General features: G+C 32.8%; 8 protein-coding genes across 17 annotated transcripts; 5 read left to right on the top strand and 3 right to left on the bottom strand.

Moving 5' to 3' along the window:
* The first annotated feature begins 49,692 nt into the window (after positions 1–49,692).
* Positions 49,693–56,525, top strand: LOC139504107 (perlucin-like protein). Its single transcript, XM_071294168.1, has 5 exons — positions 49,693–49,837; positions 50,847–50,935; positions 52,033–52,126; positions 52,617–52,823; positions 55,916–56,525. The coding sequence occupies exons 1-5, from the start codon at positions 49,693–49,695 to the stop codon at positions 55,927–55,929; spliced, it is 549 nt and encodes a 182-aa protein (XP_071150269.1). The 3' UTR covers positions 55,930–56,525.
* Positions 56,526–76,235: 19,710 nt separating this feature from the next.
* On the top strand, positions 76,236–94,215 carry LOC139502951 (malignant fibrous histiocytoma-amplified sequence 1 homolog). The gene is made up of 7 exons (XM_071292621.1): positions 76,236–76,327; positions 83,941–83,998; positions 86,607–89,719; positions 90,505–90,591; positions 91,264–91,561; positions 92,133–92,727; positions 92,867–94,215. Exons 3-6 carry the CDS (start codon positions 86,611–86,613, stop codon positions 92,134–92,136), a joined length of 3,498 nt encoding a protein of 1,165 aa, XP_071148722.1. The 5' UTR covers positions 76,236–76,327; positions 83,941–83,998; positions 86,607–86,610; the 3' UTR covers positions 92,137–92,727; positions 92,867–94,215.
* A 10,255-nt stretch (positions 94,216–104,470) lies between these two features.
* Positions 104,471–108,242, top strand: LOC139502910 (uncharacterized). The gene is made up of 2 exons (XM_071292577.1): positions 104,471–104,576; positions 106,472–108,242. Exon 2 carries the CDS (start codon positions 107,458–107,460, stop codon positions 108,202–108,204), a length of 747 nt encoding a protein of 248 aa, XP_071148678.1. The 5' UTR covers positions 104,471–104,576; positions 106,472–107,457; the 3' UTR covers positions 108,205–108,242.
* Positions 106,487–107,026, top strand: LOC139504106 (transcription intermediary factor 1-alpha-like). The gene has a single exon (XM_071294167.1). The coding sequence runs from the start codon at positions 106,487–106,489 to the stop codon at positions 107,024–107,026; it is 540 nt and encodes a 179-aa protein (XP_071150268.1).
* Positions 108,243–112,236: 3,994 nt separating the features above from the next.
* LOC139503924 (uncharacterized) lies at positions 112,237–200,920 on the bottom strand. 2 transcript variants are annotated; one of them, XM_071293943.1, is made up of 31 exons: positions 200,723–200,920; positions 185,559–185,776; positions 183,439–183,724; positions 182,345–182,595; positions 181,042–181,086; positions 179,790–179,840; positions 178,404–178,517; positions 175,180–175,253; positions 158,231–158,320; positions 154,829–154,890; positions 152,682–152,789; positions 150,007–150,110; positions 141,434–141,544; positions 140,110–140,305; positions 139,782–139,855; positions 138,925–138,988; positions 137,946–138,049; positions 134,635–134,765; positions 132,942–133,131; positions 132,434–132,488; positions 131,833–131,975; positions 131,111–131,233; positions 129,651–129,733; positions 125,774–125,861; positions 125,382–125,495; positions 122,370–122,472; positions 114,640–114,814; positions 114,060–114,291; positions 113,569–113,657; positions 112,470–112,562; positions 112,237–112,350 (listed from the first exon to the last, which is right to left on the bottom strand). In XM_071293943.1, the coding sequence occupies exons 1-31, from the start codon at positions 200,775–200,777 to the stop codon at positions 112,347–112,349; spliced, it is 3,630 nt and encodes a 1,209-aa protein (XP_071150044.1). In that variant the 5' UTR covers positions 200,778–200,920; the 3' UTR covers positions 112,237–112,346. The 2 variants fall into 2 exon arrangements, with proteins under 2 accessions (XP_071150044.1, XP_071150045.1); XM_071293944.1 differs by lacking the exon at positions 112,237–112,350 and adding an exon at positions 157,939–157,988 and having other exon boundaries at positions 112,410–112,562; positions 158,281–158,320; positions 200,723–200,868.
* Positions 144,213–148,606, top strand: LOC139502977 (tripartite motif-containing protein 2-like). Its single transcript, XM_071292648.1, has 2 exons — positions 144,213–144,278; positions 146,836–148,606. The coding sequence occupies exon 2, from the start codon at positions 146,851–146,853 to the stop codon at positions 148,561–148,563; it is 1,713 nt and encodes a 570-aa protein (XP_071148749.1). The 5' UTR covers positions 144,213–144,278; positions 146,836–146,850; the 3' UTR covers positions 148,564–148,606.
* A 21,578-nt stretch (positions 200,921–222,498) lies between the features above and the next one.
* Positions 222,499–223,791, bottom strand: LOC139504105 (uncharacterized). Its single transcript, XM_071294165.1, has one exon. It carries the CDS (start codon positions 223,789–223,791, stop codon positions 222,499–222,501), a length of 1,293 nt encoding a protein of 430 aa, XP_071150266.1.
* Positions 223,792–230,866: 7,075 nt separating this feature from the next.
* On the bottom strand, positions 230,867–285,495 carry LOC139502446 (neurabin-1-like). 9 transcript variants are annotated; one of them, XM_071291921.1, is made up of 26 exons: positions 285,424–285,482; positions 283,990–284,038; positions 278,067–280,599; positions 275,624–275,644; positions 268,816–268,955; positions 264,476–264,603; positions 263,382–263,514; positions 262,649–262,769; positions 252,929–252,989; positions 252,787–252,830; positions 251,164–251,410; positions 250,266–250,568; positions 249,657–249,710; positions 248,996–249,124; positions 247,928–248,049; positions 247,434–247,530; positions 246,231–246,363; positions 245,546–245,635; positions 244,522–244,688; positions 243,728–243,804; positions 243,156–243,305; positions 242,017–242,198; positions 239,390–239,563; positions 237,687–237,799; positions 236,700–236,885; positions 230,867–235,942 (listed from the first exon to the last, which is right to left on the bottom strand). In XM_071291921.1, the coding sequence occupies exons 3-26, from the start codon at positions 280,319–280,321 to the stop codon at positions 235,796–235,798; spliced, it is 5,274 nt and encodes a 1,757-aa protein (XP_071148022.1). In that variant the 5' UTR covers positions 280,322–280,599; positions 283,990–284,038; positions 285,424–285,482; the 3' UTR covers positions 230,867–235,795. The 9 variants fall into 9 exon arrangements, 7 of the variants coding, with proteins under 7 accessions (XP_071148022.1, XP_071148024.1, XP_071148020.1 ...); XM_071291923.1 differs by lacking the exon at positions 275,624–275,644 and having other exon boundaries at positions 285,424–285,495; XM_071291919.1 differs by lacking the exon at positions 252,787–252,830 and having other exon boundaries at positions 252,885–252,989.
* Positions 285,496–286,551: the final 1,056 nt, after the last annotated feature.

Below are 286,551 nucleotides of genomic sequence, written 5' to 3'. Positions count from 1 at the left end.
ATAACTCTGTATGTGACAGGTTTAATTATGGTTATGTAAAATGTACTGGTTACCCAAGTAATAATTTCAAAATATATATATATATATATATATATATTGCATCTTTGTTTCAACCAAGGATTTGTATAGTAAGACAATACAAATCCTTGTTTCAACCCATCCGTGGTTTCCTTTCGTTGATATAAAATATTATCATAAAATGATTTCATAAACAATCGTATAATACTAATATATATATTAAGTCTTGTCAAAATTTACATCGTGATTAGGTCACGTTGCCATGTTTGTTTTGTTTGATCACGTTGATGACTTAATTAATATCTCCACAATCTTGCTTTATCCTTAATTATCATACGAGTTACAATAACGTGTCATATTTAATTGCAATACAAACAGTTAAATCTTATTGAATTATTTGCATGTGTAAACTAAGTGTCGAACATCCTCTACGTTTGAAATTATTTGGTCGCCATTTTGTTATATGTAACTTCGAAATTTTATCAAAACAAATAGCATGTATCCACTTTCACAGAGGGAAATAGTGATTAAATATATGCTGCATTAAGGTAAGACAATTATTAAAAGGACATGCATCTAACAATTTTACGATTTTCATCGTACAAATCTTCAAAAATATATATGTCCATGTCGCCCCACGCTATTAATGTTGTAAACTGCATGGTCGGTGCATGTAAATCTTTATTTTTAGTGTGAGAGACTGTTTCTAATAAATATATTGAAGAACATGTGAAAAAAGAAATTTCTTAAGTACAAAAAGACACACTTTGATAAATATTTGAAATATTACTTTTTGATTTATAACTAAATGAATACCGGCAAGTCGTGTCGTTATGAACCTTCAACAGTGTCCGCCATTTTGAAAATATTGCTGAAGACTGCCAAAATATGAACTTTTCAAACAAATTTCGAAGCAAAAAGTTTAATACCTGAACTGATATGGTTTGCCATTTACTTTAAATAAATATGTTGTCGATCTTTTTAGAGGTTGGAAGGATATAAGTAACAATAAATTAATTGAGAAAATTGATTTTACAAAAAGGTCACATTGCAATTTTGTCGAGTTTTAACGAAGATGTCAACGGAGGCTGTGTGGCTATGTCACCTCAATTTTCAAACTTATTTCGAAGCACGAAATCATATTTCTGAACTGAAACTTAAAACATATTTAATTGTAAAAATTTATAAACTGCAAAACGCGGGGTTGGAAGGAAAAATATACTTTATAACAAAAAAGTTATGACCGTTTTATCTATGTACCCCGTTCACTTTGATTGATAATCTATCGGCCATTATTGATATACAACAGAAGTGTAAAAGTCACGTGATGACGGAGATAGTTGGATATGCACCCATCAATGTAGACATAACACAAATACTTGCACCAAATAACCAAGTATAATCAATACTTGTACCAAATATCCAAGTATAACCAATACTTGTACCAAATATCCAAGTATACATAAATACTCTGAATATGCACCCCATAAAAGGCTATAATAAATACCAAAGACTTAGTAAAGTGGATAGTCGCACGACAACGCCGATGCTGAACCCAAAGAACGGGAATCTATTAATTACTATGTATGGAAAATTATATAGTTCAAAATGTAAATAAAACAAAAAATATATTCATTTCCCAAATTCTGAGAAACAATCCTACGTTCTGATAAATTGTCTTTCACAAAGCCATCCTTTTAAGTGTTCGACTTCCAACGTCCACGACGTTTAAAAAGTCTATCTGAAAAACCAAACCTTGCAGCGGTAATAGCACCACAAGTTCGCAAACTATAAATGCTTTTATATCGGGAACAAATGGAGAAATTGACAAAGATATTTCCCTCATCCTTGTATAGCTTAAAGGCTTATTTGTTGAACGAAAAACAAAATTTTCTTTCACTTGTGACAAATTCCTGAATAAATACAAATTAGAATCAGATTAAATGCCACTCCAGGCATATATAATTCCAAATTAGGACTAGACGCAAAGTTGTGACGTTCTTCGAATTCACTATAATAAACCAGTTTTCATCTCTGTAAACATGGTAAATATCCGGACACGCACACATGGTACGTTGTGTAAAACGATTATATGCACAAAATAACTTATTAAACGCATCCTGTAATAACTCATCGGCTCTTCCTTTCAGATTTTGTAGCCTAATTTCTTTTTAACATCCTTAAAACATATTTCACTAATTGGGAATCTGTTGGAGAATCTTCACCAATAATCGAGTGCGCCCCTTTATACTATAGTATGCATCACATACAGGACTAGACAAAGCAATATCGTTATTGGACATCTGGAAAAAACATATTTAATAACATTATTTTAAATTGATATGTGGTTCCTTCCGAGTTTTGACATAGTTCATCAATTCAATACATAATATACCAATAAAATGAATAAATACAATATAGTACATGCAATAAAAATGTCCCCAATACATGAAAACGATCACCAAGTTATTATTAGTTAATTTAATGTCACCCTAAACTCCATTCTAATAGCCAACACCTTAAATAGTAAATCAATATACCAAAAGCCGATTTATTCCCTCTACCAGGTAAAAAGTTAGCTTTGTTAGTAGGTAGGTAATGTAAACCCAACACCTGATCAATAAAATAAAACGGCCAGTAAAACGCCGATCACCACAAAAGGTACTATAATAATAGTACCATGTACTATAATAATAGTACCATATGCCTTGTACATGTATACATAAGGACTTTCAATAATAGGCAAACTGGGGGAACATACCACCCATTTATACCTTCTGATCAATTAATCTATCTCCTTTGATATATAAAAACGGCTGGTAATACGCCGATCTCCACAAATGTAAAATAATAGTAAAAACATGCCTTACATTGCTGCATGTATACATAAGGACTTTCAATAATAGGCAAACTGGGGGAACATACCACCCATTTAAACCTTGCCAATTGACAGTGAACGCATCAATACACATTGAATGTACATTCCAATACCTGGAGTAAAATACAGGTAAACGATGGTTATAATCACTAACAAACCAATCAATTTCATGAGGACCCAAACAGGGAATCCAAATATTCAAAAATATGAACTGCATAACGGCAGTCATCAGTATTTATGATACGACTTATATAGTCTGCAATTTCGTTCTTTGCCCTAGGTATCCATTCAACCTCTTAGAACAAGTGTGCTTCAAACAAGTCAAAAAAAAAAAAAAAAAAAAAAAAAAAAATAGCATATATGCAAAATCTTGCAAATAAGGCTTCATAATCCCCTTATGTATATATATATATATATGAACAATGGAAACGACGTTTTGGTTATCCATAAACCATTAATGCGTTTATCTCTCATAAAATCTGTCAAGGAAGCAATATACATTTAACAGCCGTAAGTTCTTTCCAAGTAGAACTATGGCGTACATCGTATTCATGACACATGCCATGAGCAATATTCTTAGGATTTTCTACTGAACATCTACCATATCCAGTTCCACTGGTATCACTTTAAACATAGTCGTGACACGAAAAATTGGATACAAAATGTTAAGATTAACACATTTAAGATTTTCTAGGCAGAGTATAAGCTGCTCTTTACTTTGAACTGAAAGTCCAATATTACATTAGAAGAATAGGCTGACTTAACATCAATACTAATGATTCAATCATAATATAAGCCACATTCCGATGACATACATGTATAAACGACATGGATATAATCTGACCAACAGTCACAGTTCTCCCATAAAATCAACCTAAATATTCTGAAGATAGTATTACTTGTTTTATGGTATCAAACAGTTATGACAGTCTCAACTGGTATGCTTATGATAGCTTTGCCTGTATCAATGAAATAACCAAATATATTAATGTATAACTGGGAGACCATATGGACACAACCACTTTGGTCAACAAGGTCCTGTTTAACTCAGGTGGCAATATCTGTACACACGCTAATATCAGAATCGGTGTCAAATCCATAATCTGTATACATGAAAATTTCTTTTCATCCACCTCAATATAATTAGTGGTCAAGTAACTTTCGTAAATATAAAATAAGCAGAACTTTATCCAAAAAGGGGGAACGAGAATAAAAATATATATGAACTTTCATCCAAGGATTTGTAGTCTCAACTATTATACCTTGTAATATGTCCAGTAAAAACCAAGATCATCAGAATGCAGATCGTATATGGTGATAAGCTGCATGTCAAACTTAAAACAATACAAATCTGTTTAATTAGATTGCATACATGTAGCTACCATGATATCTTCAAATTTCACAAAGGTGTTTTCCATAGATGTAAATTGTTATGACCTATTGACCTATATCTAAAATTAAACTTTCATTACCATTGTTTTGAACAGGTAGCAAGTGAATTTGCAAACCAATGGTTTAGCATCAGTACATTCAATAATAAGTACTCTAAACAAAAAATCTTCAATAGCTTCTAAAACCAAATCACGGTATGTAATGGCAGCACAATTGTTTTGTAAACAAACGGACAGCCGTGTAAAAATGTATTTTATAAGCGTGTAAAATGGTATCGGTAATGAAATCATGACATCCAATGGTATACCAAAAATCAATATGTCTCTATACTCTATCTCTGGCGATAATTTAAAAAATTTAGACTGACCTTGTTCATATTCAAAATGAAACTAGTCGGGTGTGAGTAAGTGTGCACTCGATTGACTACCAATAGAAATATTTAAATACTCATCTTATATAAATAATTCCGTATTTTGTCTGTCGACTGCTTTCGGGCTGAATAGGCATCTATTCCTCAAATATTGGTTATCCACATCCATAGCAGGCTCCTGAAACTCAGACTGACTTCCGCTCGTGCTGGACATGTTGCAATTTAACGGGAAAACGGCATACCAACCGGGATGAGGTTCTCGAAAGGGCTGCTGTTGAAATTTTAAAATGTTGTTTACATGTGCTGAAAATGTCCTGTTGTGAAACACCATGCAGGCGATTCCTCGAGTAATGATGGAGAATCTGGGTCCATTGTCAAATTCAAGATAGGCAGCGTACCAAGAAAATTCGACTGCTCAGATTGACGATGTCGTGCTGAATGATTACATAGGCAATAAAATACCGCGAAAATAATTTTGAAGCGGGAAAACATTACGCCCTCTATGCTACATGTGATGAAACACCCAGGAGAAATTAATTTCACTCTAATGCACTGCCCGTTTAAACGAATGAAATTATAAGTGTACACGGCCGATAACTTATAACTTTCCATTTTGAACTATCAGATGTATAATATACAACTCTGTCTTACTTGTCATAACTAAACTCATACGCTTGTTTATAAATAACATTTCTGGTGTAAAATAAAAATATAAATAATACCCAAAAAATAAGATTTGATGAAATTACAATCTATTTAAATATTTTTTCCAAGGTTGACTTTGGGAAAATGTAATATATACTCGATGTCAATAGTGAAGCACAGATTGGAACATACCAGAAATATTGATTTAAAAAAATGTACGCACTTGTCGATGATTCGTCTATACGACTGGGTAGAAAGTTACGGAACTATAGCGCAATTTAAAATATATACATGTATACATTAAACATAAGAAAAAAACATATATTTTGAATAAATTGGGGTAAAAGTTTTGTAAATAGACTAGTCCACGTATGCCAACAGTATGTAATCATCGAATGTCGATAGACTATTTAACATGTTTAACCCCGCCGCAATTTTGCGCCTGTCCCAAGTCAGGAGCCTCTGGCCTTTGTTAGTCTTGTATGATTTTAAATTTCAGTTTCTTGTGTATAATTCGGAGTTTAGTATGACGTCCATTATCACTGTACTATTATGCATATTTTAGGGGCCAGCTGAAGGACACCTACGGGTGCGGGAATTCTCGCTACATTGAAGACCCATTGGTTGCCTTCGGCTGTTGTTTGCTCTATGGTCGGGTGGTTGTCGCTTTGACATATTCACCATTTCCTTTCTCAATTTTATATTGTATACCAAAAGAAGAAGACGAAGAAGAAGAAGAGAACCAATTTGATTTAGATACAGGTCGATGTTTAACTTGCTTTGGTTCATCGAAGTTGTGGACATAGTAAAATCACAGATTTATATTGACGTTACGCACGGTATTGGTGCCACGATTTTGACGTTGTTCCAAAAAATGTACGCACTTGTCGACGATTCGTTTATACGACTGGGTAGAAAGTTACGGAACAAGACTGAAAAATACGGAACAAGACTGAAAGTTATGGAACAAGACGGAACAAGACTGAAAAAGTTTCAAACGTTGACCTTATATTTTACTCATGTGAAAATGCCGCTTAAAGTACAGAGAATTTCGATGTTGCTTCTTTATATGTTTTTATTTTTTTCAAGCGGGTGCAAATGTAAAATTCCATTTAATTAAAATAATTTTTAATATTTGAAAAGAATTGTAACACAAAATAACAATTTGATGTCTTGTAAAATGATTTAAATATATAAAAAAGATGTGGTATGATTGCCAATGAGACCACATTTCACAAGAGACCAAATTGTCACAAAAATAAACAACTATAGGTCACTGTACGGCCTTCAACAATGAGCAAAGTCCATACCGCATAGTCTGTTTTACAAGGCCCCGAAATGACAATGTAAAACAATTCAGTCGAGAAAACTTACTGCCTCATTCATGTTACAAAATGAACGAAAAAGTCTGTTTTGTATATTTTTTTACTTTTTTTTTTTTTTATCTTCGAAATGTTTTAAAACTTTCAAATGTGAGGCTCTTATTTTATCAACACTTTAATTCTTGGACTATTATACTAACGTTAATATAATAGTCCCAGAATTTTATTTTTTATTTTTCTTAAACAGTGACTTATATATTGTAGGCAAATAATTAAGAAAATTCAGGTTATCAAGGAATTTTCACATTTTGTACATAAATCAGGCCGTTAGTTTTCTCGTTTGAATTGTTTTTACATTTATCATTTCGGGTCTTTTATAAATGACTACAAGGTTAGGGTTTTGCTCATTGTTGATTGCATATAGAAATAAGATTGTTATGTATGCCACTGGACGAACACTAATTGTGAATATTTTGATGGGAAAATATTGAGTATCAAAGTTCCAAATTAATTTCGGGATTTATTTTCTTTCTCGATATTCAATAACAGAAAGAAAAAAAATTGCTTGTCCGCTAAATAGGGATTTTCTTGTTAAACATCGTTAAAAAGATGTGTGTCTAAGGTGAACGCCACAAGAATCCTGTAATACTAGTACGAGAGTATAGCATGTAAACATTCCTTCTTAATGATATGGTTGTTTTGGAAATCTTTTCTTACAACTCATGTCGGCGCTAACATGTCCTTTAGTAGTTATTTTTTTTTCTCCAAAAGTCCAATTTCACGTTTCCGCATTTTCGTGCATTACTTTTCCGAAATAAGTAGCGGCGTTTTTACGTTTCCGCAAATTGGTATTACTTTTCCAGAAAAAGAAATTACTATTCCGGAAAAAAATTAATTAAGGTATACCTGTTGATTGAAATAATAAAAAATAAATATTTATTAAGTTAAAGGTCATCATAACAAAGTCTACAGTAGTACATATACATTCACCGTTTACTAGTTTTGTATTTTGGTCAAGAAAGAAGTCCATCTTTTCCTTTTCATATTTCTGAACGTTTTTTTTTTTAAAGTTAGAGTTATCATCTTTATGCAAAATTGAATGATTTCGTATACTAGTAGTATTACGTTTTCTGTGTCTCTTAGATTTTTTAAGAATACATTTTCGCATGCTTAAACATGATAAAGAAGGCACGTCAACTGTTGGACTCGTGAAAATATTTTTCAACTTTTTAAAGCTTCATCTGTGTGATCGAAATTGTCGAAAGATTCTTATGACAATTTTAATAAAAAGTGATGCAAGTACAAGGGACCAGACGATATGATATAATTGGCACTAGGGAATGAATTATAGAAGTAAACTATTTCAAAATAAATAATTCAATATTTTATATTAATAACATCTTTAAGAATTACAAAATTTAATGTTTTATCGACACATGCCACGTTCAATATTGATTGCAATCTGTGTAATCGATTGAAATTCATGATCATTCAACCATGGACCGCTAATCACGCACATGTGTACAAACAGTTTGACTATGAATATGTTTTTTCGTCATGTGTTTGGTATTTCAATTGGTTTATAAAACAAATTATGGATATCAATAGGTCAATCGGGAAAAAAATATTCCATTTATCATAAAAAGCTTCACAAGTTCCAAGAAATGGTTTGACACGAAATAAAGATATGTATCTGCTTTTAAGCTATTCTATAAAAAATATACATTATAACGTTACTTAAAACTGCGAAAAAAAACTGAACCATTTGTCGATAAAAAACGGACGAAAGAAATTGTAAAAAATATATATTATCTTTAAAATTTTTTAGTATATTTATTCTAGTTTATAAATCAAAGGTTGATCACCAGCAGTATGTGTGCCTTACTAGTTTATAATGTCGTGGACTTTGATGTATGCTGCCACCTTCGAGACGTATTTGCTACCGGTTCATTAAAAAAGAGGGTCAGGATGGGGTCGATGAATAGTGAATAATGGGTTAAAAGTGCCGAATAAAGGAAAATAAATAATGACTACAGAAACATAGAGAAAAAGATAAGGAATAGAGAATGACGAAGTGCTTATATATATAAAGAACACAGAAAAAGACTGAACAATTATAGAATTAAGGACCCCCGTACAGGTCCTCATACAATTGACACATCTTATTTTCACACCTAGCAGTTTCTTGGTATATATGTTACAGTAAATAGGTGAAATTAGGAATTACACGTAATTACTAAACATTTCAGTAAATACCTGTAATCACTAGTCAATTTAATAATTACATGTATTTACTAGTTGTTTCAGTGATTACAGGTATTTACTGATTTTTTTTGTCATTTTTACAGCTATTTACTAACCTGATATTTTTGTTTAAAAATTAAAGACATAATTCAAGATATCAAATTAGAAAGTAAAGGGTAGGGATTTTTAGGGCTTACTTAAGGATCAAGGATTATAAGGCACATTAAAAGTGCATACTCTTCATGATCAGTGTTTGTGAATTGAAACTGGAAAATGGTTGTTTTATAAGTTTTGAAACTCCCTAAAAATCATTTTGAGCATGCAAGACAATGATATCAATCCAAAATTGAGAAAAACATTTTTGAGAAATTTATAGGCAATTTAGCCAGCTATTTTTTAAGATAGACATTAGATTATGCGAACTTGGTTAAATGATCTTGATAATTCTTAAAATCTCATAATTTTGTTATATTAAAATCTCCATCAGGCATACTCTGCATATCAACTTGGCCAATAACATGAGTTAAATTCCTTTTACAAAATAGGTTTAACTACGACTTCTTTTGTTAGACATTTGCGATGAAGCCGACATTCTCCACAAACAAATTTATACAAATTGATGGCGGTCACATTTTCATATTTCCGTGTTTTTATGAGTTCTTCAAGACCTCCAAACTTTAGCTTATATACCTCCAACAAAATTTTATTATCGTTTCTTCCTGTATAAAATGATCTTTTTGTGGATTGTATAAGTCAACTAAATGGTCCATCCCTTTTGTTTTACTTTCAATGTTGACATTCTTTTCCTTTTCGTCGAGCCTGCGTTTTTTGTCGCAAAAGCGAGACATAGCGAACCAACATAATAATTCCGTCGCCAGCGGCGTCCACAAATATTCGCTCTGTCGTTATATTTTTTAAATTTTGATAAGTTTCTCAAATTATCCTGGATTTCTACCAAACTTGAACAGAAGCTTCAGTTGTTTATGATCAAAAGATAAATTTCAAGAAGTAAATTTTGAAAAAATAAAATCAAGTTTTTCCATACTTTCCTTATAAAGGGACTTAGTTTTTATGCCAGTTAACATTACATACACACTGTGGTTAAATTTTTTAAATTTTAATAACTTTCTCAAAATATCCTTGATTTCTACCAAAATTGGACAGAAGCTTGTTTGTGATCATAAGAAAATTTCTAGAAATAAAGTTTGTAAAAAAAAATATCCGTATATTACTTATTTAAACGGACTATTTTTTCCAGTTAACATAACATACACTCTGCAGTTAAAGTTTAGATTTCATAAACCATCCTGAATTTTTAACAAATTTTGATAAAAGATTCTTACAGAACTAGTCAAAAGATAGTATCTAGAGGAAAATTATAAATATTTTTTTCCCAATTTTTGTTGGGCCTGCGACTCACAGCTAAAATAGACGAGACACTGGGTTCTGCAAAACCCTTTAAATTATGATAGCTGAATACTCACTGATTTTCTAATTAGTATTACCATAACTTTTGATCAGTTGACCATATTACTACATTGTTTTAACAGTTAGTAAATAGGTGTAAAAATTCATTTTAAAATCAGTAATTACTGGTAATAACTGGGCAGTTTTAGGAATTACTTGTATTTACTAAGTGCATCGGGAATTACATGTAATTCCTAAATTTTAGTAATTACACGTAATCCCTAATTTCACCTATTTACTGTAACATATACACATAGTGGTCAGCGTACATCTGCAATGTTCAATTAGGTGTGAAATTTTAATCTGGTAATTGAGATTAAATATAAAAGATGAATATAATGATTATTTCATTATAGTGTCGCACATTGGTCTTACAGTTAAAACAAAGATCGATAGCCAGCCTTCATAAAATTACGAGACACTAAATTTACAATAAAATTAATTAAAATATATACAATTATGAATTAGTTACAACAAGGATTTGTATAGTTACACACACATCTTTATCAATGAAATCCAGGATTTGTTTAGTAAATCTTTGATGAAATTAAAATAATATCCACATTTGATATAAGCAGAGACATATAATACATATGTATTATGTATTATATGTCCCTGATATAAGTAACAAAATAAACGAATAAAATCTTTATTAAAATGCTAATATTCTGATGATGGATATTATAATAAAATTGTCAATTGAAATTATCTTTGCAAAAGAAAATAAAGGTATATAAACTTGGGATTTTATTTGAAACACATCACAGTAACCTTTATGTAAGAAACAAATATGCACAAAGAAAGACAAAAATAATACTGAAGATATATTGTTTGTAAATCATAATTTCATAAAAACTTTTTTCTTCTAATAAAAAAACTATTTATTGTACGAGCTAAAAACTTTTGTTTGTATTTACAGTTCATATGAGCAATACATCTTTTCTCTGTGTTCATTCTGTGAAAGTTAATATGTTCACGTGATGTTTTAAAAAGTTCATATCGGAAGTCTGTATATGTTCCAGACCATATGAGTATTTGGACCGTACGCGTACGGTCCGGACCGTATGCGTATACTCGTACGGTCCGACCATCCGCGTACGGTCGGACCGTATGAGTATACGCGTACGGTCCAGCTGACCAGACGTGTTTTGAGATCATATGGGTTAAACTTTAAACAAACATTTATCAACTTCTATTTCAATGAGAACTGGGCTGCAATTAGTGAATTACTGACATGCTAAATACCGGAGATTAACAGAAGTTTTAATAAGCGTGATTTTATAAATAGTTACAATATTAAGTTTTTATTTCAATTACTATTGAACTTTTTATATTAATTTGAGATATAAGTTATATTGATCTGTTATATATATTTGTATCTAATAAACTTGACCAACTTCTTAATATTAGTCAGACCGTACGCGTACGGTCCGACCGTATACGTATTTTGAAAAAGTACGCATACGGTCCAGACCGTACGCGTACGGTCCAAATACTCATACGGTCTGGAACATATATAAAAGACAGACCATTAAAACATGTATTTCGTTTTCCACACAGTTCGAACTACAAAATTTACAAAGTCTATCATTAAATGGTATCTGCGGTATGGAATATCGTTCCGTCTTAACGGCTAGCAAAGTTATGATTTCGCAGAAAAAAATATGAAGATGTTAAATAAAATTATTTAAACCTTTCTCACAGACTTTTTCCCAACGTGTACACTTTGATTACATTTTTGTGACTTTCGTCCTACTTATAAAAACATGTGCGACTTTTCCCTCAGCATACATGTAAATCATGGGATTCGTAGAAATACTACAAAGGACCTCCTTAGTGCACTAAGAACAAAATTGTACACTAATGACCTGATGGAAAGATACTATCACATTTTATAATTATGTCATTTTTAATTAGAAAGTTATCTAATATTTTCTCGACACATGCTTCAATCGGTTGATTGCCACCTTTAGTGTAATCAGTAGAAATTCATGTTCGCTCAACCCTGTCCCGTTTATAATCCGCTTGTATATGGCCCAAGACCACAATTAATGACCCCGCTTTTCGTTGTTCACGAATATAGTTCCCTTTAATTATAGTGTATTTCTTCTTAAATTTTTTTCTTTCCTTTTCTCAAACATTTCTTAGCTTTTATAAGGTGGAAATGAAAGAAGAGAGGTGAAATAAATTTTTAGATGTTTAATTTTAACTGATTTTGATATGGAAAGAGTGATTAGGTCAGGTGCAAAAAGGTGATATTTACAGTTTTCGGAACATCTCTTGACTTGTCCATAGGGGTATGGATGTGTATTGGCTAAATTTGTAAGTTTTATACGTGCAATTTTTCTGAAACTTGGACATATTTTTGGACTTGTACTGTACATTACACACACAAAAAATTAGACAAAAAGAATAGGCAAATTTTTTTTAATGCGACAAAACGTTATAAAGAAATGATAGAGGAATTAATTGTGGTCTCGGGCCATATACCGATTTTAACAGATTCAGATTCAATATTTTATTATAGTCTCACCACATACAAACATAAAATGAGATTCACATACATAGATTTAAAACATTAAAACATTTGCATTGCATGTACCAATCTTAAAAAGATTTATGAGAGACTTTTAAGATATACATTGTATTATATACATATAAACATATTTTTACAATTTATAATTAAAATTCACAATATACATTCTTACTAAATGATAGTAAAACATTTGTTTCATTAAGAACTAGTGAAATAAAATACTATTTCTTCTTAATAAAATATTGTTGCAGGTTTTGGCAACTATAGCAGCAACATTGCCATTACTAAATAAAAATATAAATTTTTCATTATCTGATAAAAGGTTAAAATGTTCATTAAAATGTATCGCTTCATGTATCATGATTTGTCTTATATCCACATACAATGGGCATTTTAAAATGACATGTAGTTCATCTTCAACAATAGAGCTACTGTACAGTTAAAACATGTCCTCTCGTGGACTTTTTTCCTTTCATATCTTCCAGTTTCTATTTTTAGTGGAGCTACCCCACATCTAAATTTAGCAAATGTATATGGTATTTCAAATTGTTCTCTTGGTTTTTTTTCGTTTGTTTGTTTCTGCCGTGTTTATTCTGTCTGGTAAATTTTTTACTTCTAAGGTAATAGCGTCTTCTCAAATATTTTCAGTTTTTGGAAATGTTTATCCTTTTTTTTTTTATTTTAAAAATACAAATAATTGTAAACACTTCACGGAAAGGTGAGGTTTAATACTTGGTTGCTTAACGTCCAGTGGCCTATACTTCACTTTTTTTTCTGATGTCAGAAACCATGCCTCACCGCAAGGTTTTTAAAAGGATAGAACACAGGCAAATGCAAAAAGATTCTAATGACTATCTTTGCTGCCTAGGTCTCTATATAATGATTTATGTTTTATGGGATACTAAACTCCTGTTCTACAAAAACAAATATATTCAGTTTAAGTGAGGTTTTAGTCTGATCTAAGTTCTGATGTGATTTACTGAGAATGTTTCACTTATTTATAAGAGGCAGTACCAAACATGTTTATCTTTAACATGTGGTCAGGTTAAATACATATAGGGTTAAACACTTTCCTCGACATGTTTAGGAGAGGAACATATTTAGGGTACGAACTTGTTTACAAATGCATTACAAGTATAGATATGTGTAATTTGATGTTCAGGCCCCGGCTAAACACATTTTTAGACTGTAAATATGACTTATTTATTTCTTACAGCTACTTCAATTTCAACGTTCGTGGATAGGTGTTTCATTGACAGCCATACCACATCTCCTTTTGCTTATTTTTGTTGTATATATTTTTTTTCATTTTCCTTGTCTTTTAAAAAATATTCCATTATAAATTTTATTTGATGCCGAAAATAAGAATACGAAGAGTTATTTGTTAAATGCTATAACTAAGCGAAGTAAAACAACCATTAATAATTGTGTATAAGAGCATCATATATATTTATAAAAAAAAATCAAATACAAGCAGACATACCATTTGTGACACCAATTTCATTTATTTCCAAATCTTAAAATCTTATATTTCCACAGTTGTCCAGTTCTTTAGCGTCTCTTAATAATGACAGAACAGGCTTTAGAGTCATATGATTAAGTTAACTAAATTATTTAGTTCTCCCATGCACATTGTGAATTATATTTCTTACATCACTGCTTATTACATTATACAATAAAATGGTATTCATCTTCAATTGTTGAATAAAGATGAATTGTTAAAAAAAAAGCATTGACATCAGTTTTAAAGTTATCGTTCATAGAAGACAGTTATGATTTATATTCTCTTTTAAAAACGTAATATAGTATTTACCCCTTGGAGTTTTTCTATATTTCTTCTGTAATCGAATTTGAAGAACCCCACGGACGCCACATACTCTCATATGTCTCTCAAGGTATAATGATAGTCTGTAAACTCTAGTGTTGTAAATAAGGAAATGAAATCGCAAAAGCTTTGTTTCTCACTTTGTATCTCAAAATTGGCTTCTTTAAATAAACAAAGAAGCTTACATAGCAATTTCCTTAGAAACAAAATAAAACAAAGGCAAAGTAAACACAAAAATTTTGAATTGTGGTTCCATTTTGCAGGCTTTCCCTGAATCGTTTATTCCTTCTATAGTTCCTGAGTGGAATAAACCTGATACAAAACATTGCAGTGTCAACTCTATATCTAAATTTGAGAAAGAATTGAAAACAAAAACCAATATCTTTTGGTAGGAAATTAAATATTGATTTTTAACGCAATTGCGATGCTCCGCTTTATTCTAAAACTATGAAATTTTTCCAGCTTATATTACAAATGACCTGTTTTGCAAATGTGTGTCAGATATTGTGGATCGGTACGTCTAAATAACAACACAGGACTTCCTGTACGAATAGGGACATAAAAAGTATACCAAGGCAAGTTATAGATATAGGAAGATGTGGTGTGAGTGTGAGATATAGGAAGATGTGGTATAGATATGCATTCGGCACTTTATTTATTTCAAAAAATATTCGTGTATTGAAAAATTTGAGTAAATTAATTAGAAATATCAATATAGACGTATGTTCTCCAGGTTGATCCCCAATCTCTCATTCTTGTTGCTCGTTTTGTGCAAACTTGTCATGCGCAAAATCTGTATGTTATTATATGTAAAAATATCGTTCCTTGTACCATTAAACTTGGTTTTATAAGAAATAAAGAATCTTGATAGAAAATTTAATTTTTGATCTTATACTTTTTGTTTTGATAAAATCAATTCAATATTTGAGAAGCTATTTACAAAAAACGTTAAATACACTTTTCGTTTTGTTTCAACTTTATAATGAAACTCGTCCTCAATTTCACCTAATTTTACATAAAGTATATATAATAAATAAAATGTTCTCTTTAACTATTTTGCCATCTACCAATTTCAATAGACATTTTTTTTAATTGTGTTCAAAGTTCTAAATCTACAAAAGAATAACAATTTTTGTAACATTGAATACCAAAGAAAGCTTCGCAAGTTAAACTGTTTTTTGGCATAATTGTTTTTATTCTCCCTTTTCTGAAACTCCTGATAGAATAGAACATCACAAAACAGCTTACACATGCACATTTGTTTAAAAAAATATTTTTCGCCATTAAAACTCATTCTTGTCCCGTATGACATTTCCTGAACGAGTGAAAATCTGAAATAATTATTTTATTAAGCTTATATCTTTATTGCGGTAGCCTATTATTGAAAAAGGGTATAATTTTAAATTTCATGAAGTAAGATTCATACCACCAGAGACATTCAATATACTAGTAAACAAAAGAAACGACACAAGGCAATACATTAATCATATAAAATAAAATTAGATACAAAAGCTTTGCTCATTGTGGGAAGCCGTAAGGTGAACTACATGTATAGTTGTTAATTTCTATGTCATTCGTCTCTTTGGCAATCATATCACATCTTCTTTTTTTTATATAAATTTGCGTTCATCAGCTTCATGTGGACCTTGGTGGAAAGCAATAGTTTGAAGTTGTCTCATTCACAATCGAACTACATCTACTTTTCATTCTGTCCAAAACCGGGAATGATAACTGCAATAGGCAGCGATTAAAAAACAACAGCATAAAGCATCGTAGTGGCCATCTTAGTCTGTTAACTAATTTTCACATTGGTAGGAATAGGGGGGGGGGCTTTACTTTTTCAGCAAGGTTAAGTCGAAAGTCGAGCTGATGAAGTCAAGAGTGGACAATATTTCTGTGCTCAAGTCTACCCTTTGGGTTCGAAAAAAGGGTTTAAGAGTAAATATTGATGAGACAACAACCCAACAACACAGACAATTCAAGATATTGAAAGTTTTTTTTACAGTCTTTTGTTTTTTTTTTTAATTATAGAGAGATCCCTATACACCTTATCAAGCCAAACAAAAACGTTCCATGTATAAATAAAGTAAGGAGCTAATTTCATATTACCTGCCATTTAAAATATCACAAAAGGCACATACATATTTTGTGAAAAGTTTAACCATACCATTTTTATAAATATCAATTCGTGGAAATCAAACCAAGTACATGAAATAAAAATCAGTACAAGGAAAATACTTCTCTATTTATTAACGATTTAGTAGATATATAATGAACGTTGAATATGCCTTAGGGACGACATCAAAAGTTCAATGAAGGATAAAAAACTTAATTCAAATAGTTTTTTCACTGACCCCCCTACCCCCCTATTAACTTAATTTGGGAAAAATTGATTGACCCATATGGATATATGTAAAAATCAATGTCAGATAACCAAATTTTGCAGCAGTTCAACCCCCCACCCCCAAACTATTTGAATTAAGTTTTTTATCTTACATTGATCTTTTGATGTCGTCCCTTATATCCAGACCTGTCCAGAGACAAATTCAAGTTCCAAATGTTATACTGAATATGAACCCTGTTCTAGACTGATAGTGTCGAGAAAGATTTTTAACGTGCTAGTTCACAAGGTAACACTCCGCATTTGGACATCATTTAGCCACTCGAGCATACCAGTCTTTTTTTTACAGATATATCATGTAATGGAGGAGAGGTGTAATTAAATTATTAATTCCACTTGCTTAGCGGAGGAACAGCAATTTTAAATGTTGACGTATTTGGATTGACCAGGCCGGGATTTGAACCCACGATTTCCCGCACTAAGTTCAAAAACATAACCAAGAGAAATCTGAAATATAGTATCATACCAAAAAAACTAAAGTGCTATAAATAATCCAATCTAAAAGAACTCTCCCTTTTACTTAAGCCATCAAAATGCATTTAACCAGTTGATATTATTAAAAACTGTACTTGAAAAACGATGGTCGATTTAAGCATAGATTTCATGCACGGAAGACTTCTGCACATTTGATACTCTTGCATAATTCATTGAGGCAGCTCTGTTTTTTATTCAATATATCCTCATTTTGCATTACCATTCCAAGTTCCATGTCCATTCTCTCAGTCGACCTTTTATATTTGCTATGAAAAGCCTACCTATTGTGTTCTCGTTATGAACATACATGTAATATTTGCCACAGGACGTAAAACAAACAACATTTATTAAACAGACTCATTAATAATTAATATCATGAAAACCATATACGAAGGCAAGATTTGCACAATCCTATAAAGTAATATTTCCATGTATCCGTTTCGATAATTATTGAAACTATAACGACCCTTTTCAGGGTTGCGTTCAATATCGTAGCAGCTACGTAGTGCGACGTAAATTTATGACTATTGAACGAGAAGCTAGCTTAGCTGCTATTAATATCTATGTAGCAGCTAGGCTAGCCACACGTTCAAACGTCATAAATCTACATAGCCCTCTATAGCCGATAAGATATTGAACACAACCCAAGGTCGTGTTCAATATCGTAGCGGTTACGTAGATGGGTCGAGTTCAATATCGTAGCAGCTACGAAGTGTTACGTAGATTTTGACTATTGAATGTGTAGCTATAGACTAGTTGTTACATAAATATTGATAGCAGCTACGTAGCCGCTACGTAGCTGCTACGATAATGAACCCAACCCTGGGACGCGTTCAATATCGTAGCAGCTACGTAGTGCTACGTAGATATTGACTATTGAACGTGTAGTTATAGACTAGTTATTACTTAGATTTTGATAGCAGCTACATAGTCTCTACGTAGCTGCTACGATATTGAACTGATCCCTGGTATCAATATCTATGTAGCAGCTAGGCTAAATACAAAGGTTGAGTTCAATATCGTAGTAGCTACGTAGTGATCAATATCTATGTAGCAACAATTGTTAACGTTTGTAAGATACCATCTTAGATGACAAAACGTATCAAAATTTAATCCTATGGGAGAAAAAATAATCCTAAAGGACAAAGTTAATCCTAAGGGAAAACAAAATATCTTGCAGGACAAAATTTATCCTAAGGGAGAGAAAAAAATCCGGTAGGAGAAAAAAATATCCCATGGGAGAAAAAACATCCCACAGGACAAAATAAATCCCTTAGGAGAAAAAAATATCCTAAGGGACATTAGTTTCTGTCAAAAAGTCTTTCATGATAATCCTATAGGATAAAAAAAATCCTATCGGATTTAACACTTTTTTTGAAAATCCTACAGGATTTTAAATCCCATAGGATATTAATTTAATCCCATAGGAGATAAATTTTCCTATAGGATAAATAAATCTGATAGGATTTATATATCCCATAGGATATTTAAAATATCCTACGGGATTATGACTTTATCCTATAGGATTTCTCAAAATCCTGTAGGATTTTTAAAAATCCTATGGGAGAAAAAAATATCCTACAGGATTTTGTCACTGTTTTCGCTCCAGTTGCCGAACCGGGCGAGCCATATCAAATTTATTTTTGTATTGTGTTATTTATCCCCAGAGGTACATTATTGCCAAATTTGATGATTCTACGACAAAAAAAAGTGTGGTTCCAATTTGCACTTATGAGAAGTGCAAATTAATCCAAGAACATGTTATAGGTTACATGTACATTGATATTTATAACTATGTTTTTTTTATTATTACATTTGTAATTCTTCACTGTCTGTATTAGATATGTTTGTATTTGTGTTTGCTTGATGTGTATTTTTCAAATAAAATGTTTTGCATAATGGTTAGGGTATTGTGTTAGATGTGAAAATAAAAATCTTATTGGAATAATGTAGTTGTTGTTTTCTTTTTTATTGAAATTACCTTTATTTACTTATAATTTGTATATTTGTATTATCTTATTACAGGTTAGTATATTGTTATAGTCAGTACCTACCCCCGGGCTGAATTTAATAATAAAAAAATCTTTATTGACAATATTGTAAAATTCTGTCAACTGTTATTGATAATTAAAATAAATATACTTTATAGACACTTTAGATATTCACTGAATTTGTACTCGTCATGAACAACACGAAGGGTGTCACAAATGGATCAGGACCATTGTTCTTACCCTTCCGGAGCACCTGAGATCAGCATCGGCTTTTGGAGGGTTTCCTGTTGCTCTGAATATTTTTTTTATGCCCCATTTATGGGCATTATGTTTTCTGGTCTGTGCGTTCGTCCGTCTGTCCCGCTTCAGGTTAAAGTTTTTGGTCGAGGTAATTTTGATGAAGTTGAAGTCCAATCAACTTGAAACTTAGTACACATTTTCCCTATATGATATGATCTTTCAAATTTTAATGCCGAATTAGAGATTTTCACCCATTTTCACGGTCCACTGAACATAGAAAACGAAAGTGCGGATGGGGCATCCGTGTACTGGGGACACATGCTTGTTCTATTAGTTTTAAATTGTACATTGTTGTTATTTTAGTAGATTTTAGTCGTTTTCCGTTTTTGACATGGTATGGTTGCGTCAGTTTATTCGAATTAGGGAGCTATCATTTGATTTTTAGAAAGAAGGGGGTGGCTTTGATGAAGTTTGAAAAAAAAGACAAAACAGGAGTTGATTTAAAAAAAAAAGACAGGACGAGTAACGTTGCAAAAAAATGCAGGATGACAATTTGACCAACTGCAATAATTGTTTCTAAAACACAAAACTGGGTAGAAATTACCATTGAACCGTAAAAACTCTTGTTAGAAGTACACCGAGTTATTTTGCCTTTGTTCTGTCTATTTACTTTACTAGCTATTTACCTTGTATAGGTGTTTTTCCCAAAACGCAACAAGCAAAAAAATAGAGTACTGACTTGTCCCCATAACAGCAAAACAGTGAATTGATTTGGTGAAAAACAGATAACAAGGAATTGAAAAGGGATAATAACAGATAACAGTAATGAAATATGAAAATAAATCTGTCCAGGACCAATCCAGTAGATGACTCGTAGATCTTAGTATATAACTTGTGGTATGGACCTAGAAAATTTGTGTAAACAAGACGTTTCGGCCGTTGAAGCAGTTCTGCCTTGGTTGATTTTTTCCGTAACTTGAACAATAAGTTATAGTATGGATGTTGAAATTTTCTGAACGAAATTTCTAGTTTCTGCATGTTTTTGATGTAGGGATATTTTTAATCTAGGGCATTTGAGGGATCAATTTTTAATGATTTAGGTTTTTTTATTTAATTTTTGAAAACAGTGCAACCAGTGACACTTTATTATCAATTTGATTTTTAGATTATTTTTTTTCTGAAAAGCAATATATATACTTTACAAGTAATAAAAAAAACATTCATGCACAATATATTTTTTTTATCTAATGATCTCATGATAAAACTTACTTATAAAATACAAAAATACCCAGATCAGTGGAGACAGGACATGTAACTGAAACACGCATGCCAGTTGTGGTTATTCTGATAATAGAAATTGACTCAAGTGACAATTCTGATAGTATAATAGAAATTGGGCCTAGTGAAAATTTGGATGACACCAAGTGAAACACCAATCATGTATCTTATGTGAAATTATAGAATATGGAAAATTTGGGTACAGCATTGGAGAAGCTGAAGGATTTTAAAAAGGGTATTTGTCAAAAATTAAACTGAAGACACATCTGTATTTGCATCAATGGTTTCTGAGCTTCAATTTTCGCCATGTGAAGCAGTTAAAAAGCTTTTAAAAATATGGTGATCAGGGTTTTCTTTCATGTAAATGAAAAGAGAGGGAGTAGCACTTATAATATAAATGCTGAAAGAAAAAGATGTATAATTCCCAAAGCCATAATTCAAACGCACACCACTTAGTAATGTAAAACAATTCAAAGGAGAAAACTAACTGCCTAATTTATCCACAAAATAGTGAACGAGATACTTAGTAACACAGTAACAAACTACAACCACTGAATTCAGGCTTCTGACTTGGAAATAGGCACGTACAGAATGTGACTGCGTCAACTTTAGCATGCTAGTTGGTGTCCAATCCTCGCCTAATCAGGGACAGTGGTGTAATAGTACAACATAAAGGCAAGTTATTTTAATAACTTATTTTATGCAAACGACGAAAACCATTAATTCATTCTTTATGATTATTTTCCTAATCCTTTAGGGAACCCCTGCATTACGCTCTTTTAACTGCATGCCTATTGGTTAGTTTCTTCACTATGTATCTTATTACACTTTCTTGCTTATCTACAGATCGATAGTTTTGTAAACAAGATTTTTATTTTGGGATTTTATAAACTTTCCCACCCTCCTTCCCCTTTTCAACACCTTAAGCTTTTTATTAAGATATTGGTTAGATGTTCATATATTTTTTTTGGTCGATTACAAATGTATTTTGGTAATAACGCCAGTTTATCAAGTTTGTTGGCTGCCATCTTCATTTTTGTATGCTTATGTAGCATGTGTTACATTTATCATTATATATCTTTATATGGCTTAGTTGACCCCTTCCTAGGCCAAGCTATAATTGTATTCTGTATTATTTTATTATCGTTTTATGTTTTGCATTCATTATTATCAGAGACATATAATACATTATATGTCTCTGTTATTATCTTGTTGGAAAATGTATATGTATATATTATATATTATTTATTTTTGTATGAGAAACATTTTTACTCTGAATAAGTAAAAATATTGCAATTCAACTTTTTGTTTCTCTTTTCATTTATGCATTACCCAAATGGTCCAATAAATGTTAAATATATGAGATACCCGCCGATTCATTCAAGTGAAAGGTAAACCTCTCGTTGTTTGTTTGTGTTGAAGGAGGAAAGCATAAAGATTATTATGTGGTCATTGAATAAAAAAATCTATAGGGTGTACCAATGCCTTTTTTATAACCAAATCCATACTATAAGTTATTGTACAAGTTTGTTTATGTAATATATACGTGTTTCTCGTTTCTCGTTTTGTTTATATAGATTAGACCGTTGGTTTTCCCGTTTGAATGGTTTTACACTAGTAATTTTGGGGCCCTTTATAGCTTGTTGTTCGGTGTTAGCCAAGGCTCCGTGTTGAAGGCCGTACTTTAACCTATAATGGTTTACTTTTTAAATTGTTATTTGTATGGAGAGTTGTCTCATTGGCACTCACACCACATCTTCCTATATCTAATAAATGAATTATAATTTGTACAAACTGCTACATGTTCACAGACAATGGAATTTATTACAAAGGATAATAATAATATATACTGGAATGGTCCATTCAAATCACAATTTTCAATTATCTTCAATTTCGACGGACGATTGGCTGTCAAAATGCTAACATTCCAATTTTCAATAACAGTTAACAGCAAATAGATTCTCACAATAACAGATAACAAAATAGATAATAGTCCTATAACAGCTAACAAAGAATAAGACAATAACAGCTAACAGTAAATATATTTTCAGAATAACAGATAACAAAGAATTAAAATGCCCCATAACAGCATAACAGTTAAACCCCTTGCCCCCCCCCCCCCCCCTCTTAAGGGTTTTTATTTGCTCAAGACAATTCTGTTTGCTTTCATTTGGACGTATATTCTGCATCCGCCATTAAATCTAAAGACAGTATTCAAATCAAGATTTCATTTAAAACAATCTTTGTAATGGCTTAACAAACAATACGTTTGACAACTACAGTGACTTTTGAACAATGGAATTAATTGACTCGTTACACATATATATAAAACTATATTACAGTTTGGATCGGTTTACTAGTACAGTGTAACCTGGCTTATCCGACACATGGCTAATCCGACATCCTGCTTTAACCGACACATTTTCGTAGTCCAAAAATATACCTATCCTTGCAGAAAAAAAACTGAGTATTCCGACGCCCTGCTTAATCCGACATTTTTTTCTGGCCCCCCAGCGTGACGGATTGGGAAATTTTACACTGTGTTTGACTTCTTATTCTTGCATTGCGTAGAATTAGAGATTGGATCGTGCTGAATTAGATTTTTTGAATGAGAAGTTACATTTTATAGACTGACAGTACGACAAAAAAAGTAAAGATACACAAAAATTAACAATGTACCAATTACAAATTCAAAATTCGGTCCAAATTATCAATCATAATTCCCAAAATATTCATTCAATAACATACATGTAACAACTACCTGACATTGACAATAACACATTTGAATTGGTTCATTATTACGACTTAATAAAGAAAACAACGCTGTATGTGGTGCATTCATTCCTCTCTCTCTCCTCTCTCTCTCTCTCGCGCAAATACTTACCGTTCCGTAGACATCCTCTAGGCAGTGTTATGGCTTACATGATGACTGGCTAAAGCAATGCTTATGTTCTACTCCGCTGTAATTGATCACAGTATATCCAGGAAAACACCATTGTCTACCACTATCTGGGAAAGGTCGGCACCCTCACCTTCAGTTAAACTTCATTAGGGGAGGAGCAAGATTATTGCCGTATTATCATGAAACTTTAAATCTCAATCAAAATGTTGCATGCTTTGGTATTTTTACAATTGACTTCTTTCAGTTTAATCTTCTAGAAGGATCTTGACGATATTTTGCTATCATTTGAATGATGATTTTTCATTATTCTATGTACTTTTTAAATATAATCGACTTAACATGTTTTAATAATAAATAATTGGGAAAATTGCAAACATTCATATTAAAGGGTGGTAACTGCAAGTGATATTTTACATAGATTAATTGCTTTTCTATGTAGAAACAGTTTTCCATAGGCAGATCCAGGGGGGCCTGGGGGGCCCGGGCCCCCCCTTTCTTGGGAAAAATTTGGTTGATTATATAGGGAATCATTGAAGCATGACTGGAGCGGGCCCCCCCCCCCCCTTTTAGGTCAGTCAGACCCCCCCCCCCCTTTTAGGAAAAGTTCTGGATCCGCCACTGGATGGTGATGTGTTTGTAGCTCTTACTTTACTGTAAATTCCTTGTACTTACAATTTTCTCTATCTATAATATAAACTTGGTCCTTTAGATAGAGAGGAAAATATTTTGTAAAAATTTAGTGAAAAAATTGACTATAAAATTGGGCAATAACTCCTTAAGGGGTCAACTGACCATTTGTCACGTTAACTTATTTTTAGATCTTACTTTGCTGAACATTATAGCTGTTTACAGTTTATCTCTATCTATGATAGTATTCGAGGTAATGACCAAAAAACTGAACATTTTTGTAAAAAAATACCAATTTGGGGGCAGCAACCCAACAATCAGTTGTCCAATTCATCTAAAAATTTCAGGGCAGATAGATATTGACTTGATAAACAAATTAACTCCTTGTTAGATTTGCTCTAAATGCTTTGGTTTCAGAGTAATAAGCCAAAATCTACATTTTACCCCTATGTTCTATTTTTAGCCATGGCGGCAATTTTGGTTGGTTGGCCGGGTCACCGGACACATTTTTTTTAACTAGATACCCTAATGATGATTGTGGCCAAGTTTGCATGGTTAAATTTGGCCCAGTAGTTTCAGAGGAGAAGATTTTTGTAAAAGGTAACGACGACGGACGACGGACGCCAAGTGATGGGAAAAGCTCACTTAACCCTTTGGGACAGGTGAGCTAAAAAATGGGAAACAAAATTATAAAAATGAAATACATATATATATATATATAGTATGAATAATAATGTTCCAATGCTATCCCCAGAATGTCAACTGGAAATATCGACAAAGTTCGTTTGGAAAATCCCTTAACTTGAAATTTTGCTTAAGATGTGTAAAGTAACATAATTGTTTTATAAACTGTCAATGTGACGAGGCAGTCCTGTATATTTTTAGCTCACCTGGCCCGAAGGGCCAAGTGAGCTTTTCTCATCACTTGGCGTCCGTCGTCCGTCGTCCGTCGTCGTCCGTCGTCGTTAACTTTTACAAAAATCTTCTCCTCTGAAACTACTGGGCCAAATCAAACCAAACTTGGCCACAATCATCATTGGGGTATCTAGTTTAAAAAATGTGTGGCGTGACCCGGTCAACCAACCAAGATGGCCGCCACGGCTAAAAATAGAACATAGGGGTAAAATGCAGTTTTTGGCTTATAACTCAAAAACCAAAGCATTTAGAGCAAATCTGACGGGGTAAAAATGTTTATCAGGTCAAGATCTATCTGCCCTGAAATTTTCAGATGAATCGGTCAATCGGTTGTTGGGTTGCTGCCCCTGAATTGGTAATTTTGAGGAAATTTTGCTGTTTTTGGTTATTATCTTGAATATTATTATAGATAGAGATAAACTGTAAACAGCAATAATGTTCAGCAAAGTAAGATCTACAAATAAGTCAACATGACCAAAATGGTCAGTTGACCTGTTTAGGAGTTATTGCCCTTTATAGTCAATTTTTAACCATTTTTCGTTAATTAAAGTAATCTTTTACAAAAATCTTCTCCTCTGAAACTACTGGGCCAAATTAATCCAAACTTGGCCACAATCATCTTTGGGGTATCTAGTTTAAAAAATGTGTGGCGTGACCTGGTCAACCAACCAAGATGGCCGCCACCGCTAAAAATAGAACATAGGGGTAAAATGCAGTTTTTGGCTTATAACTCAAAAACCAAAGCATTTTGAGGAAATCTGACATGGAATAAAAATGTTTATCAGGTCAAGATCTATCTGCCCTGAAATTTTCAGATGAATCGGTCAATCGGTTGTTGGGTTGCTGCCCCTGAATTGGTAATTTTGAGGAAATTTTGCTGTTTTTGGATATTATCTTGAATATTATTATAGATAGAGATAAATTGTAAACAGCAATAATGTTCAGCAAAGTAAGATCTACAAATAAGTCAACATGACCAAAATGGTCAGTTGACCCCTTTAGGAGTTATTGCCCTTTATATTCAATCTTTAACCATTTTTCATAAATCTAAGTAATCTTTTACAAAATCTCCACTGAAACTACTAGGCCACAATCATCTTTGGGGTATCTAGTTTGAAAAATGTGTCCGATGACCTGGCCATTTAACCAAGATGGCCGCCACGGCTAAAAATAGAACATAGGGGTAAAATGCAGTTTTTGGCTTATAACTATGAAACCAAAGCATCTAGAGCAAATCTGACAAGAAGTTAAATTGTTAATCAAGTCAATATCTATCTGCCCTGAATTTTTCAGATGAATTGGACAACTGGTTGTTGGGTTGCTGCCCTCCAATTGGTAATTTTTAAAGAAATTTTGCCGTTTTTGGTTATCTTGAATACTATTATAGATAGCGATAAACTGTAAACTGCAATAATGTTCAGCAAAGTAAGATCTACAAATAAGTCAACATGACCTAAATGGTCAATTGACCCCTTAAGGAGTTATTGCCCTTTATAGTCAATTTTTAACAATTTTCATTAATTTGGTAAATTTATGTAAATTTTTACCAAATATAGTTCTCTGTTACTAATGGGCAAAGTTCATTATAGATATAATTGTAAGAAGCAAAATCGTTCAGTAAAGTAAGAACTTCAAACACATCACCATCACCAAATTCAATTTTGTCATGAATTCATTTGTGTCCTTTGTTTAATATGCACATAGACCAAGGTGAGCGACACAGGCTCTTTAGAGCCTCTAGTTTTTAGTTGCCTTTGGTCTTATTCTAGTTTAAGAAAAACAATCATTTCTCGTGTCATACTCAGTGTCGAGAAAAATCTCACCGTGTATCATCAGTACAGCGGATATACATGTAGGTACTAACCAAGCGGGCATGATCGATTTTGACCTTACACGGTAACGAAAATCTTTGTATTGCTTTATCAATATTCAATGTACATTTCTCAACATTTGAAGTTCCTGCTCCCAAATAATTTTCGCATCGATTTTTTTTTTCTATTTATAAAACAACTTTGATATTCTAATAAGAACTATTAACTTGTACATGCGCAAATAGTTGTGAATGTCAACACAAACTTTCGATTTCGATGCAGTTGTCGAGACATTTACATGTTTTATCGGAAAGAAAGCTAATACAGGGCAAGTATGTATGTATGTTCCGTATCTCCCTCCTTTAGTAGGAGCACCACCATGGGTTATGGTGTAAAAAGGAAGACATTTAACACACTGTATCGGTACAGATTTAATGTGAGCATTTGCCTATCCAGTCTCCCAGCCTGGCCGTGACGGGTCTTACAACCAGAAAGTTAACCTTCCCAAAAATAATAAGTACAATGTAATAAAGCATACGAACACACCCACTCACCTGACTCGCTCATCCTCAAAAATATAAAAAATGCATAATATAAAAAAACTTTATATACAAAATAAGGGATAAGGTCACCCCGGATGCCGCACAAATGCCTAGACAACGAACGGGAAACCGGGGAGGACATACTTGGAATCCAAACCGGTACCGCTAAATGCCCAGCTGTATTCCTGGTAGAGGAAAGCCGAAAATCCTATGTTAAAGGATCTCGGAAAGAAACTACCGATCCATTAGGGGAACAGCAAGAGTAATATTTACCAATCATAAACCTACCTGTGATTACCCATTCCTTGAACTTTTTGGGTAATAAACGAGTGTGAAAATTAAGTTTTTGTGTACGGCGTTCAACAACTTAACTATGCATCGTACAGAAGGATTTATGTGGTCAGCTAAATACCGTACACAACGCTTCTTTCGGATTAAAATATCGAAAAATAACATATGTATTAAAGATTTCAATGCAAATTATTGAAACAGCTATACTTATTACACACACACACAGTGGCCTTCTATCATAAAAAGAGTTAAAATGAATATATAATTATATGGGATGAGACGAGCGCCAACTTCTTTGACAAGTATTTGCACATGTTTTAGTAATCGTTCTTGTTTTTGGAAAAGAATGAGACATCTCTAATCATCAACCTACGACCAAATCATTTCTTAAAACAACAATCATGTTGAGATTGAAGTACACATTAATATTATGTGAACAAAGCAACGATATTCGTTACCGTGTAAGGTCAAAATCGCTCACGCCCGCTTGGTAAGTCCCTATATCCGCTGTACGATGATACACGGTGAATCTGATAACATAACTTTATTCCACAATTTGCCATTTTTTTAACATTAAAATTGATATCGGTATTAATAAGCGCTATGTATAATTACTACATTTATGTTCTTAACAAAATAAATTAAAAAAAAAAATTAAAAGTGGGAAACAAAGTTAACAAACCCTCTCAACTGGACAGTACGTGGTGTAACAGAACAACATAAGAACGAACTATCAGTTGAAAAGGATTAACTCAACAGATGGTTACAGATAGAAATGCATCTAACAAAAACATAAGAAAGGACGTGAACGGGTAAATAGACATCCCAACAACAAAAAGACACTAAGTACAATTCAACATCTGAGAGTATTCACAGTTTAATACTGACATAAAGATAACTCATAGCTTATAGAATATCGGTCCTCGGTGACATTTCTGGGCAGCAAAAAAATGGGTATGTATTATATTGCCCTCCAACCCCCCCCCCCCCCCCCTCTTTTTTTGGTTTTAGAGATTAATTCCTATGTGAACTTTCAGAGTTGAAGCCACTTTCTGATGTCATAATGATGGATAAAGAACCTTAATATGTCAGTTTTGTTTCCGTATGTTTTAACAGAGGAGTGACAAGATTTTGGGTCATGAATTTTATTTGAAGTTGGATGTTTCTCAAAAGTTAAATAATAAAGTCTGTAGTCCCCTCTTATTATGAAATATAATTCCAAGCAAAGGTCATAGTTAAGCACACTTTTTCGTTGACACCAAACCAGGAAATCCATTATCATTATACTTTAATTTTCTGTTAGATTACTGTGAAAAGCTTCATTTTAATGTTAAAAATATTTGAGTTGCCTTTCCCTTTTATAATATTGCGCATGTAAAACAAATATTGTGTGAATAAACAAATGATTAAGCAAAAAAATCATCACCCTGTAAACATACCCTATATTTGTAGAGATTATCGTTATCGTTGTTGAAAAACAAGATAACATATTTAATACAACAGACATGGGTTTAGTAAGAGCTAAAATGATGATTTCTGTTCTCTATGTGCTTATCATACACTGCCAAGGCTTTCTTCTAGTTACAGGAAAGGGACAGACATCAAGCAGTGGTCAATTCCTTTCAGAATTGGAATTTCTTGAAGCCAAAAAGTTGCTTAATCAGGAAATTAATGAACTACGAAGGGATACGGATAAAACTATCGCGTTTTTGACAACTCAGTTGCAAAATAAATTTGACAATCTTGAGCAAAAGTTGGCTAATGTTGAAAATAATGGAACAAATCAGAATAATATGCATTCGAATGAATATCTGGCACTGGAACAGAAATTAAATGAAGTGCTAATCGATAACTCTGATCTGAAACGAGAAAACATGATTATGAAAAATGAAATGGCAGTAATGAAAAATGGACTGTCAGCATTGAATAATGCTTCATCCGAACATTCTCGAAAAATTCAGGACCTCTAAAACTTAGGGAGTATAAAACCTTTACTCGAAATAAGCGTTTTAAAACAAAGTGTCAAGTCTAATTTTGATCGTATTCAGTTCCAACTTCCGAAGCAAGGTTGTCGGCTCTCCGGACATTCCCGAAGTCCTGCGTTGATTGCCGAGTTTATGAGCTTCGGTCCTTGCTTAGAAGTTGATTCAGTTCTTGTCAATGCATGAACAGGCTCGTCGCCAGGATTTTCTTGCCCTGTATAATTTGACCACTGACTCAAATAGAAGGTTAACTGAATTAGAACCTAACACCAGTGATGAAATACTTCAACACCAAACATACACGAACAACCAGCTGATGAATTTGCAGACAACTTATAATGCCTCGTTAAAAGGAATCAAGGAAGCAATGAATGGAGAAAAGGGTACTTAATTAGTAAATATGTTGTGAACAAGTTATAATGTTGTACAAATAATAATTTGTACAGATTTTTGTTCAAGTTATCAGTGTTTTATCAACTGCTCAACACAAATGGTTGATGCAAGCATACATTCTTTTGGTTCGCATATTTCTGTCATATTTTTACAACTACATGATACAGTCTAATACTGAGCATGCATTGATACAACAAGACTTTTATGGTTATGTATATGGTATAAGGAGAAAAATAAAATAAGAATTTAAAGCATTCAGGTATCCTCATTTCCAGTTTTAGGACAAAAATATTGACCAATGCAAAAATAGGATAGATATAGGAAGATGTGTGTGGAGCCTTGGTCACACCGAACTGACAAAAAGCTATAAAGGGTCCCAAAATTACTATTGTAAAACAATTCAAACGGGCAAACCAACGGTATAATCCAGATAAAAAATCTAGAAAGTACGTAAAATCGGCCAAATGTAGAACCAGAACTCATTTTTAGCAAAACTTTCCATAAATATATAGCAATGTTTTGTTATCTTGCAATTTATTAAAACAAAATAAATTGAAGAACCGATAAGAAATAATATACAGAAATCTTACTACCGTGCATGTTCGATCAAAATCGTTTAAGAATCAGATTATTAAAAGGATCAACGAGTTTACAATATAATGTACATGGTATCTAAACCAAAGAGTCATTACAAATAACATACTCTAAAAGTCAGGATGCAATAGTTCACGTTTAACAAAGAATATTTTAAAATTCTACTAGCACAACAAAACTACCAAATCAAACATTTGTATTGAATAAACTCATCATAGATACCAGGACTAAAATTTGTATATACGCAAGACGCCTGTTTCGTCTACAAAAGACTCATCAGTGACGCTCGAATCCAAAAAAGTTAAAAAGGCCAAATAAAGTACGAAGTTGAAGAGCTTTGAGGACCAAAATTCCTAAATGTGTTACCAAATACAGCTAAGGTAATCTATACCCGAGGTAGAAAAGCCTTAGTATTTCAAAAAATTATAAATTTTGTAAACAGTTAATTTATAAATATAACAATATCAATAACAATTCACCCCAAGGATGACTGGGGAATAGAAATATGGTCATTTGGTCTTCTCCCGACCGGCAGTAAAACGCTTGCCGAAGTGGGGCGTCCGTTTGGCTGTGCGGGATGTATCAAGTTCGCAGTCACGTCCGGTCAGAGAGGGGACGTTAAATCCGATGCCTCGTGTAAAGAGAGTGCCACGTTCTTTGCACGTTAAGAACCCTTGCAACAACTCTTTAATTGGGGTCCGTAGATGGCCTGTTGCAAGGCAAAATTTCTGTCCCTATCCAATATACCCTCATTTTCCAGTGGCTGTCCAAATTTCCCCGACCATCATCCCAGATGGCCTCTATTATATCAACCTACTTTGTATTTATTGTGAACTTGTTCTCGTCCTGAATATGCATGAAATATTTGCCACTGGACGTTAAGCAACCAACAATCAATCAATCAATGACAATTCATGTCAGCACAAAAAGTGCTGATTACTGGGCTTAAAGATTGCCTTGTCCATATTTGACTTTATAGTTGTTTTGATTCGTTGTAGCTTAATATGTAGACGATAACGCGCTTCAGTCGTCCCACATTATAACCCTAGTATCTTTGATGACGTCTTTTTTTAAATTTGATAACAATGATAGGGGAATACTATGGCCACAGACCACAATTAATTCCTCTATTAGTTCTTTATAACTTTTTGTCTCATTAAAAAAAATGCACCTAATCTTTTTGTCAAATTTTTTGTGTGTGTACTGTATAGTACTAGTCCAAAAACATATCCAAAATTCAGAAAGATTGCCCTGATGTAACTTACAAAGGAGTAGGTTCAGTAAGACCCCCTTTTGGCCCCACAATTAAGCAGTTTTGCAAAATTGTGAAAATGTAATCTTTTAGCTATTTTTTTGGAAAGTAGAATGCTTCTGCTACATAAATATGTGCTGTTTTTGACAATACAATGCACATATATCGTGTACTAGCATCATAAAGTCATGCTAAATTACTGAAATCTTCACAATTCTAGCATTTTAGTTAAATTTTAGACGGTTTCCATCTTAAATGAAAGTGGCCGCATTCGTGTTCATTCATAATATTGAAATGTAAGTTGTACTTGATGATAATACATAACATATATAAAGGTTGAGGATGAACACGGATGCGGCCACTTTCATTTTTGACGAAAACCATCTGAAAAGTGACGTTTTTTTGGCATATTTGATAGATTTTTCATATTTAAGCTTCAATCGGAGCGTTTTTAATGACTGAATCAGTTAAAATCTTTAGCATAAACTAATCGAATCAATTAAGATAGACACGTAAGTGTTTAAAAAGTGTCCTAAATATCTCGTTAAATGAAACTGAAATTTGGGGCCAAAATCGGCCCTTACCGGACCTACTCCTTTACCCAATACACAGCCATACCCCTATGGACAAGTCAAGAGATGTTCCGAAAACTGTAAATATTACCTTTTTGCACTTGACCTAATCACTCTTTCCATATTAAAATCAGTAAAAATACCTTCAACAAAAAGTTATTTCACCTCTCTTCTTTCATTTCCACCCCATAAAAACTAACAAATGAATGAAAAAGGCAAAGAAAAAAAAATACACTTTAATTAAAGGGAACTATATTCGTACTTCACCTGACCAACTTGACTTTGAAACTACTAATTAATGTCCTGACCGAAAAGAAACGGATAAAAAATGTTTTATTATTGACAAGATAGACATCAAATTCGATACCAAGGAAGATTAAAACATTTGATACTAAGGAATATGTATTTACATTAGAGAAAATAAAGTAGTAAGTTCTTAAACATTTTTTTTCAGTGGTTTTAATGGCACAAGCTACATCTGTATCTACTCATGTAATCCAGTTCAACAATGTGAGATTCAGCTTTGGAATAAACAATTTATCTACGTTTAAGAGCAGTGGAAAGTTTGTTTGTGAGAAGAACGGAACCTATTTAGTGTCTGTGTCATTGTCCATTAGCTCTTCAGACCTCGATACAACATTTTGCATATCACACAATGAAAATTATTATTCGTGTACGAGATGCCCACATGAAAGTGATTGGCGGAGTTATTCTACAACAATAGTTATGAATTTAAAGACAAATGACAATGTATCGGTAGCTCATACCAACATGGTGCTAACACAACCATATTCACATTTCATGATAATGAAAATATATTAGACTTTCAATTGACAATTTATTGCCTAAAATAAATGTAAATCAGCTTTATAGGGACGTAACATTACAGTATATTGAATGTGATCACCTTTGCTGTTGCCTATCTGTTCTTCTTATTAACATTTAACTCACTCTTCTGTTTTGTGTTCATGTTATTCGTAAACTGTAACTGTTGAAAAAAATAAAATTCTAAAAATAGATTATTCGGAATTAGGTATATTTCAATATTAATTTGGCTGAAAAACACTCGGAAAGGGGGGAGGGGAGGGGGGTGTTCACCTAAGACTTATATACAAGTTGATAGGATATGCCGCAGGAAAAAGAAGGGGGGGGGGGTACACTTCCTATATACAAGGTGATATGATGTACCGCTGGAATAGGCACCTTTTCAAGCTTGAAAATATCACTAGTAACCCGAATTTAGCTTGAACGGACAAAAACGTGTTAACGCTATTTAAATGAGATATTTCAACCATGATTCTTGGCTTTTCACAGAAAGCTAGCTCAGACTAAGTTGTGGCTTTTACAAAACGTTTGCTTTATTCTGTCAGACTTGGAAACATAGTAATACATAAGAAGTTTGATCCGTAATGCAGACAGTTATGTTAGAGCATGGAAGTAATATTGAAAGGAAAACACTTCAAAGGTTTCATCTGCGTTACCGCCCATCTTTCGATAACTCGTTAATTGGTTCAATATCTGGTATGGAAGTTGATTCTCCGCATGTGATCGATCAAATCACTGACATTTATCGGTCATTTTCGTGTTCACGGAGAATTACGAACAGACAAGTTTTTGTCGTATATACGTGCGAAGTAACCCGAATAGTCCATTCGTTACATTCCGTTGGTGTACCTTGCCGAATAGAGTCATTCGTTCAATTTTTATTTTAGTCCATTTTTTTCCTATTTTTGGTTAGTTTGATCTTAATAGTTTAAACCGACAGCTATCACATACGAAATTGGAGAACAAGGCTGGGTCATTTTCAATTTTAATATTTACAGACAGTCAAAAAACCATTTCCGTAAGTTAAGAAGATGATTGTTAAAAAAATACGTTTGGACCCCTTTATTAAATACGAAAAATCTAAGTCTTCGTGTATTAGTCAATTAAAATATTCACAATTCTAAACGGTTCTATCCTTCAATTTAAGTTCTTGATACATAAACTAATTTGTGTAAAAGTGAATTTCCCGTAAGACAGAGCCCATTTCGTCGGTTTGTCACAGTATAATTTTGCTGTAGCTTGTTATATAAATGTGCATTCCACAATAAACATTTGTAAAAAAAATATATATATATACGAAATTTTTATCCACTTTTTAATTGTCCAGTTTCAATAATGTAATGACATTTATGACATATACACAAATTTAATACTTGAAAGTAACTATCCTTTTTTCAATCTCGATAAACTTTGCACATTTCAACAGTAAAAAAAAATATGTCTACATTTGCCTACATTATTTTGTTAAACTTCATGTGAAACCTGATCGATTCATCGGTATTTAACTGTTCAACTCGGGATCCGCTTGTCACCGGAAAATACTTTTAAAACAGTTTAGAACAAACTGTAAAAAGCAAAAATATGCTAAATTATATATATACAATTTTCCATCCTAAACTGCTGTAGTTTCACTGTGTAGAACGCCACTTGCGGGGTGTCGGCTATGTTTGACAGGGGGTGGCAATTTTGAAGCGACGAAAAAGTAAGAAGGTAAGTTCAAGCATCAAAATTTCTTATTTCTAGAACCCTCAGTACCATATAATGTATTTCACGGAAGGAACCGCAACATAATCTATTTCCTGAAAGCAGAAGCAGTCGTTTTCAGTGCTCAGTTTTCTCAAACACCTCGCCCTAGTTTTCCGTGTTGCAGATTTTGAGGCTTTATATGCAAATTTCGGTATAAAAAACTACTTTACACAGCTACCCTCCGTATCATTTATATAGAATTGTATTCCTCTCATTGACTTATACCAAATACCAGTTTCTTAGTTAAAATTAATTGGTTTTAAAACTGTTATTCATCAAAATATAAAGTGTCGCCCGGGGTGTCAGATTTTGCGTCGCAAGGGGTAGAGGCTTGTCATAAAAAAAAGAATACATTTTCTTATAAATCGATCTCTATCTGATACTTTTTAATTCAAACACACCTACACAAATAGGAACACAAATGTAACAGAAATTCAACATAGAAAAACACAGGTTACATCAAATTCTTCAAATTTTATTCAATTCCGGTTCGTTTAGAGATATGTATATAGTCAGAGTAGACCTTCAAAGTAGATATGATATGATAGATGTGTAACAGAAACGGATAGTTCTAGCTGGGCGATTACGAACGAAATAACTATCTTGAATCATTTTTTCTTGTAAACCTGTTCCGTTGTATATTGTGTACAAGTCGTTGTTTTCTCATTGACAATTGTAGTATCATCGATATCGTCTTCAGGATTACTTGAAGTTGTGTTGTCATTCGCTGAAAAAGATGCCGGTGAGTGTTTCATTGGATGGAGTGTTCTAAATTTTTAGGAGTAATGGATTTTTGCGACGTGCACGAGTGCTTTTTAGATAAACCTGGTGATGAACTATGATGCATTTTGGCTGGTGGAGGCTTCAGGCACATCTTATATTGAGGACTATTTTGTGATGTTTTGGTTTATTGAGCCATAGCCTTGACTTTTTTTTTACCATGATAGTGACTGAAAAGGAAAAGAAATCGTTTACCAGCTTGAAAACTAAATATTTTAAGCCAGTTTTTTTTTTACTATGAATGAAATCAAAAGCACATGTTTTATAAGACCAAAAACAGGCAAAATGAAAAACCCTTATTTTGTCATGGTAAAGTAGATTGTGAATGAAATCAAAAGCATATATTTTATAAGACCAAAAACAGGCAAAATGAAAAATCCTTGTTTTGTCATGGTAAAGTAGATGTGCTTGAAATAAAATGTATCATATGAAGACTAATTTACAAGCAAATATGTATTCTTTTATGACAAGCCTCTACCCCTTGCGACGCAAAATCTGACACCCCGAGCGACACTTTATATTTTGATGAATAACAGTTTTAAAACCAATTAATTTTAACTAAGAAACTGGTATTTGGTATAAGTCAATGAGAGGAATACAATTCTATATAAATGATACGGGGGATGGCTGTGTAAAGTAGTTTTTTATACCGAAATTTGCATATAAAGCCTCAAAATCTGCAACACGGAAAACTAGGGCGAGGTGTTTGAGAAAACTGAGCACTGAAAACGACTGCTTCTGCTTTCAGGAAATAGATTATTTTGGCATGCGTGCAATACAGTATATGGTACTGAGAGTTCTAGAAATAAGAAATTTTGATGCTTGAACTTACCTTCTTACTTTTTCGTCGCTTCAAAATTGCCACCCCATGTCAAACATAGCCGACACCCCGCATGTGGCGTTCTACACGGTGAGTTTGAACAATTCTCGGCCGTTTTTCAAGTTTTTTACATCATACGACTTCTTTCTGAAGGTACAGGTTTTATATGATACAGCGCCACCTTCTTATTAATAAACCTCGGATTTCACCCTGGTACTTTATAATTACCGGACTCGATAAAATCACGTGACTGATAAGAAATTCCAGATGCCATTTTACAACCGCGGTATCACAGATAGTAACCAAAGGGGTCTTACCGCTGAGACTATAATTGGATAAAATCATATGACTTTAGTACAGGGCTCTGCAGGCCGTTAATACATGTCGATGTTATTCCTTTTAAATATTACTTCCATGGTTATATAGAGATACAACCATTTAACGGCAAGGTAGGGTTATGGTTTTTTGTCTGAGTCGGAACTTTCAGTGTTCCTAGCTATAGATCTGATGAGTAGGCCATAGGACTTTAAATGTTAGATAGCATAGCATATCTTGCATTGTTTCTGTTAAATTAATTTACAACTTTTATAGCCTGGTGACAATTTTTCAGCTTACTAAGGTATACTAGGTAACTGTTTATTGTTTAAACTGTGTACTGATATATACAAACTTTTTTTATGCTTGATGTTAGGATAATTTCACAAGACATACTCCCACAACTATGATGCAGACCTATCTTTAAATATAGCAACGGCTTTCTCTTTTTGACGGAAAAACATATATCCTATTTACATAGTGACGAATATCGATGAGATCAGAAATCGGGACACTTTTTATACAAGTATTCTGCATGCTTGAGTGATGATGTCGACTTGTCCCTTCGTCCTATGCAAACGAGAACGGATAGTTTTAACTCATAAGTCGAAGACCCTATGCCTATGACATGGCAAAAAAAACGAAAAACGACCAGGTTTGCTACATAATGCAGGTAGTTAAACATGTTAGAGAAAAAACATTTAACTTCAAGGTAGGATTATAGTTTTTGTCTGCATGAGTCGGAACTTTCAGTGTGTCTAGCTAGTTCGGATTTGTAGGCCCTAGGACTTTAATTGTTAGATACATTGTACATTGTACTAGCATATCTTGGATTGTTTCTGTTAAATTCAAATTATGCCATGGCAAAAAAAAAGAAAAAAGACCCAACACAATTAATTATAGTCTACAAAACTCAGCCTAGAAAACTAAAGACTGAGCAACATGTAGACCACCAAAAGAGGTTGATATCGTGTGGATCAGAGGGGTTAAAAATAGTTTCCATGCAATATAATTTATTACACCTGATTTATTCTTTTGGATTTATATAAATAAGGACGATCGCTACCAGCTTCTAATGGCAGAGGAAAAGATATTTCCGAGTAGGGAGAATATTTTTACTGTTCAAAATTAAGCCGATTTGTTTTAAATATTTTACTATTATTAAACCTAATAAAAATATGAAGTATCACCTAAATATTTTGCTGTTTAAAATAAGTTTTAAAAAAATAATGGGATTTTAAGCTCGTTAACACAGCATATGCCTTAATACACAATTTGGAACCCATATCTGAAAAAAAAATATACAATACGTTCCCAAGCAACAAAGCCGGTTGTACCTTGGTCGATGAATTGGGAAAATTAAGTACTTGTTAATATTCCTTTTTAATTTCTTATGAAAAAAAAATGATAAATTTTTATTTCCCAATATTCGATTCAGTCTAACGTGTATAGACGTGATGCCGTCACGTGTTAATGTGCCTGTCCCAAGTCAGGATTCTGAAAAAGAGAGGCAGTTGGGATATCAAAGCGATATTCAAGACAAATTAACAACTCCATCGCAAAATTATAAAAAAAAAGTAAAACGACGAAAAGACAAAGAAATTTTGTTGCATTATTTCGGGGTCTTTGATACCTGCATATACGGTAACGGGTTTTCTCATTGTATGGTCCGTACGGTGACATTCAGTGTCATTTGGACTCTAATGAATCTATATATAGTTTTATAATCGAAAGACAGTCATACCACATCTTATATGTTTATTTGTATCAGTTGTGACAACTGATGATCAGTATGTATAAAGCATATGCTACTTCTTAATTTAAAAAAAAAAACCAGAATTATCAAATGGACGTCAAGTTGGTTACCTATTCCCTATTCCCTATTCGTTACCTATTCCCTATTCCCTATTCGTTACCTATTCGTTACCTATTCCCTATTCCCTATTCGTTACCTATTCCCTATTCCCTATTCGTTACCTATTCCCTATTCCCTATTCGTTACCTATTCGTTACCTATTCCCTATTCCCTATTCGTTACCTATTCGTTACTTATTCCCTATTCCCTATCGTTACCTATTCGTTACTTATTCGATTTTAAATATCCTTCCCCCTTTTTAATTAATTATTATTCTTCTTCTTCCTCTTCTTCCTCTTCTTCCTCTTCTTCCTCTTCTTCTTCCGCCACTTTGAAAATGAACTTGTCCGCAGCATTTCTCCAAAACTACTTGTCAGATTTACTTAGGGTTTCATAAAATGTTAGACTAATATGTCTAGGTGAGCCATCAATCGCTCATTTGTGCATTGGGGTCTATTAAGGGGTATTTTGGGGGGCAGAAAGAAGGGAGGGGTTTACTATAGAACCCTATGGGATTTTATTTTTCTAAAATTTTCAAATGAATATAACTTGAAAACTGTAATAGTCCGATCGATTTGTGAAACAATTGCTCAGAAGGTGGTAAAAGCATCAAACTTTGCAGAGTTTTAGTTTAGGTCAAAATAAACATTTATAGCTATGGACCCAATTCTAAAAATCAAAAATGCGGCTTAGGGTGGCCATTTTAAAATGGCTTCCTGAAAATTAATAATAAAATATGAATAAAATTTGTAAAAAAAAATGACTTCACCTTTTGGTATAAAACTTGGTATATTTATCACTTATGATAGGGACTATAATCTGAGGACATCAGGTATTGAATTACTGGCGGCCATTTTGAATGGTGGCCATTTTGAAAACAAAAATTTCAAATAATAATTTTTTTTTCTGCTGTTGTATTTTATTTTATCATTTGCATTTAAACTAATGAACTGATATATGTATATTTAAATTTAGCATATCAAATCATTCTTATATTGCTATTTGCATTTGATATTCACAATGGAGTCAAATAAGCACTATTGCACTATTACCGAAATGAAGGTATCTAATGCATAATTTCTTGTTATTACAGATTTGCCTAAATAACATTTGACAACAGAATATAACATATAGATATTTGACCACACTCTGTCGAAAAAGATCAAACTTGTAGATATCGAAAACGCGGGAAACACTGTAAAACTTAGTAGTGAACATATATACTGGAATGAATGTATGATATGCCAAGAGAGAACACACGAAGACCTATAATGCCCAGCAGATAAGAAAAGAATTAACATTGACATCGGAGCTGGTTATCAATCCTTTGATGCTATCATACAAAGATGTTGTGCATTGAAGTGGTTTCTCTCATCAATCAACTTGGAACAGTTAGATGAAGGCCATGGAATTGCACGAACACTTCAGAACCATAAGGCCAAATGGCACAAATCGTGTCGGAACAAATATTCAGACGTAAAAATATCTCGTCAGGAAAAACGAAAGCAAACGTCTGAAACTGAGGATACATCGAATGATTTTGCCAGTATAGTAACAAGACACAGTTGTGGGGATTCAACAAGAGCAACAACTGAAGGGTGTTTTTTCTGTGGTAATATATCTGACAATCTGCACGATGCCTCGACATTCATGATCGACAAAAGAGTACGAGAATGTGCCCTTGAACTACAGGACACTGTTCTTCTAGCCAAATTAAGTGTTGGGGATTTGATATCACAGGAGGCCAAGTATCATGCCAAATGTTTGATTAAACTTTACAACAAGGAAAAAAGACAGACTCCAAGAACTAAAAAAGAAAACCAAGAATCTGTAATTCATGGAATTGTGCTTGCCGAATTGATTGAATATATTGACGGTTCACGGTCTGAAACAGATATTTTACCAATCTTCAAACTTGCCGATCTGGCGAAATTGTATAGTAGACGCATTGAGCAACTCGGAATTGTTATTGAAGGAAAGATCAATACCACACATCTGAAAAATCGGATACTAGCTGCCATACCAGATCTGCAGGCGCACAAGCAAGGTAGAGACGTTCTCATGATTGTCAACGATGACGTAGGTGAAGCTCTGAAACAAGCCACTTCTTATAGTTGTGACGATGAATGACTCATCATAGCTAAAGCAGCCAAAATAGTTCGAAGAGATATGTTTGATACTCGATATAGCTTTACAGGGACATTCAATGACAGCTGCCAACAGGAATCAGTTCCTGATACATAAGTTTCTGTAGTGAGAATGATACTAGGTGGGCCAAATATCGAGACACAGTCTAGTAATGTTGTTGAGTCGCAGACAACACTTACCATATCTCAGTTGTTACAGTTTAATTGTGCGGTTTGTCGACGAAAGAGTACAGCTGCAAGATATCACACCTCAGACAGAGAGCCTCCTTTACCTATATATTTGGAGATGGTTATTCATGCAGAAACGAGAAAACGAGACCTTGTAGATAAACTATACAATTTAGGACTCAGTATATCGTATGGCAGAGTAATGAATATATCAACAGCTATGGGGAATTATATTTGCGAGATGTCCAAAGACGATGATGTTGTCTGTCCTGCTTAACTACGTTGCGATGTATTCACGACAGCATCAGTTGATAACATTGATCATAATCCTAGTTCCACTTCGGCTAAGAGTTCATTGCATGGAACTGCCATTTCTCTTTTCCAACACCCGAGTCAGGACAATTATGGTACAGTTAGAGCAATGACATCTATTAGTGAAAATGTGAAACGAGACACTATAAAACCGTTACCAGAAAGATACTCAGTAGTTCCACCAGTTGTACTGCCTAAAGAGCCAACAGCTATTCCATCTGTAGATAGCCTGCTGTTCAGTGAATGTGGTTTCTTCTCTGGTGCACAGCAATTAGAGTATCGGTATTTCATATACGGAGATCATAATCATAAGTATCATAATTTAATAGTAACTACTAGTATATCAGAACACGGCGAGAGCAATGCTTGTACATATATTTATATAATGATAATTATAAACAACAAGTATATATATATATATATATATATAATATATATACAACTCGTCTAAACATCAACCCAACAATGTTAGATCTGTAATAAAATTGAGAAAGGAAATGGTGAATATGTCAAAGCGACAACCACCCGACCATAGAGCAAACAACAGCCGAAGGCAACCAATGGGTCTTCAATGTAGCGAGAATTCCCGCACCCGTAGGTGTCCTTCAGCTGGCCCCTAAAATATGCATAATAGTACAGTGATAATGGACGTCATACTAAACTCCGAATTATACACAAGAAACTAAAATTTCGCAAATTTTTGGTTCTTCCCTCGCCGGGATTCGAACCCATGCTACTGTGATATCGTGACACCAAATCGCCTGCACTGCAGCCGTCCCGCTAGACCACACGACCACCTGGGCTCTCTAATAAAAGAGCTTTCGGTGGCCATATGTTACCGTTCCACGTCAGTTTTAATCTAGCGGCGTACTACAGTACATGATATATAAGGCATGAAGATGTTATTGTTACAGATCAGCTAAATTATCTATAGTAAAGGATCCTACAAATTAATGTAAGATACAGTCACAGAAAATAATTATATTCATAAGTACGTCTGAGTCAGTGACAACCCTACAACAGATGTATCCATCGGATCGCCATCAATGATGGTGATACATGGCTGTGTACATAATGTATATACAACTCGTCTAAACATCAACCCAACAATGTTAGATCTGTAAATTTGCTTTCGCAAATTTTTGGTTCTTCCCTCGCCGGGATTCGAACCCATGCTACTGTGATATCGTGACACCAAATCGCCTGCACTGCAGCCGTCCCGCTAGACCACACGACCACCTGGGCTCTCTAATAAAAGAGCTTTCGGTGGCCATATGTTACCTTTCCACGTCAGTTTTAATCTAGCGGCGTACTACAGTACATGATATATAAGGCATGAAGATGTAATGGTTACAGATCAGCTAAATTATCTATAGTAAAGGATCCTACAAATTAATGTAAAATACAGTCACAGAAAATAATTATATTCATAAGTACGTCTGAGTCAGTGACAACCCTACAACAGATGTATCCATCGAATCACCATCAATGATGGTGATACATGGCTGTGTACATAATGTATATACAACTCGTCTAAACATCAACCCAACAATGTTAGATCTGTAAATTTGCTTTCGCAAATTTTTGGTTCTTCCCTCGCCGGGATTCGAACCCATGCTACTGTGATATCGTGACACCAAATCGCCTGCACTGCAGCCGTCCCGCTAGACCACACGACCACCTGGGCTCTCTAATAAAAGAGCTTTCGGTGGCCATATGTTACCTTTCCACGTCAGTTTTAATCTAGCGGCGTACTACAGTACATGATATATAAGGCATGAAGATGTTATTGTTACAGATCAGCTAAATTATCTATAGTAAAGGATCCTACAAATTAATGTAAGATACAGTCACAGAAAATAATTATATTCATAAGTACGTCTGAGTCAGTGACAACCCTACAACAGATGTATCCATCGAATCGCCATCAATGATGGTGATACATGGCTGTGTACATAATGTATATACAACTCGTCTAAACATCAACCCAACAATGTTAGATCTGTAAATTTGCTTTCGCAAATTTTTGGTTCTTCCCTCGCCGGGATTCGAACCCATGCTACTGTGATATCGTGACACCAAATCGCCTGCACTGCAGCCGTCCCGCTAGACCACACGACCACCTGGGCTCTCTAATAAAAGAGCTTTCGGTGGCCATATGTTACCTTTCCACGTCAGTTTTAATCTAGCGGCGTACTACAGTACATGATATATAAGGCATGAAGATGTTATTGTTACAGATCAGCTAAATTATCTATAGTAAAGGATCCTACAAATTAATGTGTTATATCTCGATTACAGCTACTACTACGCTTCAACTTCTCGCACAGCATTTACTCATTCACTAACCTTACATCATAATCATCTCATTATTGATTGCAAACATATGTAGTCAAAACCATAATATCAACTTGAAGGGAACAACCATTTTTTTTTTTGGGACTAGAAGCCAATTTAAATAATTTCGACAGGAACAACCCTCTATTTTAATTATTTAAAGTTTACAATTGTTTAGACTGAACATAATAGGATAAGATAATTGATCATTTTGCTCCCCAAAAATAGAAATGGTTGCTTTCTTCGATTTGCTTATACTTACCGTTCATGCCTATTATACAGACATGCAGAACACATTCTAAATATTTATATTATCATACATGTATGAAACATAAGGAAATCATAGAAGGATTACAAATATGCATGTATCTAGTATTTCTGATTTGCAGATGGCTTAATCATGTACGTCAGGAGATAGAAGATGATGACACAGATAACAAGAATGTGACATGGTCTGCATTTCATGCAAATCTTCCTCAGACTCATGCAGTTGAAGTACCACCTTTAGACATTAGTTAAGTTTTACCATTGTTTCAAGAAGAAGAAAAGTCCACTGCAATGATTCGCCACTCGATGACAATTATTAGACACAGTTGATGATCAAGCGGAAAACACTATCAGCTTCGAAGAGTGGAAAGAAAGGAGAGAAATTGAGAGCTCTTTGTTTCATTTCTATCACGGCAACCTATCACCGTGCAATCATGAAGAGGCGGACACTCGTATATTGTTACATGTTGCAGATGCGGTGAAAAGTGGAATGCAGAAAATTATAATTAGAACCGTTGACACAGACGTTGTTGTAATTGCAGTGTCAGCAGTGCACAAGTTGAACATAATGTCCTTATGGATGGTATTTGGAGTTGGAAAAAACTTCAGGTACATCCCTGTTCATGAAATTGCTCTATCTATGGGGCCTTCTAAGTCCAATGCACTACTGTTCTTCCACGCATTTAGTGGTTGTGACCAAGTTTCATCGTTTTCGAATCGTGGAAAGAAAACTGCATGGGACACATGGTTATCCTTTGATGCAGTGACTGAAGATTTCAAACTATTGAGTGATAAACCAAATGAAGACTGTGTTAATGAAGCTGTTTTAAATATTGAGCGTTTTGTCGTCTCAATGTATGACAGGACCAGCGAGTGCTTGGGTGTAGATGCGGCAAGAAAAGATCTATTCACGAGAAAAGGACGATCTATAGAAAACATTCCTCCAAGCTCTGCCCCATTACACCAACACATAAAGAGAGCTGCTTACCAAGCAGGATTTTGTTGGGGACAAGCTCTTGTTAAACTCCAAAAAACACCATACTTCAATCCGGGGTTGGAAGCGGAACAAATAAGGGCTATTGGAACCATTCTGGACATCGCTACAACAAGCGTCAGAGTCCTGTGCTGAACTTATAAAATGTGGATGTAAAAGTAAAAACGGTTGCAGAGGAGGATGTACATGTGTAAAAGCATCATTAAGTTGTACTGCTCTGTGTAAATGTGGAAGGATTAATAGACAGTGATTATTATATATCATTTGACAAAACTTGTACTACTCATTTATTTTGTGATTTTTATGATGTCATTGGGAACATATGAGCAGTTGAGTTCGTTATGACATTCATTGTATGAGATGATACAAATTATGCTCATTATGCCAATGGAGGTTTTTGAAAGTTTTTTTTCAGATAAACAATAATAATCAAATGTTTATTTTCATCAATTTAGATTTTGAAGATCAACCTATTTTGGCTTAAAAAATTTCAGATTTTTTTCAAATTGGACACAATTCAATAGGCGTATAACTAATTTTTATCAACAAAATTGAATGTTGTTCTACTCAAATACATATTATCACTTTATTTACCAAGTTTCAAGACAATAACAATAATGAATTTTTTAAGTATTTTTTTCAAATCTAACGTCCGCCATTTTAAAAATGGCCGCCACTCCCGCCAATGTCAATTTCTAGAGTGGGTCCATAGCTGAAAATGTTGTCCATCACCTCTACTACAACTATGCAAAATTTCATGCTTTTACCACAATCTGAGCAATTTTGCTTAAAATCTGCACAAATCGATTGGACTAATATAATATAAGGTCAAAGTAAGCTATTTCTTCTGTAAAATACGAATCCGAACACAACAACGGACATCTGCGTATATCAAGTGTGGAACGGAGAACACAGTAAAATATCAGCTTTCAAATCACCAGGGCGTAACAATACATAAGGAAAAAGTATGTCCAAATGTAAAACTGCATCTAATTTTAAGCTGTTGGTGGTTTATGTGACTAATCCATTCGTGTCGATTGTATAAGAAGACATAAGCAAATTAAGGTGGGGCTATGGAGACCTGTTCAAATGAGAAGGTCAGATGGAGTACAACTCAAAAGATCGTTTCTGTTATCCGCTAAAAGGATATCTCCTAAATGATACGATATTTCCGGGCGTATATTTCCTATCATGATTTTCTCGATAGAAGGTTGTTAATCACGAGTCGGTTGACCGTTATAGAATATCCGTTTCACAGATGATATCAGACATGCTCCTTTTGTCGTAACTACAACTCTTTTTTCCCTTTCACTTATGTGACTTACCTAATAAGACTATTTATCAGGTTTGTAATAACATGAGCAATACAACGGGTGCCACATGTAGAGCAGGACCTGCTTACCCTTCCGGAAAACCTGAAAAAACCTCAGTTTTTTTTTTATTGTGTTCGTGTTGCGTAGTCTTTAGTTTTCTATTTTGTGTCTCGTGCACTTTTGTCTGTATGTTTGTCTTTATTTGTTTTTGCCATGGCGGTGTCAGGTTTACTTTTGATCTATGAGTTGGAATGACCCTTCCGGAATCTGTCGATTCTCTTTTATGAGAATATGATTTAGTTTGGTTAAATCATTTACAAAGTGAAATAATAAAGTAGTAATTCGCTTGTAGCAGCCAATTTGGTTCAATTTTGTTAAAATAAGCGAAATAACATCGCTAATGAATTAGTCACTTGCTCATTGAATTCGTATTCATGTGACCGTTAATATAAGCCATTAGCTAGAGATTGGGTACGAACGTATTAGTCATGTTCAGCCTCGAAGAGAAAAAGAATGTCAACATTTTCGTTAGAATTGTTTCAATTACACATTCATTCCAAGATGAAAAAAAGTTCAGATATCAAATGACGTGATCAAATATTATGAAATTTAAAAAACAACCTGGACTTGGACACATTTATCTATATGTTTATCACCATTAAAAGACAGTTGGCTATTCAGAAAAACAAATCTTAAATATTTTTTGTCAATGTTAAATTTTGTTACTAAAGTACGTACGTATTTGTTTGTTAAAAGTTTACATTTTAAATGTTCTAAGATTGAAGATTTTTTGAACATCAAAGAATTGTACACATCACTTATTACATTCCAGCAGCACCTGCATACGGGGTATATATCTACCAATTGATACGATATTCCCGTGCTTGCATTTCCTATTATGATTTTTTTGATAGAGGATTGCTGCTCACAAGGAAGCTATTAAACCAAGAGTTCCAAATGGTGAAATTGAAACCATCCCCTCGTAAATTTTACGGACGCCATCACGAGTTGGTTGACCGTTATGGAATAACTGTTTCACAAATGATATCGGATATGTTCCTTACGTCGTAACTACAATCCCCTTCCCTTTCATGAATGTAACCTACCGAATTATACTATTTACCGAATTTGTTATCACATAAGCAACACGACGGGTGCCACATGTGGAGCAGGATCTGCTTACCCTTCCGGACCACCTGTGATCACCCCTAGTTTTTGGTGGGGTTCATGTTGTTTATTCTTTAGTTTTCGTTGTTGTGTCATGTGTACTATTGTTTGTCTGTTTGTCTTTTTCATTTTTAGCCATGGCGTTGTCAGTTTATTTTCGATTTATGAGTTTTACTGTCCCTTTGGTATCTTTCGTCCCTCTTTTATATCGTCACATTTTCATTGATGGAGTAAACCAGGGACACAAGTAATTTATAATCAGAAATATGTTGATTGTTTGTTTTCTACGCTTGAATCCAAATAATAAGAAAGTCAAACCAATTGCGAAGTTGAAGAACTAAAAAGACAGTGTTAAGTTTAACTCTGAACGATGTTTTGTTCAAATTTTACCAGTCATTATTTTAAAATCTCTGTTTGAGTACCAAATATATTCGTTTAAATGCATAAACATATGCCAACGCTCAGTATATTAACATTGCCGTAAAGTGCTAGCCATGACCCGCTATGATTTCACAAAATGTACTCTACCAAGTCATGAATATGGTCGATGTTATCTAATAGTTCGTTTCTATGAATGCACGGTTTGGTTTTTGTTGCACTTCAGTGTTCTGTTGTTTTCTTCTTATAGTTGATGTGTAACCCTTGGTTTTAGATTGTAACCAGGATTTATTTTCTATAAACCGATTTATGATTTTTGAAAAGAGGTATACTACTTTTGCCTTTATCGATTATTATTGCATGTCGTTTTTATTTTACCACTTAATAGTTTGAAAAGGTTTTAAAATATTATAGAAAAGAAAGAAAGGCTCACCAAAGTTCATCAGCAGTGAACAAAAGAAAAAAGAGATATACAATTTATCAAACAAATTCTTAAAGATATTTATCGCAATCCCTTTAAGCTGTCTAACCAGGTACTAACATGGATCCTTTAAAAAGTTGTAAGAAATATAATTTTAAGGTTGAAGATAAGTTTTATTGACCACTGCCACATACGCCTCTATAAGGAAATTCTTTCTATCGGTACTAACTAAGTAAATAATTACGATCTGAGAAACAAATGTAAACACAATAAAAACATTGTTCATTTATAATTATACAATGTTTTTTTTTCTAGATAAAGGAAACTTTTCTGTAAGTTGCAGATACTTTGATTGCATAAATCGAATAGCGAATATATGTTCAGTTGAAATTGAAAAAGAATACTTATATCAATAAGAGCAATAGTGATCGTATTACTAAAAGGCATCAAGCTTTTTGATTTAAACAATTTTGCAACAAATAAGAAGACTAAGACGTTCATTATCTTCATATATAACGTAATATAATTACATGTTAGTCGCCATATATAGTTCGTTCTTTAGCCTGTTATAGCCTGTGAATTGATTTTCTAATAATTAAATACATGATTGTGCCAGAATGTACCTAGGTTATTTGTCTGCCTGATATTTGAAGCAATCATTTAGGAAAGTGGTTTGTTGCACATTGCAAACGTTAAACATAAATTCAACTCAGAACAATGAAAAGCTGGAAAATAATATTGAGTATTGTTCGTTCTGTTGTTCTTTTTTTGTTCATGTTCGAGTTTTGTCTTGCAAAGCTGAATATTTGTAATTTAATCAAGACAAACGACAGAAAAATTACACCAAGCAGTTCAACATTGAAGATAGAAACAGCTCCATCATCTATGGCTTGTAGTATTATGTGTTGTAATCTGGAATCATGTTGCTATGCTAGTTATGACAATAAAACTAGACAGTGTATTTTAGACGAATCTTGCTGCCCACAAAGTGAACTTACAGGAGATGCTTTAATGATGAAGAAGTCCACAGGTACAATTATATAATTTTATTCAAACAATAGAATTTTATACATTTATTAAGAGGATTCTCTTCCATGATAAATTTGATTGATAATTGCTACTTTTCTCCAGATGTAAAATGATCAGTTTAATAAGCAGAGTTCAAACGGCATTTATATAAATATAATTTAAATATTGTTTTTTTGTCGTTTTACACACGTAAATAGAAAATTTAACAATGCGTTTACCATAAACGGATAAATCACTAGTTCCGTGAACGTTTAGAAGTTTTAGTCAAGTTAAAGACAATGTATCGGGAAGGAAATCAAACAATGACAAAAAAAAGGAAAAACAATAGTAGGAAAAAGTACAAAAGATTAATACTGAGAGTTTCCCCAAATCCATAGAAACCATTATTGTCGAAATTGTCTTTAAATGAATTGAGAATAAGGTTTTACATTTATTCATGTAACCTATCTAATTTTCATGTTCTGTTGTTAATTGATATGTGTTTGCATAGTTCGTCCACTTGTAAGTTTATTGATATTATGGGAAATTGCTGCAACCAGTTTTCTGTGAATATAATAAAAAAATAAACAAAACTATAATCAAAAGCTCATACAAAAGTATCGGCATCCCTTTTAGTTGAAAACAGAAGCATCTGAGAACGTTAGGAATATACAGATATATAAAATAATTATTATTTCGTAATAAAAGAATTTTTTAAAGGTTTGTATTTTAATAATGCGACAAAAAACATCTTAACGGCTACATTGTGTCATTGCGTTTTATGTTTTCCAAAAAATTTGTTAGTACGCAACTTAGTCATTGAGTGATGTTTTCATTTAATTTGTATTGTTCCTTAATCATTTCTCTAACGTACTTAAAATGTATGTTTATGTAATGATTTGTGTGTTTTCATATATCGGTACGTAATATGCCAGTACATATCTATATGTCTTAGAAAATTTACATTATGTTTTGCTTGTAGACCTCAAATTATATTTATTTTACTATTTGAATTGATGCAAATTATTTAGGTTCATTACAATGCCAAAATGGATGGTTAAAGAACGAAACCAACTGCTACTTCTTCAGTAATGACGCGATGAATTGGAACGATGCTAAGGTTTGTACAACTGCATTAGAAAATAAAATAGGGAATATCAAAGGTCGCGCTCATTTATTATGAAATCGAAACATAATTCGCAATCTTTATTATGCTTTGTTAGAAGAGGTGAGGTCATACGGTGTCCATAATATTTTGGAAAGCTTACGTAGAATTTATAAGCATTAGACTGGATAATTAAATATTGTGAAACTGAAAGTCATGAAAACAAATGAATGTTGAAAAAATATGTTGGACGACCATTTGCTTAAGTATAATTAAGATTACTAATTCAACTTGTTCAGAACCTGTCTAAGTATGTCATTGCGATTGCTTACTTATGTCTCTAATTTAGTCTTCTTTGTCTTATACGTCAATAGTTCTAATGTGTTTGATAGCAGGAACAGCAAATATTTGGTTTCACCTAGAGCGCTTCGATCCAAAACAGAAATGTCGTAAAATTGGGGGCTGCATATATAATGATTAAACGTTGGCTCACTGTTGCTCGTTATAAAATATTTATCATAAAGGGCAAACCCGTAGTAAATTCAGTATACATTCAAGTACCACCAAGATTTGTTTTAGTTATAAGAATTCAATGATTCTTTTCATATGAATTGAATTGGGTTGTAAAAGTATTGATTTAGCGCACGTTTTTAATATGATTATGATGAAGGGCTTCCATATCAAAGGTACATCGGTCAATGGCAGTTGATATCTTATAGTTCGTTTCTGTGTGTGTTTGCATTGTCGTGTGAGTTTCAATGTTTCAGTTGTTTTGTTGTTTTCCTCTTATAATTGGTTTTAGTTTGTTGCCCGATTTTTTTTCTCTCAATCGATCTATGACTTTAGAACAGTGGTATACTATTATTGCCTTTATTTTGCACCCCTATATAAAAAAAGAATTATAGTCTCAAATAATAGCCTTTCCCCGAGTTGATACATTTTAAAAAGCTTTCAGAAAAAATAAATATTGAAAAAACATATTTCTTTTGCAAGTTTCAATAAGATTTTTTTTATATTTAGTACACAAATCTTAACTATTGAACCTGATAAAACTAATAGACAAAAAAGGGAAATAAGCATTGTGATAATATGATATATAAAATCCATTTTAGTCTGTTTGTGAAAGTTACGGCAGTATGCTTGTAGAAGTGTTATCAAGTTGTGAACTGGACTTTTTGAAGGCAACGGCAACTGTATATGATTCATGTATGTATATATAATTTAATGTAATATAACAAATAATATATTTTACGGCATTTCCATTGGTCACTCTTCAGTCGACGAAGGTTCGTTTATTATTACATTGAAATAATATAACACTTGTTGGTATCAAGTGGTATCTCATTCCCACTCGTTATTAAACCTATAATTACATTAAATTCTTATTTTTCAACTCTTTTCAGTGAAATGAAAAATAGTTGCATCTTTTTTAAGTTTGAGGTGTCTGCATACACTAGTAAAATTTTCAAATAAGTTACAAACTCATTATAATTCATTTGTATATCAAACTATAACATACTGCAAAACTTTGTTTTTATAAATAAACTCACGTGTCACTAATGATCAATTTTTGCAATTCTGGGTTTCCTCATATAATTTGGAAAATTTGTAAAAATTAATAAAATTGTTTATCTATAAGTCACGAGCGCCATATTTATCTTTGAACTTTTTTTTTTACATAACTGTTCATTTTTAGCGTTCTGGTTAGGGGGGACAGACATAGAAAAAGAAGGCGATTGGATATGGTCCACTAGTCAGACTGATATCACATTTAATGACTGGCATGTCGGACAACCAGACAATTGGAACGATCAGGAACATTGCCTTCTCATGACACTAGAATTTAACCTGGAATGGGCTGATCGCAGTTGTACAGACATAAATCGTTTTATCTGTGAAAAAAGTAAGATTTGTTTTTCATTCGTAATCGATTTAATAACCTTGTGTACACTATATATAAATTAACAAATTGTTTAACCCAGACAAATCGATTACAAATATATGAACACCTAAACCACGTGTTATTAAATTAAGAAAGTACATTTTCGGTCTAAATGGCATTTGCCTTTTCTTTTGTGATGTCACTCATACCCTGACTTATTTTGGTTACACCATTTTATACATTAGAAAATGACTGTACCAAGTCAGGAATAATACAGTTCTTGTCAACTCGTTTGATGTGTGTGAGCTTTTGCTTTAGCCCATCTTTACTAGCCAAGGGTTTCGATCCACTTACCTCTCAACCACTCTTGGCAGATTACGCCCACTTTTGTGATAACAATGTTTCGCCATCTATCGGTTGATTTAAATTACGCCCATTCCGAATATATTATTCTTGACTAATGGTAGCACTTAGATTCTACACATTTTGGAAAGCAGGAAATGAAAACATGCGTTGTCATACATGCAGTTGTGCAAGAAACATACATAGGAACTTCCATTAGTCGATTAAAAACATTCAAATAGTCACTAAAAATAGTCGTATGTTTAGAGATGTAAATACCTGTTGCACAATAAGCACGCCGCATATGTTTACATACACTTTCTACAACTACACTTGATCATATTATAGGCGCTTTTTGATTGGATGCAGCGAGTTTCGACTAAAACCAATGAAAATCATTACCTTGTGTCTCCGAAATTATATCACAATCCGCCAAGGATGGAGAGGAGGGAAATGGATCGTAACCCTTTGCTAGCGAAGAAGGCTTTTGCCATGAGATTAAGGTCTTTCTGTTTTGAATTTGTTTGTGATGTTACGTTTTGCCAAGGAAAAACAGTCAATGACATCATGCTTCATTTGGTTACTAGTATTCCATACTTTGGTGCTTGTTCACACTATACGGACTTCATATACAGGAGTGTGCTCCTTACTTCATTTGGTTACTAGTATTCCATACTTCATTTGGTTACTAGTATTCCATACTTCATTTGGTTACTAGTATTCCATACTTCATTTGGTTACTAGTATTCCATACTTCATTTGGTTACTAGTATTCCATACTTTGGTGCTTGTTCACACTATACGGACTTCATATACAGGAGTGTGTTCCTTACTTCATTTGGTTACTATTATTCCATACTTCATTTGGTTACTAGTATTCCATACTTTGGTGCTTGTTCACACTATACGGACTTCATATACAGGAGTGTGCTCCTTACGCAGAAACTGCTCCAACAAAGTTATGAGGAGGACAGATTAAAATTGACACTTCGTAAATTTTATGGCCACCATCACGAATTGGTGGATCCATACGATGTGTCTTTGATCAAACTAGCTAAGGACATTTTTACCACATGGTAGATTGTAGTTTGTCATTATGTCGTCTAATCTTTTAATTACCAAACGTGACTTATTCCCGATTATGACTGTTTTGCTGATTGTGAATTAGCATTACTATAAGACGTGTTACGGTACTTGTCTATCCAAAATTCATGTATTTAGTTTAAATGTTTAATGTTATATTTGTAATTCTCATCGGATTTTGTAAAAATGTGTTGACGTCTTTTCTATTATATTTATGTGTTATGGAAAGAAAAATTAATCACCGCCTTCGTTTATTAGATTTAATATTGTTTAATGTAATCTGTACGATAATTTACATTTGAAGTTGGATTCATAACAAACTGGACATATATATATATTATAGTTAATTGCTATTAATATGTATTGCAATATGCATTGTGTTTAAATGTAATATCAGTATTAAGTTCTATTATAATCTTAAATCAATCCATTTCTATCTTACTTTTGAGATATAGTTTTTCATATGTGACGTCATTTTTGGGCTGTTTCATAAATTCAAATGTGACGTAATTTTTGTGCCTTTTCACCATCGTATGTGACGTCATTTTTATGATTTATTGCGTTGAGGCCTGGACTGAGTCGGGTGTTTCTATTCTGTGTTGGTCTTTGCATTATGTATTCGGGTTTTGTTTTCTGTAATTAGTTAATACTTCAGTTTCATTATGTATATCTTTTATATTCATTTGATAAAATTTACTGTTTGCAATAGCATTAGTTGTTCTAAATAATAAGGATGTACTTATCCCAAGCATAAAAACGTAGCCGTATTTGACACAACCCTTTTCAACTTTTGATCTTCAGTGCTGTACAACTTTGTACTTTTTTTTAACTTTCGATCTTTTATATCTGGGCGTCACTGGTGAGTCTTGTGTGGACGAAGCGCGTTTTTGGCGTATTGAATTTTAAACCTGATGCTTTTTGTTATCTATTAATCATGTGTTTCTTTGTCTAATACGTTCTCCTATTTATCTATATTGTAGTCCTGTAATATTATGTTGTTATTTCAATGTTATATTTAACATTGCCATTAAAGTGCGAGGTTTGGCATGTCACAAAACCAGGTTCAACCCACCATTTTTTCCTTTAAAAATGTCCTGTACCAAGTCAGGAATATGGCCATTGTTATATTATTGTTCGTTTCTGTGTGTGTTACATTTTAATGTTGCGTCATTTGTTTTCTCTTATTTTTGAGTGTTATTTCACATTGCGATAAGACGTGTCACGGTACTTGTCTATCCCAAATTCATGTATTTGGTTTTGATGTTATATTTATTATTCTCGTGGGATTTTGTCGGATGCTTGATCCGTTTCTGTGTGTTTTACATTTTAGTGTTGTGTCGTTGTTCTTCTCTTATATTTAATGCGTTTTCATTGGTTTTAGTTTGTTACCCCGATTTTGTTTTTTGTCCATGGATTTATGAGTTTTGAACAGCGGTATACTACTGTTGCCTTTATTTGTTAGGCGTTGTTCTTTTATTAGATGTTCTACAGAAAATTAAAATGACAGGCACACGTTTGAAATGGTGGTTATATGTACCTGTAGTCATAAGTAATCACATTGATTGAGATATAATGCGTTTCCAATTGCTCATTGTATTACATCGTGTACATGTTTTTTTTTAACTTAATCGTTCATTATATCAAATATATTCTTTTTAAAATATTATACATTGCCATTTTTCTTACAGACTTGTTAAATTGAGTGGAAAACATACAGACAGAAGATGGCATTCGTTAAAACGACAATTCTTTTATTGAACCAGGTTTTTTTATATAATGAAAATGTTATCCGCAGAGTGTGTACATGTTACCGGAATTACGTGATGACTTGATAAAATATTGTAGTTACTTCACTGTACTTTTTTTTAATTTTTTTTTTTTAAGATCTATATTTATTTATTGAAAGATGTTTTATACCTGTAACACCAGGTTTTACCGGTCATTTGTATTAAAATGGCTTAATTCTAGTCAGGAGTATGAACTTTTTTTTTTATCAAATAGGCTGTTTTTATGTATGTTGATGTTTGTTTTTGCTGCACACTAGTGTTTTGTTGTCCCGTTTTTCTCTAATAGTTGATGTGTTTCCCTCGGTTTTAGTTTGTAACCCGGATTTATCCTCTTATGGATGTACGTATTTTGAACAGTAATACAATACTGTTGTACTAAATTAGAGATTTTATAAGCTTGTTCACTATTACTGGAGACAATATAAATACAAAGTTCATGTGCTACCTGTCATCGTATCTGGTATTTTAAACGCTGTGTTTTGTAACTCTGAAATCCTGATAAATACAGATGAGGTCGTGAAAATCAGAATAGCAAATGTTTGATTTTGCCATTTGATGTTCTGGTTTGAATTTTCCTTAGAGTTTAAAGTTTTTGTGATTTTATTTTGAAACAACCAACCACCTCATCCAGTCACACAGAAATACCAGGTATACGACTAAGATAAGCAACACGACGGGTGATCACCACCAGTTTGTCGTGGGTTCGTATTGATTAGCCTTAGTTTTCTATGTTGTTTTGTGTACTATTGTTTTTCTGTTCTCTGACTTCATTCAGTCATGGCATTGTGATTTCTTTTTGATGAATGAGTTTGATTGTCCCTCTGTTATCTGTCATCCCTCTTTAGAAAAAAAATGAAAAATAAAAAGAGAACTTATAGATTTAATGCAACATAACTGCTTTCTTGTTATACCTTTGTCATTGACTACCAATGCCATCAACATTTAAGGCAGGGATATATAAATATTAGTCTATTTTAACCTTATTGTACTTGGTGTATATAGTGTTGATCAATAAAAGTAGTATTGGTTGCTTGAATTATTTATCCAAAAATGTCCGAGGTGCAAAGTAAAATTTGCACCATAAAGCGTTGAAAATGTGTTTAAAATTTTAGGATGCACTAATTATTGACATCACGATCAATTTGCTATTAAAATCAAGGAGAACTCCTTTCAAGGATAATAACAAACTGTTTTACATTGCTAACTAATTACCTATATACAATTACGGCCTGTAATTCTTGTCACAAAGTATTTTATATGCATTTTTTATTCCGCATTTGCACAATGAAGTCAATAATATATAAATATTGGACCACGAAGTTAAATAGTTCCAAACAGATAAATATTATAATTATGTTTTATGATATATTGGTAAAAAAAGGATACCTTTAAAAAACTACTACTCCAATGACACTATGGATGCGATGTAATAAGCTCTATGATTTTTTTCTACATTCATACTATATAATTTGTGATTGAACATTTCTTTCAGATTATTTGTTTACAAAAACTTACACTTTCTAATTAAAAAAGCAACATGTTAAAGACAAGTTTTGTCAGATACACATATTCTAGCTTTAAAACTTTAAACATTGTAAGGCCACGTTAATCAAAATAAACAACTGAAAGATGATGAATAGAAACACTAATGCATGATCAGTGAGTTTTTTACCACTATGCCTGAAAATATTTTGAAATATTATAATAAAGAAATAAAGGTTCATAAAAGTTCACCAGTAATTTACCAAAAGAAAAAATGAAAATACACAATTTATCGCTCAAAATCTTAAATATATTTATTCGCCTCCATAAGCACTGTATTTCTGTCCGTACCATATATGTTAACAATCGTAACTCAAGAAATATTTTTCTTTAAAACTTGCATAAGTTAAAACCTTGACCACATACTCTAACGTCATTTAACTTTTGCAGTTTTGGAAGACCTCTAGGCCTTATGTGGACAAATGAAACTTAAAACCAAATGACGAACAAAGAATCATTGTTTGTATGCATACATAAATCTATAGTTGATAATGAGTATGGGAGATTGATAAAAACTGCGACAAGGAAAATAATTGTAAAATGAGTGTGTTTGAATTCACAAAAAAATAAGCAAACGCAGAGCAAAAATTTAAACACGATATAAATATTTTCATTTTTAAATATACATTGTGTTTCTAAATATAAGAGTTTTCCTTAAATTGCAAAACTTTATTTAGATTGAATCAAGTAGTGAATACATGTGAACAATTAAATCAATGGAAACAATATCGATGGCGACCTTTTCCCTCATAGTGATCAAGTTCATTGATTAAAACTATTATGCAACAATTAAGAAAACGAGGTCATGTATTATGTACAGAAATTTAATTACATGTTAATGGACATGCATAGTTTGTTTTTAAGGCGGTTATAGATCTGTGAATTGATTTTCTAATCATTAATTACATCTGTTTGGATATACCCATGCTATGTATCTACCTGCTTTTTAAATCAGTCATTCGGGAAAAGTGGCAGTTTGTTAATTGCAAACGATAAGCAAAACATCAATCCAGTACAATGAAAAGTTGGGAAATAACGTTGCGTGTTGTTCGTTCTATTTGTCTTCTTCTGTTCATAAACACACCATGTCTTGCAAAGCTGAATACTAAAAAACAAGGTTTTATCAACACAAAAAAATTCTACCAAGCAGTTCAACTTTGAAGAAAGAAAAGCTCCATCATCTATTGCTTGTAGTACTCTGTGTTGCCTTATGAGATCATGTTGCTACGCTAGTTAAGACAAGAAAACTAGACAGTGTATTGTAGAAGAATCTTGCTGCCCACAAAGTGACCTTTCAGGAGATGCATTGATGATAAAGAAGTCCACAGGTATCATTAGAGAGTTTTACGTTAACATTTTGTAAAAACATTATCAAAAATTCTATAGAAAACAAAACTCTCTGTAACCAGAATAGGATTTTAATATAGGAGTAAAATAATAAGAATGTGTTAGTGATAGATACATGCAGTCTTCAGAAATGATTAAAGGACAATAAAACAAATCACATGAAATATGATTCCCATGAGTCCCTGGGGGGTCATCCCTACCCCCTTCAATTCGAGAATATGCTTTTAACTTGTAAACGGTCCAGATACCCACCCCTAAACCATATATATTCTTGTATGGGACAATAAAACTAATCAAATGAAATTAAATAAAAATTCCTGGGGGTCACCCCACTCCGTTCAATTTGAGAATGTACTATTATCTTGTAAACGGTCCAGATCCCAACCCCTAAACCATATATGTTCTTGAATAGGACGATAAAACTAATCAAATGAAATTAAATGGAATTCTCCGGGGGTCATCCCCACCCCGTTCAATTTTAGAATGTGCTATTGTCTTGTAAACGGTCCAGATCCCCACCCCTAAACCATATATATTCTTGTAGGCGACAATAAAACTAATCAAATGAAATTAAATGGTAGTTCCTGGGGGTCATCCCCACCCCGTTCAATTTGACAATGTAATATTATCTTGTAAATGGTCCTGATCCCCACCCCTAAACCATATATTTTCTTGTAGGGGACAATAAAACAAATGAAATGAAATAAAAGGAAAGTCCCTAGGGGGTCACCCCATCCCCTCTTGTTTGAAAACTTATAAACGGTCAACATCCCCACCCCTAAACTATATATATTCTTGTAAGGGACAATAAAACTAATCAAATGAAATTAAATGGAAGTTCCTGGGGGCCACCCCCACCCCAATCAATTTGAGAATGTACTATTATCTTGTAAATGGTCCAGATCCCCACCCCTAAACCATATATATTCTTGTAGGGGACAATAAAACAAATGAAATGAAATAAAAGGAAAGTCCCTAGGGGGTCACCCCACCCCCTCTTGTTTGAAAACTTGTAAACGGTCAACATCCCCACCCCTAAACTATATATATTCTTGTAAGAGACAATAAAACTAATCAAATGAAATTAAATGGAAGTTCCTTGGGGTCACCCCAACCCCGTTCAATTTGAGAATGTACTATTATCTTGTAAATGGTCCAGATCCCCACCCCTAAACCATATATGTTCTTGTAGGGGACAATAAAACAAATAAATGAGATAAAAGGGAAGTCCTGAGGGGGTCATCCCACCCCCTCTTGTTTGAAAACTTGTAAACGGTCAACATCCCCACCCCTAAACCATATATATTCTTGTAGGGGACAATAAAACAAATAAAATGAAATGTAGGTAAAGTCCCTGGGGGTCACCACCACCCCCTCCTGTTTGAATACTTGTAAATGGTGGAGATCCCCACCAGTAAGCCATATATATTCTTGTATGGGACAAAAAATCAAATCAAATGAACATGGGACCATATGAATTGCGAGTTATGGGAGCTTTGTTTGGGAGACTTCGTAACAGCATACTGTTACAATTACTTCTTGTTGTTTATACTCTTATATCTGGTACTAGTTCTAAATTTGTTGAGGTAAAATGATCTTTTTATGACCTATTTATATGTGTTTGTGCTCAACCGATCCTTTTACTTTATGTTCGATACTCATTTGTTCCTTATTTGATTTTTATACGTTCTACCTTTTAACTGCTTTATGTCCGTATGTTTGAAGATGGAACTTGGCTCGAAGGGATGAAATCACCGTGTTAGCGCTTGCATAAAAAAAAGATGTGGTATAATTGCCAATGAGACAACAACCCACAATAGACCAAAATGACACAGAAACTATCAACTATAGGTCAATGTACGGCCTTCAACAATGAGCATAGCCCAAACCGTGTAGTCACCTATAAAAGGCCCAGATATGACAATTTCAAACAATTCAAACAACAAAACTAACGGCCGTATTTCATATACAAAAAAATAACGGAAAACAAATATGTAACACAAAAACAAACGATAACTACTTAATTTCAGGCTCTTGTCTAGGGACAGGCACATATCAACATAATGTGGTGGGGTTAAACATGTTAGCAGGGTGTACATCGTTTCGGAGCATGCTATTACCTTGTTTAATTCGTTCCATCACTCGCTTATAATTCGCTTATAATACGTGTATCATACGTTGCACCTTTTAAAACATGATTTTCAATTGTTTTGTTGTCTCTGGTGGTAGATTTGGGTTCTTAGAGGTGATATAACTCTATAAGCGCATATGTACCCGTTCCAGCGCTCGGATAATACCCTGTTACTTATTCGTTCCTTATTCGCTTTTAATGCGTGGGGTAAGTATACGTTGCACCTTGAAATAAATCGTTTTTTAATTGTGTTCATGTCTCTGGTGGTAACAATGTGTAATTAGAGATGAAATGACCCTATTAGCATGCATGTACCCGTTCCAGCGCTCGGTTAATACCCTGTTACCTATTCGTTACCTATTCGTTACTTATTCGCTTTTAATACGTTTGTTGTACGTTGCACCTTTAAGAAACGGATTTTCAATTGTGTTCATATCTCTTGTGGTAATAATGTGTTCTAAGAGATGAAATGACCCTATTAGCGCGCATTTACCCGTTCCAGCGCTCGGTTAATACCCTGTTACCTATTCGTTACCTATTCGTTACTTATTCGCTTTTAATACGTTTGTTGTACGTTGCACCTTTAAGAAACGGATTTTCAATTGTGTTCATATCTCTTGTGGTAATAATGTGTTCTAAGAGATGAAATGACCCTATTAGCGCGCATTTACCCGTTCCAGCGCTCGGTTAATACCCTGTTACCTATTCGTTACCTATTCGTTACCTATTCACTTATAATACATTTGTTGTACGTTGCACCTTTTAGAAAAGGATTTTCAATTGTGTTCATGTCTCTGGTGGTAACAATGTGTTCTTAGAGATGAAATGACCCTATTAGCGCATATGTACCCGTTCCAGCGCTCGGTTAATACCCTGTTACCTATTCGTTACCTATTCGTTACTTATTCGCTTTATATACGTTTGTTGTACGTTGCACTTTTTAGAACAGGATTTTTACTTGTGTTCATGTCTCTGGTGGTAACAATGTGTTCTTAGATATGAAATGACCCTATTAGCGCGCATGTACCCGTTCCACCGCTCGGTTAATACCCTGTTACCTATTCGTTACCTATTCGTTACCTATTCACTTATAATACATTTGTTGTACGTTGCACCTTTTAGAAAAGGATTTTCAATTGTGTTCATGTCTCTGGTGGTAACAATGTGTTCTTAGAGATGAAATGACCCTATTAGCGCATATGTACCCGTTCCAGCGCTCGGTTAATACCCTGTTACCTATTCGTTACCTATTCGTTACTTATTCGCTTTATATACGTTTGTTGTACGTTGCACTTTTTAGAAAAGGATTTTTACTTGTGTTCATGTCTCTGGTGGTAACAATATGTTCTTAGAGATGAAATGACCCTATTAGCGCGCATGTACCCGTTCCACCGCTCGGTTAATACCCTGTTACTTATTCGTTACCGATTCACTTATAATACGTTTGTTGTAGGTTGCACCTTTTAGAAAAGGATTTTCAATTGTGTTCATGTCTCTGGTGGTAACAATGTGTTCTTAGAGATGAAATGACCCTCTTAGCGCGCATGTACCCGTTCCAGCGCTCGAATAATACACTGTTACCTATTCGTTACCTATTCACTTATAATACATTTGTTGTACGTTGCACCTTTTAGAAAAGGATTTTCACTTGTGTTCATGTCTCTGGAGGTAACAATGTGTAATTAGAGATGAAATGACCCTATTAGCGTGCATGTACCCGTTCCAGCGCTCGGATAATACTATGTTACCTATTCGTTCCTTATTCGCTTTTAATGCGCGGGGTTAGTATACGTTGCACCTTGAAATAAATCGTTTTTTATTTGTGTTCATGTCTCTGGTGGTAACAATGTGTTCTTAGAGACGAAATGATCATATTAGAGCGCATGTACCCGTTCCAGCGCTCGGTTAATACCCTGTTACCTATTCGTTACCTATTCGTTACCTATTCACTTATAATACGTTTGTTGTACGTTGCACCTTTAAGAAAAATATTTTCAATTGTGTCCATGTCTCTGGTATTAACAATGTGTTCTAAGAGATGAAATGACCCTATTAGCGCGCATGTACCCGTTCCAGCGCTCGGTTAATATCCTGTTACCTATTCGTTACCTATTCGTTACCTATTCACTTATAATACGTTTGTTGAACGTTGCACCTTTTAGAAAAGGATTTTCACTTGTGTTCATGTCTCTGGTTGTAACAATGTGTAATTAGAGATGAAATGACCCTATTAGCGTGCATGTCCCCGTTCCAGCGCTCGGTTAATACCTTGTTACCTATTCGTTACCTATTCGTTACCTATTCAGTTATAATACGTTTGTTGTACGTTGCACCTTTTAGAAAAGGATTTTCAATTGTGTCCATGTCTCTGGTGGAAACAATGTCTTCTCAGAGATAAAATGACTCTATTAGCGTGCATGTACCCGTTCCAGCGCTCGGATAATACCCTGTTACTTATTTGTTCCTTATTCGCTTTTAATGAGCGGGGTAAGTATACGTTGCACCTTGAAATAAATCGTGTTTTAATTGTGTTCATGTCTCTGGAGGTAACAATATGATCTTAGAGACGAAATGACCCTATTAGAGCGCATGTACCCGTTCCAGCGCTCGGTTAATACCCTGTTACCTATTCGTTACCTATTCGTTACCTATTCACTTATAATACGTTTGTTGTACGTTGCACCTTTTAGAAAAGGATTTTATTTGTGTTCATGTCTCTGGTGGTAACAATGTGTTCTTAGAGATGAAATGACCCTATTAGCGCATATGTACCCGTTCCAGCGCTCGGTTAATATCCTGTTACCTATTCGTTACCTATTCGTTACTTATTCTCTTCAAATACGTTTGTTGTACTTTGCACCTTTTAGAAAAGGATTTTCACTTGTGTTCATGTCTCTGGTGGTAACAATATGTAATTAGAGATGAAATGACCCTATAAGATTGCATGTACCCGCTCTAGCGCTCGGTTAATACCCTGTTACCTATTCGATACTTATTCGTTACGTATTCACTTATAATACGTTTGTTGTACGTTGCACCTCTTAGAAAAGGATTTTCAATTGTGTCCATGTCTCTGGTGGTAACAATGTGTTTTTAGAGATTAAATGACCCTATTGGCGCGCATGTACCCGTTCCAGCGCTCGGTTAATACACTGTTACCTATTCGTTACCTATTCGTTATTTATTCGCTTTTAATACGTTTGATGTACGTTGCATCTTTTAGAAAAGGATTTTCATTTGTGTTCATGTCTCTGGTGGTAACAATGTGTTCTTAGAGATGAAATAACCCTTTTAGCGCGTATGTACCCGTTTCAGCGCTCGGCTAATACCTTGTTACCTATTTGTTACTTCTTATTTCAAGGTGAAACGCATAGCACGCGTATTTAAAGCGAATAAGGAACGAATAAGTAACAGGGTATTAGTCGAGCGCTGAAACGGGTACATATGTTCGATTAAGGTTATTTCACCTCTAAGAACCGACAGTTACCACCAGAGACACAAAAATATTTCTTTTTTAAAGTGCAAAGCATTACACACGTTTTAAAAGCGAATAAGGAACGAATAAGTAACAGGGTATCACTGAGCGGTGAAATGGGTACATATGCGCTAATAGGGTTTTTTCAACTCAGATCAGAGAACACATAATTACCACCAGAGACGTGAAAGCAATCGATAATCGATTTATTTCAAGGTGCAACGTATACCACGCGTATTTAAAGCGAATAAAAACGAATACGTAACAGGGTATCAGTCGAGCGCTGAAACGGGTACATATGTTCTATTAGGGTTATTTCACCTCTAAAAACCAACAGTTACCACCAAAGACACAAACATATTTCTTTTTTTAAAGAGCAACGCATAACACACGTTTTATTTTTTAATTTAAATATATTTATTTATAGTGGATTGGGAAACAAGTTTTGCAACTTATATTTACCCCTTTCCAGTTTTCGGGTGCGAGTGCTGCCTCTAAGAACACATTGTTACCACCAGAGACATGAACACAATTGAAAATCTTTTTCTAAAAGGTGCAACGTACAACAAACGTATTATAAGTGAATAGGTAACGAATAGGTAACGAATAGGTCACAGGGTATTAACCGAGCGCTGGAACGGGTACATGATTGCTAATAGAGTCATTTCATCTCTAAGAACACATTGTTACCACCAGAGACATGGAAACAATTGAAAATCCTTTTCTAAAAGGTGCAACGTACATCAAACGTATTATAAGTGAATAGGTAACGAATAGGTAACAGGGTATTAACCGAGCGCTGGAACGGGTACATGCACGCTAATAGGGTCATTTCATCTCTAATCACACATTGTTACCACCAGAGACATGAACACAAGTAAAAATCCTTTTCTAAAAAGTGCAACGTACAACAAACGTATATAAAGCGAATAAATAACGAATAGGTAACGAATATGTAACAGGGTATTAACCGAGCGCTGGAACGGGTACATATGCGCTAATAGGGTTATTTCATCTCTAAGAACACATTGTTACCACCAGAGACATGAACACAATTAAAAAAAGATTTATTTCAAGGTGCAGCGTATACTTACCCCGCGCATTAAAAGCGAATAAGGAACGAATAAGTAACAGGGTATTATCCGAGCGCTGAAACGGGTACATGCACGCTAATAGGGTCATTTCATCTCTAATTACACATTGTTACCACCAGAGACATGAACACAAGTAAAAATCCTTTTCTAAAAAGTGCAACGTACAACAAACATATATAAAACGAATAAGTAACGAATAGATAACAGGGTATTAACCGAGCGCTGGAACGGGTACATATGCGCTAATACTAAGGGTCATTTCATCTCTAAGAACACATTGTTACCACCAGAGACATGAACACAATTGAAAATCCTTTTCTAAAAGGTGCAACGTACAACAAATGTATTATAAGTGAATAGGTAACGAATAGGTAACGAAAAGGTAACAGGGTATTAACCGAGCGCTGGAACGGGTACATGCGCAATAATAGGGTCATTTCATCTCTAAGAACACGTTGTTACCACCAGAGACATGGACACAATTGAAAATCCTTTTCTAAAAGGTGCAACGTACAACAAACGTATTATAAGTGAATAGGTAACGAATAGGTAACGAATAGGTAACAGGGTATTAACCGAGCGCTGGAACGGGTACATGCACGCTAATAGGGTCATTTCATCTCTAATTACACATTGTTACCACCAGAGACATGAACACAAGTGAAAATCCTTTTCTAAAAGGTGCAACGTACAACAAACGTATTATAAGTGAATAGGTAACGAATGGGTAACGAATAGGTAACAGGGTATTAACCGAGCGCTGTAACGGGTACACGCGCGCTAATAGGGTCATTTCATCTCTAAGAAGACATTGTTACCACCAGAGACACGAACACAATTAAAAAACGATTTATTTCAAGGTGCGACGTTTACCCTGCGCATTAAAAGCGAATAAGGAACGAATAAGTAACCGGGTATTATCCGAGCGCTGGAACGGGTAATATGCGCTACTAGGGGTATTTCATCTATAAGAACACATTATTACCACAAGAGATATGAACACAATTGAAAATCCGTTTCTTAAAGGTGCAACGTACAACAAACGTATTAAAAGCGAATAAGTAACGAATAGGTAACGAATAGGTAACAGGGTATTAACCGAGCGCTGGAACGGGTACATGCATGCTAATAGGGTCATTTCATCTCTAATTACACATTGTTACCACCAGAGACATGAACACAAGTGAAAATCCTTTTCTAAAAGGTGCAAAGTACAACAAACGTATTATAAGTGAATAGGTAACGAATAGGTAACGAATAGGTAACAGGGTATTAACCGAGCGCTGGAACGGGTACATGCGCTCTAATAGGGTCATTTCTTCTCTAAGAACACATTGTTACCACCAGAGACATGAACACAATTAAAAAAAGCTTATAGAGTTATATCACCTCTAAGAACCCAAATCTACCACCAGAGACAACAAAACAATTGAAAATCATGTTTTAAAAGGTGCAACGTATGATACACGTATTATAAGCGAATTATAAGCGAGTGATGGAACGAATTAAACAAGGTAATAGCATGCTCCGAAACGATGTACACCCTGCTAACATGTTTAACCCCACCACATTATGTTGATATGTGCCTGTCCCTAGACAAGAGCCTGAAATTAAGTAGTTATCGTTTGTTTTTGTGTTACATATTTGTTTTCCGTTATTGTTTTGTATATGAAATACGGCCGTTAGTTTTGTTGTTTGAATTGTTTGGAATTGTCATATCTGGGCCTTTTATAGGTGACTACACGGTTTGGGCTATGCTCATTGTTGAAGGCCGTACATTGACCTATAGTTGATAGTTTCTGTGTCATTTTGGTCTATTGTGGGTTGTTGTCTCATTGGCAATTATACCACATCTTTTTTTTTATGCAAGCGCTAACACGGTGATTTCATCCCTTCGAGCCAAGATCCATCTTCAAACATACGGACATAAAGCAGTTAAAAGGTAGAACGTATAAAAATCAAATAAGGAACAAATGAGTATCGAACATAAAGTAAAAGGATCGGTTGAGCACAAACACATATAAATAGGTCATAAAAAGATCATTTTACCTCAACAAATTTAGAACTAGTACCAGATATAAGAGTATAAACAACAAGAAGTAATTGTAACAGGATGCTGTTACGAAGTCTCCCAAACAAAGCTCCCATAACTCGCAATTCATATGGTCCCATGTTCATTTGATTTGATTTTTTGTCCCATACAAGAATATATATGGCTTACTGGTGGGGATCTCCACCATTTACAAGTATTCAAACAGGAGGGGGTGGTGGTGACCCCAGGGACTTCCCTTTTATCTCATTTATTTGTTTTATTGTCCCCTACAAGAACATATATGGTTTAGGGGTGGGGATCTGGACCATTTACAAGATAATAGTACATTCTCAAATTGAACGGGGTGGGGGTGACCCCAAGGAACTTCCATTTAATTTCATTTGATTAGTTTTATTGTCTCTTACAAGAATATATATAGTTTAGGGGTGGGGATGTTGACCGTTTACAAGTTTTCAAACAAGAGGGGGTGTGGTGACCCACTAGGGACTTTCCTTTTATTTCATTTCATTTTTTTTATTGTCCCCTACAAGAATATATATGGTTTAGGGGTGGGGATCTGGACCATTTACAAGATAATAGTACATTCTCAAATTGATTGGGGTGGGGGTGGCCCCCAGGAACTTCCATTCAATTTCATTTGATTAGTTTTATTGTCCCTTACAAGAATATATATAGTTTAGGGGTGGGGATGTTGACCGTTTATAAGTTTTCAAACAAGAGGGGATGAGGTGACCCCCTAGGGACTTTCCTTTTATTTCATTTCATTTATTTTAATGTCCCCTACAAGAATATATATGGTTTAGGGGTGGGGATCTGGACCGTTTACAAGATAATAGCACATTCTAAAATTGAACGGGGTGGGGATGACCCCCGGGGAATTCCATTTAATTTCATTTGATTAGTTTTATCGTCCTATTCAAGAACATATATGGTTTAGGGGTGGGGATCTGGACCGTTTAGAAGATAATAGTACATTCTCAAATTGAACGGGGTGGGGTGACCCCCAGGAACTTTTATTTAATTTCATTTGATTAGTTTTATTGTCCCATACAAGAATATATATGGTTTAGGGGTGGGGATCTGGACCGTTTACAAGTTAAAAGCATATTCTCGAATTGAAGGGGGTAGGGATGACTCCCCAGGGACTCATGGGAATGATATTTCATATGATTTGTTTTATTGTCCTTTAATCATTTAGAACTGAAGACTGCATGTATCTATCACTTACAGTTTTCAAGTTATATTCATTTGAAAATTTTAGAAAATAAAATCCCATAGGGTTTTATAGTAAACCCCTCCCTTCTTTCTGCCCCCCCCCCCCCCCCCAAAAAAAAAAATACCCCTTAATAGACCCCAATGCACAAATGAGCGATTGATGGCTCACCTAGACATATTAGTCTAATATTTTATGAAACCCTAAGTAAATCTGACAAGTAGTTTTGGAGAAATGCTGCGGACAAGTTCATTTTTAAAGTGGCGAAAGAAGAAGAGGAAGAAGAGGAAGAAGAGGAAGAAGAGGAAGAAGAAGAATAATAATTAATCAAAAAGGGGAAAGGATATTAAAAATCGAATAAGTAACGAATAGGTAACGATAGGGAATAGGGAATAAGTAACGAATAAGTAACGAATAGGGAATAGGGAATAGGTAACGAATATGTAACGAATAGGGAATAGGGAATAGGTAACGAATAGGTAACGAATAGGGAATAGGGAATAGGTAACGAATAGGTAACGAATAGGGAATAGGGAATAGGTAACGAATAGGGAATAGGGAATAGGTAACGAATAGGTAACGAATAGGGAATAGGGAATAGGTAACCAACTTGACGTCTATAACAATCAATGGAATCTTAAGTGATAATACATAATAAACAATGTAATATCTGCCATATTGGAATGTCGGTCAAATGAACAATATGACTGCGGTGCTCTCAGATGATAGATATGGGACAAAAACTGACAAGAACTTTTTACATCCAAATCATTTGTTCTTAGCTTTACTATGCAAATTTAATTTTAAGCTTTCATTACAAAATTTTCTTAATATTATTATACTGTTGGTACTAGTACTGAAAATGTTTATCGTTATACTGTTACAAAGTTTTAAATAACATCATCGTTTAAATGTCAGTATGTTTTATGTCTATTTCGTGCTGCGTCTAATCTGTAAACATTTCTATATGCTTTGTTGCTTGCTGAAATTGCTGATATATTGCCAGTTGTCCCTTACATGTATACATGTATGTCCATCATGTCGATATGTACATGTACGTTTGCTCTATGGGGTACTGTTTATGGTGGTCAGAATAGTCTAGTGTAGGTTAATTTAGTTGATGCATGGCTGTATTTAATTGTATGATTAATAAATTGTATGTACATAAACATAACACAATTGACAAAGAAACACACGAACAACAGCCAACAAAAGGCAACAAGTTCAAAATTTTAATACGCCAGAAGTGCATTTTGTCCACACAAGATCTAATAGTGACGCCCAGATACAAAAGTTTGAAAGCCGAAACAAGCACGAAGTCGAACAGCATCGAGGACCAAAAGATAAAAAAAATTGTGCCTAAGTCAGGAACCTGTTTTTTCAGTGGTCGTGTGTTGATTTGTTTCATACATTTCATATTCGTTTCTCGTTTTTTATATAGATTATTCCGTTGTTTTTCTTGTTTGAATTGATTTGCACTAGTCATTTTTGGACCCTTTGTAGTCTGTTGTTCAGTGTGGGACGAGGCTCTGTATTGAAGGTCGTACTGCTTTGACCTATCATGGTTAACTTTTTCCAAACTGTGACTTGGATGGAGACATTGTAGTTCTATGTATACCTCTAACTCCCTCAAAATTTGTACTTTTTATGCTAATAAATCAAAATTTTGAGGTTACCATCTCACAATTATGAGTGGAATGTGACAGTAAAAAAGTGATTGAATTTGTTCAAGCTGAAAACATGAACTATCCATATAACTAGTTTAGCGACTCAATTGAGGTTTCAATAAGGCCTTACGTAAAACTTATGTTTAAGCAGCGTTCAAGAGAGGGACATATTATTGATTTGTCTTAGCAAATAATGTGTTGTTTCTGTTTCAAAAAGTTATTTTTTAGAGTTAATTAGAATCAAGTTTTCTTTAATTTTAGAGGAGTTAGAGGTATTATACATAGACCCGAAGGGATCTTGTGATGAAAACAAAAAGGTACATTAGTGGTGTTCATAATCTCCGAATCATCTTGTATACCAATATTCAACTGCGTATGCAGATTAGATGGATATTTAATAATTTATTGGAGAATTGATTGCTCTACACTATATTCTTTCATGATGCGGCCAGGCGCGTAGCAACCCGCACGCAAAACCGCAGTTGCGTACACATCGAAAATTTCACAAAAATAAAAATATGGTAAATCTAGTAAGAATAAAACTAAAGTAATGAAGTTAATTAAAAAAAAATATATATATATAAATATGTTAATGATCACTTTGTAGCTATATTCCGTTCCGAAAACTAGTCTTCCCTTTTTATTTACGAAACCAGCATCGTGATTCTGTTCCTGATGCAAACAATTTTAAATGGCTGAGTCCTCCGGGTGTCAAAACACAATTGTCACGTCTTCTATGCCTCCTTACCCTGACATCTTTTCTGAAGATTCCAAAATAACTGATGAAATAGAATTTATACCCGGGAATCTTTCAGATATTTTATGTTCTTGCATGTATGCCTGTCTCGACGGCAACGGCAGAGTGGTCTTTTAGTACCATGAGAAGAGCGAAGACCTACTTGAGAAATACAATGAAAACGAATCGTTTATCTGGGGTTGAAGTCATAAAACTTTGCTCAGTGCTCGGAGCACAATAATCATGCTCCAAACTTGCAATCACACTTTTTGATTGGTTGATTTTGGAGTATGAGTACAAAAATCTGACTCGAAAGTTTTATGACTTCAAGGCCTGGACTCGGTCTTTTGAACATAAACTGAAAGAAAAAAATAAAGCAGACACGGTTTTGGACATCTTTTATAGTAGAAAAAAAGAAAGGAAATGGGCATTGATTTTTCAAAATTAACTTTGAGAGAAAAAAAAGCAGAAAAACACTGCTTGTTCACTCATTAAATGAAACATAAAAATATGTGATTCGAATTTTTATTTATGTATTTTCTCAATAAAAAAAATACCATTTAAGTTGCACAGTGTTGGCTTAGAAATTAGTTTGTTTTCTAATGTAAAGTGGGTTCAGCATGATTAGGTAAAAAATAAAATATACCTAATCTGCAAGCCATTTTAACCCACTACACATAAGAAAAAAAAACAAATTGTTAAGCCAACAGTACGGGCCGGTTTCTTTGATTATTTATATTTCCAAAGTTGACTTGTTTCTCCAGAAAGTGAGATTTCTGTGAGGTCATTTTAAGTCTTCGGAAATTGCGAGAATGCAGGATTTTGCACCATTTACTCCAGAGCTTCTGGGGGCCTTCTGCGGTCCCCAAACCCCCTGCCGTATGACTTCCTTCTCCGGCATTGCGTACACATCAACATTGCCTAGCTACGCCCCTGGCGGCGTTATTTGTATTTTTGGACAAAATTGTGAACAAATCGGTGTAGATTTCGTTTTAATTTATACTTTATTTCTCTCAAACTATTAAGCTGATTAAAACAAAACTTGGCAGTAATGATTAATTGTTAATTTAGTGATCAAAGTGAGTGTACATGTATAGCGACTGAACTATTCGGATTATAAAGCACCTATGCAGCTTCCTACATCACCAAAGTCTTGTTATATCTTACTTAATTTTATATGGATTCATAACAACCTTAGGAAAATGATAAATAGAAAAAATAAATTATAATTATAAAATGAAACAAAACACCAAGTATGCAGACAAGTACAAACATCTGAAAAAACAAGTACAAAAAGAACAAAGAGTAGCATATTGGGGGTATATTGAAAAAATGATATTGGATTTACCAATAAATGAACCGGTCCAACAATCAGTCAAAACCTAAAAAACTGTTTTCCTTTATAAAAATCACTGCGCACAGATAACACCGGTGTAGCTCCCTTGAAAAAAGAAGGACAGTTGATAGCAGGCACAAAGCAAGAGGCAGACATTCTCAACACACAGTTCCAATCAGTGTTTACAACGGAATCAAACAACATCATTCCAAACAAAGGTCCTAGCTCACACCCTGTGATAACACGACTTGAAATATCTTTACCTGGTGTCAAGAAACTTCTACACAACATAGACCCACATAAGGCAACTGGCCCAGACAACATCAGTGGCAGAATATTAAAAGAACTCAAAGATCAAACAGCTCCAATTCTGACACTAATCTTTAAAACATCATTTGAAACTGACATAACACCAACAGACTGGAAACACGCCAATGTAGCACCAGCATTTAAAAAAGGGGAAAAATACAAGCCAGAAAATTACCGCCCAATATCATTAACATGTATTTCCTATAAACTTATGGAGCATATCAGCACCAAACACATCATCAACCATCTTGAAAAGAACAATATACTGTATGACCTCCAGCATGGCTTCCGTCAGTCACGATCATGTGAGACCCAACTCATTTCATTCATACAAGAGCTTGCAGCAAATAACAACAATAACACACAAACAGACTTAATTATAATGGACTTTGCCAAAGCATTTGATAAAGTCCCTCATAAAAGACTTCTATACAAACTTGATTATTATGGTATTCAAAAAGAAAAAAACTGGGTCGCTTCCTTTTTAAATGACAGAACACAAACAGTTGGAGCTCACAGTTGTCCTGGATGGAGAGTCATCTGACCTGGCTCCAGTCACCTCAGGTGTCCCTCAAGGCACAGTTCTGGAACCAGTATTATTCTTGGTATACATCAACGACCTACCAGCAGTGGCGTAGCTAGGTGTTTGTTACGTGTACGCCCGAACCTCGGCGAGGGGTCTGAGGGCCTAAGTCATAGCACCTGTTAGTAGTTGTTGGTTCAACGTGACGAAGCCCCCGTAAGCTAACAGGTTATCAAGAATGAGATACCGTTCCCGTTGTTGAAAATTCTCATCAATAGCAACATACTTAAAGAATTTAAATGGTTTATTTTTAATGTTTAGTTTATTCATCGTGTTGATATGGAATCTAATGGTCATTAGATATAGAGAAAAGTCTAAAACAGTTTCTTTAAAATATGTTCAAAAGGAGCCATATGGGATAATTGTCGTTAATGAACATGAAATAATTAATGTTCGGAAGGTTTCTGTTGAATCCTGGTTCTCGGCTGGAATTGCCTTCCGCGTAAAGTGAATGCATTTATCTATCTTTTACAGGATTTAAAAAAAAATTTTTTTTTTAGATATTTTTACTTTTCTTGGAATATCCGACTCGACCCAATTTTATCGAAAATCTATTAAGGTTTATAAAATCTTTTGAAAAAGTCCCATATCGTTAAATTGAATAAAGATAAGTCCTTCTGTCAAATTAATACTGCCACAATGGAAGAAAATAAAGCTTTCAAAATTTTGATTCAGACATTAATCAGAAAAAAAGCTTCTTCCATCATAAAATCCAAAAAAGGTTTTACAAAGTAATTGATCTATAACAAACTTTTATCCCAGACTGTATCTACTTGCGCAACATGTTTTTTGTTAATTCTAAATATGGCAAAATTAAACAGATAATTTCATCATTATGCTCTTGATACTCTTTTTGTCATGCACAGTTTCTGTCCAACTTCCATACAAAGTTTTGCTTGAGGTATTTATATTTAAGATAAACACCTTTTAACCCCACACTTATCCTAAAGAGGGGGGTCAAGAGTGACACCACCGACGAAATTTAGAATCGCATATGTCTTGCTATTGGGACATATAGAAATGTCACAGGCTCGACAAAAATGGAAACCACATATCGAATCACAGAATATAATGAATTCATTTAAATAGCAGGAAAGTTGGTAGAATTCTCTGAAGATTCACAACTAGTAGATTCAGACTTTGAGAAACAAATCTATATAATATGATACCTTTTGTTTGAAAAGTAAAATTCGTCACTTTAATTCGAAATTGAAAAAAAAATTTACAGGGCTGATGTTCTATTTATAAGTTATTTGTATTTTATTGAGATTAAAATTCAAGTGTACGCCCGGGCGTTTTGACGTAAACGTAGCTACGCGCGTGACCAGAATACTTACAATCCAGTAAGCTCAGACTGTTTGCCGACGACAGTATCATCTACAAAACCATCAAATCTCAAAGTGACTGTGATGCACTCCAGTTAGATTTAGATGCAGCTGCTAGGTGGGAGCAAGACTGGTTGATGGCTTTCCATCCAGACAAATGCACAGTCCTTACAGTATCACAAAAGAAAAAACAGTTTAAACATGACTATATCCTGCTGCACAATCACAAACTTGAACTAGTCACTTCAACTAAATATCTGGGCATTACACTACAAGCAAACTTAAAATGGTCAAAACATACAGACAACATCATAGCTAATGGTAACACATCTTTGGGCTTCTTAAAAAGAAATTTAAAAACATCATGCCAGAACATAAAACCCAGGCATATCTGGCACTAGTTCGTCCTAAGCTTGAATATTCATGTTCAGTATGGGACCCTCACACAGTTGAACAAACCTCTAAAATTGAGATGGCCCAAAGACGAGCTGCCAGATATGTCTGTAACAGGTACCATAACATCAGCAGTCCTACAGACATGATAAACTCACTAAACTGGCCCACACTACAGGAAAGAAGATTACGCACAAGTCTTAGATTGATAATGTTCTACAAAATAGTACATCAAATCGTAGCAATCCCATCTGTTATCCTCATACCATCAGACAGTAGAACCCGCAAAAATCATAGTTTCACTTTCAGACACATTTCTACCAAAAAAGATACATATAAATTTTCATTTTTTCCGTACACCATTACACAGTGGAATTTACTACCAGTCCACACGGTCGCTTTTAAGCACAATTTAAAATTATTTTTTTACGCACTCAAACTCATTTTCAATTATTTTTGTGTTTTTGTAACTATATATATATAGGCCACGCAGCGCAACATAGTATATAATCTTCAGATAATGAAGGACTACTGAAAACCTAAAGAAGAAAGAAGAAAGAAGATATAGGAAGATGTGGTGTGAGTGCCAATGAGACAAATCTCCCGTCCAAATAACAATTAAAGGTAAACCATTATAGGTCAATGTACGGCCTTCCACACGGAGCATTGGCTCACACCGAACAATAAGCTATAACATGTATAAAGGGCCCCAAAATTACTAGTGTAAAACCATTCAAATGTATGGTATTAAAAAATATATTTCGATTTGACTGTTGAATGTTCTGCTTGACATTTTGTCTCTTGAAGTATGTGAAATATTTATTTCCATGTGTAAAAAATATTGCCCCCCCCCCCCCCCCACACACACACACACACAATCACTTCAAATTTATTAAAACACATACAGAAAATAACTTGATCCCGCCTGAATTTCGATCAGCCCCCCTCTCAGATTGGTAACTGAGAAGTAGAACAACAAAATTTCCGGAAGCTGAAGTTCATTTCGTCCGGCATTGATTTAGATTTATATACGCCATCACCGGAAGTGAAGGTCACAAAATAAATTTCCCAAAACCTTTATCAATTCTTTAGGAATTGTATGCCTTTATGTAAGTTGACACACACACGTTGCCTTCAGTCAGATGATAAACAACTTTATTAATCTATTTTATATGTTGAAGGCACAAATTTGTTTCTTCATGCTTCATTTTTAATACATGTGTATATACCACGGTACTACTACTATCTCAGTATCTGTGCACATAATTATTTGTAACTTGGCTTAACTGGCCACCCGCTGATTGATACTTCGACACAAACAGTACATATATTCTTTCCAATTTTACGAGGAGTCATTATTACTTGTTCGGCGCCATTTTCAATGTTTATAACTATCAACTCTCGCAATTAACGAGAGATAACGGTACAGCCTTAATCGTGGCTGTCTTATATTAGCGCTGACCTGTTGTTTGTGTAGATAAGATTGAAACAACAGCAGGGATCCAGTTAATAACTTGGCGCACTCTAATGAGTTTTGTAGACCTGGAGATATAAAGGAAATCTAAATAATTCAGTTAGGGAAGATCTTCTTTGGCTCAATCATGTCAATTGGTTAGAGCGCTGCTTTTAGATCACGAGAGATATTGAACAGAGGTGGATTTAGAGGGGGGTCCGGGCCCCCCCTTTTTCGGAAAAAATTTGGTTGCTTATATAGGGAATCATTGAAACGTGACTGGAGCGGGCCTTCTCTTAGGTCAGTCAGTGGGCCCCCACTTATGAAAATTTCTGGATCCGCCACTGTTGAATGTGCTATCAGGCTGTAGTGTAGCTTAGGGAGTGTAGTGCAAGATTACTCTGACTTCCAACAGCTGTTTTGCAAGACAAGCTGGGGCCAGAGCACGTCTCATATCAAAAGTGGATATTTTCCAAGACCAAAATGGGTGCGCTGCTTCGTTACTTCTGGGGATATCCTAGTCCAAATAAAAAATGACGTCTGGCAAGGCAATTTAAATTTTTTCTGGGACACGTCCCAGAAAAAAAATACGCCAGAAAAAAATTAAAATAGCCTTGCCAGACGTCATAATTATTTTGACTTGGGATATCCATGATATCTGACGGTCTTGGATCAATATAAACATGATAAATGGGGCCTCAATTTTTTTATTTTTCATTTATCTTATCATTTAATTTATGTACAGTGGAGTCCCCGGTGTCCCCACGGCCCATGTTATCGCGCATTAGCTGATTTCGTCATATCAAAACAGTTACATATACAAAATCGTTCTTGTTAATGTTTTAGTCTTCCGAAGGGATAAAAAGAATAAAATTGATAAGTTCAAGTGAAGAAAAAATTAATAACTGAAATCCTGTGATTTACCATATTTGGCCAATTTCCATTAAAAAAAATTACATCATCAGATAAAACTAGTTTTATTTAAGTCAAATTAAAATCAGATTGAAATATTTTTTGCTCTGCATCCTTGGAAGTGTGTTTGGTACAAACTCAGCTATATTTCATGTATTTCGTAGTATAAAATCTTTCCTTTATTCCAAATTAGCTATTTTTGGAAGGCATGCACGAAATCACCGGACATTGAAGGAACTCTGAGAACAGGGGTTTCTCTAATTTTGGACACACATTACACAAAATAAAGAGGATGAAACCATACAAACAGAAGATTTAATGAAATAAAACTATATTATGAATATGTTCACACAAAATTATCCAATTATTGGTTTTATCGGTTGAATGAATTGAAGTCATAAGTCTTAGGTGCGCTGATACACCGGACTGCACCGTAATTCTCATCTTCCTGCTTCCCTATATTTTCTCGTATTTAGACAGTTTTCACAACAGGCACAATGACTTATCGCTTTTGTCGTTGGAAAGTCGAAAGAGACAAAAACCTGACCAAAGAGCAGATAACAGCCAAGGCCACCAATGGGTCTTCAATGTACATGTAGCAAGAAAATCCTGCACCCAGAGGCAATCTTCAGCTAGACACTAAACAAAAATGTATACTACAGTGTAGTTCAGTGTCAGATAATGGACATCATGAATACTAACTCCAAAATATATAAAAGAAACTAAAATTAAGAATCATACAAGACTAACAATGGCCAGAGGCTTCTGACTTGGGACAGACACAAAAATGTGACAGGGTTAAACCTGTTTTTTTTAGATCTCAACTCTCCCCCAATACATTTGTACCTCTAGCCAATTTAAAAAAAATAAACACACAACAATACCACTGAATACGCACATTAAAATTCATTTTAAATGAAGTCAGAATCTGATGTTAGAATAGGTAACAAAATAAACTAAACAAAATGACAAATAACAAAGGACTATATAGTTACTAGCAGTTACTTACATGCCATCTCTAGACCTCAATTAAACTGATTGAAAGATTATGTCTTCATCATATGAATATCAAGCACAATCCCTCCCATTAAGGGTTTAGTATATTATACATTGTTCCATCATAAAATATATGAGAAGAACTAACCCGTAACATGCAAACAACTGGTTTAATGTGTTTATTTCAGAAGCAAAGACCTTTTAAATTAATCAGTTTTAAACATGTTAAAGCCAAAATATGCAATCATAAATGACCTGACAACAGTATCATAACTATATATTCCTTCTTAATAAGTCTGTTTAAAGGTTTTGTTAGCTTTTGAGGGAAACATTTATTGATTTTTGACCTTATAAATCATTTTAGTAAACAAAAAATATTACAATTTTATTTTTTCTATTAAATATATGGATTCATAGTTCCCATTCAATGAATTTTTACAGTGAACTAGATGTTAATAAAAAGAAGATAAGGAAAATTAAAAACATGAAAAAAAAATTCTAACTTTTTTTTACAAAACTTTTTTTCTCGATTTTAAGGGGATGAAAAGGGGGTGTCGACTATACACAAGTGCGGACTATACACGGCCGAATACAGTATACTTCATAGTTTCTATTTCTGAAACAAGTGTCTATTGAATAGATCTATTAATTTTTAAGAATAATAATGGATTTTGACAAAAGGATGTGACTACTTGTATGTACATGATGTAGCTAGGTTTCTTGTTACATTGTATTTATATTATAAAAATAGAAATTGATTATTTTTGAAATAGCATGAACATATATATATATAAGAAATTACTTACAGTTTATAACTATACACTGTAAGTAATTTCTTATATATTTATATTATAAAAATAGAAATTGATTATTTTTGAAATAGCATGAACATATATATATATAAGAAATTACTTACAGTGTATAGTTATACACTGTAAGTAATTTCTTATATATATATATATATGTTCATGCTATTTCAAAAATAATCAATTTCTATTTTTATAATATAAATACAATGTAACAAGAAACCCAGCTACATCATGTACATACAAGTAGTCACATCCTTTTGTCAAAATCCATTATTATTCTTAAAAATTAATAGATCTATTCAATAGACATGTTTTTTAATGTTTTTTTTCACTGTTGGAATTTCCTTAAAAGTGTTTTTTTGATACATTGTGTGTAGCTTGAAACAACTTGTACTTAAAGTGTTTTTTTAATACATTGTGTGTAGCTTGAAACAACTTGTAGTACTTATACTAAGTACTACAAGTTGTTTCAAGCTACACATCAAGCTACACACAATGTATTAAAAAAACACTTTTAAGGAAATTCCAACAGTGAAAAAAACATTAAAAAAATCCTTTAATACTCCATTGCTTGAAAGGAAAAAATTTGATCCCAGCCATATGTCTCTATTCTTAATCATTGATTTATTAAAAAAAAGTTTGTTTGTTCTTGAGAAGAGAGGGGGGGGGGGGGGGTGTTTATAAAACCATAACATATAAAATACATTTAGGATAGAGTTATTAATGTGTCCGAACAAGCTGCAGATGTTAAATTTGTATCACTAATTTGTTGCAGCGGTAACCATGCCCAGGTATCTTGATAAAGTGTGTCAAATAATCAAATTAGCAAAAATGATTAGCCTGCCATAATATGACTGGATCAAAGGCAGGTGTATTGTTACCTTCTAAAGAGAGAAAAAAAATTATGAAAACAAAGTTACATAACATTCAAAAGATAACATATTAATCCTGATTTAGCACGATTTTTTTTTAACCCTGCAAATATTGGGAGCAGGCCTAGACTCTTAGTTTTAGCAGCAGCACTAGGCATTAGCACATAGAAAATTAAGGAGATGTTGTTACTACATGTATTGTTTGATCATCATTGATCATGTTGATGCAGTTAACAGTAACATGTATTCACATAAATATCTCTCCTTATCAGCTGGCAGCTCAAATTTTTTATGCAGTTAAGCTGCATTATGCTAGCACCCTAGATTTGTGTTCTACCCAATACATCCTGAAATACTTGCCATTGTTATTATCTAGCTTGCTACTATGTTATGTATAACTAATTGAACACTTTTTTAATACTTTTTATTCTGGATTACATAAAAAATGACAAGAAAAACCTTAAATGATCGTCGATTTATCCAAAAGTTTTAAAGTTACACATAGGAAGTAGTGCTTATTAAGAATCCTTGTGTAGTTCATTATGACTTGTGCTTTTAGCTAAGATGTCAAAGAACAATTGTATGAAATATTTAATCGCCGAAAACCAAAAAACAAGTAAATGTAGTTTAGATTTCCCAAATGACAAAAGTCGTAGGAATATTGTTTGTCATCAATACGTAGTACAACTACGTCAGTAGTCTATTATATAATAAGTTCAACTGTTCATGCTGTTGGCGGCAATTTCAAATTAGAAAAAGAAATTTTCGTAGCTTTTCAATTTGGAGGCAGGTGTGCAAATTAGCGGTGGTCCGAGGTCCACGACCTTCCACTTTTGCAAGCGGAATTTCGACTAGGATAGTTGGTTTCTAGCTACGCCCGACGTAGTCACCTTACATTTGCAAACCTTTTCACCATGTTCACCAAAGTCTCCAATTACAGTGGCGGATCCAGAAATTTACATAAGTGGGGGCCCACTGACTGACCTAAGAGGGGGGCCCGCTCCAGTCACGCTTCAATGATTCCCTATATAAGCAACCAAATTTTTTCCCAAAAAGGGGGGGCCCGGGCCCCCTGGCCCCCCCCCCCCCCCTAAATCCGCCTCTGAATTAAACGAGCTAAAAACTTATTTTTATCATTATTATTCATGACGGCGATGTTCATTTTGTTCAACCGCTAGCTTTATACAGAAAATCGCCGACAAATATTGTATAAATTCGAGTAAAATCGTATCTGATTGACAAAAACAACATTGTAAACACATAACAATGGCGGCCGTGAAGACAAAATTTTACACAAAATCGAATCCGATTACGGAAGCGGATAAGGGTAATTCCGGGTTTGGCGATCGTTTACAAAATAAATCCAAGCAGGTGAAAAAATACATCTATGCATGGTAAATGAATATAAACACTAGTATTGTAAACCAAAAGATATATGTACAAATGATGTAAAAGAAAGAAAAAGCAGAAAAATATTTTATTCAGAAACTCAAAATTACTTTTTGACAAATTTTAATTTAAAAATCCAATACGTGACAGCTTGGAACAGTAAATCTAACAATATACATGTTCATGGTCACAGTCTAAATTTTCTTTATAAATGATAAATGATGATAATGCATGTGAGATGCTTTTAAATTGTAAACATGTTAATGCAATTTCTAGGGGTTATTTGTTTTTTCTCAATTTTGAAGGGTCAATTAAAGTAGCTGAAAGTTTCATTCCTTATTTTCACAAATAATGCAACTATATCATATATACCTTAATGTTAGTAAATCATATGATATATAGGTGGCATTCTTTGGGCCACTCTACCCCCTCCTGTTTGATAACTTGGAAACGGTCGAGCTCCCCACCCCTAAACCATATGAGGGGCAAATCCAGGATTTTAGGTTAGGAGGGGTGCAAACTTAAATTTTCGCCGAGCAGAGCGAGGCTAAAAAAAAATTGAGGTAAAATTATTGGAATATTCTTTATTAAGCTGAGAACAACCCATGCTTTGCAAATTTAAGGGGGGTGCAAGACCGCAACCCTCCCCCGTCTGAATCCGCCCCTGCATATATTCAAGTATAGGACAATATAATAAATAAAAAATGAAATATAGGGGGAGTCCCTGGAGTTTGAGAACTTGGAAACGGTCAAGATCCACACCCATTAACCATAGTCATGTTTGTGACAATATGAAAAATCAAATGAAATATAGGAAGAGTCGCTATGGGTCACCCCACCCCTCCTGTTTTAGAATTTAAAAATGGCCAGTCGAGATCCCCATCCCTAAACCATATATATTCATGTATGGGACAATATAACAAATCAGATGAAAGATAGGGGGAGTCCCTGAGGTCACTGTTCACCCTCCTGTTTGAGAACTTGGAAATGGTCAAGATCCTTACCCCTAAACCATATATACTCATGTACATGTATGGGACAATATAACAAATCAAATGAAATATAGGGGAAGTCCCTGTGGTCATCCCAACCCTCCTGTTTGAGAACTTGGAAACGGTCGAGATCCCCACACCAAAACAATATATATTCATGTATGGATCAATATAACTAATTAAATGAAATATAGGGGGAGTCCCTTGGGTCACCCTACCCCTCCTGTTTGAGAACTTGGAAACCAATGAGATCCCCACCCCTAAACCATATATATTCATGTATGGGACAATATAACAAATAAAATGAAATGTAGGGGAAGTCCCTAGGGTCACCCTACCCCCAGTGGCGGATCCAGAAATTTTCATAAGTGGGGCCCACTGACTGACCTAAGAGGGGCCTGCTCCAGTCACGCTTCAGTGATTCCCTATATAAGCAACCAAATTTTTTCCCAAAAAGGGGGGGGGGGGGGCCAGGCCACCTGCCCCCCTAAATCCTCTGCCTACCCCTACCTGTTTGAGAACTTGAAAACCGTTGAGATCCCCACCCCTAAATTATATATATTCATATGTATGGGACAAAAAAACAAATCATTTACATTTACTATGGGCAAGTCAGTCAGACCTCACCTTTGATCCCTGTTGTAGTGAACATTTGTCTGATTCGTGTCTCATAACTTTTGTACTATAGAACACAAACTCAGTTTTCTTTCCAGGGAAACCAGTCCATTCATACTATTACATGTTCATACTAAGTCAAATTGAACTTCTAGCAGTCAAATAAAACCAAGATTAACTACCAAGTAGAACAACTGAAATCATTGGGAACTTGTACCACTGCAGACTCACCATAAAAAATATACATTGATATATGCATTGCTTTTGAAACCTTGATAACATATAAATTATTTGCCTTGATAAATAAATCATTAGATAAACATGAATGTACTATATATGAATGTTTAATGTTGAGGCAACATTGCAACAGTTTTCATAATTAAGGTTGCCTTGGTTTTTGGTTAACTGCCTTCAGCGCTTACAGTGCTTTGATTCAAGGTTGTTCAAGTGTGATTTATGTATGAGGTCCATTATCACTGAACTAGTATACATATTTGTTAAGGGGACAGCTGAAGGGCACCTATCGATACGGGAGTCTCTCTCTACATTGAAGACCCTTTGGTGACCTTCGGCTGTTGTCTGTTCTATATATGGTCGGGTTGTTGTCTCTTTGACACATTCCCAATTTCCATTCTCAATTTTATTTATGTATGTACATTAATGGGTAATATTATTTTTTTACAGACTTTTGAGGCTGAAAACAACAAGGAGAATGATGTGACATTAATGATATCCATCTAAGGTAAGAAATACTCCAGACTGGATGACTGGCAAGATTTAAATAAAGTTTACACTACTGACTAGTCTAACAGTCTGCGCCCTTAGCCACTAGTCCGATGCCCCAGATTAGTAAATATGGATTCGGACTAGTGAAAATTTACAAAATTTTATATAGTCATATAGGGACAAGTTTTGATATTTAGTTTCCGGACTAGTAGATGAAAAAGTTTTTGGCACAGACTGGTCTAATAGTAACTAAGTAAATTTTTAGCTGCTAGGATTTTAAGAATGGTAAAATTGGTAGGAAGACAAGTATGGGAACCACCATTTAACTTTAAGTATGGGGAGAAAGGGGGTGGGGGTCTAAAAAATATTCTGATTGCCAATTTGAGGAAAAAAGTATTGTGGCAATCTGCACCAAAAACTTCTTCAAATACTAGTCTGAAGACCAATATTCTGTCATTTTTCTTATTGCATTGAGCCAAACAAAGTTTTGCAAAAACTTCCTAGTCCGATTGAAACTTGACTAGTCTGGGGCATCAGACTAGTTGCTAACCTGTGCAAGGAAATCATATATATATCTTTTTTTTTTTCTCATCATAATCTGCATATTTTATATATCTTTTTCGTCATCATGATCAGCTGACTACAATATCTTTTACATTATAAATATATTCTGATTCAAGATTTTCCCCATATCTTTAGATATGGTGTTAAATTTTGAAAAATGTAATTTGATTGATAGGCAGATAGCATTGAAAAACTAAATGAAACTCCTGACTCAGACAAAATACCATAAACCCTCCATTGAAGTTAAATGGTTACTCTCTTAATAACACTAAAAAGACCACAAGTGGACTATCATAAACAGCAATTCAAGTAAAGACTGAGAAAAAATTATGGCCAAAATAAAAAAATGTCATTGAATGTCAAACAGAAGTCATTTAAGCAATACACTTCCCAATCTCCTTTTAGATCACATTTTCAAAGTTAGCTAAATCAAACTCCTCACAAGATTAAATTAGCCAAAAGAAAATACAGCATGGAATTATCAGACTTTCTTCATCTTGGTCTTTATACAACATTTTAAACCCCTAATGTCTGGCTGGCATGTTACAATTCCAAGCCTCTGAACTCTGGTTAGTGTACATAATTTTTAACATGTATAACCAGATTAACCGTTTAAACCCTGATATTTTATACACTTTTTGTCGAGCCTTCAACTTTTGTTGAAAAAGCGAGACATAGCAATCCTTCATTCTGTCGGTGTCGTCCACAAATATTCACTCTGTGGTTAAACATGTTAAAGTTTTAAAATTTTAATAACTTTTTTTTAAAGTATCCTGGATTTGTACCAAACTTTGACAGAAGCTTGCATTGTTTATGATCATAAGATAGTATCTAGAAGTAAATTTTGTAAAAAAAAAAAAATCCGATTATTTCTTACTTGTGTCTTATATCATCATGATCATGTATATTACTTATAAATGGACTTAGTTTTTCTGCCAGGAAACATTACATTCACTCTATGGTTAAAGTTTTTAAGATTTTAATAACTTTCTTAAACTATCCTGGATTTGTACCAAACTTGGACAGAAGCTAGTTTATGATCATAAGATAGTATCCAAAGTAAATTTTGTAAAAAAAAATCCATTTATTTCTTATATTACTTATAAATGGACTTATTTTTTCTGCCAGGAAAGGTTCTTAATTGTGTCTTATATCATCATGATCATGTATATTACTTATGATTCACTCTGTGGTTAAAGTTTTTAAAACATTTATTAGATTCATAAACTATCCTGTATTTTTACCAAACTTGGACAAGCTTCTTACAATCAAAAGATAGTATCGAGAGGAATATTTTTATTTATTTGTTTTTCTAAATTTTTTTAACCCTGTGATTAACAGTAAAAGTAGGCAAGACACAGGGTTCCATGGAACCCTTAGAGATTTTTTAAGTTCCTGATTTGTTGATTTTAAAATACCTGATGTCTGGTAGGTCACAACAATTCTTCAATCCTTTGTGTTTGGTTAAAATTCAACATTTTGTTATCCCTACCACATGTACCAGGGGCGGATCCAGCCATTTTAAAAAGGGGGGTTCCAACTATATGTCCCCATTCAAATGCATTGATTGTCCTAAAAAAGGGGGGGGGGTTCCGACCCCCAGAACCCTCCCCTTGGATCTGCCACTGACTACTGAACATGTACATGATCAGGGTTCTCACAAGGAATTTTATATGCAAGTTCAGGGACTTGTCATTTTTGGCCATGGTGAGTCCAACAGTAAAGAGAAGATATTTATTGCAATATAATTTATTATTTTACTTGGACAGAAGCTAGTTTATGATCATAAGATAGTATCCAAAGTAAATTTTGTAAAAAAAAATCCATTTATTTCTTATATTACTTATAAATGGACTTATTTTTTCTGCCAGGAAAGGTTCTTAATTGTATTATTCTCCATGACCTAATAGATCAATGAAATGATATTAAATAAAGATTACTTTTAAACTTTTACAATAAAATGATGATATTTGTGTTCAGTTTTTAAAATGGTGATTCCAGGACTAATGGACTCACGTTAGTGATAACCCTGTTAATGATATCTTATTTTATTTTTGCAGGTATATGATGATGGCTACTTCAGGCCTCAAGGGACCAAGTGAGGCCTCCGAGGCATTGAAGAAATATGTCCAGAGAAATCAGAAGGGGCAAGAGATGCTTGTTGTCCCGGAAGGAAAGTGGAAAGGCTGGGTTCCTCGAAGCATTTACTCAATGAGGCTGGAGGAAGTATGCTTACCTTTCCTTAAATTACAATCCTTTCCAGTAGGTGGCACTGCAATAGGAAGCTTAGTTTCAATGAAACATTTCAACGCAACTGGGAATTATATTCAGAGGCTTCCAAATTCTTTTGGGACATGCAATGACCTTGAAAGATTGAATCTCAGTTTCAATTTGTTAGATCAGATACCAAGCTCTGTTTTCTCTTTAGAAAATTTAACAAGTTTAGACATTAGTGATAATGATATTTCATTTCTATCACCAGAAATTGGAAGATTGAAAAAATTGAGAGAATTGAATGCATGCGGAAATATTTTATCTGAAGTACCTGAAGAACTGGCTGAATGTCAAAATTTGCAAAAATTAAATTTGTCAAGAAAGTGGCACCCAAAAAATGGCGCTATAAAAGTCTTACCACCAGCCGTTTGTCATATAAAAGAATTAACAGAACTCAATATAAGTTGGCATCAAATTAATACCATACCAGACGACATACAAAACTTGACAAAATTGCAACGGCTAATTATGAAAGGCAATTTTCTCAAATATGTTCCAAGTAGTATTGGCAAATGTTTGAAATTACAAGAGCTGGATTTGTCAGGAGCTATGAAATTAAATTCTTACATTCCACCAGAACTATTTCTATTAAAAGAATTGAAAGTTTTAAATATAAGTGGGAACTATTTTACAGAGATATCTAAGGATATAAAGGGACTGAAAAATCTACGTAAATTGATTATTCAAAGAAATGCTTTGTTGAGGTTACCAAATGAACTTTTTAAATGTAAGCGATTAGAAAGTCTACAATTTAGCGATAATTATTTAGAAGAAATACCTCCATTGGTGAAAAGATTGAAAAATCTTAAATATATAGATCTCCAAGGCAACAAGCTAAAGTCGCTTCCAGATGAAATTTGTCAATGTGAAAACCTTGTTCAAATAAACGTTGCAATGAATGTGATGGAGAGTCTACCAGATTTGATTTATTTATTAGAAAATCTGCAGGAATTAAATATTGAACAAAACCGACTTAAATCGCTGCCCCCAATGATGGATAAATTAGAAAAGTTAGAGAGATTGAGTCTCCATAGTAACATGTTGTCAGTACCACCCCAAGAAGTTTGTCAGTTTGGCATAGAGACAGTATTTAAATTTCTGAGAGAGTTAAGGATAAGTCGGGCTAAGCATAGAAGAAAAATGATATTGATAGGGGCAGCAAAAGCTGGCAAGACTAGCTTACGAAATGCCCTTATGCTTGGAAAATCAAAACTAACTGCTGAGCATGAGAGGACGTGGGTGCTGGAGAGACATCTGTGGGAACCAGAGTCAGATCTTCGTGTCCAGTTGTTAGATTTTGGTGGTCATCATATATACTCAGCAGCACATCATCTTTTTCTCACACCAGAGGCTCTTCATGTGCTAGTTTGTGACCTGTCCAAATACAGTTCAGATTTGTATGATTATATGGTGGGCAGCTGGATTGATGCTATCATTGACCGTGCTCCTGGTGCAACTATCCTACTTGTTGGAACACATGCGGATATGTGTGAAGACCATCAGATCGAGGAACATACTATTAATATCATTGAAAAAATGCAGGCTGACGAGAAGGAGAAGGTTCAGGATCTTCAGATTGAAGTTGAAAAACTGAGTACGGATTTGAAAGCAACTTCAGGAAAAGACAGCGGTACAAAATTTGAGGATATCAAACCTCAGCGACTACGCGAGAAATTGAATCATCTTCACAAATTGTTAAACGAGAGAGTACCACTTCCTGACAAAATGTATGTTGTCAGCTGTGCAGAAGATTTCCTCAATATCCCTGAATTTAAAGCAGATCTTACTAAAAAACTGAAGGAGACTGATGAACGACCCCTGCCTAAAGCATGGTACTTGTTCCTGACAAAACTGCATGAAGTGACAGATAAAGTCCTTCACTGGGAACAAGCTATTACATTATTTGAAGAAACCATGAGTACCTTGAAGCAGTCCATGATTTCATTAGAAGGATCAGCAGAAAAGAGCCTTGACGTCATTCTGCGATATTTACATTCAACCGGTGAAATAATTTGGTATCATGATAACCCAAAGCTGCGAGGCCTAGTTTTTCATCGTCCAGAAACCCTGGTGGAAATGTTGCGTACGATTTTCCATCACGATTTCAAGAAACATGTCATATTCGATGACAGCCACTCTAGAATGGCGGGGTTGAATAGGAATAAATTTGACCTGATGAAAGAAGATTTCCTGACGAAAGGTTTGATGACAGTTGAACTGATGCATTATTGTTTACTTCATTTCAAATTGTCAGCTGATGCAAGAGATATGTTCATTGACCTTATGCTGAAATTTGACCTTTGCTATGAAGTTCCTAGAATTCCAGGCTTACCAAGCACTTATGGAGCTAGTCGGGTATTGAGATTCCCATGGTTTTTAGAAGCAAATAAACCAGTTTCTGTAACATCAACATGGCCAGAAAAAACACCATTTGACACCATTGAAATCAGATACCAGTTAGAATTTGTGAAGAAATTACCGCCAAATTTCTTTGAGAAACTAAATGCAAGATTGCAATCACATGTCTTAAACAGAGAGGATTGGAAAAATGGAACGTTAGCTTTCAGAAATAGATCAAAATTACTTGTAGAGAAAACCACGGAAAATGGTAACGTCAACGTAAATGTGTCAGTGAGAGGAAGCGATATTCAGGAGTTATGGTTCCTGATTTTAAAAGTCAGTGATGACACATTATCATTGTTGTTGGAATGGCCGTTTGTTCGGTTCGAGAGATACTTATATTGTTCCCATTGTGTACTAAGGGGAGATAATGATCCTACAAAGTACCCTGGAGAAGTTCTAGAAATGAGATGCCAGAAGGGGATGTATGAGGTCTACCCTTGTAATAAACAGAAGGATGCCATGGTGCCTGCATGTCTTGTAGTACCACTTGATCCAGGTAAGTAATGTAAAGTTTTAAATGGCTATTGTAGAAGATGGAAAATTAATTTCATGTTTATTTATAGTGAAACATAGTAACCATTAACAAGATGAACAAACAGCTGATAATAAAACCAGATTAAAAACAAAATATCTGATATATTCATGACAGTCATATAACTCAAGGTTTGAGTAATGTCCTTAGAAATGTAAATAATCGGTGAAAATAGTAAACATTAACATGTTAACATGCTAGTAAAACAAAAATAAAAAACATTTGCAAAAAAAATCTGATATATATTCATGACAGTCATAGTATGACTTTTGCTAGCGCTCATCACTTTGTAATTTAAGAAAGGATTTTTCGCATTGACGAAAGTATTTCAAATCAATTTCATCACCTCAATTTAAATACAATGTCTGGCTTGAGTAAAATTAATGTTATTATAAAATGTATATATCCAATGTAAATAGTAACCATTAACATGATTAACATGATAAATAAAAGGCTGCTACATGTAATAAAAATAAAACCAACCAAAAAAACATTTGTGAAAAAAAATCTGATATACAATCATGACAGTCATACAAAAATAAAGGCTTGAGTAAAATTAATTTTATAGGAAAATGAAAATAAGCAGTGAAACTTATCTGCCTTGCATTGTTCAAAATGTGAAAACTATGAAATTAAGAGGTAGAAAAACTATCAAAATATAGTCATTATAATTTCAGTATGTACAGCATTGAAAAAAGGGGAGATTATTCTTACAATTCATAAACATTGTTATTATTTATATTTTACAGAGTATGTGGATGATGCTGATCTTTCTGGACATATAAGAACTGTGACAGAATTCCTTAGGAATCTTTGTGATACAGTGGATGGCCCAGGTAAGCTGAAGATAAAAGAGGAACCCATTCATGCACATGATGCATTAAGTGACTTGGTGCTTCTAAAAGTAATGATTAAAGTATGCTCACTGGCTAAGTCATTCAAATTATGCAATTTTTTTTCAATTTCAAACATAAAAAATATGAATGGTCATTTTTAATTTTGTAGCTAATTTCAATATCAGATGATTGCATTATTTATAATTTTACTATTTACTACATAATGTTAGTTATTATGTTATATTCACATCATAAAAATTACATAGTACGTAACACAATTTAATACAAGTTACAACCACCCATATTTCATATTTCTTACAAAATTCTAAACAGATAAATCATGTTATAGAGGGGAATATGCAAAAAATACCAGTCAAGGGAAATTTCGTCCGAAGACTGGTATTTTTCGCAAACCCCCCTCCACAAATATTGCTTACGTTTTTAAGCAAACATTAGCAGTATAAGAAATAACGATAATAAAATAAAAAAACAGTGGCAGAGTAACAAGTATGACTGGTATGCTTTGGGACAAAAATAAAATAAAATTGTACAACATGAAGCATTCAATTTACCACCAAGTTTAATCAAAACCCATACAACTAGTTGTCAGAACCTTGTCAATTTGTTTTATGAATGCTAGCTCAATAAAAAAGTATTATAATTTTTTTGTAGGTCATTTACAGCTGTTCTCTGAAATAGGATTGATGTATGTAGCATCCAAACTAGGCTTTGAATGGACACAGGTGGCTCTAGCTTTAGGTACTACACAACCAGAAATAGAACAGATCCAACTAGATAACCCTTACCAGACAACTAGACAGATTATAGTAGTGTTGATTCGATGGAGGGATCGACAGATGAATAGGTCACAAGAAGAATCAATAAGGCAGCTGGTTAGAGCGTTAGAGATTCCCGAGAGACAAGATCTTATTGATGATCTAAGAAAGAAATATAATCTACCTGTTGATATGTATGTATGATATTATGATCAAGTTGGTGTTTGAATACTTTGTATAGCTGTTACAAAAAATTAAACACTGAATCATCTAAAGTATTAAAATTTTTATTAAAAGTTTCAGCAACATAATAGAAATGATTTCTAAAATGGTCATTGTGACGTCATGAAAAAAGGCAACCATGCCTGATGACATCACTTATAAGGAACAAATCTTTTGCAGATCATTTGAAAAGAAAGATTATGATTGTTTGCATATTGTTTAAATATAATTAGAGAAACAGATTCCACAATTAAATCTCATTAATACAATATGTATCCTCTCTCTTCAGTAAAATTTAAAACATTTAAATGGCTCAGTGAGCCTCAAATTTGGATTTGAAAATTTATGGAATATTCTGCACAATTTTGTTAAGAATTTGAAATTCTTTAATTGATTTTTAAATTTAATTTTACTCATGGAACATATAATAATAATTCCAAAGTAGCACACATTGTAGTACGACTTATTCTAAACCATAAACATACATAAAGAATTGTTAAGAAAACCATTTATTTACTTGTATCTTTTATATGTCTATTTTAGATGAAGGGACTTAGTTACACAAAGAATTGCATCAACAGTCAAGCTCAAATTGATGATAGTGCTACTTCCATGGGAAAAGAATCATAGTGCTAATGACTACTTTTTTCTCTTTACATTTTGTATGATAGTTTTTTGGGATTCATAATTTGTATGAAGGTAACATTAATTGAATTCATGTTTTTGAATGTACATCTATTTGTTAATTTTGATTATTTGAAATTATGTAAAGAGTATTTTTGAGATGGACTATGCAGGGTTAAACATAGTCGCAGTCTAGCTATATTTCATTGAAATCAAATAATGAACAACTGAGGATAAATTGTATTTAAAAGAAGAAACTCTATCTAAATGTATTAACAAAATTGAACATGGGTTTTCAATCTCTTCAATCTCTTTCTATATGATGTTTAGGGGTCATGAATAAAGCTGGTGCTTCTAATTCAAAATGAAAATGTAGCTACTACAGTAATTTAATCCTGGATTCTTTTTTTTTTTTAAGAATTACCTCCCTTCTTTGGCATATTTAAATGAGAAAAAAAAATTTAAGATTGATTTTTTTTTTTTCAAATTTTATATTCAAAATTAATAAGATAAGGCCTTGAAGGCATAAAACTTTGCTCAGTACTCGGAGCACAAAAATCATGCTCGAAACACAAAATCCAGTATTTTGATTGGTTGATTCTTGAGTCTGAGCACAAAAATCGTGCTCGAAAGTTTTATGACTGCAGGTCAAGGACTCTAAAAAAAAAAATAAAAAAATTTAAAATTCTAGAATGAATCTGTAATTTCGGACTGATTTTATTGTATCAAAAAGGGGAGATAATTAAAAAAGTGATTTTAATTTGTAGGTTAAAAATCATTCTTAAAATACTAAAATATGGTGCATCGTTTGATTATATAAAACACTATTTAGCAATGCCAAACTATGGGACTTTAATTAGATTAATATATATATATGTGTTTTAAAGCATTTTTCTTGATTAAATTACATTGTAAAATCATGGTAAAAAATTATTTCATAACAAACTATTTGTGACACTTTCATTGTATCATCTCCCTTTTATATGGAATTATAATATGGGTATACTGTTTTTTTCTTCTGTACAATGTTATATTTGTGAATGAATTAATTCAGATCTTACTATGTATACAATAGTTTGCTATAAATTCGATGTGAATGATATGAATTCAGGAGCAAGAACTGAGTTACAGAAAAATCTGTAGTTATGTTATCAATATTTTTAAACCGGTGTTATGAAATAATTGACCAATATTGTCACAGGTAATAATTGCTTAGATTAGACTCCTAATTTTTATAGTAAAAGGAAGCATGCAATTAGGAATAAGAAAAAACATACAATAATTAAATATCCTAACTTTGTGTATCCTGTGTAAACCAGAGTGTGCATTACATTTTTATACATTCAAGTGTATGTTGTGCAGTTAATCATAAATCCATGTTCTATATCAATTTTTCTCCCTGCTTTAGAAACTCAGGTAAATCTCATATTTAATACATCCTTCATATAACCAAACTTTTATCAAAAGTAGAGTAGAAAAGTAATGTGGATATTAATTGTGGTTTCTATGTAAAACTGTGATCTTTTCTGATATAAAATACATCACATCAAGAAAGTTAAAAAAAATCCTTAAAACAAAAAGCTGCTGAAAAAGTCAACTAAAAAGGGCTTAGACGCAAAAATAAAGAATTCACAAAATTAAGTTGGCTTACAGTAACCATGTTCAAAATTTAAACTTTCTTAATAGACTAGTCCTAAATCTACATAAAAGATAACAATGATGGACAGTATGTCTAGGTATTGACTTTTCATACTTCCAGTTCTGTCTGAGGAGATCTCCATTATTATATAATTAGCATTCATGACTAAACCATCTGAAATTAAACTGACAACCATAATTGCAATTATATTTTGAGATTTATAATTACCTCCCTTACAAATACTCTTTTAAAGTAGAAGTTAGTAATCTTACTTTATCACACCAAATAAATATGTTTTGTGTCTTTCATGTTTCTAAAAAACATTTTTACATTAATGAGTATAATTTTACTGACGTCAGGTAGTAGAGAAAAACAGACAACTTTCTATATGAGCTACATCAGATAAAAATATATTATGCAAAAGAATATCAATACATCTGTTAACCTTTTATTATTTGAAAAATATTTCAATGCAAAGACTGTAACTGTTTGAAAATTTATTTAATTTTAAGTACAGTACGCACAGAGAGTTTGTTGTCACAAACTCTAATCACTGATTTCGGAGTGTAACGGTGTCACACTGCGAATCACGGATTATACTCCCAATTTCCTCCAAAGATTATCTCCCAACACCACGTGGCTGTTAATTGGTTTAATGACCATCGGGTGTACTGAAAATTAATGAGTGTGACAATATAATTGGATAAGACAGGTTTATTATCTCTGTATATTTAATCGATCTTGATTGCACCTGTGTGCTTTAAAACATGGTATTAAAATGTCCTTTCTTTGACAGATAAAAATGTAACATTTTCATTCAAAATAAGATAATTATTCTTGTTTGTTTTTGTCCCATGTCATTGTCATTTGAAATAAAACGTACAAATGTATAAAATACGAATTAAACACTAATTTTATATTTTTATTTTAGTCCGGTCAGGTCAGAATTTTTGTTTTTCAACAAAGACAATTAAACCACAATTAGAATTTTTTATGCCCTACTCAGTGAGCAATATCCGGTTCATTAATTGTTCAATATATAAAAATCAACTGTCTTTAAACAAAATTATGTTTTTACCTTAAATTTGTCCAATCTAAACCCAAGAGTTAGTTTTATCGGATCAACAAGTGAACTCTGTTACTTTCAATTTATTTTGCAATGTAAAATATTATGTTTCACTACCTCGGTACATTACTGACTTTAATTATTTGAATTCAGAAAAGAAACTGTAAAGTGACAACTCTGTTGAAAGACGGGAAAACAATTTGTATGCAATGTGCCCTATATTCATAAAAACATACCTTTCAAAACAGACCAACATTACTCTTTATTATTGTATTTGAATGTTCCGAAATCAATCAAATAGATATGAGAAGATGTGGTATGAGTGCCACTCGTCTTTCTAGTGTACATGCATATGTGCCCTGACATATGGTCAACGTCTATCCAGCGCAGCTCATATATTATTAGTTCTGTCAAATTGTTAAGTCGTAGATGTAGACAATAGAAATCAATCTAAAAGCATGCATTTTTGTACTCGTTTTGCTTTAATGGTGATAGCATAATTAGCATTTAAATATTATAATTTAAGGTGAAAATCCTTTTACAATTATTGTTGTTATTATCACCTATGGTTAAGTTTTTGTTTGATTTTATCATTACAGTTGTATTACATTGATTAACCATTTTTATGATTAATCATGAGGATGATTACTGTTGATTCAATATATTTTTTGGGGTAACAAATTTTGTAGATTTCATTGTTACACATGTATGTAAACTGCAAATGTAAACGTTCAGCAATACATATTTTTTTAGGCTTTGTATGCTGACTTTAACAAAATCATGAAATGAAGTATCTCAAAACGTTTTATTTTTCTTCAATCTTTGAAAATTGATTCCCAAGAAAAGAAATGAATCTACAATAATTCATATATCGATTAGAAAATCTCTTCATTTGAAATACATAGCTAAGGATCATTTCATACTATTGCGTATTTTGCCCAGGATTGAAAACTTTAGTAATAGAAATACAATTAAAAAAGATATAGAATCATATTCAAAACAGTGTAGCTGTGGGCATTGATTGACAACCTTAAATTATCCCATTGACTGGGGCAGATTATGTGAACGTTTGTCTGTATCAACCGCTGCTCACTATGTACTTGTTAAAGGCAGTTAAACTGTGGGGCCACAAAAGGTTCTCAACACCTAAATAAAGAAATTAGAAAAACTAATCAGGAATAACACGATGTTTTGATTTATATCAATAATATAAATCAAAACATAAAGTTATTCCTGATTAATTTTTCGAACCTTTGGTGACCCCACAGTTTAAATTCTATAATAAGTAAGAAGTGAGCAGTTGTCGTTACAGACACACGTTCACCTAATCTGCCCCAGTCAATGGGATAATTTAAGGTTGTCAATCAATGGCCACAGCTACACTGTTTTGAATATGATTCTATAAACTCTTGAATATTGTATTATATATCAATTCATAAATGTCTACCTATACATTTAGATATTCATTCAAAATATGCTTATATACTGTAAATTCAGAAATTATTGCGAGCGTTTGTTATTGCGATTTTAACATTTAAAACTAGAATGCAATTGTAATTTTTGTGATATTGAGAAAAATCCTGTTGAATTCAAATAAATGCGAGTGTAAATAATTGTGATTATAACCCTGTCGCATTTTTCGCAATAATTTTTGAATTTACAGGACTGATTCTTAAGTTCATGTTCTAAATTCAGATTTATATATTTGTTTGATAAACAAAAGAAGCAGAATCCAGATATAAAGATCTCCTACATTTCATCCTTTGCAGTGTTGTGGTTATAATGTTCTTGCAATCAAGAAATACCATCTGAATTTATGGATGTATGTTTTTATAAATGGACTTCATTAGCTCACCTGGCCCGAAGGGCCAAGTGAGCTTTTCCCATCACTTGGCGTCCGGCGTCCGTCGTCCGTCGTCGTCGTCGTCCGTCGTTAACTTTTACAAAAATCTTCTCCTCTGAAACTACTGGGCTAATTTCAACCAAACTTGGTTACAATCATCATTGGGGTATCTAGTTTAAAAATTGTGTTCGGTGACCCCGCCAACCAACCAAGATGGCCGCCATGGCTAAAAATAGAACATGGGGGTAAAATGCAGTTTTTGGCTTATAACTCAAAAACCAAAGCATTTAGAGCAAATCTGACATGAGGTAAAATTGTTTATCAGGTCAAGATCTAACTGCCCTGAAATTTTCAGATGAATCGGACAACCCGTTGTTAGGTTGCTGCCCCTGAATTGGTAATTTTAAGAAAATTTTTGCTGTTTTTGGTTATTATCTTGAATATTATTATAGATAGAGATAAACTGTAAATAGAAAAAATGTTAAACAAAGTAAGAATTACAAATAAGTCAACAGGTCCAAAATGGTCAGTTGACCCCTTTAGGAGTTATTGCCCTTTATAGTCAATTTTTAACCATTTTTCGTAAATCTTAGTTATCTTTTACAAAAATCTTCTCCTCTGAAACTACTGGGCCAAATTTAACCAAATATGGCCAAAATCATAATTAGGGTATTTAGTTTAAAAATTGTGTCTGGTGACCCGCACAACAAACCAAGATGGCCGCCATGGCTAAAAATAGAACATAGGGGTAAAATGCAGTTTTTGGCTTATAACTCAAAAACCAAAGCAATTAGAGCAAATCTGACAGGATGAAAGTTGTTTATTAGGTCAAGATCTAACTGTCCTGAAATTTTTAGATGAATCGGACAACCCTTTGTTAGGTTGCTGCCCCTGAATTGGTATTTTTAAGGAAATTTTTGCTATTTTTGGTTATTTTCTTGAATATTATTATAGATAGAGATAAACTGTAAATAGAAAAAATGTTTAGCAAAGTAAGATTTACAAATAAGTCAACAGGTCCAAAATGGTCAGTTGACCCCTTTAGGAGTTATTGTCCTTTATAGTCAATTTTTAACCATTTTTTTCGTAAATCTTAGTTATATTTTACAAAAATCTTCTCCTCTGAAACTACTGGGCCAAATAAAAGCAAACTTGGCCACAATCATCATTGGGGTATCTAGTTTAAAAATGTGTCCAGTGACCCAGCCAACGAACCAAGATGGCCGCCATGGCTAAAAATAGAACATAGGGGTAAAATGCAGTTTTGGGCTTATAACTTAAAAACCAAAGCATTTAGAGCAAATCTGACAGTGGAAAAAATTGTTTATCAAGTCCAGATCTATCTGCTCTAAAATTTTCAGATGAATTGGACAACTGGTTGTTAGGTTGCTGCCCCTGAATTGGTAATTTTAAGGAAATTTTGCTGTTTTTTGTTATTATCTTGAATACTATTATAGATAGAGATAATCTGTAAACAGCAATAATGTTCAGAAAAGTAAGATTTACAAATAAGTCAACGTGACTGAAATGGTCAATTGACCCCCTAAGGAGTTATTGTCCTTTATAGTCAATTTTTTTTTTAAATTTTCATAAAATTTGTAAATTTTTACTAACATTTTCCACTGAAACTACTTGGCCAAGTTCATTATAGATAAAGATAATTGTAAGCAGCAAGAATGTTCAGTAAAGTAAGATGTACAAACACTTCACCATCACTAAAACACAATTTTTCATGAATTTATCTGCGTCCTTTGTTTAATATTCACATATACCAAGGTGAGCGACACAGGCTCTTTAGAGCCTCTAGTTTTTGGAAGTCAACATTACACTTTTCTTCGACTATAGCAATTAATGGGAAACACATAGTTCCATGGATATCTTGACAAAGTTTTAACAATCATGTGATCATATACAATTGCTAATTTGATGAGATAAATATATGGTTTTATTGACTTTTGGAAAAGTCAATTAAACCCCATATTTACCAAAACAAAAGACAGTAATTGTTTTATTCCATATTCCGAGAGAAGAAAATTTATTTAATGACAAACATATACCAAAACAAATTTTACATGAAATATTTTACCATAACGTTGCATATAAAAGCGAGTGACGTTTAGCACTGTGAATAACACTTTCTCAGGTGAATATTCTTTTTTTATTCAAAATCCAATTCATATAGAGAAACCTACTAAAATAATACCAATATGGAATAATCTGTTATATCAGATTTCTAAAAAGTTACGATCACATGACTGTCACATGAGCATTATGATTGAAATACAGATTTTGGGTCCATGCTCACCTTCTACTTTCTGTTTTGATGATCATTGCAGAATCAATTTCCTGCCTCGAAATTTTAAAAATATTTTTCCTAAGGGTAAATCAAGACAACATTGAAAAGATCTTCAGAACAGAGAGAAGCGTCAACACTAAATGTGCACTTCAATCAGATTGTCTCACAATGTTAATCATTACATATTCATTCCGTGTGGTCCTTTAGAGTATTATCAAGGTAATTTACAATTAGACTGGTACCTACCTAATTTACAATGTGTTGTAACATAATTATGTAGTCAATGAATTGATTTAAATCAATAAAATATGTCTAAAAAGAGTCCAGATTTTTATTCTCTGTTGAAATCTACACATAATTTACTACTGTTTAAGAAGATGTGGTATAATGTTCATTATAAAAACTTGTTTAAAACCAAAAGATAAGATTATACAACAATTTCAGGTTACTCAACATATGGCTTTTAACAATGAGCAAAACCAATTCCAGTAAATGTTTTCAGGTGAAGATGGATTGATGAATGGGTGGCTGTTTAACATCCAATGCTATTAGGTATAAAACCATTAATTCATAGCCCCAATGCTTTCTATGTTTAATTCTGCAATTTCAAGCATTTATGGCTACTTTTTCTGTAGTTCAAATAAAGTGCCAGTTATTTCATGTCAAAACTGTACCTTATCCTGACTTGTGCTGAAAGTATCAACATACCTTTAATTGCATATTAAAGCGTACTGGTTCCTGGAAGTTTGATAGTACAAAAACAGGACCTTCAGATCTGAACAACAGGCCAAATGTTCCCTCCTATTAAAATTTCCTATACTTCTTTTTTATTCAAGTAAAACTTAACAAGGGTTCTACAGTGATCCCAAGTCCCCAAGCTTTCATTTGATACAAAAACTACCCAAATATTCCCACTATTGACAAAGATATAGCTATGCGTAGGAACTTTTTTGTTTCAAATATGTACTACTTTCTTGCATGTTCTTTCCGACCAGGCCTGAATTAGTGGTTCTATACCTAAGTTAAATGCATATTCAGGAAGATTGCTTTAGAGTAGGTTTAATTTGTACATGTATCGAACATTGGTGTTACCTTGTACTTTTCATTAACTTGAAAATGTAACTTAATAATTATCTTTTGTCAATATGTTTGTGTCTGTATCCCATATATTCTCATTTTTCAATGGCAGTCCAAATGTCCCGGACTTCTTCCTGTATAGCCTCTATAACAGGACTTGCCCACGGTTTGTATCTCATCCATGTGTATGTTTGATAATTCACTGTCTGCAGTAATAAACTAGACTAAGAAGTCCATCACTCCATCTACAGTTATCACTAAAATGTGAACACAAAGGTTAGTTTAAACCGTCTTGAACAATGTAGGTTTGACTAAACTGCCAGTTTTGTCTGGCCTTGACAGAGTCAAAAAGCGAGACATAGGTATGCTGTTTCCGGCAGCGGCTGCGTCAACAATGTATTAGTTTGTGATTAGGTCTAGTTTATAGTGAACCACAAGTGGTAGGTCCATCATATTTGCTATGCAGTTGCATAAGCATTGGCACATTTCATTTCCATGGAGATTATTGGGCCCTGCCCCCTCAGTCATTGTCTATTGACTCCGAAACTTTTGCTTATTTTACATGTATTAGTTTGTGATTAGGTCAGTTTATGGGAAACCACAAGTGGTAGGTCAATGACATTTGGTATGCAGCTGCATTGGCATATCTCATTTCCATGGAGATAATTTGGCTCCAACCCCTTAGTCATGGTCTATTGACTTTGAAAATTTTTCTAAGTTATCAAGTATTAGTTTGTGATTAAGTGAGTTCAAGGGGTACCATTAGTGGTAGGCCAATGTTACTTCATATTCAGTTGTATGAGCATTGGCACATCTCATTTCCATGAAGAATATTTTGCATCACCCCTCAGTCACCGTCTAATGACTTGAAACTTATTTTAGTTTAAATGTATTAGTTTGTGATTAGATCAGTTTAAGATGAACTGCTTATGTTAAGTCAATGATATTAGGGTATGCAAATTTATTGGCATTTGTAAGTATTGTTTCCATGGAAATTATATAGGACCACCCCTCTTCATGGTTTATTGACTTTGAAACTTTTACATAGTTTACAAGTTAATGTTTGTATTTAGGTTTGGGAACGACTTATAATAAGTCAATGGTATTCGGTATGCAGTTGTAGATTTTGTTAAAAGGGTTGACTGGGATTAATTTCAGGGAATGAATTGCCATTGGTTCATTGACTTTGAATATTTGCATAACTTGTGTAAGATGTTAAAGTATTGCTATTTTGATTTCAACATTTGCATAATTCAAATTACAAAGAGGTGAGACATATCTCTGTGATAACAGTTTATTCTACCCAAGTTCATGGTTAAGGCTTCCTCTATTAAAAAAAAATTAGCTACCATGACATAGCCGTGTGTGCTAATTTATAAGATTGGCATTTATCACTAACAATCAATATCTTCCCCTATGTATGAGTACAGATACATATTAGATAAATGAAGAGTGTGTCCCTATGGACACAGATGATAGTTTACACCCGCTTGTATTTAACATCATAATGGGACATAACATATCAGAATGATAAGAACCCATAATTGTACTTGATGTGTGCTCTGTGGTAATAAGTATTGTGTATAGGTTTCATAATGTTTGGTTTGAGCAAACTGTGTTATGTGGTAAGAAGCATTGTGTAAAGTTTCATAAAAATTAGTTCAGGCAAACTCAAATTAGAGAACAGAAATCAATTATGGGACATACATCGGAGGCATACAAATTTGCATTCTCTTCTACTTCTATGGTTTACATTGCCAATCATGATATAGAGTGTCTACAACTTTTCTTATGTTTATTACTGTACAGCCATTGGCCTGTGAATATTGGTCAACATTCTTGTATACAACCATGTCAATCTCATAATTGTTCATGATTACCAATGCCTATGACTTGCAAGACAATTATATACAGTGAAACTTTACTATCTGGAATGCTTGAAGGACTGATGAAACATATACTGATGATGGTATAAAAAGATTTTTGAATTTGATGAAACTGCCATACAAGCGAAAAGTTTAGCTAGCTATAAGATCAGGTTTAATCCACCATTTTCTACATAAGAAAGTTCCTGTACTAATTCCAGAATATGACAGTTGGTATCTATTTGTTTGGTGGGCTTTTGGTTTTGTTATTTGATTGGGGACTCACCGTTTTGAGTTTTCCCTGGAGTTCGGTATTGTTTGAGATTTTACTTTTTGATACATAGATTAATAAACTTGGAATAAAAACTGGTATCCAAGTGAAGTCGGGGGTCTAGTATAGTCTGTGTTGTGCTTTGCCATATATCAATGTACCTATACATGCATTGTATAATATATAAAAGAAATACTTTTTGTGTCATCAAAACTATTTTAATTATGCATATTTAGTCAATGTAAAAGTTAAATGTTGTGTCGTGTGTACTATTGTTTTTCTGTTTGTCTTTTTCATTTATAGCCATGGCGTTGTCAGTTTGTTTTAGATTTATGAGTTTGACTGTCCCTTTGGTATCTTTCGTCCCTCTTTTAAAAAGTGTAAAACAAGTGAAACTGCGAGCTACTGCTCACTGATGATACCCCCGCCGCAAGTGGATAATATTAATAGTGTAAAAATATGCAAGTGTTCGGTAAACAGGAAGTTGTCGAGTGAAAACGCATCACACGGTATAGCTGACTTATATAAATCCTGAAACCAAATTTCAGAAATCCTTGTATTGTAGTTCCTGAGAAAAATGTGACGAAAATTTTTCAACTTGGCTATCATGTGTTAAATCTGTTTTGTGATGTCCTTCTCACATTTTCAACCCTTGTTCAACAGTCACAATAATAAATGACGAATTTATAGAAATTTTTAGCAAGTTTCCTTTTACTTTTGGTTGTTTCAGAATACTTAAAGATGAACATAAAGGCAGGCATCCTTATCCTTTAGCAAAGATACAGAAATACATCATATACCCTAGTCATACCATTTTTTTTTCTCCAATTTTAGCGTTTGTATAAAATTGTTTAAAATTTACTATAAAGAGCAATAACTCCCTAACAGGTCAATTGATCGTTTTGGTAAAGTTGACTTATTTATAGATCTTACTTTGTTATACATTATTGCTGTTTACAGTTTATCTATCTAAAATAATATTGAAGATATTAACAAAAAACTGCAAATATTTTAGCCATGGCGCCCATCTTGGTTGGTTGGCTGGATCATTGGACACATTTTTTAAACTAGATACCCCAATGATGATTGTGGATAAGTTTTGTTAAAGTTAGCCCAGTAGTTTCAAAGGAGAAGATTTTTGTAAAAGAATACTAAAATTTTAGAAAAATGGTTAAAAATTGACTATAAAGGGCAATAACTCCTTAAAAGATCAAGTGACAATTTCTGTGGTGTTGATTTATTTGTAGCTCTTACTTTGCTGAACATAATTGCTGTTTTCAGTTTATCTCTATCTATAATATTATTCAAAATAATAACCAAAACCTGCAAAATTGCCTTAAAATTACTTTTTCAGGGGCAGCAACCCAACAGCGGGCTGTCTGATTTGTATAAAAATTTCAGGTCAGATAGATCTTATAAACAATTTTAACCCATGTCAAATTTGCTTTAGTTTCTAAATGCTTTGGTTTCAGAGATATAAGCCCAAATCCACATTTTACCCCCTATGTTCTATTTTTAGCCATGGCGGCCATCTTGGTTGGTTGGCCGGGTCATCGGACACATTTTTAAACTAGATACTCCAATGTTGATTGTGGCCAAGTTTGGTTAAATTTGGCCCAGTAGTTTCACCTTTGTGCCAGGTGAGCTAAAAAAAAAAAAAAAAAAATAAAGAGCGTAAAAAGCTCCATTAAAGGGAAATAAATCTCAATAGGGAATCAACTGACAATTTTGGTAATGTTTAATAAAATTGAGAAAGGAAATGGGGAATGTTTCAAAGCGTCAACAACCCGACCATAGAGTTATGATATGTAGATCTTGTCCTGCTATTTTTTTGTTAAAATTGAGAAATTAAATCACCATTAAAGGGCAGTAACTGTAGAAAGAATAGACTGTCAAATTCAATCAGGTTTGACTAATTCATAGATCTTGTCACAATAAATTGAATGAAAACTTCAAACTGCATATTACTGACCTAAATATAAGTCCATATCAATATAGCTAGGCCAATAATTTTCAAACAAAATTCAAAGTAAATATCAACTTAGTATTGTTTCGATATGCACTGTAGTTATGAATGACTCTTTGTCACTAGATGTTATCATAATATAACAATAAGTTAACCTTAAAAAATCTTTAAATTAAATGCAGTCTAAAAATATTCTGAATTGGAATGTATCCAACGATTCATTCAAAAGTTAACCTTTCATTTGAATCTATATACTAGCTAGGTAACAATAAGTGTACTAGTTTTTGGACATTTTACTTCCCTGTCGAAATTCCTTTTCTAGAGCACCAGAAATCAAGGGGTAAGAATATTTTAAGATTATGGGTATAAAAAAATGAGACAGCAATCCAACATCACAAACAAGTGCTTCTGCAGGATAAAATTTGATCTTAAATCACAGAAAAGCAAATGTCTGTAACCTGAATATATCAATCTCTAAATCAAGTCCAGACGAGTCCTTAAAAAATTAAATGGTGAAATTCAAAAACAAAAGTTGATTTGTGTTAATCCTTTTTTAAAGAGAATAATTACCCAGTGGTGGTATAGTAATATGCATTCAACTGTAAAATTAATGTACTTTCATTAAAATTATGGGGAAACTAATCCTATGTCAATATATCACTCTCATTTCTTCCTTTGAAAGAAGAGGTGTCACACATAGGAGCCATTATCTGGTTCCTGATATTGCAAAAATAGTAAAAACTATTCTGGAGTAAGATAATATTATTCACTTTCACTTTTGCTGTCATTAAGTAATGAACCTTTATTAATTGCTATATATTAAAATTACAGTAATTAGTTAAATTTGCTGTCAATTTTTTTTTAAATACATTTATAAGGTTAAAGCAGTTGAGTGCCATACCCTGAATCAAGAGCATCATATGGCCATCAATGATTACCAAAACCTATACAGTTTAAGTATTTACGCTATAAACCCTGTCAAAACAAAATGTAAAACAAGTCAAATGAGAACATTGCTGATGTATGCTTCAAACAATAACTGTTACTTCAAATAAAAGACTGCATTCAATGACAATTATAAACACTTAATATCAGGCTCCTACTTTGCATCATGTGTGTGTGGTGATGTTTCAGAATGCTCAACCACCTCTTGGGACAGAAGTTTTATGGAACGGCTTAAGAACTGTAAAATCAGTTTGAAACTTGTAGGGCCCCACTTAGCAGATTGGTGCTACACACAAAAATATAAATATCGAAGAGAAATAAAAAAGTTAACTTTAACTTATAATTATATCATGTTCCTTAGACTTATAATACTAGAAACTAGACAAAGTGATGCCCCCTGCACTCTAAAGTAACTGTATTATAACAAAGTCAATGCATAACTTTCTTTGAGATATTATTGTCAGGGATTGAGACACAACTGATGTCCCGGCAGATGCAAAGTATTATTTTAAAATAACTATTAACATTAACCGCTTATATATACCCTAAAATGACAAAGTTCAACGTTTTCCCAGATGAGCAAATATTATTAAAATTCAAAACCCTGACCACATGCACACCATCAATATATGTACAAACAGCCAGCGCAGTGAAAACTCTTTAGGATGAATAACTATATGCCTATCCAACTGATTCTGTGTAACTGTGAGAAAAAAATCCCCTTATGAAATATAAACATTGAACTATTGACCAAGAATAGTCTTGGACTATAAGCGTTTATTATTGTATAGCACTATACATATTTTATAATTATGTTGTAATTCATCCAAAACAAAAAAGAGATGTAAAAAGTTACCCCTAATAAAGACAAGATTCAAAAATCTTATTAATCTTAATAATATACAAAAATCTCATTGTTTAAGGCCATATATATGGTGACTGACCTATAGCCTGGTTAACTGCTATATTATTTGGTCTCTGGAGGAGAGTTGTCTCATTAGTGATTATACCAAATCTTCTTATCTTTATATTTATAAGGATACATTAATCAAAGGATACATACGTTTACATGGTTTGTATCAAAATATAGCATGTCAAATTTTATAATCATGAGTCTGAATATAGCCATTATAAGTCTTAAATTCTAAAAGTCAAGCTTTATTTGTTGTATACACATGTATTATGTTACCACATTTCATCATGTTTTCCCTCTTGGTCAAATGATTATTGTTACATGTACAAGTTTCATTGCATGGTTATCTTAATTTTTCAAAATCATTAAAATTTCAGAAATAAAGAGAGAATATGGCCTCATCAGATAGGGACTGCTGCACACTCTGTAAAGATGATGGAACATCTACAGAAGCTGTCACTTGGTGCATAGAATGTGAGGTGTTCCTTTGTACAGATTGTGAAAAACATCACAAGAAGTTGAGAATGTCTAAAGTCCACAATACAATGTCTACAAAAGACTACCATGATCTACCCAAATTTATGCAAGAAATAAGTAGCCAGTGCAGCTATCACAAGAAGAAGTATGAACTGTACTGTTCTTTCCATGACTGTCCCTGTTGTGTTATATGCATCACAGATAAACACAAAAAATGTAAAGAAATGAAACCGCTGATAGATGTCCTAAAGCAAGTAAAATCTTCTGCCTCTCTCCAACTTTTTAAAAAAGATTTAAAAAATATAAAAGAAAACTTAGAGGAGATTATAAAACATTTAAACAGTAGGATTAATACAAATAATATTCAGAAAACAAAAGCTGCTGAACAAGTTCGATCTATGAGGAAGTCGATAGATAATTTCTTAAACAAATTAGAAAAAAAAAATTCTTGGTGACCTTGAATCAAAGCAATCAAAGCTGAAATCTCAGATGAACACTCTACTACAACAATTGGAAACACGAGACAATCAGATAAGCCAATTACAAAGCGAATTTTCAAAGATAACACAATATGCAACTGAGCTACAAATGTACGTTGGTCTGAGAGAAATTGAAAAAAACAACATCTGAAGCAGCAAAACACTTAGAAGATTTAAAAATTGGAGGCCAATTGGATGAAGTTAACCTAGAACTTACCATCTCTTCTGAACTTCAATCAATTTTAAAAGATGTTAAATTATTCGGAGATGTCAATATCAATACCCGCCCATTTACTTTTAAACTAAAGGCAGGAAGAAAAGATCAAGCACAGTACCTGGTTCAAACTATTCCTACAATTGAACAAACCAAGCCGTCCTTTTTAAGACAGCTGATACTTCCACAAGATATGAGGTCTTGTACTATAAAAGCCTGTAGAATATTACCTGATGGTAAATATCTAATTCTGGGAACCGACTATGATAAAAGTCGCCTGCTGCTGTACAGTAATGATGGCATGTTTATGAGAAAATCAGTGCAATTTACAGGAGAATCATACGATAGTTGCTTCGTTAGAAATAATACAGTTGCTGTTGCATTAGAACTACAAAATCAGACAGCATTAGTGGATGTAGAAAAAAATAAAGTATTTAAATCAATCATCCTTCCTCACCTTTGTTTTTCAGTAGCAAGTGATGGTCAAATCTTGGTCATTAGCAGTATGGAGAAAAGTACAATAGTAAATCTGAATGATATGTCACATAAAATCTTAGAAGGAGTTAAGGCAAACAGTGTTGCATTATTCAAAGGAAATATCTATGGAACCCTCTTTTGGGAAAATAAAGTCTGCTGCTATAAAAGTACTGGAGAAACTCTCTGGACATTTAAGCACGATGATATTGTCTATCCACAAGGAATAACATTAGACAAACAAGGATTTGTTTATATAGTTTCTGAGTACAAGAAGAAGAGAGTCGTAGTAGTATCATCAGATGATAAAACCTGTAAATCAATACTATCAGAGGCTGACGGAATCAGAGATCCTTGGGCAATAGACATCAACAGGGAAACAGGAATTATGATAGTATCTGGTGGAACAAGCATTGAAAGTGATGATAGTAAATCATTAGAAACAGCTTTTGTTTATAAGATCTAAAATAAGATATTTTCCATTTTGCAATAAATTTTTATATAAACAAACTCTAGGCTTTACTGCTGGTAACAGTAAACATATAAAAATAAGGAGATGTGGTATGATTGCCAATGCGACAACTATCCACCGAAGTGATAATGAAGTGGATGTAAGCAATTTCAGGCAACCGTACAGATTTCAACAATGAGAATACCGATACTGTATAGGTGGCAGTCTTACAATTTATACACATCTGACCTAGCTGTACTATTACTCACTTCCTTACAAATATATATCTATTTAGCATTTAAACAAACTAAAACATTTTCTTAGTATTAAACATTACCAATGCAAAAAAGTCTGACACAGAAATTAGAACTAAAACTGTTTCGAACTTGTATAAAAATCTGGTCAATATATGGGTTAAACATCATAAGGAACCATGTGAAGATGGAAGTTTTCATATCTAAGTCGAACTTTCTTCATAGCTTTGTTTCTGGTAACAAGGTTGAATAATTGATTTTAATTCTCCTATATTCATCTTTCCATTTCTGTGTAGCAACATCCCAGCCGCACCACCATATGGAGTATATGTGTCTCAATTGATATGTTACACTAGAACTAGCTGAAAGTACGCTGATTTTGTTGAACGAGGAATACAGCTTTCTCAAAAGTTGCTAAGACAGGGTAATGAATCAATCAAATTAAGGTCATCACTCAAGAAATTTTACGGTCACCATGATGAGCTGATTGGAAATTATAACACAAGTGTCATATCTGATATTCTTCCTCAGTCATTATAACTGATAAATATAAGAAGATGTGGCATGATGCCAATAAGACTACTTTCCACAGGTGACTTAATGACACAGAAATTAGCAGCTATAGGTTGTGGCACGGTTTCCAACAAAGAGATAACACCATACCTCAAAGTCAGCTATAAATAGTATTCAACATTACAAATGCAAAAGAAGTCCGACACAAAAAAAAATAACAAATCTGGAAATTGTACCAAAAGCAATCAAATAGTTGAGTTATACATTAGGGATATTCTATTAAAGTGTATGTGGGAGGAAAGTAAGGGATTTTCAAAATACCCCTACAACCAAGAACCATATTTTTAAAGATATTTTGCAAAATGGTAATAGACACATATTACTTAAAAAAGACCAATGACCCACAATGACCCACATTCAATAATCAAACTTTCCTTTCTTCCTAACCCCCCCCCCCCCCCCCCCCCCCCCCCACATACATTTAAATGGAAAAGCCATTTTAAAGAACAATATGAACAGCACCCTCATTCTCAGACTGATGGAAGTTTGCATCTAAGTTGAACTTTATTCAAACAAGTGTTCCTCATAACTAGGTTGAATTGATCAAACCTTTTCACAAAAAACAACAAAGATAATGTCCTTGCTACATAGTGACATTGTGACATACAGAAATACAGTACCACAAATAGTTATCAAGGGTACCTGGAACCTGGACTATAATATAATAAGCCAGATAATTTCCATTGAATTGAAAGTTAATTCACTATGTCTATGACTGTGAAAGTAAATTCACTATTTTTTCACTACTTGTATTGCATATGAGGGCCACAGGGAGGATAAATATAGATTCCACGACTGCAACAAGTGTATTACGATATTTCTCCACTCGAGACAGTTAAATTTTAATATTTAAAGCGTGAGCTTGCTGAGCTTTTTAAATAAATTTAATTTAACTGTTGAGAGTTGAGAAATATTGTAATACACGAGTTACAGGGGTGGAATCTGTATCTCTTATGATTTTCATCCTTCCTTTTCAAAGATTTGAGGAAAGTTGTGTACTTTTGATGTGACGTCATCAGGCATGACAGGTCGCCTTTTTTCATGACGTCACAATAAGATAATTCAGATGAAAACAAGAAAGTTTAACGTCACAATTAAATTTCAACCAATCATTTGCAGAGAACAGATTTTTCACTAGTGAGAAGAAATATTTTTCTCACACCGGTCAGGAAATGTGAAAATAGCACAAAAATTAGAGAAGTAATTGTAACTAACTGTGTTTACCCTCTTTAAATAAAGAATTTAGTATTATTATTATTATTATTATTATTATAGAAACCTAACTGCCAGACACTCTTTACATTCAAAAATACTGATTACATACATCTAAAGGGATCCCTTATTTTGAGGACAGCTACTACAATTTACGTAAACTCCTTGTCTATGCCATCACTCATCTTCAGCAATTTAAACCTTATTATCTATTTTATGACTAAGACTTAATCCAAATGAATGCTATATATTTTTTTATGTATAATTCAAATAAGAGTTCTTTACATGTACATGTATGTTCTTTAAGACATTGCCATATGGGATTAAAATTAAGATTTCAAATGATTTTCTATTCAAAATAGATCCAAAATATTTTTTTCAATTGATAGAATTTCTTTAAATATGTTTTTTGAAGTAAGTTGTTACATGCATGTATAAATGGACTTTCAAAAAAAAAAGTGTCTGGTTAGGCAGGGTTCTTCTATGTCAGGTTTCAATGAACCATAAATTAACAAAACACTTGTGTTAAAAAAAATATTTTAATAATGCAGTTTAAGGCAATGTAAAGTTAAAAAGTGTACAAAATATATATTTAACAAACAACATGTATAATAAATAAATATAATTTTTTAAATCATTGCACAAGTATAGACATTATTCAGCACCTTTTGTCGCATATAATTTCAGTTCCATAATAAAAAAAAAGCTATCATTTAAATAAAAAAGTAACAATATTGTATAACAATTAAATATGTATGCATCAATAAATGCATGGTATAGGTAGCAATATATGCAATAAAATGTATTACATTAAAAAAGAAAACAGATTACATAATAACAATACAGTATATATTTCTAAATTTTGCTTCCATTTATAATTGCAAATTTGGAACAATGGATATACATGTCAGAGATCAATCATTACAATTTCAGGAAACGCTGCATTTAAATAAAACTTTATGTTTTGCAAAACTTAATTGTATCCTTTGGCAATTTTTTGAACACAATAAAATATCAAAAAAATATCTTAATTTTTAATGTCCTCTAGAACATTCTCAAAATAGCTGTCATTTATCAAAGAATCTAAATCAAAAAGATAATTTATTCAATGTTACTTTTTATAGGTAAAGAAACTAATGCAAAGGATTCTGTGTTATGGTTGAAGCACTGAATTATTAATCTGCCTTAGTATGAAAAAGATTTTTATCTTTAATAGATTCATATGTGTACACATTTAAAATCACTTATAAATGCAATCAGAGCAGCAAAAATGGTTTTAATTTCTTTATTCGTCACCATTTTATAAACATCCACGAACAATTATGTGCAGAGTGTCCTTTAACTAGTGTTAAGGAAGTATTTCTGTATCTTCCTATTAACCCTTTCCTCCATGGATTTTTTTTTTAATATACTTGATTCGCATAGGATTTTTTCAGTTAAAAAAAATCATCAGTTTTAAAGTGTTAATGCATTGTGAAAACCAATATTTCATCAATGAAATTCAAGTCAGATAATTCTCATGAATCTCCTTTATTTTTTTTTAAGTCTGATGCAAACATTTTGTAGTCAAAGCATTTCAACTGAGGTACTATACAGGCGTCAAAAGGCGTCATTATGGAGTAAAGGGGGTGGCGTCAAAAGGTGTCATTATGGAGGAAACGGTTTAAGGAATAAGGATGCCTGCCTTTATTGTCACCATTTCATAAGTGTCCATGAATAACTATGTGCGAACTGATGTTTTACTAGGGTTAAGGAAGTATTTCTGTATCTTCCTATTAAAGAAATAAGGATGCCTGCCTTTATTGTCACCATTTCATATTAAAGGAATAAGGATGCCTGCCTTTATTGTCACCATTTCATATTAAAGGAATAAGGATGCCTGCCTTTATTGTCACCATTTCATAAGTGTCCATGAATAACTATGTGCGAACTGATGTTTTACTAGGGTTAAGGAAGTATTTCTGTATCTTCCTATTAAAGAAATAAGGATGCCTGCCTTTATTGTCACCATTTCATATTAAAGGAATAAGGATGCCTGCCTTTATTGTCACCATTTCATATTAAAGGAATAAGGATGCCTGCCTTTATTGTCACCATTTCATAAGTGTCAATGAATAACTATACAGGCATCAAAAGGCGTCATTATGGAGTAAAGGGGGTTGCATCAAAAGGTGCCCTATTAAAGGAATAAGGATGCCTGCCTTTATTATCACCATTTTATAAGCATCCATTAACAACTATGTGCGAACTGACGTTTTACTAGGATTAATGAAGTATTTCTGTATCTTTGCTAAAGGATAAGGATGTCTGCCTTTATCTTCATCTTTAAGTACTCTGGAAGAAAAACAAAAGAAGTTAATTTATTTCAAATGTAGCTTTCCCCTTCCCACATTATACTCAAAGAGAATCATTTCTACTGGAATCACTTGTGCTGTATGTGCTGATATTTGTCAAAGTGATTCAATTTTTGAAAGAAAACTACCCACCTTTTTTCGCAGATACATTATTCATTTATTACTTTTCAGCTAATTTATCAGCGATTTATATTCACAGTTTTATATTCAAGTCATTTTTCATATCTGCCTGTTAAAGTTGTGACTTACCCCAAAAAGAGAGACAAACAATACGAAACTTGATAAAATTACTATAAATGCACCATTTATTATTGTGACTGTTGAACAATGGTTGAAAATGTGAGACATCACAAAATTATCTCTGAATTTACAGTAGCAAGGGTAGTCCAGACATTTTAAAAAGGAGAAAGGGGGTTCTTACCCAGAGTAAAGGGGGAATTCCAACTATATACTCAAATGCATTGATCGTCCCAAAAAAATGGGGGGTTCCAACCCCTCCCCCATCCCCCTGGATCTGCCACTGCATAGTTGTATTTAGTAGCTTCAGTTCTTAAAAGATAACTTTTTATTATTTGATCCAGGCATTTTGATTGGCACCTTTGTCATAACAGGCAGGTTCAGACATAACTTTGGTCTAGATAAACTGGTAAGAAGATGATACCATGTCTAGACCCTCTTTTGAAGAGCACCCTACAGTCATTATACACTAGCAACCACAATAGCAGATACAATAGGATCTATATTACTGATTGCCATTCAAATCATTTGCCACAAATTATTGGCCAGCAATCAATTGCCACAAATTAATTACCAAAAATCATTCCTCAAAAATCAACTGCCACGAATTATTTGCCACAAATCAATTGCCCCAAATTTGCATTCAGCAGATTTTTATGTGTGTTAATCATTGCAAATTCTGCAGTATTGAAAGCTGGAAGTAGTGAGTGATAAACCACATCCCAGCTTCTACATACATTGACACGTACCTTTCAGCATCTATTCTTGACTTGTTGACATCATAGTGTTGAGTATAGGGCGTGTTCACCTTAGCAGGAGGATTATCACCCTGTCCAACCTATAATATAAGAAAGATCATATAATTTTCCCTTTTTTGAAAAAAATAAATATTTATAACATTTATAAAGTATAAAATTTTGGTTAATTTGATGGAAAATTGATGGACAAATTTAGATGTTCAAATATAAATTTTGAAAATATATTAAATGTGATAAACACTTTGTAACTAAATAGATAAATCAACTAAATTCATTAAATTTTAAACCACATTTTTTTCAAATTCTTACCCAAAAAAATTTGTTTTTTCAACATTAATCCATCATTTTTCCCTCACAACTTGTTGAACCTATAATTTCTAAATATTGAGCTAATATCTTTGACCTGATATAAACTAAATCTGACAAAATTTTTCAATTGTTTAAATTGTTTTTTAAATATATATGAAGCAAATCTTGTTTACCCCTTTCCAAGGTGGCGGCTGAGGTTGAAGCTTGGACACCATACTGCTACCAACACACACTGGAGGTAATTTAAGTAAGTTTGTCATTCTCTGACGTTTTCTTAAAAGTTTCTTTAAAGCATCACGTTTAATGGTTTGAGCCATCTGACTGTAGACCTGTCCAGTTACTTTGTTCCTTTGGAAGAGAGGATGCACCAGTAGGACACCAGTTTCTGCTAACACTTCATTAAATCTGAAAAATTATTTCCATGTAATAAATATTACTCTCTGTCAAAAAGTTTAAACTTTGGATATTCTTAATTTAATATTATGTATTTTCTTATACTAAAACAAGCATAAGTTTATGGTTAAAAATTATAAATAAATTTAAAAAAAACTCCTCAGCTGACCAAATAATAGTAATAGTGAAGTCATGCACTATCTGCATTAGTGAATTAATGTGTTGTTCGCTATTTTTAAATATTCAATTTCTAGGATAAGCTTTTCTTTAATATCAAATAAAACTTTTCAAAAGTGGTTTTGGACTTTAAGCAACCAACCAACAAACAATCAATCAAAAGGGTTGAATCAATTTACTTACAATTTCCATATATTCTGATGTATTTGTTTGCGTTCCTCCTCTAAGTTCCTCATTCTCTCATTCCAAACTTCCATGTTGACATTCATCTTTGATTCCATACGTTTCATGTAGTCTTCTATATCTCGTCTTACATCAGAAGCTAACTCAGGGTCCTCTAGAATCCCCTGTAATCTTTCTGAAAGAATAAACACACAATGTTCACAAATTAATGAACTGTGGAAATCCAATGTGATTGCAATACAGACTATTTGTCCACAGTCCTCTCACAAAGATTGGACAACATATCAATTCTATTTACTGATAGAAACCTAAAATCTCAATGTTAATTACTGACAGAAAAGTACCATCTCAATCTTTATAGCAGACATAAAATTGCAATCTCAATGATATATAATAACTGACAGAAAAGTACCATCTCAATCTTTATTACGGACATAAAATTGCAATCTCAATGATAACAAGAAGTAATTGTAACAGGATGCTGTTACGAAGTCTCCCAAACAAAGCTCCCATAACTCGCCATTTATATGGTCCCATGTTCATTTGATTTGATTTTTTTGTCCAATACAAGAATATATATGGCTTACGGGTGGGGATCTCCACCATTTACAAGTATTCAAACAGGTGGGGGTGGTGGTAACCCTCAGAGACTTTACCTACATTTCATTTGATTTGTTTTATTGTCCCATACAAGAATATATGTGGTTTAGGGGTGGGGATGTTGACTGTTTACAAGTTTTCAAACAAGAGGGGGTGGGGTGACCCCCTCGGGACTTCCCTTTTATTTCATTTCATTTGTTTTATTGTCCCCTACAAGAATAAATATGGTTTAGGGGTAGGGATCTGGACCATTTACAAGATAATAGCACATTCTCAAATTGAACGGGGTGGGGGCAACCCCCAGGAACTTCCCTTTAATTTCATTTGATTAGCTTTATTGTCCCATACAAGTATATATATGGTTTAGGGGTGGGGATGTTGACCGTTTACAAAGTTTTCAAACAAGAGGGGGTGGGGTGACTCCCTCGGGACTTCCCTTTTATTTCATTTCATTTGTTTTATTGTCTCCTACAAGAATATATATGGTTTAGGGGTGGGGATCTGGACCGTTTACAAGATAATAGTACATTCTCAAATTGAACGGGGTGGGGGTGACCCCCAGGAACTTCCATTTAATTTCATTTGATTAGTTTTATTGTCCCATACAAGAATATATATGGTTTAGGGGTGGGGATGTTGACCGTTTACAAGTTTTCAAACAAGAGGGGGTGGGGTGAGCCCCTAGGGACATCACTTTTATTTCATTTCATTTGTTTTATTGTCCCCTACAAGAATATATATGGTTTAGGGGTGGGGATCTGGACTGTTTACAAGATAATAGCACATTCTCAAATTGAACAGGGTGGGGATGACCCCCGGGGACTTCCCTTTAATTTCATTTGATTTGTTTTAACGTCCCATTCAAGAATATATATGGTTTAGGGGTGGGGATCTGGACCGTTTACAAGATAAAAGCATATTCTCAAATTGAAGGGGGTGGGGATGACCCCCCAGGGACTCCCCCTATATTTCATGTGATTTGTTTTATTGTCCTATAATCATTTCTGAAGACTGCATATATCTATCACTTACAGTTTTTAAGTTATATTCATTTGAAAATTTTAGAAAATAAAATCCCATAGGGTTCTATAGTAAACCCCTCCCTCCTTTCTACCCCCAAAAATACCCCTTAATAGACCCCAATGCACAAATGAAACATTGATGGCTCACCTAGACATATTAGTCTAACATATTGTAAAATCCTAAGTAAATCTGACAAGCCGTTTAGGAGAACCGCTGCGGACAAGTTCATTTTTAAAGTGGCGGAAGAAGAAGAAGAGGAAGAATAATAAAAATAACAAGAAGTAATTGTAACAGGATGCTGTTACGAAGTCTCCCAAACAAAGCTCCGATAACTCCCCATTCATATGGTCCCATGTTCATTTGATTTGATTTTTTGTCCCATACAAGAATATATATGGCTTACGAGTAGGGATCTCCACCATTTACAAGTTTTCAAACAGGAGGGGGTGGTGGTGACCCCCAGGGACTTTACCTACATTTCATTTGATTTGTTTTATTGTCCCCTACAAGAAAATATATGGTTTAGGGGTGGGGATCTGGACCGTTTACAAGATAATAGTACATTCTCAAATTGAACGGGGTGGGGGTGACCCCCAGGAACTTCCATCTAATTTTATGTGATTCGTTTTATTGTCCCATACAAGAATATATATGGTTTAGGGGTGGGGATCTGGACAGTTTTCAAGTTTTCAAACAAGAGGGGTTGGGGTGACGCCCTAGGGACTTCCCTTTTATTTCATTTGATTTGTTTTATTGTCCCCTACAAGAATATATATGGTTTAGGGGTGGGGATCTGGACCGTTTACAAGTTTTCAAACAAGAGGGGGTGGGGTGACCCCCTAGGGACTTCCCATTTATTTCATTTGATTTGTTTTATTGTCCCCTACAAGAATATATATGGTTAAGGGGTGGGGATCTGGACTGTTTACAAGATAATAGTACATTCTCAAATTGAACGGGGTGGGGGTGACCCCCAGGAACTTCCATCTAATTACATGTGATTTGTTTCATTGTCCCATACAAGAATATATATGGTTTAGGGGTGGGGATCTGGACCGTTTACAAAGTTTTCAAACAAGAGGGGGTGGGGTGACCCCCTAGGGACTTCCCTTTTATTTCATTTGATTTGTTTTATTGTCCCCTACAAGAATATATATGGTTTAGGGGTGGGGATCTGGACCATTTACAAGTTTTCCAACAAGAGGGGGTGGGGTGACCCCCTAGGGACTTCCCTTTTATTTCATTTGATTTGTTTTATTGTCCCCTACAAGAATATATATGGTTTAGGGGTGGGGATCTGGACCGTTTACAAGATAATAGCACATTCTCAAATTGAAGGGGGTGGGGATGACCCCCCAGGGCATCCCCCTATATTTCATGTGATTTATTTTATTGTCCTATAATCATTTCTGAAGACTGCATGTATCTATCACTTATAGTTTTCAAGTTATATTCATTTAAAAAATTTTGAAAATAAAATCCCATAGGGTTCTATAGTAAAACCCTCCCTGCTTTCTACCCCCCAAAACACCTCTTAATAGACCCCAATGCACAAACGAAAGATTGATGGCTCACCTAGACATATTAGTCTACCATTTTATGAAATCCTAAGTCAATCTGACAAGCGGTTTTGGAGAAACGCTGCGGACAAGTTCATTTTTTAAAGCGGCGGAAGAAGAAGAAGAAGAAGAAGAAGAATTAAACTGTCAATTGTTCTTGAACAATTGAGAGGTCTTTCCTTTTGTAATGTAAAATACATGTTCAAACAGACGTAGAATGTATTGAAAAGCTTTAAAACACACTGAAAAACCTTTAAATAAGGTTAAAAACACCAAATTCGCTATATGGGACATGACCTTGACCTTTGACCTTTTGACCTTTGTCAAGGTCATTAGTCCCCAATGTCATTGCCGAAGACCCCATGGGTCTAGGACCTTTGGTTATATAGTAAAAGATGATTTTGTCTTTCCAGAAACCTAAAACAGGTGTTATGCCCCTTAAAAAAAGGTCAAATCTCTTCGGTCAAAATGTAACAAAGTTGTGCCGTAATGACCCAAACATTTTCCACTATTTAAAACTTCTGTAAGTATAATGGTTTCTGAGATTATCCCATAACAAGGTGTTAGGTCAAAGGTCAAGGTCAACATACAAATTTGACCTTGAGGTATTTTTCAAAGATACATAAATTGATGATGATTGGTGAAGATCCTAGGTGTCTACGACTTACAGTTTCTGAGTTTTGGTGGTCAACCGACACCGGTTAATTTTCATAGGGGCATAACCCTACCAATGAGTCGTTGAATCTTTTCGATCCAAATGTAATGAAGAACCAGGGTCTGGTCCTGAACAAATTTCACCCTTTGTTTTTTTTCTACCTATTACGGTTACGGTGTTGGAACGATAACAAGGTTTTTGGGTTTCGGAGGGATTACTCCGAACCGACAAAATATTTCGACTCACAGGGTGAGTTCCGGATAGGTATTCATGACACCGATACAAAGTGTGAACATGAAAGCAACACGTCTTACGGTTACGGAGGCTAACTTCGTCAAAGTTTGGCGGAACAAAAAGAATAATAATAATAATAATAATTAAACTGTCAATTGTTCTTGAACAATTGAGAGGTCTTTCCTTTTTTAATGTAAAATACATGTTCCAACAGACGTAGAATGTATTGAAAAGGTCAAGGTCAACCTTAAAAAGCTCGAAAACACACTAAAAATCCTTTAAATAAGGTTAAAAACACTAAATTCGCTATCTGAGACATGACCTTGACCTTTGACCTTTTGACCTTTGTCAAGGTCATTGGTCCCCAATGCCATTACTGAAGACCCCAAGGGTCTAGGTCCTTTGGTTATATAGTAAAAGCTGATTTTGTCTTTTCAAAAACCTAAAACAGGGGTTATGCCCCTTATAGAAAGGTCAAATCTCTTTGGTCAAAATGTAACAAAGTTGCGCCATAATGACCCAAACATTTTCCACCATTTAAAACTTCTGTAAGTATAATGGTTTCTGAGATTATCCCATAACAAGGTGTTAGGTCAAAGGTCAAGGTCAACATACAAATTTGACCTTGAGGTATTTTTTAAAGATACATGAAATGATGATGATTGGTGAAGATCCTATGTGTCTACGACTTACGGTTTCTGAGTTTTGGTGGCCAACCGACACCGGTTAATTTTCATAGGGGCATAACCCTACCAATGAGTCGTTGAATCTTTTCGATCCAAATGTAACGAAGAACCGGGGTCTGGTCCTGAACAAATTTCACCCATAATTTTTTTTCTACCTATTACGGTTACGGTGTTGGAACGATAACAAGGTTTTTGGGTTTCGGAGGGATTACTCCGAACCGACAAAATATTTCGACTCACAGGGTGAGTTCCGGATAGGTATTCATGACACCGATACAAAGTGTGAACATGAAAGCGACACGTCTTACGGTTACGGAGGGAAATTTTGTCAAAGTTTGGCGGAACAAGAAGAATAATAATAATAATAATCAGAAGAAATACAGTAAGGTCTTTCCCTTTAGTAAAAGGAAAGACCTTAATAATAATAATCAGAAGAAATACAGTAAGGTCTTTCCCTTTAGTAAAAGGAAAGACCTTAATTAAACTGTCAATTGTTCTTGAACAATTGAGAGGTCTTTCCTTTTGTAATGTAAAATACATGTTCCAACAGACGTAGAATGATTTTAAAACGTCAAGGTCAACCTTAAAAAGCTCGAAAACACACTAAAAATCCTTTAAATAAGGTTAAAAACACTAAATTCGCTATCTGGGACATTACCTTGACCTTTGACCTTTTGACCTTTGTCAAGGTCATTAGTCCCCAATGCCATTACTGAAGACCCCAGGGGTCTAGGACCTTTGGTTATATAGTAAAAGCTGATTTTGTCTTTTCAGAAACCTAAAACAGGGGTTATGCCCCTTATAGAAAGGTCAAATCTCTTTGGTCAAAATGTAACAAAGTTGCGCCATAATTACCCAAACATTTTACACTATTTAAAACTTCTGTAAGTATAATGGTTTCTGAGATTTTTCCATAACAAGGTGTTAGGTCAAAGGTCAAGGTCAACATACAAATTTGACCTTGAGATATTTTTCAAAGATACATGAATTGATGATGAATGGTGAAGATCCTAGGTCTCTACGACTTACGGTTTCTGAGTTTTGGTGGTCCACCGACACCGGTTAATTTTCATAGGGGCATAACCCTACCAATGAGTCGTTGAATCTTTTCGATCCAAATGTAACGAAGAACCAAGGTCTGGTCCTGAACAAATTTCACCCTTTGTTTTTTTTCTACCTATTATGGTTACGGTGTTGGAACGATAACAAGGTTTTTTGGTTTCGGAGGGATTACTCCGAACCGACAAAATATTTCGACTAACAGGGTGAGTTCCAGATAGGTATTCATGACACCGATACAAAGTGTGAACATGAAAGCGACACGTCTTACGGTTTAGGCTGCTAACTTCGTCAAAGTTTGGCGGAAGAATAATAATAATAATAATAATAATAATAATAATAATAATAATAAACAGAAGAAATACAGTAAGGTCTTTCCCTTTTGTAAAAGGAAAGACCTTAATAATAAAAATAATAAGAACTGAGCAAAAACAATAACTCTCCAAACTTTGTTTGGGAGACTTAATAAGAACTGACCAAAAACAATAAGTCTCCAAACTTTGTTTGGGAGACTTAATAACTGACAGACAAGAGCAATTGCAATGTTAATAATGGACAGAAAATTACTCAAAGAAAAATGCAATCATAATGTTAATTACTGACAGGCAAGTGCAATCTAAATGTTTTTTTTTTGTGACAGAAAAAATACCAACTAATTATTAGTAACTGACAGAAAATTGCAATCACAATGTTAGTTATACCGACAGAAATAAGCAATCTCAATGAAAACAAGTGAAACTGCGAGCTACTGCTCACTGATGATACCCCCGCCGCAAGTGGATAATATTAATAGTGTAAAAATATGCAAGTGTTCGGTAAACAGGAAGTTGTTGAGTGATAAATCTGAAAACGCATCACACGGTATAGCTGACTTATAAAAATCCTGAAACCTAATTTCAGAAATCCTTGTATTGTAGTTCCTGAGAAAAATGTGACGAAAATTTTTAACTTGGTTATCATGTGTAAAATCATACAAGTGTTCGGTAAACAGGAAGTTGTCGAGTGATGAATCTGAAAACGCATCACACGCTATAGCTGACTTATATAAATCCTGAAACCAAATTTCAGAAATCCTTGTATTGTAGTTCCTGAGAAAAATGTGACGAAAATTTTCAACTTGGCTATCATGTGTAAAATCATACAAGTGTTCGGTAAACAGGAAGTTGTCGAGTGATGAATCTGAAAACGCATCACACGGTATAGCTGACTTATAAAAATCCTGAAACCAAATTTCAGAAATCCTTGTATTGTAGTTCCTGAGAAAAATGTGACGAAAATTTTCAACTTGGCTATCATGTGTAAAATCAGACAAGTGTTCGGTAAACAGGAAGTTGTCAAGTGATGAATCTGAAAACGCATCACACGGTATGGTTGACATATATAAATGTTGATACCAAATTACAGAAAGGGTGGATGTGTAGTTCCTGAGAAAAATGTGACGAAAGTTTCATGGGACAGACTGACTGACGGACGGACTGATGGACGGACGGACTGACGGACGGACTGACAGACAGAGGTAAAACAGTATACCCCCCCCCCCTTTTTTAAAGCGGGGGTATAATTACAATGTTAATTACTGACAGAGAAATGTTTATTACTGACAGAAAAGTGCAATCTGAAAGGTTATAACTGACAGAAAAGTGAAATATCAATGTAACTAAACATTTTAGTGAAATCTTGATAATTATTCAACACTTATGTAAAAAAAAATCCTAAGATGACTGATAAACAGGAATAAAATTTGTAAGAAATATCTAGTGGCAAAGTAAATTTTATTGTTTATTATAGAAAAATTCTTTTGGCATTTTGATCAAATTAAGAAATACAATTCTCATAAACCTATATTTCTAAAACCTTGATTGTATAACAATTAGTAATTATGAAACATGAAAAAAAAAATTCCTTTTACAGTACCTCTAGAATCCTGTACACTTCTAAAGGCTATGTACTGTTCAAATAAATACTTTATTCTCTTCCCTGGAATTCTAAGAGCTTTCTTTAGCAAAGCTGATGCCATCTGAAATAATAAGTAAGTATAACTGTAATTTTCTTTAATGATTATATATTGCAAAAATCACGATGTAAAAGTTTTCACCAAAGTATAAATTATAAGAAATGAATAACTACTCTGTGATGCTTGGTGTTAGACAGAACCAACCTTAAAATAAAAACAATGACTATAGTTCATATATTGAGCTGGAAGTATAGTGCATAAAAAAAATATCCTAATATTCTTTTTAACCTGACCAACAAAAAAAGGTCCAGAAATGTATGACCCATTGATACATTACTTTTGTGAAATAGCATCCAACCCTGATATATTTGACGTATTAAAAAGAGGTTACCTATTCAAATGACAATTTCAGTCATTCTGAGATGTCTTAAAAGTTGGTGCCCTTATTTAAATTATTGATATCACACTGTCACTAAATTCATACAGGGGCTTTGAGTCTTTACTGTTAATATAGAAAGTCCCTTATTCATACCATCAACACACTCTTATTGACTGTAGTCTGTTTTCTTTATATTCACTTCTTATATTTTTTTACCATTTTACTAAAAACATTAACAGTTTAAAATTGAAAGGATTTCAATGACTGGAAATGATAAATATCTCAGACAACTGACTAACATTTCTTTACATTTTGGACTTGGTCTCCAATGAAATAAGCAAAATGCAAAAATGTAAGAAAAAAAATATAAAAAGAGAAACTTGGTCAAATTTTGAGCTGGAAGTTTGTATAGAAGTATTTCATATTGGGTAACCCAGCTCTTCCGGACCTAGCTTACTTAATATTGTAAAAGTCTGAGTGTATTATATTACCTACTAACACAACATATATTCTCAATAAAGCTTGAAGATATTTGCATAATTTATTAAAAAGGGAAGTAATTTGACTTATTACTACTTTATCATATGGGTATAACCAACTGAATATTAATTGGTTTTGTCTTTTTTAAATCATTGAAATGGTATTGCAAAATATACAGTTTAATGAGAACTTGAACAAAGGATCAAAATATTTTTGAAAGAAATCATTTCTAAATCATTGGTCTTTAAATAGAAACAGGTATTTCCCAATTTGATTTCAATGTATACAAATTATCTATAAATAGATTGTCAATATTATTAAAACAGCAGGTTGTTCTTGACTAAACATTTCCTCCTTTAATAGAAGTTTGATTAAAAATAATCAATTTAGGAAACATTAAATTAATTCATATCAGTTTTCTACAAAAAATAAGAAATTATACGCTTAGTGATTATTTTTTTCAAGGAGCAGTTTTAAAAAACTGAACTTTGATGAGATTTTGAATGCCAATTTTGAATTTCATGATTTATGTTTACAGATATTTAGGTTTACTCTCATATGTTAAACATGATACATGTACTTCATATTCAATATTGAAGAAATAATCAGATTTATAATTTTCATGGATTTTTTGGGTATAGGTAAAAAAGTAATTTAAATAATCAAATTAATATAAATTTTCTATAGGTTTTGGGCAAACTTCCCCACAAAACCAATATTTAATCAATTTATGAAAAAAGTACCAACGAAGAAGAAAAATGAATCCATTCAGAACTGCACTTAAGCTTTAAAATGAAAAGAAATATAATTTCTGTAATTTTCTATGAAATTTTTAATGTAAAATTCTTAAACATTAAAGTAACTAGATATCATTGAGATGGGAGCCATCTCTATGGGCCCCGCTGTGAATAATGTGCATTAAAAAATTGTATCTTTACCATAGGACATGGGTTTGTCAACTGAAATCAAAGTTTTTGACCTTGACCTTTGACCTAGGAAGTTGTAAATAAATTATGACACACCCTTTGGTGCTGGTTTATAAACATGTCAAGTATAAACTTTGAAATGATAACGGTTTTCAAGATATAGAGCGGACACGATCTTTCCCATAGGACATAGGGTTGTCAACTAAAACCAAAATTTTTGACCTTGACCTTTGACCTAGGAAGTTGTACATAAATTATGACACACCCTTTGGTGTTGGTTTATATACATGTCAAGTATAAACTTTGAAATGACAACGGTTCTCAAGATATAGAGCGTACACGATCTTTACCATAGGACATGGGGTTGTCAACTGAAACCAAAGTTTTTGACCTTGACCTTTGACCTAGGAAGTTGTACATAAATTATGACATACCCTCTGATATTGGTTTATATACATTTCAGGTATAAACTTCAAAATGATAACGGTTCTCAACATATAGAGCGGACACAATCTTTACCATAGGACATGGGGTTGTCAACTGAAACCAAAGTTTTTGACCTTGAACTTTGCCCTAGGCAGTTGTTCATAAATTATGACACACCCTCTGGTGTTGGTTCATATACATGTCAAGTATAAACTTTGAAATCATAAAGGTTCTCAAGATATAGAGCGGACACGATCTTCACCACAGGACACAGGGTTGACAACTGAAACCAAAGTTTTTTTACCTTGACCTTTGACCTAGGAAGTTGCACATACATCATGACACGCCCTCTGGTGGTGGTTAATTAACATGTAAAGTATAAAGTATGAAATCATAATGGTTCTCTAGATATGGAGCGGACACAAAAGTGTTACGGACGGACGGACGGACGGATGGACAGACTGATCACTATAGGGTACCCGCCTAAAGGCGGGACCCTAACTAAGAAGTTAAATGTTGACTGTATAAATATTTTATTTAACCTGAAACACTTTTATGTTCCCCTATAGTATAAAGAAATAAAGATATGAGTCCGTCCCTCTTGTTTTGACCATTATTGTCAATTGTAAGAGTCTTACAAAATACAATGTGTTTATGCAGCATTTGTCAAAACAAGAAAATTTTCTATGTTTGAAATGTAAATTTTTCCTCAAACAATTAAAATTGTACAAAGGCAAATAAATGAAGCGACAATAACTTACCATATACAAATCTTTAGATATTTTATTTTCCTCATAAGCCTTCTCTAAAAGCTGTAAATTATGTTTTTGGTCTGCCAGAGTCAGCTTAAATTCAATTTCAGGATCAGCTTTTCTCTGAAAAACATGTCAGTCAATAGCGATCTTCGAATTCAGATCAACATAACATGACAAATAATTAATTTATGAGAATCATCTGTTCATCACCCCATGCATCTAACATTTTAAGACTTATTAACTATTTTCCTTTATTTTTTATTGAAATGGTGTTAGTAAATTCAAAATATATAAAATCTCCATCTTTGTACTCCTTTAAATGGAAGTTATTATTAAAATATATAAAATTCCCCTTCTTTGTGCCCCTTTACATGTAATCTATTATTTGATAGACAAACCTGTTTAAGTTCCAGTTTAATATTAGGAATAATTAAATCTTCTTGTTCCTTAATCTTCTCTTCAATGCTGGTCTGGAAATCACCTTGTCTAAATAAAAAATATAATAACTACTATTAATGTGTACATTTTCTATGATTGTTATTTTGTGCGACAACAATGCAAAACCTTTTCCCATTTGGGGTTGAACTCACACATCAAATATAATGGAGTTTTCGTATCAATATTGGTCATTCATACAGTACAAGTAACATGAGTAATGTTGATTGAATTAGTTTATATGAAAGATTTAAATTGATTTGGTCATTACAGACACTCAAATTCCAACTTAAAAATGAACAAGAAGTGTTAGTGCGAAAGCAAACATGATTTATTAACATTTATTACATTGGTTGCAATGAATTACATTGATTTCCCAGTTAAATAAAAACCGATAATTTCACATGAGAAATAAACATGGTTATTTCACTCTCTGACGTCATACAACAATTATTAATAGGCGTTGTCAAGACATAGATAATGGCGGATCAAAACAAATTGTGAATGTGTAGAAACAAGATATAGTTCCTTACATGTTTTACATTAATTTCTATAAATACAAGAGGCTCTCAAGAGCCTGAATCGTTCACCTTAATTTTTTTGGTTAAATCTCTCATCAATGATTATTTTGGCTTTTCAATTTATTTAAATGTTCTTTAAATCGTCCTATTTTCTTCAAAAGCAAAAAAAAAAATCATTTTCTCCTATGTTCTATTTTAGCCATAGGAGCTATGTTTCTGACATACAAGGAAATGAAATATAAAATTTATACTAGATACTCTGAAACTCATTTAGCCTAAGTTTGGCTGAAATTGATACAGCAGTTTCAAAGGAGAAGATTTTTTAAAGTAAGTCAACATGATGAACAAATTGTGTAAAAAAGTCTTTAAAGGGCAATAACTCCTTAAGGGGTCATTTGACAATTTTGGTCAAGTTGACTTATTTGTAGATCTTACTTTGCTTAACATTTTTGCTATTAACAGTTTATCTGTATCTATAATAATATTCAAGATAATAACCAAAAACTGCAAAATTTCTTTAAAAAAAAAAAATCATCCATTCAGGGGCATTATACCTGAAAAACCAGTTACCAAATTCGGCTGAAAATTTCAGGACAGGTAGACCTTGACCTAATAAATACTTTAACTTCCTGTCTTATTTGCTCTAAATGCTGGAGTTTTTGAGATATAAGCCAAAAACTGCATTTTACCCTGTGTTCTATTTTTAGCCATGACGGCCATGTTTTTTGACGAAATAAAAAATAAAGCACAAACTTTATTTTATACACCCTACTGATCATTCAGTTGAAGTTTGGTTGAATTTGGTTAAGTAGTTTTAGAGGAGAAGATTTTTTAAAGTTAGCAAATATGATGAACAAATTGTGAAAAATTGTCATTAAAGGACAATAACCCCTTAAGGGGTCAATTGACAATTTTGGTCATATTAACTTATTTGTAGATCTTACTTTGCTGATCATTTTTGCTGTTTACAGTTTATCTTTATCTATAATAATATTCAAGACAATGACCAAAAACTGCAAAATTTCCTTAAAATTACCAATTAAGTGGCAGCAACCCAACAATGGTTTGTTTGATTCATCTGAAAATTTCAGGGCTGATAGATCTTGACCTAATGAACATTTTTACCCCCATGTCAGATTTGCTCTAAATGCTTTCGTTTTTGAGATATAAGCCAAAAACTGCATTTGACCCCTATGTTCTATTTTAAGTAACAGCGGCCATGTTTTTTGACGGATCAAAAATCGAAGCACACACTTTGTGCAGGATAATCTAAGGAACGATCATGCTAAGTTTCATCCAAATCCATTTAGTAGTTTCAGAGGAGAAGATTTTTTAAAGTTAGCAAATGTGATGAACAAATTGTGAAAAATTGTCATTAAAGGACAATAACCCCTTAAGGGGTCAATTGACGATTTTGGTCATATTAACTTATTTGTAGATCTTACTTTGCTGATCATTTTTGCTGTTTACAGTTTATCTTTATCTATAATAATATTCAAGATAATGACCAAAAACTGCAAAATTTCCTTAAAATTACCAATTAAGTGGCAGCAACCCAACAATGGTTTGTTTGATTCATCTGAAAATTTCAGGGCTGATAGATCTTGACCTAATGAACATTTTTACACCCATCAGATTTGCTCTAAATGCTTTCGTTTTTGAGATATAAGCCAAAAACTGCATTTGACCCCTATGTTCTATTTTAAGTAACGGCGGCCATGTTTTTTGACGGATCAAAAATCGAAGCACACACTTTGTGCAGGATAATCTAAGGAACAATCATGCTAAGTTTCATCCAAATCCATTCAGTAGTTTCAGAGGAGAAGATGTTTGAAAAATTGTTAACGATGACAGACGACGACGTCGACGACGACGGACGCCAAGTGATGAGAAAAGCTCACATGGCCTTTTAGGCCAGGTGAGCTAAAAAGCCATTTGCCTATGTAATAAAAACAGTAACTAATTAAAGAACTCAATTATCGAAAAATATTCAACTCGTGACAGTACAACACTGATAATTAACTCATGCGCTCTGCGCATTCGTGAATAAAAGTGTTGTTTGGTCACTCGTTGAATATTTCTCTCTATTTCTCTATTTGAATTCTTCCATTAGTTAATCTATAATTATTTTTGTCCTGGCATTTTCAATATCACAAAAACCATAACTCCTGAATGGTGAAAGTGAAAATCGTTAATATCAAATTAAACCTCCATTTTGTCATCAGTAATAACATATTAAAATTTGAAAAGCTTTGGTTGAACAGTTCAGGGTGCTATAAACAGTTTTGTATGAAAAACTAGGGGTTATTCCCCAACTAAAAATAACCATGAAACCCTGTTTATTTACTCAATTGGTGAAAAAGTATCATGTTTTTTGTATTTGATTGTAAAAATTAGTTAATTAGCTTTCAATTAAAACAGGTTGAATGATTGAAATAATTTAAAAAATTATATTAACTTTACATGTTTTGAGGGGAGACAACACTGTAAACATCCTGTTTTTATGGCACTGAAAATTGAAAACTAATTTACAGCCACTGTAGCTCTTTTCGGAGCAGGAAACCGTACCCTGAAACAAGATTTTTTTGAAAGGCCAGGTAAAAACCTACAAATTTCATACAGTTTTGATTATGTAAAATGTGCATGGATCATGTCTTCATGGGTGTGCACATGACCTGGTTTCAAGTTTTTTATGTTCAAATAAGACCTTTTTTTCCCCATGTTCATTGGATGGATTTTTTTTAATACAGTGAAACCTGGCTAAAACCGATTCCTCCATAAACCGAAAACCTGTATAAACCAAACACGTTATTAAGCACCATCATATCAAATTGTATGCGTTGTAAACCTGATAAAACCGAACATCGACCAAAACCTAACAAAATCTCAAGTCCCGAAGAGGTTCGGTTTAAACAGGTTTCACTGTATATTAAAAGTACACATTATTTTTATTTTATTATAAACTAGAGACCATTCTGATTCCAGTGATATCTAGTTTTATACAAGTTTCTTTATTAATCAGTCCACCACTAAGGGTCACTTATGCATGGTCCCTCAAAATGTGACGTCATAGAAAAAAACTGCAGATTGCACCCTCATGAGTAAATACACAGACAACATTTGGCTGCTGCCCGCCGACTGCCTGAAAGACTCGTGCCTGACTGCTGACTGCTGTTAATTCACAAATCACTATAACTGCCATTTTCTTTAGAAATACGTTTAAAAAAATCTATTAAATATGCTATAAAACTTTTCAAAAGGCTATTGTTTAAAACGGAAGAGGACATGATCAATAAAAGATATAAAAGTGTATACATACAATATATCCATATCTTTCTGAAGTTTGTTGTACATCTGCCAAACCATGTGATACCTATTTAACAGACCATGGTATTTCTTATCCTACAAAAAAATTGAAAAAACAATATCATTTCATGCTAATAAAACATAACTCTTTCTAAAGGAAATTTCAGAAATCAATGAGTCAAACCTCAATAGTGGTAGCCACGGCCTTTAACGGTCAATTACTGCATGGGGTAGTCTTTTTAACCACGATGTTTCTCAATGGAAAATAATGTGCATCACATGACAATTCAAAGCCAACATGGTGGATAACTCCTTTAAGTTACGACATGTCCACTAACGATTTGTAAACAAATAGTTGCCAACCGAAAAAATTGTAAATAAAAGTTGCCAATGTTTAGATTTAGAGCAATTTCATTTAAAAAAAATAATTCATGCAAGCGGCCATCGATAAGTAGGAACTTATTTGCTATATCTTACAAGAAATAATATAGAACAGTCACACACAAGACACATTTTTTTTCCATTCAGTTTTTTTAAAACCAAGTGCTCCGCATGGCGCACCTTTATACAATCGCAGAAGTCGAACCCTGAACAGTTGGGGCAAGTATAAACACAACATTCAAGCTTGATACAGCTCTGAATTTGGATTGCGATGAAATTTTTGACATAATATGAGTTTCTGACACAAAACAAATGTCAAGATCTTACATATCTATTGCGCAATATTGTGCAATTAAAGATTTCTTCTTTTACTTTTCAAAAACTTGGAATTTAAGAAATTTGACAAAGAAAAAAGAAAACAACTACCAATCCCCTTTTTTTGGTAATTAGTCCAAAGCCTGCCATTTCTTTATATATAATATATAAGTAGTGTAAGGGAGGTAAATCCGAACAAACCCAACATTGTATGTTAAATGTTTTAGAATTTTCTCCCTTACACTGTTTTTAAATTGTCTTAATTGTCTCTCGACCAGAAATACCTAGACTGGTTGCCCAATAACCCTTAAAATAAATCCCAACATTCTACTTATGATATTAAACATTATGGTACAATTTCAGAACAATTGAAACACTAATACACAACTTTTTGTCCTGAAACTTGATAAATGCTGTTTTTGGCCCCTTTGAGCCCCTAATTCCTTAACCTTTTGGACCATAACCCCCAAAATAAATCCCAAGCTTCCTTTTGTGGTTATAAACATTGTGTTAAAATTTTATTGATTTCTTTAAGCCTATTCAAAAGTTATTATCTGGAAACACGACGACGTGATACCCATATATATGACCAAAATGTTTTTTATTTTTGCGGTCTTACAGTGAGTTGACTGTTAGTGTTGCTCTCCACCAATTGCAACTCATTCAAAATTTTGACCAAATTGCAATTTGTTTTTTTAAACCAAATTGTTCAACTGGTCTATGGGTTAAATTTCTAAAATACGTATGGCTTGTATGAAATATTTCTTCGATAACAACCTTGGCTTGGTCTTCAGTTAGTGACATCTGTTCAAATTTCTCCATTCTTTCTTTTGCCGCTTGCAGTCTCCGGGCTATGTATATAGTCTCAGTTTTAGCAGTGTCCATCGTTTTCATTCTGGTCTGTAAAACAGAAAAGTGTCATTAGTACCAATATAAAGTGATAAAGAAAGATAAAAACCCTTTTGTTGATGTAATATCAATTTACTTTGTGTTATTACTATACTCATAGACATTGTGAGAGATTATCCAATCCCACCCATTATTTTCTAAGCAGAAAGTGTTTTCTTAAATGTTAGTTTACATACAAAGTAAAAGGACAAAATAGTCTGAAATCTTTTATTTACTTAGATCTATATCAATTATAACTAAAAAAACTAGGTTTGCTGCCTCTTGTCATTGGCCTATCCCCAGTCAAATTTGAGCCTTTCATAGCTGACCATGCTGTATATGGTCTTTGCGCATTCTTAAATGCTGTACTATGAGTGAGTGATATATTGCTTTTAATTTCTGTGCCATTTGGTCTTCTGTGAATAGTTGTCTCATTGGCAATCATATCACATCTTCTTTTTTATATAATTATGCTGAGCTGCAGATATTGTGAAGTTTAAATTATTAATTTCAAGGCTTTCACCTTGGACCTTATTAGTTTACACTCTAAACTTGCATTAGCTTAGTATGCTACAAACTTGCATATAACAAACTATAATGACATGACCTACTTCTGCGTCTTTGACCTTGACCCTGATTTCAGTTTGTTTGTCAGACATTCTGGACTGGTCATACTGGTTGTGCATTGTTCCTTTGATCATCATCCTCATTGCCAGGAAGGCATTAGATATAATTAGTTCCATGTTATGCATATCTAAAAATATTTTTTTTATATTAGACAATACACCATACAGAAAACTCATAGCCATTTTTAATATGACATTGTTCCTAAAATAAATGGTCTGCATGGAGGTTTATCATTTCTTAATTCTTAATTGATTTTGAATTTTATCCTAAATTCTTTGTCCATCATTTTCTATTCACTTATAACCCTATCCAGACACTTGAAGATGACCTCTGTGTTTCTTCAGCAGATTTTGGATTAGGAAACCTGATGCAGATATGTTTACAAACAAAATTGCCCTTTAATTGTTTGAATTCAGACAAGACAAAATTGTTTAAATTCAGACAATACAAAATTGTTAGCTGTATGACCCTCCATCTTCTCTGTAAAAGCAGGTAATACCTTTTCAGATCTAGAGCTTGACATGTATGCACATGAAACACTGATTTAAATGCATAGAAAGAAATGTCTACAATATGTGTACTTACATTCAACTACATTAGCCACAAGCATTGCCAGTAGTTCTTTAGGATCTGGTGCAAGCTGGAAAAAAGTGAAAAATCAGTAAAATAAAATTATTAATTTTTCTTGGGAGTAATCCAAACTTTCAAATCATAAGACAAAAAAAAAATATTTTACCTAATCTAAATTTTTCTCTTTGCATCCTAATATTATCCAGAAAGAATTTATTTTCTTACCTAGTGACAATTGAATTTTAAATGAGACTAGGACCAAATAGAAATACTAGTACTTTACTAATACAATGAGATCCTATGTCATTAACTGCATAGAAAAGATAAAATAAAAGTTAAGCTCAAATCCATCAATAGATAATAAGACTGAGTGGTATGAGTGCCATTGGGAAAACTGTCCATCCAAGTCATAATCTATAAAAGTAAACACAGCCTTCAATACAGAGTACTGTTATTTATAAAAAAAATTGAATTATTGAAGACATAAAATCTTTCCAAAATCTTGGCCATATTTTAAAAATACCTGGTCTGGTATCAGGTTTTTGAGCTTATGTAAAGAATACACAAGATCTTTTAGGTTCTCTTTCTCCATCAATGTACACATGTGATCCCGGAAGTGCATGATGGCCCTCAATACACGTATAACATCTTTCTGTATCGCACTTAGATGGTCTTTATGTGCATTATCACATCTTTTGACAGCAGCTGTGCTCCTAAATTATAAAAAATTCATTGTAGTTCAAATGTCACAAGCTTGTCACTGATCTGCAAATTTGCTTTAAATAGTGAAAGGTTCAGGACTATTTGAAATTTTATGCCAAAAGTCCCTTCATAAGAAATCAATGGTAGGTCCCCAACTTTTGTGATTTAAAAATGAATAGTCGTCTCCTACATGTAGAAAAGATATGTACTGGATCTCAGACTCTTAACTAATTTGAAACCCTGTATATAAAACAACATACGCTAAACTTCATCAAAACTTAAATAAATTGTAGACATAGACATATGTCTGGACTGGGTCCCTAATGGCCTTGAAATGAGAAACTCAAAAGTTGTGTGTAAACAAAAAATCTCTGTATAGTCATATTAGATATGTTTCTATTTTTTACAAATGACTGAGCTTAACCATTTGCTGAGATTAGGAAAGTAGAGGAACATAGAATAAATGTGTAAAAACGATGGAGCTATTACATATGTTCAAGTATTAAATTTTTAAATAACTTTTTGTGTAAAAAAAGATTTTTTTTACCACATGGTGCCGCATCATGAAAGGATGTTCAGGGTATGCTTATTTACGGAAAAAGTAATCTCACTTCGTACCCTGAAAATTTAACCACATATGTGAAAATTTCTCTGCTTCTAAACGAGCCATTATGCATCTCCGAGTTTACAGTTTGGACTGAGCTACAGGAGAGAAACGTTACCATAACCGCCTATGTAAAAACATTTAAAGATATTGACCCGACTTTGTAACTTATAGCAAACTTAACAATTGTTAATACTTGTGATTACACTTGAAACAGCAGGACAAGTCTTGTTTCAATGTCCATCATTACAGACAAGACACAAATTTATATGCATTTTCACATGATAAACATTCCAGTAATAGTAACAAATAGATTCAATCTTGCAATATGTCAGAAATTTCTTATGCACACATTGATTTAATATAATTCTCTTCATGTATATCAACAATATACATTGATGCATAAGATATATAAAATGAAAAAAATAATGTTCACAGTAACCAGCAAACAATTATTGTGACTTTAAACCAAAACCGAAAATCATGTTCATCGATCAATACAGGATATTACAAGAAATGAGTTGTCAAATTGAAAGCAGACTGGGTTTTCTGTATTTTTAATGTACTTACAGGCTTCTTTCACCTACTTTTTTGTGTGCCTGTTTCCATATCTATCATTGATCATAATGGCCAAAATGACAATTCAAACCTCCATTTTTGTTATCAGTAATTACATAAGAAAATTTTAGAATTGGTTGATCATTTTAAAAGTAATTGCAACAAACCAACATAAAGTGTAATTTTCCAATCAAGGGCCATAACTCCTAAATGGTAAGAGTGAAAATTGTCAATATCAAACTTGACCTCCTCTGGTTGAAAGTATTAGTTGTGAACCACACTAGAACCAAGGCATTATAAAAATCCTCTGTTAAAGCAATCTAATAAAATAAGCTGATGTCTAGGTTCTTACCTTTGTTTTTCTTTCCGTAAGTGAGCTTTAAGTTTATCCAGTTCCTGTGAGAATTCCCTCTTCATTCCTGTCAACAATTTCTTAAAGTAAGCTGAATCTTTATCTGCTGGAGCTGAATCTGTTGTCTGCATCTACAAAGTGTATCAATCATTATCTAAATTACTTAATTTGTAAAATGTTTGTCTCACTTTCAACCTTTTAAAATTGACAGAGCTCAAGTCTTTTTGGTGTTATAAACGGTTGGAAAAAAACATTGCAAAAGTAAGTTTTAAAATAAAATAGTACTGTAAATTCTACATTTAAAGTAGAATATAGTCAAACCTGTAATAAGAGACAAGACAAAAGTGGGTCCCAGAGTTATTATTGGTCCTGTAGGCTGTAGGTCCTGTAGATTAAAATGAGGCTCTGACCAGTATTTTGAAGGCTTAGGTGCCTGTCCCATTGACCGATGTTAAAAGGGCCATTACAGTGCATATTTTGGCACTTTTTTTACAATATTAGGGTATTAGCAACTATTTCCAATACATGTTCACATTGGTCATCAGATGTACACGCTGTCAATTTCCGGTAGTGGTTTAAGAATTTATTATAAAACAAACCTCAGTGCGATCTACACATGGCCTACTAAGTTTCATTGAGCCATCTCTGGCAAACAATCAGCGATTGACCCCTTTAATGGAGCCAACAAATACAGTTGCAACCGAGAAAGTGATTCAGATTATGAAATTGATACTGTAAATTCAGAAATTATTGTGTGCATTTATTATTGCGATTTTGTCATTTTAGACTTAAATGCGATTTTAATTTTTACGATATTGAGAATAATCCTGTTAAATTCATATAAAATATTTCAAATTGTGAGTTTAAATTATTGCATTTACAACTCCTGTAACATTTTTCACAATAATAAAAACCTTGCATTAATTTCTGATTTACATTAGTGAAGACGACTTTAAAGAAGAATAATCAGTCCTTCATTGTTGACTTGCCAGTACATTTGGCTGCGAAGAATTAAACTAATACCAATAAAGTTATTTTTCTATAAAATATGTTATTTATTTTATTTCAGGATGAAATTGACAGATATTGTAGGACTGGCTAAAATTTTGTAAGACAGACAAATAATCTTGCTTTGTTGGTCCCATGACTCATGTGTCAAAAACAGTTTTTGAGAACTCTTAGGTCCTTGAATCATTCAGGTTATACTTCAATACAGGCTAATACATTTGAATATGACTAGAAGGAATAAATAATGTACCCAATTTTAGCATTTACTTATGAATTAAATGAATTATACTGTATTGGTCTCCTGTGTACCCCCACAATTGTATGCATTATTTAAAAAAAAAGACCTGTATACTTTAAATTGCATAGCTGTCAACTGACCCGTATTCTGCGGGTGTGACCCGAGTTTTTCACAATTCTGAGGGATCACCCGGATCACCCTCCGGGTCATTGAAATAACCCGGGAATTCCGAAAATGACCCGATTTCACCCGTATTTCTTAGCCTTGAGATTGATTTCATAAGTATTTATTCAATTGAAATACCGGCAAATTCGTAATTCTTCCATGATCAGAAAGTTCATCTAGCTATGTAAACTGTCAAATTAAGTGACCCATTAAGTGCATGGCTTCACTTGACAGCTTTGGTGTCAAACACACTGTTAATTAACACCAATCACCTTAGCTCTAGGTGTAAATAAATTGCACTATTTGTTTACAAAAATATTTCAAGCAAGATTTACTTCCCCTTATTTGTCACCATTCAAAATTATTCCTTATATTTACGTTTTATGGGTGAAAAAGATTTAATAATTCAAATATAAAATTCAAATACATATTGAAAAATAACTTATCATTATTTTTATACCTTTATACAATTTTTAAAAAATAGTTGAAAATTATATTTTACATTTTTACTTCCTTTAACTGTATTACTATATTTTATCATAGTCTAATTTCTTTTTGAATATAGAGATGGAATGTTTAGAAGCTACATAGCCAGTAGTGTCAAACCTTTTAAATTACATTTGAATATTAAATTGAAATGTTTTATAAACTCAAAAAGCCATAAAAACAACTTAAGACTGTGTCACTCAAATTTATAAAAAAATCTTTAAAAGTGCAATAAAATAATAATTAATAGAATTTAAAATGACTTAACCAAGTGAACATGCATTGATGTTTTGGTATCTTTGATTTACATTTTAAGAAAATGTACCATTAATACTGAAATTCTGCTCAAAAAAGTTTGTACGCGTTATGACCTGAGATTTGATTCTTCAATGCAGGTCATGACCTGCATTTTCATCATCACAGGTTGACAGGTATGAAATTGAAGGTGTTTGTTCAAAGACAGGTCTGGTATTTAAAGTCGTAAAAGGGGAGATAATTCCTAACCCAGGTATTACAATGATAGGTTCAGGTATATTAATTATCGTAATAGGGGACATAAATCCTATCCCAGGTATTTCAATAATAGATCTGGTATATTTATTGTCATAAAAGGGGAGATAATTCCTATACCTCAGGTATTTCAATGACAGGTCTGGTATATTTATTGTCATAAAAGGGGAGATAATTCCTCCTACAGGTATTTCACCGACAGGTTCTGCTATATTTATTGTCATCAGAATCTTAAGAAAAGGAGATATTTCTTACCTCAGGTATTTCAATGACAGGTTTGGCTATATTTATTGTCATCAGAATCTTAAGAAAGGGAGATAGCTCTTACCTCAGGTATTTCAATGACAGTTCTGCTATAGTTATTGTCATCAGAATCTTAAGAAAGGGAGACAACTCTTACCTCAGGTATTTCAATGACAGTTCTGCTATACTTATTGTCATCAGAATCTTAAGAAAGGGAGATAGCTCTTACCTCAGGTATTTCAATGACAGTTCTGCTATAGTTATTGTCATCAGAATTTTAAGTAAGGGAGACAACTCTTACCTCAGGTATTTCAATGACAGTTCTGCTATAGTTATTGTCATCAGAATCTTAAGAAAGGGAGATAGCTCTTACCTCAGGTATTTCAATGACAGTTCTGCTATAGTTATTGTCATCAGAATCTTAAGAAAGGGAGATAGCTCTTACCTCAGGTATTTCAATGACAGTTCTGCTATAGTTATTGTCATCAGAATCTTAAGAAAGGGAGATAGCTCTTACCTCAGGTATTTCAATGACAGTTCTGCTATAGTTATTGTCATCAGAATCTTAAGAAAGGGAGATAACTCTTACCTCAGGTATTTCACTGACAGGTTCTGCTATAGTTATTGTCATAAGAAGCTAAGAAAGGGATACAATTCTTACCTCAGGTATTTCAATGACAGGTTCTGCTATATTTATTGTCATAGCAGCTTCTTCAGCTTCTTTTTCTGCTTTCTCAAGGTCCTCTTTCAGTTGCTTTATTTTTTCTGCAATTTTCATTTGCGTTTTACATAACAAGAAACAAGCAATATATTTCAAACTGAATGTTGGTGTGTTATACAAGGATTTGAAAAACATGAAAAAGTGAAAGCTGATATAATTAGTTATCAAAAAGTTACAGTATTTCCGGCTGTTATCTGCTAATGGCTTGGGTTGTTGTCTCTTTCACATATTCCCCATTTCCATTCTTAATCTTATTGTAGAATAAAACAAGTGAAACTGCGAGCTACTGCTCACTGATGATACCCCTGCCGCAAGTGGATAATATTAATAAGGTAAAAATATGCAAGTGTTCGGTAAACAGGAAGTTGTCGAGTGATGAATCTGAAAACGCATCACACAGTATAGCTGACATATATTAATCCTGAAACCAAATTTCAGAAATCCTTGTATTGTAGTTCCTAAGAAAAATGTGACGAAAATTTTCAACTTGGCTATGTGTAAAATCATACAAGTGTTCGGTAAACAGGAAGTTGTCAAGTGATCAATCTGAAAACGCATCACACAGTATAGCTGACTTAGATAAACCCTGAAACCAAATTTCAGAAATCCTTGTATTGTAGTTCCTGAGAAAAATGCGACAAAAAATATTCATGGGATGGACTGACTGACGGACAGACAGAAGTAAAACAGTATACCACCCCTTTTTTAAAGGGGGAGTGGGGGTATAATAAATAAAATTAAAAAGCTCAAGGCAGATAGTCGAACCATAAAATTGGTCTGCAGATATTTTTCAAGAAAGATACTGTTATTTACATGGAGCAAACCATTATTTACCAATTCCAATTAAATGCTGTACATGTTTATTATCAGAAGATAGAGTTTGGAGCAGAAGTTTAATACACTCTTTCTATCATAGTACCTTTTTCTTTAATCATCTGTCTTTCCAAATCTTTGATTCTTTCAACATTGTTGGAAATTTGAACCTGAGAGAGAATTTGTTGCAAAATAAATTAAAGCATAATGTAGTGACATGTTCAAATGATACAAAAATGAAATGAGTTGGCCTTTTACTCAGGTTATTTCTACAATCAAAATAGAAATACATTTAACGTCAATGATATAAAATACTTATCCCATAAATAATATTTTTCAATCAAAATAAATATCTTTCTTAACAATTGATATCTTAGTTTTTCTTTTTATGTTGTGATGTTACACTATTGTTTCAAGAAAGGGTGAAGGTTGGTACCTTTGTTTTTTTTTAACCCACTGCATTTCTTTGCAACTGTCCTAATCTTATAAGTCATGCAGGAACCTGTGATTTATAAGTGTTTCTGGATTCTAGTTTTTCTATATAGAGTAGTCAGTTGGTTTTCCCTTTAGAATGGTTTAAAACTAGTCATTTTTTGGGACCTTTAGAGCTTGCTGTTTGGTACATGGTCGGTTTACTTTTACAAATTGTAATTTGAATGGAGAGTTGTCTCATTGGCACTCATACAACATCTTCTTATATCTAATGTAGGCGAACTTTATTGTTCAATAATAATACGGGATCTGATCCATATTGACAAAAAAGGTCTTTTATGATGTTTGCTCAAAAAATAGTTTAAGTTTTGGGTAGAACATCACAATTGAGTTAAAATGATACTCAATTTCCTAGACCTGTTCAAACAAAACTGTTCAAATTTACTTATAATAATATGAGAAGACTATCATTTTTCAATACTTTCTTTACTTTGAATGAAGAGTTTACACTTTGATGGATAAAAAATCTACCTTGGATCTCTCTAACTGTTCCTCTGTATCTTTGACCTTCTGCACTAGTTCAGGATCAACAACTTTTATAATAACTGTTAAAGAAAAAGAAAATTGTAAATATTTACAACAATTTTAACACAAGACCTGCAATTCCAGACATAAAATTGATATAAATTGATTTCAATACAATTATGTAATAATAAGTGTACGATGAAAATCAGGTGCAAGAATTCAAGCTATTTAGCAAATAAGGAAAGACAAATACTATCATGGGCATTGAAATATTAGATTTGGAGGTTACCTTTATTTTGAGGAAAATCAGAAGGTTACCAGGGGTGGTGGTTACCTTTCTTAGGAGGAACATCAGGAGGAGGAGGGGGCGGTTCAGCTGCCTTAGCCAAGGCCAGTTCTGCTTCCTTCTTCAATAATTCTTGTTTAGCAGACATTTCTTTGTCCAGAATTTCTTTCTCCATGCCCTTTGTTTTCTGTTCAGCACCCATCAGTTTCTTTGTCAATTCTTGATTTCTTTTCTCTTGCGATTCCTAAAATAAAATTGTTTATAAAACAAAGGGTACTTTAGCTCTGCAAGTGCATTCTTTAAATAAAAAGTAGTTCAGAATTATAATCCCAAATTATAAAGAAATATGGATTGAGAACTCAGCAACTACAGTATTTTTTTTCATTTTCATGAAAAAGGTGCAAAAAAATTCAGATTTCATAATATAAAAGAATTGTGTTAAATTATTTCTTTTTTAACCTTATCATAAGATACAAGTTTTGAATAGGCCAAAATTGTGCCTAAATGCACAACTCCTTTTACCATTTTTTAACTATAGCAATTTCAGAAAATGGTGCTAACAACTTACTAATTTGTTTAAACTGCAAATTTTAATTTCAGCGTGAAAACTTAACATAAAGTTATGAGTTTTTGGGTACATCTAGTTATAACTTACCATGTTGTTATATTGTAATTTTGCATTTCTATGCTAATTCTATGCTAATTCTACTTACATTCAATACTAGGTATTCCTTCTAGTCTATGCTTATCTTTCTTAAATTCATATAGTCTCCCAATTATATGCTTAACTCACAATTAACTTAGCCTTTTCTTCCATTTCTTCTACTCAACTAACAATGTACATTTGTACCAAGTTCTTTCTATCATTTCTTTGTTTAACTTACAATTAACTTAGCTTTTCCTTCCATTTCTTCTACTCACCTTTAAACGATGAACTAATTATAAAAAAGAAGATGTGGTATGATTGCCAAGGAGACAACTGTCCAAAAGAGACCAAAATGATACAGACATTAAAACAACTATAGGTCCCTGCACGGCCTTCAACAAAGAGCAAAGCCCATACTGCATAGTCAGCTATAAAAAGCCTGATATGACAATGTAAAACAAATCAAACGAGAAAACTAACATTCTTATTTTTATGAAAGTTTTTTCTTTCATTTTTTCTTTTAACTTAGTTAACCTAGCTTTTTCATCCATTTCTGTGTTACAATTGACCTAGCTTTTTCATCCATTTCTGTGTTTAACTTACAATTAACCTAGCTTTTTCTTTCATTTCTGTGTTTAACTTAAAATTAACCTAGCTTTTTATTCCACTTTAATGTTTAACTTACAATTGACCTAGATTTTTCTTCCATTTCTTTGTTTAACTTACAATTAACCTAGATTTTTCTTCCACTTCTCTCGACATTCTACGGATATTTTTCTTCAGTTCTTCAACTTCCTGGTGTTTCTTCTCTACAGCTGCTTTGGCATCCAATAATTTCTAAAATAATAATACAGTTATACAAATTTCACTTATGACAGAAGTTTTTTCTCATCAGGCCAACACATAAGAGCAAGGGGTGAGGGTCCCCATTTTTTATAAAGATATCTTCATGTACAGCTGTTTTTGCATCTAACAATTAATGTAAATAATACAGGTAAATATAGGTTCTACCACTACATCAAGTGTATATGTTCGGACCATACAAGAATTTGGACCATACATGTATGGTCATGACCATATGGGTATATACTCATATGGTCCGACCGTATGCATATGGTCAGGGTAATTAGCACATGAACTTTAAATACTTTTAAACTCTTAAGGTGTAATTTTGTTTAATTTAGTAACCAGTAACAAACATTAAAGAGTTATAAAGAACCATATAAAGGGATCACTGTTCATCCTGTTTTTCAACACACAACTTCTTTCAACTTAATATCTTTGATATTTGGTATATTTAAAGCTTTATCATGGTGAAGTACAAATAATTTTTTTCAAACTAAACTGTCATTTAAAGAGTAAGAGAGTACAGTTGGTTGATAAATGTTGCCTCAGGCCTTAGCACATGAACTATATGCGTTGCCTCGGGCCTTTACAGACTTCCTCGACCATTATTACAGACCTTGGACATATAACAGGGCCATTATAAAAACACCCATTCATTAATACTATAATCATGGTACGTCACATCCGGTTGCATACGGAAGTAGGTCTAAAAAATATTCCCTTGAATTTGACGGTTGTAGGTAATTAATCCGTAACATTTTATTGCAGTAAAACTATTTCTGTGTCATGAACATATGTCTTGGGTATTTCAAAACACCATTATTTTTTATTTGTGATTTCTATAGAAAATTTTGTAATCTTGAGGTTACATGGTGACTAAACCTTGTACACAGATAGAATAAGGGGAAAATTTTATTGGTTAACTACCAATGATGGTTATGTTCTTATATGCAATGAAATGTTATGCGAAATTTTTCTATAGAACTGGAAAGAATAAAACTTTACTCATGCCAAGTATTTCTTTATTTGCAACAAAGATAAATTCTGCACAATTTTTTGAAAAGTGCAAATTTAACATAGACTTATAGGGGAAAATCAATGGTGGTATTACACCTTAATAAGGTATACTCTTCCAGTTGCCACGTCATTTAAAACCCGATTAGAAGTCATTTTATTATATTTTGATAATAAAAAAGATAAACTTAATAAAAAATAAGCAGTTTCACACAGTTATTTTACTGACTTATTCAAAGTATATTTTTTTTACAATTAGCAGATTATCAAAATCAAATGCACATATTGTAAAAGGAAGAATATCTTTACCTTTGGAACTAACTTATATTATGAAGGAACTTCTATTCTGTGAATCTAGTATAAATTTGTTTTTTTTTTCACCACACGTTAGCTAATTCAGAGCTTTAGATATCTGATAAACTACCAAAATTATGAAAAATTTATCATTTACTAATGAACCAACAAAATGAGGTCAGTCAAATGAACCCTGTGCCAAACCAAAATGTACAACAATCATTCCATACACAAAATATAACTGACCTATTGTTTATAATATCACAGAAAGAGACAAAAACTTAACATTGTCCAAAGAACGTTGAAATTGAGTTCAAGGTCAAATAAAAAAAGACAGATATGTTCATCTTAGAACATTTCCATACATCAAATATATTGCTTATTATTATACTATATGAGTAATAGACCACAGTTGAAACCACAAAACTACACATTTTTCAATGAAACATAAAATTGAGGTCAAACTATTTGAACAAATTAGTTGAACAAATTATTAAAATTGTCTTTTGAGGGCAATATCTCCTTAAGGGTCAATAAAAATTATTGGTCATTAAACTTATTTGTAAACTTTACTTTATTGAACACTTTTGCTGTTTTCACAGTTACAGTTATCTTCATCTATAATAATATTCAAAATAATAACCATTAAGACTGAAAAAAATCCTTTTGGTGGCTGAAAACCAACAACATTTCCTGTAAATGCTTTAGTTTTTGAGATATAAGCCAAAAAATGCATTTGACCCCTATATATGTTTTCTATATTTAGCCATGGTTGCAATGTGTGTTGATGGATCAAAACTTCAGATACAATGTATAAACTAGATATCATAATGAAATTAAGTTAAGTTTGAAGGTATAAAACTAGTGTAGAAGTTTCAAAGAAGATTTGGTGAGTTAAAAAAAATGTACAAATCTCCATTAAAGGGAAACAAACCTCAAAAGGGAGTCAACTGACAATTTTGGTCATGTTGAAGTATTTGTAGATCTTACCAGCTGCTTTTTTTTTTAAGTAATTAAATATTTCTTTCAAAAATTGGGAAAATCATTATAGAGGGTCTTATTAAATTGAATGAAAATTTCAAACAGAAAAACTGACCTACATCTAAGTTAGTATCAAGAATTTTTAAATCAAATTTTATCTAAAGTAAAAATCAAATTAATAGTACATGTATTGCTGTATGCATCTGTAGTTTTGAATGATTCTCTGTCACTATAATGTTATCATAATATCACAATAATTTGACCTTTAAAACCTTCAAATTAAAAGACATTTGAACTGTTTCAAGTTTTAATATACCCAACCATTTAACTGTTAACTTTTTTAAAATCCCTACCTATATTATGTGTACCAGTTATTGGACATTGACTTCCCTGTAGAAATTCCTTTTCTAAAGCACCAGCAATCACAATATATAGGGTAAGAATACTTTAAGATTATAGGGGTAAAATAATGAGACAGCAGTCCAACATCACAAACAAGTGCTTCTGCATGATAACATTTGATCTTAAATCACAGAGGAGCAAAAGTCTATAATTTTATATATCAATCTCTGAATCAAGTTCAGACGAGTAATAAACAAAACTAATGGTGGAATTTATAACAAAAGTTGATTTGTGTTAAACCCTCTTTATCATGTTTATAGAAAAGATTTACCTGGTATAGTATTTTTTTCAACAATTTTTCTCCAAAGACTTTGTAAATGTCCTTTAATAATAGTTTAATATATGACAATAAATCATATACCTTACTTACAGAAGAGGTGTGATAAGAACAATTTTTTGCCATCTGATATTGCAAAAATAGTAAAAATTAAAATAATTTTGAATCATCACTAAAAAGTATACTGATCTTTAGGTTGCATTTCTGTAAATATTGACAATGCTATTTCCCATAGGAACTCCTTTTACGGCTAAAACTGTACCACTATGAAGTTTTGAAAAAAATCTTATCCTAGAATTGAAAGTTCATATGCACCACAATTTTTTTCAAAGGTCAAAATATAGGGCTGTGTGGTATATTTTCAACATTTATATGCCCTGAACTTCTCAGAGTTTAAACTTACACTAATTTTCTTAACTACCCCTACCTCGAATGAAAGGTTACCACAGATTTCAATGTAAACAATATGCACATGTTTATTTACTGGTAACATTCCCAAGTTCTGTCTCTACGATATGGAACACAGAGAGCATGACTGGGAACCAGTATGTAAACAAAAATGATTTTCTATGAATATTCAATTTCTCCCACAAAGAGGCGTGTTTTGAGCAACAGCTGTATTTACAAAGTGCAACCTTTAGATCAATATAACTAAGAAGGGGATAAAGTTTTAAGCAATAATCATAAATTGTTTTTGAGATATGGCGCCACATCTGACCCCCCCCCCCTTTTTTTATACAAAAAACTTGATAACTCTAAAATAAAATTTTGAATCATCACCTATCTATCTTAAGATTAATATAACTAAGAAGTGTTATAAGTTTAAAGTAACAATCATAAATTGTTTTTGAAATATGGCCCATCATGTGAAAAAAACACCCCCTGTTTTTGTTACAGTCCTGTAACTCAAAAAGTTTTAATCTTATTTTCATCAAAAACTTTACAGATCATTTGACCATATCATAAGAAACAACTATATTAAGTTTCATGAAATTTGGAAAATTTGTTCTCAGAGTATAATGGTGTGTCATGTGGACGATGGACAGACAGACAGACACAGGACATTTGTATACCATAATACCTCCCGTCAAAATTTTGACGGGCATATAAAACTAGAGGCTCTCAAGAGCCTGTATCGCTCACCTGACTCTATTGGGTTTTTGAATTCATATAAAAAAAGATAAAATTTGGCTACAAAATAACAACACTTGATCAGCACCAGATAAGAAACATTCATGCTATGTTTGCTTTCATTCCACTCAGTGGTTCTCTAGAAGAAATCATTTGTATGCATTTCCCGTAGGGTCCTATGGTAAACTAAGTCCCCCGCTGGCGGCCATCTTGGATGATGGATTGGCTACAAAGTAACAACACTTGGTCAGCATCTCATAAGGAACATTCATGCCATGTTTGGTTTCATTCCATTCAGTGGTTCTCTAAAAGAAGTCATTTGTATGCATTTCCAATAGGTTCCTATGTTAAACAAAGTCCCCCACTGGCGGCCATCTTGGATGATTGATCGGCTACAAAGTAACAACACTTGGTCAGCATCTCATAAGGAACATTCATGCCATGTTTGGTTTCATTCCATTCAGTGGTTCTCTAAAAGAAGTCATTTGTATGCATTTCCCATAGGGTCCTATGTTAAACTAAGTCCCCCGCTGGCGGCCATCTTGGATGATGGATCGGCAACAAAGTAACAACACTTGGTCAGCACCTCATAAGGAACATTCATGCCATGTTTGGTTTCATTCCATTCAGTGGTTCTCTAGAAGAAGTTCAAAATGTAAAATGTTAACGACGACGACGACGACGATAATCATGAGAAAAGCTCACTTGGCCCTTTGGGCCAGGTGAGCGTAGTAAAATAAATGTAACCATAATTATTGCTATTTTGTGCATTATTCCTTTGATTTTTTTTTGTGATAATTTTTATATCACGCTACTTGCTTGAGATGGAAGTTTATCGCTAGAAACTTAGCATGCACGTGGCGTTGCTAATGAAATTGACATGAAATTGACAATGTCGTCATAGGTAAAATAGCGATAAAAAGATTATCATTGTTCATCTCAACTCGATTGCATTTCTCGCTTTCTCCGTCCCGGCTGGTTGAGTTGTCACCCATAATCTATAAATAATGACAATATTCAAAAATTCAATATTAAATATTTGGCGCTGTAAACGTGGGTCCTCATCAATACTTTATTGACAGGGGGATGTCGTTCAAATAATTTAGATTTTAAAAAAAGTATCCACTTTCATATGTTGCGGTCAAGGAGAGCAAACACTACTTTTTTCTACACTAAATTTCAGAAATAAAGAGAGAATATGGCCTCATCAGATAAGGACTGCTGTACCCTATGCAATGATGATGGAACATCTACAAAAGCTGTCACTTGGTGCATAGAATGTGAGGTGTTCCTTTGTACAGATTGTGAAAAACATCACAAGAAGTCAAGAATATCTAAAGCCCACAATACAATGTCTACAAAAGACTACCACAATCTACCCAAATTCATGCAAGAAATTAGTAGCCAGTGTAGAGATCACAAGAAGAAGTATGAACTATACTGTTCTTTCCATGCCTGTCCCTGCTGTGTCACATGCATCACTGATAAACACAAAAAATGTCAAGAAATGAAACCACTGTCAGATATCCTAAAGCAAGTAAAATCGTCTGCCTCTGTTCAACTTTTTGAAAAAGATTTGAAGGATGTGAAGGAAAACTTAGACGAGATTATAAAACATTTAAACAGTAGGATTAATACAAGTGAAAGTCAAAAAACAAAAGCTGTTGAACAAATCCGATCTATGAGGAAGTCTGTAGATGATTTCTTAAACAAATTAGAACGAGAAATTCTTGATGACCTGGAAACAAAGCAATCAAAGCTGAAATCTCAGATGAACACTTTACTACAACAACTGAAAACACAGGCCAATCAGATAAGCAAATTGCAAAGCGAATTTTCAAAAATGACAAAATATGCAACTGAGCTACAAATGTATGTTGGTCTGAGAGAAATTGAGAAAACTACTTCTGAAGCATCAAAAAAATTAGAAGATTTAAAAAGTGGAGGCCAATTGGATGAAGTTAACCTAGAACTTACCATTTCATCTGAACTTAACTCAATATTAAAAGATGTCAAATCATTTGGAGATATTAAATTCAATAACAGCCCATTTACCCTTCAAGTTAAGACGGGAAGAAAAGATCAAGCACAGCACCTAGTTCCAACTATTACTACCCTTGAACAAATTAAACCATCAATGGTAAGACACCTGACAATTCCAGAAGATAGAAAGCGATTATGTATAGAAGGTTGTGGAATATTACCTGATGGTAAATATTTAATTCTTGATAACCGTTTTTCTTATAGTTGCCTGCTGCTTTTCAGTAATGATGGCATGTTTATGAGAGAAGTAGTGGAATTTACAGAACCCACATCGGATACTTGCTTTGTTAGAAATAATACAGTTGCTGTCGCATTAGGATTACAAAACCAGACAGTATTAGTGGATGTAGAAAAAAATAAAATATTTAAATCAATCAACCTTTCTCACAAGTGTTTATCAGTAACAAGTGATGGTCAAATCTTGGTCATTAGCAGTCCGGAGAAAAGTACAATAGTAAATCTGAATGATATGTCACATAAAATCTTAGAAGGAGTTAAGGCAAATAGTGTTGCATTATTCAAAGGAAATATCTATGGAACAATCTTTCGGGAAAATAAAGTCTGCTGCTATAAAAGTACTGGAGAAGCTCTCTGGACATTTATGCACGATGGTATTGTCTATCCACAAGGAATAACATTAGACAAAAATGGATTAGTTTATATAGTTCCTGGCTTGAACAATTGTCTCCTAGTGGTATCACCAGATGGTAAAAACTACAAGAAAATTCTATCAGAGGCTGACGGAATCAAATTTCTAGGTGCAATAGACATCAGCAGAGAAACAGGAATCATGATAGTATCCAGTGAAACAAGCACTGATAGTGATGATAGTAAATCATATCGAACAGCTACTGTTTATAAAATCTGAAATTTATGTGAAATTTTTCATTCCGCAATTAAAAGTCTGTATATATGTTTACTTAAATTCTGATAACAGTATAAACATATAGAATTTTAAGGAGATGTGGTATCATTGCCAATGAGACAATTATCCACCAAAACTTAAATGAAGTGGATGTAAGCAATTAAAGGCAACTGTATGGCCTTTAACAATGAGAAAAACTCATACTGTATAGTCTGTATTCAATTCATACACATCTGACCTGTACCCTAATCATCTTTTCATTACAACTATACAAAGTCATCTGTTTAGCATGTACACAAAATAAAATATTTTCTTAGTATTAAAACATTACAAATACAAAACAAGTTTGACACAAAATTTATAACGAAATTAGATATTGAAGAAAAGTAGTCAAAAAGTTGAGTTAGACATCTTAAAGAACAATGTAAAGAAAACCCTCATTCTGATAGAAGTTTCTATATCTAAGTTTAACTTTATTCAAACTAATGTTTAGTATCACTAGGTTGAATTATTCAAACCTTTTCATGAAAGACTACAAATTAAAGATGATGCAACATACTGCTACCATACATGAAAATGCAATCATACCACATCTTCTTTTTATATGAATACAGTACCACAAACATTGTATTATTGTTAATTCAGAAATAATTGCGTGCATTTATTATTGTGATCATTGAGGATAGACGAAGCAGTGAGAATTATTATTGCAATTACAGGACAATCTGCATCCAGATACTAGTATATGTATAAGATATCAGAATGTGTGTTCTGATAATCCTAATGATAAATAAGAAGATGTGGTATGATTGCAAATAAGACAACTCCTCACAAGACACCAAATGACACAGATAAAAACAACTATTATGTCCCCGTACAGCCTTGAACAATGAGTAAAACCTATACCGCATAGTCAGCTATAAAAGGACCTGAAATGACACATGTTAAACCAGAAAACTGAAACAGCCTGATCTCTGTACAAAATAATGAAAGAAAAAACAAATATAATATACAGCAACAAATGACAACCTCTTAATTAAAGTCTCATGACTAGGGATAGGCACAAACAGAATGGTGTAGGGTTGACATAGTTTGAAGGCAGGCCAATCCCTCTAACCTGTGACAGTGGTGTAACAATACAACATAAGAACATGCCTTATGTACTGATAATTGATTTTATGTTGAAAGTCTAAAAGATAAATGTTTAACAATAATTGTCTGACTTAAATTATTTGTAGTTCTTGTCCTGCTATAAATCATTTTTACTTTTTAAAGTTTTTATCTTCATTCATATCTATTAAAACTTTTCAGGAGTAACAACTCCATATTTTATGGAATGCGCTTTAGCAAGAGCTTTCCATTATTTAGTGATGAATGACACATGAATATGATTTTTTATGCATAATTAAACATTTTTCTAATTCCCTGACAAAGAGTAAAACCAACCTTTTTTAGATCGTTTATTTCCCTCTGTTTTGCATTCAAATCCTGGATCTTTTTAGACATAGCTGAAGCTAAGTTTCTGAACTGTTTCTGTGCTTTTGTGTATGCTGAAACATTAACATTTTCATTAAAAAAAATATTTTAAAATACACAGTTCAAATTAGACAAAGTGAGAACCAAATGTAGGTCAGAAAACCAAATTTAGGTCAGAAAACTAAAATTAGGTCAGTAAAAAAATTAGATCTGTTAAATTGCTGGTTCCCAAAATAAATTTGCAAAAGTTTTAACCCTTTAAACGCTACACAAAAAAATAGAAAAATGGCTGCTGCTGCTGTATTTTTTTTGTGTTCATTCATTAGAACAGTATATTCCTTTTCAGACTGCTGTATCTTTTTTATTGTACGAGATATAGAAAAAGTCATTGCATGAAAAATGCTCAGGAGAGTATGAACTGTAATGTTAGGCAGTTATTTCTGTAAATTTTTTATCCGGTTACCTGCATTTTCAGGTAATTAACAGGTAAAAGGTGTAATTTGTTACATTTGTGTTAAATTTTGAATAAAAACTACATTTTGTCTTCATCTATTTTGTTTTTTTATCTGCCATATAATAAAGAAGACACCAATTGCTCGATTCCGTAGCGTATTGCACCATACACAACGTATTATGTAATCATGGCACAAATCAGTGGCTCCGTCCTCAAAATTTTCAGTCAACCTCCGTTTTCCCCCTTTTTTCTACGTCTCGTAATGATCGATCAAATCATATTTCCCACACGAATAGAATGTAATAAACACATTGAGATAACAAGAAACCTTTTAACTAATCCTCGTCATCAGTTTCGCCATAGAAATGCTGAAATATTTCCATATTTACAGCTTCGTTTCCGATTTCCGCCATTTGGATTTGTCAAAATATTTTTTTTAAATTTCCTTCAATTTTCCTTATACTGCATGATTTTACAATAAAAATTGCCGGGATTTCAAGCGCAAATGAGACCTTGCATATCTGCGATTCATACAAGGAAAAATTAGAGAGGACCCGAATGAAAACCGAATGGTTTAAGAGTCCTTATGAAAAATCCCTTGTCATCGCGGCATATGCCGCGAATAGCAGTGGCGGACGGCGTATGTCATCGCGGCATATGCCGTGTATAGCGTTGAAAGGGTTAAAGTTTTAACATGCAGAGGTCAATCAAATAAAGTTGCCAAACCTTTGAAAATTAATAGCATGCTAATAATTGAATTTTAAAGTGTGAACATTTTTGTGTTTTATTATAAGTGTTTGTATGTTGAATGATGGAAAGTGTCTGCATACCTGCCAATATTTCAAAATGCCCATCAGGGTTTTACATTGCTGGTTCCCAAAATAAATTTGCAAAAGTTTTAACCCTTTAAACGCTACACAAAAAAATAGAAAAATGGCTGCTGCTGCTGCATTTTTTTTGTGTTCATTCATTAGAACAGTATATTCCTTTTCAGACTGCTGTATCTTTTTTATTGTACGAGATACAGAAAAAGTTATTGAATGAAAAATGCTCAGGAGAGTATGAACTGTAATGTTAGGCAGTTATTTCTGTAAAATTTTTATCCACTTACCTGCATTTTCAGGTAATTAACAGGTAAAAGGTGTAATTTGTTACATTTGTGTTGAATTTTGAATAAAAACTACATTTAGTCTTCATCTATTTTGTTTTTTTATCTGCCATATAATAAAGAAGACACCAATTGCTCGATTCCGTAGCGTATTGCACCATACACAACGTATTATGTAATCATGGCACAAATCAGTGGCTCCGTCCTCAAAATTTTCAGTCAACCTCCGTTTTCCCCCTTTTTTCTACGTCTCGTAATGATCGATCAAATCATATTTCCCACACGAATTGAATGTAATAAACACATTGAGATAACAAGAAACCTTTTAACTAATCCTCGTCATCAGTTTCGCCATAGAAATGCTGAAATATTTCCATATTTACAGCTTCGTTTCCGATTTCCGCCATTTGGATTTGTCAAAATATTTTTTTTAAATTTCCTTCAATTTTCCTTATACTGCATGATTTTTCAATAAAAATTGCCGGGATTTCAAGCGCAAATGAGACCTTGCATATCTGCGATTCATACAAGGAAAAATTAGAGAGGACCCAAATGAAAACCGAATGGTTTAAGAGTCCTTATGAAAAATCCCTTGTCATCGCGGCATATGCCGCGAATAGCAGTGGCGGACGGCGTATGTCATCGCGGCATATGCCGTGTATAGCGTTGAAAGGGTTAAAGTTTTAACATGCAGAGGTCAATCAAATAAAGTTGCCAAACCTTTGAAAATTAATAGCATGCTAATAATTGAATTTTAAAGTGTGAACATTTTTGTGTTTTATTATAAGTGTTTGTATGTTGAATGATGGAAAGTGTCTGCATACCTGCCAATATTTCAAAATGGCCATCAGGGTTTTACATGCAAGATGTTTGTCATAGTCCTACAAAATCTTTGAAGGGCCTTCAATTTTATTTCAAAGTTGTTTTTTTGCTTCTCCATGCTTTTAAAATGGTAAAATTGATTGTTTTGTTTCCTATTGTGTGACAAAATTGCTAATTCAAAATTTCCATTTAAGGGCCTTGTCTCCATTAGGGAAATCCCCCACAAATAGTGACAGTTGGCAGGTATGTGTCTGTACTTACTTGACTTATAAGCAGCATTTCTGGTAGATTTCAAAGCATCTTCAAATGTATTTATAATCATCTTCACTGCTCTGTCCCATTTTGCTGCATCATGCATTAACTCATGTTCTATTTAAATAATCATAAAATTGAGAATGGAAATGGCGAATGTGACAAAGAGACAACAACCCGACCAAAAAGCAAAAAACAGCCAAAGGCTAGGAATTGGTCTTCAACACAGGGAGAAAATCCTGCACCCGGAGGCGTGCTTCAGCTGGACATTTTTAAAAATATGTTTTTGGTTTTTTTAATAATCAAGTTTTCTTTTTAATTCTTTTTCAATTATCTTTCTTCTGTGATACACTTTTACCTGGAAGAAATTCTTCAAAGAGAACAATCACAACGGTAATCAAAACAATTTGTATGCCATTTGGTGTCTGTTAGAAAGTTTTCTCATTGGCATTTAAACCATATTCTCTTTTTTTATACAAATACTTTTCTAAAATTATTTAAAAAATATTTGTTCATGTAAAATATATGCTGTCATGTTTGTTCTTAAAAGAGATTGAAAAAGTCATATCCAGGACATGCTTCTAGGTTTCTACCTAATAAAATTGAGAAAGGAAATGGGGAATGTGTCAAAGCGACAACAGCCCGACCATAGAGCAGACAACAGCCAAAGTATACCAATGGGTCTTCAAGACTGTTAATAGATGTTGTTGTCTTTATTGTTGTTTTATTTTACTTCCTAGTGAAAGAAAACTGTGAATCAACCAACTATTACCCGAGCGCTTATTACCACTTCAGGTGTTGGGTTCACCTTGTTCAAATTTAAGACTTTTAAAGTAAAAAATCAGACATATGAAAAGATTTCATCACATTACCACTATAGATATCAGATTTCATCAGCTTACCACTATAGATATCAGATTTCATCACATTACCACTATAGATATGATTTCATCACATTACCAATATATATATCAGATTTCATCAGGTTACCACTATAGATATCACATTTCATCCCATTACCACTATAGATATCAGATTTCATCACGTTACCAATATAGATATCAGATTTCATCAGGTTACCACTATAGATATCAGATTTCATCACATTACCACTATAGATATCAGATTTCATCACATTACCACTATAGATATCAGATTTCATCACGTTACCACTATAGATATCAGATTTCATCACATTACCACTATAGATATCTGATTTCATCACGTTACCACTATAGATATCAGATTTCATCACGTTACCACTATAGATATCAGATTTCATCACATTACCACTATAGATATCAGATTTCATCACATTACCACTATAGATATCATTCTATTATCCTATTTGCCCCCCTTAACTGTTATTTTTGTAGACAGTGTGTTAATGTTAATCCCCACCATGCCTAACTCTGTTGCAATCACTTAAGACGTTTTTATAGCTGACTATGTGGTATGGGCTTTGCTCATTGTTGAAGGCTGTACAGTTACCTATAGTTGTTAATTTCTGTGTCATTTTGGTCTCTTGTGGAGAGTAATTTCATTGGCAATAACATACCACATCCTTTTTTTCATATTGTGTGTTTAAAATGAGATCAGTCATGATCAAACTTTCTCAGATCTTCTGTATTAATATAAACTTAACATGCTTAAGGAGTAGTGGTATGAAGGCCAAGCAGATCAATATTCATAAGAGACTAAATGACATAGATATAAGCAATTACAATTCACCTTTATACAGCCTTGTACAATGAGAAAAATCCAAACTATATGGTTAGATATTCCTAAGAATATATACTATAACTGCATTTAAGATATATATATATATACATAGATTTAACTCTTTTCTATAACGTTAAGTACATATGGAGAAAAAATATTTATTTCCCAATTAACATAGATGTAATGCATTTGCCATTAAAAATCTTGTTTTTTCTCTTCATGTTATTCAATAAACTCATTATAGATACCAGGACTAAATTTAGTATATACGCCAGACGCGTGTTTTGTCTACAAAAGACTCATCAGTGACGCTCGAATCACAAAAAGTTAAAAAGGTCAAATAAAGTATGAAGTTGAAGAGCATTGAGAACCAAAATTCCTAAAAGTTTTGCCAAATACAGCTAAGGTAATCAATTACAGACACTCAAACTTACCATCATAAATGATTATTCTTTCTTTTGCTTTTAATTTCATTTTCTTTGCCTCAGTTTCATTCCTGAAAACACAATGTTAGTATGTTAGAATTTCAATAAATGTCAGATTAAGAATAATTCAACTTTAGTTACTCAGACAGAGCTTTGTGTATGTGTGAGCCAAAATTTGTTCCTGTGAAAAAAGTTCCAGTGGAACTAATATCACAGGAAATATGTTCTGGGAGAACTTTTTTCATAGATAATTTCAATATAATTTGTTCCATCTCTATGAAATAAGTTCCACACTTTACCTGGTGAAATAAGTACCGGGTTGGTGAAATTTGTTCCTTACCTAGTGAAATAGGTTCCAGATTTATGAGATTTGTTCCTTACCTGGTGAAATAAGTTCTGGGTTTGTGAAATTTGTTCCTCACCTGGTAAAATAAGTTCCTAGTCTGTGAAATATGTTCCACTGGTTAAACAGGTTATCTTATATACTGAACATTTGTCATTAATGAGTTTAAAGTTATCATTCAAGTGCATTATAAAAATAAGTATAATATATTGATAATATATAATAAATGAAAAATGTAAATCATCCAATAAGAATCTCAGTGTGGACTGTAGCAAATGTTTAATTATAAACGTAAAAAATATCAAAATGACAGTCCCACTTTGAGCCAGAAAAGAGTAGGATGAAAAAAAATCTTTCAGAAAAAAATTAAAGTCAAAAATGAAAACATGAACATATGAACAAATTTGAGAAGGACAAAATAACTGATTAATGATTCCAAAAGACACGAAGAAACAAAAGACACACTCTTTTGAAACTGTTCCATGACGAGTACATGTATGACTAGAAACAGGGCCATGACATTTAACAGGAACCTAGGAGGAATACCACATAAAACATAGATACAAACTATGATAAATTACTATCACTTTATCCTGTAGAACTTTACAGTCATGCCTACAATTGCACATGTAACCCATGCCAGCACACTCAGTGCAGCATTTAGCTTGCTTTATAATTTAAGTGTAACAAGAAAATGTTTCGCTGTGCAATATGTGGCAAAGGTACTTATTTCAGTGAAAATAGGTTTGAGAAAAACTTATTCATTGATTTCTTTGAAATATGTGCATATTGGTCTTAAACTAATATCACAGGAACTTATTTAAAACTTTTAATATTAACTGGAACAAAATTCATGGAGCTATGATATTTGTTCCGGAACTTATTTCATATTTGGTAAAAAAATTAGTTCCGAAACAAATATTACAGTGCTGGAACATATTTTTTGTGATATAAGTTCCGGCGGAACATATTTCCTATGAAATTTATTCCAGCGGAACAAATGTCACGCCGGAACATATTTTTTGTTACATATGCACCAGCAGTCAACAACAAGTGAAACTGTGAGCTTCTTTTCACTGACGTGACCCTTTCCAGCACAGGAAGATGTTGACTGATGTATCTTACTATGTATCACACGGTAAAGCTGATCCGACTTATATAAAACCCTGAAACCAAATTTCAGAAATCCAAGATGTAGTTCCTGAAAAAGATGCAATCAAAAATATTCATAAGATGGACAGACAGACAGATGGACATAGCTAAAACAGTATAATTCCACCTTTTTAAAGCGGGGGTATAAGGAATAGGTATGACAAAAATATTACATAGATGGAACAACATCCCTAATGCACCTTGAAATGAGGAACTCAAAAGTCACGTGTAAACAAAAATTCTCTGTGTAGTGATATTTGACATTTTTCTATGATAAACAAGTGACTGAGCTTAACCATTTGTGATAATTTAGAAAGTAGGGGAACACAGAATAAATGTGTAAAATCTATGGAGCTATTAAATGTGTTCAAAGTATTAAATTTTCGAAGAACTTATTGTGTTAAAAATGGGATTTTTTACGATAAGTAGCCGCATCACAAAAGGATACTCGGGGTTTGCTAATTTACGGAAAAGGTAATCTCACTTTGTACCCCAAAAATTTAACCACATATGTCAAAATGTCTCAGCTTCGAAAAGAGCCATCACACATATCCAAGTTAAAGATATGGACTGAGCAACAGAAGAAAACGTTACCATTACGGCCTACGGAGAAACTAATATGCATCTTGACCAGATATTCTATAGAATTTAATTACACATTCATTTTCATTCAATGAAGTATGCTCCACGAAGAGACAATTAGAAAAAAGGAGTTTCATTACAAGGCCTTCTCTTAACATTTGAAGGCCTCTTCTATTTATCTAGCACATACTCTGATTCTTCGTTTGACCTTTATCTCCTGTTATAAACACTTATGGAATAACAGTACTGTAGTTGGAGAGTTAATTGCCACTGTCAATTGGTGCTTTCACGGTTACAAATGCAGTATTGCTGGCGACATGTAGTGGAGACAGTAAAACAAAAATTTGCAACCATCAAATCAAAATTGATGGTGGCAACTCTTTATCTACAGTACTGTTATTCCAATTCTAATGCATTACAAACAGAAATAATGTGTTAGAGCATGAAAATATATAAATTTGAAATAAAATAAAATTTCGCAAAACTTCATTAATGATTTTGGCGCAAAGGTGTCATGGCTAAATGTGACCTCATACAAATAAAAACTTTCTAACTGAAGGTTATTTATTACCGTACCTCTTGTATTCAAATTGAGATAAAATCACATCAAAACTGTTTTTGTGGTAGGTGTTGTAGGTGGTGGGCCCCCCTTAGTTAATACTGGTCAACAATAGATTGGACTATAACTTTTAGCCAATGAAAAAAAATTGTTACATAAAAAATTGCATTAGAATTACTCTTTTATCATATTAGTCACTTCTTTAAAGACTCTGTTGATTCTGACTGTTAACTAGTTTAAACTTTGACTACTATTATCACTTACTCTTTTGTTATATTACCAGCTTCTTCTAAGACTCTGGTACCTAGTTTGACCTTTAACCCCAGTAATCATTTACTCTTTTATTCTATTACCAGCTTCTTTCAAGACTCTGTTTCCTAGTTTGACCTTTAACATCAGTCATAACTTACTCTTTTATTCTATTACCAGCTTCTTTCAAGACTCTGTTACCTAGTTTGACCTTTAACCTCAGTCATAACTTACTCTTTTATTATATTACCAGCTTCTTTCAAGACTCTGTTACCTAGTTTGACCTTTAACCCCAGTTATCACTTACTCTTTTATTCTATTACCAGCTTCTTTCAAGACTCTGTTACCTAGTTTGACCTTTAACCTCAGTCATAACTTACCCTTTTATTATATTACGAGCTTCTTTTAAGACTCTGTTACCTAGTTTGACCTATGACCCCTTGTATCACTTACTCTTCTGTTATATTACAAGCTTCTTTCAAGACTCTGTTACCTAGTTTGACCTTTAACCCCAGTTATCACTTACTCTTTTATTATATTTCCAGCTTCTTTCAAGACTCTGTTACCTAGTTTGACCATCTTTTTACTGGCATCACCAAACTCTGTCAAAGATTTCCTGCAAAACAAGAACGATACTTCACTGACTGTTTTCCAAATTTTTTTATACACAGTATAAAGTAAGCTTTTATCAAGACTCTTTCAGTTTATTTTCAATCTATGAGTTTGACTGTCCTCTGGTATCTTTCGTCCTTCTTTCTTCTTAGAGCTTTGCCAGAATTAATTGTATTGGGGGGGGGGGGTCTCAGATCATACATATCCAAGTTAACACATCTTGACCCAGATAGATCTTGACCTGATAAACACTTTTACCCCATGACAGATTTGCTCTAAATGCTTTGGTTTCAGAGATAAAAGCCAAAATCTCCATGGAGGCCATCTTAGTTGGTTGGCCTGGTCACCATACACATTTTTTAAACTAGATACCCCAATGATGATTGTGATTAAGTTTGGTTAAATTTGGCCCATTAGTTTCAGAGGAGAAGATTTTTGTAAAAGTTAATGGCGACAGACGACAAGTGATGAGAAAAGCTCACTTGGCCGGTGTCATATGGTATTTTGAACCCCCTAAAAAGTGAACCTGGGGTCAAAATACCATGCGGTAAAATGACCCCGGGGTCATTATACCGCATGGTATTTTGACCCCAGGGTCATTTTTCACATATGGTATTTTGAACCCCCCTGCGGTATATTGAACCCCCCTGTTTTTTATAAATAGTATTGCAGATAATCTAATTTAGAATTTATTGGCTATCATTTTTTTTAATTTGTGGTTTTAAGTAGGGGGTTCAATATACCGCAGGGGGTTCAAAATACCATGGCTAAGTAAAATTTTCAAAATATCTTTTCCAGTATATTAAATACATACAAACTACTTATTGGAGTATTATAACTATGTTAAGGATTTAGAATAGCTTGAATTTTTGAAATTCAAAGTCTATAGTAGGGGGTTCCAAATTCAACTTCCAATATACCGCAGGGGTGTCAAAATATCATGGCTAAGTAAAATTTTCAAAATATCTTTTCCAGTATATTAAATACATACAAACTACTTATTGGAGTAATATAACTATGTTAAGGATTTAGAATAGCTTGAATTTTTGAAATTCAAGGTCTATTGTAGGGGGTTCAATATACCGCAGGGGGTTCAAAATACCATGGCTAAGTAAAATTTTCAAAACATCTTTTCCAGTATATCAAATATATACAAACTACTTATTGGAGTATTATAACTATGTTAAGGAGTTAGAATAGCTTGAATTTTTTAAAATCAAGGTCTATAGAAGGGGGTTCAATATACCGTAGGGGGGTCAAAATACCATGGCTTAGTAAAATTTTCAAAATATCTTTTCCAGTATATTAAATGCATACAAACTACTTATTGGAGTATTATAACTATGTTAAGGATTTAGAATAGCTTGAATTTTTGAAATTCAAGGTCTATACTGTAGAGGGTTCAATATACCACAGGGGGGTCAAAATACCATGGCTGAGTAAAATTTTCAAAATATCTTTTCCAGTATATTAAATACATATATATATACAAACTACTTATTGGAGTATTATAACTACAATGTATGTTAAGGAGTTAGAATAGCTTGAATTTTTGAAAATCAAGGTCTATAGAAGGGGGTTCAATATACCGCAGGGGGGTCAAAATACCACTTTGCCATGGTATTTTGACCCCCCTGCGGTATATTGAACCCCCTACTCTAGGCCTTCAATTTCAGAAATTCTGGCAATTTGAACTCTTTTATGTAGTTAGTATACACAAATAAGTAGTTTGTATGTTTTTAACTTGCTCGAAAAGATATTTTGAAAATTTTACTTTGCCATGGTATTTTGACCCCCCCTGCGGTATATTGAACCCCCTCCTCTAGGCCTTTAATTTTAGAAATTCTGGCAATTTGAACTCTTTTATGTAGTAAGAATACACCAATAAGTAGTTTGTATGTATTAAACTTGCTGGAAAAGATATTTTGAAAATTTTACTTTGCCATGGTATTTTGACCCCCCCTGCCGTATATTGAACCCCCTACTCTAGACCTTTAATTTCCAAAAATCTGGCAATTCTTACTCTTTTATGTAGTTAGAATTAACCATTAAGTAGTTTGTATGTATTTAACTTGCTGGAAAAGATAATTTAAAAATTTCACTTTGCCATGGTATTTTGACCCCCTGCGATATATTGAACCCCTTACTCTAGACAATACAAAAAATTCTGGCAATTTTAACTCTGATATGTAGTTAATATACACCAACAAGTAGTTTGTATGTATTAAACTTGATGGAAAAGATATTTTGAAAATTTTACTTTGTCATGGTATTTTGACCCCCCTGCCGTACGTACATTGAACCCCTTACTCTAGACTTTTAATTAAAAAAATTCTGGCAATTATAACTTTTTTATATAGTTAGAATACACAAATAAGCAGTTTGTATGTATTAAACTTGCTAGAAAAGTTATTTTGAAAATTTTACTTTGACATGGTATTTTGACACCCCCCCCCCTGCGGTATATTGAACCCCCCTACTCTAGGCCTTTAATTTCAGAAATTCTGGCAATTTGAACTCTTTTATGTAGTAAGAATACACCAATAAGTAGTTTGTATGTATTTAACTTGCTGGAAAAGATATTTTGAAAATTTTACTTTGCCATGGTATTTTGACCCCCTGGGATATATTGAACCCCCTACTCTAGGCCTTTAATTTCCAAAAAAAATCTGGCAATTCTTACTCTTTTATGTCGTAAGAATACACCAATAAGTAGTTTGTATGTATTTAATTTGCTGGAAAAGATATTTTGAAAATTTTACTTTGCCATGGTATTTTGACCCCCCTGCCGTATATTGAACCCCCTACTCTAGACCTTTAATTAAAAAAATTCTGGCAATTCTAACTTTTTTATATAGTTAGAATACACAAATAAGCAGTTTGTATGTATTAAACTTGCTGGAAAAGTTATTTTGAAAATTTTACTTTGCCATGGTATTTTGACCCTCCCTGCGGTATATTGAACCCCCTACTCTAGGCCTTTAATTTCAGAAATTCTGCCAATTTGAACTCTTTTATGTAGTAAGAATACACCAATAAGTAGTTTGTATGTATTTTACTTGCTGGAAAAGATATTTTGAAAATTTTACTTTGCCATGGTATTTTGACCCCCTGCGATATATTGAACCCCTTACTCTAGCCAATTCAAAATATTCTGGCAATCTTAACTCTTATATGTAGTTAATATACACAAACAAGTAGTTTGTATGTATTAAACTTGATGGAAAAGATATTTTGAAAATTTTACTTTGCCATGGTATTTTGACCCCCCTGCCGTATATTGAACCCCTTACTCTAGACCTTTAATTAAAAAAATTCTGGCAATTCTAACTTTTTTATATAGTTAGAATACACAAATAAGCAGTTTTAATTGTATGTATTAAACTTGCTGGAAAAGTTATTTTGAAAATTTTACTTTGCCATGGTATTTTGAACCCCCTGCGGTACATTGAACCCCTTACTCTAGACCTTTAATTAAAAAAATTCTGGCAATTCTAACTTTTTTATATAGTTAGAATACACAAATAAGCAGTTTGTATGTATTAAACTTGCTGGAAAAGTTATTTTGAAAATTTTACTTTGCGATGGTATTTTGACCCCCCTGCAGTATATTGAACCCCCTACTCTAGGCCTTTAATTTCAGAAATTCTGGCAATTCTAACTCTTTTATGTAGTTAGAATACACCAATAAGTAGTTTGTATGTATTAAACTTGTTGGAAAAGATATTTTTAAAATTTTACTTTGCCATGGTATTTTGACCCCCCTGCAGTATATTGTACCCCCTACTCTAGACCTTTAATTTCCAAAAATCTGGCAATTCTTACTCTTTTATGTAGTAAGAATACACCAATAAGTAGTTTGTATGTATTTAACTTGCTGGAAAAGATATTTTGAAAATTTTACCCTGCCATGGTATTTTGACCCCCCTGCGGTATACTGAACCCCCTACTCTAGGCCTTTAATTTCCAAAAAAAATCTGGCAATTCTTACTCTTTTATGTAGTAAGAATACACCAATAAGTAGTTTGTATGTATTTAATTTGCTGGAAAAGATATTTTAAAAATTTTACTTTGCCATGGTATTTTGACCCCCTGCCGTATATTGAACCCCCTACTCTAGACCTTTAATTAAAAAAATTCTGGCAATTCTAACTTTTTTATATAGTTAGAATACACAAATAAGCAGTTTGTATGTATTAAACTTGCTGGAAAAGTTATTTTGAAAATTTTACTTTGCCATGGTATTTTGACCCTCCCTGCAGTATATTGAACCCCCTACTCTAGGCCTTTCATTTCAGAAATTCTGCCAATTTGAACTCTTTTATGTAGTAAGAGTACACCAATAAGTAGTTTGTATGTATTTAATTTGCTGGAAAAGATATTTTAAAAATTTTACTTTGCCATGGTATTTTGACCCCCCTGCCGTATATTGAACCCCCTACTCTAGACCTTTAATTAAAAAAATTCTGGCAATTCTAACTTTTTTATATAGTTAGAATACACAAATAAGCAGTTTGTATGTATTAAACTTGCTGGAAAAGTTATTTTGAAAATTTTACTTTGCCATGGTATTTTGACCCTCCCTGCGGTATATTGAACCCCCTACTCTAGGCCTTTCATTTCAGAAATTCTGCCAATTTGAACTCTTTTATGTAGTAAGAGTACACCAATAAGTAGTTTGTATGTATTTTACTTGCTGGAAAAGATATTTTGAAAATTTTACTTTGCCATGGTATTTTGACCCCCTGCGATATATTGAACCCCTTACTCTAGACAATTCAAAATATTCTGGCAATTTTAACTCTTATATGTAGTTAATATACACCAACAAGTAGTTTGTATGTATTAAACTTGATGGAAAAGATATTTTGAAAATTTTACTTTGCCATGGTATTTTGACCCCCCTGCCGTATATTGAACCCCTTACTCTAGACCTTTAATTAAAAAAATTCTGGCAATTCTAACTTTTTTATATAGTTAGAATACACAAATAAGCAGTTTGTATGTATTAAACTTGCTGGAAAAGATATTTTGAAAATTTTACTTTGCCATGGTATTTTGACCCCCCTGCGGTATATTGAACCCCCTACTCTAGGCCTTTAATTTCAGAAATTCTGGCAATTTGAACTCTTATATGTAGTTAATATACACAAACAAGTAGTTTGTATGTATTAAACTTGATGGAAAAGATATTTTGAAAATTTTACTTTGCCATGGTATTTTGACCCCCCTGCCGTATATTGAACCCCTTACTCTAGACCTTTAATTAAAAAAATTCTGGCAATTCTAACTTTTTTATATAGTTAGAATACACAAATAAGCAGTTTTAATTGTATGTATTAAACTTGCTGGAAAAGTTATTTTGAAAATTTTACTTTGCCATGGTATTTTGAACCCCCTGCGGTACATTGAACCCCTTACTCTAGACCTTTAATTAAAAAAATTCTGGCAATTCTAACTTTTTTATATAGTTAGAATACACAAATAAGCAGTTTGTATGTATTAAACTTGCTGGAAAAGTTATTTTGAAAATTTTACTTTGCGATGGTATTTTGACCCCCCTGCAGTATATTGAACCCCCTACTCTAGGCCTTTAATTTCAGAAATTCTGGCAATTCTAACTCTTTTATGTAGTTAGAATACACCAATAAGTAGTTTGTATGTATTAAACTTGTAGGAAAAGATATTTTTAAAATTTTACTTTGCCATGGTATTTTGACCCCCCTGCAGTATATTGTACCCCCTACTCTAGACCTTTAATTTCCAAAAATCTGGCAATTCTTACTCTTTTATGTAGTAAGAATACACCAATAAGTAGTTTGTATGTATTTAACTTGCTGGAAAAGATATTTTGAAAATTTTACCCTGCCATGGTATTTTGACCCCCCTGCGGTATACTGAACCCCCTACTCTAGGCCTTTAATTTCCAAAAAAAATCTGGCAATTCTTACTCTTTTATGTAGTAAGAATACACCAATAAGTAGTTTGTATGTATTTAATTTGCTGGAAAAGATATTTTAAAAATTTTACTTTGCCATGGTATTTTGACCCCCCTGCCGTATATTGAACCCCCTACTCTAGACCTTTAATTAAAAAAATTCTGGCAATTCTAACTTTTTTATATAGTTAGAATACACAAATAAGCAGTTTGTATGTATTAAACTTGCTGGAAAAGTTATTTTGAAAATTTTACTTTGCCATGGTATTTTGACCCTCCCTGCGGTATATTGAACCCCCTACTCTAGGCCTTTCATTTCAGAAATTCTGCCAATTTGAACTCTTTTATGTAGTAAGAGTACACCAATAAGTAGTTTGTATGTATTTTACTTGCTGGAAAAGATATTTTGAAAATTTTACTTTGCCATGGTATTTTGACCCCCTGCGATATATTGAACCCCTTACTCTAGACAATTCAAAATATTCTGGCAATTTTAACTCTTATATGTAGTTAATATACACCAACAAGTAGTTTGTATGTATTAAACTTGATGGAAAAGATATTTTGAAAATTTTACTTTGCCATGGTATTTTGACCCCCCTGCGGTATACTGAACCCCCTACTCTAGGCCTTTAATTTCCAAAAAAAATCTGGCAATTCTTACTCTTTTATGTAGTAAGAATACACCAATAAGTAGTTTGTATGTATTTAATTTGCTGGAAAAGATATTTTAAAAATTTTACTTTGCCATGGTATTTTGACCCCCCTGCCGTATATTGAACCCCCTACTCTAGACCTTTAATTAAAAAAATTCTGGCAATTCTAACTTTTTTATATAGTTAGAATACACAAATAAGCAGTTTGTATGTATTAAACTTGCTGGAAAAGTTATTTTGAAAATTTTACTTTGCCATGGTATTTTGACCCTCCCTGCGGTATATTGAACCCCCTACTCTAGGCCTTTCATTTCAGAAATTCTGCCAATTTGAACTCTTTTATGTAGTAAGAGTACACCAATAAGTAGTTTGTATGTATTTTACTTGCTGGAAAAGATATTTTGAAAATTTTACTTTGCCATGGTATTTTGACCCCCTGCGATATATTGAACCCCTTACTCTAGACAATTCAAAATATTCTGGCAATTTTAACTCTTATATGTAGTTAATATACACCAACAAGTAGTTTGTATGTATTAAACTTGATGGAAAAGATATTTTGAAAATTTTACTTTGCCATGGTATTTTGACCCCCCTGCCGTATATTGAACCCCTTACTCTAGACCTTTAATTAAAAAAATTCTGGCAATTCTAACTTTTTTATATAGTTAGAATACACAAATAAGCAGTTTGTATGTATTAAACTTGCTGGAAAAGATATTTTGAAAATTTTACTTTGCCATGGTATTTTGACCCCCCCTGCGGTATATTGAACCCCCTACTCTAGGCCTTTAATTTCAGAAATTCTGGCAATTTGAACTCTTTTATGTAGTAAGAATACACCAATAAGTAGTTTGTATGTATTTTACTTGCTGGAAAAGATATTTTGAAAATTTTACTTTGCCATGGTATTTTGACCCCCTGCGATATATTGAACCCCTTACTCTAGACAATTCAAAATATTCTGGCAATTTTAACTCTTATATGTAGTTAATATACACCAACAAGTAGTTTGTATGTATTAAACTTGATGGAAAAGATATTTTGAAAATTTTACTTTGCCATGGTATTTTGACCCCCCTGCCGTATATTGAACTCCTTACTCTAGACCTTTAATTAAAAAAATTCTGGCAATTCTAACTTTTTTATATAGTTAGAATATACAAATAAGCAGTTTGTATGTATTAAACTTGCTGGAAAAGTTATTTTGAAAATTTTACTTTGCCATGGTATTTTGAACCCCCTGCGGTACATTGAACCCCTTACTCTAGACCTTTAATTAAAAAAATTCTGGCAATTCTAACTTTTTTATAAAGTAAGAATACACAAATAAGCAGTTTGTATGTATTAAACTTGCTGGAAAAGTTATTTTGAAAATTTTACTTTGCGATGGTATTTTGACCCCCCTGCAGTATATTGAACCCCCTACTCTAGGCCTTTAATTTCAGAAATTCTGGCAATTCTAACTCTTTTATGTAGTTAGAATACACCAATAAGTAGTTTGTATGTATTAAACTTGTTGGAAAAGATATTTTTAAAATTTTACTTTGCCATGGTATTTTGACCCCCCTGCAGTATATTGTACCCCCTACTCTAGACCATTAATTTCCAAAAATCTGGCAATTCTTACTCTTTTATGTAGTAAGAATACACCAATAAGTAGTTTGTATGTATTTAACTTGCTGGAAAAGATATTTTGAAAATTTTACCCTGCCATGGTATTTTGACCCCCCTGCGGTATACTGAACCCCCTACTCTAGGCCTTTAATTTCCAAAAAAAATCTGGCAATTCTTACTCTTTTATGTAGTAAGAATACACCAATAAGTAGTTTGTATGTATTTAATTTGCTGGAAAAGATATTTTAAAAATTTTACTTTGCCATGGTATTTTGACCCCCCTGCCGTATATTGAACCCCCTACTCTAGACCTTTAATTAAAAAAATTCTGGCAATTCTAACTTTTTTATATAGTACGAATACACAAATAAGCAGTTTGTATGTATTAAACTTGCTGGAAAAGTTATTTTGAAAATTTTACTTTGCCATGGTATTTTGACCCTCCCTGCGGTATATTGAACCCCCTACTCTAGGCCTTTCATTTCAGAAATTCTGCCAATTTGAACTCTTTTATGTAGTAAGAGTACACCAATAAGTAGTTTGTATGTATTTTACTTGCTGGAAAAGATATTTTGAAAATTTTACTTTGCCATGGTATTTTGACCCCCTGCGATATATTGAACCCCTTACTCTAGACAATTCAAAATATTCTGGCAATTTTAACTCTTATATGTAGTTAATATACACCAACAAGTAGTTTGTATGTATTAAACTTGATGGAAAAGATATTTTGAAAATTTTACTTTGCCATGGTATTTTGACCCCCCTGCCGTATATTGAACCCCTTACTCTAGACCTTTAATTAAAAAAATTCTGGCAATTCTAACTTTTTTATATAGTTAGAATACACAAATAAGCAGTTTGTATGTATTAAACTTGCTGGAAAAGATATTTTGAAAATTTTACTTTGCCATGGTATTTTGACCCCCCCCTGCGGTATATTGAACCCCCTACTCTAGGCCTTTAATTTCAGAAATTCTGGCAATTTGAACTCTTTTATGTAGTAAGAATACACCAATAAGTAGTTTGTATGTATTTTACTTGCTGGAAAAGATATTTTGAAAATTTTACTTTGCCATGGTATTTTGACCCCCTGCGATATATTGAACCCCTTACTCTAGACAATTCAAAATATTCTGGCAATTTTAACTCTTATATGTAGTTAATATACACCAACAAGTAGTTTGTATGTATTAAACTTGATGGAAAAGATATTTTGAAAATTTTACTTTGCCATGGTATTTTGACCCCCCTGCCGTATATTGAACTCCTTACTCTAGACCTTTAATTAAAAAAATTCTGGCAATTCTAACTTTTTTATATAGTTAGAATATACAAATAAGCAGTTTGTATGTATTAAACTTGCTGGAAAAGTTATTTTGAAAATTTTACTTTGCCATGGTATTTTGAACCCCCTGCGGTACATTGAACCCCTTACTCTAGACCTTTAATTAAAAAAATTCTGGCAATTCTAACTTTTTTATATAGTTAGAATACACAAATAAGCAGTTTGTATGTATTAAACTTGCTGGAAAAGTTATTTTGAAAATTTTACTTTGTGATGGTATTTTGACCCCCCTGCAGTATATTGAACCCCCTACTCTAGGCCTTTAATTTCAGAAATTCTGGCAATTCTAACTCTTTTATGTAGTTAGAATACACCAATAAGTAGTTTGTATGTATTAAACTTGTTGGAAAAGATATTTTTAAAATTTTACTTTGCCATGGTATTTTGACCTTCCTGCAGTATATTGTACCCCCTACTCTAGACCTTTAATTTCCAAAAATCTGGCAATTCTTTCTCTTTTATGTAGTAAGGATACACCAATAAGTAGTTTGTATGTATTTAACTTGCTGGAAAAGATATTTTGAAAATTTTACCCTGCCATGGTATTATGACCCCCCTGCGGTATACTGAACCCCCTACTCTAGGCCTTTAATTTCCAAAAAAATCTGGCAATTCTTACTCTTTTATGAGGTAAGAATACACCAATAAGTAGTTTGTATGTATTTAATTTGCTGGAAAAAATATTTTTAAAATTTTACTTTGCCATGGTATTTTGACCCCCTCCCCCTTTTTTTTACCATGGAAAATCAAAACTACCCTTATATATATATATATACATATGTTATCATGGTTATAATTACAAATAATTAAAGCATTCAAGCTACATATGGTCTAGTTATAATGTGTCAATAAGTATTTTGAATGACATTTTGTTGGTAAAGACTTCAGAGCACTTATACCAAGCTAAGATATTTCTTTTAATTAAGCATGGAAAATGTACCTCCCCTTCTTGTATGAATGATTTTTTAATCTATGATAAGCTTTAGAATAATGTAAAATGTTCTAATATTCATCTAGGATGAAAAAAACAGGGGGGTTCAATTTACCATGGGGGTTCAATTTTCCATACAGGGGGGGGGTTCAATTTACCATAGCGGTATTTTTGACCCCGGTGTCATATGGTATTTTGAACCCCATGGTAAATTGACCCCGGGGTCAAAATACCGCTATGGTAAATTGAACCCCCCCATGGTAAATTGAACCCCCTCTGTATGGAAAATTGAACCCCCATGGTAAATTGAACCCCCCTGTTTTTTTCTTCCTAGATAAATATTAGAACATTTTACATTATTCTAAAGCTTATCATAGATTAAAAAATCATTCATACAAGACGGGGAGGTACATTTTCCATGCTCAATTAAAAGAAATATCTTTGCTTGGTATAAGTGCTCTGAAGTCTTTACCAACAAAATGTCATTCAAAATACTTATTGACACATTATAACTAGACCATATGTAGCTTGAATGCTTTAATTATTTGTAATTATAACATATGTATATATATATATATAAGGGTAGTTTTGATTTTCCATGGTAAAAAAAGGAGGAGGGGGTCAAAATACCATGGCAAAGTAAAATATCTTTTCCAGCAAGTTAAATACATACAAACTACTTATTTGTGTATTCTAACTACATAAAAGAGTTCGAATTGCCAGAATTTCTGAAATTAAAGGCCTAGAGTAGGGGGTTCAATATACCGCAAATACATCAAAGTTTATGCATACAAACTACTTGTGTGTGTATATTAACTACAAATAAGAGCTAAAATTGCCAGATTTTTTTAATTGTCTATAGTGAGGGGTTCAATATACCGCAGGGGGTCAAAATACCATGGCAAAGTAAAATTTTCAAAATATCTTTTCCATCAAAGTTTATACATACAAACTACTTGTGTGTGTATATTAACTACAAATAAGAGCTAAAATTGCCAGATTTTTTTAATTGTCTATAGTGAGGGGTTCAATATACCGCAAGGGGTCAAAATACCATGGCAAAGTAAAATTTTCAAAATATCTTTTACATCAAAGTTAATACATACAAACTACTTGTGTGTGTATATTAACTACATATAAGAGCTAAAATTGCTAGATTTTTTTGAATTGTCTATAGTAAGGGGTTCAATATACCGCAGGGGGGTCAAAATACCATGGCAAAGTAAAATTTTCAAAATATCTTTTCCATCAAAGTTAATACATACAAACTACTTGTGTGTGTATATTAACTACAAATAAGAGCTAAAATTGCCAGATTTTTTTAATTGTCTATAGTGAGGGGTTCAATATACCGCAAGGGGTCAAAATACCATGGCAAAGTAAAATTTTCAAAATATCTTTTACATCAAAGTTAATACATACAAACTACTTGTGTGTGTATATTAACTACATATAAGAGCTAAAATTGCTAGATTTTTTTGAATTGTCTATAGTAAGGGGTTCAATATACCGCAGGGGGGTCAAAATACCATGGCAAAGTAAAATTTTCAAAATATCTTTTCCAGCAATTTTAATACATAGAAACTACTTATTTGTGTATTCTAACTACATAAAAGAGTTTGAATTGCCAGAATTTCTGAAATTAAAGGCCTTGAGTAGGGGGTTCAATATACCGCAGAGGGGTCAAAATACCATGGCAAAGTAAAATTTTCAAAATAACTTTTCCAGCAAGTTTAATACATAAAAACTGCTTATTTGTGTATTCTAACTACATTAAAAAGTTAGAAATGCCAGAACTTTTTAAATTAAAGGTCTAGAGTGAGGGGTTCAATATACCGCAGGGGGGTCAAAATACCATGGCAAAGTAAAATTTTCAAAATATCTTTTCCATCAAAGTTAATACATACAAACTACTTGTGTGTGTATATTAACTACAAATAAGAGCTAAAATTGCTAGATTTTTTTGAATTGTCTATAGTAAGGGGTTCAATATACCGCAGGGGGGTCAAAATACCATGGCAAAGTAAAATTTTCAAAATATCTTTTCCATCAAGTTTAATACAAACAAACTACTTGTTGGTGTTTATTAACTACATATAAGAGTTAAAATTGCCAGAATTATTTGAATTGTCTATAGTAGGGGGTTCAATATACCGCAGGGGGGTCAAAATACCATGGCAAAGTAAAATTTTCAAAATATCTTTTCCAGCAATTTTAATACATAGAAACTACTTATTGGTGTATTCTAACTACATATAAGAGTTAGAATTGCCAGAATTTCTGAAATTAAAGGCCTTGAGTAGGGGGTTCAATATACCGCAGAGGGGTCAAAATACCATGGCAAAGTAAAATTTTCAAAATAACTTTTCCAGCAAGTTTAATACATACAAACTGCTTATTTGTGTATTCTAACTTCATTAAAAAGTTAGAAATGCCAGAACTTTTTAAATTAAAGGTCTAGAGTGAGGGGTTCAATATACCGCAGGGGGGTCAAAATACCATGGCAAAGTAAAATTTTCAAAATATCTTTTCCATCAAAGTTTATGCATACAAACTAGTTGTGTGTGTATATTAACTACAAATAAGAGCTAAAATTGCCAGATTTTTTTAATTGTCTATAGTGAGGGGTTCAATATACCGCAGGGGGTCAAAATACCATGGCAAAGTAAAATTTTCAAAATATCTTTTCCATCAAAGTTTATACATACAAACTACTTGTGTGTGTATATTAACTACAAATAAGAGCTAAAATTGCCAGATTTTTTTAATTGTCTATAGTGAGGGGTTCAATATACCGCAGGGGGTCAAAATACCATGGCAAAGTAAAATTTTCAAAATATCTTTTCCATCAAAGTTAATACATACAAACTACTTGTGTGTGTGTATATTAACTACATATAAGAGCTAAAATTGCCAGATTTTTTTGAATTGTCTATAGTAAGGGGTTCAATATATCGCAGGGGGTCAAAATACAATGACAAAGTAAAATTTCAAAATATCTTTTCCAGCAAGTTTAATAAATACATCTACCTATGGGTGTATTCTAACTACATAAAAGAGTTAGAATTGATAGAATTTCTGAAATTAAAGGCCTAAAGTAGGGGGTTCAATATACCGCAGGGGGGTCAAAATACCATGGTAAAGTAAAATTTTTAAAATATCTTTTCCAGCAAGTTTAATACATTCAAACTACTTATTGGTGTATTCTAACTACATAAAAAAGTTCAAATTGCCAGAATTTCTGAAATTAAAGGCCTAGAGTAGGGGGTTCAATATACCGCAGGGGGGTAAAAATACCATGGCAAAGTATAATTTTTAAAATATCTTTTCCAGCAAGTTTAATACATTCAAACTACTTATTGGTGTATTCTTACTACATAAAAAAGTTCAAATTGCCAGAATTTCTGAAATTAAAGGCCTAGATTAGGGGGTTCAATATACCGCAGGGGGGTCCAAATACCATGGCAAAGTAAAATTTCCCCCTACTATAGACCTTGAATTTCAAAAATTCAAGGTTCTAACTCCTTAACATAGTTATAATACTCCGATAAGTAGTTTGTATGTATTAAATAAACTGGAAAAGATATTTTGAAAATTTTACTTAGCCATGGTATTTTGACCCCCTGCAGTATATTGAACCCCCTGCTATAGACCTTTAATTTCAAAAATTCAAGCTATTCTAACTCCTTAACATAGTTATAATACTTCAATAAGTAGTTTGTATGTATTAAATAAACTGGAAAAGATATTTTGAAAATTTTACTTAGCCATGTTATTTTGAACCCCCTGCGGTATATTGAACCCCCTACTATAGACCTTGAATTTCAAAAATTCAAGCTATTCTAAATCCTTAACATAGTTATATTACTCCAATAAGTAGTTTGTATGTATTTAATATACTGAAAAAGATATTTTGAAAATTTTACTTAGCCATGGTATTTTGACCCCCCTGCGGTATATTGAACTCCCTACTATAGACCTTCAATTTCAAAAATTCAAGCTATTCTAACTCCTTACATAGTTATAATACTCCAATAAGTAGTTTGTATGTATTTAATATACTGGAAAAGATATTTTGAAAATTTTACTTAGCCATGGTATTTTGACACACCTGCGGTATATTGAAACCCCTACTATAGACCTTGAATTTCAAAAATTGAAGCTATTCTAACTCCTTAACATAGTTATAATACTCCAATAAGTAGATTGTATGTATTTGATATACTGGAAAAGATATTTTGAAAATTTTACTTAGCCATGGTATTTTGAACCCCCTGCGGTATATTGAACCCCCTACTATAGACCTTGAATTTCAAAAATTCAAGCTATTCTAAATCCTTAACATAGTTATATTACTCCAGTAAGTAGTTTGTATGTATTTAATATACTGGAAAAGATATTTTGAAAATTTTACTTAGCCATGGTATTTTGACCCCCCTGCAGAATATTGAACCCCCTACTATAGACCTTTAATTTCAAAAATTCAAGCTATTCTAACTCCTTAACATAGTTATAATACTTCAATGATAGTTTGTATGTATTAAATAAACTGGAAAAGATATTTGTAAAATTTTACTTAGCCATGGTATTTTGACCCCCCTGCGGTATATTGAACCCCCTTCTAAAGACCTTGAATTTCAAAAATTCAAGCTATTCTAAATCCTTAACATAGTTATATTACTCCAGTAAGTAGTTTGTATGTATTTAATATACTGGAAAAGATATTTTGAAAATTTTACTTAGCCATGGTATTTTGACCCCCCTGCGGTATATTGAACCCCCTACTATAGACCTTCAATTTCAAAAATTCAAGCTATTCTAACTCCTTAACATAGTTATAATACTTCAATAAGTAGTTTGTATGTATTAAATATACTGGAAAAGATATTTTGAAAATTTTACTTAGCCATGGTATTTTGACCCCCCTGCGGTATATTGAACCCCCTACTATAGACCTTGAATTCAAAAATTGAAGTTATTCTAACTCCTTAACATAGTTATAATACTCCAATAAGTAGTTTGTATGTATTTAATATACTGGAAAAGATATTTGTAAAATTTTACTTAGCCATGGTATTTTGACCCCCCTGCGGTATATTGAACCCCCTACTAAAGACCTTGAATTTCAAAAATTCAAGCTATTCTAAATCCTTAACATAGTTATATTACTCCAGTAAGTAGTTTGTATGTATTTAATATACTGGAAAAGATATTTTGAAAATTTTACTTAGCCATGGTATTTTGACCCCCCTGCGGTATATTGAACCCCCTACTATAGACCTTGAATTTCAAAAATTGAAGCTATTCTAACTCCTTCACATAGTTATATTACTCCAATAAGTAGTTTGTATGTATTTAATATACTGGAAAAGATATTTTGAAAATTTTACTTAGCCATGGTATTTTGACCCCCTGCGGTATATTGAACCCCCTACTATAGACCTAGAATTTCAAAAATTCAAGCTATTCTAACTCCTTAACATAGTTATAATACTCCAATAAGTGGTTTGTATGTGTTAAAAATGCTGGAAAAGATATTTTGAAAATTTTGCTTAGCCATGGTATTTTGACCCCCCTGCGGTATATTGAACCCCCTACTTAAAACCACAAATTTAAAAAAATGATAGCCAATAAATTGTAAATTAGATTATCTGCAATACTATTTATCAAAAACAGGGGGGTTCAATATACCGCAGGGGGGTTCAAAATACCATATGTGAAAAATTACCCCGGGGTCAAAATACCATGCGGTATAATGACCCCGGGGTCATTTTACCGCATGGTATTTTGACCCCGGGTTCACTTTTTAGGGGGTTCAAAATACCATATGACACCGGGGTCAATTTACCATGGGGTTCAAAATACCATATGACACCAGGCCAGATGAGCTAAAAAGTGCCTTCCTTACCCCACACATTTATTTTTGGAACAGCCCTTATTATTTAGATGTTGAATTGTTATAATTTCAGTGTGTAACATTGCAATGCACTTATACAACATGTACTATGAACTATTTCTCACTAATAATAACTGTATTCTGTAAAAAGTAGCTGTGAGAAACTTAACTACTGGTCTTTGGACCTATGTGCAAAAGTGCATAGCATGGAAATAGTAAGTAACTATAAGCATAGTATGCCTTCCACAATGAGCAAAAACCATAATGTAAAGTTAGTTATAATAAAATTGAAAAAGAAAATGGTAAATATGTCAAAGCGACAACAACCTGATCATATAGCAGACAACAGACGAAGTCTTGATATGAAATAAGGGGAATCAAGAAAATCAAGTCTGATTTACAACAAAAAAATTAAAGACAAACTAATATGACAGACCCTATGGTACTTTTTAAGTAGAGACTATGCTTAATACTTACATAACATCAGTCTTAGTGATGTCAGTTGATTTGACAAATTTTTCAAATTCTGCATCCATACCTTTATCCAGTGCCTGAAATATAGTAAAAAGTATATTATCTATTGTTGAAGGTCATATGTAGATGTTTAATTACCCCGTATCTCATGTTATTTACATAAATTTGCTCAAAATGAAGACATAAACAGTGACAAATTTAAATAAATCTTCATGTAAGGCCAAATAAAATCCCTATATGGAATTTACTGACCTCATATATATCGTCTTAGGTTACTAGCACACGTACTGTGTAAGGAATTTATCTTAATACCGACTGACTTTACATGTAGTATTTAGACTATTGGTCTATCAAAGTGATTAAGTCTTCAATACTTAGTTTTGACATATATTTAAGAACCTACTACCATTTTTCTATTCAAAAAACAAATGCCAACAATAACAATGTGTTAATTAGCTTTAAATTTGTTTCATGATGTATTTCAATCATTCATTATCAGTTTCTTCGTCTGTTTAAACCTTTCAGATTACTTTTTTGATTTGAAATGGAAGTAACTTCTTACTAACCCTATATGGTTGCTAACCCTATATATATATGATAACTTACCATCTTATGTATTGTTAAGGGCACCCTATACCAAATATATATATAGTCACCACCTGTACTCCGTAAACCAATCATATCCCCATAAATCTATAGGAGGTACGATAAAGAATAATACATGGCAAAATCCACATCGCGTGCTGTATCACTTCAAGTCCTGAGGGCTGAGATTGGTTGAGTGGTGATACAGCATGCGATACGGATTTTACCATGCATTGATCTGTTTATCATATATTTTAACAAAATCAGATGCGTGATATTTCAGCAAACAACTGTTTGATTCTGAAGGGGTTCGAAGCCTGGCAGATTTTAGAAATAAATAATCTGGTCTTATCACACATAAAAATATAAATACACTGAAACTTCTAAAAACCAGCTGCCCTTCGGACCACGGAAAACATAAAATTATGAATATACTGAACATATGTTCTGGACTTATGTTGCCACTCCTGTGCATTGATCTGTCTAACATTCCATGTATACTGTCAAGAGACATTACTGATTTTTACATTATGTTGTATAATTTGAGCAAATATGTTACCACTTGTATAATTAATTAATTTGACCAAATGTTACCACTTAATGTTTAGTTATGTATTAATCTGTTTATCATATACTTTTAACAATATCAGCATAATATGTTCTTAAGGCATTTCTGCATCAAAACAGATTTGTGGTATGAGATTCTATTCTCTACTGTCATCCATCCAAGCAGTGGAGCTGATGATAAAAGTGGATCATCATCTAAAATGAGTCTTGCAGCCCTTTTCTGTAATTTTATTATTCTGACTAGCTAATTTTTAGCACAACCACTCCAATTAATACAACAGTAATCTATCAGTGGGAGAATATAACCATTATAAAATAATTTTCTGAAATCAATATTTAGATATTTTAACTAATTTGATTCGTTCAGGGATAGTCACATGTTAAACTATATTTTCGAAGGTAGAGAGAAAACGGCGGATAGCAAAAAGCATATTGCAAGGCAAATGCATATTGCACGGTTATTTTTAGAATATCTAAAAACCAATATTCTTTGTGACATCATGTAATGAATTTCATGATATTGTAAAAAGTTTTATAAAAAATATCTATGATAGATTATTTGAAGAAAAAAATCTTTATATACATAAGATGTAAAAAAAAAAAGTAAATGAAATAACAACTAATATGTTGTTATTGTCTTGGAGACGAATATACAATATGATAGCTATAAAATTCCAACAAAATCACGATTTTGATACAAGTATGGTTGGAAATTAATAATATAACAATTATAGTCTATGTATTAGGTCAATACAGAATATATCGACCCAAAGAAGTATATCGACCTTGGACTTCGTCCTCAGTCAATATACTTCTTTCAGGTCAATATGTCCTTGTATCAACCTCATACAAATTAAGGCTATAATTGTATAATAAGCACAATACAAACAAAATGGGACCAAGTATTAAGCCCTGTGGAACTCCAAAATTTATAAACTTTTTATCAGAAAACTGATTATTTATATGGATTTGCTGTGATTTAAAAAAAATCAAGTGGATAACAACTGAGGAGTTCTGGAAATAATCTTGAGATGTTCCAAAAGGGGTGCAATACGTGGTATGCAATAGGGGTTTATCTATGCGATACAGGGTAGATAATACAGACTGGAGTAAAAAAAAATTATTAGATATACAAAGTTCCTGTATTTAGTACTAAAAATATGATAAAGTTCTAATAATGACAATAAAGGCTGTCTGTTAAAATAGACAGGTTTGTAATTAATTTGTGTGTATACCTTATGTCAAGCTATTATTTCCGAAGAGTTCAAAATCAATCAAGAAAACAAAAAGAAAAAAATATGGATTATTATCCCAAGTATGGAAGGCTCATTATTGAGGTAGAGAACAACCAAGGGAGTTAACTGATTAAAAATCAGCTGAGCGTTTTAATCACAAACTATAAGTAAGGTGAAATCAAGCTTTTCGACGATCATGTTAAGTGATTGTCAAACTGCTATATATCCAACCAATTATTCTCGTAAATTGTGTGATTAAAATTTCTAGAAATTTTCATAATTCAGTTAACATGTCAATGTAAATATTTGGTCAAAACTTTATGAAAATTAAACGAGCCAAATCTATGTTGGTCAAAGTGTTAGGTACCCCTTAGTTCATATAAAAAACAGTCTGCTTCCATATTTTCAGGTTATGACTTCCAATATGAATCCTGTGTCTTGCTTGTGCGTGACTATTACAGACAAAAATAGAAGTTTCCCCATCTAAAAAATAGTTCAGAAACAAGAATGTGTCCCGAATACACTGATGCCCTGTCAGCGCTATCATTTTCTTTGTTCAGTGGACCGTGAAATTGGGGTAAAAATTCTAATTTGGCATTAAAATAAATAGATCAAATCATAGGGAACATGTTTACTGAGTTTCAAGTTGATTGGACTTCAACTTCATTAAAAACTACCTTGACCAAAAACTTAAACCTGAAGTGGGACAGATGGACTAACAGAAGCAGAGACCAGAAAACATAATGCCCCTCTACTATTGTAGGTTTTGGTAATCTTTTTGTCTTGATCCTTTGCCTTGCACAGGTTCACTACTACAATCATCATAATTATCATACACACCATGCTTTGGACTTCCTTAAACCATTCATCAACATCGGCTAAGAGTCCTTGTGTAATGGCGGAACCTTCTACCATCCCAGAGATCAGTTCATTGACCTCTTTCTGACGTTCAAGCTGCAACAGAACCAATTAATATTACTTTAATTCAGAAATAATTGTGATATTCTTTTTAATTAATGCGGATAATGAGACAGTATCAGGTTTCACAATGATAAAAGACTTGCATTCATAATTTCAGTTATGATTTTCATTCACAAAATTTTGAAATGATTTTTTTAAAGTAGTTTTCATATTTTTACAAGTAATCAAGAGTTTCGCAATAACTAATGAATGCTTTTTATTTCTGATTTTACAGTACGGTACATGAATATTCATGAGACATCTATTTTGGTGAATTGTGCAATTGACCATGAAATTAAAAAGTCTCTAAAAACTACAAATTTTGTTATACTTTGATAGAAGCAAATGATGAAACAACATTGTAGACCATAAAAATAGTTTTGTTTTTCCTCAACCACAAAAATTGTACCAAAGAAAATTAGGTGTAATCACAGTAAATTGAGTAAGAAACAGTATTTAAATATACTGTATATTCATTTATTTTCATGAATATCCGTTTTTGGTGATTGCAGGAATTTGCATCAAATATAATAGTTAAAGTAAGTTGTTCCCTTTTAATAAATATACAAACAAAAAATATGAACATATCATAACAAGTGCCCCTGTTATAATCTAACTATCTTTAGCTACATTTTCCTAGACTTAATCATTGAAAATAATTGGTCAATAACAAACAAAACACAAATCTCTAATTTGGCATTAAAATTTGAAAAATTATAACATAGGGAACATGTGTATGAAGTTTCAAGTTGAATGGATTTCAACTTCATCAAACAACTAACTTTACAAAAACTTTAACCTCACACAGGACAGAAGGATGAATGGAGGGACAAAACGAATGGACATAATGCCCCACCTAGAAGCATAACAATAGTATACAGGGCATTAACTCCTACTTTTGGAGCGAGAAAAACTCAAACACCATATTCCTCTCTAAACAGTATTTTTTCGTAAATTAGTTGTGTAATATATATCATAGGAAAAAATTCACAATTATGGGAAGCATTTAAATTCATTAAAAATGTTATCGAAATAACATTTTCTTAGTATTGACATCTGTAATAGTGGCCTTCATAAAAAACAACTTTGCTTTTTCTTATTTTCCGATAAGGGCTGTTCCAAAAAACACTATGCCACTCCTAACCCAGGATGGCATTTTTTTTAAATTTTAAGTGAGTGGTTGAATTTTTTTTTTGGGGGGGGGGGGTCTGGAACAGCCATCACAGATCAAGTATTAGATATAGACATATAGACGGATGAATTTACCTCACGACTTTGTATATCTTCAACTATGGATGGAAACTTGGTTTCATCTTTCTAAATGACAAATATAAACATTTGGTAAGTTCATCAATTAACAGTTTTGTTTACATTAGCTACAACATAATTCAGACTACTATGGCATCATCACACACATGTCACATGACAAGAACAATTGTGACATGGACAATTGTGATAATAATTGCTAATCTATTTATTTTTATAAATACTTATGGTGGAGTACTATAGGTATGTTCTTCCTGAAAGACAAAATGGAAAACATCAAATAAACAGAAGAAAATTAACATGTTTACAAAGCTAAAGATTTAAACATATTATTATCAATTGTTTTAGAACAATATCATTTAAACAAGAGTTACTTCTCTTTTGCTGCCATGTTGGAGGTCTATATGAGCAAATTCCTTCATAAATCAGTCAAATTCAAATTGTTATACTGACCATTAGACTTAAGATAAAGGTCCTATCTGAACAATTTCTATTTCTTTATAGTTTTGCTTATTCAATTCATAACTACGATCTAGTAAGGAGTTTTTATCAGACTTGTGTGTATCGCATGTTTTAACTTGGTTTGTGAAATAATACAATCAACCATTCAAAATTGTGGGCAAGGGAAATAAATCAAGCTGAAATCACATCATTTAAAACCTATCTATAATGATAGAAGCTTTTAAATCAATGCTTCCTTGCATTCTACAAGTTTTTAAAACTAAAAATGATCTTTTGAAGTGGCGGATCCAGAAATTTTCATAAGAGGGGGCCCACTGCAGTCATGCTTCAGTGATTTTCTATATAAGCAAACCAAATTTTTCTCTCAAAAAGGGGGGGGGGGGGGGGGGGGCGCTCGGTGCCCTCTGAAAAACCTGATAAATCCACCTCTGTTTTTATCTGACTTTTGTATGTTATGCTTTCAGATGTGCTAAAAAAAAATGCATGCTGAAATACTTTTGATTTTAAGAATAAAAAATTGCACACCATCAATACATATATAAAGACATTTCTCTATTAATAAGATTTGTTGTGAACAAGATCAGGCATAACAAAGAGAACACATTAACTTATCTGAATCAGTCCAGTATACCAAAGGTCAAATTTTATATATAGATACCTAGAATTAGAAAAAAGCTTTAAGGCCCAATTTTTGGCTTAATACTTTTATATCCATGGAAGGATTTGAAAATTCAAATATTTTGTATTAATTACAAAAAGAAATAAAAAATCCAAGTTAATTAAGCAATACCTTATCGTCTATATCTTCAAACATAAAATCCACATTCTTCAGAGCCTACAAAGATAAATATAAATATGATTTATACTATAAACGTACTGTTGAATATCTCAATATATATCTTTAGGGAAAACAGTCAAATTTTGGCTCACAGTATCGTAGGTGGGGCATAAAAAAGAATGAACTGCCAATAGATAGTGAGCAACATTTACAATCAGCCAATAGATAGTGAGCAACATTTACAATCAGCCAATAGATAGTGAGCAACATTTACAATCAGCCAATAGATAGTGAGCAACATTTACAATCAGCCAATAGATAGTGAGCAACATTTACAATCAGCCAATAGATAGTGAGCAACATTTACAATCAGCCAATAGATAGTGAGCAACATTTACAATCAGCCAATAGATAGTGAGCAACATTTACAATCAGCAAATAGATAGTGAGCAACATTTACAATCAGCCAATAGATAGTGAGCAACATTTACAATCAGCCAATGGATAGTGAGCAACATTTACAATTAGCCAATAGATAGTGAGCAACATTTACAATCAGCCAATAGATAGTGAGCAACATTTACAATCAAGTTACAGTACTGTGGATTCATTAATTTTGGGGAATTTAAATGTTCAGCAAATTACCAATTTTCTAAAAGAATGTATGCAGACTTGGTTAAAACCACGAATTTAGATATCCATGAATATGCAAGTTTTCCTCAATCCACCAAAAATTGGTACCCATGAAAATAAATGAACCCACAGTAATTCATTGAATTTCGGAGCATGTTTGTTTCTGTCAGAATTTGACTTTCTACTGCAGTTAACATGAAATTAAACAAGAATTTGGATTTAACCTTAGTTTTATAGTTCCATTTTTGTTCTTAATTATATCTGGAAACTAAAATATCAACAGTTGACAAACTGTTCAGGACATGTGGATCCAGCAATTTATAAAAGGGCAGGTTCCAACACATGCAAGTCATATAAAGAAGTGAGTGTGATGATGGAAATTTTTAAACGACTTTGATGGATATACAGCCCTTGATGAAATTAATCTACAAATGATTCTCTTTGGATTGGTATAATTTTCGTAAACATATTTAAAGAGGAAAATAACTAAAATAGCCTTTTAAAATCTTAGACATTATGCAAAAATTGTGACGTCTAACTGAACGTTACACTACACATGCACCAGGCTACCTTGTAGGGGGGTTCCAACCATATGTCCCTATACAAAATAATTAGTTGTCAAACAAAAAAGGGGGGTGTTCCATCCCTTTGAACCCCTCCTGGATCTGCCTCTACTGTTTACCTGATTGACTCTGCGACGAATTTCTTGTAGTTCATGATGAAGATCTGACTGTAATCTGGTACCCTTGAACTCCTTCAAACGTTCAATAACACCCATTACTCCAGGGTTAATCAGGGAAGTTTCAGATCCACATTTTAAGCCATGTATTCTTTCATCAGAATATGAATATGTGGACAGACCATCATCCTCTATTTCGTTTTTCTTCAATCCTGGCCATGACATCCCTATGTGCAGATTAAAAACCTTTTCTTCTGAAAAAAAAATATTCTGGCTATTTTTAAATATATGATTTCGCTTTTTTTACCTATAAATGATCTTTATCATATACTTATAAAAGAAAATAAATGGGGTCACTGTTCATTTAAGCTCACAATCTGCCTTTGGGAGAAGCATGCATTTTTGATAAGTTACCTTTTTTTCTGTTGAACTAACAGGAGAAATAGAGTTCCAGAGATACTAGCTGAAAACTGCATTTACCCCCTATGTTCAATTTTTAGCCATGTTGGCCATTTTGGTTTGCAGTGGGGGTCGTCAGAAATGTTTTTAATAACAAGATACCCCAATAATGATTGTGGTCAAGTTTGGTTAAATTTGACCCAGTAGTTTCAGAGGAGGAGGTTTTTGTAAAGGAAAACAAAAGACAATGGACGCCAAGTAATGAGAAAAGCTCAAGGACAGGCTCAACACCAAAAAAATGTATCTGTGAAATAAGAACTTTTGTAAGTCATCAAATATAAGTATCTTGTAATAAAAGTCCAAAAGGAAGAAAAATTTTGGAATGACATTTCCACTGGAACAAATGAGCTGCGTCAGACAAAAATCAACTGTTTGCGAATGAATATCAATTCTCATTTTTTATATAGATAAGACTGTTGGTTTACCTGTTTGAATCGTTTTATGCTAGTCATTTTGGGGCCTTTTATACAGCTTGCTTTTCTGTGTGAGCCTAAGCTCCTTGCTAAAGACCATACTTATAACCAATAATTGTTTACTTTTTAACATGTTTAATCATTGCAACTTGGATGCGTAGAGTTGTCTCATAGGCAATCATACCCCATCTCTTCGTCTATGTTATAAAGACACCATTGTTTTACCTTTTTCTACCGCTTGCATGTTTTGATTATTATTCTTCAGACTTTGAACAGGTATAATATCCTTATATTCTGTATACTGTGATTTTCCCTCCAACAATTTCTTAATTAAAGGCAACTTTACAGATGATGAAGGTGGTGGTGTCGTCTGGCCTAAAGGCCAAGGTCGTTTAATTATCGTAGGCCCTGCCTGATTTCTTGGCGAAGGAGAAAGTGGCTGTAGTAAAATTACTGTTTTCTTTGGTGGTTTTCTCAATTTCTTTAGTGCATCTGTTCTCCATTTGCTTTTCTAAAAATAAATTATTTATGATATTCAGTTACCAACAAGAATAGCTAATGTCATGTCATATCATGTTCTAAGTCAGAAATCTGATGTACAGTGGTTGTTGTCTATTTTTGTGGTTCATAAGTGTTTCTCGTTTCTCACTTTTATATAGATTAGACCGTTGGTTTTCTTGTTCCAATGGTTTTACACTTGTAATTTTGGGGGCCCTTGCTGTTGGATGTTAGCCAAAGCTCCAGGTTGAAGGCCCTACCTTGACCTATAATGGTGTACTTTTATAAATTGTTACTTGGACGGAGAGTTGTCTCATTGGCACTCATACCACATATCTTCCTATATCTATAGCAGTTAAATTTAAACATTTTCATGCCCAGAAAAATTGTTTTATAATTATTACTAATGTTTCATCTGCTGGAAATCACATTACTTTCTCAAGCCACTGCGATTCAAGATGGCACTGCAGCTGATTATGTGAAAGTTTTTCGAAGAGTATCCAAAATAAATGGAAGGATGAATGTTACACGATTTTATGTCCATACTCTAATGATCGTTGAAAATTTTGTATGCAAGTACAAAGAGAAGTGGTTTTCTGTTAAGGATGGTTATAGTTAATCATGGACGGAATTTTGTCAAGTTGATGGGACATAAAATAAAATAATAATTAATCCAGCAGCATTCAGACATTCTATTTTTTCACAAACATTTAAATGTTAGTATCTAAGATGTTAACTAACTTGAATGGTTGCACTATGATACAACAGTACAACAAATTTAAGGAATTCACTTAAAAATCACTTAAAACAGTGATTTTTTCACCAAGGCAAGAATGCTGGAGAAATTCAATGTGAGTGAATCTTAGTCACCGTAACCTAGTGTATGTCTAAGCTTCCTTTACTGCCCAATTTTCAGCACTTTTGAATTATCAATGGTTTGTGTCTCTGAAATTCAAACTGAGCGTACCATGCAGATCTCAATTAAGGCCATTAAAGAGAATATGTTTGACTGACAAACTAAGAAATAGCTGCCTACTCAAAATCTATTATTGTACTGATGTGAAAAAGGTTTTTTCTTTCAGATAGCATGAATACTTAATACATCTGTACATCCGACACTTCAATTACTCTTTGCTGAAAATTTGTGATTAAAAAAACTTGATCATATATATATAAACAAGAATGTGTCCATAGTATACACGGATGCCCCACTTGCACTATCATTTTACATGTTCGGTGGACCCTGAAATTGGGGTCAATACTTTAATTTGGCATTAAAAATTAGAAAGATCATATCATAGGGAACATGTGTACTAAGTTTCAAGTTGATTGGACTTCAACTTCATCAAAAACTACCTTGACCAAAAACTTTAACCTGAAGCAGGAGGAATGGACGCATGGACGAACGGACGGATGAACGAACGAACGAAGGCACAAACCATAAAACATAATGCCCCTCTACTATCGTAGGTGGGCATAAAAAAATATTTTGTATGTTGGTTACTGCCAATGAGACAACTCTCCACAAGTGACCAAATGGCACAGAAATTAACAACTATAGGTCACCCTCAACAATGAGCAAAATCCATACCACATAGTCAGCTATAATGTACATTTTAATTTTCTCAGTTTCCAAGCCCATACTGTTGTGTTTAGCTTTTCGTAGGTCAAAAACAGCATATATTGCACAGGGCATACAGCAAATACTGCATAATAAAAACACATTCTAGAAACACACTCTACAACAATTCCTACTAAATTCAACTGAATCATTGAGAGCTGATGTAACTTACATTGACCATTCAGCCAAGGGGACTTTAAAATGTATCTTGGTACATGCAACAAACCTTTTTAAATGTTGGTGCATTAGCAATGGCATTGTCTATTATAGAAGAAAAATTTGGCTGTGAGGGCTTAGAAGTGTCTGGAGGCTTGGTTGGTTTTACTTTTTTCTGTATTCTTTTCCATTTTGAAGATGATTTTCCATCAGCTTTTGGTGTCTCATTAGACCTTTCGGAATCAGGAGTTTTCTTCTCATCAGCAAATCTCACATGTTTTCTCCACCCTGCAGGAAATACATTTGTAATAAGGCCTAAATTATTATATTGTTAAAGTTTGTTTCCCCAATCCGGACCCTGCCAAGTCAGGTGTGGGTAGGTACTAAGGTAGGGAAATTATTTTTTTTTTTCAAAAAAGCTGGAACTATATCGGTTGATCCAGCATCACTGTGCTTAAACGGCTGTGGGTAACTTAAGTTACCCACAGCCCAAGATGGCGGACTCTAAACGCGTTGATATTTAATTCATACAAAATGTACCTTTTGCGACGTTTTTCATGCAGAATGTAAATATTTATAGGATTATTGAATAAAGAAATGACTAACAATTACCATAAATTTGTTAATATAGAGTTCATTAAAGCGCAAGGTCAACTTTAAAAAATGCATAAGATGTCCGTAACTTTTTGATCGAAACTAAGCAGACTGTCCGTAACTTTATTTTTAGATGTGGGTAACTTTTGATTTAAAATTTTAAGAATTATAATTTCAACAATTAGAAGACAATTAACATCATATTTGTAACCTTCGCGGCCGTTTATACTACTCATTCACCACCAAATGTGATTTTATTAACGCATCATACTTACACCACAGAAGTTTTATGTGGGGTGTGTGTTACTCCATCCTGGTTATGGTTTGAACTTTTATTTACTGATGTGCGTCTTATCGACGTTTTTCGCTTGTCAGACCAAAGCTTTTCCATACTCTTTAATGTTTTGAGTTTAATTATATGTTTGCGATTTACCGTCACCTCTGTTTCTTTCTATGTGTATTTTGATGAATACTCTTTGACGCGGCTCGGTATTTATACATCCCACCAGTTAGTTATAGTGTTATGATTTTTTGAATATGTTTCCTAGTATGTTTTTTTTCTCTCTTTGTATGTTATCAGGGGTTGTTAGACTATTAAATTACCCTGTTGTCCTACGTAGTTATTTATATTTTTATATACTATGTCGAATTGTTACACTATGTAGACTGCTCTTTTCCTTTTATTGTCACTGACTTTTACCTATTGTGTCTTTTAGTTTTATTCAGTTTAATGAGATTTAATGCAACTTGCATACAAATGAAATATGCAGCTAGCTGTAAAACTAGGTTTATTCATTTATACAAAATGTCCTTTTTTTAAGTTTTCCCATTTACTGTAAATCTTGGCCAGGGTGCCGCAAAATCACCGTGCGCAACGTCCCAGTGTGTCCAGATTGACACCCCTTTTATTTTACTGTCAATGCTGATGGGATTTGTTTTTGTGGGGATGAGAGAAAAGTGTTTTTGGCTTTTTCAAAAAGACGGAAAAAGTTTGTGCACTTAAGTCTCGTATAGTCTATCCACTGCATGCCTGGGCAATTTGGGTTCCCCTCCAAAATCCCGGATTCACGCTACCCTTGTCGTTGCTGGCAGAAAATTAGTAAGTGTATACATGCTACATGTATGTGTAAAAAATACTTGTGTAGTCTACTTGTTCAAAAATAAAAACGAACAATGATGTTTCTACAGTTTATCTGCTATGATCTGAAACAACCCTCCGAACTAGGCGATTCGGGTACTTCGACGTTATACAAAATGAGACCCGAGTTTTGCGGATTTATCGTGATTTTTTTCATATTTTTCCCAATTTTGTCTTCCATCGATACAATGAAATATATATTACTAGACATCTACTTCGTTTTGTGAATATGTATTCGATGCAATCTCTATCATCAGTTTAAACATTACATCCGCGTATGTCGATTCTTTGAAAGTTACGGACATCTCTATTGGGATGATGAAAAAAGTTACGGACAAGTTGTTTTGAAGTTACGGACAGCCTAAGTATTTTTTAAAATCGTGCTGTGATCGTTTATTTTGTAGAATTTAATCACCTTTCCAGTTTAGGGGTTTCCCTAAACGATTAATACAACTTTTAAATTCAGTTGTTTAATTGATGCATTCGTGGTATTGTTATTCTATAGAAGAAAAGTATCTAACCGACGCAAGGCGGCTCCATCTTGGGCTGTGGGTAACTTAAGTTACCCACAGCCGTTTAAGCACAGTGAGCATGCAAGCCTGAAAATCAGAAATGAATAAAATGATATTTTGCCAATAAAGTTTTGTGAGTCGGACCAATTTCTTGCAGGGTCAGACCGTCAGTCGGGATTGGGGAAACAAACAATATTTTATTTTAAGCCAAATCTTAACCAAGTATATGAATAAAAGAATACAAAGGGTTAACTTTAATTGAGACGTCAACCCAACTCCAAAAATAACCTTAGACATCTAGATAAAGAGATATATATATCCTTTACTTTTCTATAAATGAACTTTATCATATACTTACATATGACTTAATAGAAAAATGAAACAAAAAAATTGGGTCACCATTCATTTCAGCTCACAATCTGCCTCCGAAAGAAGCATACATTTTTGTTAATGTCCTATTTTTCTGTTTAACTAATAGGAGAAATAGAGAAAATATCGAAATAAAAAAAGAACTAAATTACAGAAATTGCTTAAGTTTTACAATTATTTAGTTTATGTACAGCTTATTTGAAAACAACAATAAAATTTATAGGTCACTGATGAGTTAAAAAAGATATTTCATTTGAATGCCAAAAAATGGCATTTTTGCACCAAAGGGAGGTAATTTAGAGCTTTTTCAATGATATAAACATTTTGAAAGTAATCGGGGGCCAAACCGAATCAATTTTTTTGTTTGATTTTTGAACCATATCATAAAGTTATAACTTAAAGTGTAATAAATAAAATTTGAAATGAAAAAACAAATGTTTAATTTTTTGCTGAAATGTTGTACCTTCGAGCCTCCTTAAGGTTATTTAAGGAGCAACCATTTAATTTTGGACCCAAACTTTTTCATTACATTTAACTGCCTTGTTACGTTTCTTAGTATGGATAGTAAAATTGGGTATTGTTTCAGAGTCATTTAAATCACTAGAAACTAGGTGCGACATGCACAGTTGTGATAAATATGTATTATAAATATAAACTAGAGGCTCTAAAGAGCCTGTGTCGTTCACCTTGGTCTATGTGAATATTAAACAATGGACACAGATGGATTCATGACAAAATTGTGTTTTGGTGATGGTGATGTGTTTGTAGTGCTAAACATTCTTGCTGCTTACAATTATCTCTATCTATAACAGTACTTTCTGTGGAAAACGTTATTGAAAATCTTCAAATTTTAAGAAAATTGTTAAAAATTGACTATGAAGGGCAATAACTCCTTAGGGGGTCAATTGACTATTTTGGTCATAGTGACTTATTTTTAGTTCTTACTTTGCTGTACATTATTGCTGTTTACAGTTTATCTCTATCTATAATAATATTCAAGATAATAACAAAAAAACAGCAAAATTTCCTCAAAATTACCAATTCAGGGGCAGCAACCTAACAACCGATTATCTGATTCATCTGAAAATTCCAGGGCAAATAGATCGTGACCTGATCAACAATTTTACTTCCTGTCAGATTTGCTCTTAATGCTCTGGTTTTTGAGTTATAAGCCAAAAACTGAATTTTACCCCCATGTTCTATTTTTAGCCATGGCGGCCATCTTGGTTTGTTGGCAGAGTTACCGGAGACATTTTTTTAACCAGATACCCCAATGATGATTATGGCTAAGTTTGGTTAAATTTGGCCCAGTAGTTTCAGAGGAGAAGATTTTTCTAAAAGATTACTAAGATTTATGAAAAATGGTTAAAAATTGACTATAAAGGGCAATAACTCCTAAAGCGGTCAACTGACCATTTTGGTCATAGTGACTTATTTGTAGATCTTACTTTGTTGAACATTATTGCTGTTTACAGTTTATCTCTATCTATAATAACATTCAATATAATAACCAAAAACAGCAAAATTTCCTTAAAGTTACCATTTCAGGGGCAGCAACCCAGCAACGGAAGGTCCGATTCAACTGAAAATTTAAGGGCAGATAGATCTTGACCTGATGAACAATTTTACCCCCATGTCAGATTTGCTCTAAATGCTTTGGTTTTTGAGTTATAAGCCAAAAACTGCATTTTACCCCTATCTTCTATTTTTAGCCATGGCGGCCATCTTGGTTGGTTGGCTGGGTCACCGGCAGAGATGGGTCCGATTACTTTCAATGTAATTGATTAAATTACAATTACTTTGTCATTTGTACGATTAAATTAAATTAATGATTACATCATTTCTGAAAGTATCTGATTAAATTAATGATTACATTGGCAAAGTAATTATGATTACATCTGATTACAATGAATTTAAAAACAAAACATTTTGAATGATGTGAATGAATAAACGTTCAATAAAACTATAGCATTTTTGAGAAAGTATTTTAATTGGTTCAATTATAAAATGATAACTTCAAATTAAACTTCATTTATTTAAATAAACACCAAATTTCACTACATATATATACATTACATTTTATCACCAATGATCTCTGAATTATTTTGAATTAAATTTAATAAAGATAAATCATAATCAACAGTTTTTTGTTGTCTTTTGACCTCTTTCATAATTTATATGTATTCCAAGTTGCAGTTTATGGAAGTTTAAGTATGGATGAAATAAAGTTACCAGTTAAAACTATGTTAAATTTGAATAGAAGTGTTTAATCAAATTGTAAACAATATGTAAGTACTAAAAATCATTGCATTTTACATGTCCAGTCCAAATACAAAAAAAAATTAAACAACATATTTGTCCATCTTTTAATTTAGTTTGTGCTAATTAGATAAATGTTCATGTCTGATTTATCTTTTATCATATATATGTGGTAGAGTGTTTAGCATTAATATTTATTTTCTTTTAGAATAATTAATATTAATTAGTAGTTTTATTATATGTTTATTAAGAGTTCATCAATTCTTCTATTCTCTTATTTCTTCTTAGTACAGTTCTACTCTATTTTTCTGGTTCATTAGTCAGTCAGTCATGTGTCATATTATCTTGTCTACTATTGGTCACAGTCATTAAGTTCATAGTTTTTGCCACTCTTTTTGATATACCTTGAGAGAAAGCTTTACATGTAGCAGCCATATTTAAAATAGTTATACAGTTTAATATTCTGGACACTTATTCCATATTAATCAGGACCAGAATATCTTCATATTATATTAATCTTGTGATGTTTCCAAACAGGAGATAGACCTTTGTACCATATACATGGGTTGATTTATTTATGTCGTATGAATAAAGCATCTTAAACTTGACGAATCCTTTATTCTGTCCAAGAACCCTATTACATTTGCCAAGAATGGAGGATATGTTAGACTGCATGGCTGGAAACAAGTACTTCTCGACCGTAGACATGAAGTCTGGTTATCATCAGGTGGAGATACTTGAGGAACACAAGGAGAGGACAGCATTCACCGTAGGACCTCTTGGACTCTTCGAGTACAACCGTATGCCTTTCGGACTTGCTTGCGCCCCCGCCACTTATCAACGTCTTATGCAAGATTGCCTTAGAGATCTTCACATGCGTATATGTTGCGTATTCATAGACGATGTCATCATATTTGCTAAAACGTACGAGGAACACCTAGAACGACTTGAGATGGTCTTTGACAGATTTCGACAAGCCAACTTGAAGCTTTCGCCATCAAAATGTTCTTTCTTCCAGCCAAAAGTCAAATATGTAGGACATATTGTATCTGAGGAGGGAGTAGAGACAGACCCAGAGAAAGTTGAGAAAGTAATGAATTGGCCTACTCCAAAGTCACCTGAAGAAGTACGTAGATTCATCGGATTCGTAGGTTACTACCGCAAGTTCATCCGTAACTTCAGTCAGATAGCAAAGCCACTTACATCCATTATGCCAACTTCAAATGTAAAGAAAGGGAAAAAGAAGACTAAGAAACAACAACAAGAAGCATTTCAGTGGACTGATAAGCAAGAAACAGCTTTCACAACATTAAAGCAACACTTATCATCAGCACCGATACTTGGATATGTCGATTACTCCAAACCATTTGAACTACACACCGATGCCAGTGGTCAAGGACTTGGTGCCGTACTATATCAAGAGCAAGACGGACATCAACGTGTAATCGCATATGCTAGCAGAGGTTTAACAAAAGCGGAACAGAACTATCCAGCACATAAGATGGAATTTCTTGCGCTAAAGTGGTCCATAACCGACAAGTTCCATGATTACCTCTATGGCCACAAGTTTAGAGTACTCACAGACAACAACCCACTCACATATGTACTCACGTCTGCAAAACTAGATGCTACTGGACACCGTTGGCTCGCTGCACTAGCCGCTTACGATTTCGACATCATCTATCGTCCAGGCAAGACCAATGCAGATGCAGATGGACTATCCAGATTGACAACTATCAGCAAAGATTCCATTAAAGCGATATGCGGATGCATATATACACCGTTGATTGACTCCTATGCCATATCACCAGATACCATCGACATTAGTAATTTGGATATGCACATAGAGGTTTCAACTGATACCAACTGGTCAGAAGTCCAAGCTATGGATCCACTACTCCACGCATGGAGAAAACAGCTGAAATCTGGACAGAAACCAGTAAAAGGAAAGATATTATCAAGTCCACTAAGTAAACAGTTTAACCATCTCAGAATTATAGATGATGTACTTTACAGAGAGATTACCATTGACGAAAAGATACATCATCAACTCATCATACCATCTTCACACATCAAATTAGCATTAGAAGCACTACATGACGAAATGGGACATCCAGGGAAAGACAGAACCACCAGTCTAATAAGAGAACGTTTTTACTGGCCTGGGATGAATAAAGATATTGAAGAATGGATTCAACGATGCGAAAGATGTATTAAGAGAAAGAAAGATCCAGGAAGAGCACCACTAGTCAACATCACAACAACTCAGCCAATGGACCTTATATGCATTGACTACCTTACTCTAGAACCATCAAAGGGAGGAATTCAAGACATCTTGGTAATCACCGACCACTTTACACGTTATGCACAGGCCATACCAACACGCAACCAGACTGCAAAGACAACTGCAGAAGCATTGCTCAACAACTTCATCGTGCATTATGGTTTACCTAACAGAATTCACTCAGATCAGGGTCCATCCTTTGAAAGTAACATCATTCAGGAACTTTGCCGTCTAACAGGGATAAAGAAGTCAAGAACCACACCTTACCATCCGATGGGCAACGGCATGACTGAGAGGTTTAACCGTACATTACTGTCAATGCTTGGAACTTTACAGCCAAAAGATAAGATCAACTGGAAAGCGTACGTAGCTCCGTTAGTGCATGCGTACAACTGCACTCGTCATGAAGCAACAGGACAATCACCTTACTTTCTAATGTTTGGCCGACAACCAAAACTTCCCATCGATTTAGCATTTGGACTGGTAAAGGACAAAGATAGGAAACCACACACCAAGTACATACAAGAATTGAAGAACAGACTAGTGGATGCATATAAGCTTGCTTCAGAATCAGCAAAGAAGGCAAATGAGAAACAAAAAGAACATTACGATCTGAAGGTTAGAGGAGCAGTGGTGGAAAAAGGCGACAAGGTATTAGTGAAGAAAGTTGCATTTGATGGAAAGCATAAGCTGAGTGATAAATGGGAGAACGATATTTATTTAGTATTATCACAACCTAATAAAGATATACCAGTGTACGTTGTACAAAAAGATAGTGGCGAGGGGCGTAAGCGTACATTACATAGGAATCTTCTATTACCTGTGGGATATATTTCAAGTCAACCACAAACGGCAGAACCATTACCTAGACCAGTCCCTAGACCAAGAACGAGATTGCAAAAGAAGATCAGATCTAACACAGACTGTACTATGGAGGATACCGATATCGAAAGTGATGATGATTATGAGATATTCGTACATCAACGACCAATGGTTGACAACACTTCATCCAGTGTTGATGATGATGAAACAGATAGTCTTGATGATCACGAAGAAGAAGTACTACACACTCCGGAGTCAGATGGGGACGCCCATGATATAGATATAGAGGTACAGGAACTAGATTCCTTACACGAGGATGAAGAGCAGGAGTCGTCTTTAGAACCAGAGACGCTAGATCCAGCTCATGATGATGATATACCTCCAGTTGTGCCTCGTCGATCAGGCCGAGAGAGGACGCAACCTAAGTGGTTACAGTCTGGTGATTTTGTGACGAAGTCTGCAGTTCCACCTATTGATACACCTGTATTGCCACCAGCTGAGTGGAGACAGAAGGCAGATTACCTGTCTAGCTGTATTGCTAGAGGTTTATTTTCAGGGATAGAGCTAGAAGCAGGGAAGGCTTTATTAGCCATTTTGACCGATCATTGATGTTTTATATTTTAGCTTTACTATTGATACTATTAATCTTATATTTGATAATATTTCAGTGGATTATCCTGATTGATTCCTACTGTATATTTTAGTGATTGCAGTATCGGTACATTGCAGCTTCAGATATAATACTATTTCATTTTTATTTTTCATAGATATTATGTTGTATACTCTGAAATGACGTGGACGTCATTTTAGATGCCAGGGGAGTATGTGGTAGAGTGTTTAGCATTAATATTTATTTTCTTTTAGAATAATTAATATTAATTAGTAGTTTTATTATATGTATATTAAGAGTTCATCAATTCTTCTATTCTCTTATTTCTTTTTAGTACAGTTCTACTCTATTTTTCTGGTTCATTAGTCAGTCAGTCATGTGTCATATTATCTTGTCTACTATTGGTCACAGTCATTAAGTTCATAGTTTTTGCCACTCTTTTTGATATACCTTGAGAGAAAGCTTTACATGTAGCAGCCATATTTAAAATAGTTATACAGTTTAATATTCTGGACACTTATTCCATATTAATCAGGACCAGAATATCTTCATATTATATTAATCTGGTGATGTTTCCAAACAGGAGATAGACCTTTGTACCATATACATGGGTTGATTTATTTATGTCGTATGAATAAAGCATCTTAAACTTGACGAATCCTTTATTCTGTCCAAGAACCCTATTACATATATTTCCCTACAGCTATACTCAATTTGTAATTGCAATAAAAACAAACCTTAATTAGTCTCCTACCTGTCAATTCAAAGTTGATAAAAATCACAAAAATTAAAAGATTATAATTCAGGGTTAAAGAAAAGTATTACTTGAATATATAACAGTTATTATCAAATATTAATATGAAGATCATTATAAAATGATGAATATCCATGTATGTACAATATCTTTTACCAAGATAAAAGGTATATAATTGTATTATATGTCTCTGCTTAGGCTAATGATGACTTTTCAATACTGTAACAGTTTATTTTTTACTGAAGTAGACATGCGTAAAGTAACCAAACCATTTTAGTATGTTGAAAATTTATCAAATATGAATAACAAAGAGGTTCATTTAATGACCAAAACACAATTTTAGATTTTTTTCATTGTAATCAGAAGTAATCAAAAAGTAATCATGATTACAGGGTATTTTGGAAAGTAATTGATTAAATTAAATTACATGTAATCAGATTTTTGGCTGATTAATGATTACACTGATTACTTGAAAAATTGTAATCAATTACAGCTGATTAATGATTACAATTACAATTACCCCAAGTCTGGTCACCGGACACATTTTTTAAAATAGATACCCCAATGATGATTTTGGCCAAGTTTGGTTAAATTTGGCCCACTAGTTTCAGAGGAGAAGATTTTTGTAAAAGTTAACGCAGGACGACGACGACGGACGCCAAGTGATGAGAAAAGCTCACTTGGCCTTTCGGCCAGGTGAGCTAAAAATGAATATTTTAATTGACGAAAAAAAACAATGAAAAATATCATTCCAAAATAAAATATCTGTCATGTCTGTATCATATATCTATACCCTTTGGGGCAAGTGCCTGTGTTTGAAACCTGAATATAATTATCTATGTACATGTAGTTCAATTTTGTAATATATTGTTACATGACTATATCTTGATTTATCTGAATAAATACTGTGTTATAGACTAAATATTCTAAAATAAAAATAAATATATATAACAAACAGGTTTAAGGATGTCTGCTGGTCATGTTTTTGAATTCTTGTCATATTTTCGATTTTCTCAGGTTTTATCCATCCAAATGTATTAAATTTTTTTTTACACGACACCCCACTTTTGTCTTCATAAATCTGTTCAATAGATCATTTAAGATTTAGTGATCCGGCGGCATGAACTCCTTGTTATTTTTTCTTGGTTTAAAGGGTAAAAAACAATTCCAATGTTAACAAATAGTAAAGTCTGAAGAAAACCCTTTTCCCGCCATTTTCTAAATGTCTCGTATTTTGAAAACTACACACGAGACTAATGATTTTATTACTTTATTTTGTTTAAATATCAAAGTTGTTTTCATTTTAAGCAACCACATGAAATCCTTGTTATTTTAAGTTAGAGCAGCAGACATCCTTAAGTAAGTAGTTAGTGTATTATATTAGCTTTTTCAAAATTCATTTGCATATACTCTTGATAAGTTAATGTCTATGGTTTTAGGAAAGGTATCACTTTAATAGATTTAAGTCTTCCTTTGGACCAAATTTTGGGGACTTTTGTGACATTTTCACCCCCCCCTTTTTGCAATATTTTCTATCAAATAAATGCAGATTGTTGCCATGGTTACACTAAAAAGAGATTATATTTCACCATTATAACTATTCATTGTCTGAAAATTAGTCCGAAGACATAAATTTTATTAAAGAATTAGATACCCAACTCTTACATGTCTTAATTCATATTAAAACATAACATTTATATTTACCTTTAAAATATTAGGGGAATAGTCGTTTTTACCTAGGAATATTAATGATATGGACATGATTTCCTAGGCAAATTATTTGATCAAAAATGAAAATACAGAGCAATATTAAAACATAACATAACCATGATAACAGTACCCAAATTGCACCGAGGACCCAAATAACACCTATTTAGCAAAAATAGACTGAACAATTTGTATATATTTGATTTGATACTATGCATGTCTTACAACATAGGTAAAAATATTTAGATATACACAAAACATTCAAATAATTTATTTACTGATGAAGTGTTTACGGAAAGAGCAAAATGTACTGAAACATTGCCATGAGTCTGTGCCAAACTGTTTTAGGGATTGTCTAACAGAAAGAAAAAAAAAAGAATTTTTCTACTTTATATATATTCAACCAAAAAATCATAAAAATTCTGTCTGACCAAATGAATTTTTGTCTGACCTTTTTTTGGTCAGACATAGTTCAGGATACACTGTAAGCACTGACTAATATCCAATTGTTCAAAATATTTGAAAAAATTAAACAAAAGCTCTGTTATTCGACTTTTGACGATGCAGATAGAAGCATGGATGCAATTTGGGTTCTCTTCATTACAAAATCATTGATGGTTTGGAGGTTGGTTCAGACCAATTTTTCTATGATTCCATATGGATTGAAATTCAAATTGGTGTACCTATTTAATAAAGAAGGGGTAGGAGAGGTCCTGATCCTGAAATAATGGACATAAAAACACGAAATCCTGAGGTCCTGAATTTACATAAATTTAATTCCTGACATCCAGAAATTCAAAAAAAAGAATTCCCAGATCCTGTTAGGGTCAATTCGAAATCCTGAGCTGAAATACACCCGATCCCAGAGTCCTGATAAAGGTCCTATCCGCGCTCAAAGAAGGATACAGCTACAAAATAAACCCAAAATTGAAATTTTTGTCTTGATCTTAAAAAAAAGTAGTCGAAAAAACTGTCAAAATGGTGCAATTAGGGTACTGTCATGCTAACATTTAAAAGCTCTTAATTTTAGGTCCTTATGAATTGTATTTTTTTCATTATTTGGCAGAGCTAATATTCATTATTGTTCTAAATTAGTAAAAAAAAAAAAATATTTGAAGAAATAGTTCAAAACATCTGTTATTCAATTTTTAAGGATGTGAGTTTAAGCATGGATGCAATTTGGGTACTCCTAATTACAAGGGGGAAAAGGGGGGTAATAGAATTATGGTTCCATTGGGGTAGCTTCAAGTCCCCTTTCATTGCCTTTGCTATGATTCAACATCGTAACACGGATTCTATTAGATTATTACATGGCATTTTTCATATCGCATGTATTATCAGCCCTAGGTTCAATATCAGCCCAAGAGCCGCATGGCTCGAGGGCTGATATTGACCGAGGGCTGATAATACATGCGATAGGAAAAATGACATGTTATGATCTTTTTATCATATGCTTCAACAATGGAGAAAAATAACAGATTCGTATATTGGATACAGATCCTTTCATGTGGTTCCCAAATAGAAGTTCAAAGAGTGAACGTTCACGAACGTCGAACCCCAAATTTAGTACATTCGATATGAAATCTTTCTATCATATGCATCAAAAGAGAAGAAAAACATTTTAATATGGACGAATCGACAAAAAAAAATTAATTTAACAATCTATATATAATGAACACTGTTTGGAAAAGTCAAATTTTATAAAAGTTACTTTCTAAATTATGTTTGAAACTTTTAAAAATGCATTTATTTTGGTTTTATTTTTACACAATATACTTTCCACTATCCAAATAATTGTTTTGTACACTACTTTGTGATGTTTTTCCCTGAAAACGTAGCATTGAGGTGTATTTTCCGGAATTTGCCGAGTATCACCGGAATGCCATGCGATAACGTTACGGAAAGGCATGTGATAACGTTCGAAGCATGTGATAAACTTTTCATATCAGCCCGCTAAGCACCAATTCGAAAAATATGAAATTTACGTTAATTTTATGCTATTATCATACAGTAAAAATCATATGTTATTTAGTCTAAGTATATGATAATAAAGCATATCATACCTGTCAACTGACCTGTATTCTGCAGGTGTGACCCGAGATTTTCACAATTCTGAGGGATCACCCAGAACACCCGCGGGGTCATTGAAATAACCCGGGAATTCCAAAAATGACCCGATTTCACCCGTATTTCTTAGCCTTGAGATTGATTTCATAAGTAATATTCCTTTGAAATACCGGCAAATTCGTAATTCTTCCATGTAAACTGTCAATTTAAGTGACCCATTAAGTGCATGGCTTTACTTGACAGCTTTGGTGTCAAACACACTGTTAATTAACACCAATTACCTTAGCTTTAGGTCGTTAATAAATTGCACCATCAGTTTACAAACTGAACTAGAGTTACTTCCCCTTATTTGTCACCATTCAAAATTATTCATTATATTTACGTTTTATGGGTGAAAAAGATTAAATCATAAAAATATAAAATTCAAATACATATTGAAAAATAACTTTTCATTATTTTTATACCTTTATACAATTTTTTAAAAAAAGTTGAAAATTATTTTTTACATTTATACTTCCTTTAACTGTATTACTATATTTTATCATTGTCTAATTTCCTTGTTGGATGACAAATATGTATAGCCAGTCAAGGTCGTTAAACACTTCCATATATATCATGTATATAGATGTATATAGATGACAAATATTAAAGAGGCTCGAGGGTATACAAATTTCAGAAAAAAATTTAACATTTGTTTTTCATTACAAATTTTATTTATTACCTTTTGTAGTTGTTACTTTATCATATGGTACAAAAAATATTCAAAAAAAGTAATTCGTGTTGGCCCCAGATGACTTTTAAAATGTAAACATCATTTAAAAAGTTCCAAATTATCTCCCTTTGGTGGAAAAATGCTATTTTTTGGTTTTAAAATTGAAATATCTCTTTTAACTCATCGGTGACCTATATTTTTTAATATAATTTCGAAATATGCTGTACTTAAACTAAATTATTGTAAAATTTGAGCGATTTCTGTAATAAATTTCTTTTTTTATTTCGATATTACCTTTATTTCTCCTATTAGTTCAACAGAAAAAAAAAAGCAAAGATGTATGCTTCTTTCGAAGGCAGATTGTGAGCACAAATGAACGGTGACCCCATTTTTTTATTTTACTTTTCTATTAACCATAAGATAAAGTTCATTTATAGAAAAATATAGAGAAATCCTATATAAATGATTTAGACCCGCGAACCCCTTTAAAGGCTTCATAGTCAATAGTTTCAAACATTTAAGAATTACATTAAATTCTAGAGGGGGGATAGGACCTTTATCGGGACTCCGGGATCGGGTGTTTTTAAGCTCGGGATTTCGGGAATGACCCTCTCGGGATCTGGGAATCCTTTTTTTCGGATTTCGGGACGTCGGGATTTACTTTATTTAAATTCGGGACCTCAGGATTTCGTTTTTTTAAGTCCGGGATTTCGGGATCAGGACCCCTCCTATCCCCCCTCATTCTAGTGTTTGATGATTGCAGTATTTTTTCTCAAAAAATTAAGCACATAAGACTGAGTTACACAAATTTATAAAAATCTTTAAAAGTGCAATGAAATAATATTAAATAAAATTTAAAATGACTTAAAAAAGTGAACATGCATTGATGTTTTGGTATCTTTGATATTTATTATAAGAAAATGTACCATAAGGCATAAATACTGAAATTCAGCTCGAAAAAGTTCGTACGTGTTATGACCTGAGATTTGACCTGCATTTTCATCGTCACAGGTTTACAGGTATGAGTATATTGATGCAACTAGTATATAAATTAATAAACAAGGATAGGTCTACAAAATAAACACACAAATTAGGAAATGTTTGTCTGGAGCATAAAATCACAGGAGGTTGAAATCCTATCAATGAGGGTCTATAAATATGTCAACTCGACTATCACAGTAGAGCTTCTCTCGCTTCTCTCTACGAGAGAAGCTCTACTGTGATAGTCGAGTTGACATATTTATAGACCCTCATTGATAGGATTTCAACCTCCTGTGATAAAATATTGTATGTGAAAAAACGTTCATAATAATATGTTCAATTTGTTTACCCTATTAAACGTTAGTTATGTCTTAATTATACATTATACTATAAAAAGTTTCCTAAAAATTATTATTATTGTATACCTTTCGTTGGTCTTCTTCGTTTTATATAGGTTTGCTTCGAGTTTTTCATGACCATATCAGCCCATATTCTCAAAAAAAGACGTCCTTGGTTACACGTGATATCTCAACGTCACAAATAATTGCCTTATCAAAAACGAACACGGAAGGATCCGACGTGAAATCCGGCGAGACGAATGCGTGCGTTACTGATTCAAATCACCGATCCCGCCCCATGCGGTTTCGTCCCCAAGTCGATACGGCCTCATAATAGAATAATGGAATATATATTTGATCATCGGTAAGTCGTGAAGATACACACCACTTTCTGATAACGTGTACTGCCTTTAAAACTGAGCGAGATAGGCATTTGTCAGTTCTTAAATCCTACTTGGAACATTTGACAGAGTAGAGGAACAAGGAACTGGTATTATTCATTCTTAATCCATCAGCAACAAAGTTTAAAGAGCTATTCAAACTGAAGAAATCAAACTGTAAAGATATTGAATCGATAACAAGAACATTATGTTACAGCCTTTATATAAAACGTACTTTATTAAACCAGACCAAGTCTTGATTGGATTATAAATTTATCGCATAAGAGCAGTATACTTATGATATCAAAATGGTAATCCAAAGTGAAGGATATTTTGAAAGAGTAACAAGTATCAAAAGACATTGTATACATTGAGAATGTGGCGTAATATAGTAATCAGGACATTAGAATTTAAGGAAAATACTGTACAGTGAGATGACTTTTAATATGGGTAATGGTGCTACTAACAGGTCCCTATAAATATTCATATACATGTAAATATTCACATTCTTATCCTTCGGGAGTGCTCCTTAGATAGGAGGAACCTACCAGTAACATTAACAGTAACAGTAATCGGAGGACTGCGTAAATGTAAAAACGCAAATCCTCAAGTGATTTGTCCTCGGATTTGTCTTTTATGAAACGGATTGTTACATTTCGTTGTAGTTTTTTAGGACTGTTGTTTATTTAAGAAATAACTGATGCAAGCTATACTTTATTGTAGTTTTAACATGGGTAGGCATTATATTCGTGATTATTTTTGCCCGAGCGATAGTGAGGGCTAACATAACACTAATATGATGCCTACCCATGACAAAACTACAATAAAGTATAGCTTGCATCAATCATTTCGATTTTGATTAGGACAATTACGGTAATTTATATCATAGTGTCAGATGCATGTGTATAGTTGAAGAGCGTTTGTTTGTGTATGCTCTTCTATGAGCCTTCCACATCTGGCAGTGTGGTTTTTCAGAGGGAGGATTTTGTAACAGCCAGCATGAGCGGTTGTCGTATATATAGGTCACATCGAACCATTTCGGTGACATCCCATTAGTCCGACAACCATTATTCCGACAGCCCACTATTCCGACACCCCACTATTTCGACAGCCCATTACTCCGACAGCCCACTATTCCGACAACCCATTACCATGATTACTCCGACAGCCCATTATTCCAACAATGCATTTTTTTTACCGTGTGACACGGGTGCTTCGATGCGGAGGAATTTACCATGAGAAGAAGAAGTCCTTACCTCCGCCCCTCTTTCGTTTTACGTGTCTGGGTATTTTATTTGTCTTTACATTTCGTCGTTTGTGTGTCCACTGTCAGTCTGTGCTGTTCTATAGTTCGCTGGGGCTTTTTTTTGTGTGTCTTGATCTCTCTTCTTTCACTGGATCATAGTCTTCGGTTTCCCCCTTTCACGTATCAGGGGAGACTCCGAGTGAGGTATCACAACGATTAACTACATAAATAGATATAGTGGAGTTGGATTACACTACCCGCCCTCTTTGGTCGCAACACTTTCTACCCCTTGTGTCACCCATCTAAGCTTTATTTAAATTGATTTTGTCGCAGAAATAAGGGACCAGACACAAGTTGGTTCCTTTTTCCTTTTTCCTTTTTCGATATTCAAATTTTAAAAAAATATTACAAGTCCAAACTGAATTTTTTTTTTCCTTCAAAATTTTTTTTCCTTTAAAATTTTTTTTCCTAAAAAATGTTTTTTCCCTCAAAAATTTTGTTTCCTCAAATTTTTTTTTTTCCTCAAAATTTTTTTTTCCTCAAAATTTTTTTTCCTCAAAATTTTTTTTTCCTCAATTTTTTTTTCCTCAAAATTTTTTTTCCTCAAATTTTTTTTTTCTCAAAATATTTTTCCTCAAAAAGTTTTTCTTCAAATTTTTTGTTCATTTCCTTATTCGTTTTCTTTTTCCTTTTTCGATTATCATCCTTATTCGATTTCCATTTCCTTATTCGATTTTCATTTCCTTATTCGATTTTCTTTTCCTTATTCGGTTTCTTCTTCCTTTTTCAATATTCATTTCCTTTTTCGGTTTCTATTTCCTTATTCGGTTTCTATTTCCTTATTGGATTTTCATTTCCTTATTTGATTTTTATTTCCTTATTCAGTTTCTTTTTCCTTTTTCAATATTCATTTCCTTATTCAGTTTCTATTTCCTTATTCAGTTTCTATTTCCTTATTGGATTTTCATTTCCTTATTTGATTTCCATTTCCTTATTCGATTTTCATTTCCTTATTCGGTTTCTTTTTCTTTTTTCAATATTCATTTCCTTTTTCGGTTTCTATTTCCTTATTCAGTTTCTATTTCCTAATTGGATTTTCGTTTCCTTATTCGATTTCCATTTCCTTATTCGATTTTCATTTCCTAATTCGGTTTCTTTTTCCTTTTTCAATATTCATTTCCTTTTTCAGTTTCTAGTTCCTTATTCAGTTTCTATTTCCTTATTGGATTTTCATTTCCTTATTCAATTTCAATTTCCTTATTCGGTTTCTTTTTCCTTATTCGGTTCCTTTTTCCTTATTCAGTTTCTTTTTCCTTTTTCAATATTCATTTCCTTTTTCGGTTTCTATTTCCTTATTCAATTTCTATTTCCTAATTGGATTTTCGTTTCCTTATTCGATTTCCATTTCCTTATTCGATTTTCTTTTCCTTATTCAGTTTCTTCTTCCTTTTTTGGTTTCTATTTCCTTATTCGGTTTCTATTTCCTTATTGGATTTTCATTTCCTTATTCGATTTTCATTTCCTTATTCAGTTTCTTTTTCCTTTTTCAATATTCATTTCCTTATTCGGTTTTTATTTCCTTATTCAGTTTCTATTTCCTTATTGGATTTTCATTTCCTTATTCAATTTCCATTTCCTTATTCGATTTTCATTTCCTTATTCGGTTTCTTTTTCCTTTTTCAATATTCATTTCCTTTTTCGGTTTCTTTTTCCTTATTCAGTTTCTATTTCCTAATTGGATTTTGGTTTCCTTATTCGATTTCCATTTCCTTATTCGATTTTCATTTCCTAATTCGGTTTCTTTTTCCTTTTTCAGTTTTTAGTTCCTTATTCGGTTTCTATTTCCTTAATGGATTTTCATTTCCTTATTCAATTTCCATTTCCTTATTCGGTTTCTTTTTCCTTATTCGGTTCCTTCTTCCTTATTCGGTTTCTTTTTCCTTTTTCAATATTCATTTCCTTTTTCAGTTTCTAGTTCCTTATTCGGTTTCTATTTCCTTAATGGATTTTCATTTTCTTATTCAATTTCCATTTCCTTATTCGGTTTCTTTTTCATTATTCGGTTCCTTCTTCCTTATTCGGTTTCTTTTTCCTTCTTCAATATTCATTTCCTTTTTTGGTTTCGGTTTCCTTATTCGGTTTCTATTTCCTTATTCAGTTTCTATTTCCTAATTGGATTTTCGTTTCCTTATTCGATTTCCATTTCCTCATTCGATTTTCATTTCCTAATTCGGTTTCTTTTTCCTTTTTCAATATTCATTTCCTTTTTCAGTTTCTAGTTCCTTATTCGGTTTCTATTTCCTTATTGGATTTTCATTTCCTTATTCAATTTCTATTTCCTTATTCGGTTTCTTTTTCTTTATTCGGTTCCTTTTTCCTTATTTGGTTTTTTTTTCCTTTTTCGGTTTCTGTTTCCTTTTTCGGTTTCTGTTTCCTTATTCGGTTTCTATTTCCTTATTCGGTTTCTATTTCCTTATTCAGTTTCTTTTCCCTTTTTCAATATTCATTTCCTTATTCGGTTTCTATTTCCTTATTCAATTTTCATTTCCTTATTCGGTTTCTTTTTCCTTTTTCAATATTCATTTCCTTTTTCGGTTTCTATTTCCTTATTCGGTTTCTATTTCCTAATTGGATTTTCGTTTCCTTATTCGATTTCCATTTCCTTATTCGATTTTCATTTCCTAATTCGGTTTCTTTTTCCTTTTTCAATATTCATTTCCTTTTTCAGTTTCTAGTTCCTTATTCGGTTTCTATTTCCTTATTGGATTTTCATTTCCTTATTCAATTTCCATTTCCTTATTCGGTTTCTTTTTCCTTATTCGGTTCCTTTTTCCTTATTCGGTTTCTTTTTCCTTTTTCAATATTCATTTCCTTTTTTCTTTTTCCTTTTTCAATATTCATTTCCTTATTCGGTTTCTATTTCCTTATTCAGCTTCTATTTCCTTATTGGATTTTCTTTTCCTTATTGATTTCCATTTCCTTATTCGATTTTCATTTCCTAATTCGGATTCTTTTTCCTTTTTCAATATTCATTTCCTTTTTCGGTTTCTAGTTCCTTATTCGGTTTCTATTTCCTTTTTCGATTTTCATTTCATTATTCGGTTTCCATTTCCTTTTACGATATTCAAATTTTGAAAAATTTTACAAGTCCAAACTGAATTTTTTTTTTCCTTCAAAATTTTTTTTGCTCAAAATTTTTTTCCTCAAAATTTTTTTTTCCTCAAAATTTTTTTTTCCTCAAAATTTTTTTCCCTCAGATTTTTTTTTTCCGGAAATTTTTTTTTTCCTCAAATTTTTTTTCCTCAAATTTTTATTTTCCTCAAAATATTTTTCCTCGAAAAGTTTTTCTTCAAATTTTTTTTTCGTTTCCTTATTCGTTTTCTTTTTCCATTTTCGATTATCATTCCTTATTTGGTTTCTTTTTCCTTATTCGATTTTCATTTCCTTATTCGGTTTCTATTTCCTTATTCAGTTTCCATTTGATCGGCTGCTAATAGGCTTTAATTTGGTGTATAATATGAGCAGATGGGTTAAGGCAGTCTGTTCAATTATTCAAAATAAGCCATTTCTCGATATTTAAGTCCGTCGGTACTCTTCTACTAGAGGTTTCCCGATTTGCTACGTATCTGGTACGGTTGGTACGTAACTCAACGGTTGGTGCTGTTTTGGAGAAATCATTTAATGAATGAGGTCATTTCATTCATCATGATAACATCAAAAGAATTGAAATGCATATCAGCCAAAAAACTAGCTTCACGTTTTATTTGATAACGATTTCAACGTTTCTAGAACACTTTGTTTATGATTCCCTATGAAATTATTTAGTGGTACATAAGAGAATGAATCAAACAGACCTTAAACGAACTGAGTTGACATGACTTTGATATTCTAAATATAGATTTGCGTTTGTGATTGGTATTGGTATTATTCTTTTGTTTCTTATCTATATTCGTTAACGTGTCAAATTTGTGTTAATTTCATTGTATAATTATTTCTTGCATGATTTTAAAATTAGACATTAAATATTGAACAATAAATTTCAGTCGTTTCATCAAAAGATTTTGTTTTGATGATTGGAAATCTGAGATTTTGCATTGACTCAGTGAGAAAAGGACACTCTTCTCATGTTTTTATTTTATCAACAACTTGAGACTTTTTTTCTTGAAATGGATTCCAAATAAAAGTAACTGACAATTTATTGATAAAAAAGACATATTTGCCTATTCTGTCGTCGATGAAAAACACCAATATAAAAAGGAAGATATGACATAATTGCCAATGAGACAACTCTCCACCACAGGCACTTGTCTAAGGCAAGTGCATGTGTTCTCCACATGAGACCAAATGACACAGAAATAAACAACTATAATAGATCACCGTACGGCCTTCAACACTGAACAAAGCCCATCCCGCATAGTCCGCTTTAAAAGTCTCCGAAATGTCAAGTGCTAACAAATTTCAAACAAGAAAACTGACGGCCTAATTTATGTACAAAATATGAACGAAAAACAAATATGTAACACAGCAACAAACGAGAACCACTGAATTAATTTACAGTTTCCTGACTTGGGATAGGCACATATACATACATAATGTGGCGGCGTTAAACATGTAACTTTGACAGTGGTGTAACAGTACAACATAAGAGCGAACTATAAAAATCAGTTGAAAAAGACTTAACTGACTTAACTCAGATCATGAGATACAAATAGAAATACATCTTGCTAAAACACAGAGTGTACGTGGCCTGGTACATATCTGAGAGTTTTTCCAGTTATTAACAGCTAGTTCAAAGCCAAAAACAAATAATAAACGAAATTATGCATCCTAGACTAAATAATTAATCATCATAGAATTAAAAAGACTAGAATAATTATTAATTAAATTGTACTGACATTGTATTCTTTAAATATCTTATAAACGATCTTTTAATTGAAGCTTTCCTTCCACTTTTATTGGTAAAATATCGCATACGTGTGTATTACGATTTATTTTGAAAATGCTGAAAATATATTGATTGATTGATTGTTGGTTTCTCAACGTTCCGTGGCAAATATTTCATGAATATTCAGGACGAGAACAATTTAACAATAAATACAATAGGTAGGTCTCGTAATAATTGAGGCCATCCGGGATGATGATCAGGGAAATTTTGACTGCCACAGGAAGATGAGGGTATATTGGATAGGGACATGAATTTTGCCTTGCATCAGGTAACCTACGAACCCCTCAAAGAGTTGTTGTAAGGGTTCTTAACGTACAAAGAGCATGACTTTCTCTTAACACGAGGCATCGGACTTAATATATCTTAAATATGTATTTGTTTAGTTTCAGCTTTCGCGTATGCAGTACGCATATGTTGTACTATGTTTAAGATGAAACTCACAATTGGTTAATTTAATAGACCTTCACAGTCCTTGTTTCACGGTTATAATACAACAACTAGAAGTTTTTAACGACCTTGACTGGCTATTAAAACATCCAATTGTTGTATTAGAATTGTGTTTTTAAAAGACCTTGACAGTCCTTGTTTCAGATTTGTATTAAAAAAGGTTTTGTATTTATGTTTATCATAATATACATTTTCAATAAGGCCGATTTTATATGTTAAAATAGCTCTTATTCTATCATGGTTTTGAAAGCCTACCCCAAAAAATTGCCAACTTATTCAATTTAAACTGTTGTATCTGTATAACAGGCGATTATTTGAAAAAAATATGAAAATATTTTATTTTTAGCTTGTTTATGTCTGTGCAATTTCAAGGGAAATAAATCTTAATCACAAACCGTTCGTTGCAACAGTTACTACTTGCAACGGTTGTTTGAAAGCATAATCGAGTACACACAATGTCGTTTGTTATGAACGTTGCGAAATATATTGATTATATACCTTTTTTTCCTCTGTTAATACGCTTTCGAATGAGGTATAAAGTTTATCTGTAAATACGGGCTGAAGGGTCACAGCAGTCCATTCAATTATTCAAAATATCCATTTCATTATTCAAAATTGGCTATTTCCTAATTTTCACGCGTGTTTTGGCATTTAGGTCCTCCGTGACCCCTCTAATGGTCATTGCCGCACATATTGTTTATTATCAGTGTATTTCTCTATCAATAAGCTTTTTATTGGTGTATAATTTTTATCGTAATTAGGAGCTGACGGGTTGCAGCAGTCCGTTCCATTATACAAAATAAGCTATTTCTCAATGTTCACGCGTATTTCGATATTAAGTCCGTCGGTACTCCTCTTATATGCGTTGCGGAACATATTGACTATATACCTTTTGCTCCTCTCTTAATAAGCTTACGAATGAGTTATAAGGTTTATCTATTATTCGGGGCTGAAGGATAACAGCAGTCCATTCAATTATTCAAAATATCCATTTCATTATTCAAAATTGGCTATTCCTTAATTTTCACGCGTGTTTTGTCATTTAGGTCCTCCGTGACCCCTCTAATGGTCATTGCTGCACAATCAACTTGTTATATATCTTTAATCAGAGGATGAAGAATAGCAAAGGTCCAGAGAAAATAAAAAAAAGACAACGTAGAGTATTTTAATTTTGATATATATATATATGTTTTGGTATTCAGGTTGTCCATACATGGAATTTCTTTTAAAAATAGTTAAGAAAAAGGCATAAGTTTATATCCTCCGAAACTAAATAAATAAATGAAATTAAAGATTTACAGAGTGTTTTTTATAATAATTTGATTGATCGTTTGATAACCCTTAAATGACGAATTTAAAAATACGGAATTTAGCTACAGTGTCAGTTATTTTTATTTCACTATTCACCGCTCCAACTTGAATAATGAAACCTAAACTATTTCATCATTCATTACTTAACATTGAATAGTGAATAGTGAACTAGTTCATTATTCATTATTGAATTTTGAATAATGAATAATGGACGTACTTCAGCGCGGTAAAAATGACAAGTATCATGGATTTTTTTCTGTGCCCGGTAAAAAGACCACCTACATAATGTAGTGTTCTAGTACTTCCCAGATCTATGGACAAACCGACAGGCAGGACGGAACACTCTTAGTTAATCATATGTACATACCACCTAAAACTTTTTTTTTGAGGGATTATAATATATACTAGAACACACCCGCGAAATCGCGGGGAAATAGAGCGTATGTAAACTGTAAAAAAAATATACTGACTGGAGAATTTCAGGAGAGGTACCAAAATTCAAAGGTACTTAGGGACTGGGCACATTTTTTTGCCCTCCTCCTATTTTCAAAATACAGATTTTTATACCTTCTGTTTTTCTGTACTCTATGAACATGCATATATACTTTAATTACTCAATACAGAGAATTTCAGGAGAGGTATCAAAAGTCAAACGTACTTATATATATGTATATATACATCAGTGAACGCCATGAATAGTAAAGAGTCCCCCCCCCCCCCCAAGATAACCATTGGAATTTATACATGTTATAGTAAATTATAACAAATACAGTAATTCATAGTAAATATATGTAAGTATATAGAAATATATCCGCAGTGACCGCCGTTAATAGTTGTTGATTATATGGGGAAGCATGAGAGTAACGCCCCCCCCCCCCCCCACCTTTAGGTCAATCAACGCCCCCCTTTTAGGTCAATCAACGCCCCCTCCCTTATGAAAAGTTCTGGATCCGCCACTGTAAACTAATTGATAGTAAATAGCAAATATTATTCATTTTCGTTTTCCTCCCAAAATAACCCAAACTGAAACACGTTAAGCAAGGATGATACATGCTAGAACTCAAAATGATAGCAGAAAGCAAATTCATATACTTAATTTCATAGTCTTTGTATGTTCGAAGTACAGAAAAACACAAACCGGAAGTCTAATCTGACTTAAAGTTTTGTCCAATGACGGGAAAATATCCGGACGCATTCTTTTTCGTTTTTTATCCCAAAATAACCCAAACTTAATGATCATAAGAATGGATGACAAATGCGACTATACATGTTACCTATAGGACACAGAGGCATGATGATTAATTTATTGTGAAAGGAGGAGAAGCGACACCAAAAATGAGGTCTTCTCGTTTAATAGTATAGATACATACAACCTCTAGTAACTTACCCTGTATTTCACTTTAAATGTGTCTCGTTTTATACTAATGTATAAGTGAAATAGTCGGGCAATCCATGACAGATTTTGCCAAGTAGCCTTTGCCAGCTGTTCATATTAAATTGTTCATATTGTCTCGCATATGTGTGTCTTCTATGCCACATACAACTGTGACGATATTGACTTTAGCAAACAATTCTGCTCAAACCGGTGCTAGGGACTGTCTTTCAACTTTCATTGAAACGAGAATGATTTCTCTGTGTAAAAGATCTCAATGTATTTGTCAAGAGAACAGCAATAAAGACGCTGTTTCTTTACTGCAAATGTATTGTGTATATGTCTTGATTTTGATGTCGGGCAAACTTATGAAAGAAAACGGAAACACAAAAATCAGTATTTTTTTTTTAATTTGTTAAGGCGCATAACCCTAGAATGGTATAAATGACGCCACCAAAATTCAAATGTGATATGCATTTTGTTGTAATACGGATTGTGTATAAGTTTCTTAACATTTTGTTGAGGCAAACTCAAGATAAAAGAACAAAAACTAATTTCTTGACGTACGGACATACACACAGACAAAGCTGGAAAAACTTAATGCCCCCTCCACTATAAGTCATCTTTCATTGAATAACCCGATGTTTTCATCACTTAGTAACGATAATTGCTATCTATATCCTATTCTTTTTTATTTATATAAAGTTCCGGAAAAAATTTCCCTAACCGATATTAATCAGAGTCTTTTAAATAACTAGAAGGAATTCCGATCTATATATAGAAAATTATTGACCTGGCTAATTAGGTTGTCATTTGTCGCTTCTGTAAAAGGAGTAAAAAACGGGGCATGTAATATCAAAATCGGGAATACGCTGGCATTTCATAATCTATCATGTATTGTTACGTAGGGACATTTGTTCTTACGAAACAGCTTATAAATGCACATCTTATACAGGGGCAGATCCAGCCATTTTAAAAAGGGAGTGGGTTCCAACTATATGTCCCTATTCAAATGCATTGATCGGCCGAAAAAGGGAGGTTCCAGCCCCCGGAACCCCCTTCTGGATCCGCCACTGTTACAACATTTTGATGTCTCATATAGACTTTCCAGTTCGTTTTTCATTGTATACCAGAAAGATCTCATTTTTTTCTGAATTGGTGAACCCTTTTTTAACGATAAAGAGTAATAAGGAAATGAAAATTGAATAAGGAAATACAAATTGAATAAAGAAATAGAAACCCAATAAGGAAATGGAAATCTAATATTATAACAATGAAATAAAACCCAATAAGGAAATAGAAACCGAACAAGGAATGAAAATCGAAGAAGGAAAAAGTTACCGAATAAGGAAATGAAAATTGAATTAGGAAATAGAAACCGAATTAAGGAAATGAAAATTGAATAAGGAAATAGACACCAAATAAGGAAATAGAAACCGAATAAGTAAAAAGTTACCGAATAAGGAAATGAAAATCGAATAAGGAAAAAGAAACCGAATAAGGAATGTTATTACATTGGTTGCAATGAATTACATTGATTTCCCAGTTAAATAAAAACCGATAATTTCACATGTGAAATAAACGTGGTTATTTCACTCTCTGACGTCATACAATAAGTAACGATTATCAGGTTATCTGCATGTTGATATCGTAAAATATCAGCTGCGAGACATAATATGAAGCTTTTTGTCGAGTGAGCGTAGCGAACGAGATCAACAAGCCTTCATATAATGTCAAGCAGCTGATATTTTACAATATCAATATGCAGATAATCTGATAATCGATTTATCGGGCTATATTTGCGTGTTTCGGAAGTGTTTTCTTTGTTTCACCAGCACACAAAAGATTACTTGATAAGCTCGGGTCAAAGTTATTAACGTCGTTTAAACATTATGACGTCGCTGATATGTCAGGGTCACTGAAAGTTATTAAGGCCGGGTCAACGTATTTGACGTCACAAAGACATGATACGGAATAATATTATTAATTTGTATATTTTAACAAATTTGATTCGTTTAGGGATAGTCACATGTTAAACTATATTTTCGAAGGTAGAGAGAAAACGGCGGATAGCAAAAAGCATATTGTACGGCAAAAAGCATATTGCACGGTTATTTTTAGAAAATATAAAAACCGATAAACTTTGTGACGTCATGTATTGAATTTCAGGATATTGTTAAACGATCTTAACGTTTTGAAACAGATCATATCTGTGATCGATTATTTGACGGAAAAAATCTTCAAATACTTAAGATGACAAACAAACAAACAAAAAAGCAATTGAAATAACAACTAATATTTTGTATTGTTAAGGAGACAATATGATATCTATAAAATTCCAACGAAATCAAATGACGATTTTGACACAAATATGGTCGGAAATTAATAATATAACAAATATAGCCTTTGTATGAGGTCAATACAGGATATATCGACCCAAAGAAGTATATCGACCTCGGACTTCGTTCTCAGTCAATATACTTCTTTCAGGTCAATATATCCTTGTATCGACCTCATACAAAGGCTATATTTGTATAATATTAAGAGCTGAATAGAGTGATATAGACAGTGGGACGACCGATAATAGGCGTTGTCAAGACGTCGATAACGTCGGATCAAAACAAATTGTGAATGCGTAGGAAAACAATATAGTTCCTTACATTTCTAACATTAATTTCTTAAAAAAAAGCCATTAGCCAATGTAATAAAAAGTATAACTAATCACCGTATTTGAATATCAAAAATAAGACAACTTGTGACCGAACGCCGCTATGGATTAAACTCGTGCTGCGCACTCGTTTAATCCATGCGACGTTCGGTCACGCGTTGTCTTATTTATGATATACGAATACGGCGATTAGTTATACTATAAATAATCGAAAAAGGAAAATGAAAACGAATAAGGAAACGAAAAAAACTTTTAAAGTAAAAATATTTTGAGGAAAAAAATATTTTGAGGAAAAAAAAAATTGAGGAAAAAAAAAATTTGAGGAAAAAAAATTTGAAGGAGAAAAAAAAATCAGTTTGGACTTGTAAAATTTTTCAAAATTTGAATATCGAAAAAGGAACTGGAAACTGAATAATGAAATGAAAATCGAAAAAGGAAATAGAAACCGAAAAAGGAAATGAATATTGGAAAAGAAAAAAGAAACCGAATAAGGAAATGAAAATCGTATAAGGAAATGAAAATCGAATAAGGAAACGAAAATCCAATAATAAAATAGAAAACAAATAAGAAATAGAAACCGAATAAGGAAACAGAAACCGAAAAAGGAAATGAATATTGAAAAAGGAAAAAGAAACCGAATAAGGAAAAAGAAACCAAATAAGGAAAAAGAAACCGAATAAGGAAATGGAAATTGAATAAGGAAATGAAAATCCAATAAGGGAATAGAAACTGAATAAGGAACTAGAAACCAAAAAAGGAAATGGATATTGAAAAAGGAAAAAGAAACCGAATTAGGAAATGAAAATCGAAAAGGAAATAGAAACCGAAAAAGGATATGTATATTGGAAAAGGAAAAAGAAACCGAATAAGGAAATGAAAATCGTATAAGGAAATGAAAATCGAATAAGGAAACGAAAATCCAATAATGAAATAGAAACCAAATAAGGAAATAGAAACCGAATAAGGAAATAGAAACTGAATAAGGAAACAGAAACCGAAAAAGGAAATGAATATTGAAAAAGGAAAAAGAAACCAAATAAGGAAAAAGAAACTGAATAAGGAAAAAGAAACGGAATAAGGAAAAAGAAACCGAATAAGGAAATGGAAATTGAATAAGGAAATGAAAATCCAATAAGGAAACAGAAACTGAATAAGGAACTAGAAACCGAAAAAGGAAATGAATATTGAAAAAGGAAAAAGAAACCGAATTAGGAAATGAAAATTGAATAAGGAAATGGAAATCGAATAAGGAAATGAAAATCCAATAAGGAAATAGAAACTGAATAAGGAAATAGAAACCGAATAAGGAAATGAATATTGAAAAAAGAAAAAGAAACCGAATAAGAAAAAAGAAACTGAATAAGGAAAAAGAAACCGAATAGGGAAATGGAAATTGAATAAGGAAATGAAAATCGAATAAGGAAACGAAAATCCAATAATAAAATAGAAACCAAATAAGGAAATAGAAACCGAATAAGGAAATAGAAACCGAATAAGGAAACCGAAACCGAAAAAGAAAATGAATATTGAAAAAGGAAAAAAAAACTGAATAAGGAAAAAGAAACCGAATAAGGAAATGGAAATTGAATAAGGAAATGAAAATCCAATAAGGAAACAGAAACTGAATAAGGAACTAGAAACCGAAAAAGGAAATGAATATTGAAAAAGGAAAAAAAAAACGAATTAGGAAATGAAAATCGAATAAGGAAATGGAAATCGAATAAGGAAACGAAAATCCAATTAGGAAATAGAAACCGAATAAGGAAATAGAAACCGAAAAAGGAAATGAATATTGAAAAAGGAAAAAGAAACCGAATAAGGAAATGAAAATTGAATAAGGAAATGGAAATCGAATAAGGAAATGAAAATCCAATGAGGAAATAGAAACTGAATAAGGAAATAGAAACCGAATAAGAAAATGAATATTGAAAAGGAAAAAGAAACCGAATAAGGAAATGAAAATTGAATAAGGAAATGGAAATCGAATAAGGAAATGAAAATCCAATAAGGAAATAGAAACCGAATAAGGAAATAGAAACCGAAAAAGGAAATGAATATTGAAAAAGGAAGAAGAAACCGAATAGGGAAAAGAAAATAGAATAAGGAAATGAAAATCGAATAAGGAAATGGAAATCGAATAAGGATGATAATCGAAAAAGGAAAAAGAAAACGAATAAGGAAATGAAAAAATACTTTTTGAGGAAAAATATTTTGAGGAAAAAAAAATTTGAGCAAAAAAAAATGAGAAAAAAAAAAATTTCAGGAAAAAAAATTTTGATGAAAAAAAAATTTTTGAGGAAAAAAAAAATTTTAGGAAAAAAAATTTTGAGGAAAAAAAAATTTTGAGGAAAAAAAAATTGAAGGAAAAAAAAAATTCAGTTTGGACTTGTAATATTTTTCAAAATTTGAATATCGAAAAAGGAAATGGAAACCGAATAAGGAAATGAAAATCGAAAAAGGAAATAGAAACCGAAAAAGGAAATGAATATTGAAAAAAGAAAAAGAACCCGAATAAGGAAAAAGAATCTGAATAAGGAAAAAGTTACCAAATAAGGAAATGGAAATTGAATAAGGAAATGAAAATCCAATAAGGAAATAGAAACCAAATAAGGAACTAGAAACCGAAAAAGGAAATGAATATTGAAAATGGAAAAAGAAACGGAATTAGGAAATGATAATCGAATAAGGAAATGGAAATCAAATAAGGAAACGCAAATCCAATTAGGAAATAGAAACCGAATAAGGAAAAAGAAACCGAAAAAGGAAATGAATATTGAAATAGGAAAAAGAAATCGAATAAGGAAATGAAAATCGAATAAGGAAATGGAAATCGAATAAGGAAATGAAAATCCAATAAGGAAATAAAAACTGAATAAGGAAATAGAAACCAAATAAGGAAATGAATATTGAAAAAGGAAAAAGAAACCGAATAAGGAAATGAAAATTGAATAAGGAAATGGAAATCCAATAAGGAAATGAAAATCCAATAAGGAAATAGAAACCGAATAAGGAAGTAGAAACCGAAAAAGGAAATGAATATTGAAAAAGGAAGAAGAAACCGAATAAGGAAAAGAAAATCGAATAAGGAAATGAAAATCGAATAAGGAAATGGAAATCAAATAAGGATGATAATCGAAAAAGGTAAAAGAAAACGAATAAGGAAATGACAAAAAAATTTGAAGAAAAACTTTTTGAGGAAAAAAAAAAATTGAAAAAAAAATTTTGAGAAAAAAAAAAATTTTGAGGAAAAAAAATTGAGGAAAAAAAATTTTGAGAAAAAAAAAAATTTGAGGAAAAAAAATTTTGAGGAAAAAAAAATTTTTAGGAAAAAAAATTTTGAAGGAAAAAAAAAATTCAGTTTGGACTTGTAATATTTTTCAAAATTTGAATATCGAAAAAGGAAAAAGGAAAAAGGAACCAACTTGTGTCTGGTAAATAAGGGACTAATGTGGCGTCAGTCAAAATGAGAAAAACAGAGACAAATACATACCCAGATCCTATGAAATAAGATGACAAATAGGACGAAATATGTGCTCAGAAAAGATGAGCAATTCCAATTATGAAAAATATGCCTCTTTTATAATGGTTGGGGAGGTACAGGCCTGACAATCTAATTAAAAACCTATATCTCATCGCTCCGGTTTTCTGAGTTCCCACGCGACATACGGTATCAGAAAACGGGAGCGATGATCGAGAGATCGGTTTTTAATTAGATTGCAGGACTGATGAATTACAACAAAACTGATTACAAAAAAACAAATATGACGGACATGAACATTATTAAACTTATATTTAAATATTCATGAGGAAAAGTGATATCGGGTCAGTGACTGTATATGCCATAGAAATATACAGTCAACGCACTTTGACTGCTTAAATAGAGCGAGTACAGTATAAAAGCCAATAACAACTATAAAAAAAGCTAAGACTTCTTGTTGAGGGATGAACTCTTTCAACATATTTCTAGCACTTGTCAGAACTTTAAAAAGTTAGATAAACATGGTTAATCTTCGATGGTAACAAAAAAAAACTTTACTATTATGGGAGAAAAATTATGATTTTATTGTTAGTTCTTTTGAAATATGTAGTACAGGTCTTGATACTGACTGTTGTTCGATGTTAATGTGTGAGGTTTTTTTTCCTATTTTGTTTTGGCTCCGATTGTGACTGAGGTTTATATATGCATGTTATGGTGAAATACAGATAACTATATCATATTAGTATTGTAATGTCTTAATGTTGACCCAATCATTTTACCACCGCTTCGAAAAAGTGAAGGGTATACTGTTTTACCTCTGTCTGTCCGTCCGTCAATCCGTCAGTCCGTCCATCAGTTCGTCCGTCCATCCCATGAATATTTTCGTTGCATCTTTTTCATGAACAAAATTACAAGGATTTCTGAAATTTGGTTTCAGGGTTTATTGTAGTCGGCTTTATCGCGTGATGCGTTTTCAGATTCATAACTTAACAACTTTCTGTTTACCGAACACTTTTTAGATGAGAGCCAAGTTGTAAACTTTCGTCATATTTTTCTCAGAAAGTACAATACAACGAAACTGCAAGCCGTAACTAGACATCATATTTAAGTGAGGCAAAATAATTGAGCCAATCGAAGCGATGCGAAAAAAATATGTTGGAAAATCCTGCATTCTATGCATTTTTAGAGAGTTTGATGATGTCTTGAATTTTAACACTTTTTATATAATTTTTCATATTTTAAGACTTTTACTCACACCAAATTTTTAACAACTTTATTTAAATTTATATGTAAGATAATCATCCAAATATCACTGATTTGAGTCTGCTGCCAGAACATACAACAAAAATCGATTCAGGAGAGTTTGCCAAATTTTTCTATGGCCGGTTCAGTCAAATCGTTTCAGAATCATAATTTGGTCTGCTGATATCCTTATCGCGATGAACATGGAGCATGGCAAGACCGCACAATCTCTCGCCACTCATGCATGCTCTTTTCCAAGTTTTCAGTCGTTCCAGGGCAGTCTGTGTTTCTAAAGGTAGCACATTATCATCAACACAAAGATCAATGTCTTCTTCCAATTCCTTCTCCATCAGTAATTCGGTAGCAGCATCGGTAGTAACAGTTTTGTTTGCAAAAGGGAATTAAGCTTTCCTGTAAGCACCACCAGTCACAGTTACAAAATATTAAACTCGTTTTTATGCTGACATAGAGTAGACAAACTAGGGATAGAATGAGATAAGATACATGTACATATGATTCTATCTATAGTCTATAGAGTAAGTATAAATGATATGGGTACAGGTTGCATTTCTGTAAATATTGACAATGCAATTTCCCATAGGAACTCCTTTTACGGATTAAACTGTACCACTTTTACTATGAAGTTTTGAAAAAAAATCTTATCCTAGAATTGAAAGTTCATAATATAGGGCTAGCGCTGTGCGGCATATTTTCAACGTTTATATGCCCTGAACTTCTCAGAGTTTAAACTAACACTAATTTTCTTAACTACCCCTACCTCGAATGAAAGGTTACCACAGATTTCAATGTAAACAATATGAACATGTTTATCCCAAGTTATGTCTCTGTGAGATGGAACACAGAGAGCATAACTGGGAACCAGTATGTAAACAAAATTAATTTTCTATGAATATTCAAGTTCTCGTGTTTTGAGAAACAGCTGTATTTACAAAGTGCAACCTACAGGGGAATTGGAATGGAGTTTTTGATGTTTACATGTAGGTCCGTAGGTCCGTAATTTCAAATTATTTCTGGAAATAGTTGGTGGTATTTTAGTTCCAGAATCTATAAATATAGGGGCTAGGGGTTAGGGTGTCCGATTCAGAAACCCCGAATATAAAGAAACGAAATTCCGTAGTCCCGAAAGTAATGACAAAACCCTGTGTTAAAGGTTCTACCATTCCTCAAAAATATCAAATTGGAATACGGAATATTCTTTCAATTTTTTAACGTTAAAGAAACATGGATAAAAACTAATCCATGCATGTTTAATGTTATTTATATTTTATTTATCTGTAAAGAGAAGTATTAAAGTTTGTGAAATGAATACGCAGACAGGACTGCAACTTGCGATCCCCAGTCTTGACTTGATTTATCAAAATTTGGTGAAACGGAGAAATGAATACGCAGACAGGACTGCCCCCTTCCGAAGACCAGTACTTGATTTGTCAGTCTACATATCGTTTTTGGATTGTTCTAATGAAGTTATATGCAATACTCAGACTCTGTTCACAAAAAAAAACTAGTTTACTAGAATTATTCCTTCTTTCCCTTCAGTGTCGCTTTCCCTTTTTCTGCAAGAGCCTGTTTTTTTACTAGATCCATAATGATTGTTGTTACAGTACTAGGCTAATGTAATCGAGAAACATCAACGATGAGATGATGAGTTATATCCAGGAAGAATTATAGTTTAAAAGGAATGATGACAAGTCATAGAAATTAAGGTTGAGACAGAACAGCAAATGACCATTACATTAATATATATATATGTATAAAAATAAAAAATCAGTGTCGAATTTTTAGTGAGGCAATTGCCTCACTTGCCTCAAGGGTAGTTACGGCCTTTCAAAGCATTATATAAGTCAGTTATACTACACAAGTGTGATGCTTTTTCAGATTCACAACTCAACAACTTCCTGTTTATCGAAATATTTGGGCGGGGGTATCATCAGTAGCTCGCACCATCACTTGTTGGTCTTGATTTATATGCTCTTTATAAACCCTGTAATTTGGAAAATAAAATATTCGTTTCTGTTCTATATTCTATATTCAATCCTCAATCTTAAGGCCTGTTGGCACGAATTGTCCCAATGTACGGTTTTACTCTCTGGTGCGTTTTCCTCGATGTATTTTCTTCTCTGTGCTTAAATTTGGTATGCGCTGGTTAAGATTGGGATTGAGGAACAGCAGTATTAAATCTGCCCCTTCTGTCAATGTAATGTGCCACTGTTTGTAATTTGGCTTTTGTCTCTTCTGTGTTTTCGCCGTCCAGTCTTGTCAGCATAGTAGCTAAATTCAAGTTTCTGACCCCGACCTCTTTGGATATTTGGTGTAGCATATCTTCTCGTTCTTTTTCATAGTAGGGACACTCCAGAAGGAAATGTTGAGGCGTTTCAGGTGCTCCACAGTTGCATGACTCTATGGCGTTGGTTTGGCCTACTCGGTTCTTGTAGTAATTCAGTTCTGTATAGCCAGTTCTTAGTTGGGCGAATATACTGAAATGTCTTTTAGTTGGGAAATCATACATAATTGAGTGTTTTGTAGTTGGTATTTTTTCATAAAGGTCCCTGCCTCTCTCAGATATTTCCCATCTTCTCTGCCATTTATTTCCTGTACTTTTGTATGCTGCTTGTTTGACGTCCTGTAGTGTTATGACGTTATTTTCCGGTGGTAATTCTTTTGCTTCCTCTGCCGCTGTTTTTGCAAGGATGTCAGCCTCATCATTACCAACTATGTTGGCATGTCCTGGTGTCCATGCTACAATTACATTGAGTCCTTTTTGCCTAAGATGTTCAATATTTTCTTTTATTTCTCTTATTACGGAGATGTAGCTGTTTGGGGCCCAGTTCAGTGTAAGTAATCCCACGGCGCTTTGACTGTCATAGAAAATTTTGATTCTTTGTATTGCATTGTAAATGTTTTCTGTAATGCAGTATTCTAGGACCATGAGAATTGCTATGAGTTCCGCCAGAAGGATGGATCCTCTTTGTGCCACAGGTCTATGTAATCTGGCAGCAGGTTTAATGTGTTCAGCATAGATAATTGCACCTGCTCCACAGGGTCCTGGGTTCCCTAGGCATGATCCATCTGTAAACGATATTGCTTGTTCTTGTGTGCAGTCTCCCATGAGTTGGTTAATGGTTTCCTGGCAAAGTTCCTGTTGCTCATTTGTCCTTGATTTTGAGTTGCCTAGTCGACTCCAATATAAAGGTTTTGATTGAGTCATTTGAGTTTCTCCCAGTCTGTAGGTAAACTCTGGTTCTATAAGATTGATGTTTATCTTTGTCTGTTTTTCCATTTCTGCTGCTTGGCTTAGTGCTTTGCCCATTGGTGTTGGATACTTGTCATATGCGTCATGTTCTTCATACCTCACAAGTTGCTGTTTGATTGGTTCCTGTGCAGATTTGGATTTAATCTTTGCAATCTCTTTAATGGCTATTTGTTCTAGTCTCAGGTCTATTGGCATAACTCCTGATTCCACTTCTAGTGCTTCTCTGCCAGATGTTGTAGGCATATCCATGCATAGGATAAGTGCTTTTCTCTGTACTCTGTCAAGTTTTTGCAGGTCTTTTGGTTCTGCTATTTGCCAGGCCGGACTACAATATTCCATGACTGATCTGACTAGACTGTAGTATAATTGTAATAACTTTTCTGTCTTTAATTTGCTGATCTGTCGCACTTCTCTCAGAATAGTTAAGTTACGGTTTGCTCTCTTTTCAATTGCATCAATGTGTTTACTGAAGGTCATTTTCTCGTCCATAATGATTCCAAGAAGCTTTGGTGTTGAGTTGTATTTCAGTTCTTTACCTTGAATCAAAATGCGTTTGTCCTCTTCATCGATGTTTTTTTTTGAAAAGATGCATATTTCAGTTTTGTCTAGGTTGATGTTTACTCTCCATTTTTGAGTCCATTTCACTGCCTTTGTGATGTCATCCTTCATTCTATCTTTGAGTTCCAGTATCTGGTCTGGTTGAGCCGTTTGCCAGAGTGTTCCGTCATCAGCAAATTTGGTGTAGTCTCCTAGAATGTCTCCCAGTAGGTCGTTGATAAAGATGTTGAATAATGTGGGAGCCAGAACTGATCCTTGTGGTAGCCCTATCTTTGTTTCAAATTCTTCACCTACATAGTTTTCGAAGATGCATCTTGCCATTCTGTTATTTAGGAAATCTTTAATCCAGGCCCATGTTTTTCCTCTAATACCCAAATGGTGTAGTTTTACTAATAGTCCCTCTCGCCAGATTGAATCGTATGCCTTTTCAAGATCAATAAGACATGCAAGGGTGATTTCTCCTTTATTGAATTTTTCTATTGTGTTCTGAATAAACCTGATCAGGCAGTTTGATGTTGAGTGTTTTTTCCTGAATCCTTCTTGTTTTTCTTCTATAAGCTTCATTCCTTCTATGAACGCTGCCAGCCTGTTAAGAACAATTCTTTCAGTAATTTTGCACATGACACTGGTTAGACTTATTGGTCGGTATGATGATGGTGAGTAGTAATTGGTTTTTCCTTGTTTCCTCAGGAATTTTATGTTTGCTGTCTTCCATTCCTGTGGTAGCCGGCCATGTTTTAGTGTGAGGTTCACCATAGTTCGTATTGCTTCTATGAGGTTTCCTCCGGCAAACTTAAATAGTTCTGGGAAGTGGCCGTCAGCTCCAGGCGATTTACCTATTTCTAGTAGGTATATTGCTGCCTCAACTTCATCCGTGGTAACCTCATAGTCCAATTTATGTTCTCTTTTTGTCAATCTTTTCTCTAATTCACATATTCTTTTGTATTACTCTTGAGTCTGTTTGTAGAACTCTTCGTCAAATTCATCGGTCTTTAGATGTTTACCCTCAAAAAATGTTTTTTGCAAAATTTTACATTTTTCTTGATTTGAAAAGGCTGGTGGGTCGTCTTGGTCTATTAGTGGTAGGATGGTATTGCAATCTTTCTTTTTGGTCAATTTCTTATAAGTTGTCCATACCTCTTTTGAGTTTCTTGATGTATTGATCTGGTCTACTAGGTGTTCACTCCAATCATTCATAGCTTTTTCTTTCTCATTTTCAAACTTTTCTTCTGCTGTAACAAGGGCTTCTTTATTTTGTGGGATGTTTCTCTTCCTATATTGCCTTTGTTTATAGTTTAAGTTTTTCTTTGCCTGATTAACATCATAATTCCACCATGGAGGTTTAGTTGATTTTTTTTCTTTCATCTCTTTTTGGCAGATAACTTCCTGCATCGTTTTATCAATAGCCGCTTTAAGTGATTGGTATACTTCATCTACATTATCATTGCTTGGATTGTTCAGTAGCATTTCTTCCATGTTCTTTTCTGCCTGTTCTTTCCATTTATTCCAGTCTACTTTGTTAATTTGCCATACTTTCCTTTTTGTTAAGTTGTTTTGTTCCTTTTTGCATACATCAAGTTCTGTTAGTATACATATATGGTCAGATCGTATGTTTTCATGGACTAGTGTTGAACAGTTGTGCACTTTACTAATAGTGCTGGGTGTTATAATGACTAAGTCAATGACACTTTTGGTATTTCGTCTTGTAGGCTGGCCATCATTAACGCACAGCATGTCTGTTTTGGTCAAGAAGTTTTCAATTATTTCTCCTGCCTTGTTTGTCTTGTCATTGTTCCATTCTAAGCTTTTAGCATTAAGGTCTCCCATTATAATCAGTTCATGCTTGTTGTTTTGTTGTACCTTTTGAACTTTGGTAGTTAGTTCTTCAAGTTGTTTTGTTTCTTCTGGTGGAATGTAGGGTACTAGCAGATTGAATATGATGTTGTTATCTGTGTGTATGGTAGCTGCTACACTTTCATAGTTTGTGTCTTCAAAGTCTGTGCATTTAGTGACTGTGAAATTGGTTTTGTGAGTGTTGATGCAAATAGCCACGCCCCCGCCTTTTCTTCCTTTACGTGGTTTATCAAACACTTGCCAGTCTAAAAAAGTTAGTTTTTTATTCTCTTCTTGGTGTGTTTCATTTAAACAAACAATATCTACATCATAACTATTTACAATATGTACAAGTTGCTGATAGGCCGTACTAATGGCCTGTGCATTCAGGAAGAGGAGTTTCATTCTGTGTATTCAGTATGCTGTAAAGTCTCCTCTTGTTGATTATTTCAAGATATTTTTCGCACTTTGTTGATGTTGCTTGGTGTATGTTCCCACAGTTTACGCAGCACGGGATGTTTTTGCAGTCTTTAATCTTGCAGTTTTCTTTCCCACAGTTTGAACAGGTAGCTATGTTTAGACAGCGCTTGCCAATGTGTCCAAATTTGTTGCAATTGTAGCACCTAACAACTTTAACAGGTTGTTCTGCTTGAAATTTAGAGTATGTTGTTGTGCCGGGGTGGCAGTATCCTTTTGAGGTGATAGCTTTTTTAACTTCCCCGTGGTCAGTAAAGGTTACTTTTACTACTGGCATAAGTTTCCCAGTGTCTCTGTACTTTTTTCTCTTCACTTCTTTTATCTGGCAGTGTCTGCGCGTACCCGCATGTGGGTACGAATAGTCAAATTGCCGTTCTAGGCTGCGCGTACCCACATCTGGTTTTATAATAAAATGCCGTCGGATCGGGAATGAAACGTGAAATATATACGGAATTTGTTGCAATTAGTGAATAAATTGATTAAAACTACTCAGAATTTTCATAAATATACACATATATATTTCATACAATTGTATATATGAATTTATAGAAGCCGCAGAGAAAAGAAAGAAGAACCGGGAGCACAAAAATTAAAGAAGATTTAAAGTACAACAGAATAAATTTTTCCTGCATTCATGGTGGGAAGCAATTCCAAACAAATTCGACAAGAAAAAGGCCTAATACAAGGTATTTGTTTTAAATTGCAGTTTTTAATCGAATTTGCCACGTTTCATTTAAGTTGTTTTATAATGTCGATTACTTATAGTTTTTGTATTGTAAATCGTTCGTGATATTAAGGATATGTCTAATTTCAGTACTTTCCACATTAAACTTGGCGTAACTAAAGATGGACAAAACCTTAATTAGTTACACGAATCTTTTATAATTGGTTTAAATTGATAGCATTACTTGCTTCTTTAATTTTTATAAACTCAAGCTTAAATTTTAGAATTTTTATATATTTTAAAATTTCAGTTTCTGTTTTACATTTTACTAAAAGATTATTTTAAAATATCATATGGGTATTTTTTTGAATTATTAAAATTTTATTCTTAAAATTTTCATTTAAATTTTATAATAGTATTAATTTCTATCATGTTTTCTTTTACAGGGAATGTACAGTTTCATTTTCCATCATTGTGCATTTAATTTTGCAATGTTTATTATGTATCATTATTTAATAAATACAATTTGAAAATATTATTTTTCATACTCTTCACTCGTTCTACACGAAATCCCTATATTATCGATAATTTCCGTATATATTTCACGTTTCATTCCCGATCCGATGGCATTTTAATAGAAAATCGAATGTGGGTACGCGCAGCCAAGACTGGCAATTTGACTATTCGTACCCGCATGCGGGTACGCGCAGACACTGCCTATTTTATATAGGTGTGACAGATCTAATGATAGATTTTCTTCTGATAGATGGACAGGAATATTATGTAGGTAACAAGAGTTTGTTCCGTGGTTTATAGATCTTGGTTTGTGTGCCACAGACTTTTCGCCAAATACGGATGTATTTATTGGCCAGGATTTAATGATTTTGTCCCTTGTTTTTTGGTCTTTCAGGTGGATAGCTATTCCCCCTTTTGGTAGGCTATACGCCTCTTCTATTTGATCTTCAAGTGCTTTGATTTTTGTTAACTCTTTTCTAATTGTTGTACTGTCTATAGCTGTGTTTGGCTGTTCTATGTTGTCTATAATTATAATTTTTTCTGGGTCTTTCTTCTCTCTTAGTGCCCTTGGTAGTTTTCCTTCTGTATTCTGCTTATGGTTATTACTTTGCAGATAGCCTTGTCCTATTGTTTTTGTGATCTCTAGTAATTCAGGTTTCGAATTGAGTATATAGAAAGTATTCGAACTACCTTAGTCTTATGTAATGTATACGGAGTTATTTCTTTTAAATATATTAATACATAAACGTAATAATACAGACAGAAGCAAATTATTTTACCCTAATACCTTGATACTTGACTTGATAAGTGTCGGACTTATGGGTTGTCGCAGTATTGGGATGTCGGAGAAATGAGTTGTCGGACTGTTGGGTTGTCGGACTAATGGGTTGTCGGACCAATGGGATGTCGGACTAATGGGCTGTCGGAATAATGGCGTGTAACCACAACAATAAAAATATGATGACCTTAGGAATGCCAGTTTTCTGTTGAAAAACATCCTGTAAATGTAATAAATATGTTGTAAATAAAACAAATCAATTGGTATATTCATGTAGACCGTTTGAAAAAAAACTATTTGTGTCGACTTTTTTTTACAAGGTATGAGTTATCCTTTCTTTTACATTATTTGCAATTGGAGGTAGTGAAACCTGACTTAAACGAATCCTGTATAAACCGAAAACCTGTAAACAAAACCAAACATGTTGTTAAGCACCGACCTATCAAATTGTATGCAGTGTGAGCCTGATAAAACCAAACATCGATCAAAACCGAACAAAATATTAAGTCCTGATGAGGATCGGTTTAGCCAGGTTTCACTTTATTCTATTACATGTACTCATAATAAATGAGTATTTCACAGGACCAAAAAAAAACATCTTTTTTTTTCAAACAGACACTAACTCATGGAAATGAGGTCCAAGAAAATGGACAAAAAACACCCAGAACTTCGTTACATAGGGCATCCCGAAAACCTGTAAAAAATAAACATGTTCTTCAGCACCGTCATATCAAATTGTATGCGTTGTGAACTCGATAAAACCGAACATTGGCCAAAACCGAATAAAATCTTAAGTCCCGAAGAGGTTCGGTTTAGCAAGGTTTCACTGTATATATAAATAGTAGAGTCAGTTGATGCATGATTGTTTTCCCTTTGTGTTGCACTTTATAAAACATTCATCACAGAAGAGACAATAAAAACCTCAAGTCATTGTAGCAAAACTTAAGGGTACATGAAACTCAAATGCATGATTGTTAATGCAAGTTATATCAATGATATAAGGAAATAAAGTCTGATTGATAAACATAACTTATCAGAAAATGAACATTTCAACACTGGATAAAATACATCAAAGTCGCTGATGCAAGAAGAAAAGGCAAGCTTCGTTTTCTTAAAATGAAAGGATTCAAAAGAATATCAAAAACCCAAAAGGTTTGTTTCGTTTTTTTTTGGTTTTTTTTCTGTTACTTCTTCTTCATTATTCAACTCCTATCTGTTGATTATTATTATTATCTTTTTATTTATTTTTCATTTTTCATTTTTTTTAACTTCTTTCTCTTGACCTATCTAATAGAAAAAGTGAAATATTCTAAATTATGATGTATTAATAAAAATGACTGTATATATCTTACATGCATTATATTGTATGTGTCATGTATATGTTTTAAATGTTGGAAATAAAATAAATCAAAATTAATACAAAAAACGCAAGTCCAGATTAAGTTCTTTTCTATCAATATATAATTTAATTGTGGATGTAACGTGTCTTCTGATTGGCTGACAGTGTTTTGTTTAGACATAATTATGTCATGTGACTGTGAAGTCATTAATGTTTTTCCATGATGTACGCTAGTTTAAAATGGAATTTAGAATTAAATTACAAGAAATGACTAATATTTTTTTGTTAATGAAGAAATTACATAAATAAACTGTTATCACAGAAATATCATGTCTCGCTTTTTTTGTAATTTCAATAATGCAAATGTTGAAATTACAATAGCAACACTTTTAACAGGTAAGATTGCAAACAATCAAAGTCAATGAACCATGACTGAAGGTACAATGCTAAACAATTTCCATGGAAATGAGATGTGCCAATACTAATACAACTGCATACCAAATACCATTGACTTATCATAAGTAGTTCCCTTTTAACAAGCCTTGACACAAACTAATACATGTAAACTTAGCAAAATTTCAAAGTCAATAAACCATTACTAAGGGAGTGGGGTCAAACAATCTCCATGATAATAAAATTGTGCCAATGCTAATACAACTGCATACTAAATATCATTGACCTACAACTGATGGTTCCCCATAACCGACCTAATCACAAACTAATACATGAAAACTAAGGGAAAGTTTCAAAGTCAATAGACACTGACTGAGGAGGCGGGGCCAAATAGTCTCCATGGAAATTAAATATCCCAATGCTTATAGAACTGCATACCAATTATGATTTACTTATCACTAGTTCCCAATAAACTCACCTAATCACAAACTAATACATGAAAACTATGCAAAATTTCAAAGTCAATCTGACCATGACTGAGGGGGCGGGGCCATATAATCTCCATGAAAATGAGATACCATATGCCAATACTTATACAACTACAAACCAATTATCATCAACTAACTACTAGTGGTTCCCATAAACTGACCCAATCACAAGCTAATACATGAAAACTAAGCAAAAGTTTCAAAGTCAATAGACCATAACTGAAGGGGCGGGGCCAAATAATCTCCATGGTAATAAGATGTGCTAATATTAATACAACTGCATACCAAATATCATTGACTTACCACTAGTGGTTCCCCATAAACTAGACCTTATCACAAACTAATACATTGTTGACCCCTCCATCGCCCAAAGGCTGGAAACAGCATACCTATGTCTCGCTTTTGACTCCGTCAAGGGTAAAACTTAATGCCCACTCTACAATGGCATAGGCAAAACAAAAGCAACATCTAAAGGGACATATATGTAAAGCAGTACATACAATGGCACATGTTTAATAATTATAAATAAATAAGACAATACGTGTTATAAATACTGACTTTATTTTATGTGAAATGTTATGTTTTATACCATGGAGATATGTCAATGTACAAACTAAATATAACTGGGATTCAAATGAAAAAGAGATAATATAAAATAAAACTTTGAAAAAATCAACAAGTCTACATAATTAAACTGTTAAATCTGTCACATTCATTGACATTTAACCTTTGACAGGTAACCTTCAACAGGTAACCTTCATAGTTCCCCTCCTACTTGTATGGTAGCAGACTACTGTACTGTCTTACAATAGTGTACATGGTATTTGCTTTACTGTAAATTCAGAAATTACAGCAAGGTTTTTATTATTGAGAAAAATGTGGCAGAGTTGAAAAAGCAATAATTTAAACTTGCATTTTGAAATATTTGATATGAATTAAACAGTTTTTTTTCTTTTCAAAATTGTAAAAATTTAAATTGCATTTAAATCTGAAAAAATCGCAATTATAAATGCATGCAATAATTTCTGAATTTACTGTATTCAACATCATACCATGATTCTTTTGAGTCTACACTAGATTGGTTATAAATGATGATAAAATAGAATACTTATTAAATGAATTTTTCTGTAGATTTCTGATTTCATTCCTACTCTAACTTGTTAAAAAAAAAAACTATGAAAGAGTTTGTAGATTCATTTTATATGAGGCTATCTGAAGCTTGTTTGGCTTTGTTTTCAATGGGGAAATCATGAACTTATGTAGTCAAAGGAATGACAAAATTCAATTCACCATTTCAAAATATAATGCATCCTGGGTAATATTTCCAAAAACATTGTGATTGTTTTAAAACGTTCTCAACAATAGAAATTCAACCAATGATGTCATTTTATTTTTATTTTGGTATACAAACAATGAAATAACCCATAGTCCTTTAGATTCTGAATCAGCCAATTGCATTGATAGAGGGAAATATAAAACATCAGGAAACTTACACAAGCAAAAATTCCTGAAACCATGAACGTTAGTATCAAAGATAAAAATATCAGCCTTCTGTTACATAAGGGTACCAGTAGTGTTAAGGGTTATTGAATCCCTTCCCTTATCTCAACAAGGTACCAGTATCGTTAAGGGTTACTTCCCTTATTTCAACAAAATATAAATCATCTCAGAACACAAAAAAAAATATGAACTCAGAAATTATAAAATATGGAAATTTAGTTTTTTGTTCTTCAAAATTGAGTCTACAACCTTTACTAATTGAAACAACTGCTTGACCATACAAAAACATACTGAATGTATATCTGTCATGATAGTTATATGAAAGTTAATTATAAATTCTTATACATATGCACTCTTCACATGCTTTGTAAATGCTATGCATTGTTTGTTGTCCTTATTTCCATTACACTCCCCCCTTTTAAGTACAACATATACATATAATACATGTAAAAGCAAATATATATATATATATGGACACAACCTTTAAAATCTACAACATATAAATAAAACACAACATATGTTCTTACTGTTTACATATAAATTCACATTTATAATAAGTTATAATCTTACATATAGCAAAAACCTGTCTTGAGAGACCAAACCCCTCTTTTCAAAAACCTTTACTTTGCAAAAAGAATAAGTTTTGTATATTCATGAAATCAAGATCTCTGATCGTAGATATAAAAGTTTCTGTGAAGTATTCAGTGAGTCTAATGAGACAAAATATCTCACACAAAAAAAGATAATTGTAGGTTACATCAAAATATGTAATATTTTTTGTGTAAAGAGTTAGGTAGAACCTCACCCTTCCCTAGTTTGTCAGCCTCATACAAAAAATTTGATATTTTTCTGACATTGACCAAATATTGTATATTTATTTATATGTGATCTAGTACAAAGACAACAAGCTTATTCAACATGAAACTTAAGCTGCATAAACTACCTTAGTTTTATTACTACAGTTTATCATCTCTTAAAGTTCAGAAAAAAAGAATCAATATTTTTGATATGTTAATGATGTAGTATTTGACATTTTTTTAGAACTGGACATATTAACAGAGGAAATGTTTGTCACAAGATAGCTTCTACAACATCAAAACATCCATACTTTCACAAACATCTGAATTCTGAAATTAGATGGAAACAAATAAAAAATTGAGAAAAAGGGTTGCCATTGGCAAATATTTCACCCATACTTAAGTCTGAAAGTAATAGAGGGGAAGTACTGGATTTTTTTAACAAGATGAGGTAAAAATATAAATCTTCAATAAAAGCCTCACCATGCAAAATGTTCATCTTGGTATTTTTTCGGCTAATGATGAATATTTTTATTTTTTATTTTTTTTCCTCTGAACCAAACATTTGTCTAGACTTCTTTATTTAATTATTTTAAATTTTTGATAAAACAAGTGAAGATCATGAAACAAATTGATAATTGGAATACATTACTTTTAAGTGGAATATCGATTTAAGAAATCATTAGATGTGAAAGAGGTTGAGTATAGCAGATAAACTTGGTATGAGTGTGAGATTTATATATTAATGAATATTTATGTTTTATTTTGTCAAGAGGTCCAGCTCTGTTTCAATTAAAGTAAAATCAAAAGTATAAATGATATGCAGATATAAAAATAATAAATAAATCAGTAAGCAAGATTATCATCAAAATAATATACTAATCAAAGCAGCTTTATAAAGAAAAAATAAATTAAAAAGTTAACAAATATAATTACAACGATAGTTTGTTTTCATGTCAAATCACATTCATCTTCAACTCGAGCTCTTTTACACAAATTATTGAGAAATATCTTAAATTTGTTTGCCTTTGGTGCTTCATAGGAAAAAGATTAGAAAACCAGTATAGATTTTATTGTTATAAAAGTTTGAATGATATGAGATACGAACACTGGCCATTTAATCAACTGTTGTCTGATATGAACAGAAATATGAATTGAAAGAAAATATACCCATTTGCCACCCCTTACCTTTGGGGGATTTTATCATTTGAATTGAATCTCTTCTAGTAATCATACCTCTTTCAAAGAGGTCAAAAGAAATTTTCATGAACAAAATCTTCCCACTAGTCTAACAAATAATGCTTGAATAGGTCACAGTGCAAAGTCTCCATCAATGAGTTTTTAACATTCTTTATACAAGATTTTAAGATAAATATTTGTTTTCTAATTTCAAACATAATCTAAATATATAAAAAAATATATTTAACTACCAGTATTCTCAGTTTAGAAATGCAAAGACAGAAAACAGTGAATTTAGGAAATCTACATTTCCTTTTCGCTACTTGCTGAAAGAAAAGTTCCTTGTTCATGGACCATTAGATAACGAAAGTAGAAATAAACCAGGAACTAAAATACAAGTTTACAACAAAGGAAAAAATATATGATTTTTTTATAAGCAGAAGTAAAAAGTCTAAAAAATTAAAGAGTATTTAAATAATAAACAAATATCAAAAAGCTGTGATTAGAAGCCAAAAAAAGACAAAAGCATATTTTTGTTTTGGAAAAATTACTTGAAAATAAATGAAAGTGCAGATTTATTTTAATCATAAATGGGTATGGAATTGTTTTTTCTTTATTATGTTACCTGATCAAATATAAATTATAAGCTTATAAAATGAAAATGAGTTTGAAAATTTAATTTACATTCAGTAAATTTTATGTTTATCTGTAAATTAAGATGTGTGTTATCAAAGTTTTGTATCACACATCATATTTAAGAAAAATATCAACATACTAGTTTTGTTCAAATAGAATTCTTTTCAATAATTGACATTTTTAAGTAAACTATATCAAATTTGTCCATAAACTCTTATTCTGTTGCTGGTGAATTATGATAGATAAAACAACGAAATAAACGTCTAATGGTCCTGAAAGGAACTTCTTCCTATAATCACTATCTACATGATATATATATATTTATATATTGATCTATTTTCCCAATACTAAATCTTAAAATTCCAAAATGAGGCTTTCCCTTAACGTCAAGTGACACTTTTAATAATTATTCTGCAATTATCATATTTATATAGAATGATAAAGGAATCTCTGTTGATAGTAAATTGTTTGTATAGTTATCCAGAAATAGAGTAAAGTGTTCTAATTTGATAGGAAATTATCCCAACTGATGTGAAAAAAGACTGTTTGCATTTGAATGGACGATATATGCAGTCTGCACTGTAAGCCACTAGTCAGATTTACTATGATAGGTATGTAATATTGCAATTTAACCTTGGAAAATATGACAGTATTGTAAATCAAGAAATAATTGTGAGAATTTACCCTTTATGCATATTGAAAAATTCATAAAATGTCAGGATTAATTATTGCAATTTTCTGGCACAATTTTTTCAATCCAAAATCTAATCTCATATTTGTTATATCTCTGTTCCAGTTTAAAAAGGGAACTGAATGAGTTATCAATAGAAGACAGATAATTGCTTTTTTTTAAAACAAACTAAAATAAAAACAAATACAAACTGACTTGAAAAAAATAGCAACATTTTTTGTTTAATGGGAAAAAATCCATGTAACAAAACAATGCTATAAGAAAATGAAAGACAAAAAATATATTTGTGAAAAAATTATGGTTATGAATATGATAATGACTGATACGATGTTTGAATAATATATACATGTAGACAAATACTTATTAACAAAAAGTATACATCTTTACAACACGTGCAATAATATACATATATAATGTGTGACCTCTCTATATCAAAATATCTCCTATTCTATATTAAGCACCAACATTTGCATGAAAGCTTGAAAAATGAGACATTTGTATTTTTTCAACATGATCATGAAAATTGTCAAAAACAATTTGTTCAGTTGAAGAAAAGAATTATAAATATTTTACCATCTAATAGTATATAACTTTGTTCTCTTTTTTCTCTTCTTAAAAAAAAAACCCTTGTCAAAACATTGATAATTTTAAATTAACAGTCCTGGTGCACATTTCCATAAAAAGTCTTATAAAAAGAATCATGACAAGGCCATGTCTGCGACTTTCAATATCTTTCATTTTGAACCATTAAAATTACTATGGTCAAGTCATTATCCTCAAATGGCAAGTTTTTACACTAGGCACCATAATTTTTGTGTCAACTTGTTTAGCACTTGAAAAAAATATACAGATTCATTTTTATAATTACATACAGTTATAAAATTATACCAACAACCTTTTTACAAATCATAATGGTCACATATAAAAGATCATACAATAAATATAAAAAAAAAAAAAAAAAACAATATTCAATATCTTATACCATAATATTTCCTTCTTTCGTTTATTTCAATTTTGTGACATATATCATCAATAATTTCTGTTTCAGTATCTATTTATCTAGATACTATCAAAAAAGAATGCACCAAAATATTTTGCATATTGGTTTGGACTATTCCATTTAAAAGGATAGGGGAGGGTAGGAAGTGACTTTTAAAAAACCCTCTACAACATGTCTTGAGTCACTTTAGCACACATTAAATGGACATTCATCCATATAAGACTCAAACCCAATGTCAAAAATAAAACTTCTGGTAAGAATTTTTCTGGAAAAAAGATGCTACCAATATTTTCTAAGATTCGAAAAGAGAAAAAAACTTTTGTTTTTAAAAGGAATGTTCTTTTTTTATTGATTTAAAGTCTGATCTTTTATTTGTGACCAAAGCCACAATCAATGCTGTCTTGTAAGTACATCAGAAAATAACAACCTATTTAAAAAATAATGTCAAGAATCCTGCAGAAAAATTCTGCAAATGCCTTCAATGAACAAATTACAGATTAAGAATTATTCTGTCCATGGAAAGAAAAAAACATATCTAATAAAAAGATAGTTTTAATCAATTAGTTTTCAATAATTTAATTTTTTTTAAAGTTAAATTTTTAGGAAGAAATTTTATGTTTGTTTAGTTTACAAAAACAAAACTTTAACCAATAGTTGAACAAAAATAATTGTTAAACATGATATTGCAATGTGTATTTTTCTTTCCATAGTCAGTAAATTCTTGAACACAACTTAAATTCACAAAATATAGTTCTATAACATTAATCAGCACTTGAATACATCATTTACAATTAAAATGGTGGTCATAAATATTGACATTATCCAATGAAATATGACCTTACATTCTAGCCTAGCCAATTAAAAATGTTCTTACATTTCAAAAAATGCTTTTTATTAATCCATATAATGATGGTGAAATTGGTCCCAATCTATAAAGCCACAATTAACAACAAAAATGACCAAACTATACAGATACATGATTTTTTGTTTAAATGAATATATATAATGACTTATTTATCTGAAATTTCTTTCCCTTCAAGTTTAGCATTATTTACTTTGACAAGTAATTTTAATAGTATACCCTTTTACAAACTCTGAAAAAATTATTGGCCTAGATGACAATTAATTTTTCAGCACTTTTGAATAATTGTTTTGAATATGGAAGTGTATTTTCAAATACGAGATAAAATGAGAATGTTGTAAGAAGAAAAATAATTTCTATATTCTATCTGTTTTCTTAAATTGTGTCAACTGGCGTTTTGATTTTCAATTCTTTTTGTATAAAACGACAGAAATTTTAATATGTAAAATTACCAATTTCTTCATTTACGTTACATTTGGTGGCAGAAGTCAAATCAAGTGAGAATATTCTATTTTTTCAGTCCTATGCTTTGATTTTTTTATCTTGCTATAAAAACAACTATCACAGTTTAACATATATAATTTATTGCTCCATTGTATAATGAAAACTTATGCATTTGTTATTTTTATTATGTAAATTGAAAGTTTAGATTCTTGGAATCAAAGCTGTATAAATTATACAATATATAAAATATTTGCATACATAACTACTTCATTTAGTAATTTTAAATATAAAATTTCCTTATTCTAATGTCTAGTCAATAACAGTAGTTACAAAGTACTTCAAATGAATTGAACCTATTAAAAGGTGTCATACATCTGAATTTAATGCTTGAAGGCCAGCCAATCATAAATAATGTAACATCACAGCATTCATTGACTGCCTTCTAGTGAATTATGACCTCTATTTACAAAATGTTGGTTAAGATCTGTGTTATAATATTAATTATCATTATACCAGATTGATTTTCACATAGAAATCAATTCTGGAAAAGTCATTCCTATTATTTGTTTTTTTAATCAAATATATAATCTATGTTATGTTTAAAAAATGCAAAATAATTGTTCTTTCACTAATGTATAATTATCATTATTTCTTCCTTTGTTTCTTTTGTTCTTTTTCTTTTATCTTTCTTTCTTTCTCTAGTTGTTTCTTCTCTCTATCTAATGCTATTTTAAGTTCTTTGATTTTCTTCTTAAACAATTCTCTGTCTTTACTCACTGTGATGCCCATAGTCTAAAAAGTATTAGAAGTGACAAGTTTTAAAAAATGTGATCTAAAACATCTTTATTTTTATTCATAGAAGCACATCTGTTGGTCATTTTTTTTGTATCTTCTCATGATTTCAGGTTTCATATAATCTTTCCTTCCAAAATTTGTAGTTTTTGAGCTTCCTGATAATGAAGGTAAATCCAGATAAGCGCCTTGGACGCTCAAACTAAAACTATAACTTTCATTTCTTTGCCTGCACTTATCATACATTACAAATCTTACAGGTTCAATCCACTATTTTCTACATAGGAAAATGCCTGTAAATTCAAACCCGGATTAATACATCATTGTTTATATAAGAAAATGCCTGTACCAAACCAGAAATTTGACAATTATTATCTGATGTGTTTGAGCTTTTGATTTTGCCATTTTCTTAGGGAATTTTCATCAGCATTCAGTCTTTTTGCTATTTCATTTTTTAATAAATTTTTATGTTTTATAAATACACCACATAGTTTCTCTTGCATGTCAATAACATTTCAAACCCCACCAATAGAAACCCAAATTATCTCCTGTTGCAGAATTTGTGAAGAAAATGAACAAAAGGGTAAAAAATATTTTATACAACTTTATGAACAGAGACTCTACATATCTACATAGAAAAGAAAGCCACAGCTATCATCAGAAAGGCTCTCTAATATCAATTATTCATATCTAATGACCTTCATATCAAATGACCTTTAAATCAAATCATAGTCAATAGATCTACTTAAAATGTTACCTTTAGCTTGGTCCCATCTAATAATACAAGTTGAGGTCCAGTTATATTTTTCTCAGAAAAGAGAGGAATATATTTCTCCTGTTCCAGGGCCACTAACCAGTGTCTGACATGTTCCATCCTCCACTCAGAGATTGGACAAGATTCTATTTGATTGATATTCCGCCGACTTGGGGTTGTAGATTTATCCTGAAAATTAAGTTTAGATGAAGTACTCAGTAATCAACTTACTTTCACATATATTTTTCTCAGTTTTAACCATAGCTGGGGGAGGGGTCCTTATTCCTGAGTTTAACACCCGATCCCAGAGTCCCGATAAAATTTTAATCGGTTTGCATTATTTCTATATCTACCTAATTTGAATATGTAAATTTGTACTGAGAAAATAAAAATGGAAATGTGCCCTTGCTTGCATATAACATTATAAAGGGACAGAACTCAAGTTGCTAAAAGTGATGCCACCCAAATTCAAACTTGATCTGAGTTTTGTGTTAATAAGACATTTGGTTCAGGAATCTACATGGAATTTTGCTATTTTGTATTTTAGCCGGAAAAATTGCACGGTTGGGTGACCCTATCTTTTCTTTTGATATTCTCAAAGCATTCTTTAAAAGCTATCTTCTCGTATTTTATTTTACAATTCTATCATTAGTTAAGCTTCAATCACATAATGATGTTTTTTCCTGTATAATCAGTACAAAATGTGTCATTTTGTCACAACCTGTAGCTTGAGAAAATGCCCAGTGACCTATAATTTTATTATATTTTTGAATCTATATCAAGTTATACTACGTTTTGGCAAAGTATGAACAAATTCTATCATTTTTAATTTAGACTCCCATACCACCTTCATTAATACAACAAATGAAGCTGGAAATACTAAGTGACATATCATTTATACATTACATTGGGATTTGGGAAGATTTTTTCCCTCTAAGTATTCATCCCTGACCTTCAGGGGTTAATAACATATCTAAAGAATGTATCTACCTCTGCAGCAGGAGTTCCTGAGATATTCAAAGAAAATATCGTCTTTTTCCCATCCTCATCGTCAATTTCTTGTACCATGTACGCTGACGATATATCTTCATTATCATCTAAACCTGATGAGAAAAAATGTTTGAAAAGTGAATTCGAAACTTCTCAATCAATTCTTAACTCAGGCCAATGGGTTTTGTTATTTAATACTCCGATAATATATTGAAACATTGTAAACTACAAAATTAACATTCCTTAGGAACTATCTATGTTAAATCAAACTTTTAATACATATATCAAAAACATAATTCTATTAAGTTGCATACAACATATATATATATTTTACAACACAACACATGCTGATCATTAGTACTAAATATTTGACATAACAATATAAATCTTCAAAATGCTTTCAATTTTCAATAAAGAAATATATCTTTCTAAAATCTATTTAAAGAAGTTCTGACATTTCATTCATATCAAATTTAATTGACATTCACAGGACTATAAGATTTTTACCAGTTCACAACTATTTGTTTAATTAAAGCTTTATCCAAAGTCTGACAGGGAAGAAAAAGCTATCTTTTTATATTTTAATATACAAATGTTTAGCTGTTTAAGAAATGTTCAAGTAGGGCGAACATGCATTCATTCTTCCACATTCAATTAAGTAAATTGTACAGGAATTTTTTAAATCCCTTCAAACCACATTTTCCTTGCTGATCTTTGAATATAAATGTCAACATTATATAGTGTTAAGATACATGTAAACATACAACTGAAAATATGTTTGACAGTAAAACCTGTTCATAAAGGTAAGTCTAATAACCAGTAAAATCCAAGCTTATTAGACAGAACTCTTTAAAATGAGGTTCAAAATGAATATTTATTACTAAAAGGAGACAAAGAAGATTATGACCTAACAAGAGGTGCCTTGATAGCTTGTTTGTCTGTATTCTGGAATAGACCTAAAAATGTTTACAGATGGATCAACGTTAAACTTGATCTTTTTCTCTTTACAATTGCTGTTACCCATATTGAAGGATTCATAAATGCTTGAGAAATGTCTTATCCTACCATTCAGTGTTGGCAGACATGATCAATCAGTATCATTTTCTAGTTGCAAATGTACATTTACTGTAAGATCATAGTGGATATGTTTCTTATGTCATAACTACAATCCCGTTCCCTTTTCCCAAACATGACTTACCAAATTAGACTTATTACCAGGCTTGCACTAACATGAGCAACATGACTGGTGCCACATGTGGAGCAGGATCTGCTTAACCTTTCAGAGCACCTGAGATCATCATCCGTTTTTGGTGGGGTTTGTGTTGCTAAGTCTTTAGTTTTGTATGTTGTGTTTAATTTGTGCACTATTGTCTGTCTATTTGTCTTTTTCTTTTTCAGCCATGTTGTAATCAGTTTATTTTCAACTTATGAGTTTGAAGAGGTTGGTAAAGGGTTATTTTTGTGCGTGTTTTGCCATTATCATTTCACATAATCAAAAGGTTTGTTATTCTCTGTGTTTTGTGAAATCGGTAAAAAGATCAAGGTGCAAGACATTTTTGATTGTTTGTTCATCGTGAAATGGCAATGTTATTTGCGTTCTTCCGTGAAGATACATCCCCCCTTTTATGCCCCTCTTTGAATGTCCCTCTGGTATCTTTCTCTTCTCTTTTACTGATATTGAGTAATTCATAAACGCTTCTTACCATCCAATGAGTCAGATGAGTACGTAGCCTCTAATGGACGTTTGGAAATAAGTTTAATTCCAGATCCACCTCCGTCTCCGTTTAGGTTTTTATTTGATAACAAAACAATTCCACCTCCACTGTTGTCTGATGAGCTGCTTTTGCCAAATTTAAGAAACTTTGGCAATCCAATTCCTATTTAAAACATGCAATTTGAATATGTATGTGTGTTAGTTTCACAATTGTTAGGTTCAATTGTTAGAACAAATAATAATGCACCATGCTTTTCACTCTACTGTCTACTCTTATGACATATAATTTCAAAAAGATATTATTATTGTAGGTCTCATTTTTAAGGACAAGAAAGGGATTTCAAATCCTCCTCCCCTTTTGTGACATTTTCACCACATTTTTTGCAATATTTTGTGTCAAATCAATACAATTTCATGTTGTCATGGTTACACCATAAAAGAGATTTTATTTCACCATTATAACTATTGGATATCAGATCTACAGAAGATGCTCTTTCCATAAATATACACATGCATAACACAAATACAATGTGTAAAGCCTTATTAGTTAGAAAGTAAGGGAAAGAGGGTTGTTAAAAATTATGAGTGTCAATTTTAAGTTTTTTTCCTAACTGTGAATTACTACCTAAAGTAAGGTACAGTGTCTTAAATCTAAATGGTCACAGATGGAAGGCAGACAAGTGAGTTCTCATTAATTAGTAGAATATCAATGGAAAACATTATGCATATCTGCAACTCAAGTTATCCTTCAACTTGACTTTGGGGCCCTTTATAGCTTGCTGTTTGGTGTGAGCCAAGGCTCTGTGTTAAAGACCGTACTTTGATCTATAATGTTTTACTTTTACAAAATTGTGACTTGGATTGTGAGTTGTCTCATTGGCACTCATACCACATCTTCTTATATCTATTTGGTTGAGATCGATAATAAGAGTAGACTAAATATCTGTAAAGATAATATTTCACTATCTGTTTATATATTAAAATGCATATACAAACTATACAGAAATATACATAAAAAAATTGTTCCCCTAATTTTTTCAATATCTATAAATGTTCAGGAATATAGTCTGTTTTTCATAGTAATTGAAACAAGAATGTGTCCCCAGTACATGGATGCCCCATCCGCACCTAATTTTTTTATGTTCAGTGGACCGTAAAAATGGGGGAAAATCTTTGCTTTGGCATTACAATTAGAAAGATCATATCATAGGGAACATGTGTACTAAGTTTCAAGTTGATTGGACTTCAACTTCATCAAAAACAACCTCGACCAAAAACTTTAACCTGAAGCGGGACAGACGGACGCACAGACCAGAAAACATAATGCCCATAAATGGGGCATAATAAAGATATTCTGAATTTCAATAATAAAATAATACCAAGTGTATCTTTATGCAACTGGACATAATTATTACAAGTTTAATAAAACATATACTGTGGATTCATTATTATTCGTTGGGATACCAATTTTTGTGGGTTTCGTGAGTACAGGTAAACCACGAATTCAAATGTTCAACAAATAACATATTTTCATAGGCTTTGTATACAGAGACTGGCAAAACCACGAAATCAAATATCCACGAGTATACAATTTTTCAGCAATCCACAAAAATTGATACCCACGAAAATAAATTAATCTACAGTAAATTCTATTAGCAAATACTACATGTAAAGCATCACAAATTTTTAGGGTTAACTTACAAACAAATATCTAACTTATCACAAATAACACTCGTCACATGGCAAGGTATTTACAAATTGGCATGTAAAGCATCATAAATTTTTAGGGTTAATTTACAAACAAATATCTAACTTATCACAAATATCAGTCGTCACATGGTAAGGTATTTCCAAATTGGCAATTTTCACATGTGAGCTAGATCAGACAGAAATCGACCTTATGCAAGTGCACGTATACATGTACATGTATGACTTTGTTCAATTTTCGAAATATTCAAATACGATATAAAAGATGAATATTGGTTTGTTTATTAAGGTTTTTATATCAACTATTTTTCCAAACAATTACAGACTTTGCATTAATATTGGCAGATATTCATTTGCATAAGCTTGATTTCTATCCAATGCTCAGGATTTTTTTTTATGAACTCCTTTAATGTGGAGAATATCTGAAAACAGTTTCTGTTCTGGTATATCAGATAAACTGAGATTAAAATGGACATTTCAGTTAAAATTCAATTGAAATGTAATTGATTGATTGTTGCATACTTAAGAGGTCAGATGAAGTTCAGATGAAATAAAATTGAAATTAGATCAAAATCAGATAACAGTCTTACTGTCTAGAATAAGAATGTGTCTATAGTACACATATGCCCCCACTGGCACTATCATTTTCTTTGTTCATTTGACTTTGAAATTGGGGTCAAAACTCTAATTTTTACTAAGTTTCAAGTAGATTGGACTTCAACTTCATCAAAATCTATCTCGACTAAAAACAATAAAATTAACCTGCAGCGGGATAGAAGGACAAAAAAAACGGACGCACAGACCTAAAAACATAATGCCCAAAAATAGGGCATAATAAAATAAAATTAGATCAAAATCAGATAACATTCTAGACAAAGGTCTGGTTTGAATTTAGAATATGCTGTTTACCTTTACCCGATGAAGACTTTGATTTAGAACTACTACTAGCGCCATCTGAGGATCCAGTGGTATCTATTGAGACAGTGTCAGGTATTTCTGATTCCATATTTCTAAAGTTAGGATTTGTGGGATCGTATGAAGTCTGTGATACTGTAGATGCTGTTTCTGATTGTTCTGATGTACTGTCCCTCCTAAAATAAAACAAGTATATTAACTAATTGTTTTAAATATTTTATCCTAGTGGTCACTTGAGATGTACCCAATCAATGGATGTGTAGGTTGTTTCTCTAAAATATAAGTAATATATATCTGTTCACAATTAAGGATGTATTTAGATGAGGTTTGGGAATTTTTGTCAAATGTTAGGTCTCCTTGTTTTTCCCCTAAGATACAGTGTAAGAAATTGGGCCCTATAACAGCCTTTCTTTATTTTCCAGTCAATTTTTTAAAAATAAAATATCTCAAAAGTTGCTTTATAACTCAATATTATTTGTTTATTTTGTTCTTTAACTAATGCTCTTCTGTCTTATAGTAACAATTTCTGATTCTAAATTTTTTAATTTTTTTTTTTTTAATTTCATCTTAGTACATCCTTAAAAGAGATATTTTTTTCTAGCCCATGTCTAAACTTTACAGAGCTTATGTTGTCAACTTTAATTTTTGTTGTCAAGTTAAAAATGGAGATGTATCCTTTTTGTTCCTTGAATGTGTGTATCAATGGTGTATGAATAATTATATTACACACCCTGCAAGCTTAAAAAAAAATGAACACCATTCATCTTGCAATGCATAAAATAGCAAATGATCCATTTTTATATCAAAAAGGGAGAATGTCAATAATATATCATACAATAAAACTGGCATATTTCAAAATTTATAATTGAAATGGGGAATGTGTCACAGAGACAACAACCCAACCAAAGGGCAGAAAACAGTGGCAGGCCACCAATGGATCTTCAACACAGTCAGAAAATCCAGCACAAAGAGGCAGGCTTCAGCTGGCCCCAAAACAAAATGTGAACTAATTCAATTACATTTATATCAGGTTTTTTTTCTAAATATTTTTAGTAACGTCTGAAATATTTCTGCAGTTATCCAAAAATACCAAGATGTCAACTTTCCCCTTAAAACTTATTAATACTAATTACCTGGAACTTGATTGTGAATCTGTGTCTGCCCCAAGGGGTGGGGGAGGTGGTGGAGGGATAGAAGGAGGTCCCTCCACAGGTTCTGTGATCATTCTCTCCTGCAGCTGAGCTTTTCTCTTCTTTGCATCACTTTTCTTCACAGTACTGTCACTGAAAAAAATTGCATAATACAAATTATAGACCAAATGTGAGTTCAGATATTGTTATAAATGTCATCACTAAATTGAATATTATATTAATTTTTTTATGACTAGTATATCTTATCCACCAACAATTATTAACTCATAGTAGATGCATCAACCCAATATAGCCTGTTTGTGCTGATAAGTGAACTGCAATCAATCATTCATAAAAGATGAAAGCTTAATGTAACATTATCAAATTTAATTTTTGATTTTTTTTTCTAGAATTATCTCCCTTTGACCAATAGAGAGAACTTTTGAAAAATTATTTAAGACACGAACTTGCAGTGACTTCGACATTACTGCCTTTATTTTATAACTTTAGTTTTGTTTTTATTTGATTAAATCTTATGATCCTCCACCATTTAAACACAGTATTTTTATCTTTACCCTTCATGTTTCATCCATGATTCCAAACCACTCTGTGTTTCTGACTTTATCTCCCCTCCTTTTTCTTCATCAAGAGACTGAAAAATAAAGTAAAAAATAATACCATGAATAAATTTTATTTAGTAGCTGAAAAAAAATTACTTAAAAAAAATGAACCAAAATTAGAGTGTAGGACAGCATGATTTTATATTAGCAGGTAAAGTATTTTGAGCTTGCTTTCAGTAACTAAATGCAGAGCGTTTGATTGTTGATTGCTTAACACCCATTGATATTAGTATGGTATTGTATATTATTAATCATTTGTACTTGTGGTTTTTTTTATATTTAATTTTTTATCCTTTTGTACTCTAGTTCTAGTTTTGTACTTTTTTAAGGTACTCAAGTTGTCCTACTGATGTACTTTAGAAAAATTGAAAAATCTAAAATATATTCAAACCCACAACATATGTATATGCTTTTTCTAGTCCTGATGCTTTTCTGTGGATTTTTTATTATTCATTATTCATTTGTTATTTTGAGAAATTGTTATTAATGATAGGCTAATCACAATGCCAAACACTGGGCAATTAAGAGTTTGAAATATACATAAAATGTTATGTTGAAGTCTACATGTTGAAATTCAGATGTCTTTTGGTAAAATTTGTTGTTGGGTTTTGTCTCGTTGATGTACATCCCCACATCTTTTTATATACTTAAATTAAATTTGCTTTATTTGTAATTTGGAAACAAAACACAGTTATTTCATATTACAATATATCAATGTAAGAAGAACTATAAACAAAGTTTGTCCATACCTTATTTCTCTTTGAAGGTGGGCGTCTGCTGGCCATGGCACCAGAACTAGCCAGTTGACCTTTAGATTTACTGACTGATGTGTCTAGTAGTCGTGCATCAGAGAGCACCTCATTAAATGATTCTGACAGTTGGTTGTCAATATCAGATATGGTACTGGTGTTCAAACCTGTCAAATTATCAGAATATTTGAATGATTTTTTTTAAACTATGGATCCATGACTTTCGTGGTACCATTTTTTGTTGAATTGGAGGAACATTGTACTTTTGTGTATATTTGATTTCTTTTTTTTTTTGTATAACTCTGCATACAAGTTATAGAAATTTTCCATGTTGAATATCTAATTTGGTGGATCGCCTTTAACCTCCCAACCAACAAAAATTGGTTTACAATGAATAATAATGAGTTCACAGTAGTTAATTTTATTGATAGACAAATGCAAAAGTTTATTTCCTAACTGTGACTTAATTATTTCTATGTTACTGTGGATTCATTTATTTTCTTAGATATCAATTTTTGCGGATCGAGAAAAACTTGTGTTTTCGTGGATATTGGATTTCATGTTTTTTTTAAATCGTTGAACATTTGAATTTGTGGTTTACCTGCACCCAAGAATCCTAAGAAAATTGATAATATAATAATTCACAGCAGTAATTTTGCAATACTGTGGATTCGTTTACTTTTGTGGTAACATTTTTTCGTGAATTGCAGGAACATTGTATTGTCATGGATATCTAATTTCATGATTTTGTTACTGCGACTTAATTCAGTTCCACTTATACTTGGACTACATTTTCATCAAATCTTTCTAGCAAATATTTATGCTATAACCAGTTCTTGTTGTTGTCGGAAATCTGCATTTCTTTGTTAGCCGATTTTCTTTAGCAAAGGCCCAACTGTGACTTTCAGATGATGAACAGCAATAAAAGTGCTGAACCTTTAGTTTGGGTATTGTGAAGTTCGCGTTGGTATGTAGTGTCAATAATAAATTCAAATATATCTTCTTGCCTTATTTCTATACTCACTCTGACTAACAACAGTATCCCCGGGAGAATCATCAGAACCAGACGATATGGAAACAGCATCAGATATCTGACTTTGTGTTAGCACTTTGTCTAAAACATTAAAATAAATATAAAATTAAAACGATTTTGTATTTTTGTACATAACATATTAAGCTTTCCAATTCATGCACCAGACCTTTTATGCATAGCAAACTTTATGCCCACAGCAAATACAGGATTTTTTTTTAACACTGTAATTTTTTTTAATATTTGAAATAAAATTTTGCTGTTTTTGCCTTCTGGAACATTACCGTTGTCCAAAATAAAGTTAACTTCTAAAAAACCAGGTGTAATGCACCATCTTCTACATAAGGTCAAGCTTGTACCAAGTCAGGAATATGACAGCTGTTTTCCATTCGTTAGATGTGTTGGAGCTTTTGATTATAAAAAGGACTTTCTGTTTATAATTTCCTTTGGAGTTCTTTTGTTGTTTTACTTTTTCTTTCGGTTTGATTTCACATTAAACTTTTTTTATATCAAACAATAATTTGAATTGGCTAAATACAGATTAAATTTCTTTACTGAAGTTCATAAGAAAGAAAAATAATACCAAGGTATCACTGCTACAAAAATGTGGAATGCAACATGCCAGCTGGGGTTGAAACTAGTATTATGGATTTCAGGAAATGAAAGCCTTAAAGCTCACCTAAGGAAGACTGTACTTTAACACTGGTCTCCTTTGATATGACATCTGGTACCCTTTGTGAGGCATCAGGAATTAAGACAGGTAACCCTGCTGCTTTCTGTGCTTCACCTAATTCACTCTCCAACTGGAAGATCTATCATAAAAAAACAAAAGACATTTATTGTTTATCAAACTTTTCGTTTTATTAAGTACCAAAATACAAACATTGAGAATGCAAACAATTTAATGAAATCTTGTTCCAATACTAAGATTAAACTTGATGAACAGAGATGTGTGCGAAATCACTTTCAACAGAATATTGTGTAATTCAAATGAATGTATAGGCCTTTGTTAGTTTTCTATGATTTTTAAATTTCTATTTCTTTTAGTATATTTATATGTTTTTGAGTTTAGTATGATGTCTATGATCACTGAACTAGTACACATTTTTGTTTAGGGGCCAGCCGAAGCACGCCTCCCAGTGCGCGAGTGATGATGTGACCCATTAGTGGACTGCAGCTGTTTTCTGAACTTTTGGTTGAGTTTTTGTCTCTTTGACACATTACCTATTTCCATTCTTAATTTTATAGGAATGTAATTCAATTTTTCTGATTTTTATAAATTATTACTATAGCAACTAGCTTTCAATAGAAGGGAGCACATTTTGATCCTGCTTTCCAAATTCTGTGTGTTTTTTTACTTGCATGTTTGAGTGATCATACTGTTAATAGATGGATTGCGTATGTTTTTTTGGTGTGTATTCCTAAAACGACTTGTGATATTGATATGTTTAGGGCTATTCCATTTAAATGTATGTGGGAGGGTAGGAAGGGATTTTCAAAATATATATTATAGATTTTGATGTTGATGATTTGTTTTGTGGTGAGCAACACAACTTAATCATATTATTTTTGAATAATTTACCTATTATCTTTATATATATATATACTGTGGATTCATTTATTTTTCTGGGTACCAATATTCATGAATTGAAGAAAATTTGGATTTTTGTGGATATTTAATTTCGTAGTTTTTGAAAAAGTCTTCATGAAAGTCATTGTAAAATTTTAATTCTGTAAGCATCTAAATTTGTGGATCACCTATTCCCATGAAATCCATGAAAATTGGCATGCAACGAAAAATAATGAATCCACAGTATCTGGTATTTTAATGACAACCTACCCTAACTGTCACATGATTTTGGGTCATTACAGAGTTACCTACCCTATCTTTGAGCGACTTGACTAGAGAATTATATTGCTGATCTTTTTCTGCCTGTTGCTGAAGTAAAGATTCTCTTTCCTGCAGGAAATCTTTCTCTCTGTAGAAAAACAAGAAAACAATTCAAAATACATTTGATATGCATACATGAGGAACTCATATTCTAAAAGGGTGAACAAATATTTAGAAATTTTCAAATTATTATTTTTTTTTTTTTGTGTTGATGTTTTTTTAAGCAATTCAATGATCATAACTCTATACTATTCAGAGCAGATTTTGTGGGAAATCATAAAAACTATTTTTAAAAGAAATTGTCCAACTGGCTGGCAAGAATAATCTAATTGCATGAAGTATTAAGAGCAAATTATATTTGCCCTTTATTTCCTTAATAAGTTAAAAATGTTTACAATATTTTACCTAGATTGATATTCTTTTATCAACTTCTTAGCTTTGTGATATTTATTTTCTAATTTAGAAAGTTTTCCTTATGTTTTTACCTGGATTGATATTCCTTTATCAACTTCTTAGCTTTGTGATATTTCTTTTCTAGGGCTGTAAAATCACCCTTCATTTTCTTCTCTAATGCAATATACTGGCCTTGTGATCCCTCTAATAAATCCTGAAGAAATAAATACAGAGATTGTAAAATGCTATGACAAAAAAATAACTAAAACACTAACACTATTTTTTTTCTAATGTTATATTGACAATATTTCATAAGGTGTTCAATATTACACAATACAAGTGTAAAATAGGTGGTATGATTGCCAATGATACAGCTGACCACCAGAGTTCAAAAGAAGTGAATGTAAACAACCATTTTCCACTGTACAGCCTACAACAATGAGAAAACCCAATATAGTATAGTTGGCTTCAAAAAACCCTCATAAGTATACATTTGCATGCAAGTAGATATGACATGGACTTCTATTGCTATTACACCACAGTTTTAGCATTATAAATTATTTGATACATTTTCTTCTTTAATTTCAATTTGAAAAAAACTAAACAAGAATATGTCCATAGTACACGAATGCCCCACTCGCACTATCATTTTCTATGTTCAGTGGACCGTGAAATTGGGGTCAAAACTTTAATTTGGAATTAAAATTAGAAAGATAATATCATAGGGAACATGTGTACTAAGTTTCAAGTTGATGTAACTTTAACTTCATCAAAAACTACCATGACCAAAAACTTTAACCTGAACTTCGCACTATCATTTTCTATGATCAGTGGACCATGAAATTGGGGTCAAAACTATAATTTGGCATTAAAATTAGAAAGATCATATCATGGGGAACAAGTGTACTAAGTTTCAAGTTGATTGGACTTCAACTTCTTCAAAAACTACCTTGACCAAAAACTTTAACCTGAAGCGGATGGACGAACGAACGGACGAACGGAGGCACAGACCAGAAAACATAATGCCCATCTACTATTGTAGGTGGGTCATAAAAATTTCCAATATACCAATGCTTTAATAAGAAATCGTTTCATTTTTTTAACATTTTTGAATTAATAAAACACTCAATCATTTTTTATCTAATATACATCATCTATACCTGATACTGATTTATCTCTTTTCTATTGGCCAACATCTTTTTCTCTAGTTCTCGTAATCTGTAAGCCATGTCTTCTGATTTCTTCTGGTACTCCTTTTTCTCATTCTGTACACTCTCCATCTGTATTAACTGTATAACAACAATTGTTTAATATATTCTTCTCTGTACAAATTTTGTTCATACTTTTAAGTGATTCAGTATTTGAGATTTTGTATGAATCTGATTTTCAATCACATTCCGTCAGCATTTTACTTTTTTGTGTATGATTTCTAATCCCATTTTTTTTGGCATTTGATATTTTTTGTGTATTTTTTCTATCAATATAAAACAGTTTTGTATTTTGTTTGCGTGTATTCAACACTTTCAGCTACCTTCAATAGCTAATTCATGATTTTATTAATGGAGGAAGCAGGGGTACTGTAGCAATCCCCAGACCTTTTGCTGGAAAGCTGACAATATCAGAGTCTAAAAAATCTAGCTACTAGGGTCTATTGATAACTTTAGATAAACTACTGTAACTTAAGACTGGCCACCAATTTAAAGTATTGATTTTCAAACCATATTAAGTCATTGGTTGTAAAGATCTATGAGCTCTATGGTTATTGAAACAGTGCAAGGATTTGTAAGCATGTAAATTAAATATAAGTATAGTTTTACATACCTTGGCCTTTAATTTGGCTATTTCTGCTTCATTTACAGCATTTTTATACTGGGCCTGAAATAAAGAAATGTTTTTTAAAACTCTTGTATTTTTTATTTTACCAATAATGCAAGCGTTTTATATTTTTTTTTTACATATATCATCCAAAAAAGATCACCACAAAATACAATGAAAATAATAAGAAAATAAAGAAAATACTGAATTTGTTTTATGTAAATATATTTTTGAATCATATAATTGACCTCTTGTTTTATATAAATACATTTTTTGCAACATAAAATTATGACCTCAGACAGGAAGTTCTGCTTTGATGCAAATACTAATAATATGTAAACATAAAATTCAAACTCTCTACACATTTTATTCCATTAAATTTGTGTTCTTATAATTTATATTATATAATTTTCATTTGTTTTGTATGGAAATGCAGTAGTGCAATTTATAGTTCTGTGCAACCAGAATTAAATTATATTTACAGCAAAAAAATATTACTGTTACCTACACACTCAATGCATTTTGCTGTTAGAATGTTATGTTTTACAAGCTGTAGCTTATAATTCATGTATTAAATTAAATTTTCTTTCATGTGTAAACATCCAATTCTCATACCTCTTTTAATTTGATGAACATAGCCTGAGATTCCATATCAGGTGACACATCTTCACTGCTGCTTTCTGGGAGGTCAAATACTTCTACCACTGGTCTCCTGTCCTCATCTGGTGAGCCTACACTGTTATCATTACTGGAAGGTATTGACATTGGAGTTGCCTCCCCTGCAGCTATTTCCTCTGTGGTTTCCATGGTGCTGGAAACATCCTCCTCTTGCTGTACCATTTCCTCTTCTTCATCCTCGTCATCATATTCTTTATTGTGATTGGTGATTTCTAGTTGGTAATCCCCAGAACATTCATCCTGGAATAATTAAAAGGCTATGATCTTTTAATTTTTTTTTATGTTATAAACCCCGTGAAATAACTAATTCTGAATCCGGACTGGTTACTGTTAACTATACTTATGCTGCACATACAAACATGGCTGATGTTTTACATTTTTTTAAGTCAATGAGTTGCAACTATACTACAAATTTGTTCTTTTTGTAACAACATTTGTCCCCACATCTAATATAAGCAAATATTTTAAATCAATCAATATATTAACCCCTTTTTTCTTGAAATCTAAAAGAATACCAAATACTTCATTTTTCATAAAAATTCATATTTTGTATACTTCCACATTCCCAAGCTAAACCTTTTTTAATTTTCAAAATCCCTCATGTGAGCCTCAGAGTGATTGTCTTATGTAATATATTAATGTTTTTGTTATATTGGGAATTTGACAGATCTTCTATAGTTCCTTTTTAATACATCCACACATTTTCTTTAAATCAGGGCACCTGTCCATTGTGGAAAACTGTATTTTGACCTTGAGCTGTGTATGACTATTTGTGTTACTTAGTTCGCATCTCTAACATGTACTTCACAAATTTATACTCATATTTGTTTCTTACCGAATCGTCTTCTACCTCTTCTTCATCTTCATCATCATCGTCCAACTCTCTACCCGACTCAGACATGTGACGTTGATGGTCCCGTTCCATGACAGCATCTCTAGGTGTTATACTATCTTGTAGCTGTACTAATCGGTCATGTTCAAGTCTCTTCATTTCTTCTCTACGACGATCCTGTTCTAGAGACTGTTGTATGAGACGAGCTACTTCACTTTTACTTGGATCTTTATCCCGACCAATCATAAACCTAAATTAGGTAATAGACCAATTCATTTCAAGAAATTACATTGCAATATGGAACAAACCTTTACATGGTATGTTCCATGAAAAGCAAACATCATGACTATGTCCAGCTGATACGCAAAAATTTCAGAAACATATATCATTTCAACAAGACTGCCATGTACTTTTATAACTTATTATTCCGTAAGGGTTTTGCTTATTGTTGAAGGCTATTTGTGACCTATACAGTGTTTACATCCTCATCCATTTGTCATCAAATATACAATATCGCATACATTTTTATATTTACTGTTTTTTCCTGTTATATTTTCTTTGCAGGTATGTGTGTTACAAGTAGCAGAGTTGTAGCCATCATCAATACAATGGTATCAAATAGCCTAGAAATTCCAGTTCTTGTTCTCTCATTGGAAGCAGGATTAGTTTTAACTGTTTATGTATGTGTGACACCCATCAAACTTCATCATTAAATCATAAGGGGTTGGGGAGAAATAAACTTACTTGACAGTTCCTGTTGTATTTCTGAGAACAGAAGCAGCATAGGCCTGTGTGACACCCACCAAACTTTATCACTATAGACAAGGGGGGTATAAACTTACTTGACAGTCCCTGTTGTATTTCTGAGTACAGAAGCAGCATAGGCCTGTGTGACACCCACCAAACTTTATCACTATAGACAAGGGGGGTATAAACTTACTTAACAGTCCCTGTTGTATTCCTGAGTACAGAAGCAGCATAGGCCTGTGTGACACCCACCAAACGTTATCACTATAGACAAGGGGGGTATAAACTTACTTAACAGTCCCTGTTGTATTCCTGAGTACAGAAGCAGCATAGGCCTGTGTGACACCCACCAAACTTTATCACTATAGACAAGGGGGGTATAAACTTACTTAACAGTCCCTGTTGTATTCTTGAGTACAGAAGCAGCATAGGCCTGTGTGACAACCACCAAACTTTATCACTATAGACAAGGGGGGTATAAACTTACTTGACAGTCCCTGTTGTATTTCTGAGTACAGAAGCAGCATAGGCCTGTGTGACAACCACCAAACTTTATCACTATAGACAAGGGGGGTATAAACTTACTTAACAGTCCCTGTTGTATTTCTGAGTACAGAAGCAGCATAGGCCTGTGTGACACCCACCAAACTTTATCACTATAGACAAGGGGGGTATAAACTTACTTAACAGTCCCTGTTGTATTTCTGAGTACAGAAGCAGCATAGGCCTGTGTGACACCCACCAAACTTTATCACTATAGACAAGGGGGGTATAAACTTACTTAACAGTCCCTGTTGTATTCCTGAGTACAGAAGCAGCATAGGCCTGTGTGACACCCACCAAACTTTATCACTATAGACAAGGGGGATATAAACTTACTTGACAGTCCCTGTTGTATTCCTGAGTACAGAAGCAGCATAGGCCTGTGTGACACCCACCAAACTTTATCACTATAGACAAGGGAGGTATAAACTTACTTGACAGTTCCTGTTGTATTTCTGAGTACAGAAGCAGCATAGGCCTGTGTGACACCCACCAAACTTTTACCATCGACTTCTATTATCTGATCATTAACCTGGATCCTAGAAAGAAAAATGATTATACAATTAATTATGGTATATTTTTGATTGTGTTTAAATATTAGATATATAAATGAGGTAAGAGTTGGAAGAAAGAACCACCAACCTTCACCAAATAAATGGCAATCCTTGTTAAATGATATTTATATGATACCTGAAAGGTGCAAATTTCACAACCTCAGAGTTGACAGGCTACCCTACAGATCACTGGTATTAAAATAATTGAACTTAAAACTCATTCATCATGCCCACATATGCCAATAATAAACTCATCATAGATACCAGGACTAAATTAAGTATAGATGTGTGTTTCGTCTACAAAAGACTCACCAATGACGCTCGAATCCAAAAAAGTTCAAAAGGTCAAATAAATTCCGAAGTTGAAGAGCATTGAGAACCAAAATTCCTAAAAGTTTTGCCAAATACAGCTAAGGTAATCTATGCCTGAGGTAAAAAAAGCTTTAGTATTTCAAAAAATTCAAAAATAAATGATATACCTGTTTATGCAGTCTTCTCATGAAAAAAATTAAAAGATACTTTCCAGTAGATGCACATCTCACAATGCATAAAGAATAAAGAAAACATTTGGAGAGTATGTGTGGACAGATACATCATTTATACTGGTTTACTGTCTTACTGGATTTATCAATCATCTACATATCATCTCTTTAACACTGGTTTTATTGGTATCTTTTCAGTTTCCTCCTTGAAGTGAGACATGGTATGTTTAAAGAGGTGTTAATTTAGAGAGGAAGATTTTATCAAGTTTATGAGTTTAACGAGTAAAAGCTGGCGGAAGAATCCATCTTTCACCTGTCTTTAAAAGTTTTAAATTACTGTAAGTCTATAAATCCCCTAAACAGTTTCATATTTCTGATGACCATGTCCTAGGTTACCGGTACACTTTAAAATATTTTGGTTGCTTCTTTTCTTCTTTCGGCAAAGAGAAATTGAAGTGTCAAGATTTTTTTAGTCTTCATGCCTATCAGATTAAGAAAAAACTGTTCACATGTTTCACATCAGGACAATAAAAGATTTTGAGAAGGCAGCTATTTTCTGGGTAGGTAGTGTTAGGGCAAACAAACGTGTTCTTTTTTATGACCTTATCCTCATCTCTAGTCATTTATCTTCATTGCCTACCAAAGACATTTTGCACTTTCTCTGTTATTATTTTTACCTGCTCTATATAAAAGTCATTATTTACCAAAGAAATGATATATTTTGTCTAACTGCCAGAATATTTCCACAACACAAGGGATTGTTGATTGCTTCAATCAGTGAATGAAATTAAAGAAATTGTACAAATCTTCTAGGAATCTGCATTTAATGAGTAAACCTTCCCTGTCTCTCACAGCTGGTGGATAATAACCAATTCATTAATCTTAATTCTCAACTGACAAACTATATTGCTATCTATACTATTTTGTCAGATGAAGGTGCAACAAAAGCAAAACTAGACTAAATACATGAAATGTTTCTCACTTTCAAATTAAAGATATTTAATTAAAATTTATGACATTTAATGCATAATTTGTTGTGGTTTGTTTTATTGTGTTTCAAGGTTGCGAGTTGCCTGAATATACAGTGGTAGATCCAGAACTTTTTTTATAAAAAGGGGTGGGGGGGGGGGGAGGGGGGTCTGCTGACTGCCATAAGAGGGGGACCCTAGCAATGCTTAAGTGATTCCCTATATAATGAGACAAAAATTCCCAACAAAAGGAGTGAGCATGCCTCCAGAAATCCACCTTTGATATATATTACTTTTGAGTTTCATGTGCAAGTTTTTTTCTATTGTCGATACTCATATCTCGGATTCTTAGTCTATGTGTACATCGAATTTTTAATTTATTTTAGAGATATCCTAACATATTATACTTTTGTAAGACTTAATTTTCCAGACCCTACTAACTATTCTCTGATTATCTTTGAAAGGTATATCTAGGTAAGGGAGGGCTGTATCCTCCCCCCCCCCCCCCCCTGTTGAAAATATGTTTGATTAGATAGGGAATCACTGAAGCATACCTGGAGCGGGCCCCCACTTATGAAAATTTCTGGATATGCACTGCTAATAACCAGTTGAAATTATTTGTTCATGATATTTGTATTTTATTAAAATTCTATTTCGTTCTTAGGCCAAAAAAAGTATTAAAATTGTTTAATCAACAAGAAGTAATTGTAACAGGATGCTGTTACGAAGTCTCCCAAACAAAGCTCCGATAACTCCCCATTCATATGGTCCCATGTCCATTTGATTTGATTTTTTGTCCCATACAAGAATATATATGGCTTACGAGTAGGGATCTCCACCATTTACAAGTTTTCAAACAGGAGGGGGTGGTGGTGACCCCCAGGGACTTTACCTACATTTCATTTGACTTGTTTTATTGTCCCCTACAAGAAAATATATGGTTTAGGGGTGGGGATCTGGACCGTTTACAAGATAATAGTACATTCTCAAATTGAACGGGGTGGGGGTGACCCCCAGGAACTTCCATCTAATTTTATGTGATTCGTTTTATTGTCCCATACAAGAATATATATGGTTTAGGGGTGGGGATCTGGACCGTTTTCAAGTTTTCAAACAAGAGAGGTTGGGGTGACCCCCTAGGGACTTCCCTTTTATTTCATTTGATTTGTTTTATTGTCCCCTACAAGAATATATATGGTTTAGGGGTGGGGATCTGGACCGTTTACAAGTTTTCAAACAAGAGGGGGTGGGGTGACCCCCTAGGGAATTCCCATTTATTTCATTTGATTTGTTTTATTGTCCCCTACAAGAATATATATGGTTTAGGGGTGGGGATCTGGACTGTTAACAAGATAATAGTACATTCACAAATTGAACGGGGTGGGGGTGACCCCCAGGAACTTCCATCTAATTACATGTGATTTGTTTCATTGTCCATTACAAGAATATATATGGTTTAGGGGTGGGGATCTGGACCGTTTACAAGCTTTCAAACAAGAGGGGGTGGGGTGACCCCCTAGGGACTTCCCTTTTATTTCATTTGATTTGTTTTATTGTCCCCTACAAGAATATATATGGTTTAGGGGTGGGGATCTGGACCGTTTACAAGTTTTCCAACAAGAGGGGGTGGGGTGACCCCCTAGGGACTTCCCTTTTATTTCATTTGATTTGTTTTATTGTCCCCTACAAGAATATATATGGTTTAGGGGTGGGGATCTGGACCGTTTACAAGATAATAGCACATTCTCAAATTGAAGGGGGTGGGGATGACCCCCCAGGGCATCCCCCTATATTTCATGTGATTTATTTTATTGTCCTATAATCATTTCTGAAGACTGCATGTATCTATCACTTATAGTTTTCAAGTTATATTCATTTAAAAAATTTTGAAAATAAAATCCCATAGGGTTCTATAGTAAAACCCTCCCTGCTTTCTACCCCCCAAAACACCCCTTAATAGACCCCAATGCACAAACGAAAGATTGATGGCTCACCTAGACATATTAGTTTACCATTTTATGAAATCCTAAGTCAATCTGACAAGCGGTTTTGGAGAAACGCTGCGGACAAGTTCATTTTTTAAAGCGGCGGAAGAAGAAGAAGAAGAAGAAGAAGAACTAGAATTGCCATTGCAAGCAATAGCGGATGTCACCCTTCCCCCCATTGCCACTAAGCAGCAGCCATTTCAAAATTGTTTAACAGTGAATGCACATATATGCATGGCAATACATCTTTCCGTAAATTTTCAGTACATTGAGAGCATTCTAAATAATTTCACAATTCTGCTGTTTCCATGGCAACGGCAGCCATTTTGAAAATTTCAAAGTCAAAAGTCTCATCTGTACTTGTCAGTTAACAATAATATCAAGTTTTATTAAGTTCAAAGCATTTTGAGAATTTTTGACTTTTTTGCAGTTTCCATGGCAACGGTGGCCATTTTGGAAATTCCAATGTCAAAAGTATCATGCAGACTTGCCAGTCAACAATCATATTAAGTTTGATCAATTTAGGAGCATTTTGAAATTTTTGAAATATTTGGTCCTGTATCCATGGTAACAGAAGAGTTCCAATGATTGTCAAATTCAATCAAAAGCTGTATATAGTGGACAACTATATTGTGTAAAAATTTGATGATTTCAAGTTGTAGCATACCAAAATTATTCACCAAACCCTGAGGTTTTTAGAGCATTTTGACACTTATGCACTGTTTCCATGGTAACGGCAGACATTTTGGAAATTCCAACGCCAAATTACGCATCTACCAAAGTTGCTCATCGTTACTATGAAGTTTCAAAAAATTTGGAGCATTTTGAAATTTTTGAAATTTTTGGGGTAGTTTCCATGGCAACATAGTGGTTCCAATGATTGCCAATATCATCCAAAACCATTATATGGCTGGCACCTACATTGTGATAAAATATGATGATTCTGAGTTTAAGCATCTCTAAATTATTCACAAAACCAAAAACTGGAAATTTTCACAATTGTTCCGTTTCCATGGAAACGGCAGCCATTTTTTATGGTCTTAGACCCTACTGCAACCCGAAATTTTGTGTTCCTCCTTATAGTGAATTATCATTAAGATTGGTTCCATTTTACTCCAAAAAACCTGTCGGACAAAAAAAGGTGGAAGAATAATAATAATAACAAAGAAACATAAGAAAAGCAATATGTCACCCGACATTGTCGATCGGGTGACATAATAATAAAAATAATAAGAACTGAGCAAAAACAATAAGTCTCCAAACTTTGTTTGGGAGACTTAATTAAATAATTAAGGTTAACAAGTAATTTGGAAGAAAATAGTAATTCTTTTGTACCCTTCTAACAGTTTACTGTGAAAACATTGTGTACTTACATATATTTGATTATTTTAGAACTAAAGAACATGAATAAAGGAGTGATAGCTAAAACAAAAGTTATATTTCAAAGATATGTATATCTTTCATCATGCTGAAACAGACATTCAAAAACCATTTAGCTTATGTAATGCTTCATGTGAAATATGCACTGAACAATTTACTTAATTATCACACCTTAGAGGTGCCTTTGGGAAAGAACAATTTATTTAAGTTTGAAGTCTCTGAATTAATCTTACTTAATATCTGATAATTTTATTGACCTTTATTTACTTTAGGGAACCTTACAATTTACAGTCGGGATGTCCTTAAGAATCAGGGTAAGGTAAGGATTATTTTTGAGTCTATACAGATGAGCTCAAGGGTAAAGTTTAGGGCAAGGGGTTAGGTACATTTTTTGTAAGTATAGCAATTTAGTTTAGTAAATGAAGGCCATCATCTGTTCAATGACAGTTCCAAAATTTTGGTTAAGAGGACAATGGAATAGTTCAAAATGAAATGCCTTTTTAAAACTAAAGGAAAAGTTATAGGTACTAGTTCTAGAATTTTTTTGTTCATTTTATTTATGAAAGTCATAAGTGCTCGATCTCTCTTAAATTTATACCTTATATCAAACCTATTCTTATTATATGTAACTTTAATCTGTTAACTGACAAGGGAACTTAATATTATTAAGTCTTTCACTTATAATCACACACTTCTAACACATCTGTCCCCTAGCTAGAGATGGGACAGAAAAAATTAATCAGCCAATAAAAATAAAGAACTTACCTTAGAAATAATTACATAAAAGCCTGTATTTCATATAACTGTTCCAACTTGCAGTTATTTTTTTTTATCCAACTTAGCAAACTCAAAAGTTATAATCTCTCAAACAACAGATATAAAACTAAAATCCCTTAGAATGCAATGCAATCGTATGCTGCTGCAAGTAAGGGGAGCTAAATCAACAAACACATAATCTGCCTTCCAAAAGATATTAATTATGTATCAAACCTAAGGAAATGTTAGTACAGCTACTACTATAATAAACATGTCTTTTTTTATATTATACATGTAACACAATATACAACTTTGTTTACATGGCACATCCATTTACAGGTTACATGCACCATGCATGAGGCTCACACAGGGGGAAATCTAGTGCCAAATTTTCATTGTACAATTGGTCATATCAAACCTGCCCTTCAAATCGAAATCATTTTTTTTCCAAAACACAAAGTTGACAGGTTACATGCACCATGCATGAGGCTCACACAGGGGGAAATCTAGTGCCAAATTTTCATTGTACAATTGGTCATATCAAACCTGCCCTTCAAATCGAAATCATTTTTTTTCCAAAACACAAAGTTGACAGGTTTGTATAAAATATATTATCAAACACATTTGTATTAACTTAGAACAGTTAATAGGATTTTATTTACCAATGGTAGAAGCAGTGGCGGATCCAGAAATTTTCATAAGTGGGGCCCACTGACTGACCTAAGGGGGGCCGCTCCAGTCACGCTTCAATGATTCCCTTTATAAGCAACCAATTTTTTTCCGAAAAAAGGGGGGGCCTGGGCCTCCTGCCCCCGCCCCCCTAAATCCGCCTCTGAGAAGAAAGTCTTGAACATCCATGAACTATTTGTCACGTAACATTACGTAAATGCCAATCAAGCTATACCATGTAATCTTGGCTATTTCAAGCATAGTAAAATGAGGGATTGATACATCATTTGTCTTGAAACCTTTCAGAAGTTACACTCAGAACACTTATCTGTAATATAATTCTCAGTCACTACATATTTTCCATACTATCTGTCAAGATGTCTGATTTGACCATGTCCTCTTACTACATGCTTCTTGATTTGTTCTTCTTACAGAACAGCAATTATTTGTTTAAAATTTGTCAGCAAGTCTTTAGGTCAGACAATAAATTGTTGCCTTAGAAATTTGTTAGAGAGGATGGGATTTATGAATTTGATAGACACTTTCTTACATAGCAATAGGGACTTTAAATTGGATTACATTGATGTAAATGGGGCACCACCAAGCACAAAACATCTAGAGAAGCAACATAACAACTTACTAGACTGGCTATGACTGGAGGTCTTACTCATTGACACCTCACAAAAGTGATAAGATCACCTTTTTACAAAGTACTTAATCCTTTCAGTGCCTAAATAACATTTATTTAATCTAGCAGCAACAGATAATTTGAGGTTCAAACGAGGTCAAAGACATTTTCATCCAATCCTAATCTCTTATCATAACAACAGGTGATTTCTGTTTCATTAGAGATGATCAACCAGGTCCTCTTTATGTTAGCAACTTTATAGAGTTCACTTTTTATTTGTAAAATTTTGATAGAAATCCAATTTTCTGTTGAAATTGTACAATTAGTGACGACATCAAAAGATCGATGTAGGATAAAAAAACTTACATCAATTACTTTGGGGTGGGGTTAAAATTCTGCAAGTTTGGTATATCTAAAATCGATTTTTACATATATCCCTATTGGTAAATCAATTTTTCCCAAATTAAGTTAAGAGGGGGGGTGGGAGGGTCAGTGAAAAAACTATGTGAATTAAGTTTTTTATCCTACATTGAACTTTTGATGTCGTCCCTTAGGAAGGATATCTAAAATTGCATTGAAAAAACAAGAATGTGTCCATAGTACACAGATGCCCAACTTGCACTTTCATTTTCTATGTTCAATAGACCGTGAAATTTGGATAAAAACTCTTTCTTGGCATTAAAATTACAAAGATCATAGCACAGGAAACATATGTTCTAAGTTTCAAGTTGTTTGGACTTCAACTTCATCAAACACTACCTTGACCAAAAACTTTAACCTGAAGCGGGACAGACAGACGAACAGACATACGAACCGACACACAGACCAGCAAATATATAATGCCCCTCTACTATCGTAGGTGGGGTATAAAAATGATAAAGCAGAAATGCATTTTGGCTAAAACAACTTCTTTTTTTTTTTTTATACACAACCCATCATTGACTGAAGATCTATTAAAATGCAAAAAAAAAAAAATCACTAGCAAATCCCAAACTGTGTTTTTAAATGTCCATGATTGAGTTGTCAGAACCATTCTTATTCTCAAGTGTCACATTCATGTATCAAAACAGTGCATATTAATTTAAAATTTGTAACTTTACAAAGTAAAAAAATATATAAAAATATTAAAAAACACAAAATGTCATTAAAATGCTACAGGCAGATATATGTATATATATGCACACAAAAATGTCAACATTCCAAAAATGTTTTTAGCACATTTATTAAAATTAAATATAACTTATTAACACTTATCTTTATAAATGCTTATATTATATCTTTTGTACATAAGTTGTGAATTTACCTATATCTACACTTCCTTAAGTGTAAAACTATGTCCTAAGAGAATACCTGAGATATTTACACCTGTCGTATTATCAAACACATCAATTTTACACATGTCTTAGGTGTAACTCAATGACCTAGATCTCAACCTCAACAAAGCTTTGTAAAACTATGTTCTAAGAGAATACCTGAGATGTTTACACCTGTTGTAGTATCAAACCCATCAATTTTACACATGTCTTAGGTCTAACTCAATGACCTTAATCTCTACCTCAACAAAGCTTTGTAAAACTATGTTCTAAGAGAATACCTGAGATGTTTACACCTGTTGTAGTATCAAACACATCAATTTTACACATGTCTTAGGTGTAACTCAATGACCTAGATCTCGACCTTAACAAAGCTCCTTAGAGAATACCTGAGATATTTACACCTGTCGTAGTATCAAACACATCAATTTTACACATGTCTGAGGTGTAACTCAATGACCTAGATCTCGACCTCAACAAAGCTTTGTAAAACTATGTCCTAAGAGAATACCGGAGATATTTACACCTGTTGTAGTATCAAACACATAATTTTTACACATGTCTAAGGTGTAACTCAATGACCTAAATTCTGACCTCAACAAAGCTTTGAATTAGAGAACCCAACCCCCACCTGGCTTATTTGAGTCAATAGAACTTTTGAAGTTAAGAACTATAAATTAGTTGCAACATATATCAAACACACTTATCAAGATTATTTGATGATAAAAAGACTTAAGAGAAGATAAATACTGTAGAGAATTTAATTTATATGTTACAGACTGAAACATATTTCAATAAAGTTTATTTAATGGTTTTTCACATAAAAAACATAAAACAGCTGATAAATGAATGTTCACTAGACAATAAATCTCATAAAATAAGGGAAATAAATAAATTTAAATACATAGTTGAAACAGTTCATTTATAACTGCTTTTGATTTTCAATCTACTAAAAAGTGTTTACATTGTGTAGTTTTAGTGGTACACATTAATATATAAGCTGCATTGGTGATTAGGTGATTTTCAATTTACTGAGAAGTGTTGAGGCTGTACATTGTGTAGGTTTAGTGTTATACATCATACCCGTAGCAGTGCTTATTTGTTTTCAAGGGGGGGTTCGTTTAAGTCAATGTTCTGTGCGAATTGTGACTGTTGAAGTAGAGTTCGTGAGTCCAAATACCCCCCCCCCCCCTTGAAAATTCCTGGCTACTGGCCTGTATACTAATATATTAGCTGCGTCAGATAAAAATCAACCTTCTGCAAGTGCACGTTTACATGTATGTGTATTAGACTTGAATTGGTTTTGGAACAATCAAATACCAAAAAAGATGAATTTAGGTCTCTTTTGTATTGCAGATTTCAAATTTTCAGAACTCAATTTTAAAACAGTTATAGACTTTTCGTAGAAATTTTTCCATTTTGGAGGTTGGATAAAAACAACATCAGAGGTTATCTAAACTAACCTTCCATCCTTTTGTGCTGCCCCTCCTTCTGTTAAGGTTTTAATGAAAATCCCTAATTTTTCTACACCAGAATCAGCACCCACTCCCATTCCAATAATACTAAGGCCAAGGCCTTCCGGACCTGAAAAATCAAATAAATAGCTATATATAGTAACTCTGAAATCTGAATATTGATTCTTAATTTCATAATCAACAAGAACTCTTCATGTAGCATTATTTGACTGATTTAATTTGGCTAATTCAAATATCAGTCTTGGCCATGGTTAATATTGCTCTTATATATTTTTTTATTATTCTATTAATTTCTTAGAACAAATTCAAAACTGGTGTTATACTACTTTTTTAGAGGTTTGATTGACACTATCTTTATAAGGACATAGAGACAGAATATAATTCACAAGGAAGTTATAATTTTGAATTGGTCTATTATTTAGGTCTCAGACTTTAAATGTGATGTCCAAGTTAATCAATCATTGGAATAATGTGACAATTTTCAAATACAGGTAGAGCAGATATGTCATATCTCTGACAATGCTTCACAATTTTAAAATGTTTTCATTATTAAGAATTAACAACTTCTAATATATGAAATACATATTGGCTTGGCTGAAATCAAAACAAATGTTTTGTAAAATTTTCAGAGAAAAGAGTTTCATCTATTTGCCAAATATACAAAGTTTTGCATTTTTTACATTTTACAAGAGTTTGAAACCATAGCAAAAGAAATACTGACCTTTCATAAGGTCAACAGGGAATACATCCATCTTTTCCACCCTCTTTTCAAGTTCATATTCTGCAGAAGCTGCCACCGGATCTACATCTTCGTTTCTCCTGTCGTATTCCTCTGTGGAAAATGTCGGAAATACCTGGAAATTAGGGGTGAATAATTGAACAGACATTTCTATAGTCATTTTAACATATCTTTGAAACTGATAAAAATATCAAAAAACATTCAATTAGGTTAATTTTATTTTCAGCTTCCTTGATATAAACAATATAATATAAGTATTACTTCCTCTACATATCAGATACATTCCAAAGTAACCAATTAAAAAAAATCTTTGATTTATCTCCCTTTGATTGACAAATGACAAACAGTTGACATAAAAAGCAATTACTGAATATTTGATGATACACAAAATCAATTAGCCAAATTTCTCTAAGGACCAGATTTTTCTAGATCTTTATATAGGTTTTTAAACTTTATGATTTGCCTATCAATTTTTTATGAAATTACAAATATATTTTGTATTGCTGTATTGTTACTGCACACTGAAATTCTGAAAATCTTACGGTCTATTGATCTTTAGAATTTATTTTATTATAGGGCCCATCAGGCCATCACTTGCCTTACTTTTCAGTTTTGACAATACCATGATCAGATCCATATACATTTGTAAAGTAAAATCATGTTTGTGGTTTTAAGATTTAAAATAAGATTTATTTGCATTTCTTTTTTAATTTCAATCTGAGATTTTGATTAGTAAAAGTATCCTAGAAATTAGTTACCTAACACCTCAAACATAATAATTATAATTCAGTGGTACCTTTTAATCATGGATTTGTTAAGTAAAGATTAACCATGAATAATTTTCCACAAAGTACAATATTGTCGGTGTTTTTACACAATTTTTGAGCTCTGCTTTGGGCTAATTTGTGGTGGCCAGTTTTTATTGGTGGCGGAATCCTGTGGAAAACCACCAACCTTCAATAGGAAAACTGACAGTCCTATTCAATAAAGAGTCAAGTGCACCGGCACGAACTATGTTTGAACTAACAGTCGACTGGCTATAGCTAGTGAATACAGTATTTGACTTTAGCACTTACCCTAATCGGTTGTTTACTAAATTTGATTCTAGTGGCTGGATGGAAGAAGCAGTCATCCACATCAGAATCATCACTGCTACTAATACCAGATATTTCTAAATAATCTATTATTTCATCTTTATCATAATCTGAAAGGAAAAAAATTGAAATATTAAATAGATGAATATATAAGTATCATGATCTTCTGTCCAGTAAAATTGGAGCATAAGAGTGGATTTATTTATTTTTAAGATTGGGGGGGGGGGGGGGGGGGGGAATATGTGACTTTTATGATGTTTTGCCTATGTCTGCATTTAAACTTTGAAAAGACGTTTATTACACAGAACATCTAAATAAATGTTCTATATCCACCAAATTTCCATCCCTAGAATAATACTGAATTCACAGTGTACCCTTATATAGTGTTTAACAAGTTGCTTTCTTTAAAAAAAGAAATGCAATCGTAAACCCAAAATGCTTGTTTGGCATTATATATATATAAGATAATTGTTTAATAAAGATGTATTGTCTTATATTACTTTTGTTGTGCATAAGAATTAGAAACTGACATTGCCTGTTTAGTATCAACGTATAGATCCGACGTACGTCGGCCGAGGTAAAAAAAATCATGCACGCTACCAAAACGCTAGTAATTTTGATGCATTCAACCTGTCAATCATATCTGTATCGTGTGCACAACGAGCTTAAAGCGTGTATTGGGTGTGCGTAAAGCGTACCTTAGCGTTTCTCCTAGTCTTCCTACATTCCCAACTGCAGGTCTGTCTATATGTGAATGTTTGTCAATAAGTCTGTCACATTCGCCCGTCTGTTTACATGTTTACCAGTCCGTCTATGTCCACTGGTTCGTCTACATGTTCACTAGCTTTGAAATAGCTTTCGGTAAGTGCGATTATTTCAGTGATTTGTGTCTATTGTTTTAATGTAAGTAATTGTGCACCGTACCCATAATTTTAGGGACGCGAATTGCAACTGATATTTTACAGTTTTTTTTGCGATGTGTTGTCCTTAAGGTTTGGTTCATTTGGGAGGGTTGGGTTTATGGCCACCACATTGTTTATGTGACAATGTCCATTCTAAAGCCAGAAACATGTAGTACAGTGGTTGTTGTTCATAATTCATGTCGGTCAAGTTGTTTTCGTAAATTATTTTGTTATCAATAAGGCTGTTTAGTTTTGTTTGATTTTTGTTTTTAAATCTTAATGGTCGGGGCATTTAATAGCCGACTAAATAGTGTTTTTTTTTCATTTTTGGAGGCCGCTCGGTGGCCTTTAAAGACTTACTACCACGTCATTGTAACTCTGGTTGGTATTTGTATCATTAGTGCTGGACCATGGTCGATTCTATATGCACCTTTGAGGCAGGCGGGATATTTTTGTAGATCTTGTACAGCTCAAACTAATGTGAGCAGTTCCTGTACTTCTATGTCTAGTCCCATGTTGCATGGTTGGAGAGGGTGTAATATCTTCTGTAGGTTTGATGAAGTTTCACCCGTATCGGACTTCTTTTCCTAAATGAAAGCTTTAAGGCGACGAGTATTTTTGTATGCAATGTGCCCTTAACGTGTCTAAAACTTATCTGTAGCGTTTTCAACGCTCGTGTAGCGTGTATATTATGTGCGTGCAGTTTACAGGTATATACGTTTGACAAACGCTTGAGCTGAATGATTTTTTTTATGTTCCATTAAAATTTTCCTGAAGTAAAAGCGTTCACCAAGCGTATACCTTTGCATTTCGACGTACTTAAAACTTATGGAACGCGTGTTTAAACGCTTGCGTAGAGTTCCTCTGGTGAGCAACTAAGTTACCCATACGATGATACGGACTTTGTTAATTTTCTTTTTTGACTGATTGTTTTACATTGTCATTTCGGGGCCATTTATAGCCGACTATGCGGTACGTGCTTTGCCTGTTGTTGAAGGCCGTACGGAGACCCATAGTTTGTATTTCTGTGTTATTTTGGTTTCTGGTAGATAGTTGTCTCATTGACACCAAACCCGATATCTTCTTTTTTTATATTCGATATCTTATCGCCGACCTGGTTAAGTCTGCTAAAAATGCATGCATGATTCATTTTTAGGTTATCAGTCGTAATTAAAGTGGCACATTTAATTCGTTGTTTCATTGCTTGAAGTATCATTTCTTACATCTGCATGGTCAAATGTGTATTTTTTTTAAATAAATTTTCGATTTAGATTTCAGTCACGGTTATTTTTTCCGCCTTCATATTGAATATCTATACTTATCAGTCGCATTTTAATGACGAAAGGGATTCAGAGGTTATTAAAAAAAAGTAAATAATGTTGCAATATTTAAACAAAGAAAATAACTTTAAATTTGCAATATTAATGAAAATAAATACGGACATAACTTTCATAATTAATTTTAACGTTATTTTCAATAAACGATTTTTTTTTAAATCCTCGTCTTTACACCTATTTGAGGCACGTATTTATGATTATATTTCCATGTCCTTGGTCTATTCTAGACGTAAAATTTCAAAAAGTGCTAATACTTTTTTTAAAGATATTATTTTTAATTGTTCTCGTTCAAAATATTTTATTTTTTCATATTCAATATCTATTTAATTTTATTTTTAATAACCTTTTTTTTTTTTTATTAAAGTTGCAATATTTAACCAAAAAAAATATCTGTAATTTAATCATATGCAAGAAAGACTTGAAGTTGGCTTCCCTTTAATTTCAGTATAAAAAAATAAATAGCTTGCTTTTTACAACATGTACATCTTCACTAAACGTAAAATCTAAAATAAAATGCTACTAAAACTCAATAATTAAAGATTTTATTTTTAATTATTCTCGTTCAGAATATAAAGCGCATTGTTTACATGAAATCTTATCTCATATCTAAACACAGCTGGTTACATCGTTTGACTAATTAAAATACTACGCATGTAGGTTAATATTAGCAGCTTGTAATCGTGTGCAAGAAAATATTATATCATAATAAATTTCAGATCATACGTAAAATATCTCTATAGCAACTTAAGATGCTAATGCATATTCAACAGATTAGTAAGCTATTGCGCATGCATTTGAAAGATGGTCATAGCTATTGCGCATGTATTTGAAAGCTGGTCATAGAAAGACCAGAAGTGTTCCGACTAACATCCGGTGTTCCGAAAGACTACATCACTCGTCCAATATATACTGCGTAAACCCTCAGGGGTTTACGCAATGAATATTGTTATAAGTTTTAATAAATCATAATTATAATATAAAATTCCAACAGAAATTAATCATTTTGTTAATCCACACATTTCCAAAGCATTGTGTTTTTTTCTATTTTACAAAGGTTGGTAAATTAAGTGTCAGTATATGATAAAAAGATATCCAGTTTCCATTTTGGTTTTTTACTACCTTGCCAAAATGGTAGCAAAATTGACAAATTGAACAGATGTTTTTCTAAGTCAAAGTATTTTGTCATGTTTATGTTGATATGTTCATGTCTCATATTTGTACATATCTCCTCCATCTAATTCATCCTGTAGCTATCTATCCCTGTCAAAGGATGTCAATAAGAACAGCTATTTGGCACTTACAATTGTTTCATGCTTAATTACTGTTATATGACATACAGATCTATCCAAAAAGATTCCTGGAGATGTTTAGATAATTCATTCTTTACAATACCAGAAGAGGAAACTTATGTTGACAGTTTATACATACAATAATACCAGAAGTAGAAACATTTGTTGACAGTTTAGAGATCTATCTATGCAATATACATCTGTAGTTACTTTCATAATCAAAGTAAACATTATGTTTATGTATATTACTCAATCAGAACAAAATCAGCTGTTTTCTTTATCTTATATCTGTAATTGTTACTTGTTTCAAAGAGTGCAAGTCAATATGTATAAAAAGAGAACCCTTCAAGCATGCACACATTTCTGACATTAACATAAGCATGATAAGTCTACAACAATAGATAAATGTCTATATACAATATGTGAAATTCTAAAGCACTGGGTATTACTCTAGAAAAGGTGCAAATACATTAGACATCTATTCCTTACAGCATCTAGAAACAACACTAAAAAGTTCTGCTTACACTTTGTTTGACAGATGTTTTTTTTTTTAACATTTATTCAGGTCAATGACTACCTAGGTAATACAGAGGCAGATCCAGCCATTTTCAGAAAGGGGGTTTCCCAGCTTAGGATAAAAGAAGGGGGTTCAATCATATGTCCCCATTCAAATGCATTAATCATCCAAAAAAAGTTTTTTTTCAAAAACAGAGCCACATCCCTTCCCCCCTGGATCTGCCCCTGTAATAATTTAACAGGAAAGACAATGACTGAATCATATAAAATGACATTACCTGCTATATCTGTTGTATCATTGAGTACAGTGTCTGGTTCCTCATGTCCATCTCCTGCTTCTCTTGGAGGGATCTCTTCTGTCAAAACAGGACTGGTTTCCTCCTTAACTTTATCTTCTACATAAACAGCAGCTCGACTTCTACAGATAAAAAGTTAAACAGCTGTCAAATATTATATCTATAATTTATTCTTAGGGAATATCAAATATCAATACACAACTGTTAAGTTTCATATCATATCTATAATGAATTCCACAGGAATATGTTTAATTACTGACTGTATAAGTTATCAGTTGACTTTCTCCCTGAAAAGAACATATTTTTTTTATTGTTGCTTAAATCCAGCAACTCACTTCACGAAAAAAAAAATAGCTTTCAATAATTTTAGTATAACTTATTTTCATTTAATTCATGAATGATCATTTTGAGTTATAAGATTTGTGAGAAGAGCACAGGTCATTAGAACATTAGTGGATAGTTGTTTCATACTGCAGTCATACTACATTTCCCTAGATTATTATACATGTTATATAATCATGACCTACAAAATGGAGGTAGAACAAAATCGATGGAGATAAAATCATAGAATCATAAAAGTCTGAAATGCATGATTTTGCAAACAACTACATGTATAAGATTATTACAATGTACTATGACTTATAAAACATGTACAATTCATGTTTGGAGATGAAATTTAAAATTCCTAAAAATATGAAATGCATGGTATACCTATGATTTTGCCCATAAATATTATATCATAACACTGGTGAAGAAGCTGTATAGACCTACATCACTGATTAAATACTTTTAAGCTAACTCAGTTAATCTACATCCTGCTGAAATAAACATCTAGAAATCTATTTCAACGTCTTTTTCTTAAGTATGAGTTTATTTAATTCTCTAACCTTTATTAGATGTAAAATTAATGGTAGTCACTCATTGCCTGGGGCAAGTAAGTAACCATCTGGCAATTGTATTATATATTTGTGAGAAAAAACAAGTTTAAACTGCTTCACTTATTTTACATCTGTGATATGATGTGCATCTTCATAAAATTGATGTACGTTATTTTAATTATCTGCATGTGAATATGCATCTGCTGCACCTTATTTTCAATATTTTAGAATGCTATACAGATTATCAATTTGAAAATACCAAAACATTTCCACAAAGATTTTCAAATTCTTGAAAGATTGAATTATTTTATTACTTAATGTAATGGAAAACATTGTGTACTTTTGAAATCACTATTGGTATATAATGTTAAATCAATTATAACTAAGGCTATTCTCTAGACTTTCATACTGATATCAAATCCCCCCTTTTTTCCTCTTGTTTATCAAAAGATTTTAATACCTTTTTCTAAAAAATTCAAAATTTTCTTCTGGTTATCATTTCTTATAGGGTGCAACATTGCCTCAAAAGAAGACAACAATTAATCAAATATCTTTTTCTATTTAACCCCCCCCCCCCCCACCCCACCCCCACGTATCACTCCTTACCCTCAGCTAATTTCAACAATCATTACAAGCACATAACTATACATATTATTATATGTATTCAGGTTACTGTGACCGACCAATGACTACAACAACAGATGTTGCATTGCAGTTAAATTATCTTTATTGGTTTTCAGATGCATCTTTTTATCTTAAAAGCAATTTAAGGAGATATTAATATGTGTGTGGCTGGCATATGTTTCACTAGTATACAATCATATTAATGTATGATTGAATGAATGAATCATAGAATGACTTATTGTTTGACTAATTGACTGGATGATTTTGTAATTGATTTAATAACTAATATCAGTCATCAACTATTTAAGGATGATTAGTGGATCCAGTTTGCCAAGCGTATCTGGTTCCTTCCGACAGTAGCCTGGTCTCTTTAGTCATATATTTCGTTCTCTGCCTCTTTGTTTGGATTTAACATGTTTTCATAAAGTGCAAATTGGATTTTATACATTGAACATAAATATTCAATAGCATTAATACCTGTTGTTAAAATGAAAACTTTTGATTGTTATTGCTTCATGTACAGTGACAAATATCTCATACATATATTCCAAATGAGAACCAATTTATAATGAATCCAAAAGTAAGTTTCCTTTATAGGGTTAACTGATCAAAAAGGCAGGACATTTAGACTGGAATGACACATCTATACTCTTTTTTAATTAAAATAATCCTTTCTCAACTCACGTACAACAAAGTGCGAAAATTATAAAATTTGAGACATTAAAGTAGCTTTAATATCATCATGATCATAGTGTATACATGTAACATGGAAGTTTCTGAGGTTTTGCACATTTATATCCTCTAGTAAAATTGCGAATGGAAATGGGGAATGTGCAAAGAGACAACAACCCGACCATAGAGCAGGCAACAGCAGAAGGTCACCAACAGGTTAGTATACATTTGACCAAGTCTCCCGCTTATCCTGAAAATACTGGGAAAACAGCTAGAAGACACCAGGTTCAAGTACATTAATTTACCTAGAAGATAATTCCAATTTTAAGTACAAATTCCAAAGCAGACAAATTCAATTTCATTTACAATTTAATAAGAACTCCAAAGACAATTCCAATTTCCTTACAACAATGTACAATTTACCTGTAAAGTTTTAAGAATCCATTCACATAATTCCAAAGTTACCTACCTGACAACTTCTATAAAATCCTTTCTCAGTAAAAATACCATACTGTCAAGTTTCTCATAAATAGTGAGAAGGAACTGACATCCGAAACAAACATCCTACACCACTTAATAACATAGGCAAAATTCTCCTGTGCCAATTAGTTCTCTATTTATTATATAGAAATATATATGAGGTGAAAGTCAGGTACAATTCCAAAGAAGTCTTGAAATCTATCCAAACTACTTATATATAACCAAATTTATTGTTTCAAATGATATGATGAGATGAGATGGTACATGTATGTAGATCAAAAATTCCCTAGACTCCGTGTTGAAAGTGATCCAGATATTTTCCAAAACAATGCAATATCGGTTTGTACAGTCAAAACAACAAAAACTTGTATTCAAACACTACATGTACTATTTTTAAAGTCTTCACAAAGTTGTTCAAAATACTCAGATTCCTTTTCCAATTCCAAATCAGACTGGGAATTACATAGATACTATTAGATAATTATAAGCAGTGAGCGGTGCAAGTAAATTCTAATGATGGGAACACGAAACTACAATGTATGTATATATCATTAGGAACATCCACAAGTTTTTACATGGTAAATCGGTGATATGCACAATATAGATACAGATAATTAGCTTAAAACAAACAGAGTAATTCCACAATTAACTAACTCAATACACACAGGCACATCAATGTTCCAATACACTGAGACAAAACAATTGAATAATTAATCCCTTTAGCAAACTTCAAAGCAAGTCGAAATTGAAATAAATCTTTCAATTAGACTTTGATGTTATCTAACAAACAAATAAATTGTTTCTCTTGTTCATGTTGTTTTGTAAATAGAATGACCACGATATATAAACAGTCCAAGTTTAATAATGAGGTTTTTCACATCCAGTTTTTGCCTCAGCCAAAATTTTAATTGGCCTCCTCAAGGTGCAAATTCTTAGGAAAAACAAATGTAATTTTCACAATGACTCACTAAAAATGCCATTTTAGGGTGACTGGGTGATATGGCCTCCCTTATCTTTAAAAGTAATGACTTTTTGCAAACTTTATCAGCATATCACTTTCTATAGCTACCAGAACAGTTAATGAAAATTAAATCTGTTTCTGCACATTCACATGCTAAATAATGTTTGCATGAATTCAATACCAAGATCAGTAATCCAGTGAAGTGTTTTTACATCTACTTTAATTATGAATCTTGGTTTTAGATTAGATTTATATTTCAGCTTCAAGAGTCTATTGCAAATCTGACATACATATATGTCTGCATATGGAAAGTTTTACTGCATAGTGCAGTCTTTCCAAAATCTTAGTTAAGATTTTATTGGCCTGTAGATATGACTTTTACAGGCCTTCTACAGGCCTTGGCTCAGGTGGGCCTGCAATTGAGCATGAAGACTGTTTCTGAAACTGACAATCAGCTTATTTTTCCTTTTAAAAGTCACAGAATAAAAACATAAAATCAGAGACATATATACTCTGATAAAATAGAATGTAAAGCCAAAAATTAACCAGAAGTTTCTTCAGTGGTTTATTGGTCCAGTAATGGTATTTGTTCAAGCATTTCTGGTCCCATCATTGTTTTAACAGTCTTTTACATCATAATTATTACAAAATTCATTCTCACATTTTCACTGGTCATTCCCCTAGTAATTGATGGCATACCAATTATCACTGGACATTGCCATTGCCACATGTCATGCATGTTTATGAAATCTTAGGAATTATAGCTACATATAGGTTAGCTCACCCATAGATGTATACATCTATGGCTCACCTTACCAGAGATTAGATTGTACTCACAGACTGATAACAATCAGGCAAATAACATCTTAAGTTTAAACCAGTCAGGATTAAACCAAGTGCCCTTTGAGTTCAATGTAAGCATGCTAACAAGGGACCACCCAGGTGGTAAAAAAATATACATTGCAATCTTTAGAAATTGTAAGTGATTTTTTTATCACATGTTACTTTTACGAAGCTCAGAGAATAAGTAATGCAAATCATTATCAACAGGTACACCTTGTTTCTCTCACATCTTGTTCAAAACATAAGGTACTGGAAAATGTTACTTCATTCATTACAGTGAAAAATTCTAAGATAAATCGCTTCCTGTTTATAGCACTTAAAATATAAATTATCAAAAATTGATGTTCATTATTTGGTCATTTTATCTTAAAATTGTGAAGTTTAACGAAGTATGCAATTCAAATCGTCCCGTGTTTCAAATTTCAAACACAAAAAGTGTTTGCTTAGCCTAAAACCAATCATAATAATTATATATATAAATGCTTTCTCCTTGTCTTGGCAATTTCCTCCGACTTTTACATGAACCAGCTAATTATGTACTTCCTCCTAACAGAGCCTCTTTCCTGTTCTAATTAGGGAGGTAACATTGAAAATGTTATTGTAAAATACTTTTCATTTGGGGTAATGCAAAGGGTTTTTTCCCCAGTGCCCTCAGCTCCCCCCAAAAAAATTAAATTAAAAGATCAGGAAGTTTTTTCTTTTGAAATTTTTAAAAATTTACTTATTTAAAATTGTACATGATTTTTTCCTTCGATTTATAATATTCAATTCACCCTTAAGCTTAATATCCTTTTTTGCGCTAGATTAAGATTCAATTTTCACAATTTCTTATAGTTTGTATGTGCACAAATCTTAACCATATATATATACGATATAGATAAAATGAAAAATTATTTTAAGAACACAACAGCAAAATTTTTTTTTTAATCATGTTAATAGCAAACAGAACCTGGATGGAAGGGGAATAACTCATATTTATTTGAAGAATTTGCTGAAAACTTTTTTAATGTGCCAGACATGCACATTTGCATTATTTTTGTATTTTATTAACATGCTAGAAAATAAAACTATCTCCTTTCCACTAATACAGGTAGTAGCATCATACGCCACAATTTTAATCCTTTACATATACCTATATAAACCTATATATGCAAATCTTTTGTACATAAACATAACCTATTTGTATATTGGGTTCAAGTCTGTTCAAACAGATTATATCTGAAGAACCCCTATAAAAATGTAATTAAATTTGACCATAAAAAGTTCTAACTATCATACATTGTATACAAGTAATTAAACTAAAGTTTAAAATCTACTTTGACAATGAGGCTTTATAGATGTGTGGGCACTATACGTCTATATTATCTACATGTTGGGTAAAACGTACAGTCATATTTGTACATACAAGGTGCCAATTATTCTCTCTTCTTTAAATCACACCTAGGCCATCTTATACACTTAAATATATAATTAAAAGACTGTAAAAAGGTGTCAAAATGCCCAATATACACAGACATGTATTTATGCCAATTAATTAATAATTTTGTAAAATAAGATGTTGGCTTAGAAAGGGGTAATATATTATTTATATGCATAGAGTGTATATTAAAATTTGTTCTAAATCCCATATTTGCCTGCTTTGCATAATTTTACTTATTATTCTATTCAATAAAATAAATTGATATTGAAATTTTCATCATATCTTAAATCTATCCATTTACTTCGAATTCTGATTTGAATAAATTTCATCTCCTTATTTTTATCATGCATATGAAACATTCCAATGTGCAAATTATAATATATATTTATGGCCTATAGGCAAAAGCATGTATGTCAAGATTTTTAAATAAGTTATGCTGATGCTTGAAAAATGAAACCTAAATAGATGTATTGTGCTAAGGCACAGAACTTGACAAACTTTATTATTACTTTTTCTAAGTCAGGTTAACATGATAATGGTAGTTCTCTTCGAATGTAAAACATTATGTTATGAGGGTCTGGATATGGGGGGGGGGGGGGGGGGGTCTGTTATTCTGTAAACATTTAATTTTCACCTCTTTTTTCTCTATTCTTCAAAAAATTAACACCTTTTTACTCTAATCTTCATTTTTTGGACCTTTTTTCTCTAATCTTCATTTTTTTTTGCCCTTTTTTCTCTAATATTCATTTTTTAAGGGCATTATTTTTAAATCATTTAACTCTATCTAAACCCTCTGTTATCAGTGCAGCAAAGAGACTTCATGTTAAATGAGAAACCTTGTATGTACAAATGTACTAATACTACTAGTACTGATGTCTACTTAATACCGAACGATAGATGTGTCTATTTTACCTGTATAAATCTCTTGGCTTGCTGTGAAGATAAAAGAACCTATTTAGTCTTTATACAATTCAGTTTTTCATTTTGTTAAAATACATTGACAGCAAACATGGCAAATCTCGGCTCAGGCTGTAGTTTTGCTTGTTTCAAAAGTATTTGAGATTTTAATTTTAAAAGGGGGGATTGAGAGAGTGATGCTTTCTGTTCTAACACGGTACTGGAAATTCAGAAATTATTGTGATGTTTTTATTATTGCGAAAAATGCTACAGGGTTATCATGGTTATAATCGCATTAATTAAAACTCACATTTTGATTTTTTTTTAATACCAATCAAACAAGCATGCCATGACAGGATTTTTATTATTTTTTCTGAATATATCACAAAAAATTAAAATTGCACTTTAGTCTAAAATGAAAGAATTGCAATTATAAATGCACACAATAATTTCTGAATTTGCAGTAAATAAATTGATTCAAAGTAAGATCAAATCGCCATAAGCTTTTTAAAATGAGAAAAAAGTTTTCAAATAAATATTTACAAATAAAATTGTTCCAGAGGTCATTGACAGAAAATCTTGACTCTCAGAAATTTGTGATTTTTTAATCTTAATCACTTGTCAGTATGATTTGGCACTTTGGATCAAAAATACCAATCTATCAATGGAAACACCTTAAGGGAAAGCCTTGCTACACATTTATATTTAACATCCTCAGGAATACAATCATATATATGTACATGTATAACATTACTTCCTATTACTGGTATTAGGTGACAAGATAAAAACTTCATTTTAAACTTCATGTTGACACAGGTGATTATTACCTGTGGAGGTGATTACACAGGTAGACATCAAAAGAAGTTATATAACCCTAATATGGTTATCATTTCAATACACAAAAGAACAACTTGACAATTTGATAAAAAATAACCACAACATTGTCCGACATCGGATTCTTATGTATATGTCATTTAACACCTTTTATTTTTTGTCATCTTGAAAAGAAAATCGTAGAAACAAAAAAATATCAGTCGTGGGCTACAATAATGTAAATATTAATTATTATCAGAATTGTTATCAGACAGATTAAAATGACCTCTACAAACATGACAAATATTTACAAAACTTATTATAATGATTACATCTAAAATGCAATTTCCTATTTTCAATTTACATGTACTTAAAAACAACTAGGTGAAATTTTAGACGAGAGTCTCATGTTCATATTCATGTAAATGTACTTTGTTGCGAGTGAAAAATTTAATATATATTTCTCCTAAAAAATAGCAAAACTTAAGACCTTTTCAATTTCAACATGGCATATTTTAAGGCTAATTATAAATTTAATTTCTAACTGTCAAATGTGGAGACATTTTTTTAATTCATAATCCGAAAACAGACGATGAATTTGTTTCTCCCATAGGTTTAATGGTATTTAACTATGTTAACCCTTTCCTCCATAATAACGCCTTTTGACGCCACCCCTTTACTCCATAATGACGCCTGTGTAGTGCTTTAGTTAAAACGCTTTGACTACAAAATGTCTGCATCAGACTTTAAAATAATTGTATCCAATATCAAAAGGATATTCATGAGAATATCTGACTTGAATTTCATTGATGAAATATTCCTTTTCACAATGCATTAATACTTTAAACCTGATGATTTCTTTTGTATTGAAAAAATCCTATGCAAATCAAGTATGTTAAAAAAAAAAAATCCATGGAGGAAAAGATTTCCTTTTCCAAATTAAAACTCCTGTGATTGAAAAGGACATGTACAACAATGATCAATACTTTTGCAGTTGTACCAAAAAAGCTTCGGATAATTATGGCCTTTGGTAATAAATTAGCTACACCATGTACATGTACAGGTCTATCAAAGCATTCTAAACTTTTTTAATTAAGTTTCTTAAAGGTTACAATTAGTGAATTAAACCCACATGTGTTTTAAACTATATCATGTATATTATAGATTAGAGACCATCTGGCTGAGTGTTGTTTTAGTGCCTAACAGTACTAATTGATAAGGAGAATATATATATTGCCAATCAAAATGTGTTAAACTCTAGCTACATGTAGCATGAAATATCTTTTTGTACATACATTTGTAGGTGAGAATCTTGGAAATGGTATTGAATACATTTGTACACCACATGTACATGTACGTATTTGAAAATATGTCATGCATGTGTACATGTGTATACTGTACATTTGAACAAAGCCATTTAGCATTGTTTAGGAAGATTTTATGTTAAAATCAGGGCTATTATTTTGGAAATTTTGCATTGTATTGAATACAGGGAGAAAATCAGTTAATGGAAAAATTACCATCAACAGCAATTCTGAACTCAATTAAAATGTACATGTACCATGATTACAGTGTATCTGTACTACAAATGAATCCAAAATACAGTAAATGTACCAGTACTTACTTATAACATTATGAAACTTACCGTACTGATCCCTGCTGTTCTGCAGACATCTGGTTAACTAATTGGGCTGTTGGTGATGGGGGGACAGGATCACAGTCCTCGGTGGATGGGGAAATGTCAGCACCAAACTTTGTTCTCATCTGTACCCCATATGTATTGCTGTCATATGATCGGTGGGTGATCTCTTCCACACCAGGCTGGGGAGCAGGGGATGGAGGTTCATCCACTCGTTGGTGGCCTGCTACACAATATGGCGGGGGAGGCTCTCTGTCCTCCTCTGGATAGGGTGGAGGTGGTGGTCTGTCTTCTGACACATTATGAGGAGAGGCCATCACTGCAGACACATGGTCCTTGTCAAATTCATTAATCGGCTGTGATGTTTGCGGTAGCGGGGGTGGTGGTGATAATGGCGGCGGAGGTGGACTGTCTCTTGGTGATGATGTCATGCTTGATGTTGATTGTGGTGTGTCTGGTCTAAGATCCTCAGTCAGAAGTGAACTAACCACTTCAATCTGAACACTGCTAGGTGTGGTTGGTTTTTGAATGACAGATTCAGCATCCGGAGTTGAAAACACAGGAGTCTCAAATTGAGGTTCTATAACCGATACTGTTGGTACACCAGAATTTAATACAGAATCAGTACTTTTACTAATGTTTTCTTCAACTTCATTTCTGTTTGACAGTTCATCATGATCATTTTGTGGAATAGCTGGGCTTGGTCTCCTTGGAGATGGAACGGGTCGTGATGTATTAGCTGGACGTGTCGGTGTTGTTGGTTTTGAAGGAACAGGGGGTTTTAATGGCACATTTGATTTAGACACAGGCACTTCTGGCTTTTCAATAGTCCGTGGTTTTGAAATTACATCACTCACTTTAGAACTTGAATGTTCTGATTTTTTGTCAACCGTATTAGAGGAAGTAGTGTCTGAATCATTATCATAACTCCTCCTACCAGCTCTGATTCTATATTTATCACTATAATAAGTACGACTTTTGTTTGGTTCAACAGCTTCATCATTATCCAGGGTGTCAGCCGAACGAGAGCGATTACGTTGACTTAACTGTGTAAGCCCACTATGTCTAGAATCAGTAGACTCAGACATTTGTTCCCTTATTTCCCATGATCGCCTTTTTGACTGAAAGTCAGATCCAACGTTTACATGAGACAGGTAATTATCAGCCTTGACCAAAGCTGCCTGAATTTCCTGTTTAGTCAGACGGCCCCCAGTCTCACTATCCCTATTGCGACGCATTACTACTCCGGAAGTGTCTTCTGTCGTGGACGAGTGAGATGATTTCGGGTTCTGAGAATGAGATACACTCTGACTTTTGTCACTTGACACTGAACGTATTCTATCGCACTGAAATGCTCTTTTGTTGCTATCAGCTGACCTTGACCTATAACCTGATGTCACACTAAGGTCATATTTGTTATTTTCTGTTTGAACATCACTTGTAGCTTCATCAACATCCATGTTTTCCTCCGCATCTTTTTTATTTCCAGATGATGAATTACTGCCTAATCTACCGTCAGTTTGTCGCCGTTTCCATAACAACCCACTGTAAGAAGAATTTACATTTGATCTGGCACCAATGTTTAGACTGGAAGGTCTTTGATCAGAAATGGTCCCTTTTGGCACATGTGACATATCGTTATTCCCCTCATGTCTATTACGTGTTGATTCAATGTTGTGCCTATGAGAAAAGTGATCATCTGAATGTTTACCGGCAGTTGGACTTGTAGGTGTACTAGAGTTTGGTGATAAAACAGGTGAAGGAGTTGCCTCCCCTTTCTCTGATAAATGAGTTTGGTCAGTTGAATGAGGGTGATTCGAAGTTCCCTCAAGCCTTGCAAATAATGCTCGAGTATGTAAAAACCTTTGAACATGATTAGTAGCATCTAAGAGACCATGATCAGATTGAGGTACTGGAGTGTTTTTGGTCCTTGTAACGGCTTCAGTTTTCTTACGTTTTATTTCTGGAGATTTCTCTACTTCTTGTGCTCGATGATGTATTTCTTGTTTATCATGTGGCTTATTTACTTGAAACAGTTCTTTCATTTTACTAACATTAGACCCAAATAATCCAAGGTGTGAATTTGATGTTTTTGATGTGTTCTCAGCTGGTTGTCTATGCCTTGGAGGCGAATCGTTATCTCTGTTTCTAGGTTTGAGTGATGGCGGCATTTCCTCTGATGATTTTTGTCGCTGCAAGCTTCCACTACGAAACCTACTTGCGGTAAGGACGTCCTTTCTAGGGTCAGCCACAGTACCCATATTGATAATCTTAATTAATTGTTATGATTTATAATCACTTAATTTTCCATTAGGTATCCATTGACCTTTTTTATTTTTATCTTCTATTATCCTTGATTCTTATGCGTAGATTATCAAATGTAATTTACAGTTTAATCCAAATATAAGTTTTTATATATAATGTGTCTTCACGCTTGTGTTATTAAATCAATGAACCTTAGCTTGAACCAACAAAGTTAGTATCATCATGTGTTTTCAAATACATCTGAACTGCCCTAACCATTCCTGAAAGAACCCATCTAAAATGAAAATAATTTGAAAATTAATTCCTGGTATTTCTAGTTTTCAAATACTTTTAATTTACAAAACAAATTAAGTATACAGCAATAAATGAACTAGACAAAATTATTCAATTACTATTGTTATAAAATAAAATGTTGTCTCTTTGACACATTCCACATTCCCAATTTAATCTATGACTGCACATGTTTGCTGTGTTAAGCATAAAACAGTGTATAGAGAAATAAAGTAAGAACTGGCCGTGGTTGATAAAAAATCTTTTCTAATTTCATAGGTTTTCTTAACACTTAAGGCATTAAAAGTTTTAAGTACACATGAATGTGACAAGATACAAACAAACATGAACAAGACTAGAGTGCACACACTGAAATGTCTCGCCTTCTTTACTAATCCTTGATACTATCTTGATAGACCTAAATATAAAGCTTTATTACAACTGTCACATAAACTCAACATTAACCAAGAAAATGAAACATTGATTAATGAACCATGAAAATGAGGTCAAGGTCAGATGGACCATGCCAGGCAGACATGTACAGCTAACAATTCTTCATTACAACAAATAAAGTTGACTTATTGCTTATAAATAAAGAAAAACAGACCAAAACACAAACACTTAAAACTTAGCAATGGACCGTGAAAATGAGGTCAAGGTCAAATAAAACCTGTGTAACCAACATATAGATCATAAAATATTTCCATACACCAAATATAGTTGACCTAATGCATAAAGTATTAGAAAAATAGACCAAAACTAAAAAACTTAACTTTGACCACTGAACCATGAAAATGAGGTCAAGGTCAGATGACACCTGTCAGCTAGACATGTACACCTTACACTCATTCCCTACACCAATTATAGTAGACCTATTGCATATAGTATAAGAAAAACAGACCAAAACACAAAAACTTAACTATAACCACTGAACCATGAAAATGAGGTCAAGGTCAGATGACACCTGCCAGTTGGACATGTACACCTTACAGTCCTTCCATACACCGAATATACTAGCCCTATTGCTTATAGTATCTGAGATATGGACTTGACCACCAAAACTTAACCTTGTTCACTGATCCATGAAATGAGGTCGAGGTCAAGTGAAACCGGTCTGACAGGCATGAGGACCTTGCAAGGTACGCACATACCAAATATAGTTGTCCAATTACTTATAATAAGAGAGAATTTAACATCACAAAAAATCTGAACTTTTTTTTCAAGTAGTCACTGAACCATGAAAATGAGGTCAAGGACATTGGACATGTGACTGACGGAAAGTTCGTAACATGAGGCATCTATATACAAAGTATGAAGCATCCAGGTCTTCTACCTTCTAAAATATAAAGCTTTTAAGAAGTGAGCTAACACCGCCGCCGGATCACTATCCCTAGGTCGAGCTTTCTGCAACAAAAGTTGCAGGCTCGACAAAAATAAACAATTTGAGTACTAAATATTGTTATAAAAAAATCTTTAAAATATTCTTACTTTCTTATTAGAATTCTCAGTAAAATTATAAATACCAATGACAGTGTTCCAGCTAGGTTTTCAAAAGGGCAGGGTGCCAATCCTGAAAAAGGGCATTTAATGCGAGATATGATAATATGAAAAAGGCATATTTTAATAAAAGATGTTAATCAAACATTTGTGTTTATTCGTTGAATCACAGGTTATACAAGAACAACATCTTTAGCCCATATAGAACTCTATCTTTCTACTTTTAAGGCTGAAAAACTTGTCAAGCAGCTTGTCACACAAGTTTTTTTTATCATTGCTTGGCACAGTTGAACTTTATATGCAGTATGTTTTGAAAGGAGATCTGTTTCATACTGTTTCTATGGTCTACCACATTTTACCAGTTTCACCTTTCTACCCCTGCTGTGCTTGATGGCAATACAGCACAAAACAGCTGTGCTCAGTAAATTCACAATTTTAGGATATAAAGCAACAGTGAAAAATAGTATCAAAAATAAAGAATACAGAAAAAGATGACCAAGGCACCCTACCAACACTGCTACTAAGACCCTCTTTAACTTTTCCCATAACTCAAAATAAATACCTAAACATATATATTCTTAAGCAAAAAGTATGGAGACACATTTTAGAATATGTAAATGGGTTACTCAATGCTAGGAAAAAAATCAGATTGAGTTATCTTTCTTTATTCGGGTGTGCTCCTTCTTTGGAGGATTATAAACAGTACGTAAATATGATGTAAATATGATCACAATATGGCGGCCGATTTTGTTATTTTCGTATCAAAAATGAAGGCAGTCAATGACAAATACGTCTGAATTTTCTGTTTATTTTACAGAAAACAAGTAAAACAATGTCTTCAACTAGTTTATAATGGTTTTCCAACTTTCTGTCATTACGTTTCTTCCATGAAACTACGGTAAACATCGCAAATTGTGCCCAAGTTGTTGTATGCACATTTCTTCAAAGATAATTGCCGACTGACCGATTCTATTTGAACGAATTAATGTTGATGATCATTAATGACCCATCCGATAAACGGATTACCTATAACAACAGATTATGACACCAGTTGTAACCATTGATTAGCTTGGGGTGGTAAACAAAGTCATAATCTTTTCCCCAGGTAAAATTTAGTAATTAGCGTATCATATCAATATGCAAATTAATATGCAATTGATCTTCAAAAAAGGCAGGGCGCCCTGGAAACTGTAAAAAGGGCACAGGGCGCCACTCGGAAAAGGGCGGGCGCCGCGCCCTCTGAAAACGGCCTAGCTGGAACACTGAATGACATACATTGTAAATTATTTATACATTTTGTACATGTACACAATCAATTATGTTGTTTTTATCAATTCAGATATTTTATGCAATCAGTATTCACACAGTAATAACTGTTGTACATGTGTTGACCTATATATATATATACGATCAAGATAATGTTTTTACATAGAAGAGATATTTATAGTACTTGTACAATACAATATTTTGTTTTGAATTCTTAGAAATAAAATTAAAAGAGTATGTAAATACAGTGGTGTTTTTTTCTTCTAAATTGTACATCAGAATCCTGGTTTATACATTTGTATTTACTTTTCTATCAATTATAAAAATTTCCAAACAATGCCAGAACCTGTCTTCCTCTTTTTTTAAATTGAAAAAGGCAAGTTGAATTAAAAGTTTATGTTGAACCCTGATCATGCTGAAGTAACAATTTTGCAGGGATGAATGTAATAACTTTAAAATCAGGAAATCAATGTTTGCTTTGTTAGTACAAAGTATATATACTGTATACATTTGTAATAGCATACATGTATGAATAATGTACAATTTTGAAGGAAATGAATGTTTTCGCTTTGTTAGTACATTTTTTTTTGTACATAGTATATAATTTAGAGTATGTAGAATATACAATTACCATAAAGTTGATAAACCTGTACCGTCTTCTTTATAACCAAGGCTTACATCTGGAAAGAAAATGAAGAAAAACAAATTTTAATTTAGAATTTTAATAATTGGTACATCTAGATCTGTATAAATCTACCATGTGAATACATTTAAATACATTTTTTTACTAATCACAGTACCCAATAAATTCAGGGGCTGTGATGATGAAAAAAAGAACTGCCCTCAATAACCCCAAAAATGTATGTTTATAATATCTTATTTTTTATATCTTATTAAAATTTTGACTAATCATTTGCTGTAAAAAATACAATGATTACATGAACAATGTATATGCAGCTTTTATTTTAGAAATCAAATTCTAAAATAGGTGAATGAGTTTCTTACATTCAGTTAAGCAGGAGCCTGATGGTATTCAAGATTAAATCAGTAAATCTTTCACAAGACAATATTCAAGACTACATCAAGTTCATGAAGTTTTGTATCTTTAAATTCAAATCCTGCTTTGAAACTTAGCCAAACTTTGTTCTGTTCTACACACACTTGTTGGAATGTGGTCTTAGCTAATGACATAAAAATGTGAAAATTTTAGTTTCACGAAATCTGCAAATTACTGATACTTTTCATTTGATGACATATTATTATAAAATGGGTAAAACCATATGCAGGTTTTAGAATGCAAAGCCTACGAAGATCAATTTGGCAACCCCGTCCCCTCATGCCTTTCAAAAAAGGGGGGGACTAGGAAATGTTAGTGGAACATGTAAAAATTATATACATTAAGTATACTTGTAGCGCCATAGTGCCCCCTTCATCTGCCTCTACTACAGAACTTATGTTGAATTGTATTAGTGAATGATAAAATAAAATACAATTTTTGTTCTACAAATCATGGCAAGGTAAATAATATTTTTTTATTAGCCTTCTTTTTTTTTTTAAATAAGTACACTAGCACTAGATATGAACTCCTTCAATGCAAACCCTTAATTATATTTTAACCACCAATAAGGAAATTCCTCCTTAGAGTCTACTTGCTTCATTTCAATGGGAAGCACTTGTCAAACGAGCTTCTGTACAGGTTGTATTGTCATTTACTTCCGGTTTTTTGGTTTACAGTACTTACTATTTACATTTTTTTGTGTAACATATCGTTACAAAATATCCACAAATTTAACTGTATGTTAATAATTTATCTATTTTATGTTCATCTGTTAGCCTTTTTCCTCTCTGAACACACCCAATCAGGATTATCTCATCTGATTATTACCCCGGTGTCACCGCTACCGATTTGTCACCAAACGGGTCACATAATAATTTTCCAAAAGTCTCTGACATTTAAATTTTTTTAAATGCGTTTTCTAGGAGGATATTCATTGACTATTGAAAATATGAAGTGTTATCGCTGCATTATAATGCAATTAAAATAATATTTTGATAAAAAACAAACCTTTCTTCGCTTCGGCAGCGCCATTTTGTTTTGTGACCTATGACCTCAGTCTTACAAAGCCCCCGGATGTCCAAAAATTTCCAATGAAGGTGTGTTTGAATTTATTTTATTTTGGAGGTGTGTCCAAATAAAATACTTTTCATAATTTTCATACGTTCAAATTCGTTTATTGCAGGGTATTGTATATCTATACAGAAATTTAAGCTTTAAATGAGACCACTATAACACAGTAACTCAAGTTTAACCAAATTTGACGTCTATTTCTTTTTTTATGTCACGGTGTGTGTCCGTATAAAACTTTGTGCTTTATTTAGACAGACTATTTTTTATATTTGTGGTAGAGCTACATATTTGTCTTTTTTGCCAAACATTTTTGGAAATATCTTATAAAAATAATAAGTATCAATGATTGCATTCAGGAAACTTCTGAGGAAAATAATGGGGCGGTGAAATATAAAAAATAAAAAATATTGAACAAAATTAATTAATACTTTGAAAAATAGAAAATGATGGCCCAAAAACTAAGTACTTAAGAAAGGAAGGTCAATCCGAATCCTATGTAAAAAAAAATTGAGACGGAAGAACGTCTTATTTTTTAACTTTAAAAGAATAAGAACATTATATTAACCCCATAACGGTTACCGAAAGTCGACGAAAACAAACACAGTGCAAAAGACAAAATAGACAAATCGACGAATCACAGTCGGCCATCAGAAAACTACACAGAAATCTAAGGATTGAGCCACACTTATCCAACAAACACCGAGGTTGAACTCACATGCTCGACATGGGTAGCACTGAACTCTTGCTCCACTAGTAAATAGCGAAATTCTATTTCTCTTTAGTTTAAACCTTTATACTTGTTTCAGTCATAGGTTAAGCTTTCGGGCTTTCGTGTTTTTTTGTTTCAAACTTCACTGGAGATGCATTATTTGCCTAAATGTTCATATAATAACACTTAATCCATGGATTTATGGCGGAAGCTGGCTGCTAGCCTATCAGTCTAAACTCTTAAAGTTTTGTCTACAAAAACCTCACAAGTGACGCTAGAATAAAAACGGTTCAAATGGCAAAATAAAGTACGTAGTTGACGGAGCATTGAGAATCCATGATTTCGAAGGTATATAT

The sequence above is a fragment of the Mytilus edulis genome, chromosome 14 (genome assembly GCF_963676685.1).
Source record: "Mytilus edulis chromosome 14, xbMytEdul2.2, whole genome shotgun sequence".
Taxonomy (NCBI): domain Eukaryota; kingdom Metazoa; phylum Mollusca; class Bivalvia; order Mytilida; family Mytilidae; genus Mytilus; species Mytilus edulis.
The sequence above is the reverse complement of the archived record's forward strand: the minus strand, read 5'-3'. Positions and strand labels throughout refer to the sequence as shown.

Excerpts from the sequence above, each read along its gene's own strand:
- LOC139504107 (XM_071294168.1), top strand. The coding sequence starts at position 49,693 with ATGGCTTGTAGTATTATGTGTTGTAATCTGGAATCATGTTGCTATGCT. Across the intron at positions 49,838-50,846 it reads AATGATGAAGAAGTCCACAG|GTTCATTACAATGCCAAAAT; the intron begins GTACAATTATAT and ends CAAATTATTTAG. Across the intron at positions 50,936-52,032 it reads TGAATTGGAACGATGCTAAG|TCTGTTTGTGAAAGTTACGG; the intron begins GTTTGTACAACT and ends AATCCATTTTAG.
- LOC139502951 (XM_071292621.1), top strand. The coding sequence starts at position 86,611 with ATGATGATGGCTACTTCAGGCCTCAAGGGACCAAGTGAGGCCTCCGAG. Across the intron at positions 89,720-90,504 it reads TGTAGTACCACTTGATCCAG|AGTATGTGGATGATGCTGAT; the intron begins GTAAGTAATGTA and ends TATATTTTACAG. Across the intron at positions 90,592-91,263 it reads TGATACAGTGGATGGCCCAG|GTCATTTACAGCTGTTCTCT; the intron begins GTAAGCTGAAGA and ends ATTTTTTTGTAG.
- LOC139504106 (XM_071294167.1), top strand. The coding sequence starts at position 106,487 with ATGGCCTCATCAGATAGGGACTGCTGCACACTCTGTAAAGATGATGGA.
- LOC139502910 (XM_071292577.1), top strand. The coding sequence starts at position 107,458 with ATGAGGTCTTGTACTATAAAAGCCTGTAGAATATTACCTGATGGTAAA.
- LOC139502977 (XM_071292648.1), top strand. The coding sequence starts at position 146,851 with ATGGCCTCATCAGATAAGGACTGCTGTACCCTATGCAATGATGATGGA.
- LOC139503924 (XM_071293943.1), bottom strand. The coding sequence starts at position 200,777 with ATGGTCATGAAAAACTCGAAGCAAACCTATATAAAACGAAGAAGACCA. Across the intron at positions 178,518-179,789 it reads AAGATATACAAAGTCGTGAG|CTTGAACGTCAGAAAGAGGT; the intron begins GTAAATTCATCC and ends GTTCTGTTGCAG. Across the intron at positions 134,766-137,945 it reads CTGTCATTGAAATACCTGAG|ATGCAGACAACAGATTCAGC; the intron begins GTAAGAATTGTA and ends TACACTTTGTAG.
- LOC139504105 (XM_071294165.1), bottom strand. The coding sequence starts at position 223,791 with ATGAAACTCCTCTTCCTGAATGCACAGGCCATTAGTACGGCCTATCAG.
- LOC139502446 (XM_071291919.1), bottom strand. The coding sequence starts at position 280,321 with ATGGGTACTGTGGCTGACCCTAGAAAGGACGTCCTTACCGCAAGTAGG. Across the intron at positions 248,050-248,995 it reads AAGAGATAAATCAGTATCAG|GATTTATTAGAGGGATCACA; the intron begins GTATAGATGATG and ends TTATTTCTTCAG. Across the intron at positions 246,364-247,433 it reads TCAAGTCGCTCAAAGATAGG|ATCTTCCAGTTGGAGAGTGA; the intron begins GTAGGTAACTCT and ends TTTTTATGATAG.